The 220282-nt window shown below is 43.9% G+C and overlaps 3 protein-coding genes and 2 long non-coding RNA genes across 8 annotated transcripts; 3 read left to right on the forward strand and 2 right to left on the reverse strand.

Annotated features, from left to right (window-relative positions):
- Positions 1-60594: 60594 nt before the first annotated feature.
- LOC128323531 (uncharacterized) lies at positions 60595-66869 on the reverse strand. 2 transcript variants are annotated; one of them, XR_008306333.1, is made up of 3 exons: positions 66682-66869; positions 63509-63662; positions 60595-60903 (listed from the first exon to the last, which is right to left on the reverse strand). It is a non-coding gene; the product is annotated as an uncharacterized LOC128323531 (long non-coding RNA). The 2 variants fall into 2 exon arrangements; XR_008306334.1 differs by having other exon boundaries at positions 60595-60906.
- Positions 66870-103622: 36753 nt separating this feature from the next.
- On the forward strand, positions 103623-167045 carry PDC (phosducin). 2 transcript variants are annotated; one of them, XM_053246817.1, is made up of 5 exons: positions 103623-104349; positions 106059-106246; positions 155670-155741; positions 161083-161246; positions 165324-167045. In XM_053246817.1, exons 3-5 carry the CDS (start codon positions 155678-155680, stop codon positions 165849-165851), a joined length of 756 nt encoding a protein of 251 aa, XP_053102792.1. In that variant the 5' UTR covers positions 103623-104349; positions 106059-106246; positions 155670-155677; the 3' UTR covers positions 165852-167045. The 2 variants fall into 2 exon arrangements, with proteins under 2 accessions (XP_053102792.1, XP_053102793.1); XM_053246818.1 differs by lacking the exons at positions 103623-104349; positions 106059-106246 and having other exon boundaries at positions 155564-155741.
- A 9538-nt stretch (positions 167046-176583) lies between these two features.
- LOC128323166 (uncharacterized) lies at positions 176584-211896 on the forward strand. The gene is made up of 16 exons (XM_053245887.1): positions 176584-176607; positions 184628-184698; positions 185951-186125; positions 187420-187561; positions 188271-188389; positions 188887-189036; positions 189265-189407; positions 190087-190186; positions 191860-191993; positions 193747-193872; positions 194003-194120; positions 198816-198950; positions 200192-200365; positions 202003-202155; positions 211084-211188; positions 211807-211896. Exons 1-16 carry the CDS (start codon positions 176584-176586, stop codon positions 211894-211896), a joined length of 1959 nt encoding a protein of 652 aa, XP_053101862.1.
- LOC128323790 (uncharacterized) lies at positions 202656-209932 on the reverse strand. Its single transcript, XR_008306464.1, has 3 exons — positions 207803-209932; positions 207128-207208; positions 202656-206401 (listed from the first exon to the last, which is right to left on the reverse strand). It is a non-coding gene; the product is annotated as an uncharacterized LOC128323790 (long non-coding RNA).
- A 793-nt stretch (positions 211897-212689) lies between the features above and the next one.
- LOC128323788 (adipocyte plasma membrane-associated protein Hemomucin-like) lies at positions 212690-219439 on the forward strand. 2 transcript variants are annotated; one of them, XM_053247550.1, is made up of 4 exons: positions 212690-212778; positions 213754-213816; positions 214530-214712; positions 217551-219439. In XM_053247550.1, the coding sequence occupies exon 4, from the start codon at positions 218519-218521 to the stop codon at positions 219437-219439; it is 921 nt and encodes a 306-aa protein (XP_053103525.1). In that variant the 5' UTR covers positions 212690-212778; positions 213754-213816; positions 214530-214712; positions 217551-218518. The 2 variants fall into 2 exon arrangements, with proteins under 2 accessions (XP_053103525.1, XP_053103526.1); XM_053247551.1 differs by having other exon boundaries at positions 212696-212778; positions 217551-219405.
- Positions 219440-220282: the final 843 nt, after the last annotated feature.

The following is a 220282-nucleotide window of genomic DNA, read 5'->3' on the forward strand; positions in this document are numbered from 1 at the left end:
GCTTCTCAGAGGCCTGGGGGCTAAATGTTCATTTGAGACCCCCTCTTCTCCCTGTGCTATATGTCAATATTGAGGTGACCCTTTAACATTATGCAGCCCAGGGTAATCGAACCCTTATTGTCTCCCCTTAAAAAAAAAAAAAGGCCCAGGGTAAGTTTTAACAAAGCCTGTTCCCTCTGCAGCTCCCAATGCCCCTCAAAAATCTGATCCTGAAGGATCCCCAACCCTCAGAAGAAAATTTGGGGGTCTGCAGAGAGAATAAGTAAAAAATTATCTTCCCCCACATTTGTCCGAACAGAACTTCTTCCGATCATATAATACATTCTTCAGATATCACCCAAAGGGTTTCTGGCACTCAAAATTGTGAGATATGTCACTATAATTGCTACTAGTTAGGGGGCTTACAGTTGAGAGACAACTTTGCCTCAGTTCCCCATTACCTCTGCTCTTTTCCTCCTTTCCTTATTTTCCACCTCCCCTTCCTTCACATTTCTCCTCAGTCAATTCCCTGCTCTGCATCCTCTGGGCTCTCTGTCTCTTAATTACTGTATGTTTCATCCTGGATCCTTTTCCAGTTCCTCAGCCTGCCACTGCTGAGGTTTTAATCTTACAAGTCACGACTGCAAAACCCTTTGTTTTCTAAGCAAATATTCTCATTATCACAGCTACCCAGCCAATCAGTTTCAGAGACCTTATCACCATAAGAGCAATACAATATAGATCTTAGAGGGAAATTTTCATACTGGAGGTTTAAAGGTTTAACAGAAAACCAGTGGATATCAACCTCACCTGGGATTACATTTGATAGCATTTGTGTGGTGTAAACAGGTATTTTCATGAAACATCAGCCAAGACTGACATCAATTTAACCTTGCATTACGAAACACCAGAGAACGAGCAAGCAATGTTACAAAGTGGTGTATTTGGTTCTTTTCCAAATACTTTGGGATTACTGCTTTGCCCTGCTAACTGGGCAAAGAGGCACCTTTTTACCTTGGTGACCCATCTTATTTATTTCTCTATGTAAATCACTTTGGAAATTTTTGTTGAAAAGCAGTATAGAAATGTTGTTGTTGTTGTTGTTATTGTTGCTGCTGCTGTTGTTATTGTAAGGAGCAAAATGAACAAACATGACTCAAGGTCTTATTCTTATGATAATCTGAGGACATGGCAGCCATGAAGATTTCTGCCCATATTGGCTTCAAGCGACTCTTAACATGTGGTAAACCAGCCTTTGCATAGAGCAAAGGCCGACAGAGAGCCCCTAAACTTCTGGTTCCCAGTTGAAAGCTGCCATCTGTAGATCAGGCGGTGTGGACAGGTGCTGCTCTACCCCTATGTTTCTATGGTGATCTGCCCATTTGCCTGGACTTAATTACCCTGCACATGGCAGTTTTCACTTCATGGCCAGTTGCCAGCACAAAAAATCCTTTGTCATGCGATGTGCACTCACCACAATGAGTGATGCTTGAAAGTACCAGAAGAACGAAAGTTTCCAACATGTATTGAAAGCCAAAGCTGTGGTTGGGTGGCATACAACCAGCTTGCCACCCACTGGAACAAACAGGAATTGACATGGGCAGATTTTCCAAAACGGCAACGCATGCTGAAGCAGTTGTGAGAATAAGTTCTCTGGCCAATGTACTCACGGCCAGCAGGATATATGCCTCAGTATATAATTTCAAGACATTATAGTATAGATGTTATGATCTGCTGTACTGCCAAATAACTGGGTAGGACTGAGCACCACCAGAGCTCATATGACAGCCATGCTGTCGCAAAAATCACTGTCACCAGCACAAAATGGATGAAAAGAGGTAGAGGCAGGATAGGAGCAGAAGTGAAGATGATTAAGAGCCAAGGTGTATGAAAAGCAGAAAAACACACGGCAGAGGGCTTGCTGGGCTGCAGCCTGCTCTGCTTCAGAAGGCGGAGATAAGTGGGAGCTCAACGTGTGCCTTGAAGCACACACAGAACTTGGCACCAAAGCCACAGTTCCTATTCTTCAACCATTGTTTTTGTTTGTTATCTCCCTGCTTTCCATTCCGGTTTGCACAAACAGGATAAGATGTAACTGTGGTGCAAGAACAGTAATGTTGTGTTATGCTCCCTGTTTCCCAGAGTCCTAGAGCACTTTTACATGGTCAGTTTCCTTGTGAAGACAGAATTGCTGTGTTCTGGCATTGACTGTTGATTTACATATATAGAGGCAGCAGAGGTGAGAAGCAGATAGGCACAAAGGCAGGCAGTGATCATCCAAGACCAGCAGCACCCCAGCACCCCAAGATTCTAAGATAACAGCAAGAGCCCCCTAATGAAAATTCCTAGCTGACTTGAAAACTCAGATTACTCTCTCTTTCTCTTTTTTCAGATCAGTGTCCAACAAACCAGTTAAATCTCCCGCCCAAGTATGTGAGTGTGACATTCCAGGCTAACTTTGGAATGGTCTATTACCAAGACCAAGGGGAAAATACATTTTGCATAGTCAAAGAACATTTACCACAGTATGGCTGCATTCAGATATAATGCTAAACCATGGTTTAGTGTTACAAGCAAGAGCAACCTTGAGCATCAGGCTCATGCGCTCCATCCCCCCTTTCCCTCTCCTTTCTCCCCTTATGCATAGATTGAAAAATTCTATCCTTGGTTTTCAGCAAACCATACTTTGCTGTTTTGTTTGAACCTGGAAAATTATGGCTGCTTTCGCACATAATGGCAAACCACAGGTGCAACAGACCCATAGTTTGACTCCATCCCCCAAGCACTCCCAGACTATCTTAATCTGCAGTCTGTAAAGACTGCAAAGGGGGAAGCACTGCAAAGGGGGAGGCACTGTCTGTGTGGGTTTTCTTCAATGAATGAAGGAAAACCATGGCAGCCAATTGAGTAGGAGGGAGGAAGCAGCTTTCTACCCTCAACTCTGATTGGACACTGTGCCTGAATTTGCATAACTTGGTGCTGCTTTTTGACCTGAGGTTTTGGCAGAGAAACTTAAAGGTAACTGAAGATTCCAATTCAGGTTTGGGGGCTAAAACCATCCCGTGGTTCAGTGATGAAGCCACAGATTCACACATTTGGGTGACCAAATTCTTGAACCTCTGCCACAGTTTCCTCCGGTTTTGCGTTATGTCCGAAGGCAGTCTATGACTTGTGTAAACCACTGTTTGCTTGGTTCAGATGAAAAAGCAAATGTTAATTTGCTGCTAAACTAGGAACAGAAGTATTTCACCACCACCACACATGAAGGGACAAAGGAGAGGAAGAAGAGGATGGGGCATGCAAACCTGAAGCTCATGCTCGTAACATTAAACTATGGTTCAGGGTTATGTCAATAGGATATATATTTTACATACAAAAAAGACATTACTATGGTATGTTGTTATCTATTCATTCATTCAAGATACTTATACACTGCCTTTCCATTTTGTTGAAACACTGAAAGCAATTTACAAATGTTTAAATTAAAACACAACCAAGGGTCAATTAAAAAATCACAAACTGATAAAAAGAGAGATCAGTGGCTGCAGATTTTTTTTTTAACATACATCCAGAAACACAAAATCATAATGGCATAAAATCAAACAGGATTGGCCCTTTCATAAGGTGGCAAGTAAGTCTCCTCAGGTGGCAAGTAAGGGGAAACAGTGAGCACCCCTCCACTCCCAACCCAGACACCATCCTACCTGCCCACACACTGCTGCCACCTATTCCCTCCCCACTAGTCACACCTCTCTCCCCCCCCCCTGTAGGGATGTGCGTGGTCCGGAGCAGTCCGGACCGGCACCGAAGGGGGGCCTTTCTTTTAGGGCGGGGAGGGCTTGCTTACCCCTCCCGCCTCTTTGCCCCCTCCAGCGCCCGTATTCTACAGTGTAATTGGGGCGCTGGAAACCAGCCGCCCCCGCCGCCCCCCCCCCCGCAAGCGGATTAGGGCCAAAAGTTAAATACTGCCGCCGTCCCGCCCCCCTCCCTCCCCCCCCGCCCCCCCCGAGTGCTCACCACATTGTTTTCACCCGGTCTATCCGGCCTCGTCCCGGTGGGTAGACCGGGCCTCCAGCGGAAGTTCCATCCGGCGTCCTATCACGCACGCGCACGCGCCCAAGGCCCCAGTTGGGCCGGGACTTTGCCGAGAGAGGAGCTCTGTTCGCGAGCTCCTCTCTTTTTTAGAAAACAATGTGGTGAGCACTCGGGGGGTGGGGGGGAGGGGGGCGGGACGGCGGCAGTATTTAACTTTTGGCCCTAATCCGCTCGTGGGGGGGGGGCGGCGGGGGCGGCTGGTTTCCAGTGCCCCAATTACACTGTAGAATACGGGCGCTGGAGGGGGCAAAGAGGCAGGAGGGGTAAGCAAGCCCTCCCACCCTTAAAGGAAGACCCCCCCACCCGGACCCGGATCGGCTAGGTCCGAACCGGTCCGGCAGTTCGGAGGCCTTTAGAATGGCCTCCAGACCGGTTCGGACACACCCCTATCCCCCTGCCCTGCGGTGTTGAGATATGCTTTATGGGGACACTCCCTGCAAGCTGCCACTGCTGTACGTCAGCAGTTCCTCCATCCTCTGGAGCCCTCCTCGTCATCTGGAAGCCTGTAGAAATGAGGCTGCTGCTGTTGGCAGCCCCTTCTTCTTGCCCCACACCCCTTTCAAAGCCTGCAAGGGTTGAATACAATCTTTGTAAATTTTGGAACAGGTGTGGATAGAAGAAGGGAAGTTGACAGCAGCCTCTTTTTGACCTGCACCCTCTTTAATGCCTGTAGGGGTTAGAACCAACCCCTGCAGACTATGAAAGACGTGTGGGGCAAGAAGAAGGGCCTTCTGACAGCCTCCTGCCCTTGCTCCCCCTCCCCATGTAAAGCCTGCAAGGGGAGCAAAGGAAGGCAGCATTTTGCGTCTTGCCTAGGCACCCAAAGATCTTGGGCCACTCTTGAAATCAAGCAACAGATGTACAAAAAGCCTGGCAGCACAGGAAGGGCTGGGCAGTGAATAGCTGCTAAACAAGGAGCAAGGCACTCCTCTCTCAATTGGAGGTTCTGCATCCTGGTATATAACCATGGCATTCAATTGATTTTCTTTTAAGAGCAAGATTGTATGGAATACTACCAGGCGTGCCAATCTTGAGGCATCCAGCAGACACTGGTGCCTAAAAAAATGGGCCTGGCAACTAGCTCCTGGGCTGCTGAAGGTTATGACTTCTAGGTGATCCTGGGCCCCCTGGCAATTAGTCACTGTCTGAGAAGGAAGTCATGTACGTTGGGAGGAACAAACCAGAATGCGCCAACAAGAACAGGATCCTTCCTCTCACAGGTGTGCCCTATGGCTCCCTCCCTCCAATCTACCTCCTAGAAAACACTGTTGGAGACTTAATGGCACTAGTTGTGTTTGCGTCAGCGAAGCATCTATCACTACGGGCTTTATTCATTAAAAGCGCTCATGTGTAGAATTTTGTAACAGTAAACAAATATATCAGGGAGGGGATCAGTCCTTTACTATTAATGTGTAACTTGGGGTCACAACAAATATCACACTGTTGAATTTAAACAGCTGCATTGAAAGGCTAATGCCTTCCTCAATAAAGAGTAGAGTACAAATCCCTGCCATATCCCAGAATTAATGTCAAGTATGTCGTCGGTGCCCCCTGCTTCTTCTGCATTTGCCACTCAGCATTTTAATGCTCCACTCAGCATTTTAATTGTTATTACTCAACAGCACATATTCTTTTGGGCTAATCCTGCAATTGAGAAGGTGCTTGGACTTTTCAGAAGTCAAGACTAATGCTTGTCTGGCCTTAATTATTCAGTGGTTACTGCTGCTGAATAATTTTAGTGCCTTGTGAAATTCAGCATAAAATTAAGACAAAATGTACCAAGGAAAAAGAGAAAATAAAAAGGGCTGTAAAAAAGAAATCAGGCTCAAGGATTCATCAACAGTTTCATCAAGAAATTTCAGAGTTCTTGAGAAAATAAAAACAGTTGTGCTTGATTTAGTTATTTTAAAATCTAACTTACCTTTTTACCTAAAAAGGAGACTCAAGGTGCCTTATAATAACACAAGAATTAAAATATACAGACACAAAGTAGAGGTGTAACTATAATTGAGTGGATGGGTTCAAAGAACTCGGGCCGCCCCAGCTCCACCCCTCTCTAATTTCTTCATTATCTCTCTCATTCCCAGGGGCCATCGGAGAGAGGGGAGAACACGGGCCGCCTCTCCCCTAGCTACGCTTCTGACACAAAGAACACAGCCTTGTTTGCAGCAGCATGTAGAGTGCTTCCATCAGAGAACATTTAGCATTCCCCAACACCATGTTGCCTCCCCTGAACATATATTAACATATGAAACTCTCTTATACCAAGTCAGATCGAGCTCTACATTGTCAGTATTGGTTGTTAATGGATCTCCAGGGCTTCAGAACAGGGGTCTTTCCCTGTCCCCTCTGGAGATGCCGGGGGAAAGGGACCTTTTGTATGCAAAGCGTGTGCTCTGCCACTGAGTTATGTCCTATCCCCACCACTGCATTCAGGATTAGAGCACATGGAGCTATTCTGCTGAAAGCAGCAAACACAGAAACAGAGAGGAAGAATCTGGAGGCACTGGATCATGTCCTCATGACCGAAGAGGACAGCCACCATAAAAACAACAGGGAAATCTTGCTAGAGTCAACCAAAGGTCTGTTTTGTCTATCATTCTTTCCCCATGGTGGCCAATTAGATGATTCTGAAGACTCCACAAGGAAGAAACACCCCTCCCCTACTGATGCTGCCCTTCAGGTGGTATTCAGAGGTATACTGTGTCTGAACCTGGAGACAGCATGTAGACATCATGACTAATAGCCATAGACATGTGCTCTGTGAATTTGCAACTTGGTGCCTTTCTGAAACTGGATGGCTCACCAACCTTGCAGAAGGTTCACAGCAGCCAAGGAAGTAAATCACAGCAGGGTATATGAGAATCTGAATCTCTGAGGGAAAGGTGCAATGGTGAGAATTAGCTATGTTACACATGAAGATGAAGAGAGTCCTTGAGATTAGTTAAAATGCATCATCATTGGCAGCAAGGAAGTTTATCATCTCCAGCTGAACTCTGATAAATTTTAAAAATAGTTGTCATTTCCTGCAACTAAGAAGTTTCCAAGTTACAGCAGGGAAAAAGTGTGTAGCATGTTCTAGGCTGGAGAGAGATTAAAACTCTAATTTAAATTAGTTTTTATTGTCTCAGCTTTACTTGTTTTGAAGAAACATCTACAAGTAAATACATATGGACCTTTATTGTGCCTTCTTGTGCAATACAGCTAGCATTCAGAACAGTGCTGCTAGCTAAACACAGAGTTAGTGTAACCATGGTCTCCTCCCCAGGTAACCCACCAAGCCACTCAAAAAGCCATTGCTGAGAGTACGAGGGACCTCACCAAAAGCGAGGGCTACAGTGCAAGTGGCTGCAGAGGAAGGGACGAGTGCCCAAAAACTATGAAGAAGCCAGTCGGGACCAGTTGCCAGGGAGACCCAGGAACTGACAGACTGCGGGTGGGCCAGCATGGCCTAGCAGGTTGCCTCCTGATGGCAAAGAGGAAAAGAGGATTCCCTATGAATAAGTTATTACACAACCGAGAATCTATAACACAATGTGGGTTCTCGGTTGTCACATAACTTCTTCATACGGATTCCCTATGAAAAGAAGTTATTTTGCATCGAAAAATCTACAATGCATAAAAATTCCTAAAAATTCACCCCTTTGCCCGATTGCTTTTGGGGTTGGGTGGAAGTTGGCACCCATAAGGCCCTACCACCTAACCCGTTTTGGTGTCCCTAGATGCCACCCATGGGAAATTATGGGCCAGTTCAAATCCCCATTATTCCCTATGGCTGAATCTTTGGATCCAGCTTGAGCATGATTCGAGCTTGAGCCAAACCAGTTCAGCTCAGCTGAACTGGTACTCGAGCAAGGGGACCTGGGAAAAGGGATCTCTTGGATCTCTGATCCAAGGGGACCTTTTCAAACCAAACTGGGAAAACTGATTTTGTGCACATCTCTACCAGAAATTGGGGAGAACTCCATGGGTGGAAAGATGCCTCTGATTTGTGGGCTCTTTTCCCTCCCCCTGCAGCTGCTCATGCTATAGGCCATGTCATTGCTGAGAGTCCTTCAACCCTTGGCAATGGCTTCTCTGTAGGCTTGACAGGCTGCTGAGGAAGGAGACAACAGTTGTGCTAACTTTGTCTTCAACTATCATCGCTTTGGATGATAGCCACATTACACAAGACGGCGCAACAAAGGTAATTGAAAATGCTGATAAGAAGAAGTTGAGATCCTAGTATTTATACCAGACATGGCCAATCCAGAGGTTACATGATGCCTGTCAAGTTCCCTTCTGTGCCTAAAGAAAACCCATTCTAGCCTCAGACCAAAAGCTTCCTATTTCAAGACTAAATTCAGGACATGCAAACAGGACTCGAGTCGTTTGAGCCCTCATACACATATGGCTGACTTCTAGACTTATCCTTGCTCTATGGCAACACTGTTTGTTGTGTCTGGATACATCAGTAGTACATCATGCCTATTATGTTAGGCTCCATGTATGTTTATTTGTAGATGTTTCTTCAAAATAAGTAACAATTGAAATACTTTGAAACAGTTCTCTGTTTGGCACAGGAAATAAATGACAGTGAGCCTGGTAAGTCTTTTATTTTTATTTTTAATTCACAACTGGAATCTATTTGTTTCATTGTGATCTAATGTTGCTTTATACTAACCATAACTAGAAAAAGTTAAGCTCCAGGAATTAAATTAAGAACATTACAGTTGCTCTTCCAAGAGTCTTTAATATTTATAATAGTTAATGTTCTACAATGTAGAAAAGGGAGACTTAGACAATGAAAGCCGTATTTAAAAAATAATAATCTTAATCTCTCTGTCAGGCCTTCCTGCTTGTCATGGGAAATCACAGGGCCAAGAAGATGGGAGGCTGCACCGCTCCTGGGTTGCCAGAGAGAGCCAGGAGACCAAGGAACTGATGGACTGTGGGTGGGCCAGCATGGGCCAGCAGGTTGCCTTCTGGTGGTGAAGAGGAGAAGGCAGGGCCTCAACAGCTAGCGATTCAGGCAACCGCTGAAAGAGGAAGGATGGAGGCAGCTAGACTGGAGAGGGCGGGATCAGGAGAGGGTGATTGGGATTGCAGGGCTTTTTTGAAAGTTTGGATGGCCAGGGATGAGGAATCAGGAGAGATGGAAATGACTTGGCCCTAGAGACTCCCGATGAGGAACAGTCTGACCCTTCTCCCTGATGGCCGGCGGAGGAATGGGATGACAATTAACCCCCTCCCCAGCACTTCTGAGACCACTTCAATATAATCTGAACAGGAGCAGAGGAAGCAGTTGGAGACTGTGGCCACAGGCAAGTGCATGACACTCTCTCCCAGAACATGCTATATAGAGGACTTCTTCCCACCCACCCCCCACAGTTGTCACTTGGAAGCTTCTTGGTTGCAGGAAATACTCACTGCAAGCCTTGATAAATTTTCTTTGGATCTAGGAACCAGCCCAAAGGCAGTCATTTGACAAAATTACTGGACTTAATGATGGACATTGTGAAGAGGGAAGATAAATGGGCTTCTCTTTATCCCCTTTACAAATAACATACTTAGATCAGAAACAGAACTGCCCGGGACAAATAAAGATTTTAATAAATAACTCTACCTCTGAATGTCCTAGTTTAGTGCCACTGTTAAATTTCTAGTTGCCATGACTCCCTGGTGCCTGGGATTTGTCAAGCCATAACTTACTGAATGGGTTCAGACACCACATGGAACCAATGGTTTATTTTGTCTAACTGTGGTTGGTTGTATATTTGAACTTGCCCCAGTTAACAAACAATTATTTACTTCGGGCAGTCAATTCACAATCTGAACCAAATATGTGAAGTGTTTTGTTTGTCCTCACCATGATCTCATGAATTTCATGATCCCATGAATTTTGGAGCCAAAGGTTTTGTTGTTTTGGACCTCCATTTTGTGGCGATCTCCGTGTAGTCTCCATTTTGTGCTTTGATGTCATTTTGAATTTCCCTCCCTTCCAAGCTTCAGATTGGTGAACGAAATCATGGCCTGATCTGCTGATGATTCCCTCCTTGTTCCAGATTGGCTCTTTTGGCTTTTGCCACTGCCAACGGACCCCGCATTGGCCAGGGGAATGGTCAAAGAATGGGCAAGGGTGGGGGGAGTTCAAGGAGGGATTTCTTCCCCAATTAGATTTAAAGAGGCAGCAGCCACCATTCTGCCTTTCTTTCTCATGGGAGAAGAGAGAGCGAGAGAGAGCTTTGCTTTGCCTTGCCTATTGTCTTCTGCCTTGCCAGCCTGAGCCCAGCGTGCCTTGCCACCCAGCCTGCCTGCCCCTGCTGCATTGCTTTTTTGTTCCTGCTGCTGATTCAGAAATAGAGAAGAAAAGAGAATTCTATCTTTTTTTCACCCCTTTCCTGCTGCTGAGAGAATCACTGCCTGCCTGTGCCTGCTGTCTGTGCCAGCCACCAGCCCTAAAGCCCCTGTGGCCACCTGGCCAGCCAGCCACCCCCCCCCCCCGATTTTCCAGGCTTTTCCCCCAGCACCCCTCCCCCCAATCTGAAGACTGAAGAAGGGGAAGATGGAAGAAGAAAGAGTAGACTCAGAGACCAGACCACAGGAGTGGACAACTGGACCAAATGTGGGTGAAGCCCTAGACTCAGTGAGTACCCATTTCACACACACACACACACACACACACACACACACACACACCATACAAACACACATCTTTGGAATTGTGTATTCTTGGGGTATTTTTCCTGTTTGGAGGGAGGTCTTGGGTTGCAATTGAATTTAAGAAGTTGTGTGTTGTTTAGTTTAAAAGAAGTTTAAATAGGGGTTCTGTCTGTGGGAGGAACCCCTATTAGCTAGTACTAGTAGGTGGTTAGAACTTAGGGTAGCGTAGCCTCGTGGTTTAAAAAAAAAAATCTGTCTTTTTTCCCATTCCAAAGATATATATTTTTTGGTATTTTTTTGAAAAACAGAAGCCTCTCCTCCAGCCCTCTGTGCCCATAATATAGATTAGTATTAATATTCTCTGCCCAGCAGCCTACAGGCTCTGAGTGGGCACACACTCCAGCCTCCTCACTGTGCATTTAATTTACCATCCACCACGCCAACTGCAGCCTTTAAAGAAAGTGTCAGCAGCACGCACACACAAGTATACTATGTTGTTTTCCCTCTACATAATCTCAGGTCTAGCAGTGTGTGTGTGTGTGTGTGTGTGTGTGTGTGTATGCAATTCAAATGCCTTTGTTTGTTGTGCCTGTATTTTGGGGACCTCATGGATGGGCACAGGACAGGTTCTCTCTGTGTGTGGACTTCTTTGCAATGAAGATTGGGCCATATTGTGACTTCTAGCATCATCATCATTTTTATTCAAACTAGATTGCTTCCTTCTACAATAGGTTGTGCTGGAGCCACAGGCTCTGATCCATTGCAGAAATGTCAAAAAATGCACACACAAATTGTGTGCCGTTGTTGTCATCAATCATCACTCTTCTACTTGTGTAGGTGGGAGGGGGTTAGGGTTAGGGCCATGCAGAGGCCATGTGTGCAGGCGCGCGGGCTGCATAATGGCTGCCGGGCTGCCGGGTGAAGGCCGAAAACTGGCCAAAGAGTGGCTGAACCAGCCGAGGGGGTGATTACGGAGGCCGGTGGGGGGAGGGAGAACCTCCATGGACCCGCCCTGCCGCCTCCAGGAACTCCCCTGAGGGGAGCAAAGGTTAAAAAAAAATTACACAATGTCAGCTTGCAAACCCCTGAACATTGGGGGGTGTTCAGTCCGGGGTCGGATCGAACAGGGGGTGGTTCAGTTCGACTCCGAACAGTCAAACAGAAGCGGTTTGATGTTAAACATGTTTGCACACCCCTAGTGGTAGTGCCCCAGTGGGTGCCTGCTACCATCCAGATTTCAAATTGGTGGAAGGGGTGATTTTTAAAGAATTTCTAAAGTTTGTACATCTTTAAGCTTTTTCCCCATAGGGAATAATGAGGATTTCAGCAGCCCCACAACTCCACTTGGGGAGCACTGGGGTGGCCCAGAGCGAGTGGTGATGTAGTGCACACAGGGTGCCAACCACCCACAAACCCACAAGCCCATGGGGCACTGGGTTTTAGAAAGATACACTCTTTCTAGGTTAAAGAAAGATACACTCTGTGTGAATGAAAATCCAGATTTCTGATGGATTATGCAGCATATTTTCCAACATCAGATTCACTTACTGTTTATATTAATGTCTGGAACTACTCTTACTTTCACACTTGAACAACCTTTGCTTACTGAACCACTCTCGGCTGAATTGCCCCTCTCTCTCAGCAACTACTGACGTCAACATAGCCAATCATGCATTCATCAGGTTACAAATGTGTAATGCAGTCTGTGCGTGCAAGTGGTAAGATGAATACAAGACTTATAAATCAAACATTGCGGGCTCCAGTCCTGCGATGTAATAATGTATCACTGCTAAAGTAAGAAAGCTATAAATAAAAAGGAGACTATGAAGAACAATCGGGAAAGGGCGAAAATTACTCAGGTGATTGGTCATGGATTGTGAAAAAGCCATTCTTTGGTCAGGGTTTCCCAAAATGCCCAGCCCATCTCTGTGGGTGAAGAAGAGGTCAGTGAAAAATGTGTAAGGCCATGAGACTGATGCTGCTGTATAGCCTCTGCCAGTGGTGTAGGGAGGCCAGCAGTGGCCCCGGTTCAGCCACCGCCAGCGGCCCTCCTAGCTGCAACCCCTGCATCTGACATCAGATGTCAGCATCTGACATCAGACACAGGGGGCGTAGTTTTGCTTGCAAATGGGGCCACGCACCCCGTTTCCAAACAAAATCCAGCCAGTGCCACGTTCACAGCATGGCTGGGAGCAGCTCTCCAAGGCCGCACTGCAAACGTGGCGCTGGCCAAATTTTGCTCGCAAACGGGGTGCAAGGCCCCATGTGCAAGTTAAACCACACCCCATGCATCTGACGTCAGGCACTGGGGCATGGCCCCTGAGCACAGCAGCCCTAGTTCTTTGAATCCGTTTGCACTATGGTGGCTCCGCCCCTGGCCTCTGCCACATCAGGATAAACAGAACTGCATATGTTGAGCCTTATCTATCTATCTATCTATCTATCTATCTATCTATCTATCTATCTATCATATTTATATGCCTCCTGTTTTATATGAGTGTGTGTATACATAGTCCAAATTACAATATAAAAATAAAATAAACACAATAAAAACACTTACATGAAATAAAAACAATTAAAAACAATTTCACAGAGTAAAACAATTAAACAATTAAACAATTAAAATTACATTTAAGTAAGCCTGAGAAAAGAGGTGTGTCTTAAGGGTCTTTTTAAAAGCAATCAGAGATGGAGAGACTCTTATTTTGACAGGGAGTGCATTTCAAAGCCCTGGGGCAGCCACACAGAAGGCCAGGTCCTAAGTGAGCCAGCGTGGTGTAGTAGCTAGAGTGCTGGACTAGGACCAGGGAGACCTGAGTTCAAATCTCCATTCAGCCATGATATTTGCTGGGTGACTCTGGGCCAGTCACTTCTCTCTCAACCTAACCTACTTCACAGGGTTGTTGTGAGGAGAAACCTAGCTATGTACACCGCTCTGGGCTCCTTGGAGGAAAAGCGGAATATAAAAGTTAATAAAATAAAATAAAATAAATAAGCTCGCCACCAGATGAGCCGATGACAACTGTAACCAGACCTCCCCAGAATGTTGGGGGCAGTATGCTAAATCATTGTAAACCGCTTAGAGAGCTCCGGCTATAGAGCGGTATATAAATGTAAGTGCTATTGCTATTGCTATTGCTATCTTAATAGGTGGCACGGTTCATTACAAAGAAGTTGCTCTCTGAAGTACCCCAGAACCTATAAATAATAACCAGCACTTTGTATTTCACTCTGAAACATAGGGTGTTTCAATTCTTTTAAAACCTGGGTAATATGGTCTCTTTGGGTCCATATCAGTGTTATATGGTCCCCAGAGAGCAATCTAGCTGCCTCATTCTGTATCAGTTGTAGTTTCCGGACTATTTACAAAGGCAGCCCCATGTAGAGTGCATTACAGTAGTCAAGCCCAGAGTTTACTAGCTTATGTACCACTGTTTTAAGGTCATTTCCCTCCAGAAATAGACATAGCTGACGCATAAGCTGAAGCTGATAAAAAAGCAACCCTGGCCACGACCTCAACCTGAGAAACCAATGAGTGTTTTGGATCCAGGGGCATGCCCAAGCTACATACATGATTTTTCTGGGAGGTGTAACCCCATCTAGAACAGGCAGATCCAAACCATCTCCCCACCCCCACCTCCCCAAATCAGTATCTCCATCATATTTGTATTCAACTTAAGTTTGTTTTACCTTATACAGCCCATTACTGCCTCACAGCAGGAATCAACCACAACTACTTTTAATGCCTTAAAGAAACCTTGGAAAGGGAGAAATATTTTATTTCATCTGAGTGTCCCCACACTGATCCTGACAAGGATTCCGTTTCAGATTAGGAATCAATTGAGTCCAACATAGTGACAATTGATCTGGCTTTGGGATCTTCCCCAAGTTAGTGGGTTGGGGACACAAAACCAGATTCACCCACTGCCTATCTCCTCTTAATTCAGAACAAGCAGGGTCTGTCCTGGTTTTTTTTTTATTATTATTATTATTTATTTATTTATTTATTACATTTATGTCCCACTCTTCCTCCAAGGAGCCCAGAGCGGTGTACTACATACTTGAGTTTCTCTTCACAACAACCCTGTGAAGTAGGTTTGCATTTTAATGGGAAACTACATGTGTGAGCACTATAAAATATTCTCCTTAGGGGATGGACCCACTCCGGGATGAGCATCTGTATGCTTGCATGCAAAAGGTTCCAAGTCCCCTCCCTGGCATTTCAAGATAGGGCTAGGAGAGACTACTGCCTATAATCTTGGAGAAGCTGCTGCCAGTCTGAGTAGACAATACTGAGCTAGATGGACCAACAGTCTGACTTGGTATAAAGCAGCTTCCTTTGTTCCTATGTTCCTATTTCGAGAAGTTATGCCATTTCCTGATGAAGCTGATATGGAGAAATAGATTTGGGTGTCCTCAGCATATTGATAACACCTACACCAAATCTCCTGATGATCTCTCCTACTGGTTTCATGTAGATGTTAAAGAGCATTGGAGACATTATGGAGCCTTGTGGAACTCCATACAGTAACATACGCTTTGCAGAGCAACAGTCTCCAAGTGACACCATCTGGAATCTACCCAAGAGGTAGGAATGGAACCACTGTAGAATGGTGTTACCCAGTCGCACCTCCCTCTGGTGAGCCAGAAGCATACCATGGTTGATGGTATCAAAAACTGCCAAGGGATCCAAAAGGGTCAGCTGGGTCACACTCCCTCTGTCAATACCTAATTGGAGATCATCCAACAGGTCGACCAAAGCAGTCTCAACCCTATCTAGCCCACTCGCAAGCCAGTTTGAAATGGGTCTAGACAATGAGTTTCCCCCAAGGCTCTCTGGACTGAGATGCCACCACGCTCTCAATCACCCTGGAGGCGGTGAGAGGCACCTTTTAAAATAAATTAGCAGTGCTTAACAGCATTACTGCAGCACCTGCAAACTGCCTCAAGCCGTGGCGCTCTGCCCAGCATCCCGTACAGGGCAGCAGTGCTCCTCATAGCATCCCACATGGGGCGTCAGTGCAGCCCTGACCTCTGTGCATGTGCGGAGGCAATTTGTGTGGTCAGCATAATGGCATATTGATATCCCACATTTCTTCCCTAGAGCAGAAGAGGCATACCTAGGGTTCCTAACTGGTCTCCCATCCAGGCATTGATCAGACAGGCCTGCTTAGCTTCAGTAAGGCTGCTATATTATGTGCCATCAGATCATACCTATTCAGTGTTATGAATAGGATGTATAAGACTAGCAAATAATCTGTTGCTCAGTAGCTGAACATCAAAGCACAATACTTATCTTAGTAACATAATAAGCAAAACAAACAGGTGCCACCCCACAATGATGACTAGCCATAACCTGTCTCAAACTCTTTCTCTTTGGCCTCAGAAGCTTAGGATTCTTATAAACTGCCAGCTCTTGGGCTGTTATGAACTCCTCTTTGATGTGGCAAACACTCATTATTAAGATATCTAAATGAAGATAAGCAACTGAAATAGCAGTATTGATCATTATCTGTTCATGTGTGCAATTATGTTAAGTGTAACTGCCTCAAGAACAAAGCAGATTTATTTACTGCCTTAATTTCTGCCTGAAAAAAGACTGTACAAGGCCTGAAATAGCACGTTAATGAGACTCACCTGCTACATTTGTGTCTCTCCGCAAACTACAGTAAAACTGAGAAAAGGGAAACATGTTTGCCCTCTTTGAGATCTGCTGGGGAGACTTTGCTTTGGACTCATTTGCCAACTGCTATAAAATCCTGTGGGTTTCAGGGCAGGGCTTTATTAGTGGAAGCACTGCAACCAGCTGCCTAGGGAGGCCCACCTGGGAGGTCCTGTAACAGCAGCTGGTATGATCTGCCACTAAGTAGAAGCCATGGGCCATCAGGGGTTACTCTGCCAACTGGAAACTCCAGAAAGCATATTATACAGCCACAATCCTGTTGGTCCTTGTTGATCAGATGTGTGTGCAAGACTAAAAGAGGCCATCAATAAGGAGCAAAGGGGGGCAGGGGGTGGCGGCAATATTTTTTAACGGAGGCACTTACCTCAGCTTTGCATTGCAGTCAAAGATCTCTAGTGGAATCAGACATATCAGGAAGTAAAGTTAACACAAGCCAGCCCAGCTCTGGTGGCCACCAAGTAGCACCAGCTTTTGCTGCCATTTCCAAGAGAAACATGACTAGTCACTCAGTGTCCACAGATCTCATGCATTAAGGATGTGGGAGTGGGTTACTTAGCTAAATAGGAAGAGCAGTTGAGCTGCTGCTGGAGCTGTAAGAGAGAGAGAGTGGGTGTGTTAGAAATGGCAAGATTTAAAAAGAGCTACAAAGGAGAAGAATAGAAGAAAACTACAGAAGAAACGGAGGACTATTGGAGCTGGGACCTTGGCAGCATCAGCTCTCAGCTGCAATGTCTCATAGTGACCACTAGGGGTGTGTGTTAGGGTCATGGATAAAAGTACTGTACTCCTCCTCTCTTTGTTCTTCCGGTGTTAGTCTCCATTTTGTCTTTCCAGAGATGGCTGGTGGTTTTTTTTCTATTTTTCAGCCATGAGCTACAGCTGAAATTAAGCTGCAGACTTATTCACATTTGTTTGTAACCTTTTCTTTAAATAAATCATTGTAGTTCATCAATACTAAAGAACTGTCTCAAGACCTCTTGCTTTAATGCTTTCTCACCAAACTAGTTTTGCTTTGCTATTTGGGGACTGAACTGCCATTCTTCCCCTTCAACGTTTTATGAGCCCAGAAGCCAGGAAATAAGAGAGAAAAGCCTAGAAAGTTAAATTGAAAGCTAAGCAAAGAGAAAAGCTTTGAAAATGGAGACAGCACAAGGATTCCAGGCAATTAAAAAGTTGCAAGGTTCTGAGTATGGGCTCTGGTCTTTCAAGATGGAAATGCTCCTCAAGAGTCATGGACTTGGCAGTGTTCTGCACACCCAGAATCCTGCAGATGCAGGAAAGGAGAAGAAAGAATGGGACAGAGCAGATGAAAAGGGATCAGGAATGATTTGCTTGATGATGAATGACCCAATCTTAGTGCATCTAAGAGACAAAGAAAATGCAAAGAATATGTGGGAAACTCTGAAGGGATTACAAAAAGAAGTCTGTGGCTTCCAAAGTGCTTCTAGTAAGAAAATTGAGCAATAAAAGACTTAGAGAAGGAGAAAATTTGTCCAAACACATAAATGAAATGTTAAAAATATCTAGGCAACTGCAAGCTCAAGAAGTAATTGTGCCAGATGCAATTCCGATAGGATTGCTGTTGAATAGTTTGCCATATTACTTTGATAGTGTGATTAGTGCCTTGGAAGTCAAGGAGGATGCAGACTTACAATTTGTAATTAACCATTTAGAGGACTTTGATTTGCACAGAAGGGATGATAGGCAACCGAAGGAAAGTGAAGAAAATGCATTTAGAACCTTGCAAAGAAATATGAAATGATTTATTTGTGGAAGCCCCAAACACTTGCAGAATAAGTGTTCCAAGAATAAAGAGTTTGCCGACAAAAGCAAACAAAGCTGCAAAGAGAGTGAGTCATCTGGTACAGAACTTACAAGCAATCAGGGACTAAAGCTAATAAACAAAGGACATACCTTGCAAGGACAGATAAAGTTTTGGAAGCGAAGTCTGAGAAATGCAGCAGTGGCATTTGCATTGACTCAGGTGCTACAAGCAACCTGATTAGAGAAAGGGAGAAATTTATAAACCTGTAGATAGATACAAATTGTAAAATCTCTATATATTTGGCAGATGGAAAAACTATGTATGCAGAAGGGAAAGGATCTGCACAGTTGCTCTGCAAACTGAAGAAAGCAGAAACCATTGGATTAGCAACTGAAGAAGCTTTGTATGTGCCTACCCTAAAAAAAAGTCTGATGTCTGTAAAATATGCTACAGAAATGGGCTACAAAGTAAAATTTCAAGGAAGGCACTGTTTCGTTACTCATAAACAGGCATTGCTTATGAAAGAAGTTTTACAAGAGGGTGGATTGTTTGAAGTAGAATGTATGACTGAAAAGGCCAAAACTGTGAAGGAATGCACACCCAAAGGATCTCTGAATTTGTGGCAGAGAAGGTTAGGCCATAGAGATGCCAAGATGATATGTCAGGCTGAAAAGTTTGATTGACGGTGATTTGGTCAAGGGTCTAAAAATAGCCCCCTGCAGCACTGAATCAAAGTGTGCATGCCGTATAAGAGCAAAGACAGCACGGCCTACTTTCCTTCCATGCAAAGAAAGAAAAACGCAGTATCCTTTGGATCTGATTCATAGTGATGTTTGTGGACCTATGCAAGTTAATACAGCAGGAGGGAATACATGTTCTCACTTTCATTGATGACTATTCTAGATACACATATACATACCTCTTAAGTGAAAAGCGACAAGTACTAGAAAGACTAAAAGAATATGTTGCAAGGGTGAGTGACAATTTTGGGAGAAAGCCACAGATCCTCCGCACTGACAATGGTCCAGAGGGTGTGTGACTCGTCTGATCTCTTGGCGGTTTTCGATACCATCAACCATAGTATCCTTTTGGGTTGCCTGAGGGAGGTGGAACTAGGTGGCTCTGTTCTACAGTGGTTCCATTCCTACCTTTTCCAGATGGTATCAATTGGAGCCTGTTGCTCTGCAAAGTGAGTGTTACTTTATGGAGTTCCACAAGGCTCCATAATGTCTCCAATACTCTTTAACATCTACTTGAAACTGCTAGGAGAGATCATCAGGAGATTTGGGTCTAGCTCTGCCAATTAAAACTGGTCGGCACTGATTAATCAACTAATGCTTTAGTCAGTTAAGCCATTTAAAGTGTGCATCCCTGTTCTTTTTTTAAAATTAGAAAATATCACGCTGATACTCAACACAAAAATTAAAAAAGGAAAAAACAACCCCACAAATGTTACCAATCACAATTATTATGACATAATTAACAGTAGAAAAATATGTAAAATGTGTACTTCCTTTTGCTTTTATATTTTTTCATAATGTTCTCTAAAGAAAGGAAAACCTCACAAGCATAGAATCATCATCCTGTATAATACTATCCTAGGAGCCTATAAGTTGGCTCCATCTCTCCGGAAATCTGTCTTGTCCCCTTCCTTCCAGTGCTTTTAAATAAAATTAATTTTGTCATCAAGGCAGTATGTCAAGTAGTCTCAAACCAGTTTTGAAGGAATGGGACCCTATGCAATTTCCATTTGGTGGCTATACACACCCTGGCCACTGCAGTATCAGTTCTTAATCCAGTGCAAGAATTTCTTCCTTTATATTTATATTTATATTTATATTTATTTAAAATATTTATACCCCACCCCACCAGTGCACTACTGTTCGGGGCGGCTCACAACAATAAGATAGACACAAATACAATAAAAGTAATAAAATTAACTTTTTTTTTTAAGGTCAGATTAAAAACCACTATTATTAGATTCAAATTAAAACTGAAAATTATAAAAAGCTAAAGAAGCTGAAGAACCAAATAATAAGATTCTTGGATCTTTTGGGAATGCATATCTAGTTATTTCTGCTATTTTCTGTTGGACCTCACTCCAAAAACCTTTCCCATATCATATGGTATATGTCTGCTCCTTCTAACTCACACTTCCAGCATTGACTTTGATTCAAATCTTAAATATGCTTTAGCCTAACTGGAGTCAAATACCAACAGAACTGAACCTTTAAGAAGCTCTCCCTCCATGATATACTCATCAAGCTGTTATTTTCCCAAAGGCATACCCATTGCTCTTGGGTCAACTCTTCCTCAAGTGCGAAGTTCAATTTTTTAAAAACATAACTGACAGGCTTATCCTCTAACTCTTGTAACAACCTGTACCATTTCCCTATTTGACCTTTTAGCAAGGGGGATTTTATTTTATGGTCTGCCTGTGTTAGATCTCTTAAAGGCCCCAAAACTGTGTAAGGTTATAATACTCTGAGGCAGGTGTTACGATCAAGGAGACCCGCCTCCATAGGGTTTACGGGGAGAGCGGGCAAAGCCCGCTTTCCCCGCATAGGAGCAGTGCGGCAGTCGTGGGCGGCCAAAATGGCCACCCACACGACTGCTGGCTCCGTTACGGAGCTGGCAGGGGCTGGGATGATCAGGGGCTGCGTGGCCCCCAGAAGCTCCAGTATGCCCTGTGCTAGCATGCAGGACATACTGGAGAGACCCCCGAGCCGGGAGGCTGCTTTTAAGCCTCCCGGTTGGGGGGTCTACTCATGAGTAGCTACAGTGCGGAGCCATGCCGTGGCAACTCACGATTAGAAAAACCGAGTTTGCAGAGCGCTCACTCCACAAACCCGGTTTAAGGGGAGGGGTAGTTTAGTCGGTTAACCACCTGGAAGCCACCAGGCTCGCCTGCGAGCCTGGTGGCTCCCATGATCAGGCGAAATCAGGCTAAGCTCAGGCGATCAGATGAAATTGAGCAGCGAGCCCGGTGGTTAATGAGCGGGTAAACCACTCAAGTAACCCTCCTCTTAAACTGGGTTTGCAGAGCGAGCGCTCTACAAACCCAGTTTTTTTGCATGTGAGTTGCTATGGCGTGGCTCCATGCCATGGTTACTCATGAGTAGACCCCCAGCCAGGAGGCTCAAAAGCAGCCTCCCAGCTTGGGGATCTCTCCAGTATGCCCTGTGTGCTCGCGCAGGGAATACTGGAGCTTCCGGGGGCCCCACATGGTCCCCTGTACTTCCCAGCCCTGGCCAGCTCCGTGATGGAGCCGGCAGTTGTGTGGGCGGCTGCTGCGGCTTCCCAGAGCACACCCTCCCCAGGCGGGTCTCTTTGATTGTGAGACCCGCCTCCCTATGTATTGTAACAAAATATGTAGCCCTATTCTAACTTTGAGCACAATTCATTCACAGTCCTATTTATGGAGACAGCATGTGTAAAACTCTCACCCATTGAAATCAATTGAAAATGAACTGTACTGTTTAACTACTGCTGGATAATCCCCCTACATTGATAGAAGTGATGAAAAGAAAAACCTGAACAAACTATGAATAAGGTCTTTCTCGAGAGAGGTCCACATATAAGTTTGGGATAATCCCCCAAACTGTTCATAAAAATAACTAGAATATAGCCCTGCCTTATTGAATTCTAAAAATACATCAGAGGTCTAAGTCAAACAAGCTTCTAACAGGGCAATTAGAGTAATTTATTATGCCATTTTTATTGCAGTAGTATTTTTATTTTGGTTTAAGTTTTGCATTTTTTGGGCTCACCTTGCATAGTCTGGATAGAGCAAATTCTCTAGAGGCATTTCCAATAAAGATATAATCATCAGAATTGCTATTTATGCATTACTTTACAATCATGTTCAGAGGGCTTTGGAATGCACTAATTACAGTTTGTACTGCTGCTGGAAGGAATGCATTATCAGTTTTTATTAAGTCTGAAGACACAAATTGAGCAAGCAGGAGACCAGCAAGCAAGTGGTTTAAATACTTCATACAGCATGGCATTAAAATATGGATGTTTTTTTACACTTGGTGGGGATTGTATTGAAATAAGAAAAAAGAAAAAAACAACACTCTACCCTATCATACTTAAGCAACTATTTTAAGGTCATCTTGGTCTATTTGACCATCTTGGTCTATTTGACCCTGCAAGCATAACTACTTGCAGGGCCAATGTTGTTAGTTTATATTTCATATTTTCATTATGATTGTGATTGTTCCAAATGAAGCAATAATAGGAAGTCTTAAACAATAAACCACTAAGAAAACCATGTTTCAAAGCATTTCTACTACGTGCATAACTATATTTCCTCCATTCCATTGACATTGACTCTCTCTCTCTCTCTCTTTCTCTCTCCCCCTCTCCAAAAGGGTGTGTATGACTGGAAAGATAGCTAGTTGATATAAACATAAAAATACAAAAATCGGAACACTGGACATTCTCCAGGACATTTTCAAAGATACTTTCCCCGCAATATAACCAACCCTGATGTCATTTCCATCTCATTTGTTTATCTTCTATGGGGTGAATTAGAGGCTAAAGATGAAAGAGTGAGCACTTCCTGCAATAACAGGGGCTCTCCGTTCCATGTTACTATTCTAGGAAAAAATGATCATGTATTTCCATTTTTATCTTAATTGTTTTTAGGCCTAAACCAAAAGTCCAGCTGAAATTTGAGGTGGTTTCATGGGTGGAAATGGACCCAAAAACTGTCACACCTCTCTCTCTCTCTCTTTTTTTGCCAACACCTGTTTGGCTGAAGCCTTCTCCACTTGGCAGCTGATGGCCATCATTTCCCCCTCCAAGTAACACTACATTAAAATGTAGCATAATTATGATAGGGATTTTAGGGATAAATGGTATCCCCCACTGGCATCCCATTATTCCCATTTGTGGCCACTATTTTTTTTCACAGGGCACTCCTCTCAGAACGATATTAGGTAAGGACGTAATGAGCCATTACTCACAATCGGGAGAAAGGGCTCAAAAGAGGCAAGGGAAGAAAGCCTTGAAATGCTTCCCTTCAGATAATCTCCCTGCCATTGCTGGGCATCAGATCACCCACCCAGAAGACTGCTGGCTGCTCCCAGCAGTACGGAGGTTTGGGGGCTGGGAGGCCCCCAGAACTCCCATAATGTACCGTGCGAGGGTGTAGTGCTTTATGGGGATCTTCTTGACACCAGCGGGGAGGCTGCTGGTGTGTGGTTGCCATGCAGAGCTGCACAGCACTGACCCATGATCAGTGAGGCTGGGTCAAGGGCACCTTTGTGGCCTTAACCTTGACTAAGTGGCGGACTCCCTAAATGGGTTTGCCGCCAAGGGTTTGCACTGAGAGCCATGCAGCTCCTGGCAGTTTATACGCGCAGCAAAGACTGGGCTTAGGTAGCCAAGCCCGGTCTTTGCTGCGCTTGTGAATAGCCTCAATCTCTCTTGGAGGGAAGACTGTGGTGGGGGAGGAAATGGAGGCCACCAGTCAGCAGCTACCAGAAGGTGTGTTGCCACTGCCAACCACAAAACAAACTACAGTGTGACCTTAAAAGATGATTGTTTCCAGTTCTCCTTTGGCCTGTCAGCCTGTTGACAATAGATGATGGCATGCCTTTGTTTCTGTTTATTCCTTTGTTCTTAAATAGAGTGATGTCAGCACCAGACCCAAAGTAAACTGTTTCACACGGAGTGTCACTGTGGCTTTCCCCTGTACAGAGATTGATAGTCAGTAAGGCAGTCCCCTAGCCATTTTGCCCCATTTGAATCTCCACACACATTCAACCACTATCAGCCCTTTTTTCTTTTGTCCAGTGAACAAAAAGGATTTCAGATTCCACAGGGAATAGGTCATCCATTGCAAAGAGGGCTAATCAGATGTGGTGGGGAGTCATGTGTGGGTCTCCATTCTTTCACAGTGAGACATCATCTCTCACCTTGTCAAAAAAAGAAACAAGTTCGACCAGTTTGTTCTCCTCTTGGTTTTAACTTATAAGGTAATTGAAGGCAAGAACTGCATACACAATCAAATAAACAACAACATTATATCAGAAGTGGTTTCTCAGAGACATCTTTCTCTGTCTGCCTTTTATACACAGGATTTGAAGTATATCATCATCAGTATGCTGATGACACCTAGCTTCATTTCCCCTGTCCCTTGATATGCCAAGTATAACAACATCTCCTGTGAAGGGCTGCATGAGGCCTGAATGAGAGTAAATAAACTTAAGTTCACTCCAGACAAGACAGAGATGTTGATAGATTGGTCCGTAAATGTGGATATGGGGATATGTCTGTGCTTGATGTGGATATGGGGTAAATGTGGATATGGGGGATATGTCTGTGCTTGATGGAGATCACAATACTCTTTGAAGGTGTCCTTAACGAGTCTTGCCAGTGTGCGGGGCCTGGGGCAAATCAACCAGTGCAGGACCCCCTTCCAGTTAAGTTCCATGGTCACAACAAGAGTGGGGCCCAGCCATTTGCCCTGCTTGCCCTGTGCTAAGGACATCCCTGGGAGCAGGCTCACAGTTTGGGAATGACCCTGCACATGCCAGTGCTTTGAAATAGCTGAAGTGTGTGAACTGTGACTGATTTGCCAGTGATGTCCCTCCTTTGAAGCAAAGTGCTTGGCAACTTTCTATCATGATACAGTCACTTTATTGAAGCTAAATAGGTAGGTCTGATCTGTGCCTGACTGGGTGTCCACCTGGGAACTCTCTGTAACCCACCTTAAGTTCTGTAAAAGAATATGGTCATTATCAACAACAACAACCATATATATATTCATGAGCAGCTGCCTGGATAGTGATGGGGATGGGGAGAAAATGGCGGCGGCAGCCAGCCAGTGGGTGGGCAAAGAAAACAGCAGCAAATGGCAGTGGGCGAGCAGCCGGCCAAAGAAGGCGGCGGGCAGGTAGGAAGAAGATGATGGCTGGCGGGCAGGTAGGGCAGAAGACGACCAGCGGTGGGGGGGGGGGAGGTGGCAGTTCTGGGTGAACAAAAAAGCAGCAGGGGGGCAGGGGTGAAAGTGGCTGCAGTGACCTAGAGGAGCAGATGCTTTGTGCCCGGCCAAGCTAGTTAATAATATAAATACTGAAATTCTTCTGAATATGTGTTCATAAGCTGGCTTTGGGCTCCTGGTCTGCTGACCATGCATCCACAGAGTTCTCTTTAGCATTCTGAACTGGAAAAGAAATTCTGAGGGGAAGTCACCAAATTCATTTACCAAATTAGGTCATTAATTTCATTGCCATCACTAGCTGTTTAATTTTAATAATAAAGTTATTTGTTGCTTAATTCTCTCCTAGCAAGATCAATGGGCAGCATTTAGATTAAGACTTGAGCAACTGGAATACTTCTGCCTTCGCATTTTTTGCCGGGGGGGGGCACAATTTTTGCCAATCCTCCTTCCCTCTCTAGCCTCCTGTGCTCACTGAAAATACATCCCTGAAGGCTGGGGATATCTTTTCAGAACATATTTTCATGTCAGGGACATATTTTCAGCAGGTGTGGGGGTGGGGCCGCAAAGGGAAGTGGGAAATCAGCAAAAATTGCCCATCCCCTATGCGGAAGCAGAAGCACTGCAGAATGCTTGTACAAGTCTCACTCTCGGTCTGGATGCTGTCCAATGGGACTTAGAAGTGTTCAACTTGGACAGATTGCACCTAAAAGCTTGTGCTACATTGTATTTCAACACACAGTCACTAATGTTAGAAGTTGTGCTTAAGGGTTTACAGATACTAGAATAATCTCTGCTGCCTGTTGTAATTCTTATGAGATGAATGTCCACTGTAGATCAAATCCAGTTCTCTGAACAAAATCATTAAAAAGCCAACCAAACATTCAAGATGGGCACGTGGCACGGTCCTCACAGGACTGTCTTGCACCTGCTGCACTTCTTCTCCTCTGTTCTGCCTATTCTTCCTGCTTCTGGTTTCCAGCTAGAAGCATGAAGTGCCACTGGCCAGCGAAGCCAGGTGGGTGAGCAGAGAAGAGGAGACGTGGTGGCAGGTGCAGGATGGTGCTACTGGTCTTCTCGCTGGCTTCTCTGGCCATGTGGGTGGCAAGAGAAACTGGTGAGCTGGCTACCATCCAGGGGCGTAGCTAGGGGAGGGGGGGCCCTTGTTTGCCCATCTCTCTGGCAGCCCCTCAGAATGAGGGATATAACTAAGAAAATAGGGAGGAGTGGAGCTGGGGGACCCTCCGGAGCTCAGGTGCCTGGGTTCTTTGAACCCATCTGCTCAATTAGAGCTACACCCCTGCTACCAGCTGCATCCTGCACCTGCTGTTGCCATGCCTCTTCTCCTCTGGCACACCTGCCCACTCTTCCTGCTTCCAGCTCCCAGCCAGAAGCAAGAAGAGCAGGTGGCCAGAGAATCCCCATCCTCTTCTCCTCTGGCCCTCCTGCTGGCCACCTGGTTGGAGGGGCGTGTAGTGAGCAGAGGTGGAGGTGGCAGCAGCGGAGGTAAAAACATGAGGGGGTGAGGCGAAGGTGGCCAGGCTTTGCCTGGGGCACCAAAAATCCTTGGGCCAGCCCTGTTTTGTACCTTTATGTGCAACTGACATGCAATGACTCATTGGATGAAGCCATAAGACTTCGTAATAGTCTTACACTTTCAAGACAGTGTAGGCCTAAACCTCTTAGCTTCTTCTTTCTCTACAATCATATTCCCAATCATATCATTGTGGGCCAGCCCAAATGTTTATTCATTGCTAAATTTCTAGCTCACATTTTGACTCCAGCCAAGTCTTCAAGGTGGCTTACATTACAACACATAGTAATATCTTAAAGCCACACAACAATGGGCAGGGTCCAGACTTAGTTATGACTAATTACCAGTGAAATGAATGAGTAAAGTTAGTCATAACTAACTTAAATCCCAGGAATTTCAATGGGATTTAGTCATGACTAACTTAGTTTGGATATTTTGGACAAGATATTACAAAAACAAACGCTAGTAGCCCAATTCAGACATTACATTGCATATACTAGGCTTGTGCATGTTCAGAAAATTTGATCAGATTTGACCCAATCTAAATGTGACAATATCAGATTTGGTGTCTATGGCCTCTCGCACTATTGCATAGCTATGGGAATGGCCTGCGTTTTGGTGATTTTTGAAATTTTTCATTAAAATGGCTGAAAATTGTGAAATCTGGCTTGTTTCAAGCCAGAACTTTATAAAAGGTTTTGGATCTGAAGCCCATCCAGGGACCATCATTCCACCCCCATGTGGAGGAAAAAGAACATAGCTTTGATTTAATATTAATTTTTTTCTTCTCCAATGCAGGAACAGACAGACCTTTTGAAAGGGATTAAAAGGACTTCAAACCTTTTAACCGCTTCGTGGGTTAAGTTTTAGCCCTTAGTTTTGGCCCACTTTCCAGTAAGCTTATGAGATCAGCCAGCATTTTGTGTGTCCATGTGTCTGTCTGTGTGTGTGTCCCCACCTATCAGCTTTGCAACACCTGTCATCCACCCCAGTTCAAGATGACGGGTAAAGAAACATTTGAGGCGCAAGTGGACTAACCTGTGAACTGCCTAATCGGTTTGAACCAAATTTGCTACAGCAGTAGGGACACATAGGGATGCCACAATGGCATAGTTTGTGATGATGTCATTCACCCCGATTCAAGATGGCGGACACATGAATGTTTAAAGTGCAAGTAGACTAACTTGTGGAACGTCTAATTGATTTGAACCAAATTAGGTACAGTTGTAGTAAGTAACACACAGGGACACTTCAGTGGCAAAGTTTGTGTTGATGTCATCATCTACCCTGATTCAAGATGGCAGGTGCATAAACATTTGAGGCTCAAGTGGGCTAATTTGTGAACCACCTAACGGATTTGAACCAAATTTGCTAAAGCTATAAGGACACATAGGGATGCCCCAATGGTGTAGTTTGTGATGATGTCATCCACCCCAGTCCAAGATGGTGGATATGTGAACATTTGAGGGGCAAGTGCACTAACTTGTGGACTGTCTAACCAATTTGAACCAAATTTGGTACAGTTGTAGTGAGTGACACACAGGGACACCTCAGTGGCATAGTTTGTAATGATGTCATCCTCCCCAATCCAAGATGGTGGACACGTGAACATTTGAGGCACAAGAGGTCCAACATGCGGACCTCAATTTGAACCAAATTTAGTCCAGTTGTAGAGATAGTGAAAGGAAACTAGGAAGATTAGTTCTTGCTAGAACAACTTGTTTCTATTTTTAGGATCCCCCCACCAAAAGAAATTTCCCCCAAAACAGAGAAGTTAGCCCATAGCCTTGAAAAAAATAACACAGAGTCCTGCCAATGTGGATTTCATGTGTGTTAGATATGACTATACATCCATCCCTTCAGGAAATATAAAAAGGGGGAACAAAAGGGACATGCTGTTACCTATTTTTATGAAGGCTAAGGGCAGATTCCTCCACATGCTGATGGAATTATGTTTCAAGGAGGGTCTTCTGTTTCAGATGTTTTTGTAAGGTTCTAGATTGAAACAAGCTAAATTTGGTAATTTCTACAAAACTTTAAAAAAAACACCAAAAATAATAGAATTACCCAATTATCCTCAAATTCATTAGAGGGGGCCCTGACCACCTTCCCCACATGTGTTGCACAGGTCAAGGCTCTAGGGCAAACCAGTGATTTTTAGTGATCCCCCATTTTCCCATTCATCTCTGTGGAGGGAAATCCTATTCCATTTTGCTAATTCCAAAATTCTTCAGTGTTTCTGAAATTAATTTTGATATTTCAGAATTAATTCTGACTTTACCAATTCAATTTTTAAAAATCAGATTTTACTGATTTTTACCAATTTTGGTCAATTTTGGATAAAATCCATGTTTTCTAATCTGGATTTGCAGATGCCCAGTACATACACATAAGTGTCTGTCTATATACATGTACATTATTTTGTGTGAACTGTACATACACCCATTTTGAAAGTGAACCTGGGTACAGTCCCCCTGAAATGCAGAGTACAGATAGGAAGTGTGCAACTATACAGCATTGAACATAACATAAGAATAATTGTGTGTTACAGGTCTGTATGTTCGTATACTCTGCACATATTATACAACATGAGAATAGGGCTATTATGTTTATTTCTACTTAAATCAAAACTAGAAAAGATCCTTTTTATCTAAGTAGTATAAAAATACCGGCCCTTTCATCATGCTTGAATTGTTTCAGTGGAGTAGAACAAATGGATTTGTAAATGGACACATTGTTCTAAAGGGCACTATTTTGTTGGTTGCTATCAGGAACTTGGATAAGATAGAGGGGAAATGTTACAGAAAGTACAGCAAGTCATTCAGATAACCCTCCATGATCATGCTGGTTGTTTTTCTTTAGTGCGTGGGTGGGGGGTTGTTTCTTCATGGCAAGCTTCAGGATCACTCCCCCATTTGTAAAGTAGATTTCTAATACACAGACACACTGGGCATCAAAGCAGGGGAAGGAGATTTGCTGGAAGATGTTACTAAAAAGTGGGGCACTCCCCAAGATATGCAGGGAAATCGTACCAAAATTGGCAACTGAGGGCTATGCACATGCATTGCCCTCATGGTGCCAATCAACAATGGCAGCAGAGAGCAGCATCTAGACAGGAGCCTTCATTTGCCAGAGCTGGAAGCTAGGTTAAAGGACACTAATTGCCCTGGAGCACAGAAGAGTGGGGAATTGCATTCAGATAATGCATGCATTCCTGGAGCCTAATTCAACACCCTCCTTTAAACTATGAGGGGGACTGCCCCCTTTGTAGCTTGAAGAATTGCAGGGACACACTGGATCTCAGATACCATAATGCATGTCCCCTACTATGAAAAACGTATTGAGAAGGGAAACGTCTAATGAACACAATATTTCAAACACTCAAAATCTTAGAGATTGTGTAGGATTTACTAAAAGGCTTTAATTAGATGTACTGAGACATATCAACAGGGGAATTCAGAAGCATCCCTATATATAACAACACTGTAAAAAGCAATATAAAAATGTACTTAAAAGTAACTAATTAAAAGTAACTTGCTAAAAAAAATTAAAAAACAAGGTAAAGAGGGTTTCCTGGTCAGAATCAATACAGGTTGCAAAGGACAGAAATTCAACCAAATTTTGATGTATCACTATCACTTCACTTCACAGAGGGCCCAACAGAGCAGATTACTGTGTTGCTCTGGAGATCTGGAGGAGACATTTTTGTGATCTATATGTAGATAATGACTATAGTCTGTCTAAAGATGAGCTTTTATTGGACAAATTGCCAGATTAGCCACCAGTATCAACTAAAGAAGTTGCAGATCTGATCATGCAGTTCACCCAAGAAAGGCACCAGGATTTGGCTCTGATTTACCCAAAGTTATTAAGAACAATATGGAATGGTGGATACCAGTTTTGATCTCCCTTCCTACTTACATAGATCAAATGGCCCACCTGTCCAGAGACTGAGGTGTGGCCATAATAATATGTCCTATTTTTTAAAAGGGCAATAGAGCTGAACCAAGAAACTACCAACCGTCTTATTAGCATAATTAGTAAATTATATGCAACACATTTATTGCGGAAGCTACAAGACTGGTTGCTTAATGAAGACTGTATAGCAGAAAAGCAAGTGGGATTTTGGGAAGAAAGATCAACTATGGATAACTATCTAATTGTTTAGCATTTAATTAAAAAATCATTTTCAGTAGTATTAAAGGGCAGCCACAGCTGTATGTGACTTTTTAGATTTCAAAATTGCCTTTGACTCAAATTCCAGGGAAAAAACCTGGCCAAATTTAAAAGCATCTTCCGGCTGCGGTCAAGATTTTTAAATTTAAAATGTATACTAAATGTAAACTTGTATATGGTGCTCAGCTTGGTCTGCACCCAAAGTTTACATTATTCAAGGCAGTACAACTGAAGTTCTTAAGAGCAATTTTTCAGATAACAGGAAGTGTTCCAAATGTGCTTCTAAGATTAGAAGTTGCTCTTGTGAATGTTGAAGCAAGAATTTGGCAGGTAATATTTAATTATTGGTTTAAGATAAAAAAAAATTCCCAGTTGGTCTCATTCCTTTGGATGAGGATGGTCAAAAATCCATATGGAAACAACTAGAAGAGAAGCTTCTGTTTTATGGTCTGTCTCGGAAGTATTTATTGTCTTTAGATTATATTCATGCCAAACATATTATTGAGCAAATAATTTATGATATGGAACACCTAGCTGGTGTAAGACTTGTCCAAAGCTATTATAATAGTAGTATTAAGCCAGTGACTTATCTTTCAATTCTTACTGTACCCGGGCACAGAAGAGTTTTTACTTTGGCCCGCTGTAAAGCCTTGTCATCGGCTGTGTTACTGGGAAAATATTCCAGCATACCATTCAGCAAAATATTAGGTCCCTGCCATAATGGTAAGATTGAAATGGTGGAGCATATGCTTTTAAATTGTACATTTTATTGGAGTTACATGAATGACGGTTAATAATGCCAATGTTATCGCATGTCCCTGGACAGTCTGGAGTTTGCTGGGTGGAGATACTTTTAGCTGGGCGTAATGATGTGATTATTTCTCAGGTAGCTAGGTATTGTTCTGTTGCTAATTGAATTAGACACAGTCAGACTGGTTTTGATTAAGGGTTTTTGTTTTTGTTTTGCCGTAGATGATACTGAGCCCTTTCTCACAATCAGTGAGAAAGGACTACAGGGAGAGCAGGGAAGAAGCCTTGAAATGCTTACTTCCCTGCAGATGATCCAGGCTGCTGGTCTGGGTGTGGAGACTGCGTGCCCAGATAGGCAGCTGCCCCCTTAGCCAGCATGGAGGGCCAGGAGCTGGGGCATGTCACCCCACCCCCTTGGGATTCCCATTATGCACTGTGCAAGTGTGCAATGCATTATGGGGGATAGCAATAGCAATAGCAATAGCAATAGCAATAGCAATAGCACTTACATTTATATACCGCTCTATAGCCGGAGTTCTCTAAGCGGTTTACAATGATTTAGCATATTGCCCCCCAACATTCTGGGTACTCATTTACCGACCTCGGAAGGATGGAAGGCTGAGTCAACCTTGAGCCCCTGGTCAGGATCGAACTTGCAACATTCTGGTTACAGGGCGGCAGTTTTACCACTGAGCCACCAGGGCCTCCCTGGATCCCCCCGATGCTGGCCTGCAAGCAGCCAGGCCTGGCAGATGATCCTAAAATCGAGGCTAAAGGAACGCTTGCTCCCTTAACCTCATTTTGGAGGCAGGTTCCAGAGGCAGGCTTGCAACTACAGTGCTGCCGGGAGCCAAGCAGTTCCCAGCAGTTTTCATGCACAGGGGAAACTGGGCGGGGCTTTCTCACTATGTACTATGTAGGTTGGCATGTGAGATCTGTTGTCTTTATTGTACTGGTACATTGTACTTGCATTGTACTGTTACTGTTTCTGCTGGTCCATAACCAAAATAAAGATATGTACATATATGCATATCCCCAAATGTGTCTTCCTCCAAGCCTACTTTGACTCCCCACTCCTCAAGCATTTCCTCTCAGGTAGGAGCAAAACGCTCAGATTGTGAAAACATTTGCAAAGTATTAGGCCTTAATAGGGTGGTCACATTGTTTTTCTGTCCCTGTTTTTGACCTTAACAGCAAGCTGACATGGAGGTTCTCTCAGCAACAATTTGGACTAGCTGTAACTAGCTGATTTCCACAGAGAATGTTACTGTCCATATAAATGATGTTCATGTCATTCCATACTATTCTACCATGAATAGCCCTCATATCCATGGAAAAGAGAGTTTTTTAAAAATCACCCCCTTTCTGCTGTGTTGAATGTGGGAGGCGCTTTTGTGGGCAGTGATGGGGTGGGTTTGGGGAGGAGGGGAAGAGTTTCCTTTCTCCACTACTGGCCACAAAGACTCAGGCAAGAGGAGTGTGTCCAGCACCCAAGCAGGGAGAAGCAGGGCGGGGGGAGAAACAGGAAGTGGGTCTGGGGTAAGAAATTCCATGTTGTGACAGGGGAGGAGAGAAGCAGCCAGCAAGTGAGGAGAAGCATGGAGGGGAGGAACATGGTGGAGGATAGGTGGTGGGACTGTTCCAACACTCTTTAAAACCACTCCTCAAAAGAATTAGGAGATTGTCAGAACATGGGTGGAGGACAGAAACAGCTGCCCAGCTTGACTGTTGTCACTTTGGATAAAATTAAGTATGCAAATCCACAGATCCTACTGCAACAAACCCTCTTGTTTAGAGAGCCTGTTTAGGTGATGCTCTCCTTATCACTTGTTTGTATGCATTTAAAGCAAATGCAACTAATGTATATGCAATGTACAACAATTATTCATTCATTTATCTATCTCTTTATTTATTTTTACATTTATATCCCAGCTCTTCCTCCAAGGAGCCCAGAGTGGTGTATCACAATTCTAGATATTATTAATTATATATCATAAATACATAATATATTTATCACAATAATCTCATATCACTTCTGCAGATAACAACCTTTCTGAACATTCCCACTGGCTCTCCTCCCAACACGGATCAGTGCAACAAAAAGGTCCAAGAGCCAGCCCTTTGCTTAAGAGTTGCTGTGTGGAAAGGTGCCAGATTGAGCCAGATCCCCAGGGTGATGTATCTATTCTCTCATGGGGGCAGCATATGCAGTGTTTTGTACATACGCATGTTTAAGTAAGATGTATATGCTCTGCAATCAAAAGACAACTTGATCTAACTGGGCAAAGAGGCACCTTTTACCATGGTGATTCTCTTTATTTAGCAGGGGGAGAGTAACTGGCCCTATCCACCTCCAGCACAGTAACTCCAGTGACTGTTGCTGGTGTCTACCTTATGTTTCTTTTTAGATTGTGAGCCCTTTGGGGACAGGGATCCATCTTATTTGCTTGTTATTTCTCTGTGTATACCACCCTGAGCCATTTTTGGAAGGGCAGTATAGAAATTAATAATAATAATAATAATAATAATAATAATAATAATAAGAAGAAGAAGAAGAAGAAGAAGAAGAAGAAGAAGAAGAAGAAGAAGAAGAAGAAGAAGGCGGCTAATTCAAGGCCAGGGTTGCTTCATTTAAGTTCATGGTCCCTCTAGTAGTCTGTGACCTAAGCAGTTTATATGTATGCACACATGTAGCCCCTCAACGCATTCAGTTGCCTCGTGTACCTTAGAATCAGGTGGGGGGGAGAAATCCTTTCATCACCAGAGAGATTACAAAATATAGAATGAGTTATAAAGTTCGAGAAGTGAACCATTTGCATGCAGCTGGCACAGGAAAGCTTCAGTCTGGGCCAGATCCCCAAAACAATATATTCTACTCTCATAGGTGCAGCACAGGATTGCAGGATATTTTTTAAAGTACGTAACCTTCCTTTCTCCCTCCAAGTTCTGACAAAGCTGGAATTTCTTTCTTTGATCAACAACTGCCTTTGGATCTTGAAACAGATCGATCCGATTATTTATTATTTGGGCCCCAAACAAGTGGGCTTCTCTCTCTGGCCCTGGAGACGAGGTCTTTAGTTGTAAATCTTAATAGTTTAAAGACTATGGCCCTTGGAGGGGCATTTCTATCCAGAGGAGTGCCCAGAACTCTATGTGCTCACTCAACCTCAAGGTCATAGTCCTCAGGAAGGTCCAAGAGTTGTTTCAATAGCATAGGCACAAATTCTGTCATGTTGCGCCCTTCAGTGTGTAGCTCAGTTCCATCCAGATGCAGATTATTCCAGTGGCTGCAGCCCTCAAAGTCACTTAGAGGACTCTGTAGTATTGCTCTGGTCATCTACCACCCCTAATCTAGAATCAAGGCGTTCCACTGTAGCACAGAACTCCCCCATCTCTTGCTTAATTTCATCAAGACTTTGTTTGAGGGGTTTGGTATCATTTGCAACTTCCTTAAGGAGTGAATACAGGCTATGCTGTTTGCCCCCTCCTCCACTTATCTCCTATGGATGCCACCTGGGAATTTCCCACCCATACACTTAGTGATTCTGGGGTTTCCCATAACCCCCAGGGGAGGTGCCTCTGTTTTAGTAAGTTTGGAATGGCACAGGAGAGAAGAGGGGAAAGGCTTCTTCCCTCTCTTCCCTTTCCCGTTCTCTACTCTCTGTCATGCCCTCGATCTCAGATAGCGAGGAGGAAGGGGAAGCTGACAGCCTTTCAGCCGATGCAGGGGTGCCTGAGGGGCAGAGCCCGGCTGTCAGTTCCCAAGAGATGGCTGAGGAAGGGCCAGCTGATGTTTCAGAGCAGGAGCAGCAGTCTGAGGCAGCAGAGACAGGGATGGACAGACTAGAAGATGAGTTGTGCAGGCAATACCCACTGACTCCACAGCAAAGGCGTGTCACAAGGTAAAGAGCACAGCTGGAAACTATCAGGAGGAGTAAATGCCTCTTGCAGAGGGCTGATAAGCCTTGAATCCCTGCCAGCTGAGAGTTATCAGCTTGGACTATAAAGCACGTTAACAGCTTTCTGTTAGCCGCTGGAAGACAACATTTGTCAACAGCTTTCAGCCCAAGCATCATATAGAGAACTACTCTGAGCCGTATTTCATTTCTGTAGCCCAGTTTGTATTGTGGACTATCTTCCTGGACTTCCCTTCCGGGTGGCCAGATTGCTGACACTCTTTTCCTTTCCCCTCTTCTCATCCTTTCCCTCCCCCTCCTCCTTTCTGGTAGAAATCACGCAGCCAATCAATACTTGCAATCTTTTCAGCATTGTCATTGCATACCCCCTGGTGCTCTGTCAAAATGTTGGGTGACTGTGGTGAGATGGTTCAGTTTACCTCTGTCGTCCTGTTTTGCTGGGGGCGGACGGCAGGCAAAGGTAACAATGGCTGAGTCTCCTGAATGAGCAAGGGCTGGGAGAATGGCCTATCTCTTGCAATCAAAGGGCTAGATGGCTATGGTGGGAGCTGCTCAGAGCATACCCAACTCAGCTTGCTAAGTACATGTTTCCGCTGCCATGTTCTGTGGAGGATGGGATCCAGCAACTATAGGGTGGCAGGTTCCCCTTCAGAGGTTCTTTGGTGCTTGGGGGGGGGGGGAAGTTAAGGTCCAGATCCTGGTAGACAGAGGTGGCACAAGCTGCCTACTCTTGAGCACCCATCCCCTCTGCTATAATGTGTGGTCCCCTGCATCACCCCTGCCTTGACACCTCTTCCTCCATCACCGCCTCTGCCACTTGCCACTTTGCGGTGGTGAGTAGGCAGATGGATTGTTGGTTGTTTCTTCACATGCATGAGCAAGAGAAGAAACAGTCCATCCATCCTTTCCCTGCAGCAAGAGCCACTTGGGAATGGCGACGGGCATGTTTGTACCCTAATAAAAGGATGTGTGCCTGTTGGCTCTTGCCACAATAAGAGGGTGGATAGGTTGCTTCCAAACAACCAATCCAGCTGCTCACTGTGGCAAGAGCCAGTGCAAAGTGTCAGGTGAGTAGCGATGGAGGAGGAGGAAGTGGTGTTGATGAAGGAGGTGGTGCAGAGGAGCCAGCACTGGGTCTCCACATGATATTGGAGGGGAGTGGGGCTTTTGTGCCAGGGGGCCCCTCATGTGGTCAGGCTGCTACAGGGTTTCCTTCTGTGCCACTGGTTCACATAAAAGCACAACATGGAGTACCAGTATCATTAATTAAATTCTTTGTGTGCTGGTGGGAGGGCACACCACTTCTATCGGAAGAGTATAGTATAGTTTGCTGCATAAGCAGATGTGAACTAACCACAGTTTCCTTCCTGCATGCTATCAGCTCTGGCGGAGTATTGTCACTATAGTGTAAACAGCAACAATAATTCCTCACAGACTCTACTCATTTGCTTCTGCTTCAAACAATAAACAAAAATCAACTCCAACATATTACACCACTAGTCTGGCAATATGTGCTTTGGAACAGGAAACTAACATTCTTTTTTCACATGGGTACAAACTGCATTGTCACTAACTACAAGATATGATGCAAATTTTCTGAATCATTGTATCACTATAAATATACAAACATCAGCTGTATAAAGTAACTTCATCCAGATGATGATGATGATGATGATGTACATTTTTATATCCCGCTCTTCCTCCAAAGAACCCAGAGCGGTGTACTATATACTTAGGTTTCTCCTCACAACAACCCTGTGAAGTAGGTTAGGCTGAGAGAGAAGTGACTGGCCCAGAGTCACCCAGCAAGTATCATGGCTGAATGGTTGTAAGGGGAGGACAGTCTCATTTTACTCCAGTTCCACACAGAGAGCGACCCAAGGTTTTCTTTTCTAAACTCCCATTTGAACCCTTTGATTGTAGTGAGTTTTTCAGCTCTAACTCAAGTTTTACTACCACCTGTGCTACATGTGAATGCAGAACTGCAGGCTTGGCTTTCTGGAACTGGTGTTGAGGGATGTGGCTCCTCCCTCTCTCCAGCTGTGATTGGCTGTGTGGGCTGTCCTTCATGCAAGAAAGAAGTCAACTTATCCAGTTCCCTGTGTTCTCCGCTGTCTTCCTGACTGCATAGAGCCTGCTCTTCATTGGTCTGAATTTGGATGGGGGGGAGCGGAACTGCGGGTCCATTAGACCCGCAATTCTGCGTTACATGCAAATGCAGCCAGTTTTTCAATTTCCCTTCTAAATCACAAGAGTAGAATCTGTCAGAATAAGAATTATTACAACTAGAGAGGAACAGAAAAGTCTTGGGTCACTGATAGGTTTTGACCACTATATTCATGGGGATGTCTCATTATGAGGTAATCCAAATATTATTTTAATATACTCTTACAAAAGAGTATCATAGTATCAATTTGCTCATACATTTATTTATTTTAAATACAACTGCTTAATAATCCTATAGCTACCATCTTTTCTAAGGGCAGCAGCTTTATAGTATTACTAGTATTTTGAAGCCCGTTATAATAATGGGCGCTAGCCTTTTCCTCTCCCCTTTACTGATTTTTTTTAAAAATACTGCTGCCGCCGTTGCCGCCAAGGTGGTTTCGGAAGTTGGGAGGGAGGGAGGGTGGGACTTCGGTGGCAAAGGCGGCGGCAGCATTTTCACTTTTAGTTTTCTTCGGCCTCCGCTCGGCCCCCGGTCCCAGCCTCCGTCTCCCTGGGCCGGTCTGGACCCCCGCCGCCATTCCCCCTCCTGCCACCCACCATGGCCCGTGTCTCCGGCCGGGCCGGCCACCCAGGGCTCCGGCGGGCCCGCCACCCACCGCAGCCACCCGCGGCTCCGGCGGACCCGCCACCCACTGCAGCCGCCCGCGGCTCCGGCCGGGCCCTCCGCTGCCCGGGCCCTCTGCCTTGTCGCCGCAGCATGTCCTCTGGCCAAGGCGGCGGCAGCCAGTGTCCCCCAGCGCCGCTCACCCGGCTTCTTCGGGGCGGCTGCTTCTGGCCACCCAAGATGGCCACTGGGTGCCGGTGGTCGTGTCTCCCTTGCTCTGTTCTGGGCATGCGCTCCGCACATGCCCAGAACAGGCCAGGGAGGCACGGACACACGCTTGGTGTCCGTCCACGGACGGACACCAAGGGTTTTATTATAGAGGATAATAAAGCTTCATAATATTAGAGTAGTAATTTTAAAGTAATATGATTTTACTGTTCCATAATTTGTTTTTGAATCATGCTCTACTGTTCTATCTTATGCTGGTCTTGGACCATAATAAAGATGATTGATTGATATTGCTATTAAAATAAAAAACAAAGTATACAACAGGCATGAGGAAAGTGAGAAATATTTGAATACTTAGTCTTTGTTTTTGGATGTTTGAAGTTAGTTATGCTATTTAAATCAATACAAGAAGTCATTTAAACTCACCTTCTCTTTATTTACATTTATAAATTTATATATTTTTAAATGTATGTATAGCTCTCAACTCTCTTCCTTCCCCCCTTCCCATTTATTTTGATTTGTGCTTATCTTGCCTTGTCTAGTCTTGCCTATTTCTTTTCACATCTACACACAGTATGCAAAATAAGGTTTTGATCTGTAGATTTAATAGAGAGATTTGAAGGAACCACTTCGTAAATGTGGGGAGAGAAAGGATTAAGATGAAAGAGACTGATTGTTTAAGTGACATTTTAAATGGTTTTCAACATGGAATAAAATTTAAATAAGATAAAGGTTTTCCTCTAAATCTCCCATCTAGCAGTAGTGAAGCTAGTACAATGCTGAAGATCACTCTCCTATATTTATAGATTTTTAAATCCTGCAGTTATTTGCCCTGAAAGTTAACTGGATTAGAGTACAGAATATTATGTGAAGTCATTAGTGGAGTGTGTTTTGGTTCCAGTAAATGACTAGTACAAAAAGGATAATGATGGATAAAGCATTAAGTGTCATTCAAAATGAAGTGAGGGTACTGTAAGTTAAAAAATAACTTCTTTTTTTAAAGAAGAGCTTTCATGACTTTGAAAGAAGTGTTTTCATTTTTGAAAAAAAAACCCAATAAAGTTCATTTTGATAACAGCCACACACCCACTTTTCAGAAAGAGGAGGTAACAAGTAACATAACACACCCTGGGTGCAACCCAAATCCCTCTGAGTTCAATAGGAAGGAAAACATTCATTGATCTTAATGGTCGTTACTTGTTTTTCCTTTTAACAATTTCAGCTGAAAATTATTAAAAGGATTGATTTTCCTGGGAAAAATCAAACACTTTATTTATTTATCTAATCTATTTATATTGTTCATGTTCAGGGGTTTTTTAAGGCCGCTTACAAGGAAATACATAAACACATAGCACATACACCAATAAAACAAGTAAAATCAGTATAGATTTTAGAGCCCCTGGTGGCGCAGAGCCCCTGGTGGCGCAGTGGTAAAACTGCCGCCCTGTAACCAGAAGGTTACAAGTTCCATCCTGACCAGGGGCTCAAGGTTGACTCAGCCTTCCATCCTTCCGAGGTTGGTAAAATGAGTACCCAGAATGTTGGGGGCAATATGCTAAATCATTGTAAACCGCTTAGAGAGCTCTGGCTATAGAGCGGTATATAAATGTAAGTGCTATTGCTATTGCTATATCAACAAAGTTGTTGCAACATTGGATAAGATGCAATCCATAAGCCCATGCCAGTCAGCAGCCTAACTGCTGCAGTTTGAACCAGCTGTAGTTTACAAGAAGTCAAGGGCAGACCTGCATACAATGCATTACACTAGTCTGGATGTTACTAGGGCATGAATAACTGTGTCCAGGCTATCACCATCCATGAGATGTGAAGTTGGCTCCCCGAGTTGGCGGAAAGCACTGTGTGTATTTCAGCATCCAGTCTCAGAATGTGAACCTGATATTTAAGGGGGACAGAACTCCATCCAGAACAGACTGACCCACAGCTCCCTAATCAGACAGATGTTGAAAAGCACAGAGGACAAAAGCATAACACTAAAGAACCATCTTATGCATTTTTCTGTGTAAATGGCTTTGAGGATCTTTTGTTTAAAACTAGTATATAAAATATTTGTGGTGGTGGCGCCGGTGGCAATGATGATGAAAATTCATAAAGTGCAGATGCTAAGGGGCAGAGCAACAGTCCCTTAGGTGCAAGATTTTCTCTCTGGGCATATGATGTAACCTGTTGCTGTTTGTAGGGGTGTTCACAAAACTGGCTTGGCCTGTTTGGTTTGAAGTCAAACCCAATTTGAACCAGGATGGTTAGGTTTGGTTTTGCTCAACCCCCTCTCTCCCCAGCTCAGTTCAAATTCAAACCCAACTTGACCCAGTTCTAAAAGGTTCTACATAGGGTATAATGGGGACTTGTACTGGCCCATTTTTGCTATGCATAGCACCTAGGGGCACAAAACCAAACCCCAAAGCAATCTGACACTCCTGCAATTTTAAATGTTTTTGAAGAATCTATTTTTTTCATTCCCCCCATAGGAAATAATGGGGTTTGAAGATGCTCTATCTGCCCCCCCGGGGGGGGTGCCTGGGCACCAAAGTGTGTTTGGGGGCAAGGCACATTGTGCCACAACTCCTCCCTGATGCTCCAAACCAGTGGGGTTCACGGGCTTTTTTAAAAGAAAGTTTTAAAAGTTGTTAGCCTGTTTCAAAGCATTGAATAGGAATTGCTCCTCTATCCAGAAAGTGTGTAACCTTAATTGCTGTTAACTTTGTGAACTCACAAAAACTCTGAACTCACAAAATGTGCTGGAATAGGTAAGGAAAAAAAGAAGGGAGGGAAAGAGGACCAAAGGGAAGCAGACGCTGCACTCAAGTCTGGAGCAGTGTGTTATGCACAGCAGGAATAGGGTTAAAAAAGAAAAGCACCTGCTCCAGAGAAAACAAGGAACTGCCCCCTGCCCCCCAAAAGGAAATAAATTAGCTGAGGCTGCTGAGCTGAGCACTCTTCAACTCAGCCCAGAATTAAAAGTAGCAGCTAGTCAGTTATAACAGCAAAAAGGGAGGGGGCAGGGGGACGGGCCAGAGAGGCCTCTCAGGCCAAAGGGCCTGTTGCCCCCTGGCCCCTTGGCAGTGGGCACAGAGCAGGAGAGACAGTCACTCATTCAGAAAACAAAGAAGTCATTCACACAATCAAGAACTGTGCTGTACCCAGGTTTGGGAGCTGGGTATGCTCACAATTTTTGGTTGTGTGGGAGCAAGGTTAGAGGAAACCCTGGGTAGAAGTGATTGTGTGGAAGCAAGGTTGGAGGCAAACCTGGGTAGCCTTTCCTCCTAACTACCTCCCACACAATCACTTGCTGAAAGCTGCAGCAAATTTGGTTCAAATCAGTTAAGCGGTTCACAAGTTAGCCCACTTGCACCTCAAACGTTTACACGTCCACCATCTTGAATCGGCGTGGATGACATCATCACAAGCTATGCCATTGAGACGTCCATGTGTGTCACTCACTGCAGCTGTACCCAATTTGGTTCAAATCAGTTAGAGAGTCCAGAAGTTAGCCCACTTGTGCCTCAGATGTTCATGTGGCTGCCATCTTGGATCAGAGTGGATGACATCATCACAAATGCCATTGAGGTTTCCCTATGTTCCCTACAACTGTACCCAATTTGGATCATATTGGTCCAGGCATTGTGAAATTGATGGGACACACACACACACACACACAATACTGGGTGATCTCATAAGCCTACTGGAAAGTAGGCTATAAAAAATCCAGCAGCAGCACAGACACACACACATTCAACCAGGGAAAATTACTTTGGAGAAGAGGGAGTGTGGGGAATGGGGGAAAGGCAACCAAAAAAAAAAAAGGCAGAGGGAACTGAGGAGACCTCACCACCACTAGCACAGAAGCAGGCAGGCACAAGACGTCTACAGCCAAACTCTCTCACCAGCAGCAGTCAGTAACAGCAAGCAGCAAGAGTGATGTTTGCAAGGCCAGAGCTTGCCTTTAAATAAAACTTGAATGCCCCTCCTTTTGGAGCCCCCACCTTTGCTCTCCCCCATGGCCAATAGGGTGCTACTTCTCAAGGACTGGCACCACTGCAGAGCCTACCAGAAAGCCAAACCTATCTGGCCAATTAGGGAAGCAGGAGCTCGGCAAATGAAATCAAGCAAGACATGTGACACAAAATGAAGTCTAGGACCTGAATTGAAGGCTCAAGCCTTCACGCCCCTTTGAACTGGTTCAAACTGAACCAGGCTTGATTGGTTCGAACCCAGGCCGGCATTACCAACGCAATGCCCTGTTTGATCCGAGTTCAAACCTTTGAACCAAACTGGTTCAAATTCGAACCTGTTTGCACATCCCTAGCTGCTTGAAGGAGAGCTCTGCTATTTCTATTTAATGCTCAGCTTGTATGTTTGTAAATAAACCCAGTATTACAAAACAACATAAACCTCCAGGGATCTCTTCTCCAAAACCAGAATCCCTGGAACCTTTCACTGTTCAGGGAAGTAGGGAACACATGTAATTGTAGCTTTCTGCTCATTTCTTCCCCACCTCAATCCCTGTTCCCCCCTTTTTGGACTGCTTCCTAATTCTTGTTTCATGTTCTTCCCACCATCTCCCATCAAGCTAAAAACAGGGAAAATTTCCCATCAGGCTCTATGTAGTTATTTCCAAAATCTCTTTGGAAACTCCAGATGCATGAAAGCCCTAACATTTTTGTTAGTAGTACATAGAAGCCAGGAAGTGTCACTCCCATGAGTCTCAATTCCTTTTCCCCTGAATGTGTGTGTGTGAGAGAGAGTCTCTTAGAAATAATAAAGGCAAAAAGTAGCAGGAAAGAAAGCTTGTCTTGATTGAGTCTTGCCACAAGTGGATGTTTCAGAGAAATGTTATAAATGTGACTCGGGCCCCAAATTTGCAGACAGGAATATATTTGCTGAAATACTCGTGAGCTCTTAAGCCTGGGCACCTGTCACAAAATATCTTAGGCCAGCCCTCTTTTTGGATATGCATGCTTTTTATTTTTAATTTCTGCAGAAATGTACAAAAGACTAATTTAGAGCCAGCTAGCAATGGAGGAGTTGCAAGTCGTCTGGGAGATCCCAGCTTCCCAGAAGGGATGACAGGCTGGGAAGCGTGCTGTGGCGGCGGCCAAGTAGATGGGACTGGAGAACACTGAGCATGCTGCTTCCTACTCTGTCTCTCTGCTCAATGGTCACACAGCCTTGGGAAAGCCAGTGGGCAGCCTGCATGCGTGGCCTCAGTCACAGCACGCTTCCCAGGCTGCTGGTCCCTGCTGGAAAGCTGGGCTTTCCCAGATGGCTTGCAACTCCTCCCCCACTAGCTTGGATGGCTTTAAAACTGGCTCAGACAGTCATGGAGGAAAAGTCTATCAATGGCTACCAGTCTGGTGGCTATAGGCCACCTCCAGCCTCAGAGGCACAATGTCTCTCAATACCAGTTGCGGGGGAGCAACAGCAAGAGGGAGGCATGCCCTCACGTCTTGCCTGTGGGCTTCTCAGAGACATCTGTTGGGCCACTGTGTGCAACAGGATGGTGGTCTAGATAGGTGTTGGATTCTATTTAGTAGGCCTTTATGTGTTGTTGATTAGAACTTTGTCCCAGTGGGGATCCTGTAGACAGTGGGGGTGGAGTCAGAAAGAAAAAGGAAGGAGAAAATGGATTTATTCCTAGAATAAAATCTTAGTTAAACCAACATAAGATTGCTTTGTATTTATGAGGGAAGCAGCTATAAAACATTTGGTGATGAGAGTGGGATTTGATCCATGCTGCTGTGGGCATCCAGTGAACAACAGAGTTCAGGACTGATAAAGAAAAAGTACCTTCAGGGGTGGGCAGGGCAAGAAGCTGGAGAAACAATCAGCAGCAGCAATAGTAGAATGCAGCAGTTCAGGAATGTAGACCCAGTAATACAATGAAAGGAAGGTGCAGGAACCATCACAAGCTTTGCAGACACACATGCATAGCTGCTTTGGTCTTGGACCTGATCCAAAAGTACTGTTCTTATGTCCCCCACCCCTAAGCACCAGAGTGGGGGAAAGGGCAACAGGAGCAGCAGAAAAGGCATGAAATGCAAACGCCTCCTTCATGTTATTGCTCATTCTCCTCCTGAATGCCGACAAGGTCCATTTTGTCTTTGCACTGAGGCTTTCTTATCTCCCTATCATCTTTGTGCCCTCCTCTGCCAACTTCCTCCTTGTTGTTCTTTTCCTCTGCTTTTCTTGAAAAGCAGTATGTAAATAATCCAAAAATTAATAGTCTATGATTGTGGTTGGATGGAGAGTAATCTTGGTTGGACACATTCACTTGTCCCATTAATTTCTGTGGGAGTACTCATGAGTAATTTAGTCTGGATGTAAGCCAGTGATTTGAACAGTAGCTTGTCTCTCAAACTGTAACATTTAAATTTGTGTGCCCGAACACACACACACACAATCTCAATGGGGGTACCTCAGCTGAAGGTCTGCAGCAAAAGTGGTAAACATGTTTTAAAAGACTGGGAACCCCTGCTCCAGAGTATCAAGATGATAACCAGACTACTTGGGTGATTATTGAGCTGCAGTAATTAAATTTCAGTGACACTGGAGACAGCTCTAGGTTCAAAATATTTGAGGAACAATATTATTATAATTATTTATTTACACAGACAGGTGTTATTGACTGGTTTGTTTTATCCAGACATCGAGTCCTTCCCAAGGACCTGGGATGGCTGAATTTTATTATCAGTGTTGTTGCTGTTATTATAGATATCGTTGCAGAATATAGGCTGTTCCCAGTAAAGTTGCTTTTTGTAATTGGCTGATGGTGCTTGTTGTGGTGCTCTTCAAGTTGTTTTGGAATTGCACCTAGGGCACCAATTACCACTGGGATTATTTGGGTCTTTTTCTGCCATAGCCTTACAATTTCAATTTGTAGATCTTTGTATTTTGTTATTTTTTCTATTTCTTTTTCTTCTATTCTGCTATCCCCTGGTATTGCTATGTCGATTATTTTGACTTTTCTTTCTTTCTTCTCGACCACAGTGATATCTGGTGTATTGTGTGGCAGATGTTTGTCTGTTTGTAGTCAGAAGTCTCATAATATTTTTGCATCTTCGTTTTCTACTACTATTTCAATGTTATGGTCCCACCAATTTTTGGCTACAGATAGCTTGTATTTTTTGCAGATGTTCCAATGTATCATCCCTGCTACCTTGTCATGCCTTTGTTTGTAGTCAGTCTGTGCGATCTTTTTACAACAGCTGATTAGGTGGCCCACTGTTTCATCTGCTTCTTTACAAAGGCGGCACTTGCTGTTTGTTGTGGATTTTTCTACTTCTTTGAGCTTACTGGACTCCAGCATGCATCTTAGATTATTAAACAGTTGTAATTGCTGTAGATGTAATATACAAGGAGCTGGATTACTTCACTTCTTTGGAGGAATGTAGATTTGTGCGCTCATTTTGGAAAGGCATTTTGGAAATAATAAATATGAATATCAGCATTGTGTTTCCATCAGAAATGATAATTCCAAGGGAATGGAAAATGTTCAGATATGAAAAGCCATGGCTTTTTCAAGCTTTAATATTGGCATAGTGTTTAATATTGGCATACTTTAATAAGCTTTAATATTGGCATACTTTTAATAAGCTTTAATATTGGCATACTTCAAAACTGGAAAATAAGAGTATCTCCTGAGACAGAGCATTGAGTAACTGATTTGCTATTATGTCTGTTGTGATAGTTCTCTCATGTGGAAACAAATGCTCCCTGACATTAGCTCGATTTAGACATTATGCTGTACAAGTGTACAGATGTCTGTACACTACACCTGTGTTCATTTTCAAAGCGGACCTGGATACAGGCCCTTGAAATGCATGGTACAGATAGGAAGTGTACTTCTGTACCTGAGTTCAGCATAACATGGGAATGACTACACCTGTGTACAGATCATTAATGTGTGAAGGAACCTATTATAATTAGATATATTTTAATATATATTATTTTGTTTTGTGTGTGAGGAAGGAGGGGAATTCATTGATACTGGAGTTATGTGTTTGTGTATTAGATGTGGGCTTAAATTGGATGTATAGTTTGAGAGAACAATTATAATAAGATGAGAGTGGGAGGGTAAGTCAATGTATCTTGTTTTTCTGTACACTGTATTATTTCTGTATGCTATATTATGGAAATGTATTTCTAATAAATAGTAAAAAAAAGATGTTTACAATCTTATGCATGCCTCTTTATAACACAATTATTGTAATATACGGTTTGTATGAAATGTATGAAAACACTGTTTTCAGCAAAATAGCGAACTAATTAATACTAAGTAATGTAATACTTAGACTGAACAGAGTCAAGAAATTCAAGCTGCTTTTAGGAATAACTAAGAACTAATGCATAAGTCAGAAACGTCTAGATAGGAAACACCAAACAGTTTAGCTGAAAGCATAGCCCATGGCTTTCAGACGGAAACACTTTCAGGAAATGAAATATTAGCTTTGAAGCAGATAAGAATGAGCAGTCAAAGGAACATTCCATATTGTCAGTATTTACTTACCCATATTTTCTCCATGATGTGTGTTTTTTCAAACTCAAACATCGGCTCAATTCAACCTCAATTCATCTGTCAGGCCATCTCCTACCCACAGCATGGCCAAAGGCCACAACCATCAGCACCTGAAAATAATGTCACCCAGAACTGCCAGACAATTGCAGAAAGGGCTGAACCCAAAAGTAAGGCCCAGGAGGCCTGTGGATGATGGTGAATGGGAGGAAACAGCAGAAAGGCAGCCTAGTTGGCGAACAGGCGTAAGAGACCCTATGGTGAGGTGGGAGGATCCAGAATCATAGCCCGGATGAGTGCAGCTATAGAGGCACAAGCCGTCAGGAGAGCAAGAACAAAGAGTGAGGTTGGTTCATGCAGATGGAGATGGCCCAGTGCCTGAGGACACTGGACAGTTGGCCCCATTTGATAACACCAGGATGGCAGGATTCTACACGAAGCTCACCCCAAGCCCAGGAAGGAACCTGGTGATGTAACAGGCCCCCGTTTATGGGCTATTCAAGGCTCAAGCCACAACCTGATGGAAGACCAGTGCCTCCTCCTCCCCACAATAGAGGTTCATGCTAGACTCAAGGGACAGTATCTGGATTTCCTTTTGATTCTTCAAAAAGCCTTGAAATCCACTCTCTAGCCATTTCACTTGTTTTGGTACAAATATTTCCCTGGGCCCTGTGACATGGAATTTAGCTCTCCTGGGATCAGATGACACACACTTTATCTTAATCCTTCCAGACATTCATTTCTGCAAAATATGTGACTGAATGGCATTTGAAATTCCTATTTACTCTATTCAACTTATTAATACATACTGCTACTGCTTTTTCAAAAAATCAAAGATTGGTTTGTTGGAAAGAGCCAAAATCAGTTCAGTAGAATTCAAAGAGTTTCTGTTACAACACTGGACAGCATCTATTATTACTAAATTCTGCTGGGATTTGGCAAGTAATTCTGTTTACTCTTTCATCATTTATTCAGGAATATCTTTTACGCACCCACTTCTTAGGAATGAAATGATGCTGTGGGAAAATCCTCTGGAACCTTGCACTCCTGTTTAATTCAGTCCCTTGCTAAAGAGGATTAGACCAGGTTCCCACAATAAAACTCGTTGCCTGACAGAATTGAGTCAAATTCAATGAGGGGTGTGTGTGCTCAAATTAGCTTTTTATTCATGATCATGAAGGCACAGCACAAGTAAAAAAGTCTGACAAGCACTGCACCCCCAACGTACGCAGTTGCCAGTTTATATAGATTTTTAAAAGCAAGCAAATCAGTAAATCCTTCAATACATGTCTTTGTAATTAAACAGATGTTTTCATGTGGTGCCAATTAGAGCAGCCTTGGACATGAGTTACTGTTTGGCCTTTCTGCCCTCCCTACTCCTTATCGGTATCTTCTGGTGCTAGCTAAGTTTCTTTTTCTGCTGAGTGGGGAATTTGTCTCATAACCTTGGCTACATACAGTATATCTTGTCAGGCTCTGGTATTTGCTACCTCTTGGCCGAGGGGCCTCACCTCCTTGACTCGAACAATTCGATTCTGGCCTACTGGCCTTACATTCTGTTTAGGAGCCTGAACCAAACTTTTATACACTTATCTGTAGGCCTGGATTAAACATTTTGTTATTAATGAGAGGAACTCACTTTTTCACATTTACTGAAAGTAAATGTGAAAAACTGTAGGCCAACCATAAATGATGCATTTTGAGTGGTTTGTTTTGAACTCTGAAGCTCTTTCCATGTAAATAACCTTTAATTACATATCATAAAATCACACACCATACTGGTTACTGTATGAGAGCTGTATGTGGATGTAATTTCTAAAAAGAGAGATACTGAGGTTCAAATTTGCCTGCAAACACATTAAGTTCACCAAAACCTTTGATTCAAAAATTATCGATTCCTTATGCAGGACCAGGAGGCTGGAGCTAGGGCAGAACTAGATTGGAATCATTGGCAGAGGTAGGGTAGAAGATAGAAGGCTTGGGTACAGCTAGAACAGAACATGGCAAGACAGCAGAGGATCCTGGCAGCATCTGGTTGGTCACCAGCTTTCCAGAACTCAAAACTGGTTACCAGGATGTGGTTTTACTAGTTAGTAAAGTAATGGTAAAATATCAGAAGGCTAGTAACCCTCCAGTTGCTAGCCAGTGGTGTAGGTACAAATGGAAGTTAGCTACATGAGAGTCTCTCTCATCTAATATGTGTTACTGACGAGGCCCTGCAATGCTCAGTGTTGTCCTTCTCTCAGAAATCAGAAAAGTGAGCACAAGAGACAGAATCTTTTTAGTCATGGCACTATGACTTTATGGAATGCCCTTATGAGGAAGGCCCGTCTGGTCTGGTCTCTGTCCATCTTTTGATGAGTGGTGAAGACCTGGGGCCTTAGGTGGGGCTTTGACCCAGGGTGATTGCTGCTGCTAGATATGTATACAGTTTGGGGTTTTTTTTTGCAGGGTTGTATTGAGGTTATTAGTTTAATACTGTTTTATTTTATGTTGTTTTTAACTTTGTAAACTGCCTTGGAGATCAAAAGAGCAGGCAGAAATATTAGGGAGAATCTGGACTAATGTTACCCTTGCATTAGAATGTTTATCCCATACAATGATCCCCCTTTCCTCTGCTGGCCTGGATGCTCCTCACAATATGTCCCTGAGGACTGGGGGACCGTTAGGAACATGCACTGGGACAGCAAAGGAAAAGGCCAATGAATATTGCCGTATAAATGAAACAATCTAATAAAAGGGCAGCATTAGTCTGGATGCTACCAGTGTTCCCTGGAACAGGAATCCCAAATGTTGTTAATTGCAATTACCAGCATCCCCAGCTACAGTGGCCTTTGGATGGGGATGCTGGGAGTTGTAGTCAATAACATCTAGGATTTCCTGTTACAGGGAATGCTGGATGCTACCCACTGAAAATAAGAAATGCCCAGTTGGCCATATTTCCTAATCCAAGTGAACTCCAAAAGCCATCTTTTTCTACCACAACTACCAGGCTGCTTCTACTTCCCCCTAGAATGCTTCCTCTTTCAAAGCATCATCCCATGCAAGACCAGTACTGGAGAAGGATGCAAACAAATATTGCCCTCACACCCAAGAGACACAAGATGGGAATTTGGAAGGAAAGCGCCACAACTTTATTGAATGGATAACAATTGATAACAAATTGAAAGCATGGCGATTGGTGCTCCATCTACCTGACAGCAGATGGGTCTTAAGCCAGGGTCAAGGCCCCTTCTGAGCCGCCTGCTTAATTCTATTTAGGCGCATGCATCTGGCTCAGAGCAGCATCACAGCCATAAGGCTGGGGACTGCTCATCCTTGCCAATCATGAAAGATCAAGGTGCAATCTGGAAACATTGCCAGCTCCATGTGTGAAGCCTTTGAGGCTGGTGATGTTTCCCATCCAGAAGCTCCAGTCAGGACTCCCTGAGCCACGAAGCCTCCAGGGCTAGCCTGGGATTCCTCGTATTCATGATGTGCACCTCACAGTGGTCACCAAACATCTACTGTAGTCTAAGTGTTCACAGACCCATGCTGCGCCTGCTAGTTGTGACCAGAGGGACCTGTCTAACTAAGAGGAGCAGCACGAGTAAGTGAAAAAGACTGCTCAAGTGTCTTTCTCCCAGTCCATGGAGAGCCAAACAATTTCTACCTGGCCCCCCAAACGACAACTAAAACAGCTGCACTGCCCTCGAGAGTGGGTGGGAAGGACACTGCTTCCAGGCCGAATGGCAGTTGGTGGAGAGCCAGTGTAACTCATGCTGCTTGGCTCCACCTCCTTGCCACTTCCCAGCCAATTGTGACTGGCCCGCTTCCCACCCCACATTCAGGTAAGGGTGGGGCAAATCCCCTGCATTTAGGATGGGACTGGGCAACCGCTGCATTCAACATGACAACAGCACACCAAGCACAGAGCCACCCTAATGAGGGAAAGGAGAGTATACTGGCTACATACACTGTAGAAGAGGTTGCTCAGCTCAAACAACTCTGCTCGGAGTTTAAAAGAGCTTTAGAATGGCTTACTTTCCCAAGTTCTAGACATGAGCTAATGCCATTTTACATTACTTTCCTCCTAGTCTGTTAGTTTCCATTCCTCCAAGGGAAAACATCTGCTTACACAGATGTTAAAATAGCATATTCTTTTGTTGCTATTGTTGTTGTTGGAGCAAAAAGACAAAAACAAAACCGTGGCTTTCATTTTCCAGCTTCCCATAAACTTTCTTCTGTTGCTATTAGGTCACTTCTAATATAGTCTTAATTTTTTGTTTAAAAAAAAGTATTATGAAAAATTGCAAGCTACACAATGTAAACAATAGTTTATTCAGACTTTTATCACAGTTGAGTTGGATCTAAATTCCAAGTATGGTGTCCTACTTCCTATGTGACATCGTGTGATCCTACTTCCTATGTGACATGGTGTGATAGAAAATCAGGGGTTGCTGGCATGGGCGAGAGACAGGCTGGTGCAGTGGTTAGAATATCAGGCTAAGAAAGGGAGACTCATGTTGAAATCTCCACTCAGTCATGAAGCTCACTGGATGATCTTGGGCCAGGTGCCCTCTCTGAACTTAACATGCCTCACAGGATTGTCGTGAGAATAGCAAGTATGTGTTCACTTCCCTGAGCTCCTTGGAGGAAAGGTGGAATAAAAATGACATTGTCACAAACCTTTGATATCTGTAAAGCTAATTTTGATTGGCCACAGGCCCAAGTACTCAGTGATGACATCAAAAATGAACACAGGTGGCTCCAGAGGAGGAATGCACTCCACCGAAAAAGCATTTCAGCCCCAGATGTCCCTATTTATGTTTCAGAAATCGAAAATGGGAGGCACAGCTCACCCGTCTCCCCCCCCCCCACACACTTTTTTTCTGGTGCCATCACTGAACGTTGGCACTGGGTGACTGTGGGCTAACCCAGTAGAAGGCAGAGGCGTATCTAGGGAAAATAGCGCCTAGGGCAAGCACTGAAATTGTGCCCCCTGTCCAAACATCTGACACCCATCTTTCAGATAACTTTACCACTATATCAGCTGAAAAATACAAGTCTGAAGGTCGCATACAAGTCACATATCTGAATAAGTGTACAGTGACTTAGATTATATTACATTTTAAAAATAAATAAATCTGTAGTCCCTTTGGGCGGGGGCCTTCCTAAAGGCCGTTGGGCGGGGGGTCTGCAAAGGTTCCCCCTCCACCCACTGGTCTCTAGGGCCTCACATATGGACCATTTGAGCATGTGCGGTGGCCATTTTTAAAAATATATTTTTTAAGCAAAATGGCCACTGCTCATGCTCAAATGGCCTCTGTGAGGTCTGGCATGGCCTAGAGCCTCACAGAGGCCACTTGAGCATGTGTGGTGGCCATTTTGTTTTTGGCAGATTTTTTTTTAATTTTTAAAAATGGCGCCCCCCTTCAAGTGGTGCCCGGGGCACGTGCCCTGCCTGCCCTACCCTATATACGCCCCTGGTAGAAGGCCCTAGGTGGACTGGCCATCAAAGACAAGGTGGAACAGAGGTAGCCCAGGCTCCTCAAGAGAGTGGCCAAGGAGCACGATGGAGAGAAAGAACAAGGCAGAGGAAGGCAGAATAGAAGCAAGAGTGAGAGAAGAAAGAGACAGAGGGGATGTGATGAGCTGTAGCTGAAAAAGCAAAAGTGGAACCAATCTAGAAGGATGCAGAGAGCAAAGACCACACTAGAGGTTACTTGAAGCATGTGATTGTCCTTGCATGCCTTTTATTTTTATTTTTATTTTTTATTTTTTGCTTAATAGCAACTGTAGTGGAGGGGGGCTGATCTGAATTGGGACCACGGTGTGGGAGAGTGGGCTGTAACCCTTTGCCCCATCATAGTTTGAATCTATGGAGCCCCTGAAGCTATTTACCTCAGACAGGAATCGCTCACTAATGCCAGTTAGAAATGCCATTACTTAGAACAGTAATGCCACTGTCCCTGTGCTAAACAAAGACTCCTCTCTCTTGCACTTTGTTGTTGTTGCTAGAAATATATGTCATGGGAGCGGGGAGCTGGATCAGCATTGTGGTACATGGAAAGAGGGGGTGCCTGACCCCTTCCTCACACCATTTCCCTGCTGAAAATCACACACACCCCACACACACACCCCAATTTGCTGCAATGGCACCTTCAGGAGCAAGTAACTGCAAGAGCTCTAGGGGCCGGTTTCAGCAGGAAAACAGCACAGCAAGAGGATCAGACCCACCAACCCCTTGAGTCATGGTCCGAGTCTGGATTGCCACCCTCCATGTCAGTTATTTCTAAAGAAAAACCAAGCAAAAGAAAGAACGATCTGTTCAATGTACCATCTAGTCTGAACCTAATGGCCAAGTTAAAGTCTAAAAGCTTAGAGGGAAGTGGTTAATTCTTCTGACAATTCGAACTTTGGAAGTAGGTTTCTATGGAAGCATTTTTAATTCAATGTCTTAGGTTTTCAGTCTGAGATCCTGCAAGGCTTTCATTCACAGAGATGCAAAGTTTTGCATCAGGAGGTCATGGAAGTTCAATCTTTCTACATGCCCAGCAAAACATGCAAACCTTTGAGAATATAACTAAACATGTTCAAAAGGTTCATGGGTCTTGCAAATCTTGGCTTTGATCTTTAATTGCATGAATGAAACAAACACAAATAGATTTAAGATTTGTGAAATCAAATCTTGGTGAGCAGCATGAAATGTCATTTTCAAAAAATAAGCAGATAAAGGGGGAAACGAAACCTCAGTCTGTTTCTCAGAGATGCTCTGCTTATATCTGATTGTTCCAACAGTGTCCATGCCTAGTGAGAATTTTATAAATATTAATTAATTAGATTTCTATACTGCCTTTCTTCCGAATATTTGAACTCACAGGAATATGCAATAAAAATACAGTTAGAATTACAATTTAAACTAAAATACAATGGCTGACATGCCCTTCAGCATAATACAGGTGAGTCAGATCTGCCTGCACTGCTGTGGGGCTCTAACATACACTACCACAGTGCTGCACAAAAGGGCTGTTCTGGTACAATTCTACTTGCATGATCACAGATCGTACACTATTTCTGCAATGCCACCTGTGTTACACTGTGGGGGCATGTCAGCCAATAAACCTAAATCAACCATTTCAAACTAACATATACAGTATGCCACAACAGCTCCCGAGACCGCAGTTACACACTTGTGTATTTTGTAGGGGTGTGCACGAAACAGATTTTGCATATCATTTTGAGCTCAAAATGAAACACAAAATGCTCGAAATGTTTCATCAAAACAGAAGCAGAGATGGCTGTTTCGATGAAACAGACATGAAACATGTCAAGTGTTTCAGCTATAGGGAACAAGGGGGCAACTTGAAACATAAAATGAAATGACAGATCCTAATAATAGGATCCTAATAATAATCCTAATAATGTAACCAAAACCCACAAAATATATAAATATAAATTATATTGAAAGTGAAAATCAAATATATATGGTGATCTGGATGAATAAAATGTAATAAATAAACATCTACAGTACTAAATACATGGGAACCATATAGCAGTGTAATACCATGAACTATGGGAACACAACAGCTTTCTGGTAATGTTTGCTGTTTCGATGTGTTTTTTAAGCATCCAAAAAAGTTCAGTTCTTCGATAAATGCCAGTAGTGTTGTCCTTCTATTCTTGTGTTGAATGATAAGTCCTTCTCAATGGGAATCCATCAGTCTTTTCCTATCATATGTCCATTCTAAAAAATACCCATAGTCATAGTTCTTTAGCAACTTCATCCACATTTTGATTGAGTACACCCTGCAATACAGAATGCAGTTTGCAGAGCAATAGCACAGCATTATACTCAATGCTGAGGAAAGAAAACCACAAATAAACCTTCCTTGATTCCTTTCCCCTTTCCTGGTGTAAGGGCTCCCCACTCTCTGCCTCCCAGACCCTTTGAATACATATTGAAATTCCCTCCTTCTTTTGTTCCCCCTTTGTCAATCTAAGATCCAAAAAAACTAGATAGTTAAAAGAGCAATAGCACAGCATATTGCACTAAGTGCTGAGCAAAGAAAACCACAAAATCAAACCTTTCTTCTTTCTGTCCTGATGTATTCTCTTCTTCAAGAGAGGCATAAGGGCTCTCCCTCTGCCTCTTAGTCCCTTTGAAAACATTTTGAAATTTCCTCCAAAACTGTTTGTTAGAGGTTGTTGATTTTTACCCACAATAGGTAAAACAGCAGAGCACTAAGGAATGAGCACACACTCCAGTTACAGAGTAGGTAGCAGAGGATGGTTTGGATATTGCAGCTATTTAGAGAAAACACATGGAGATCCTTGTGTGACTAAACACTAAACATTTATTGGTTAAATACACTTAGACAGGAAAGACCTATATCTAATCTAAAGGACTACATAGTGGATAGGTAAGGAGAGAGAGATGTTTCCATCTGCTCTCTAGGAGGAAAGGAAGGATTGTGACTCAGCACAGGAAGTGCTGCAGAGTCAGTTCAGGGGTCATAGAGTAGGGACAGATAGGGAGACCCTGACTCACTGTCTCTACTCCCAATGCCCCTAGTGGTCATTAGGACAGTTGGTGCAAAAGGTCGATGCACTGGAAGTTCATCTCCAACACCCCTTCTCATCGCCTGTCACACCTGGTCACGACTCCCATCTTCTCACGAAGCATCTAGAATCTGTCTCTGGATAATGGCTTAGTTAATCCATCTGCCAGCATCTCTTCTGTGGGGCAGTACCTCACCTGGACCACCCCTTTTTCTTGCAAGTCCCGAACATAGTGGTACTTTATGAGAATATGCTTAGTTCGAGATTTCATCTTCTCCATTTGGGAGATCTGGATACAACTTTGGTTGTCCTCAAACATCACTGTGGGTTTTGGTTCCTCAATGCCAAAGTCCAAAAGTAGTTGGTGTATCCATACTGCTTCCCTGCATGCTTCACTTGCTGAAACATACTCCGCTTCTGTGGATGATTGCGCAACAAGTGACTGCTTGTGGCTACTCCAAGTTATGGCTCCACCTCCATACAGGAACAGGTGTCCACTTGTGGACTTGCAGTCCATTCTGTCCTCACCCCAGTCTGCATCCACATATCCCACAAGTTTGGGATTGCTGTTTGCTGGGATCTCCAATACATAATGTGCAGTACCTTTCAGATGCAGTACCTTCCCAGTCTTTTGACCGCTATCCAGTCCTTGTTCGTTGGCACACTCACTTTTCTGCTCAGGATTCCCACTGCTGAGGCAATGTCTGGCCTTGTCACTGTGGCTATGTGCAAGAGTTTTCCAATTGCCTTTCTGTACTGGTTGTTGGCTGGTAAAGGCTGGCTGTCGTCATCTTGCTTCCAGAAATCAGCATCCATTGGCGTGCTGACTTCATTGGCATCTATCAGTCCCAGGCATTCTAGAAGATCTTTTATCTTCTGTTTTTAGTTGAGAAGGAACGTTCCGTTCTCTTCTCTTTCTATTTGGATGCCAAGGTAATATGAGATGCTTCCGAGTTCCTTCACCTCTATTTCCTTGTTCAGGTGTTGTACAATTTCATGACTGTCTTGCATTTCCTCATGTGCAAGAATCAAATCATCAACATAAGTGAGAATGTAAGTCCATCTATTGTCTCTGAGTCTAGAATATAGGCAGGGATAAGCTTTTCCTTGTGTGAACCCCTCCTTGAGTAGTAATTGATTCAGTTTCTAATTCCATGCTCTGGCTGCCTGCTTTAAGCCATAGATGCTCTTTTGCAGTTTGCACACTAGTCCCTTCTTTCCAGGTTCCTCAAAGCCTGGTGGCTGTTGCATGTAGATGTCTTCCTCGATTTCCCCATGTAGGAAAGCAGTCTTTATATCCAAGTGTTCAACTTGCATCCCTTTGGCTGCTGCCACGCTGAGCAATGTTCTAATTGACATGTGTTTCACAACTGGTGCAAAAGTCTCATCATAGTCCTGACCATAGACTTGGGAGTATCCTTTGGCTACTAGTCTGGCTTTGTAGTGCTGTACATCCCCTTCTGCATCCTGCTTGACTTTGAAGACCCATTTGCATCCCACAGTCTTTCTTCCAGCGGGTAGTTCCACAAGTCTCCAAGTCTCATTTTTGTGCAAGGAGTCAATTTCTTCCATTGCTGCTTTTCTCCACTTCTCAGCTTCATCAGCTGGCAACCTTTCTATATCTTGCCACGTAGTAGGTTCTTGCATCTCTCCTCCTTTAGCCATGAGTGAGAGTCTGTTAGGAGGAACCCCTTTGTTATGCCTCTGTGAGTGCCTCAGTTTGGGTTCTGGTTGTGCAGCCCCTTCTGAATCTGGCACTGATTCCTCAGGATCGCTGCTTGACTCCAGATCCATTTGAGTCCAATCATATGGCTCTTTATTCATCTGGATTTCTGGGGAAATCTTTGATGCTTCACCTTTATTTGGTCTTTATCTTTCATCGAAATACACTGCATTGCAGACTTTGACCTTTCCACTTTTTGGATCAAGGATTCTGTATCCTCTAGATTCATAGCCAACAAAAATTCCCAGTTCACATCTGCAATTGAGTTTGGTCCTCTTTGCTTTGGGAATATATGCACAGGCCATTGAACCAAACACTTTGATGTGTCTTAGGGAAGGTTTTCTGTCGTGCCAAAGTTCAAATGGTGTCTTATTTGTTGCCTTGGTTGGCAATCTGTTTTGCAGGTAGTTAACAGTCATCACTGCTTCACCCCAGAACCTGTCTGCTAGATTGGCATGATGCAGTAGACATTTGGTCATTTCCACTAGAGATCTGTTCTTTCTCTCAGCTACCCCGTTGAGCTGTCTAGTAAATGGAGGGGTAGTCTGGTGAGAGATACCATTTGATTTCATAAATTCTTTCATCTGGTTTGACATATATTCCCCTCCATTGTCTGACCTCAAACACTGGGGCTTCCTTCCAAATTTTTTGTTCACCAGTGCAATATACTCTTTAAATTTCTCAAACACCTGGCTTTTCTCTCTTAGAACATACACATAGCAAAATCGGGAGTAATCATCAATGAAAGTCAAGACATACCTATTTCCACCTGAACTGACCGGTAACGGCCCACAAACATCTGAGTGCACCAGTTCCAAAATGCTCCCAGACTGTACACTTCCCCTTGCCGGAAAGGTTGGCTTGACTCCCTTGTTAAGAATGCAACACTGACATCTGCTGGCCATTTCTGGACATGCCATTATATTAAATCCCTCGGTTAGTTTCCTCATTTGGGAGTCAGTTTTAAAGTCTAGGCTTTGGTGGCCCAATTTTCTGTGCCATAAGAAATCACAATTTTTGTGTTGGCAACTACTTGCCACGTTTGCTTGTGCAGTAGCACAGTCCACCTCCAAAAGTCCATCATCCCGCATATGAACAGTCATGATTAACTCATCACCTTTAGAGATGTAGCATGCTTCATTTTCAAAAATTGCTTTGCACCCCTTCTTGAGTCCATGCCCAATTGAAATCAAGTTGACTTGCATCTCTGGCATGAAAAGTGCATCATTTATCTTAACAGTCATGATTAACTCATCACCTTTAGAGATGTAGCATGCTTCATTTTCAAAAATTGCTTTGCACCCCTTCTTGAGTCCATGCCCAATTGAAATCAAGTTGACTTGCATCTCTGGCATGAAAAGTGCATCATTTATCTTAACCTCATAAGCTTCAGTAGCACAGCCACAAAGTATCTTTGCTGTCCCCTTGCCTGCCACACTTATCTTCCTTGAATCTGCTAATGTGACATCCGATTTGTAGCATGCGTTGAGTTCAATGAACAGTTTGCGATCACAGATTATATTCTGAGATGCACCTGAGTCCAGGATGAAAGTGTGACCCTGTGTTCACTCTCCTAAGGTAATGCTGTAGCTCTTGGCATTACTACTGGCCCTTTCAGATAAGCTACCTTGTCTGTGCTTCTCCTCCCTTCTTTGTTTGTCACCATGACTCATCCCTGTGTTTACTTCATTGCCATGGTGACCAGGTCTGTGCCCTCTGAGTTTCCCGCTCTTTGGATATGCTGATGAGTCACTGAGGCTACTTCGCTTGCTAATGCTGGAATTACTTTGCCTGCTGAAATGTGCCAGAGTGCCATCGCTTTCAAATTTCTCCTGCTGCAACTTTATATTAAAATTTCTCAGACTGGACACAACATAATCAACCTTCAGTTCACAGTGAGACAGTTCAAGAGCGACAATTAGGGGTTCAAAACTTTTAGGCAGGGATTGTAGGATTGCCCCAATTAGAATAGTTTCATTAAATTCACATTGGTTACTCTTCAAAAGCCTGTTAATTTCTAAGATATTTGCTATGTGGGCTTCAAAGTCTCCCCCTTCCTGCAGTTTGCTTTCACATAGCCTTTTATACAGGAGAAGAGCTGTGTTTGCAGAGACTTGGCCACATTGCTTTTTCAGTCTATCCCACGCTTCTGAGGCTAAATCAGTATCCCGCACATAGATCAATAAATCATCGCTTATACTCAAAATTAAAAGGCCATATGCGTGTTGATTTTTCTTGTCCCATAAGGCTTGAACAGCTTCATCTTGGGCTGGCCGTTTCTCCGTGAGCACTTCAAAGATTCCTTTTGTCATGAAGATTGTTTTCATCTTGAGGGCCCAGGTTTCGTAGTTATTGCCATCCAGTTTGGGAAAAGAAGGAGCCATTCCTGAGTAGGCTGTAGTCACAGGATCCATACTGCAGTTTCTAGCTAACTCAGCTGCACTTTCAAAAATGAAAAATGAAAAATGAAATAAACTCTGCTTGTGCCTAGAAGCCTGTTGCTCCTGCTGGCCCATAACCCTGTTAGAGGTTGTTGATTTTTACCCACAATAGGTAAAACAGCAGAGCACTAAGGAATGAGCACACACTCCAGTTACAGAGTAGGTAGCAGAGGATGGTTTGGATATTGCAGCTATTTAGAGAAAACACATGGAGATCCTTGTGTGACTAAACACTAAACATTTATTGGTTAAATACACTTAGACAGGAAAGACCTATATCTAATCTAAAGGACTACATAGTGGATAGGTAAGGAGAGAGAGAGAGATGTTTCCATCTGCTCTCTAGGAGGAAAGGAAGGATTGTGACTCAGCACAGGAAGTGCTGCAGAGTCAGTTCAGGGGTCATAGAGTAGGGACAGATAGGGAGACCCTGACTCACTGTCTCTACTCCCAATGCCCCTAGTGGTCATTAGGACAGTTGGTGCAAAAGGTCGATGCATTGGAAGTTCATCTCCCCCCTACTAACAAACCAATCAAGAAGAAAGGGGATTGCAAGCCAATTGGAAGCTGATGCCAGAAAACCAATCATCAAGGGGAAAAACAGCCCCCCAAAATGGTGCTCAAAACACTCAAAACATTTCAAGTCAAAATAGGGTTCTTTGGTTTTGAGCTCAAAACAGAGTGTTCTGTTTCGATCTTGAAACACTCAAAATGGTTGGTTTCAAGCAACCAAGCATGAAACGTTTTGCATATCCTTAGGATTTTGGCTTAAGAAAACTAGTCCAGCTCCAGTACGGCTGTACCACAAAAACCAGGGAGATCCCCCACCAGACTGATCAATGAGAAAAAACAAACAAACACAATATAGTCAAATGATTCTATAGTAGAAAATGTATTCAGTATAAGTAAAATGGAAAAATATTAATAGAACTGTATATTCAGAGAAGAGCAATAAAGTCCATAATGTAGAAATGAGTACAGCTCATGAATTAATGAGTCCACACATTGTATAACAAAAACGAGTGATGAAGTCCATGAAGTAGAAATATGAATGAACAAGTCTATACACACTAAGGTGACCCGTTGACCTCCATTTCAAGATGTCTTTTTTTCAAGTGGAAGTGGAAGTTGATCTTGTCAAATAACATTCGTCAACATGCTCCAATGTCCTAATCTTCTGAGAGATAAAACTCAGTTACTATATAAACTTCAACCATATTTCAGAAAGTATACCTCCCCAGTTTTCCTGCCACAAGAGATACCTTATACCAAACATCATAGTAATGAACAAAACAGGAAGTTTATACAAAACTTACAATATATGAACTGTTTGTATTACAAGAAGATGTAGTGAAAACATGCCCCTATCTCATTATCAAAGGTAAAGGGATTTCTGCAATTCACAAACACTCAACTAGTCTCTTCTCTCTATATATATTTCTGTAAGGCATACCTGTCACTAATCCCATGTGTGGCAGCTCTTGCGAGATTTTGTGAGTGAGGGTGGGGAGAGGAAGGTGAGTGGCCAATGAAAGGAAATGGCAGCCAGGCCGGCCAGCTGCCGGGCAGTGAGAGGAAACGGTGGCCAGGTCGTCAGTCAGGGGAGAATGAACTGGGGCAGAAGGAAAGGGGGAGAGGGAATGAACTGGAGCTGAAGGGAGCTGGGAGAGGCAAGGAGAACTAGGGGTGCAGATGTTCTGCGCCAGGTCAGCTAGTAATAAATGAAAGTACAGAACATCATAAGAGCACGTTCTCAAAAACTGTATTATAACAAACCAAGTCAACAGCTTGTGTCGTACTTACTCTTATGCAACCTCTTCAACTGCTTCTAGCCCATTGGGCCCGCGGTTCCATGTTATGCGCAAATATGGCTAATGTCTTCATTATGAACCCCGCCGCCCATTGAGATAATCTGGAGAGATCTGTTGGCAGTTGCCCACCAGTTTGTCTGGTGGCTACTCAGGGATGGGCCTTCTCTGTTGCCACCCTGAGGCTTTGGAATGTGCTCCCTGTTGAATAAGAAATGCCCCATCTCTGACAGCTTTTAAAAGGACACATTTATTCACCCAACTTTTAAAACTGGAATTGTGATTGTAAATTATTTTTATGTTTTGTTTTAATTTCTGTTTTAATTTGTTTGTTGTAAACCACTCAGAGTTTGGGGCAGTGTACAAATATACTAAATATTTAGGTTGTTTTTTAACGACTTTTGAAAGCACACTTGTTCCACCAGTTTTTATTTATGGTAATTTTAATCTGTTTTATATGATTTTTAGTTGTTTGTTTAAATTGTAAACCACCCTGAGATTTTATTTAGAGCAGTATATAAATGCATAAAGTCATAACATAACATAACATAACATAACATAACATAACATAACATAACATAACATAACATAAGAGGCAGACAGGCAGACAAAGGGATAGGTTAAAGGGCAAAGAGTATTATTGTAAAAAGTAATGCTGTGAGATTGTATCTAGCAGGGACATATCATCCATTGGATGGGGGGGTCAATTGTTCCCAGGCCCGGAGGGTCAGGGGGCCCCACAAGGCTCTCCCTGGCTAGGGATGCTAAACTCCCCCTAAAGGCCTGCCTCTTGGGAACAAAGGCAGCAGGCAGGGGTGCCCGAGAAGAGGAGAAGAACAAACCACAAGGAAACAGTAGAAGCTCTGCCCACGCCTAGCTCCTCCTCCTCCTCCTCCTCTTTCTCTGCAGCAGAAGCCTCAAAGTCTGCACTGAACTGTCACTATAGTAGGGACAAGGCAAGCAGAGGGTTAAAGGGAGTGAGAGTCGAGTGGCCTGGAAGGCTGTGTAATAGAAGAGTCCCATTCCCTCATCCCCCCCACCAGAGAGGAGACTTGGTTTTCCCCTCTTGCCAGCATCAGCGTGGCCGGGAGATCTGGTGAGTGCAAAGGGTGTGTAGGCTGCAGCAAAGAGGGCAATGCAAGGCAGGTGGTGGTGGGGCTAGGAAGTGCCCAGGGGGGGAGCTCCGGAGTGGTGGTGGTGGTAAAGTATTGGAATAGCAGCTAATTGTCCCACCCCCTTGCATCTGACATCAGATGCAGGTGATGTGGTTTGGGGCATGTGCACACGAAGGGTGCCCCTGGCTGCACTTTGTCTCCCAGCTGCCTGTAAGCTCACTATGCCACTGGTATCTAGATCTCAAACATTAACCTTTAATGTGATGGTGGCAGTGGGAGTGGGAGAGAACTCTTTAGTGAGTGTTAAGTCATCACATCTAGCCTCTTACCTAAGTAATCTTACATTTTGGCTGTGGCCAGTGATAGGAAAATAAATTAGAAACTCTCCCTTCCATTTGAGACCTGGATGTTTAGCAAGAGTGAAACAGTACTATATAAATGTAAGAGATATAAAAGCCATCTGCATTCACTACACAGGCACCCGGGACTTTTATGCACAGCAGGTTTTACTGTGGGTTTATGGGGAGGCTTTATTGCAAACTCGGAGTTGTCCCAAAAAACCACCGCAAATAGTCAATTTTTTTTTACCCTGGATACAAATCAGGCTACACTTTAACACGCAGTGAAAAACCCGAATTGTGTGTGAACTGTTCCCTGATAACTCGCAGGGACTTCAGGTCACAAATCTAGCTGATATATGAACGGACCCCCTCCATTCTGAAGGAGAGGCAAGTTAAAGGGCATCAAAAGCCCCATGTAAAAAGCTTCTAGGTGCTTCCTTTTGTCTTCCCTGGAAGCCTTTCAGGCTCTTCATAAGACTGAATCATTTGTGAGACAAAAATAAATAAAGTCTTACATAATCCAAGAAAGTCCAAAAAGAATGTTAGCGTGATAAGTCAGCTTGCTTCCTACCACTTCCCTAATCTTGTTTCAGCTGAGGATGCCTGGTGATCCTACTTCCCGTCTGGGTTCTAGCTCTGTCCAGCAGCCTGATGTGTCATCTTGATATTCTGTAAGTAACCAGATGTTACATATTTTTTTTCCAGGGCTCAGTGATGTCAAGGTCAGTTCATTTCACTACTCCTTCCCACACAAACATCTCTCACGTGCCCTATGTTTCAAGTGCAGTTTGCTTTCATTCAAGAAGGTAGCAGGAGTAGAAAACAAAAGTCCTTTATTAGAGAAGTCTGCAACATCCTTCTGAGTCCCTCCTGTTCCTACTCCATGTTGTAACATCAAGCACTACCTAGTAGCTGGTCCCTCTACTTGTGCCTTGCCCATGTTACTGAGTTATGGTTCCCCACTTCTCCTCCTTAGTCCCACATGCATTAATACATGTTCTACAACTGTTCTGTTTATTACAGGCAGTCCTTATTTTCCTTGGGGGAAAATGTCCCAAATTTCTTTTGGGGGAGGTGTTGGGGATGTATTTTTTTAAAATGAGCATAAATGTGCCCTATTTGGAAAACACATCCCTGTGGACCAGAATAATACATTGCCTCCCTTCCATCCCGCTCTTTAGTAAATGTAAACATATTTTTATTCAATTCTTCTTCCAAGGGACTCAGGGCAGCATTTATGGTGCCGCGCCCAATTTCATCCACACAATGGTTGTGTAAGGTAGGTTAGGATGCGAGTTGGTGACTGACCTACATCACCCCATAGTGAATTTCATGGCTGAGTGGGGATTTGAACCTAGTATGGCACTCTAACCACTACACCACACTGATGTTTCTGGATTCCTTTGACTGGCAGCTATTCTATAAGTCCAATCCATCTTTAAGAGAAAAAAGAGTGAAAAATCACACACACCCCAAGAAACCTTAATGCAGGCATTCTGTATCTCACTGTACCTCTCTGCTTTATAAATAAATGTCCTCTCTTGTTTTGAAGACTTCTCTCCATTGCTCCTCTGAAGTACCTAAATGTCAGCATTTTTCTCTGTCTAGTCTGCAGTCCATTTGTTCTCTATGCTTGCAATTCAGTTTTAAGTAAATTAGTCTAAAATGACAGATGCCCATGTGTGTGAGCAGGCATGGTACTAACTAGGGATGTGCACAAACTGGTTCGTGCACACCCATGAGGCGGGGGGGCATTTCTTTAAGGGACAGGGAGGGTGCTCTTACCTCCCCAGCTCCATGTCCCCCACCAGTGTTCTCCCCAAAATTGCTGATGTGGTGTTGCAGTGTGCCTCCTTGTAGCCCCAATCAGCGTCAAACCAGAAGTGCCTGATACGCATGTACTGAAAGAAGGAACTTTTGTTCCTTAAAGAAACCCCCACCGCCTAACCAGCTTGAATGCCGAACCTGTTCATGCACATCCCTAGTACTAACCTACATACTAGCTTATTACTGGTCATCTTTTGACATCACGCCAAACCTCAGGCAACCATGCCAGAGGTTTGGGTTTCTGATTGTCTGAATTCAGGAATCTTCAGTTCTGTCCAAAAAGCAACCCAAGATTTCAGATCACAAACAAGCTTGAATTGTCATCCTTCGGTTTTGCAGGAGATAATTCCAGTTAGAAAGTGGCATCGTGGTGTCCAAAGGTTGCCACTGTTTCTAACCTGAGCTGCTGCAGCTGTCCATCATTAGATAGAGGAAGCCTGTGCAGCCAGTTCTGCCCTCGCTCAGCAGTGTTCCCTCTAACAGGGATTCCCAGATGTTGTTGACTACAACTCTCATAATCCCCAAGCAAAGGCTATTGCAGCTGGGGATGCTGGGAGTTATAGTCAACAACATCTAGGAATCCCTGTTAGAGGGAACACTGCCCCACCCCCAGTCTCCCAGACTTCAGACTGGATCATCTGGGAGCACGGCAGGGGGAATGGCAGGAACCACAGGTCCAACAGACCTGCAGTTTCCTGTTATGTCCAAAGTCGACCCCTGTATCACCTTTTCTAACTGTCTCCCCCAGCTTGTTTACCCCACTGGTTTATCCAATGACGATAAACCTTCTTCCAGCGCAGCCTGACTAATGCTGTGCTTTCAGACCACCAGTCCTGATAACTGGAGGCTGTGGGGGAAGAGGAATCATGGGGTCTGAATCATTGGTACTGTTCAATGGGCAGTTTTAATGGACAATTTATTTTTATTTATTGTTAAATTTATACCCCGCCTTTCAGAAAGAAAATCTCAAGGTGGCTCACAATAAAATTTAAAAACACGATTATTAAAAAGACACATTAAAATATTGAGCTAAAAAGTATAAAAACAAATCTGATTTTAAAAAAAATTAAAACAAGCAAAAAAAATTAAAACAAGCAATTAAAACAAGTATGATGACTTCTATACCAAACTTTAAAGAGCATGGGCTACATTCTACACAGGTCTCTGTCAAGGTGAGGGACCCGTTGGGGCTGCGGCGGAATTTCAAAGGCCCCCAACGGTAGCAGTGAGGCTGCTGTGCCACTTTAAAGCACTTCTGGGCAGTAGCACAGCGCTCCTGTTTATCGCACCCAGTACAAAGGAGTGCTGCTGCCTGGAAACACTTGAAAGTATGCACCCTGGCCTCGTTGCTTCTGTTGGGACTGCCTTTGAAGTTGCACAGCAACCCCGATGGATCTCTTACCTTGACAGAGGTCTGCATAGAATGTAGCCCAGTGTTGCATAAAACACAGTGAAACATATTTTTCCTTTTTGCGGGGGGGGGGGGAGTTTACCGCTTCCAATTTTCCTTTTGGAGGATACTCCTTCCAATTCCCTGTTTTTCCCCAGGGTGAAAAACCAAAGCACAGGATTGTGATGCGGTAGCCCTGTCCAAGGATCTCTGCTAGCAAGCCCACAAAAGAGAGGACAGGTCAGAGCAAGCCTCTCCAGCCAAGCCTCTCCCACATCTCCCCACAAGGACAGTCAAAGTTGGGGAGCAGAATATTGGGGGGTTGGGGGTTCGGCAAGGAAACTTGGACAACTGGTGCCCCAAGAGCCCCCAAACAGGGTGGGGACAAGGCAAACCCTCCCAGTCAACCTCCCCACTGTGCCCCAAAAGAAAACTAGAAACAGAAAAAGGGTGGAGCAAGGCCAGACTTACCCTGCCTGGGATGGGCTGGAGATCCTGCAGTGCATGACACCAGTCCCTGAATCGGGGGGGGGGGGACACCTCCCCTCCCCTCCCAGTCCAGGATAAGGGACAAGAGGAAGATCTTGTCACGTTGCTTCTCAAACGCAAACGAACGGACTAAGTCATGACCGAAGCCAAGGCCATGCAAGTCCTGCCCCCATGCTCCGGTCAACCAATCAGAGGCCCACATTTGCCTTGTGCCTAATTGTGCCTAAGAGGCTGGGGCAAGAAGCCTGCCCCCCACCAGACAAGCTGAGGGGTGAGGCTGAATTTTTCTCTTTCTTCCTCGAGTCATTTCCCTGCTGTGTTACATAATGCTAGAGGGTCAGATTTAGGGCTGGTTGGCAACTTTAAATCTTAGTATTTTATTGCTCCATGATGCAAGGGGTTTGGGGGTTTGAAGACTGGGGAAGGGGGAAACTATTCCTTTTTTCTCCTTCTTCTGAAACATTTCCATATTACAGGCAGTGGAGGGTGGGGGTTTTTTGGTTTGGGTTTTTTTTGGGGGGGGGGGTAACATCATGGCATGCTAGCCCCAGCCCTCTAGGATACTTACTTTAAGTTTTTAGGGGCTTTGACTGGCCAATTTCCTGTCTTCCCCTGCCCTCCATTTTCCTTTTTTCTCCAACTGACACCCTAAAAGGCTGTGTCTCGCTTGGTCTCAACTGAACCAGTCTGTGCCCTCAGTATTTTGTAAGCTCCTGGAAAATCACAGGGCTTTTGGGGGGTGGGGGCAGATTTTGAAATATGTTCAGGTTTATTTTTTTTAAGGTATAAACTTATTTGCTTCTGCATATCTATTTAATTCTCCAAATTACAGAAATGACTATCTTATTTTGGGTGGCCCCAATTACCTACCAAACTGATTGACACTCAAATAGCTGAATTCACTATTATTATGTATGATGACTTCTATACCAACTACAACCTCCTAAAAAACTCTCAGAAAAATTGGCATGCTGCTCTATTTATAATGAACGATCCCAATGTTTAAAAAAGAAAAACAAGGAGAACCCTGAACTTGTAATTTTTATGCTAGGAAGAAAAAATATGAGGAATTATCAGGGCAGGGGGACACAGCACTAGGAAAACAGACATAATACTGCTCCAGGGGCATAACTATAATAGGGCAAGGGGAGACAGTTGTCTGGGGGCCCCCTGCCTTTGGGGGCCCATCAGAGGCAAGTCACATGACTGACTCCCCCAGCAGCGCACCTGTCCAGGCTTCCTTCAGTTGTATTCATCCTCTGAAATTGATGTGAGTGTTAAGACTTGAAGCTACCAGAACAGCATGTCTTTCTCTAGTACCATTCAATGACTTGCATCGTCCACAATTTATAAAGCCTTTTAAAAAATAATTTAGGATGATGTTCTATTTTGGCACATAGGTTATATGGAGAGAGAGAGAGAGAGAGAGAGAGAGAGAGAGAGAGAGATACACACACACACACACACACATATATATACACACACACATATATGCTTTTTGTTACCACTATTCAGCCTCATTTAAGATTTCTTTACTTAATGAGCTGAGCTTCAGTGAGCGGGGAAGCCCATTTTAAAATCATGTCTCTGGGCCCACTACAACCTTGCTACGCCCCTGTACTACTATATTGATAATGAATGATTCCAACTAGATGTTTGGTTAACTGAGTCTGCTTTTCTTACAAATAAATAATCTGAATTAATTACTGGAAGCATGAATGGATGCTAGGTTAATATTCCAAACATAACACTTGAAAACCAGAATCTAAAACACTTCGTTCTTTGACTATGAAACATTTGGATTAAGCCTCATGGAAAGAGAAATTTCTCTTTTCTTTTGCTATTGTAAAAATAAATAAAAACATTTTGCTTATAAAGTATAAACTTTTCAGTCAAGATATAGCCATGCTTTCAAAAACCTTTCAACCCTTTGGCCTCTTGATTTAGGATAACAAAAAAGTTTAGTGATTGTCCAGCAGGAATAGAAAACCCCCTTGAATACGTCAATATTCATGTCACTAGGCTACATGAGTAGGAGGTTTTTCGTAGGAAAACATGGCTCGAAACAGGTTTCATTGCCTTCCCCCACCCTCCTACATTGCCATTGTAGTGCTGTTGTTTTTAATTCATAGCAGACTGCTTTCCCTCCACTTTTCTTCACTAGTCTCCATACACAGATGGGGTAGTCACTGGCAGCATCGTAAGAAAAACAGGAAAAGGCCTTTTAGAGTACTTGGAAGAAAGGTATGAATATGATATTAGGCAGCTGTGCCGAGAGGCACACAAGTCCACTGAATAAAATGTCCTTTTCTTTTTTTTTAACCTTAGTCATTTCCAGAGATGTATCATTTCTGGAAATTGTGAAGCCATGGGGAAAATTTACGGGTGTTTTTTAAAATATATATATATTTTAAGGAGAAAACTGGAAATTTGGAGGAAAATATACAATACTTATTTTTGTATCATATTTAAACTTTGCTGTTTTAAAGACACAAAATGCACTATATATGGCTTAGCACATTGTTTTTCCTTAAAAAAACAAAAAAAAAACCCTAAGGCATTTATACTTTTAAAATGTCATTAAGTCTACCAAACAATAATTTGAAATATATGCAGTGCTATCAACTTGCAAGCTGCTACAACCTGAAGTATCTGGTCATAGTTGATAGTTTGCTAGCTAAAATCAGGGAGGGGGAGTTGAAAATAAGTAAAATAAGAACCAGCAACGCTATAGTAAATAAAAGGTAACTTTTATTATCTGTAATGAGGAAGTCACCCTATTATTTTCTAAACTAACTCATTATTAACAATTACTAACAATAATTTCCCTATAAAGCAAACAATGAAGATTATAGTTATCTTGAAGAAATTTTTAAGTAGTTAGAAGCACTGCATTGCTTCTAATACAGTAGCATACTCAGTAGCTCCTGGTCAAATTAGTTTTGAAGGTCTTAAACCCTGGTGCCCTGGTGGCGCAGTGGTCTTAAACCCTGAGCCCCTGGTGGCGCAGTGGTAAAACTGCCGCCCTGTAACCAGAAGGTTACAAGTTCGATCCTGACCAGGGGCTCAAGGTTGACTCAGCCTTCCATCCTTCCGAGGTCGGTAAAATGAGTACCCAGAATGTTGGGGGCAATATGCTGAAATCATTGTAAACCGCTTAGAGAGCTCCGGCTATAGAGCGGTATATAAATGTAAGTGCTATTGCTATTGCTATTGCTATTAAACAACCAATGCAAACGTGCCTAAAATTTGTCAGAGGGGAAAAGTGGGGTGAGGATGTATATACCATAGCAGCTCTTTCAAACTGCCTTTAGTTCTCTGAAAAACCTGTATGTCAGCCTAAACAAACTACAGTATTAACATGCAGTAATGAGGATATTCAATTCCAATTTAAAACATGAACTGATGTGAGAGCATGTATCTGAGATACATTCTCCACTGTTCTGCAGAAGATTCCCCTTTGCATGTTTACCCAAGCCGGCCCCCAAACCAGCTTGGCCCAGTTCAAAGGCTGAACTGCACACCCCTAGATGAAGTATGCTGATAATAGAGACATAACAAATATATTATTTGCCTATTGGGAAACAGGCACATTTTAAAGTGGTGATTCTCTTTATTTAGCAGTGGGAGAGCAACTGACCCTATTCCACCCCAGAACAGCACCCCTCCATCAGCTGTTGCTGGTGTCTGTCTTATGTTTCTTTTTTAGATTGTGAGCTCTTTGGGGACAGGGAGCCATTTTTTTTATTTATTACTTACTTACTTATATCTATCTATCTATGCAAACGATTTTGGGAACTTTTGTTGAAAAGCGGTATTTATTTATTTATTTATTTATTTATTTATATAAATAAATATACGTAGTAGTAGCAGCAGCTAGGTCCAGCAAAATAAGAGAGTGGGGATTACATTTGACTTGCTCTCAAACTGATAAGCACTCAACCACCTGAGTTCACTATTAGAAGGGAAGATGATGGAATATGACAAACTTGCATGTTTGTACATGGCACAATGAAACCAAGTAAGACAATACTTGGCAATATTATGTATGGCTCTTTATGAAGATGATGAAAGGCAGTTTCTCAAATACTTCCTTGTGGGCTCATTGTTTCGCATTATCTTGCAGCTTCATGTCATTACAGATTCTATAAATGTCATAGGCATAGATAACAATTGGTCTTTTACACAAATGTTGCATGGAATTATTTCCCTATATCTAGAAGAAGCATTATTTCTACATATCTAGTGATAAATGTGATGAAATGCAATGACTCAGCACCATCTACTGGAGTTCAGGAAGTAAATAAGTGTTCCGCATCAACCTACTTTAATAAAAGTAATGCTAATATTTTATTCACCACTGCACTAGGCATAACAAATGTGCCATTAAAATAAACAAAGTTTTGGATGTCAACTAACTCTCAAATAGTTCTGGATCAATTCTCAAGTTTTGCATGGGGTGTTAATGGAGTCAACCCAATAGAGTCACTTAGGATGGGACAAATAACTGGAGTTGCCAGTTCTTGAAATCAGAAAAAATATTCTGGTACTTGGATGTGACTTATGCGGATGGAGTGGATAACTGGAAAGACCAGATAACTGGAAAAAGAGGTACTACTACTACGACAACGACTACTACTACTGATATTTATATACCGCACTTTTCAACAAAATTCTCAAAGCAGTTTACATAGAAAAATAAAAAATACATAAATAAGATGCCTCCCTGTCCCTAAAGAGCTCACAATCTAAAAAGAAACATAAGGCAGACAACAGCAACAGCCATGGGAGGGATGCTGTGCTGGGGCTGGATAGGGCCAGTTGCTCTCCCCCGGCTAAATCTTAGAGAATCACCACTTTAAAAGGTGCCTCTTTGCTCAGTTAGCAGGGGTTGAAGGTACCCTTCAAAGTGGGCTTCTCTTTATGTTAAGCAGGGGGAGAGCAGCTGGCCCTAATCAACCCCAGCACAGCATCCCTCCAGTGGTTGTTGTTGGTGTCTGTGTTTCTTCTTAGACTGTGAGCTAGAGATGTGTGAGCTTCTTAGACTGTGAGCCAGAGATGTGCGAGCTGACTCGCTTTGAGCTGGGCTCAACATTGAGCCAGCCTGGTTCAGGCAGTTTGAGTTTGAACCAAATTGGCCCTGAGTTCAAAGACCCAGCTCACAGACCAGCTTGGGGGGGTGGTATACTTGTAAAGGGGAATCCAGTGAGGATTCCCCTTTATACATGTACAGGGGGATTCCTGTAACTGCAGTGGGAGAGCAGCTGGCCCTGTTAAACCCCAGCGCAGCATCCCTCCAGTGGTTGTTGCTGGTCTCTAATTTGTGATTCTTTTTAGACTGTGAATTAGAAATGTGCAAGCCAGGTTCACCATCAAGCTGGCCCAGTTTGGGCTGTCCAGGTTCAAACTGGACCAGCCCCCAGTTCAAAGAACCAGCTTGCTGACCAGCTCAGGGAATGTACTTGTAAAGGGGAATCCAGTGAGGATTCCCCTTTACAAGTACAGGGGGATTCCCTAACCTAAGTTAGTGCGGGAGGTACAATTTACATTTAAATGGCAGGCAGTGGGGATGGCGGTGGCAGTGGAGACATCAGTGGTGGCTCCTCCAACCCCCCTCCTCACTGGCCTCCAAATGACAGCAAGGGCCGGCATCCACACGTGCACAGAGGCCCAAATCGGGCCACAGCTGGCCTTGACTATCATTTGGGAGGTGGGGGGGGGTTGGAAGAGCCGCCACCACCGCTGGTGTCTCCACTGCCACCCCCTCCTGAAATTTAAAGGTAAAAAGTACCCTTTCCTCTCCTCCCCGCCTTAGGTTACGGAATACTCCTGTACTTGCAAAGGGGAATCCTCACCAGATTCCCCTTTACATGTATGTCCCCTGAGCTGGCCCATGAGCCACCTCAGCCCAGCTCGATGGCCGAACTGGATCAGAATCCATTTGACCAACTGGACTGGGCTCCATTCAGCCAAGCCCGAGCCCAGACTGGGCTGAATCTGGTTTAGATTCGAACCAAACCGGGCTAACAGCCATCCCTACTGTGAGCCCTTTGGGGACAGGGAAACGTCTTCTTCTTTGCTATGTAAATACTCTGAGAACCTTTTGCTGAAAAGCAGGGGTGGGAAACCTTGGCCCTCCAGCTGTTTTTGAACTACAACTCCCATCATCCCCAGCCAGTAGTTCAAAAACAGCTGGAGGGCCAAGGTTCCCCACTCCGATCTAAGGAATTGTAGTAGTAGTGGTGGTGGTGGCAGTGGTGGTGGTGAAGCCAGGCCCATAGGTGGAACTTTTGCGGTGAGAGAGCCTAAGCATAAAAAGGGTGAATCAATGCGGAACAGTAAGACCCTAAATTCTGGTAGACTAATATGTTTAAGGTTATTCAATTGCATTAAAAACTCAAAAAATATTATACAAAATTTAAAATAACCATCTTTCCCCAGTGAATTTGTACTTATTGGTCAGAAGAATGGAAGGTAATAGCTCATTTACTGTATAGTGAACAACTGAGCAGAATACTATCTGCATACATTCTCCTATATCTCTATAAGTAAAAGGTCTAAAAGGATGTGTCTTTAAATGAAAACTGAAAATTCAGACAAGAAGCCTGGAATAGCCTCCTGGAATATACCCAGGGCCCTGGGTATGACTCTCTGGGCCAAGAGGTGGATCCCATAATAGGGATGTGCGAAACATTTCAGGTACAGAACAATCTGTACCTGATTCATTGCTGAAACAAATCACCCTCTTGCCCTCCCAAAATGTCTTGGAGCCGAAACTAATCACCCCCATTTCAGCTCTGAATTATTTGTAATTTCAGCCCTCCATTTTGTGGCCAATAAAGTGCTTCTTCTTCTTCCTTCATTTTGAGTTCTGACGTCTACTTGAATTTCCTGCCTTTTTGCCTCCCATTGACTTCAATGCAAAAAGGTCCAATCTGACGTCTACCTGAATTTCGGGTCCAAGGGCCAAAAGAATGGGGTCGGGTGGTAGTGCCTAATGGGTGGAGGCTACCACCCAAATTGCAGAGGCATTGGGCAAAGAGCTAATTTTTAAGTGATTTTAGAAGTGTTCGTGTCTTTAAAGTTTTTCTCCATAAGGAACAATGGAGGTTTCAGCAACCCCATAACTCCACTTGGGAGGCGCTGGCATGGCCCAGAGTGAGTGGCGGTGTAGTGCACAGAGGGTGCCAGCCACCCCCTTGAGTTTTCTAACTCATGGGGTAAAGGGTTCTGTCATTTCTGAGATGTTTCTGACGTGTAGATTCTCTGGTAGCAAATGAGATTTTCAGTACAAACCATGAATCCACTATCATTTGCTATCAGAGAATCCACACTCAGAACGATAACCATACAAACATAAATTAAAATTAATCACAATAAATTAAATAAATAATCTTTAATAATCTGCAAATGCACTGCATTCTTTACCTATTCCCAATCTCCCTATTTATTCATTGGTTCCAATTTACTCTGAATGCCTATAAATACTCCCAGGTTGCCTTAAAATCCCTAATTATGAAAGAAATTTCACAAACTTCTGTTTTAACTTTAAAACAAACCACAGTTGTCTATTATGTATGGATATAGACTGTTGTGATTTTGTTAACTAACTATAGTTAACAAATATAGTTTTACTTTAAAACAAACCATAGTTGCCTATTATGTATGGATACAGGCTGCTGTGATTTTGTTAACTAACTATGGTTAGAACAAACCAGGATATCAAACCATAATTTGATCTTGATCTGATATATTGAATGCATTAACATGTAACATGAAATTGCAGAGGTTGGAATTTGTGTATGTCCAAATCCATGAAACTTTGGATTTGTGGCAAAAGCAACCTGCAGTTTCCCTTGCCAAACTCCCATTTGAATCTTCGGTTTTTAGTGAATTTCGCTGCCCCAACCTGAGGTTTAGCAACGGGAGTGTTATGTCCAAACAAGGACACTGCCATAATCATGGTTTCATGCTGTTTATGGACCATATTCATAAAGAGGGCAGCCCAGACCCACCAGGAAGTGTGCCTTCGATGCTTCTTGCTAGCCACCTCTTGCAGCACTTGCTCCACCCCCTGTCTCTGATCCAAAAAAGCAGTTGCCCGGCCACATCCACATCATCCGTGTGAACTATGATCCATCAAACAGCTCCACACTGAAAGTAAATATGGGCCTTGCCAGCGCAGTGTGAGTTGGGATTATAGTCTCTATTTATAAAATAAAGTTCTGAGAGCGATTTAAGTCATCTAATAATATCAAAATTTAGGAGAGCATTGACCCTTGCTTGCTTTAATGCACTCCCTACTGTGGTACAAGATGGGAAATTTAAGAAAATACCATATACAGCTTTGCTTCAGCGACACAGGTGCCATTGAAACAGCTGCACATGTTTTGCTTTATTGTTTATTTTGTAAGGGTATTTGAAACAGTTTTAGCTCTCCTTTTTTGTAAATTATCCCAGCCATATGGATTTATTTTATCTGCAACATTTATTGTCTGATCATAATGATTTTATTTCCTTAAATGTGGCTAAATTTTGCTTTATAGCTTGTAAAATACAACAAGCGATACTTACCTTGCTGCAGGATTGGCTGGTGAGGGCAGCGCCGGGGGTGGGCGAGGCACCTTTAAGAAATACTAAGCAGGTGCTTACCAGCATGTAATCAGCACCTGCAAGCTGCCGCACTCCACCCACAATCCCACGTGGAGCAGTGGCGCTCCGCCCAGCATCCAGCACGGCATCTAGCTTGCAGGTGCTGATTATTATTATTTTATTATTATTTATTTATTCTATTTCTGTACCGCGCTTCCAAAAATGGCTCAGGGCGGTTTACACAGAGAAATAATACATAAATAAGATGGATCCCTGTCCCCAAAGGGCTCACAATCTAAAAAGAAACATAAGATAAACACCAGCAACTGTCACTGGAGGTACTGTGCTAGGGGTGGATAAGGCCAGTTACTCTCCTCCTGCTAAATAAAGAGAATCACCACGTTAAAAGGTCCCTCTTTGCCAAGTTAGAAGAGCAACATGCTAGTAAGCACCTGCTTAGTATTCCTTCGTATCGCTATATATAATTCAGGTAGATGGTCCATGCACGGCATGTTCCAATGCGAGGCAGGGAGTTCTACAGCAAGCAGATTCGCTGGGCCTGTGGCCGGGTGGAGGCTGGCGCAGCAAGCGGATTGGCTGTGTGAACCTCCAAGAATGGAGAACGAACTGCAACTGTTGTGGCTGGGAGCTGGAAGCAGGTATAGCAGTGGAGGAGGCAGCCAGCGGGGTGAGGAGGAGGCGGTGGCAGGCCCTGGCAGAGGAGGCGGCCGGTGGCCGGGAGAAAATGGCAGTGAGGGAGGGAGGGAGGGAGGGAGCCCAGTGGGGAGAGAAAGTGCTGCCGGGGGGAAGGGAAAGCTGCTGGTGGCGGGAGGAGGATGGGGACCTCCGGAACGATGGAGAAAAGACTGGGGTGGAAGGGAGGGGGGATGTGGCAGGGAACAGACTGGGGAAGGATGGGGAACAGACTGGGGAACGGACTGGGGTAGAAGGGAGGGGGGAAGCGGTGGGGAGTGGATTGAGGCGAAGGGGGGAAGCGGTAGGGAACGGACTGGAGCAGAAGGGAGGGAGGAAGTGGCGGGGAATGGACTGGAGTGGATGGGAGGGGGAAGCGGCAGGGAAGGACAGGGAACGGACTGGGGCGGAAGAGAGGGGGGAAGCGACGGGAAGAGACTAGCGGCGCAGATGCTGTGCGCTGGGTCTGCTAATTGCTTTGTATTCCTTAGTATTCTCACCACCTCCTAGGCTAGTCACTAGCCCTCACTAGCCGCTCCTGCCTTGATGTAGTTCATTTCTGTTTGCTAAACTGTATGATGATTGTTATCTGGTCGATGACCATAATAAAGGAATCTAATCTAGTAAAATAAAGTTATGCCACACTTGCTTTACGGGGGAAAGCTACACATTTAGCTACAGTACATACTTACAAAGAACCTGACCCAGATTTTCACACCAATCAAAGGGACCTCCTCCTGCGTCAGGCCAGCACAGTTTGTAACCCATCAACCCAAAGGCAGCCCACAAGCCATGTATTGTGCAGAGTCAGTGCTTGATCCAGTGAGGGGCTGTAGCTCAATGGTAGATCCCCTTCTTTGCATGCAGAAAGTCCCAGGTTCAATCCCTGTCATCTCCAGGTAGGGCTGGAAAAGACTCATGCCTGAAACCTTGGAAAACTGCTGCTAGCCACTGTAAGCAATACTGAGCTAGATGGACCAGGGCTCTGCTTTGCTATAAAACAACTTCATATGATCAGCCCCCTGATCAGGCCTGGATACACAGCAAAACCAGGAGGATTATAATCCACCAGTGAACGCAGTGCATGGTTGTATATTTAGTTTGATGTGTCACAATTTGTGATTGCTTCATCTATGCCTAAATAAAGGTATCAACCCTATGTACCAAGAATTAAGCCGTATTGCTGAGTAAATTGGCACAGGGCTGGGTTGGAAGTGTATAATTTTCTACCTATGGTAGAAAATTCACCTCAGGTTCACCCCCTGCAAAACCTGACCAGACAGAGCCACGGTTTGGGGACCTAACCATGACTCCGATTCCCACACCCTCCGATTGAACCCTCGGTTCTAAGTAAGGTTCATTTACCGAATGGAGGATCCAGAGGTTGCAGCGTGTCATCTTGTTTGAGTAATTCACCCAAAATGGAGTTAAGGGAGGAAGCTCCTCCTGTGGCTTACACTCCATTGGCTGGTGCAGCTTTCCTTCATGAGTCCAGAAAGCCCACACAACCACTTCCCATCCCCTTGCAGGCTCTGAGACCGCAGCTCTGGCTTGTCTGGGAGCACATCGGGAGACGGGAAGGAGAACCATCAGTTCACTGAACCTGCCATTCTAAACAACCTCCAAATGTGGATAAAGGGCTGCTACTTTCAGTGTTTATCGAAACCTCTCTCCTGTTGCATTGCTGAAATGTTAAACTAGGTTACATTCAACCAGCAATATAAACAGAAACACAACTAAAAATACAAAACATAAAAATAGATATGGGACACTATGTTGAAAGAGGCATCCTTGAGCAGGAACTATATGTGCAGCATAAACAGATTACGGTTCCCCACCCCCATATTACACAATATTCCTGTTCAGTCCGGAAGTAAGTGATTTTACAATTAAAGTTGATGTTACCATTAAAAATAAACCCCCTCAGGTCTAATGGAATACTAAAGACCTGCACATCTTAAGTAGCCTTTTCCTGGAGCAAATTCCTACCCCCCATGCAGCTACTTGCAGCAAATAGCCACTTCAACAGCAAATAGCTACGTCTGAGAGCTATTTTTGATGGGGAAATCGCATGAAGGGAAAGAGTGTTCATCTCCCCCTTTCTACGCACCATGGTGTTATTAGGGTCAGGAGACCCTGCAGCCATAAGGAGGCACTTTCTGGCTGACAGCATATCTCTTCCACATGCAGCTGGGTAAACACTTGATCCTAAGAACCATTAAACTCAGCAGGATTTACTGAGTAAACGTGCTTTGGGTTGCACTGTTAAACAGGTATTTAACTGTCCCCTGTTTGAATAAGGGGACTGAAAAGTTCTTATTTTTGCCTGAATGTGTGTCCTTTTAGCAATTGCTATCCTTTTATTAATGTCTAAGGCTTTTTGTTTGTTTGTTTTTTGAGCACTAGGCACAGTCTCATGTCTGACATCTAGCACAAACGCTTAATATCTATACAGCCCTTAGATGCTCTTTTTAAAATCCACTCTTTGAAACCTTTCAGCTTCCCAAATGCAAACAGCAATCCAAGTGAAGTTTCCCCACTCCCAAATCCGCTTCAGCACTTGCAATGAATAGCAGCCATTAAATACTTGTCCATTATTTCAATAAACAGTGACAACACAAGGTTTTTAAAAGTGTCCTTAGTTACTCTAGTTAAAGTAGAGGTTACATGAGATTGTACCATAAATTTCAGAGGGTGTTTTGTTTTGGATACATGCATCCAACATTCATGGTGTGACTCATGCTAAAAAATTAGAACCTGCTACACAGAGCACACAAAATAATTTTTAAAACCACGCAAAAGGTTTTCTAATCTGGAGTTGAGGTATGCCCGTTACCTAGTTATGGAATGATAAACAGAAAAATATTTGATAAACTATAGCCCCTGGCAAAGTTTAGTAAAATATGTCTTGGGTGGAGTTGTGTGTGTTAATTAGCTGAAAGCATACTCATTAAGGTTACAGAAATGGAAGTACAGAGTTTCCGTAAAGGACATGATGTCTAATTATGTATTTCATAACAAAATACTTAAGAAAAGTTATAGTGTTTTGCAGCTTCCACCGCCAAGCTGGAATTCCCTAGAGGAATTAATTAACTGGTGTATGATGTATTGAAGTCTGTAATTAATGATACAAGTCAGAATCAAGCATAATAAGAAGATACACCGATTGCCAGAGTTTGTGGTTCTAAAACCATTTAGAGGAGTTACTGGTTGCATAATACAGCTGCAATGTCTGATAAGCTGAATTTATGTCAGGATCCTGGCTAGCATGGAAGGGTATGCATAAGTGTGAATCAGATATCAGTGGAGGATGACGATCATGATAACAACCTGCCTTAGAGGTGAACGAGTGTCATACCAAGGAGATGAACCAAATGTCCATAATCAAGTCTACCAGTCAACAAGGCACGTACATGGAAGATACCCTCCAACGTTTTACAGATGAAAATAAGGGCACCTGGAACACACTTATAGGAGTCATTGTCTGAGTGTGTTCTCACATGCTTACATACTACTGAGGCTCTTCCTAAGCAACTAATTCCTTGCTCCAGTCTCAGTCTCTTCTCCTCCCTGGCCAACCACACATACATTAAGATAAAATCCTTGGCTCTTTAGTATTGCGTTTGACTACAGGGCAGAGTATATGCTAAAGGAAAACTGAAGGTTTAAAATAAAATAAAAATTCCAGCATGCTGCAGGTGGGTGCAAACTCCCTCACAGCATCCCCAAATCTGGCACAAATGAAACCCTACTCCAACCTCATCTGTTATCCAAGTCCTTATCCCCCCAATCCTACTTATCTGAGAACTGGACCTGGTTATATTTACAGGTAAAATAAAGGCACATGTTCCCTGATCTGGGGTTTCCTCTTAGTAGTATGTCTGAAGATGAAATATGAACTTGAGGTGCTCAAATATGCTACCTAAAAATTCTGTTCTGTGAAAGCTGTTTTTGGCTGCTGTAGTTACCTGGTGCACACACCACAGCATACACCTATGCTGTGGGGGGAAGGGAGACACCTAATGGTGCAGCAGGGAAGCAACCTGCCTAGAGAGCAGGAAGCTGTTGGTTTGAATCCCCGCTGGTGTGTTTCCCAGAATATGGGAAACTCCTATATCGGGCAGCAGTGATATAGGAAGGTGCTGAAAGGCATTGTCTCATACTGCGCAGGAGAAGGCAATGGTAAACCACTCCTGTATTCTACCAAGAGAGCCACATGGCTCTGTGGTCGCCAGGGCACTTTCCAGATTACACCCTGCAACGGGGTCACAGCGGATCTCTGAAATGTGCTTTCACACTTCCTGTGTTTTGACACCGCAGTCCCTATGCTGACAGCAGGGTGCCGTTCACATTTCCAATGCCTTTTTTCAAATTCAATCGCTGCGATATAGTGCTATGACGTTGTGTATCTGGCATAAGAAGGTTGCTGTTTTTTCGAGTTGTTAGGTTCTGTGAGACTGCTCCCCTGCTGTTTATGTTTCAAATGTGATTTGCCTGAAGGGAAGCATTTTGCTGCTGTTGAGCAGCTAGTTTGGAAAGTACCCAGGAGTCGACACCGACTTGATGGCACAACCTAAGTCACCTGGTGGAGAGGTGGGGAATCCTCTGCAGGTGACCAAAGGCAATCTTTTTCTTTTTATTGTTCATCAATTCCAGGGCTGAGGTCTGACAGGGAAAACAAGCTCTTGGGGTATATTCCAATGATCTCTCTCAAATTTAGTCCTGCATTGTGTCCCCAGATCAGAGAAGGATCTAGAAAACCTGGGTTGGAGTGCTCTATCAACCAGTGAATTGAGTTGAGAAAAATGTTAATGTGGCAGGATCTCTGTTTTGGATCATATAGTCCCTATCATTATTGTAGTGGAGCAGATTTTGAGAACTGTTGTGCTTTTTATGATAAAAGCATGAAACTTACTCAGATTGTGTAGCTTATTTGTTTACAGGTAAGAAGGCCTGAAATATTTTCACACAAAACAAAATGGCAGCCATGTAAAGTTAGCCCTTTCGTTGCATGGGGCAAATTGTTGTAAGCATTGTTTTATTTATGGTAAAAGTGCAAAACTTCATGCTTTATCTGGGTACAACACAGTGTCAGCATTTGCCACGTGTGGGAAGAAGTCAGCCTGGAAAGCTTGGACAAAATATCCGGAAGTGGCAATAACTTTCACTGCCATCTCATGACCATGCACAGAGGTAGAACCTGGCATTTTCAACAGCCTTTAGTGTTTTATGATAGCAGTGTACAACTGTACATGTTCAGAAACTGATGTGGATGCTGCTAGACGATACCTATTCACACAGAAAAGTTGTACTCTGGAAAGGATTCCTCCCCTGCCTCCGCAAGATGCAGTTCTGCTGCCTGTTAAGGCAGCATATGCTGGTTATGTTTGGAGTAGGGCAAACATCAAACAGCCAGTGATGCCTTCGCCCATGGTATGGGGGAATTAAAACTGAATCTGACAGTCCATTGTTTTTCAATTAATTTTTCTAAGAACTTGGGAATTCCCATAGAAGTCTATGGGGAAAGAAAAAAATTGCTGGAGGGAAATGAGGAGCCCAGGAGCTCTGACAGTTGGCATGCAAGCAGGTAAGGATTGCTGGACCTTGCGTATTTAATTAAAACTGAATCTGACCATCCATTCTTTTCAAATTGATTTTTTAAAGTAACCAGGAAATTGTACTCACAGAGAAATTGTGGAAGAACAATGATGTAACATCTGAGAATCTCAGGGAAAGTGATGTTAAACTTAGAAAACCTTCCATTTTCTTTTTCAAATTGTGAGTGAAATAAAAGGCAAAAACTGTTAAAAATTAAAAAATAAATATGCGGGTAGGCAGGTAAGTGTGTGGGAAGATAGTGATCAGTAGATGGGGTTTTCCCTCCAACTGCAATTGGAGAAAAATTGCAGGCTCCCAACATCATTTGGGCCTCCAAGATGGGTCAGGAATGCCCAACGGTGTCAGAGAATTCTGACCCAACATAGATTCAGACATCCTCCTACATGGCCCATATCCATGTCCAACATGGGCCATGTCCAACATTATTGACCTGACATTGCACAGCCCTAATAAATAGCATTTGATTTGCTATAGAAAGTAATGATCTCAGGGACGCTAAACATGTATAGAATGAAGAGCCAGAGTGTTAGGGATTCCTTGCCCCCCGCCAGCTCTGCTACCTGAGGTCCTTTTAGTTAGAGATGCCAGCAATTGAATTTAGGCCCTTCTGGTTCATATCATGGGCTCTCCCACAAAGTTGAGTGTCCAGGAAGGACAGCAGATGGGCACTTAGCCTTTCTCCTACCCGCTTCTTTTCACTTCTAACTCACCACCACCACTTTATCCTCAGTAGGAGTCCAGACCCATGTCTCCACCAAAATTAATTCCAATGGGCTGCTGCTGCTCATCCACACACCTTTGTACCCAGCTCCAGGTCAACAACCTTTTGGTCTGCCTACTGCTCCTCCTTCCTTGGCCCCCAAGGTCCTGCTGGACAGTGAAAAACCACTGGCTGACATCCAGGCTAAGTTACTCAGTGGTACTACTGAGGAGTTACTCTAAAGGACTACTTAAATTTCAGTAGGACTTCCATTGAGTAATTTAGTCAGGATATCAGCAACTGATATCCTGACTAAAAATGCTGTCCAGTACAGCCATCTAGGGTCACCTACACTGTTCCCTTTAAGAGGGATTCCCAGATGTTGTTGACTACAACCCCCATCATAAAGGAAAGGAATGATTGTGCCATTGAGTCAGTGTCGACTCCTGGCGACCACAGAGCCATGTGGTTTTCTTGGAAGAATTCAGGAGTGGTTCACCATTGCCTTACTTCTGCGCAGTGTGAGATTGTGTCTTTGCCATCACTGAAGTGAGCATCCATTTCCAGTACCTTCCTATATCGCTGCTGCCCAATATAGGTGACTGCAAATATATATTTACTAGGCACAGTCTGGGAAGCACACCGGCGCGGATTCAGCCTCTTGCTCCCTAAGCAAGCTGCTTCCCCACTGCACCACCACAGCTGATCACCCCCATCATGCTCAGCTGCAATTGCCTTTGGCTGGGGATTATAGGAGCTGTAGTCAACAACTTCTGGGAATCCCTATAAGAGGGAAAACTGGTCACCTACTGGGAAAATTGGCTCTCCCAAGGATATTCTAAACATTTATTCCTAAAGAAACAGAACAGAAAACCCAATTCAATAGCTCAAGAGGTTTGTATCAATCTTCCTTTCATATGATGCATGGAAAGAAGGATCCGTATTTGACTACCCATAATTGTTTCCTGTTGCAAGATTCGGGAAAGGAAACAATTTCCTCCAAGAATATCGTCAGCCACTGGAATGAGAAATGTTAACACTTTCCATTATTAATTCAGAAACCCAAAGGGAAATACTTTCCAAATGGAAGTATTTACATTGAAAACAAATAACCTACTACAGTAGGTTATGATTCACATCTTTTTACCATTACGTATATTTGAAGTCACTATAAACACATTATGCATAATGAAATGCTAACTGACTAATAGAAGATCATAATAAGGCAAATCATTCAGCGATTGTTGGGGTTCTTTTAACAGTAAAACAAGCGGTGACATTTGTAGGTGTTTTGTAAAGGTCCTAGATTTCCAGCTAGACTTTCCAGATGCAATGACTTTTAATAATGTCTGTTACTAAAAAAATAAAAAAGGCATCTATATACCGTCTTTTTCCCCATAGGACTCATCTTTCATCATTTTCCCTTTTTCCTAATACTGCTGAGAGAAGGAAGATGTTTCCTTAAGTTGTGGCTACTTAGCTTTGGGTCATTCTATAGTGGTATAATGGGAATGGAAGTTAGCAGGTACCACTTGTCCCACCAACACAGCTCTGGAAACTTAAGAGAGAAGCAGCAAATTTGGACCAAATTTGGTACAATTGTAGGGATACCTAAAACACATAGTTTGTGATGATGTCACCCACCCCAATTCAAGATGCCAATTCACGCCAATTCAACACATGAATGTTTGAGGCACAAGTGGACTAACTTGTGAACTGCCTAACCGATTCGGACCAGATTTAGCCCAGTTGTAGGGATAGTGAAAGGAAAGTAGGCAGATTGTTCTTACTAGAACAACTTGTCCCCTGCCCCCCGTTCAAACATGGCTAGACCATGGTTCAGTACTTTATGAATGAGCCTAGGGGAATGGCAGGAGTGCACACTTTCCCTCCCTCTCTGCCACATGCTAGAACATTAAAGCTTTTGCATTCACTACTGCAGTTGTGCATTATGCATGGACTCGGGGAACTGCAGTTTGTTAACCAACTAGAGCAGGGGTGGCCAACCTTAGGCTCTCTAGGGATGTGCACGGATTAAAGAGTTCAGTACTTTCAACTGAGAAAGTTTTTGTTAGCTGATAGAACTGCCCAGTGTAGCAAAGGATCAGAACTGCTTCGTTTAAATCTCTTGATCATTGCTTGGGCATGCTCCTAGATGACAGTCCTTAGGAATCCTGAGTGGGTGACACTATTTTCGAAATGGCAAGAATGTACAAGTAGTTCATAACATGCTAGAACAATGAAAGGATGGAATGAAATGGTTTTGTTCATTCTCTCAAATGTAGCAACCTTTGTGTCTTTTTGGAATTCCCATTATTGACTGAACAGTTTAAATTTTAATATCCTTGTTGAAATGTTTTTAAATTTGTTATTACTGCAGTTGTTGTCACTTTTCTACATATATAACAATAAATCACTTGTGGTGAGTATGTTAGGTTTGGATTTCATTAAATTTGGCAGAGCTCTGGAGTATCCTATCATATATTTATTCCATCCTGTTAGAAAAGAAATAATCACATACATAGATCTACATATGAGAGAATTCTTTTACTCACTTGTAATGTGCCAATATAAGAGTTGTCCTACAAAATTCTGTCTAGATGATACATGCCTCCTGTCTCTCTGACTTTCAAATCAGGATTTGAGGAGGGCCTGAAGTGAATCAGATGCAAGCAGGAAGACCTTCCACATGTGGTGGGAGTGCAAAATTGTTGTTGTTTTTTTTAGTCCAGAAACTTTTTGGTTTAAAATACTGAACCTGATTGGCCATATCACAGTATTAAAGGCCCTTCTCAAACTCAGCTTAGGCTTTGCTGCATTACAGTACCACAGTGGTGTAGCAATCGGCCCCTCCCTTACCCTAAAGAATGAACCGGAAGGGAAACCAAACCTGTCCTGTCTGTCAGGCAGTGACCACTAGGGATCAGCCACTCAGCACATGGTGACCAGGACTTAGAGGGCCTCGCGGCAGGAAGTAAAGGGGTTCTTTGTTCTTGGGCAGTTGGAGGCGGAGGCAGGCAGGGGAAGCAACAGGTTGGCTGGCCAAGCCATGGCATCAACCAGGAATTCTACAGGGGCCTGAAATCTTTACTGTGGTTTTGGTGAGTTCAGGGAAGAAGCCTGTGCTTGGCTTTGGAGAAGGGTTTAGCCAGGGAACCATGTGTTTGGTAGAGGGCGTCAGATTTCTTTATTTTAGCGCTTTGCAGATCCTTACAATTGGTCTATTGTGTTTTATTTTGTAACACAACCTTCTCAGAAACCCTAGCTTGCACCCTTTTATTCACCCAGGGCTCTGTAGAAGTCTCTGTACCCTATAAAGGTGCTTTTAAAGGTTCCTGGCAGCTGGGGGTGATTTTTGAATTATCTTTGCAACTGGGTAGCCAAGATTTTAAAGTGTACCACTCCGACTATCAACTGGAGTGCTCTTTTTGAATTATTCTTGTAAAGTACTGTGTTTGCTGTTACCTGTAACTGAGGCTGAGAAAAAGAGAGCCTCAGACTGAAACAGTGTGTAGTATTTTGAATAAAGGTTATTTTTCTTTTTGGTCCTTTACAATTTTAACCAGCCTCTTTGAGTGGGTTTTCAACTCAGAAAAGCTGGGGCTGGAAAGGGGTCTTACTCTGGTGCAAACATGCCTCAAGTTTGATTGCTCAGCAGCACACTACCAAGTTTTTCTCCTCACGTGTAGGCTACATGCGGGAGGTTTTTGTATTTTTCCATTTGATCAAAGAAAGAGGGTTTTCCTGGAATTTCACCCACACCAGGGAGGGATTAAACCCTGTTAAAAAGTGGGTGTGGTTGCAGTGATACCAGAGTGACAGTCTTTGTTGAGCAAACATGGAGGGAATGAATCAGCAATTTTCTTTCCCCCATGTGGACTTGCTGTGAGACAAAGGCTGGACTTAAATCCACCATTCGCTAGTCCCATTCGTTAAAGTGGTGATACTCAAGTCATGGTCTGCCTTTATACTCCTTTATTTGCTGCTGGCAGCAAAGCTCAAGTTGGCCAGAAAGTAGATTTTGACCTATCTTCCTCCTACACTTGGAGAATTCAGCAAAGTGTGAGATTTCCTCATTGCCAAGAAAATTAAAATCCTTATAACAAGAACTAAGCCAGAGCTTCCCTATTTATACAGAGTCAATTTACTGAGTATGACATAGAACTAGTGTTCACATTGAGGAAAAAGTGGGTGTGGATCATGAGAAAAAGATGACAAGAAAATGAAAAGTTGACACCAGTTTGCATAAAGTCTGCATATGTGTATTTATATGTATAGATATACACATGAATTAACACATAAGAGCTCAACTTTTTCCACTGGCAACATTAAAAAACAAACACAGGCATCAAAGTATATAATGTCTGCTTATCCTTTTGTCCCACACCCACCAAGCTGCCCCAATCCCAGACAAAGCAGCGATCCAGACAAATTATGCTATATTAAATGTATTCTCTAACTTGCTTATCAGTAGGGTAACCAAGTCCATGTGGCCAAAAAAGAGGACATGGGAGGGAAAGGAGACATGATCCTCCAAAAAGAGGACTGTGCTTTATAGCTGAGGACATATGGACACCCTATGAGAACGTGATAGATCCACTTGGAAAATACAAATGACCCTTGCATAAGAACAGAACATAAGAACAGATCCTACTGGATCCGGCTCCAGTCCTATCTAGTCCAGCATCCTGTTTCACAATGGCCCACCAGATGCCTCTGGGAATCCCACATGCCCTCTCACTTGCTGTTGCTCCCCTGCAACTGGTATTTAGAGGCATCTTGCCTCTGAGGCTGGAGGTATTTTAAGCATCTTAAAACATAGTGCTTTAAGATGCAGCAGCTCCTAACTGATGTTGAGAGTGCCTTGTCAACTAATGTGCTTGCAGTGTTCTGACAGTCATTCTTGGTCTATAGTTGGCACTGATGTTGTAGGCATTTATGTTCATTGTGCTGAACTGAATTATTATGCTGAGTTTCAAATTTAAGTAATAGCTTTTTTTGATGTTTCCCATGACAATATCTGTATTTATTTTATAATTGTACTTTTGGAAATATTTTTAATGTAATTAAAAAAAAAAAACCTTCAAGCACGCATTTTTCAAAAGTCCCATGGAACTCATTGTGGCTTGCTTTTCAGTAAACACATTTAGGAATGGGTGTAAGTAAAACACAACATTACTTCTGCTTAGAGACCAACTGATCAAAGAAAAAGGAAAGATCAGGGACATTACTGAAGCCCACATTATGCTACAAACAGAGACAAGGTGCAGTGGAAAAAATAAAGTGTTTCTCTTCTATCCATCAAGAGAGGTTAGGGAACACTTCCAGCCTTCTAAATCGCAACATTTAGGGAGGTGAGTTGACATTTTGTGACTGATGCATCCTCATGAGACACAGAAAAGGTTAGCTAGAGGATGGCACCACCTCACCTTGGTAGATCACTAGTCTTTCAAGCTTCATGTAGCGCAAGTAAATAACAAGCATTTTACAGGCTGCTGCACTTTCTTTTTAAAGAGACAGTGTGGAGGGGTTGAAAGAGGCCACAACCTCTTGGTGACTGACATTCTGACTACCACCCCCAGCACAGGACCTCCAGTGACTGTCGCTGGTGTCTATCTTATGTTTCTTTTTAGATTGTGAGCCCTTCGGGGACAGGGAGCCATCTTATTTATTTATTTATTTGTTTATTTTTTCTCTGTGTAAACAGCCCTGTGCCATTTTTGGAAGTGCGGTATAGAAATGGAATAAATAAATAAATAAACACCATTGCAAAGGTGTTGCATTCCATACTAAGGAAAAATGATCTCCCCCTTCCTTCCACAACTGCCTGTGCCAGCGATGTGCACAAACCGAAGTTTGTCTACTGGTTTGGTGCCACCAGGGGGGAGTAGTGAGCGAGATATTTAAGAAAAAGGAGAGCAGAGCCTTACCTGCTCTCTGCTGTGGCATGCAGCTTCCTGCTGTGGCGGCACTTGTCCCAAGAACTTGCACATGGAGCCGGCATGCATATTTTATTTTTATTGTTGTATGTAGTCCATGCATACATGGGCACCATTTCCGTGGTCAGCATGGTGTTACTGACCACGTAGATGGTGCCTGCACATGCGTGGATGTCATACCTCAGTTTGTGCACATCCCTATACTTTGGTTCGTGCACCTCAGTTCGTGTACATTCACCACTCAAAACCCTGCCCATGAGCAGGCAGCTGCAGAAGGAAGGAAAAATAGTTTGTCTTTAGTCTGGATCCTTACTTAGTCTGGAACACATCACTGCTGCACTGGCACTTGGTTAATCAGGATGCCAGCCAGTAAAATCAGAAACAGAAGAGTAAGAACAGAGAACTATGAACAAACCCAGGGAGATATGTGGGAGCCAGGAATTTCTACAGCTCAAGATGGCACTGATCCAATGCGCTACGTAGGGTTGCCTTTGTATGTAGTCTGGAAACTGCAGCTGGTACAGAATGCAGCAGCCAGGTTGGTCTCCAAGGTTACTCAAAGAGATCATATTAGGCCCATTTAAGAGAACTACACTGGCTGCAAATAAATGCTGTTTATTACCTATAAAGCCCTGAATGGCTTGGGTCCAAGGTATTTAAGAGAATGCCTTCTTCTTCACAAACCCTGCCGCTATTAAGATTGTCTGGGACTTTTACACACAGCAGGCTTTACCGTGGGTTTACGGGGAGGCTTTACTGCAAACTCGAAGTTGTTCTAAAAAACTGACACAAATAGTGGATTTTTTTTACCCTGGATATAAATCGGGCTACACTCTAAGGCGCAGTGAAAAACTCAAATTGTGTGTGAACTGCTCCTTGACAACTCAGAAGGGACTTGAGGGTAAATCTGGCCAATATGTGAACGCACCCCCTCCATTCTGGAGGAGATGCGAGTTCAAGGGCTTTAAAAATCCCGTGTGAAAAACTTTCTGGGGAGGTCTGGTTGCGGTTGCCACCAGCTCGGTTAGAAGCAGCTCAAAACCAGGCCTTTTCTAGGGTTTACCCAAGGACTTTGGAATGTACTTCCTAATGAAATTAAAGCCTTCTCTTCTCTCGATGTTTTAAAGAAGGACCTGAAGACATATTTGTTTAATCAGGCTTTTAGTTTGTAGTTAAGTTTTAAGTTTTAGAGTTTTTAATCTGCATTTTAAACTGTTTTGTGTCTTTAGATTGTGAACCACCCAGGGGCTTGCATATGGGGCAATCTAAAAATGTGCTAAATATAAATAAATACATAAATGCAGATGCTTGAGCTGGCCTCCACCTTCTCCTAAGTTGGCCCATTGGAAGGGAGGTCCCAAGCAGTCGGGTGAGCACTTCCCCTTCAGTGCTAGAGTTCGGCCCTGACAGAGGATCATCTCTGCTCCTGGGATCCCAGGGGCATGAAAGAGGCTCTAGGAGCAGGACAGGAGCCCAACTGGAGGGCACTGGATCTTCAGAGGGTGATGGCAGGAGTGGTGACAAGCTCTAGTTGCTCAGTGTCTTATGGATTTAGGGGCCTTTCATTGGGGCCAGGGGTCTCGGCTGGCATGTGCTCCTCTGAGAGGGTATACTCTGGATCAGAGTCCAGGTAGGTTCCAACAACAACCAATATTCCTCCTGTCCAGTTCCTGGTGTATGTCTCTCTTGTTACAATTCTGCTATACTAATGCTTTACATATGTGGCCATTATTTGACTATATTTGACCAAGTATTTTTTTACTAACCAAATGACCAAGCCTATACATACTTGGGGTTAGTAATTGTCAAATGACACATAATGTTGGCGCAAACCACACAGAGATGACTTTACAAAGATGTGCTGTAGGTAGTTACATTTTCTCCCCAAATGTAGAGTGGAAAAAGAAAGTCAAAAGAAAAGTATGTCCAGTATTTAACATTACAGAAAATTGGGGTTCAAATGGTTTGGCGGTTTCATTTCAGCGCCTTTGTGGTCTAACATCAGCATTGTTTTTCTTACAACATGAGTGTCAGCACAAAAAATATATATATACACCACCAGCCCATTTTATGACTTCCTAGCAATTAGAGTTTATATCTAAAAATTACAAGTTAGCCTAACTTTCCCCAGAGTTCTCATTAGAGCTTCTGTGAATTGTAGAGGCCCTCCTTCATGCAGAGCGGGGGAAGCCCACTACTCTGAGCCTTTCACCAATTATCCCTTAAATTTATATTGGCTCATCCAGCACAACAGCATGTATACAAACTATATCCTAGCAACCGTGCATGACATACATTGTTAATCTTTTCTTCAATAAAACCAGAAGAAAAGAAAAAGAACAGATCACTGGAAAAGGTTCCATTCAAACATATTAATTGTTTATTTATTCTGCTCTAGTAGATGCCTTTATGATTACTGTTTTGGATGAAGTCCTGAAGTAGCTTCAGAGAAGTCAAACAAAGGGTACAATAAGAATGAGTATGCAAAGAAAAAACTTCTTAGGCTAATTCATTTCAACTAGTTAATCACGCCACACTTGCAAATGTGAATCTCAGTAGGTGAAAGTAGGTTGATAGCACAAGATCTGAATCTTAACCTGGACTGAGCACCCTACAGATCAGCTCCAAAAGGTCAGTGAGAGGTTGAGTCAATATTATGACTTCAGCAAATCTTCTCTAGCTGGGATTTTTGGATCAAAATAGCAGTTTCAGTGGAGTTGAAATTTCTATAGAAACAAAAGGGGGGGGAGAAATGATGCAGCACCAACAAATCAAAAACAGACAAAGGAGGGGGAAACTCCCAAGGTGCTGATAGATTTATTCAATTAGGCTATTCTCACAATTGCGTGAAACTGGGCTAAGGGAGGCCAGCCTAGTTCCGCACGGTCATGTGCTGCAACGGGAGCCATGGGCTCCTGGCAGCAAGCCGTCTAAAATACCCCTCCCCTTAAATGAGGTTAGCTGAGTGAGTTATCCGCTAACCTGTTCTTCTGATCATGAGATGCCACGGCATGGCTCTCCGCCGCAAAGACTCACAAGGAGACCCCTGACCGGGAGGCTCCAACAAGCCTCCCGGCCTCAGGAATCTCCCCAGGATGCCTTGCGTACTCATGTGGGGCATCCTGGGACTTCCAGGGGCCAGGGCCCCCCCCTACTCCCCGTCTCTACCAGCTCTGTGACAGAGCCGGTAATCGTGTGGGAGGCCAATCCAACTGCCCAGGGACAGCTCCCTGCTCATCTGCGGGGAGAGCCGCTCTCCCCGCAGAGCCCAGTTAGGCTCTCCACACTGCTTGTGTGGAGAGCCTCAGTATGTTTTTATTGATACACTTTTGTTAAATTAGTTCAGTGTTGCCTTACTTTTGAGCCAATGCTCTTTTTCAGAGGCAATTCTTGAGTAGATAAAATTAATCGCAATGTTTGTTTCTCTTCTCACAGAAGAGCTGGAAAACTGTTGAAAAGGAAGGTGATTTTCAGTACTGATCACAATATTCATGAAAAATTGCAAGTCATTTCTGCATAGACAGACACAGTTGATATGGAGAAAGCTCGAGGTTTGAATTCAGGGTCAAAAATTATCCCAGCATGAAAAAAAGCTTGTGCATCAGAGAAAAAGCCTTCAGCCTAGCCTTCTCTCTAGCATGGAAGGAGTGCATGCTTCTGAGATTAAGCATCCCATGTAGATTGACTGGACCTGCACTCTAGGGTCTGCCATTGGAAAAAGAAATTAGATTTGAATAGAAATATTTTCTCCATTTCCCATTTACTCACAAAAGAACAATATAAAGCCTCAACACTATGGTAAAAGAGTCAATCAAGGAGGAGACCCCCGCGATTGAATCCAGCCATATTACCTCCAGAAGAGGTATACAATAGGATGTCTTTACTCACTAGAACATTGCATGCAGCACATGCCCTGTGAATCCAGAATCAGCAGAACAGGCTTAAGAAGTGAAAAGTGCAGAACAATATATATTTATGTTACAGTGATGATAGAGTTACTGAGATGTGCTACAAAGAGTTTCAGTGATATGCCAAAAATTACCCAACAGGATCAGTGTGGTACAATAATCCAAACACACACAAAGATAAAGCAAACAAAATAAATGCACCAAGGATGTAGGCATAGTTAAGCAATCATAACAGATTAGTCACACAAGTCCTATCCTTACGATTGTCACGATCAGCAGCACAATCTGTGTGGCAGATTCTCATCGTTTTTAGTGTTAAATTGGAAGTGCCCTTTGATAAGTTAGGTATTTTTCACCACCCCAATTGATATAATGCTAGTTCAGGTTTTCACTGCACATGTCGATACCTTACTGATTTCTATTTGTGGACAGTGATTTGTCTGAGGACCTCATGTAAAAGATTGTATGAGGACCTCATGTAAATGTGCTGTAATGGTCAGAATGTGCTTCCAACTTCTTGTTTCAGACATTGTCTGTCTGCAGTCTGAAATAGCACAACTGAGCAAGAGCTAAACCACATGATTATCATGGTCATGTAGTTTGGCTTTCAGACTTGGGGTGCTATAATAATGGGGCACATAGCTATGTAGACAATCAGAACCTACTGAGTGAGAAATATAGCAATAGCAATAGCACTTACATTTATATACCGCTCTATAGCTGGAGCTCTCTTAGCAGTTTACAATGATTTAGCATATTGCCCCCAACATTCTGGGTACTCATTTTACCGACCTCGGAAGGATGGAAGGCTGAGTCAACCTTGAGCCCCTGGTCAGGATCGAACTTGTAACCTTCTGGTTACAGGGCGGCAGTTTTACCACTGCGCCACCAGGGGCTCAATATGAATGCTTAACACATAAAGTTAAAAGTCCTCAATAATTTAAAATCTGCCTTAAATGCTAGCTTCTGCCTGGATCATGGTGTATAAAATTCACTTGGTTCTAAAGAACGAAGGAGATGGAAATATTCTAAAACAAGGCATGAGGAGCTCACCAGGCAAAGAGTGTTCAGAAGGGAGTGCAATATCCAAGTCTCCTTGTAACAATGTTGCTAACAAATTCAGAAGTGACACCAGCCCAATGCAAGTTAACATTGGAAATTTGGCAGAGATTGGGCATGTCATGGGTGATACAAGGGCGAAGCTCAAGATGAGTCACCTGCCAATGACTCATCTGCTGTCACAGACTGGTATGCCCAAGGTACAGAGGTATGTAGTGAGAACAGTATTAATGCTATCAGAAAGGACTAATCCAAGACACATGGGGCAGGAATTCTAAATATTTCCCAATCCCCATCTATGCATACAGTAAAAAAGAAAAAAAGAAAGAAATCAAACAACATTTTGCTATATGCTGATGGCACCCAGAATCTGCTCTCTGAGGCAGCCACCTCTCACTGCCTCAGGAAAGGCCCAGCCCTGCTATCACACATCTCAAGATAGAACTGCCCTTCCTTATTCATACAGGATGTTGCTGTAAATGTGTTGGCACATGACAATCCAAAGGCCATCATGCCAGGATTTGCTTTAGGATTCAGTTGGCAAGTTGCAATTGCTTACTCAAGACTTCCTCATACCTTCACTTGCAAGTGCTCAGAGAAAGTACCATGGGTAACATCAGAAGATAGGACTTACTTCGAAATTAAATGGGAACATGAGCTCTAGAAATGCAGATGAAAAGAGAACTACAGCATCTAAGCTATATGGTTCACTTCTGCCACCCTGTATACTTTCATACAGGTAAACAACTCATCATGCTCACATGAGTTCTCCGAAAGTTGGTGGGGAGCTTCCAAATGCTTCCTTTTGGACCAATGCAGTGGAAAGGCAGGGCATATATGGAAAGATAGATAAAAAGCCAAAAGACCCTTTCTACTTTTATCCTGGACCTCCTAGGGAGAATTTGCTGTAGGACTGGTGGGAAGGATGGGAGGCAGTATGAAAAGCCCCAAATAATTAAAGATGAGGGATTCCAGTTAAAGTATAAGTAACATTCTTTGCTCAGTGAAATGTAATGTGGGTACATTAAGCATAAAAATGATCCAGGGGAGGACAGCAAATAAAGGAAAGCATCTTTGTCCTTTAAAGATGAAAGCTAGGATTCGGATGAAGTTGGAAGGCAGCTCCATTGGCTATAAAACATTTGGTATGTGGCAAAATCCCAGCAGGCTTCAAAAGTCAGAAAACTTTTTATTTCAAAATAGAAATGTCTTAATTATCACTCACGTAAATAACACTTGGTAAACTCTTTCTGCAGCTTTTTCAAGGAATGTTTAGGTGGGCCAAGCGATGAAAAAGAGAAGAATTACAAAGAGATTTATTATTCTTTAAGATATAAACTTGGCACAGCATATAAACAGTATCTCCCACTATGGAAACACAGCTAAGGTTCTGTGAACCTTGAGGTATATACAAATTACCATTTACCAAGTGTTAATTTACTACTGTATAATGATTTAATAAACAAGGTTGGCTGGAACTTAACAGAGGACCATTTTCCCATTTATTTTGTGTGATTAAATCCTCCCTACCATGTGACATGATAATATAGAAACTCAGGCCATTCTGGTCAGAAATTTCATTCCAGGGCAGTCTGGTGATCAGTATGGGCTCTCTGTATCATCCTACCAAATAGCGATGAGAATTTTGCCATACTTCAGGTGTAACTATGCAGTAGAATGTGTATATGCAGTTGAATATTGTAACTTTCCACCCAGGCAGTTGACTTACCAAATATGTATATGCACACCATGGTAAATTAACCTTCAGAAAGCCAGCATCTCTATTTACCCTTTGCCTGTAATAGGAAAGTATTCACAATACTAAGAGGTATTGACAGAGGTATCCTGTACTCCAACAACAGAAGTTCCTTCCGTGAGCAAAAGGAACATTCACCGATGGAGTTGCTGGTCTGGATGCCTATAAATGTCATAGTATGGGACAGAAAACACATGCAGAAAGAGGAAGGATTCAAATTACAAAGGTCTGAACACATAACATATTACACTAAATAGCTTCAAAATCCATTGAAAAAGGACTGTGTACTCAGCTGTGCGGGGGAGTGGAAAGAACTAGCAAAGCCACCTGCACCAAAATGAAATAACTTCAGATGAGAAAAATCTACCTGGGTGGGGACTGATTGCCATTCAAAGTGCTTTTATTTACATGAAACTTTACTGAAGGGTTCAAATCATCTTTGCTTGACTGCATGCTTGTGATCAACCAAAAATCTTTATAAATAAATACAGAATTACACCATGATATTGACACAGGTGCTGTCATATTGTTGCTTAATAATACTTTGCAATCTTGGGTACTTCTGAGAGATATCCAGCACAATTTTATGCATGTTTACTCAGTAATGTCCCACTATGTTAAATGGGATTTTATTTATTTATTTATCAATCAATCATATTTTTATATGTCCATTCTTGGAGACTAGTGACCTTAGAACGGTGGTACATATGCTGGTAACCTCTAGGTTTGACTACTGTAATGCACTCTACATGGGGCTGCCTTTGTACATAGTTCAGAAACTACAATTTGTACAGAATATGGCAGCCAGACTGGTCCCTGGGATTACCCGAAGGGACCATATAACACCGATTCTAAAAGAACTGCAATGGCTGCTGATAGGTTTCCGAATGAAATACAAAGTGCTAGTTATTACCTATAAGGCCCTTAACGGCTTAGGCCCAAGGTATTTAAGAGAGCGCCTTCTCTGTCATGAACCCTGTCACCTATTAAAATTATTGTAATCACTGCTGAATAGGCTTGCAGTTCCGCAGATATTATGTCTGAATGCGGGGAACCACAATTGGGTGCAATGCCAAAACTGGGGGTTCAAGATTAGAACTCCAATCTGAACCCTCAGTTGTAGTGAGTTTTGTCGCCACAACCTGAGGTTCCAGGCAGCCTGCGGTATGTCCAAAAACAGAACTGCAGTCTGCTGGCCCTGAACCCGGAACTGAGGGAGGAAACTCCCCCCTCAACTCCAGTGTGATTGGCTATCTGGGCTGTCCTTCTGTCAAGAAGGAAGCCCACACAACCAGCTCTCCCATGTCTCTGACTGCAGAGAAACAGGATATTCTCCTGAATATCCAAATTCAGATGGGAGAGCAGGAGGAGGGGGTGTGGAATTGCAGGTCCATTGGATCCACAGTTCCATGTTACTTGTGAATGCGGCCTTTGTGTACTTAAGTTAGGGAGACCAGGGTTTACATATCAGCTCAGCCATAAAACTTCTTTTGCCGTTTTAAAATTTTATTGATTTTTCATGTAGATGTTAAAAAGCATTGGAATAAGTATGGACGCTTATAGAACTCCACACTTCAGCTCTTGCTTAGCAGAACAACAGTCTCCATGCGACACCATCTGGAATCTGCCAAAGAGGTAGGAGCGGAACCACTGTAAAACAGTGCCATCCAATCCCACGTCCCTCAGGCAGTCCAGAAGGATACCATGGTCGATGGTATCGAAAGCCACAGAGAGATCAAATTAGGATATCTAATATCCCAAAACAATATATTTTATGCGTTCCCCCTCTATTCCCCATGTGTGTGCGCGAGTGGTTAGCCAATATTGTAACCTGAAGTGTAGAATTCTGTCTTTGATACTAGTACCAAATTTCATTCTAATATCTCAGTGCTTGAAGGAATGTTTGTGTTACAAACAAATATACAGAGGAAGTTGAACCAAAGGTCTAACTTTGCTTGCCAACCTTACTTGGAATACAAGTCATTTCCGGTATTCTATCTTCTTTGGACAGAATGAATGTGTGTGGGGTTACAGTATTGTGGCAGCAGGCTCAAACCCAACTTACACATTGCAACGTCTGAAGTGAGCCTACAACCCTGTGGTTCACAATCACTCAGAAAAGTACCCTATACTTAGGCTTATTTCAGATGCCAAAACACATGTAAATCAAAATGGAGACTGCTGCCACAATACCACACCCCTACATGTGTGTGTTCTAGCCAAAACAAATATCTGAAAGGGGTTAGAGATGCATCCAATAGCCAAATGATCATCCAAAAGGGTTTGAACTCTGCAAGGCCGAGATATTTTAAGGCGTCTCCTTCAACGCACACAAATCCAGCCAACTCAGACAAATATTCTACGCCGGGGACACTCAAGGGCAGACTTGGCTTCAGTTTACAGTGAAGGGGGAGAGGATAATGACGTCTCCATGATGCAAATGAGATAGATGTTTGGGGTTCCACTGGAGATTCCAACCTACAGAATCATGTTTAGAAATACCTGTGTACATTGCTAATCTCTTCCTTATCACCATCTCCAATTTCTATTACAAGTTTTCCCAGCAGACTTGGACCTTAATCACTTCCTGGCATACAAGGAAAACTCCTGTTTTATGTCTGCCTCTAAGCTTTGCTCATAGCCTACATTTCTCCCCTTGTTATTTCATCTCAGTTTAAATGTTTTGTCTTTACAGATTAAAGTTTGGTTTTCTATGAAAGTAACATCTGTTCCAGCTGGAACCTGGACAAAACTAAAGCTAACACTTAAGCATGATTTTTCAATGTGGTATCTCCGCCAAACAGTCACATAATTTTTAGCCTACTTTCCAGTAGGCTTATGAGATCACCCGGCATTACGTGTGTGTATGCGCGTCTGTGTGTGTGTGTGTGTTCCATCAACTTCACAATGCCTGGCCTAATATGAATCAAATTGGGCACAGTTGTAGGGACTCAAAGGGATACCTCAATGGCATAGCTTGTGATGATGTAATCCACCAGGACTCAAGATGGTGGACGCATAAACATTTGAGGTGCAAGTGAGCTAACTTGTGGACCATCTAAGCAATTTGAACCAAATTTGGTACAGTTGTAGTAAGTGACACTCAGGGACACCTCAAAGGTGTGGCTTGTAATGATGTCATTGAACCTGATTCAAGATGGCAGACACGTGAACGTTTGAGGTGCAAGTGGGCTAACTTGTGAACTGCCTAACTGATCTGGACCAAATTTAATCCAGTTGTATGGATAGTGAAAGGAAAGTAGGCATATTAGTTCTTACTAGAACAATTTTTTATCAGTTTAAATGTCCTGTTGCAGAAAAACCATCTAAGCCTGTAGTCACAACTGCACACACAACAAGCTATTAGGAATGGAGACCAGGACCATGGTCCACTATGCCCAGCTGGCATCCATCTTCCTGGATAAGAGAGACATCACCCCAGGGACCACAGCAGGGACTGACCGCCCAGTGCCAGGGAGGAGCCCAAGGGCTAACCAAATGACAGTCTCTCCTACCGTCCAGGGGGTAAGCAAGCCAGTCTTGCATAGACCCGGCACGATCACCACCCCTCCAGCAACTGCCTCCACCTCAACCGCTCCTAATTGTGTGCAAGCTGAAACCAGTTCCATGGCGTCCCATGCGGTCATCCCGAACGGCAATCAAGGTCCCTAACTGTTTCTGCGTCCCAGGGTGATGGCACATTGCCCCTCCTTTCAGGACTACATTCTCCTCTGTCCAGTCTGGTGGTTCAGCAGCAACAACTGCAGTGCCCTTCCAGCTGTCCATGCCAGCAACCCTTTCCAGGACACTAGAGGTCACTGTCAGCTCCGTGTATCTAGGGCCATCACATAGACCTTTTACCACTGCACAGCACACAGGTGTGCCAAGAGCAGCGGAAACCTTAAGGGAAGGCAGGGAACACGGAGATCTCATGCTACTGCAGTTCATGGATGCCGCTGGACAATTCCTGCAATCTGGCATGTATTCCACCAACTCTGGAGAGGAAAACAATGAAACTCAGATCAGGGGCCTGCATCAACTGATCCCTCCCCACCTCTTTGACAAGGGCAGCCAGGTCTCGCTGCTGGAGCGTAAAATCCTGCAGGGCACTGAACTCAGAACTACCAGCCTCCCAGAACAAGGACTACAGATGGACCTTTCGGATAAATTTCACCTACACACCACCTCCTTTTTACCACACTCACATTTCACCACACACACTTCAAAGGGAGATCCAGACTTTCGGGAGAGGGTGCTGGTAGGGTGGTGTTTGTGAAGGGTTTATGTTTATTTCCTTGGTTTTGCTGATAATTTGTGGGTGGGGCATGGGTCGGGGGAGGTGGGGGTTACAGGCTGCAGTCTGCCCTCCAGGAAAGCACATGTGAAGTCCAAATTTATGGCAGTGGGACCCCGGAGAAGCACACATTAGAGCTGTACTTGACTGTCTTCAGCTTGCCAAGGACCTTGTCACACAGAATGCTGAGAGCTCACAGGCCAACTGCTCACTGCTCCATGAACTGGACAAAAGAGAGGAGAAAAGGCAGCAGGAAAACAGGCGGGTCTCTTCCAAGAGGTCTCAGATCACACTGTGTGGGTCTTTGAAGAGGTCTCAGATCAAACGATGAGGGAAGTCGTGGGTGCCATGGAGCAGTCTGACACAGTGGCAGAGAAGAGGTTTGAGCAGTACACTGCAGACTTTGAGTAGTTGGCAGATTCCATATCCGTTTCTGGGCAAAATACCTTGGTTATAACCTATAAAGTCCTAAACAGCTTGGGCCCTGGGTATTTAAGAGAACGTCTTCTTTGCTATGAACCACACTGCCCATTGAGATCACCAGGAGAGGTTTGTCTGCAGTTGTCTGGTATCTACTCAAGGATGGGCCTTCTCCACTGCTGCCCCGAGACTTTGGAATGCTTCTAAATTTTTTTTAACAAGAAAATTTATTTTTAGAAAAATTGATTCAATTAAAACATTACTTTTGCAGCAGCAAAAGCAAAAACCAAAAACCAAATTCAAAACAGTTATTAACAGAGCAGGTCAGGGGAAATAAAAACTGGAAAATGCATCTACTACCTGACTCTATACTGGTTCCTACTCAGAGTCCTCTGCACTTTCTTGTCAGCTTCTGGCTTGCTAGGTGGTTCTGATTATAGCACAGGTCTGGGGCTCAATCCAGCCTGGTTCTTCTTTTTCTTCTTAGTGATTTCTGTTGGGTTTCGCCCTCCAGCAGACTGACTTCGAGGACTCTCTGTCTTCTTCAACCTTCAGCTCTGACTCTCTCCAACAGATTTGACTTCTGTGGCTTCCAAGACTGTCTCTCTCAGGACTCTGTTGACTTCATTCCCTTCCCTCTCAAAACACTCAATATATACAGTTTCTCTGGACCAACAGTTTTTTAAAGCCTTTTCTTGAAATCTCCTTTCCCTCCAAAATCAACTGTCAAAATGCTAAACCAAAAGTGAAACTAAGAAAACCAAGAATGAACTTTTGACCCTGCCATCCTTCTCTGTGCACAGGGATTTGCAAGCACAGAAATCCTATTTACAATACTGCAGAGTTTCATTTATCAGAGCTTATTTACAAAAGGAGGTTTGGGGATATTAATACATGATGCAATACAGGGGCTTACTTACAGAAACCCAAGAGTCTAGGCCTCATTCTTCCACGAAGAGCGATAATGGAAGGACAGGAAACATTCCGGGGTGTGGAGGGGAGTGCATGTTGCGAGGGATCAAACTGTCCACCTTCAGACAGCTGCAGTTTGGGCCCTGGGGTACAAGTATGCTTAAGCAAAGTGCATCCAGTCTCCAACTCTGCCCTCGAGGTGGGGAGGGAGCGCAACACCCCGCCCTTGCAGGTGGGTTAGAAGATGGTGGCCCGAAGTGCCTTACTTGCGGACTTGTGAAGGCATTCTGCCGTTCTCCAGAGGCGGCCAAAAGAGGACCTCCTCCAGGAGATGCAAGGATCCTCCTCTTCGTACAAGAGGCACCATTCTTTTGCAGGATATTTCACAACCATGACCAGGAGAATGGCAAGCGGGCTTCCCCAGCCTCCCCAGCCCCCACCTACAACCAGTTAAATGTCTAGCAGTCTCCAGAATTAAGCACCCACCATGATGAATGCCCCCCCCCAAATCCCTTCCATGTGAGTTGCCCCTTGGCAGCCCTGCCTATCTAAGATTTTGCATGTGTGTCAGTGTGCGTCCTCTGATTTCCAGCAAGGACATAGCTGGAAAGTGAGTACAGTGAGGAAGGGGTTTAACTGCCATGGCCCTTACAAAGCAGGCAGGAAAAGCCAGAATGGTCCAATCACACACTACACCCCACACTTGGGAATTGTGGCTAATGGCAGCCACCTTGACAATGTGCTAATGCACTTGCCCCAGCCTGGTGATGTGAACGGCATGTGGCTCACTGGGATGCGGCCTTGGCAGCCAAAGAGGAAGGAGGGGGAATCCTGCCCTGAAACCAAAGGTTGCCAAACCACAATTGGGCTACATCTGTGATGAGATTCACAGTTTCAAAAAATAACTGCAGGTTCATCAATCTCCAGTTCGCGTTACATGCAAATGTGTCCTCTATTTGCTAATCAAACTACTCTTCATTCTACTACTTCAACCTCCAGTTTTGTGTTACATCTGAATCTGGCCCTAGTTTGATTGCCTGATGACAGATTGTACATAAGTGGTGCGTTCACCAAGGCAAGATTCCAAAACTATTAAATACTCAACATGGCTTTTTAGTCACCTATTACACACTCAACAGTGCAGTATCCAAATATCTGTCTTTGGAGGGTGGGAGGACTGTGAAACAGGTGTCACTGGACTCCACCAAACTGTTGCTTCCTGGTGTTGCTTCTTTTTTGTTCTGCTACAGAACACTGTTATGGTCTTCATGATGGTAAAATGTAAAAAGGTGAAAGATGCTTGTTCAAAATGCAGACACAGCAGGCTATGTGATAGCACAATTTCCAGAAGGCTGCAAGTGCAGTCAGATCAGCCAAAACTATGTATCCCTATGTTCGGGAATAACTCGATGCAACCAGATACAAGATGAATTCCTAAGGCAAGAATTATCTTTATAATCAAGAATATTTATATGCTACTTTTCAACAGTTTTCAAAGCAGGAAAAAGTAGAGAGTTCCCTGTCCTAAAAAAGGCTCACAATATAACAAGATACAGAAGGGAAATACAGCCATGGCCACTGGAAGGAACACTGTGCTGGGATGAATAGGGGCAGATACTCTTCCCTCACAAACCATAACAGAAGCCACCACTGAATAGGTACCCTTGGCCCAGTTTATTAATTAATTTATTTATCACATTTGTATACCGCCCCAAACTTCCATCTCTGGGCAGTTTGCAACAACATAAAACAAATTAAAACATAAAGTAAAAACCTTAAAACAATTTAAAACCACAGTTAAATTAAAAAGCTTGGCTGAAAACAGAAGTCTTTAAGGACTTTTTAAAAGTTGTCAGAGATGTGGAGGCTCTTATCTCAACAGGGAGCGCATTCCAGAGTCTTGGGGTAGCAACAGAGAAGGCCCGTGCCTGCCCTGCATGGGCCACCAGACAGGCTGCTGGCAGCTGTAAATTGACCTCTCTGGATGATCTCAATGGGCAATGGGGCTCATAGCAAAGAAGATGTTCTCTTAAATACCCAGGGCCTATTGTGTTTAGGGCTTTATGGGTTATAACCAGCACCTTGTATTTTGCCCGGAAACCTATCAGTAGCAGTTAGCAGAGGGAGTAGATGTAAGCGGTTTTTAATTAGTTAGTAGATATACATGTACTGTAAACTATCTGAACTTGTACTTATGATATAGACACAAGATAACCTGCAGCACACAGACCCCACCTAGAACAAGGAAAACCAAGAATCCTGCTCTGTGAGAACACTCTTCTGCAGCTGGCTGTTGCTAACAGCAATAAGCAATGCCTGGAAACAGAATAGGGGGCTGGTGGTCACTTGCCCAAGATTACTCACGGCCATCTGAAGCTCAGAACCTGGCACATATTATTTTTGTTTTGTTCTCAATGGTGGGGGATCTGTAGAAGTCATTTTAATTAGAGCTGCATGAAATGTTTTCCCTGTTTCAATTTTCATGTTGAAATTGTAGTGCTTTTTGAGAGGGAAGGGAAATATGTCCTGAGAAAACACTCCTTTATGAGAATGTTCACCTTTCTTCACCAGTCTCCAAAAAATTTTGACAAAAGAGGGGCACCTTCCAGTGCTGCTGAAAGTTCCTCACAAAGCAGTTAGTGTGTTCAGTTTATCCCTAGTTTTACATCACACTTGAATAAGAGTGCCCTCTTTTGGTGAATTTTATAAGATGTCCATCCATGACCCAAATATCACACTGTCTCCAAAAGAGAATAAAGTTCTCAAAACCGGGGAGAAGAGGGAAGTGAAAAAATGTCAATAATGAATTCTTTTTAAATAAATAAATAAATAAATAAATAAATATACCATTGTACTACAGGCCATGAGCAGAACTATTTTATTAGCAAAGTGACAAATTTAAAATGTGCAAAACTAAACCAAAATTTCATCAAAGCGAGCAAGGCTACCCAGGGGCGGATTAATCTTTTTGCCGCCCATAGGCAGTCACAGATTTGCTGTCTCAGGGACAAGAGTAAGGGGGCTGGGCGGGGGGGCGGAAGCTTAATTCTTCTTTTTTTACCTTTAAAAAGTCTGCACAGAGGCCCCAAATCGCCCGCTCTGTGTCATTTGTGAGTTAGCCAGGCTTGAATGAGGACCTCTTGAGTCACCGTCTCTGCCGCCTGCTTCCAGTGCCCAACCTCACTTCCTTTAATGGTTTAGGAGGTGGGCAGAGCCTCCGCCGCTACACAGTGGCATTTTCAAAGGTTAAAAGAAAAAAAGAATTAAGTCCCCCTCTATCCCAAGATGCCGCTCCCCAAGATTTGCTGCCATAGGCAGTTGCCTATACTGCAGATGCGATAATCCGCCATTGAGGCTACCACAAGCTGTAGGTTACAGTTTGGAGACACAAATGTTGCTGCAGCTGTTCATCAAGTACTATACTCACGTAGTGATGGTAGGGCTTCGGGAAAGGACTAGGCCTCACTCGGAGCAACTGCTGATGGGCTAGGCCTTTCCTAACAAGGGGGAAAGCCCGAGAAATTCAAAAGAGAAGGACCAGTCCCGAGGACTGGGTGGGAACTACCCACACAGCCACCTATTGAAGAAGAGAAGGGGTTTTTTTTTATTGATTTGATTTGATTTGTATACTGCCCTTCCAAAATGGCTCAGGGCGGTTTACAATCTCTTAGGGCGTTTTTCTCATAGTTCTGTCCCAGGAGGGCTGAGGAAGCAGCAGGCTGAGAGCTGCTGCTGGGGAAATGGGAAGGCCATACCTAGTGAGTAACAAGTTAGAACTATTTCAGTTAGACACGTGAATGAACTTATATTTTTCTTGTCTGTATGGCTAGGAATCAGAGTTGCAATGTTTAGTGAAAACTGTCTCTCTTTTACAATCTGCTTTATGAAGAGACAATTGTTCTTATTGCATAATCTTGTTTTTCTTTTAATGTAGTAATAAACCCTTGCTGGTGAAGAACGCTACTCTTCATTTTGGATCTGCTTTAGTCACATGCCTTTGAAGGCCTAGGATTGTTCAGCCCTTTTGGGGAACAATCCCCGGAACCTTATATGGAGAGTGGGTTTTCCTACATCAAAAGAAAGTGGAAAGTGGCAGCCTACTGGGAATCCCTTATAGGCAAGGATTCAACCCGAGTGAACTCCCCCACCCCCGGCTCTGGAAGAAGTCATGACAACTACACCAGCCAGTGTGGTGTAGTGCTTAGAGTGCAGGACTAGGACCAGGGAGACCTGAGTTCAAATCCCCATTCAACCATGATACTCTAAACGAAGAGCCAGCGTGCTGTAGTGGTTAGAGTGCTGCACTAGGACCGGGGAGACCCGAGTTCAAATCCCCATTCAGCCAGGATACTTGCTGGGTGACTCTGGGCCAGTCACTTCTCTCTCAGCCTAACCTACTTCACAGGGTTGTTGTGAGGAGAAACTTAAGTATGTAGTACACTGCTCTGGGCTCCTTGGAGGAAGAGCGGGATAGAAAATGTTAAATAATAATAATAAATAAACTCAGAACAAGGAATCCTTATTTTACTCAAATCACAAACACGGTCTATTTGAATTGATTCACCTGATCTCCCTCCAATCTGCATCATATTGAGTGACTATACAGAAATCATCTGTCTGGTTGTCATGTGCTGACATATTACTAAACTGAATTTACACTAGGCTGAAAGGAGCCACGTTTCCCTAACTTCAATTTATGGTGCTACAAACAGGTATGACGAGAGAAAACCTTGTAAGTCAGTCACGAGGATTACCTATCCTCATCTAACCTCCTCTGGTTCAAAAGGTGATGTTTACGGGCGATCTCTCTTGTAGCTAGATGGGGCAGAGTTGCACAAAGTGTAAGCTAGCTACAGAGAAAGACGTCAGAAGGGCTTTTTGAAATGTCATCTGACATATTATCTCCTAAATTTTTTTTTCTTTGAGCTTAAAAGGTCAGTTTTCATATTAAGATGCCATAAACGTTTGTTGTCATAAGACATTTCTCAAAATATTTTTTTCAGAATTTCACATTGTTCATGATTATTGTTGTAAGATTCAGTTCCCAAAACAAGCATAGTGTTGACTCAAATGGTCATAATTAATATTAACCTGCAATAGTAGGTTCAGTATTAATTCAGTATAATTCAGTATAAAATAGCAACCTGTACATTTACTGGGGGCGGGGGATGTGCTGTAAATATTAATATCGTTGGGATGCTACATTTAATTCTTCTTAATTCCTTTTTTTAATCCCAACCATGCTTTTAGAGATGATAATAATGTTGATGCTTCATGGCCTAACCATTGCCCATATTATGCAGTTTAGGGTATCCCTGGCCACAATACTGAGATACCATCAGCAACGCACCCTGACTGTCCCCGCCTCCCCCCAATTATATCTATGTATTAAATCCTTTAAATCCCTGGGAAGCCTGGCATTGCATTCGTCCAGGCTAATTAACATAATTGGCTAATTCCTTTATAGTAATCCTCTTACCTATCCAGAGCTATTTCGGTAAGGGTCATCGTGATTTAGAGGCCTAAATCTCCACCCAAAACTATCTATCCTAAAGTGTAAGGCAGCCAGAGATTCACATTCGCCTCCGCTTCAGCCAGTCAAGGACGTCGGTGGTTACACTGGGAAAAGTGGAGCTGAGCAGCTGAGTTAACCAGGTAGCTTTCTTTATGTTGTGTTTTTTTATTTGTACAATCCTATTGATGTACATAGTGCTTAAAAATTACTCATATCTATCCCAAGGCAATTAAAAAAAATTGGGTTGAAGATCTTTGTACTTAAAACCTCTGTTTCCATAGGCTAAAAGATTAAGTGTGTAGAGACCAGTTGCTTAAAAAAAAAAAGATGAGAGGCTGCCTGCACATTTACACACAAACACAAATTTATAATTGATAAATTAAAAAAATATTATTATATAATAAATTTATTTGGTATTAAATCCCATTAAATTCAATGAAAGTAACTCTCCTAGTAATGCATTTAGGTTACCAAAGGTTAAGGGCTAGATTGTTGTGTTTTCTAAAATGTTAGAAACATTAATTCTAGATGCTGTTTTTGAAACTGGGGGTTGTAGCCAAAGAAAGTTAGTCAAGATTAAGTGCCATTGAAATTTATAGGATATAACATTGGTCATGCCTAATTTGTCTCATTGATTTCAATGGTGCTTAGTTATTACTAAACTTCTTTGGACACAATTGACAGAATCATAGAATTTTGGAGTTGGAAGGGACCTTAGAGTCCTGTAGTTCAGTTCCCTGTTCAGTGCAAGAAACTGCTACAGCATTCAGATGGCTATCCGGACTCTGAATGAAAAGCAAAAAGAGAGTCCGCCACTACATGAGGTACACTGTTCCACTGTCAGACAGTTCTTAACAATATATATTTGTATTTATGTGGAATGGACTCTCAACACACTATACATAATTCATGCATCTGACAAAACGGATTATAGTCCCTGCAAAAAGAATATGCTACACTAAGTTTGTTAATATTTCAATTTCCACAAGATTCTTTACAGTTTATGCTATAATAAATCAAGATTGAATTATCACAGAAGGCTTTGCATAAGATTGTCAACCTATCTGTTGTTTTTCTTACATTTATGATTTAGATGTGCTTGTTATACCTTGACTTGAATTCTTGTTATATCAGTGATCTAAACAGACCATCATATTTTGGTCCAAAATGTGGATTAGTAGCTAGTATTGTGGTGATAGCAGGCTTATCTGTTTGGCATGTTGCTCTAGATAAATGGGGCAACGGCATATGGTAGCTTCCTATGATCATCAGCTCGTAGTTATGGAGCTATAAAAAAAGAGTTAAAGGATAAAATTAGTTATGGAGCTATAAAAAAGAGTTAAAGGATAAAATCTGAATACTTGCTTGTATGAACAGAGGCACTTCCATTCATGCATAGCTGGCGGGGGAGCAGTTTTTTTGCCAGCTAATAGCAGCATTTGTGCTCTCCTGAAAAACCAGTCCTGAGGATCAGGTGACCCTCTGAAGCAGTATGTGATGAAGTACAGGGACCTGTAGCTAGAATTGCTATTAGTGACCTCCCTCTTGTGTTAGTGGGGAGGGGGCTGTAGCTCAATGACAGAGAACTTGCTTTGTGTACAGAAGATCCCAGGTTATGTTTCTGGCATCTCCAAGCAAGGCTAGGAAAGACCCCTCAGGAACCTTGTGGAGCCATTGTCATTGCAGAGAATACATTAGATAGATCAGTGGCCTGATTCTGTACAAGGCAGCTTCATATGTTCGGAAGTGGAGCTTCTGGTCACACAAACATGGGTTTGGATGAAAGCCACAGAGGCTGCATTTGCACGTAACGTGAAACTTGAGGTTGCCGGGGCCTCCATCTTTAAAGAGGCTTAACGAGCACCATCTTGCCTTTTCTGAATGGTCCACCCACCCTTGGCAGGGACCTTAGGCTCATCTAGATCTTAGATCTTCCACCGGACTGCACGCTCATGAGTTGAACAAACCCAACAAATCAGCAAAGAAGGCCCTGCTTGAGTGGGGCCTCTGTTCTCTCTGGTTAATTATATAACTTTTGCATGTCTACCCCCTCCTTTCCAGGGAAGCCTTTCACACACCTAAAGGAGATTTTGATACTGCATGTGTTCAGGCATAGCCAGATGGGCAGATTGGGGGAAAATAGGTACTGGGGACAGATCTTTACTCTCATTCAAAATTCCCAGGTTCGGTCCAGTGTTGTGCCATATGTAGATTTACCACGGTGGGGAATCTGAGCAACCCTTTCTAACTGAGCAAGGAGACTTTTAAAGTGATGATTCTCTTATACTTAGCAGGGGGAGAGCAACTGGCCCTATCCAACCCCAGCACAGCATCCCTCCAGGGGCTGTTGCTGGTGTCTTCCTTATGTTTCTTTTTAGAATGTGAGCCTTTTGGGGACAGGGGACCATCTTATTTCTGTATTATTTATTTGTCTATGTAAACCACTTTGAGATCTTTGGTTGAAGAGTGGTATATAAATATTCGTAGTAGTAAACATGGGAGAGGGGAACCCCAATTTCCAGTGACCCCAGGAGATCAGAGTCACCATTTCAGGCAACAACAATGATGGACATGTTAAGTTGGGCAGACAGGCTGGCAGAGGGCATGCTTTGTCAGCTTATTGGTGGCAGTTACAATGACAGGGAGAGCTGTTGCCAGTGTATCTGTCCCTGTGGATTGATAATATAGAGCAACCTGGCTGGGTGGCTTCTGCCATCCAGCCCCGATGGCCTGACACTCTCATGAGAGAATGGTCCATGGGAGAAGAGGAATTATCATCACATATTATTCATGATTCTACCGTGTTTCCCCGAAAATAAGACAGTGTCTTATATTAATTTTAGCCCCCAAAAATGCACTAGGGCAATTAGCGGTACATCAGAAATTACTGCTAGGTCTTACTTTCGGGGTGGGTCTTACTTTCGGGGAAAAAGGGTGCCTGACACCCCTATTCCCACAGACAGTTCTTCTCATGAGTTGTGAGGGGGTGCCCCCATGGCCTTACACTTTCATGAGTGAGCGGGCCACTCAGGATCAGCATCCATTGTCATTGCAAATGATGAATCACTCCTTTCACTGAGTCAGTGCTGATCCTGCTGCCTGGCCCTTCTCATGAGTAAGCCTAGGTACCACAAAGGTACCCCCAAGGGGAAGAGGCTGGGCTCTGTTTCCCCAAATCATTGTACAAAAAGTAGACCTTAGCCATTCAAGAATACCTCCTTGGGGCTGCATATTTAACCAGTCCCTGGATATTGCTGCCCTGCTATATATTTCTGTCCCAGTGCTCTGATGGGGTTGCCCTGTCTGTGTTGCCATCTCAAAGGGGTGTGCTTGTAAACATACAACACTGTCACTTTTTAGGGAGCAAAGCACTTAGTGCCCGTCCTGCCATCCTATCCCTTTTCTCTCCTGCTTGCTGGGGGGTGGGGGGGAAGGGTCAGAGTGGGAACAGGGAATGCCCCTGTGTCACTGCCATTTGACAGGCTGACGAGCTTGGGCTGGGACATCATGGTGTCTCTGTTGCCAGGCAACTGCTTTGTTGGATTGGAGACAAGGGGGTAGGGTGTGTGCTCAGAGAGGCGGCAGGCAAGGGGCACCACAGGCATCAAGTGGTCAAAGTGCTGGGCACATCTGCACTGCCATCTCTATGAATGCAGCTCCAGAAAGTGCACAAAAACATGGTATGGCGCCATCCGCGTTCAGATGTAACACTAATGCTGCCAAACCTCAGGTTGGGGTGGCGAAATATACTACAAACTGAAGGTACAAATTTGAGTTCAGCAAGGCAAACTGCAGCTTGCTTTTGCCATGAAACCACGGTTGCACGCAGACGTAACAGAGTTCCAACCTCTGCCACATTTAACTGTGGTTCAGTGTTATATGCGAATGCAGCCAGAATTTGTGAGACTGGTAAGATGCCATCGAAACTTTCCATTTGTCCCCTCTAGTACTGCAATGGAAGGATGTCTGGGACCAATTTTATTAAACCTCTAAACATCTACTGAGCAGAAAACTGTGCTGCTCTTAATAACAACAGGGTTGCCAGTCAACTAGTATTTTATTGATCAGCATTTTATTGGTCTGACAAAAAAAAAAATGCTGTTCCCAATGTTGTGGTTTGAGAAGCCAGTGTGCTTCAGATCATGCCTGCAGAGGCGCTCTAACTCTCGGACCTTGGGGCCCCAGTCTATGGTCTCCAAGATCGGGGAGGCTCCAAATGGCCGGGAGGCCTCCTACAGCCACCCCGTGTCTAACGTGCCTTTCTTTTTAAACAAAGCTGCCATACGACTGAGGGATGCTGCAGGGGGGGTGAGCTGAGAAGCTGGCCTCCTCCCCCCTACCAGCAGTGGCGATGGGGAGAGCGACCGCTGGGTGCGCCCTCTCTGCCCAGCAGTTGCTGTGAACTGCAAGGCATGCCTGCGCAGTTCAGAAAAAGATGGTTGGAACCCAGCAGTCGCTCCCCCCATCACCACCGCCACCACTGGGGGAGGGGGGAGAGAAGGTAGACTACTCAGCTCACCCCACCACCCACTACCCCGGCAGCCAGCCCTCAGCCATGTGGCAGCTTTTTAAAAAAACAAAAACAAAAATGACACGTAGGTTAGCCACCGCTAAAAGTGGGTTGGTGGCCTTGCAGCGGGGGAAGGTGCTACCTGGTGGCAGGAACCTTGCGAAAGGGCTGGTCCAGGCACCAAAATCATCTAGATGTGCTCCTGCATGACTGCCTCCACCGATGAAGCACTGAACCGTGCCATGCTCCTCTCATAACCTCTACACCTGTTCCCAACCTGGTTTCATGCTTGATCTGTTAAATTCTGCCCCAGTTCTGTCTCTGACCTGCCAGATTCTATCTTTGAATGATGCTTCTGGCTATCTATCTATCCTCGTTAAATCTTTATACTGCTTTGTGGCTCTGCTCTCTAGTTCCACCCAGGGACCAGTTTTTAGCCTACTTTCCTAAAGGAAAGTAAGCTTATGAGATCACCCAGCATTGTGTGTGTGTCCAGATGTGTTCCCCACTATCAACTTCATAATGCCTGGACCAATATGAACCAAATTGGGTACAACTGTAGGGACACATAGGGACACCTGAGCAGCATAGTTTATGATGTCATCCACCCAAATTCAAGATGGCAGATGCATATATGTTTGAGGCACAAGTGGACTAACTTGTGGACCATCTAGCCAATTTGAACCCAATTTGGTAGAGCTGTAGTGAGTCACTTAGGAGACCTTAATGGCACAGTTTGTTATGATGTCATCCACCCCAGTTCAAGATGGTAGACATGTAAACATTTGAGGCACAAGTGGGCTTACATTTGGACTGCCTAATCAATTTGAACCAAATTTGGTACAGTTGTAGTGTACATAAGAAACCTCATAGGGACACCTCATGGCGTAGTTCGTGATGATATCATTTACCCCAGTCAAGATGGCAGATGTGTGAATGTGTAAGCCTGGTGTGAAGATGGTAATTATCTATTAAGATTATGTTGAAAGGAAAGTAGGCAAATTAGTTATTACCAGAATAATTTGTATTTAAATAAAACATCAGCAAACCTAAGTGCTAATGCTGAGTGCTCATGTTGGTTAAACATGATATTCACTTGCAAACATTTTTTCCCAAAATGAACAGCCTGGTCACACTTTTAAAAAAAAAACAACCATCCACTTTTTAATCCATCAATGTTGTAAAAAATATTTTTTATTTCATAGGCCATTGTAAAATGATGTTAATTTAAAAGTTGATATTTAAAAAAAATTGATATATGTAAAGCCTTTTGGCTTTTACATGTAACAAACTCAATTTGCTGTGGTATAGTTTAAATTTCTTACAACAAACAGCTTCAGAATAAACAGTTGCCTAGTTATAAATAGGCACAAACCACCTTGTGGGGTTTTTTGTGATTGTTCACATTGTATTTTTAGGCAAAAACAACAAACTGGACCATGACGTTTGTTCTTAAACCCAGGTTTGCCTTCCAGAATCCTCTTGGGAGTTAGAAGCTACTCACCAGCTATTTTTAATTGTACTTAGAGGCACTAAGAGGCACTAAGGCATGCCTGGAGGATTGCTGACAGGAACTGGATGGTATCTGGTTTGGCAAGCAAAATCCCCTAAAGTGTGAGGGAGCAAACCTTTCAGATAAACCAGAACGGAATAGAGTAGAACCAGGTCTAGAGCAGATGGAAACACATTACAAAAAGGTCAAAATGGTGGTAAAAAGATCAAATGACGGTAAGCGAGATAGCACACACCAATGCCAAGTAAGATAATTGGTGTATAGGTGTTTATGTAACAATGCCAGAAACCTCCAAGCCAAAATGCATTTGCTGAAGTGCTTGGTTGCTAATAAAAACATAGATATAGTGGGCTAAATGCAAACCTGGTGGAATGGTAAGAACCAGTGGGACACTGATATTTCTGGATACAAACTCTACAGAAAGGACAGGGAGGGGAGGACTGAGGGTGGAGTAGCACTTTACATTAAGGAAGGGATAAAATCCAACAAACTAGAAAACCTAGGAGGACCAGAGTCCTCCACAGAAACATCATGGGTGACAATACGAGGACTGAAAGGAAATGTGTTATTAGGGACATACTATCGCCCTCTGGATCAAAATGCTGAGAGTGACCTGGAGCTGGAGAAGTGAATCAGAGAGGCGTCAAAGAGAGACAGAACTGTAATAATGGATGACTTCAGTTACCTTCATATAGACTGGGCAAATTCATGTAGGGGTATTTACAGAGAGGCCAAATTTCTAAACATTCTAAATTACTGTGCCTTTGAAAAGATGGTTGCAGAACCAACCAGAGAGAAGGTGACCTTGGACTTAATCCTGAGTGGTGCCCAGGTGCAAAATGTCAGAGGTGTAGAACCATTGGGGAACAGTGACCATAGTGTGATCCAATTCAGCTTATATACCAGTGGAACAGAAGGGTCAGAAGGGTCAAATCACTCCAGAAGGCATGGAACTTATTTAAACCCACAATAATAGAAGCTCAGTTGGAATGTATACCAAGAAAGAGGAAAGGTACCACCAAGTTCAGGAGGACAGGATACCAGCATGGCTGACAAGCAGAGTCAGGGAAGCTATAAAAAGGGAAGAAGACATCCTTCAGAATGGAAGCCCTGCCCAAATGAAGGGAACATAAACTCTGGCAAAAGAAATCCAAATAGACAATAAAGGATGCAAAAAGAGAGGGTGTGGAGCACTTGGCTAGATGTGTCAAGCAGAATAACAAAAACTTATTTAAATATATCAGAAGCAGAAAACCTGCTAGGGAAGCTGTTAGACCCTTAGGTGATGAGGGCATGAAAGGGAATATGAAGGAGGGTGAGGAGATTGCAGAGAAGCTGAATGAGTTCTTTGCATCTCTCTTCATGGCGGAGTATAACGAGCATATACCCACTCTGGAACTGAGCTTCTCGTGCTGAAGAACTGGACCAATTTGAGGTGATGACAGAGGATGTTCTAAACTGTCTTGAAAAACTAAAAATCAACTAAGGCCAGGTGGCATCCACCCAAGAGAAATGAAAGAATTTAAATGTGAAAATGCTGATCTAGCAAAAATAAGTAACTTGTCCCTACAATCAGGCTTTATACCAGGGGTGGGGAACCTTGGCACTCCAGCTGTTGTTGAACTACAACTCCCATCATCCCCAGCCACAATTATTGTGGCTGGGGATGGTGGGAGTTGTAGTTCAAAAACAGCTGGAGTGCCAAGGTTCCCCACCCCTGCTCTATACCATAGGATGGGAAAGTAGTTAATGTAACTCCGATTACTTGACCAAAGGCTCGAGGAACTTAGCAGTCATGCGATAAGGGGACAGGTTAATGTGTGGACTGGTAACTGGTTGAAGGACAGGAAACAGGGTAGGAATAAATGGACTGTTTTCACAGTGCAGAGAAATAAGTGGGGTTGCCCAGGGATTTATATTAGGACCAGTGCTCTTTACATTAAAAACTGATCTAGAATTTGGCATAAGCAGCAAAGTTGCCAAATTTGCAGATGACACTAAAATATCTAGTCTAAATCCAAAAGGATCTCTCCAAACTGGGTGAGCGGGCGACAAAATGGCAAATTTTGTCATTTGTCGGTTGCCCATGCCTTAGTCGCGTTGCGGCTGGATTGCTGTAGCGCGCTCTACGTGGGGCTGCCCTTGAGGAATATCCGGAGGCTGCAGCTGGTGCAGGGCGCGGCAGCTTGGGTTTTGTCTGGATCTGCCCAGTGGGAGCGGGTCTCACCCATTCTGGGGGAGTTGCACTGGCTGCCAGTTCGTTTCCAGTTCAAGGTGCTGGTTTTGACCTTTAAAGCCCTTAGCAGTTTGGGCTCGGAGTACCTGAGGGAGCACCTGCTCTCAAGGGTTGGTGCCCGCTTGATGAGGTCATCTGACGGTGTTCTACTCCGGGTGCTGACCATGAGGGAGGCTAGGTTGTCGTGCACTTGGGACTCTGTTGCTGCCCCCAGACTCTGGAATGTTCTCCCAGCGAGTATCCGCTCCTCGGACTCCATCACAGTTTTTAGAAAGCATGTCAAATCTTGGCCTTTTACCCAGGCTTGTATATGATTGTCTCCACTGCTGCTTCTTGTATTTTGTATTGTGTTTACGCTTGTGTTTTAATTTTTTAAGTCAGATTTGTTTTTATAATTTTTAGCTCAATATTTTAATGTGTCTTTTTTAATAATCTTGTTTTTAAATTTTATTGTGAGCCGCCTTGGGATTTTCTTAATGAAAGGCGGGATATAAATTTAACAATAAATAATAAATAAATGCAGTTAATGTAAGCAAGTGTAAAGCGATGCATAGTGGGAGGAGAAAACCCAACTTCACACACTGATGGGGTCTGAGCTGTCAGTGATTGACCAAGAAAGATCTTAGGGTCATGGTAGACAGTTTGTTGAAAGTGTCGAATCAGTGTGTGGCCACTGTGAAAAAGGCAAATTCCATGCTAAGGATCATTAGGAAGGAGATTGAAAATAAAAATGCTAATATTATAATGGCCTTATACAAATCTATGGTGCAGCCACATTCGGAGTACTGTGTACAGTTCTGTTCACTATATCTTAAGAAGGACACGGTAGAACTGGAAAAGTTCTGTTGTGAACCGCCCTGAGCCGTATCAGAAGGGCAGTGTATAAATCAAATCAAATAAATAAATAAATAAGGTGAGGAAGAGGGCAATCAAGACGATCAGGGGCCTGGAGCACCTTCCTTATGAGGCAAGGCTACAGCATCTGGAGCTTTTTAGTTTGGAAAAGAGGCAACTATGGATCTGTGATAGAGGTGTATGAAACTATGCACAGAGTAAGAGATGGTAGACAGAGAGAAATTGTTGTCTCTCTCTCACAATACTGGGACATATGGATACTAGATACATGGTCATGCCATGAAACTGAAGGCCAAGAAATTTAGGACTGACAACAGGAAGTACTTTTCCACACAGCACATAATTAATCTATGGAATTCTCTGCTATGGTGACGGCCACTAGCTTCGGTGGTTTTAAAAGGGGCTTAGAGAAATTCATGGGGGACAGGTCTATTGATGGCCACTAGTTTCATGGCTATAGGCAACCTCCAGCCTCAGAAGCAAGATGCCCCTGAATACCAGTTGCAGGGAAGCAACAGCATGAGAGAGGGCATGCCCTTACCCATTGCCTGAGGGCTTCTCAGGGCCATGTGGTAGGCCACTGCGGGAAACTGGACTAGATAGGCCTTGGGCCTGATCCAGCAGGGTTGTTCTTATGTTCACTAGATTCTGAAAGTTTGATTCTGTTGAATTATTCTTGTTTCTTATTGCTGCAAATTGATCATTAGAGATTTGGCTAAGTTTTGCCTCCAAACCCATCCAGTGCAGTACATTACTATGAATGCTACAAAATCACAAAGAGGCAGCATATGGTTCTCAATCACATATGCACTAATTAAGAACTTTCCTCATATGAAAAAACCTGCTCCTTCTCCTGTTAAGTCAATGAGAGATTACCATAAGACTTAAGGGCATTGGGTTCACCTCTTTGCTTCTCTCTGCAAATTATAAAGCATTTTACCCAATTTAAAGTGTTTTAATTTTCAGAGAAAACCACATGGCTCTGTGGTTGCCAGGAGAGTCAACACTGACTCGACGGCACAACTTTACCTTTTAATTTTCATACATATATACATGAAGATTTCTGTGAATGTCTGGAATTTGATCAATGTCAATATCCACATAATTAGTTATTTCTACTAGTTATTTTTCTGGCGGGAAACACATTAAAAGCAACTCACAAGATTTACAAACATGTAAAAATCTTAGGGTATGGCCACAAATGCCTTAGTAACTCATCAGAGATTGTCAGCATTCACATGTGAACATCCAAATGCACTCAGTTTGGATATTCACTTAGCTGCAACATAAAAGAAGTGGTAATACTACACACATTTCCCTTGTCTACACATGCATTTCTTTTGTTCCACTATTTATTCTGCTCAAATAGGTTTTGCAGGTCTTTGAAGCACCACAAACTCTTGCAAAGCATATGAACAAAGATGACAGTGGGAGCAACAATGCCCTTACAATGCAATCTTCAGCTCTCTGAGAAAATATGTGTATGCTTCCAAAGGAGGGCTTCCAGCAGAAGGACTGGTGCTGCTTGGGATTTGATTGAACACAGCAAAGAGCGGTGTCACCATCAGGCAAGATTTGGAAAACCACTGGCAAACTCTTTGCATAATAGTACCCAGAATGTTGGGGGCAATATGCTAAATCATTGTAAACCGCTTAGAGAGCTCCAGCTATAGAGCGGTATATAAATGTAAGTGCTATTGCTATTGCTAATAAATGGGAATCCATGATGGCAATCCAGATCTGCAACTTCCATGATCAAAATCCGGTTTTTGATGCAAAGGCAAGGCATGCAGATGTTCAAACCCCTGAATTTGAATGTTTTGGATCCCAAACATTGGTTTGGGATCCAAAACATTGGTTTGGGATCCAAAATGTTTTGGATCCCAAACAGAAACATTGTTTCTGGAACCAATGTTTTCAGATCCTGAAATAAGTTTATCAGATATGATGTATAGAAACCATATTAGACTATAGCACTCGGACTTTGATCAGTATTTGAGATTGTATTCATGGCTCACCATTTATTTACAGAGATTTTTAGCTAATGCACTACTTTTTGTCCAAGTTCAAGAATTATGTAACAAGGCTTTTTTTAAAGTCAGCTTGGAAGATTCATTTACTCTTCTACCTGCCTACAAAGTGTTCCAAATAGCTACTGCAATGAGTAATCAGGTGATTCTGTAAGACCTAACTTCACCCATGCACTCTGGGGCTATTTTTGTGTCATTCTTGATGCTAAAAATAGAAAACAAGATGCATTTGGGAATTAATTAAAAAGAGGTAGAAATACCCTTGAGCGACAGTCAGTATCTTGTGGTTTTCTATTCAATGGAAGCCAAATGTAGTTTTAAATACTTACTTTCTGATTTTAAATTTACTCTCCACATCCCGAGGGCTTAGGGTAATTTACAATCACAAACATGTATCAGCATGGGCATCTTGCAGATGGGGGGGCAGGGCACGATAGCACCCCTCTGGATTCATGGCCAGATGAGATTTCTATTTACATATTTTATGCATACTGTATAATTGTATGTAGATACTTTGCCTCCATCCCCATTGGAAAAATCTGTGCAGATGCCCCAAAATATCAGAGGAACAAGATCTGACCCATATAAGGTGGCTTATACTGTAACAAAACAGAGCAAGACAGAAAAGGATTTTAAATAATTTTATTCACTAAGAGCATGATCCTGGTCTCCCCTCTTGGGGAACAGGTGCCAAGCAAGGAGCAAAGAACAGAGTCATTGAGGAGCACAGGTTCAGCGGGTCTACTCCTCACCCCTGATGCTTAACAAGAGCCACATACACATGAACTCCCAGGTAGGACAACTCAAAATATTCCCTCTTCCCTGGACCCACCCCACTTGTCAAATGGTGACTGTCAACACTTTATAGATGAATACAGGGATTCATTGTAACCACCTTATTCTCAAACCAAGGATTACTGCCAGAGCCCAACCCATCATTACTACACATTGCAGAAGGCCTTGTTTTGCTGTGTTACTTTATCCTGCAATAGCTGTCTTCGATTGATTTAAAAGCCAAGTCAGTGTTTGTTCCTTTAGTTAAAGATCTATTAGAAAAGCATACTTATCAAACAATATTCAGTCACAGTTCAAAACAGCCACAGTATGTGAAATGGCAGACTGAAGCCGCATTCATACACAACACCAAACATAGATGTCATACACAACATCATACACATGGATGTCATACACAACACCAAACATGATAAACATGGATGAGCTTTCAGTTTGTAACACCAAATCGCACCACAGACATTCACCAAACCATGGCTTGCCACACTCCAGTTGCAGGAGAGGGCAGCCCAGCAAGCTGCATGGCCAGATTGTGGTCAAAGCATCACTACGTCATCGGTGCAGCCGTGATTGGCCAAGATCACAAAGGAGGTGTGCTAAGCGCAATTGTGCATTTTGGGAGCACCCACCCTTGGCATGGAAAGGGCATTTAAATGCCCTGCCATGCCATGGTAATACCATCCTCTAAGTAGCCTCATACCCTGAGAATCCCACACAAACATAAATTCCCGTGGGGGGATGGAGTCCATGGGGGTTGCTATTCTACTTTAATTAAGGGAGGGGAGGGGAATATTGAAACTTCCTAGGAGGGGATATGTAGGTGAGGGAGGACATAGGAAGGAACATGGGAAGCTGCCATATACTGAGTCAGACCATTGGTCTATCTAGCTCAGTATTGTCTTCACAGACTAGTAGTGGCTTCTCCAAGGTTGCAGGCAGGAGTCTCTCTCAGCTCTATCTTGGAGATGCCAGGGAGGGAACTTGGAACCTTCTGCTCTTCCCAGAGCGGCTCTATCCCCTGAGGGAAATATCTTACAGTGCTCACACTTCTAGTCTCCCTTTCATATGCAACCAGGGCAGACCCTGCTTAGCTAAGGGGACGAGTCATGCTTGCTACCACAAGACCAGCTCTCCTCTCGACAAAGGATGTTGCGAGATACTGTGAGCTATGTTCCACCAGAACCTTGGATGATATCGTGAGGGGTGACCCCGGCAGACCCAACTGAAATCCACTTGTTACCAAGCAGGCTAGTCCTCTCATGTAAGGGCCATTCTACTGGGGAAGGCTGCGCCCATCCAAGGGCAATGTCCAATGCATGGACTGTGAGCTCACAAGTTGAGCCAGCCCACTCACCCACCCAAGAGGACCCCCACTTTTGTGGGGGGCCCAACTCTCTTTAGTAAAAAATAGAAAGATCCTCCTAAACCTCTCCACCCTCATTCCCTATGGAGACTTTCATGCACCCAAAGGACATCTAGATGCATGCACGAAGAGGAGGGGGAAGACACTGGGATGGATCTTTAAACCCATTCAGAATGCAAGGTCCTGTCCGGCATCACATTGTATTCAGATCTGCGGGCATGGGAAATTGTGGTAGAAGAGATCCGCCATTCTCCAGCCACCTGGAAAACAGCAGGATGACCATTCCGGAGTGCTGGGAGGGGCACACTTGTTATCACAGGCGGATGGGTTGGCAGGGGGCACAATTTTGCACCAACTTGTTCACAGTCCCCCAGACAAGGAAAGCAGTCGGCGGGTACCCCGCCCTGTGACTTCCCTGCACACAGCAACCTTGCTCTCTTTTGAGCCCTCATGGCCTGACACTTTTGTGAGGAAGGTTTCCGTGGGAGAAGGGGATGTTTTACCATTGGGCATCATGTCTGTATTTGCTCAGCAATTCTCTCCCCTCCCCTCTGATGCCCCTTTTCATGAGTTGTGTAGGGGTGTCCCCATGGCCTTTCACTCTCATGCTTGGACAGTGCACCCCAGGTCAGGCCACCGTATCTTTGAAGAAGTATCTCGGCTTATCCATCCCTAACCTTTCTGTGGGGGGTGGGGGATGAATTCTGCTGCTCCAGAAGCCCTGCTTGTGGCAGCCTCTTAGAGCCGGACAGGAGATCCCCTCCAAAATATTTGCTCCTCACCCAGAGAGGGAATGCTCTGCCCATGCTGGCTATCCCTGCCATGAGGGGGCCATTTGTCCGGGCATACCAGCTTGTGTGGATAGTGGAGGCACAGGAGTCTAGCACGGACCTTTAAACCAGTTCAAAATTCCCAGGTCCAGTCCAGCGTGGCGCAGTATGCAGATCTCCTGGCACGGGAATTCCAAGGAGAGGAGAGCCCCAGTTTCTAGCAGCCCTGGGACAACTGGCTCGCCCTTCAGGGCCGTGGGCAGGGGTGCACATCTCCACATGGGTAGGCAGGCTGGCAGGGTGCAGGGTTTGACAGCAGCTTTGTGGCAGTCACCAAGGCCGGGACAGCACTCACCCAAGTACCTGTCCCCACGGTTTTCCTGCATAAAGTATCCAGGCTCCCCTTAGTCTGCCATTCTGTGAGAGACTGGTCTATGGGAGAGGGGTACTTCAGAGTACCCTCATCTTTTTTCTTCCAGATGGCTCTTCTCATGAGTCAGCCTAGGGATTGATACCCCGCAAGGGGAAGGAGTTGGACCCCACTTCCCCAACCTTACTGTGGAAAAAAATAGAACTTTGCTGCTCCAGGTTCCCTGCTTGGGTCTGTCTATCATACCCATCCGGGTCCCCCCTTCCCCGGCATTTGCTCCCCTCCCGGCAGTGTGATGTGGTGCCCTGCTTATTTAGCCACCTGGAGGGTTTGTGCTTGGGAGAAGGGAGCGATAGTGATGTCTGCTCACAAGCGCAAACACTTGTAACAGACATCACTGTCGCTCCCTTCTTGGGGAGCAAAGCATGTCCTGTCAACCCATGCCCTTTCCTCACTGCTTGCCAGGTGTGGGGAGCAAGGGACAGAGTGGGAAGAGGGAATGCCCCTGAGCGATTGCAGCTTGACGGACTGACAAGTCTGGGATAGGGTGTGGCGGCGTCCCTGTAGCCTGGCGACTCCATAGCTGCATAGCCGACAGGAGGGGCGGGGCTGGCTCTCCGAGAAGCTGCCAGCAAGAAGTGCCGAAGGCTTGGAGCAGCTGCATGCTCAGACGGGTCTGCGTCACCGCCCCTATGATTGCCGTTTGAAAATCGGCACGAAACCACAGTTATGGCTGCATCCAGAGTCAAACATAACACTTCAGTGGCAAAACCTTAGGTGGGGGCAGCAAACCTTAGAGATAACTGAAAGTTCAATTTGGCGTTTGGTGAGGCAAACCAGAGGTTGCTTTCGACCCATAACTGCTGTTTGGGGCATTTACTGTTTTGGGCACTGGGTCACAACTTTATCATCAAATTTAAAAAATTGTTTTTTTGGTGAGAAAAAACTCCAACCCTTGCAGTGTGGGCCTAATTCAGGCAGGGTTGGACATCTAGTCCTTCCCCACCCTTACACACACCCTGGCTCAAAGGCTGGAAGGGCCATACTAAAACTAGCTGGGTGACTCTGGGCCAGTCACTTCTCTCTCAGCCTAACCTACTTCACAGGGTTGTTGTGAAAGAGAAACTCAAGTATGTAGTACACCGCTCTGGGCTCCTTGGAGGAAGAGCGGGATATAAATGTAAAATAATAATAATAATAATAATAATAATAATAATAATAATAATAATACCATACAAGCCATAAACACCTGGGCTATACCTGTTATCAGATACACTGCAGAAATAATAGACTGGACCCAGGCAGAGCTAGAGACGCTAGATCAGAAGACCAGGAAAATCATGACCATCAATCATGCTCTGCACCCCCACAGTGATGTCGATAGGCCAGGCGCGTAACAACGATCGGGCAAGGGGAGACAGTTGTCTGGGGGCCCCACTGCCTGGAGGGCCCCCCCAGAGGCACCTCGCGTGACTCCCCATTGCCCCCTGCCCAGCCCCAAGGCCCCTCAGCCACTTGCCCTGTTCGCCGTCTCTCCAGCTTGTTCTCCTGGCCGGCAATTGAGGCAGCAGACAAGCTGCAAAGAGCTCCTTTTCTCTCCGCCTCTCAGCTGATCGGTGGGTGGGCGGGGCTTCCACGGAGGCCTCCGTGTAGGCCTCTGTGAAGCCTGAACTCTAGTAGGGCCCAAGCCAGCCAGGAAGGAGGAGGCAGCCAGAGTGGCCACCACTGTTCTCTGCAGCAGACCCCTTGCTGCCCTGCCCAGACCAGCATTTGCCAGGTAGAGTGTGAACTCCTTTTTGTGGTTACCTTCCCCGCCCCCCCCCCCCGCCCCGGATATATAGGCATCTGCTTGCCATAGGGCTTTGATAGGGGGGGGGGAGGGACTGAGACGTCTCTGAATATTTATTTTTAAACAGCTTGGAAAATTTGCTGGCTTAAAAAAAACTATCTAAAAAGTCCTATAAGTGGCTTGTTTCATGGCAGAAAATTACAAAAACTTCTGGAAGAAAAAGTATTATATTTATTTTATTCATTCATTCATTTATAAATGCACTTATGTTCAAGTTGTTTTGCAGCCCAGAAGGTCTGAATGAGAACTGTGAAGCATGTCTTGTGCTTTTATTTTATTTTATTTTTCTTGTGTGTGAACTGCTCCCCAATAACTTGCAGGGACTTCAGGGTAAATCTGGCCAACATGTGAATGCAGCACCTCTATTCCAGAGGAGATGTGTGTTAAAGGGCTTTAAAAGCCTCCTGTGAAAAACCTCCTGGAATCAAACTTTACTGATTTTGTTCAGAATTCTGAGAAAACAAACATAGGCTCACCCTGCATGGTTGAAAGTCTCCTTTGCTAATCTGCAGCGAGGGGGCCATTTTAATCATTAGTGTTTCTAGTGTGTTCTAGGCATTAAAAGTAAAACAAATGTATAGTACTCAATGTATATCACTATATATTGTGACGTGTGCGTGTGTGTATTCAGTGAAATGTATTTCCAGGCAGCATACTTATTTTGGAATATCAGACTTAAATCCTTGGGGGCCTGGGGTGTGCGGAGGCCCTGGACTTTGAGTGGGGGGGGGCATTTTAAAATCTCGTCTCTGGGACCACTCCAACCTTGCTACGCCCCTGCGATAGGCTATACCTCCCTTGCAGCTCAGGTGGAAGAGGAATGCTGCAAGTCCATCAAACAGTAGAGGAGGAGAAAAGAGGCCTTGAAGAATATATCAAGGACAGTGAAGAAGATGCACTTCAAATGGTCAATAATGCAAAACTATTCAACACCAATGAAACAAAGCAGGCCTACAAGAAAGAACAAGTCAAGAACCGAGCAGAAAAATGGAGAAATAAGCCACTGCATGGTCAATATTTGCACAATGTAGGTGGAAAATCAGACATCACCAAGACCTGGCAATGGCTTAAGAATGGCAACTTGAAGAAAGAAACAGAGGGTTTAATACTGGCTGCACAAGAACAGGCACTAAGAACAAATGCAATAAGAGCAAAAGTTGAAACATCCACCACAAACAGCAAGTGCCGCCTTTGTAAAGAAGCAGATGAAACCATGGACCACCTAATCAGCTGTTGTCAAAAGATTGCACAGACTGACTACAAACAAAGGCATGACAAAGTAGCAGGGATGATACACTGGAACATCTGCAAAAAATACAAGCTACCTGTAGCCAAACATTGGTGGGACCATAAAATTGAAAAAGTTGAAGAAAATGAAGATGTAAAAATATTATGGGACTTCCGAATACAAACAGACAAACATCTGCCACACAATACACCAGATATCACTGTAGTTGAGAAGAAAGGAAAACAAGTCAAAATAATTGACATAGCAATACCAGGGGATAGCAGAATAGAAGAAAAAGAAATAGAAAAAATCACCAAATACAAAGATCTACAAATTGAAATTGAAAGGCTGTGGCAGAAAAAGACCAAAATAATCCCAGTGGTAATTGGCGCCTTGGGTGCAGTTCCAAAAGACCTTGAAGAGCACCTCAACACCATAGGGGCCACAGAAATCACCATCAGCCAATTACAAAAAGCAGCTTTACTGGGAACAGCCTATATTCTGCGACGATATCTATAACAATTGATAATAAAATTCTGGCATCCCAGGTCCTTGGGAAGGACTCGATGTCTGGATAAAACAAACCAGTCAATAACATCTGTCTGACTGTGTAAACAAGAAATAATAATAATAATAATAATTAATAATTGTTATAGATATAGTCGCAGAATATAGGCTGTTCCCAGTAAAGTTGCTTTTTGTAACTGACTGGTGGTGATTTCTGTGACCCCTATGGTGTTGAGGTGCTCTTCAAGATCAATAAAATTCAGCCATCCCAGGTCCTTGGGAAGGACTCGATGTCTGGATAAATCAAACCAGTCAATAACACCTGTCTGACTGTGTAAACAAGAAATAATAATAATAATACAGATTCCTACTCCTCACTACCAGTCCAAAAGGTCAGGGCCTTTCAAGCCACACAGCCTTTGAAGTTGTAAAGTCCTCGATACAGGTAAAATGTAGCCCCTGAGCCATGAACCCTCTAAGGACAGATTGCACAGTCCCCTGATTAAACTAGCTCAAGGATGTTCATCAGTGTAATTGCAACTACTGCTGAACGCTGCCCACACTGCCCCAGCCTGTTGTGACCTAACAAGAGGTACAGAACAAAGCAGGTGAAAAATCAACCCACACTAACCCAAGCAGGCAAGATGCAAATAATTCCTACTCAGCCCCACAATAGGGCGATCAGTCAAAGCCCATTCTTTAATATTTAAGAGTAGAAACTGTTATAGGAAGTGAAGAACTTGACCCTGATTAAATCTTCAGAGATCCCCTATCTTACCCATATTTGAGAAAGAATGATGAAGTATGCTGATAAAAGAGTAATAACAAATATATTATTTGACTTTGGGAAATGAGGCACCTTTTAAAGTGGTGATTCTCTGCTATTTAGCAGGGAGCTGTTGCTGGTATCTGCCTTATGTTTCTTTTAAGATTGTGAGCCATTTGGGGATAGGAGGCCATCTTATGTATTATTTATTTTTCTGTGTAAACCACTTTGTGAACTTTGGCTGAAGGTAAAGGTAAAGTTGTGCCATCGAGTCAGTGTCAACTCCTGGCGACCACAGAGCCCTGTGGTTTTCTTTTGGTAGAATACAGGAGGGGTTTACCAATGCCTTCTCCTTCACAGTATGAGATGATGCCTTTCAGCATCTTCCTATATCGCTGCTGCATGATATAGGTGTTTACCAGCGGGGATTTGAAGAAGCAACCTCTTGCTCCCTAAGCAAGTTACTTCCCCGCTGCAGTAAATGAAACATAAATAGTTGCAGCTGCCAGAATTGTGGACTCCAAACACAGTTAAATTAGTGAAGCTTCTTTCCCCTGTGACATCTGTGGGCTCATCACCAGTAAGATACTTTCTGAAGACACTTTGTAGTCTGCTGCTGTTGAAACCACCAGTCATGCCAAGCAAGTTGTCACCATAGGTCAAGGACCAAAACAAACGAATTGGGAAGAGAAAAGGTACAGGAAAAGCCCTCAGGGATGTGCTTTAATTATTTCTTTCCACCCTCCATTGAGGCTTATCGTATTCTTGTCTTCCACTAATGTCACTGGTACAGTGGCCAAAGATAGAGGGAAGTAAACAACACACAAGGAGGGAAGGGACAGAGAAAAGCATGTGCATGAAGAGAGCTGGTCTTGTGGTAGCAAGCATGACTTGTCTGCTTAGCTAAGCCGAATCCACTCTGGTTGCATATGAATGGGAGACTTGATGTGTGAACACTGTAAGATATTCCCCTCAGGGGATGGAGCTGCTCTGGGAAATGCATCTAGGTTCCAAGTTCCTTCCCTGGCATCTCCAAGAGATTCCTGCCTGCAACCTTGGAGAAGCCACTGCCAGTCTGTGTAGACAATACTGAGCGAGATGGACCTATGGTCTGACTCAGTATATGGCAGCTTCCTATGTTCCTATGTAACTGAAGGAAGCTCAGGAAATTTGGCTATGCCTCTGTTGACTCCCAAGAGAGGTACAGATGGTTAAGTGTCCACTTTGTGTATATGCACAAGTTCATGTGTGCAATATGCTATCAACAATATGTCTGATCTGTCTTCCCCTATTCTCCTTTTTCTCCTGCAAATCCTTCTGCTTCTTGACTCCTTTGAGTGCACCACATCCATACATGAGAGCTTTAGTGTATATGAAAGAATGAGGTGATTCCAGCCATGCAGGATTTCATGATAATCGCCTCCTCTTCCCCCTCCCCTAAACAGCCCTTTAGTGGGCCTTTGGTGTGATGACAGCAATAATACATGACACAGAAACTATGGAAACCAAAATTAATAGTAAGAGCACCTGGATTAAGGGTGGCGATAGCTGTGGTGGCCAAGGAGATTCTTTTAGGTGGCTAAGGGGTGTAAGAGGGTATAAGCTTATGCAAGGCACGAACTGCAGCATGTAAAGTCTATCCAGAGACTTTACAGTTGGACTTTTCTTGACAATCTGCAGTCAAGAAGCAGTGGTTACTCATTTGCTTTAGGGGATCCAGACTCTTCCCCTCTGCAACACTATTTGCTTTGGAGGGGTACTGAATTTCCTTTGAAATGTAATATTGCAAAATTTGTTTGCACCTACGAGTGCTCACTTATTACTGCTCGCATATTGGTAGCTATTGTGGATGGTGTGTTGGAAGTTGTTACACATGTGCCTTGGGTTCCTACTGGATAATGTCTGTGAAAACAATAGTGACAAATGATACGCACCCACCCGACCAAAATAGCATGCCTGTGCTCTTTTGCAAAGTTATACCAGATGTTGTCCAGCAATACTTATTCAGTTGAGTCTCTTTATTTTTTAAAAAAATGCCTAGGATTATTTTTTTTCCTGGGGAAAAGTAGTTCTTGTTTTTGACCTTCTCCTTCTCCAGTTTTTAACTCTTTCGTTTTGGGGATGGATTTTCTAAATTAGATTGTAAACCCATTGAGTGGGGTCAGTCTTTTGATGCATTTATACAGTGTCAAGCTTTAAAAACAGGAAATAAGGAAAGTTAAAGTCAACAGATGAATGAATGTCTAACCTTACTTGCCCCCCTTGTACAGAGAGACGTGCAGAGGAGCAGCTTGACCTTACCTAAGCAGCTTAGCTCTCATACTTAGCTGTGCTCCTGCTTTTTCTGGGAGTAGCCTTGTGTCAGAACTCTGGGGAATACCAAGTTATTGAATGATCCTAAGAAAACATGAGAAGACCTCCATTTGGAATCAATGGCATGGCCACACTTCCTGGCAATACAGCAGCCTGATACAAAGATACCTGGCAAGGGAGGGAAGGGCAGAGGCACTTTTACCCCAGAGGCGGGGCCAAAGTCCAGCACCTCCACGCCCCCATGGCCTCCCAAATCCTCTTTAATCTGTACTGGGTGGTGTGGTCACTGCGCCATGCAGCCAAGTGTGATTGTGACCTGCACCAGGTGCTTTAGAGACACTGACAGAGGGGGGGAGTGAGGAACAAAATATGTGGAATGAGAATATGTTAAGTAGGGGTGTGCACGAATTGATTTTTTTGTTTCAATTTCTACCCAAATATTAAAACCCCCAATTTTTTTTATGTCCAAATCTGACCACCACCCCGCCCCCCGAATCTCCCCTGATTTGATTTGTATCCGGATTTTCCAAATCCGAATCAATTCGGATTTTTTAAAAAGGGTCCTGGGGCAAAAAGAATGGGTGTGGTAGTGCCCAATGGGTGGACGCTACCACACAAATTTCAAATAAATTGGGCAAAGGGGTGTTTTTTTTAATGAATTTTTGAAGTTTATGTGTCTTTAAGATTTTCCCCATAGGGAATAATGGGAATTCCAGCAAACTTATAGCCTCATGTTGAGGGCACTGGGGTGGCCCAGAGTGGGGTGTGGTGGGCAGTAGAGCCCAATGGGTGCAAGGAAGCTAACGCCCATATTTCAAAGGAATTGGGCAAAGAGCTGGTTTTTAAATGATTTTTGAAGTTTACACGTCTTTAAGATTTTTCCCATAGGGAATAATGGGGATTTCAGCAGCCTTAGTTAGAACTCCCCTGGGGGTGGCGGCACCAGGGTGGCCCAGGGCAGGTTGTGGTGGGTGGTAGTGCCCAATGGGTGCAGAGAAGCTACCACCCAGATTTGAAAGGAATTGGGCAAAGGGCTGATTTTTAAAGAATTGTTGAAGCTTGCACATCTTTGGGGCAGATTTGTGGCAGAAAGGGGGTTTCAGGGGCAGAAGAGTGGGTCAGGCGGTAGTGCCCCAATGGGTGCCAGCCACCAACCATATTTCAAAGGAATTGGGCAATGGGCTGATTTTTAAAGAATTTGTGAAGTTTGTGCATCTTTAAACTTTCCCCCCATAGGGAATAATGGGGGTTTCAGCAGCCCCATAACTCCACTTGGGGGGGGGACTGGGGTGGCCCAGAGAGAGTGGTGTAGTAGTGCACATAGGGTACCAACCACGCCCATACCCACAAGCCCGTGCAGTACTGGGTTTTGTTGTTTCTGAGGTATTCTGAGTGTAGATTCTCTGGCAGGAGATGAGAGAGGATTAATTTGACAATGCCACTCTCATTTGCTACCAGATAAAAAGACAGAATTGGTTTTTGAAACCACAACACTATGCTACCCTTCTAACCACCTACTAGTAACAGGGATCCCTCCCACACGGAACCCCTGTTTAAACTTCTTCTAAACTAAACAACAGGCAACTTTTTAAATGCAATTGCAACCCAAAACCTCCCTCCAAACAGGGGAAAAAACCCAAGAATACAGAATTCCAGAGAGGTGTGTGTGCGAAAATGGGATACACTCACTCAGTCTAGGGCTTCACCCACGTTGTGTGTCCAGTTGTCCACTTCTGTGGTCTGGTCTCTGAGTCTACTCTTTCTTCTTCAATCTTATTCTTGACTTCTCCTCCTTCTTCAGTCTTCAGATTGGGGGGGGGGAGGGAGCCTTGAAAGTCTGGGGGGAAAGGGGTTGGCTGACAAGGTGGCCAGTGGCCACAGGGGCTGGGGCTGCTAGTGGCTGCTGGCACAGACAGGCAGTGATTCTCTCAGTCGCAAGGTGGTAAAAAAAGAATTCTTCTCAGGATTCAACAAAAAAATTTTTAAAAGCAATGCAGCAGAGAGAGAAATTTTAATCCATTCCTAGGCTGGTAGCCATGCTAGCCACTAGCCAGCGCAGGCAGGCAGGCAGGCTGGGTGGGCAGGCTGGGCTCAGGCTGGCAAGGCAGAAGGCAATAGGCAATGGCATGGCATGGCATGGCATGGCGGCAAGCAAGGCAAGGCAAAGCTCTCTCTCTCCTCCTATGAGGCAGAACAAGGCAGAATGGTGGCTGCTTCCTCTTTAAATCTTATTGAATGAAAAATCCCTCAAACGTGCCCCCACCCTTGCCCCTTCTTCGACCCTGTCCCTGGCCAATGTGGGGTCAGTCAGGAGTGGCAAGAGCCAAAACAGCCAATCGGGAACAAGGAGACAATTGTCAGCAGATCAGCCCATGCTTTCCTTTACCAATCTGAAGGCTGGAAGGGTGGGAAATTCAAATTGACGTCAAACACAAAATGAAGACTACACTCAGAGATTGCCACAAAATGGAGGTCCAAAACAACAAATCTTTCGGATCCAAAATTTGGGTGTTTTGTTTTGTTTACAAAACGTTTGGAAGTTGCAATCGGGCGATTTGTTTTGTATAGAAATCACCCAAAACGGCCTGATTTGGGTACAGAACATTCTGTACCTGAAACATTTCACACATCCCTAATGTTAAGTTGTGTGTTGAAATGTTTCTGTTAATGCATATTTGCATAAATATACCTGTTTTATATTCTTCCATTCTTGTGAGTTCAGTTGCTGTTTGTGTCCTCAAGAACCCACGTGTTAAATATACTGTGTGTGTCATGGTGTGTGTGTGTGTGTGTGTAGGGGGATGATCCTTAACTTGCAAGGGGGTGGGGGCAGGCTCCAAAGGCCTTTCGATCCAGGCTCCAACTCTACTTAGGTGCACCTCTGGGGAAGAGCTATACAAGTTCCCCTGCTGCAGTTATGAATGCTAACACCTATGAAATAAGCAAGCCTGCTCTTACTTCACCTGCTGCTATAAAATGATTGATCACATTACTCTAGATGCATATTATTTCTCTGGAAGAATGAAGAATTTTGAGAAGTCATTGCCATCAATAGCTTAAAGAGGAAGAGATACTTTTAACGCAGCTCTACAACTTAACATTTTAGAATTCTTAGCAAGTGGACTTTGCAATATTGCCATAGAATTAAAACTATTTTTTTACTTGAAATATGGATTATTTCCAGCAGCTCATTGCATTTGCAGCTGAATGCAAAATGTTAGCTGCAACTGTTTTATCATTATAATAAATAAGCTCACTGTTGATTTGCAATATATTATTTATTTCCCAGTTTTATTTCCAATTCAAAGTTACAGAATAATGAGTGTAGCAAATGACTTTAGATGTTTTCAGTCGATACAAATCAGAAAATGCAAATATGAATGTGATCACAGGGCGTTGTTTTTTTAGTAAAATCTAAATATTCTTAATATTATTGGTTTGAAAAAGAGGATTCTGGATAATCCAGTAATACAAGAAGTAACAGATGCAATGAACTAATCCTATGCATATTTCCCTGGGGGTAAGGCACATTAAACAAAGTGGGACTTGCTTTTAAGTGAACTTGGTTAGGATCTGAGTTTAAGTCACTAAAGTGAAATAAATATACCAGGCATGATGGTCCAACTTCAGTGTTCTATACAACTCTGTAAATGTACCCAAATTAATCATTGTTTTGATGAATGATTATGCCTTCTTGTCATCAAGCTATAAGGTAAATCTAGTAGTGGTACTGAAATTTGGGGAAAGACAGTTTATAATGGCAAATCCATGAGTTCACACAAATACACCCATAATGAATTGATTATGAGCCAAGCCCAAATTCCAATGAAATTCCATCCCAGCTTTTAAACAATTAACTGGTGCCATCAACACCAAAGATACATCACTGCAGGTGCCAGCACCCTTTCTTAACATCTCACTGGCTGGATAGATAGATATCAGGTGGTATATAAATATGATAGATAGATAACAATATGGCCATAAAGGGAACTCTCACTGGAGACCTCTTAATGAAGTATTAATTCCTCCCTTCCACAAGAGCAGCATCCCAGGCACCAAAGAAAGCTGTTTCCCCAGGGCACCCGAGTCTTCAATATCAGCTACTATTTCCCAGAGCCCCTGGTGCTTGGAGCACTGCAGTGACAGAATTCAAGGTACCCGGAAAGGAAAAATGGAAGTGAGATTTCCCTATTATTGTCACCCCCCATGGCAAAGAAAATGGAAACTGAAGAGGGTGGCAGGACAGTGTGCCAGAGCTTGCAGAGGCGTATCTAGGGAAAATAGCGCCTAGGGCAAGCACTGAAATTGTGCCCCTGTCCAAACGTGACACCCATCTTTCAGATAACTTTACCATAATATCAGCTCAAAAATACAAGTTCAGATACTTTCAGGAGAAACAGGTTGTAAGCAACACACACATGCATACACACACACACACATACTACAACACATGTGGCACATATGTGCCAGTCGCCTTCCCAAGGAAACGCAGCACATCCATGTGCTGGGCATACCTCCGTAGAGCTAAGCAGTGAAAGCTCTCTTTAGCAAATGCTCTGTCACCTCAGCACACCTCACTACAGTTTGCTGCCTCCAAGATATTCAGGGATGGGTTTTTCTGTCCAAACAGCTTTTGCCTTAAAGGGAGATGGTTGCAATGGGAAATCCTAGGGGCCCCAAACAATCTGAAATTATCCAGCAGCTTACAATAGGCTTGGATCCAGCAGCCTGCGGGAAGAAGGTAGAAGTTGCAACTAGCGACAGAACAGCAAAACAGTGTCATATTCAGTTTTTTGGTTTTTTTTAAAGCACCACACAAGTTAAAGACAGGCACTTTCCAAGTTTGAAATCCCACAAACCTTATAATCAGATCGTTTGACAAATATGCAGATAAAGATGGAGCTCTGTATAGAGAATTAAACAGCATGCGAATGAATATTTCCATTTTATTACTTGCCTCTCCCCACCACCCTTCAGTTTTGCCAGCTTACAAGGTATTAAACCAACATTGTCTTTTTAAAGGATGTTTTGTCCACTTACTTTTGTGCCATTTACATCTGTTTTTTAAATGCTCGGGTCCCTTGCCTTTGCACCCTTGCCTTTGCATTCTTCTGACTTCCTAGATCAGGGAAAAATCTAGACTTGGGTGTTGCAGAGGCCATTTGAGCATGTACGGTGGCCATTTTTGTTTTCAGCAGCCTTAAAAAAAAATTTTTAAGGCCATTGCACATGCTCAAATGGTCCCTGCAAGGTCTTATGTCTTGCCAGGCCTCATAGAGGCCTTTTGACCTCCCAAATGGCCACTGCAAAACAGGCCTGAAAATCAGCCTGGGATGGGCTGTGGCAGTGATCTAAGAGGCCAGCGGGGGGAGGGGGAACCTTTGCAGACCTCCCCTGTGTGACCCTTGGGAAGCCCCCTGAAGGGGCTACAGGTAAAATAAATAAATAAATAAATCCGCAAATTGGGGAGTGAGTGGGGGCAGCATGGTACTGGCAACCCCCCCCCCCAGTTGTGCCTAGAGCACGTGCCCTGGCTGCCCCCCCCCCAGTTTCGCCTATGTGCAGAGGTGCTAGGGATAGATGTTTGATTTGGACCCTGTTGCACTTCCAACAACATATTAGAACTACATACACTCACCCTTAAAGACCAGGTACGTAGCTTGGGAGTGCTCCTGGATCCAAAACTCTCTCTGGTTTATCAGATTGAGGCAGTGGTCAGGAGTGCTTTTTATCAGCTTCGGCTGATATGCCGGATACGTCCATTCTTGGAGATTAGTGACCTTAAAACAGTGGTACATTTGCTGGTAACCTCTAGGCTTGACTACTGTAATACATTCTACATGGGGCTGCCTCTGTACGTAGTCTGGAAACTACAATTGCTTCAGAATGCGGCAGCCAGATTTGTCTCTGGGACAACCCAAAAGGGACCATAGAATACTGATTTTAAAAGAACTGCACTGGCTACTGATATGTTTCTGGGCGAAAAACAGTGCTGTTTTTTACCTTACCTATACAGCCTTTAGCGGCTTGGGTCCACCAGAGTATTTAAGAGAGCCTCAGTCACTGAGTCTGGGCCTCAGTGTGGCAGAGCTAGTGAGTGAATTGGCCAGAGAGATAGGTGCTCTTGAGGGATCTAATCACATGAGGCATGAAACATGTAGACTAGAACTTTGTATGGGTATAGGGCTGTAATCTCATTTGGAAGTAAATTCAGTAGCAACACAGAAATTTCTTGTAGTTTTGAATAAGTCAATTTCAAGTGGAAATGCTCAGTGGAAGAGCACCAGATTTGCATGCAAAACGTCCCAGGTTCAATCCCTGGCATCTAGGGGATAGGGCCATAGCTCAATGGAAAAGCATCTGCTGGTTCCTATGGCTCTTTGCAGTGCAGCCCTTTTTATGGAAGGAGAATTGGTCTTGTAACAAGCATGTATTGTCCCCTTTGCTACGGAGGGTCTGCCCTGGTTTGCATTTGCATGGTATACATGTGTGTGAGCACTGTAAGGTATTTCCCTCAGGGTTGCTCTGAGAAAAGCTTCTGCAAATGGTTCCAAATTCCCTCTCTGGTATCTCCAAGATAGGGCTGAGAGAGACTCCTACCTGCAAGCTTGGAGAAGTCGCTGCCAGTCTGTGTAGACAATACTGAGCTAGATCGACCAAAAGTCTGACTTGGTATAAGGCAGCTTCTTATGTTCCTAAGTAAAATTACTTCAAGTAAAGGTTTGAGTTATAAAATACTCTTAAGATGATATAAGCATTATTAGGGAGTGGAATTAGTGTGTGGTTCTGAAGCTGAGGAAATATGGGCACTCCTTGCTCTGTTTAAAATGGGTGTTCTTTGTTCTGGGCTTTGCTCTGTTTGGCCTCCAGACACACATAAAAATATCCTATGAAAGCCAAATTGCACCTCTGTGTGATATTTTTGGCTGTTGCAAGTGTGAACAGGATAAAATTGGCTACAGCCAAAAAGAGATAAGCAGCTTCATATAACTACATGCCACAATCAAAGAGTTTTAAATTAATTAGAGAAATATCTTTTACTACTTCCTTATGCCCTGAGGCACCAAAAGACACCAAGCTGTGTGCTTATACCTTTTTCAAATGTTTTGGGGTTGTAGGACTCAACTGAGGAGCAGAACATTCTTCTACCCTCCCATAATCTTTGAAAAGAAAAGTATTTTGCTATTTTATTTTCACAGATGTTTTACTCATTTATGTTGATGACAGGGTGCCATTTAGGTTGGATAGTTGCTTCATCCCCAAACCCTGTTGTGGATCATATGTGACTCATCTCTCAGGTTATGGCCTGGAGTCTCCAGAAATTGGTGTCAGTCTTCAGGTGACTATTGAAAGCAATCCTGGAGAAGTTAATAGCTTGTTATTGTGATATTGATATTAGAAAAAATTCAGTCTTCCAAAAACGGTTTGTTTTAAGGTGAGAGTTAAGATGCTTTATATTTTCATCCGTGCTTTAAAAAGCATGGAAATTGCAAGTTAAGGTGCCCATCTTAACTTCCACACCATATAAGTTGTAAAGACTTTGTACAGTCTGGTATGTTATATCTCTAACCCATCGCTACCCCACTGGGAATTTCTACACTGCCCCCTGCCAGCATCACTACAGACTGACATCCAAAAGCCCAGCGTAAGGTCTCCCTCCTGACCTAAAATGTGGCTGGCTGGAACTCCAGCTGTAGGGATGTCTCCTTCATAAATGACATCTCCACACATGACATCAAAATGGTGCAGACCTAGCATTCAATGGCTAAAGCTCACATTTACTGGGAGCAGAAGCCAGCGTGGGCAGGGGCAGATGCAGACCCATGGGTGGATTGGAAGTGTTAGTTTCTACCACCCTGTGTTCATTGTCAACAAGTCTTCCTCCATTCAAGGAAATGCCATGGCAGTCGCAATCCGCTTCAGACACTGCATCCTACTAGTAATCAACGTCTGTCTACCCCTGCAGAAATGTAAATCTCAGGTCAGGAAACTGTGGCATGAATTGGAACTTTACCTGATTGATCTTCTCTCCTCCTTTACCAATGCTTGCACTGTATTTGGAAGTGACCTTAATGCCAGGCTAGGTCCCAACAACACCACCTTGTACACACAACATCAATGCTGCCCTCCCGATCCTGTAGCCGACCTTCTTCCCCCTAGCATGCTGGTCAAAGGACAAGAAGTCAAATTATGCTGGTTGTTTAGCCCAATGTCTAGCAGACTTAATCTCCCCTTCCTTAATGACTCCATTGAAAATGACCACTCTGAAGAACCTACCTTCTGGGCCGGGACTGAAATGAGTGTCATCTGGGAACCTACTTCACTTTGCAGACCACTTCGAGGTCATACCTCAGTTTGATAGCAATCACTTCCCAGTTACCCTACATCTTAAACCTTTTGCCCGGCAGCTCCACACAGACTCTTTACTAACCTCACATCCTACCTGCTGCATCAAATGTTCCACCCAACTGGACCATGCAATAATGGAACAACTCTCCTCAGAACTCTTTCAATCCATTTGCCTCTCCCTGCAGATTCCTCTAACTCAATCCTCAAAAGCTACAACAACCTAGTGCAGGAATAGGAACATAGGAAGCTGCCATATACTGAGTCAGACCATAGGTCCATCTAGCTCAGTATTGTCTATACAAACTGATAGTGGCTTCTCCAAGGTTGCAGGCAGTAATCTCTCTCAGATTTCCTATCTTAGAAATGCCAGGGAGGGAACTTGGAACCTTCTGCTCTATCCAGAGCAGGTCCATCCCCTAAGGGGAATATCTTACAGTGCTCGCCTCACACATCAAGTCTCTCATTCGTATGCAACAAGGGCAGACCCTGCTTAGCTAAGGGAGAAGGTCATGCTTGCTACCACAAGACCACATCTCCTGTCCCAAAATTAATTACAAAATTACTTAACTCTCAGAAACAATGGCCACCCCAAGCTGCTCCTGCATTGCTCCAAACCCTGGTTCAACTCTGAATGCATTGAAGCTGAAAAAAATGCTCATCACTAACTACAACACTTACAAGGCCAACACAAGTCTAGTGATGGTTCAGGACTCCCTCAAACAGAAGAGGCAATACAAGCAACTACTCAAACACAAGAAAAAAGATGCTATGCAAGCTCCTGGTCACACCTTATTCGAGCAATCAGAACCAAAGACTTGGCCCTATTCTGGTGTATTACAGCAGACCACCCTAACAACAGCCTGGCACATCTGGACACCTTCATCTCACCAGAGGCCTGGAAACAGCACTTCAAAGAACTGTACACAGGTGAAGAGATGGACCACGGATGCCCTCAGCAAGATTCAGAGGATCTGTCCCCATGGCCACCAGTGGTGCCAGCTGAGATTATGGATCTGATCTCCCAGCTAAGACCCGATCATGCTCCTGAGAATAACCTAATTCCCTGAATTTATCAAAAACAACTCAGTATGTTGGGCTCCCATTCTGGCTGCACTGTTCATTGGCACATAAATATCCCTGAGGACTGAAGGCTCACAGTCATAGTTCCTATCTTTAAAAAAGGAAAGAGGCATGACCCACCAGTTATAGACATATCAGCTCGCTCAGCACTGTCAGCAAACTCTGTGCTAGACACTTATACTGGAAACTAAGGGACTGGCTAGAACAAGAAAACATCCTGGCGGAGGAACAGGCCAGATTCAGGGAGGCAGAGGCGTAACTAGGGGCAAGCACTGAAATTGCGCCCGTCCAAACAGGAATGATGGGACTTGTAGTCAACAATATCTGGAAATCTCTGTTAAAAGGAACACTGTACCATCTAGACATGCTTGTTGATCAAAACCTGAAAACATGAGCCATCTCTGTAAAAGACTTAGAACAACAGTCAGGAGTTATGCGAGGATTCCAAGTGTCATTTTCTCTGTCTCATCTCATTCTTTTTTTAAAAAAACATGACTTTGTCCTAGAGGATCACCTGCCCAAATATCCACTAGCAAAATAGGGGAGGAAGAAGGTGGTGGTGGGGGTCTATAAACCAGTGAATGATTCCTGCCAGCCTTTGTCTTATGATGACTGTTGGCTCATGATGGGGTATATGTGCATTCAACATACTAGTGCTTACTTTGACACCAAGAGGGAGGGGGATACATTAGTTTGCCACACTAGACAGAGGAATTTGCAACAGGAGCAGACAGCCAAGTTCTGCCAGGGCCAAAACCAGCCCCTGCCAGACTAAGAAATCATTGTAATTTGCCCCTTCCTGTCACAAGCAGTGTGCTTTTCTTTTATTATTGACTCTAACTCTCAGATATCCCAGTCATGTATGGAAAATTCAGGGTCAATTTACAAGAGACACATTTTCTACATGGAAGTTTCTTCTGTTGTGCAGAAACCCATGTGTAGTGACCGCCAGGGGCATAGCAAAGTTGGAATGGTCCAAGATGAGATTTTAAAATGGGCCCCCAGACCCTCAAAGTCCAGGGCCTCCACACACCCCAGGCCCCCAAGGATTTACGTCTGATATTTCAAAATAAGTATGCTGCCTGGAAATACATTTCACTGAATACACACACACACACACACACATTCCACAGTATATAGTGATATACATTGAGTACTATATATTTGTGCTACTTTTAATGCCTAGAACACAGTGTAGCAATGCTAATTATTAAAATGGCCCCCTCGCTGCAGATCAGTGAAGGAGACTTTCAACCATGCAGGGTGAGCCTATGTTTGTTTTTTTAGAATTCTTGAACAAATTCAGTAAAGTTTGATTCCAGGAGGTTTTTCACACGAGGCTTTTAAAGCCCTTTAACACACATCTCCTCTGGAATGGAGGTGCTGCATTCACATGTTGGCCAGGTGCACCCTGAAGTCCCTGCAAGTTATTGGAGAGTTATTGGAGAGCAGTTCACACACAAGAAAAATAAAATAAAATAAAAGCACCACACATGCTTCACAGTTCTCACTCAGTTCTCACTCAGACCTTCTGGGTTGCAAAACAACTTGAACATAAGTGCATTTATGAATGAATGAATATATATATATATATATATATATATATATATATATATATATATATACACACACACACACTTGTTCCAGAAGATTTTGTAATTTTCTGCCATGAAACAAGCCACTTATAGGCCTTTTTAGATAGTTTTTGTTTTTAAAGCCAGCAAATTTTTCAGTCTGTTTTAAATTAAATATTCAGAGACTTATCAGTCTCTCCCCCCCCCCATATCAAAGCCCTATGGCAAGCAGATCCCTTTATATGGTGGGGGGGTGCAACCACAAAAAGGAATTCACAGCCTACCTGGCAAAAGCTGTGCTGGCTGGTCTCGGCAGAGGGTCTGCTGCAGAACTCTGCCTGTCTCCTCCTTCCTGGCTTGCTTGGCCCTGTGATTTTTAAATTTAACCACTGCCACCAAGTACTTTTAAGCTTTCTCTGTCTGAGTCTACTGAAAACAGCCTTACAATTCTGTTGTATTAAAAATTAAGTAGTGTGATAAAGGCTTTAGGTGTGGGGTGGAGAAAACAGACAGAAGCTACAGATTTTTAAATACAAGAAATTTTACTTTGAAAACAGTTCAATTTAAAACAATAGTTCCTTTGGAAATTTTAGTACAAAAAACAGCAACCAAATGAACACAAGGAAGAAATAAAATGTAATCTAAATGCATCCAAACTGGCCTGTCTTAACACTGGGCCCTAACTTCAGAATCTTCTGCAATCACCTCAGCTTCTCCAGCAAACCTGACTTGTCCCTTGTTTAGTTTGAGAACCTATTCTGACTTCACAGTTCTGCGGTTTCAGTCCCAGACTGCTGGTGAGTGGTTCAGCTCTCCAAAGAGACTAACTCTCTGTTAGCAATTTTTCAGCCCTTATTCTCAGCAACTCTTTTCAGTTTTTCTTTCCCACTCCAGCTCTGCAACTCTTTCCAGCTCTGATGTCCACTTGATCTTCACTCTGACTCTGACTTGTACTGCACTGGACTCTTCACTTGGGAACATAGGAAGCTGCCTTATACTGAGTCAGACTATTCGTCCATCTAGCTCAGTATTTATCTGTTTTTAATTGCTTTTAATATTACATGCACCTTTTTACCTTATGTTGGTCTAAGATTGTAATAAAGATTGATTGATTGATTGATTGATTGAAATTGCCAGGACTTGCCCCTCCAAACTTTGGCTTCAGAATTCTGTCTGCAAGCTCAGTTATGCTCTTAGCTAATTTCCCCGTAGTTATTTTCCCTGTTATTATGGATTATTATGGATTGCTCAATAATTACTAGATTGATGTTTTTCAAACAAGCGAAAGGCACCGGCCCGGTATGGACCTGATTTGTTGGGGAGTCCTAAAAGTACATCAAACATTTAAAAATATACATGATGTGTGGTGAAAAAGGGTCTCCAACACTTTGACCCTTAGTAGTAGTTAAAGATATAAACTGCTGTATCTCCACCATTTTGTAATTAATTTATACCAAATTTGGAGGAGGAGTATCTCTTGTGCCCTAGTTGATATGTGCATGTTTTCAGAAGGATTGGGTAGATACTTTTGATTTTATAAGCAATAGAATGTTCAGAGCTTATAATGGAAGAATGTTGAAAACAGTCCTCATCTTAACTATACTGGCACAATTGTGCCAGTATAATATTTGAGTGAAATCCCTCCAAGAATAGTTTCAGACAGAGTTAGCAGCCTTACTTCAGGTATATCAATATTTATTTATCATATTTATCATTATTTATCATATTTATTCTGTATGCCTGATAAGTGCACTGGTTCTGATAAATTCACTGGGGTATCTATATTCTGGTTCAGCCTCCACTATATATTCACTGGTTTAGGGGGTTCCAAACTAGGAAACAGAGGAGTGCATGGCTACTACCATTTCTATCCCATGCTGTCTTAGTAAGGTCCATAAAAGAAGGTGTTTGATGGGACAGCATCATTCTGTTTCCCTGCCCTCACTCAGCTTCACTGACTGCCCCTTTTGGAGGGCAGGAAAACAGAAAAAGACATCACATCCTATATCATTTGTAACTAGATTTTATTGGGAAAATATGGGTTGGCAACCGCCATGCATCCTCTGTAAAATCTAACTTGGACACAAATGACTATAGATATAAAGAGTTACTAATGTGATGAGGAGAAGGTGGAAGAAGCAACCCATTCCTACTTTGCTTGCTCACACCTCTTCCTGGCCATGTCTGTCCATTGCCTGCCTAAGCCAGATGGATAACCCAGCAGGAGGAGTGAGCAAAAGAGTCAGGAAGTCTTCTCCCTCCCATGTAGCAGAGGGTGTTACTGGTGGGACAAGCAGTGAGTTCCACCCTCATCCAGAGTAGGGTGGAGGCATGGAGCTTCACCCTGGCTTCACACCAAGGATGTGGAGCAAGAGCTCAGCCCTGGCAAGAACCCAATTCATTAGCTGTGCTAAAGGCTTGCCTTGCAGCACACGAGGAAGGGGATGAGGCCAGGAATATTTGTTTGTTTGTTTGTTTGTTTGTTTGTTTTATTTAACATATTTTTATACTGCCCAAAACTTATGTCTCTGGGCGGTTTACAACAAAATAAAAACAGAAAGTAAAACATTAGTAAAAACAAAAAGTTAAAAACATTACAACAATTTAAAAATTTTAAAACAATATTTTAAAACAGCATTAAAACCATTAAAACAATATTAATTAAAAGCCTGGGTGAACAGATGCATTTTTAAAGACTTTTTAAAAGCTGTCAGAGATGGGTGGGCTCTTATTTCACTAGGAAGCAGATTCCAAAGCCTCGGGGCAGCAGTGGAGAAGGCCCATCCCTGAGTGGCCACCAGATGAGCCGGTGGCAAATGCAGACAGACCTCTCCAGATGATCTCAGTGGGCGGTGGGGTTCATGATGAAGAAGATGTTCTCTTAAATACCCAGGGCCCAAGCTGTTTAGGGCTTTATAGGTTACTAATATTTTTATGCCCGTTAAAATAACGGGCGCTAGCACCTTTTTCTTTTCTTTTTTCTTTTTTTGGTGTTTCCTTTATTCCTTCTCCCTCTCTCTCGTGGCGGTCCTGGAGCCGCCACCTCTGACTTCCAGCGGCTCTCGTAGCCGCTTGCTTGCTCCCTCGCGTCGCCTGCTCTCCAGAGAGGAGAGATGGTTGCTGACCTTTTCGTTCTCTGTGTCTGCTCTTCCTCCTCCTCGGGCTGGCGCACCGTCTCATTCTGCAACCCGAGCCCCCACTCCCGCCCGCACTCTCTCCTTCCCTCGAGCCAGTTTTCGAGGAGAGAAGGAACTTTCTCTCCATCTTTTCCTCTCTCTCTCTCTCTGATGGAGAAGAAGGAGCAACGGCAAGGTATTCTTCAGCACCTCCTTGAACTCTCGCTTGATCCTCTGCACCGCGATGTTGGCCATCTCCGCAGCGGGCTCCCATGACCCGCACAACCCCCAGGGCACTGCAGCCACCTCTCAGCCGAGCTGGGCGAGCACCGCCACCCGTCACCACCACCCCCGCTCCCACTGGTTAATCCCTGGCCCTTCCAAATCGGCGCCTCCGCCGAGCATGCACGTTGTGACATGCGGAGCTTGCCCGGCCCGGGAGTGGGCCTCGGGACTGTGGAGTCCCCTCCGCTTCCTTGTTCCGCCAGGCCGGAAAGCAGCGACCTCTCTGGGGAACGGAAGGGAAGCTCGCCGGGCAGAGTCACAAACATGGCCGCCTGTTCCCTTTGTCCGTTTCTGACTCGGCCGTTCTGTGCATGCGCTCTGCGCATGCCCAGAATGGCCCAAGGAGGCACGGACACACGCTTGGTTGTCCACGGATGGACACCAAGCCTTTTATTAGAGAGGATAACCAACACCTTGTATTTTGCCTGGAAACATGTTGGCAGCCAGTGTAGCTCCTTCAATACAGGAGTTATATGGTCTCTCCGAGATGAATATGTCTTTAAGGACTGTGTGACGCCTATGGACATATTCCTGACTAAGAAAAGGGCTTTTGCAGTGAGGGGAGACAAGTGACAATTGCATCCTCACCGCTTCCCCCAAGTATTACCGGGCTTTGCTCCGCCCTCCTAAGCCTGTATAATATGTAGGCCATTATTTGTAGGATTGAAATCCAATGGGAGTCACAGATGTTTTTGACTGCAACTTCCAGCATTCCCAGCATAAGGTCATTGCTGCTGGGGATGTTGGGAGTTGTAGTCAACAATATCTGAGATTCCCTGTTACAGGGAACACTATTGCAGTATTTAATAGATTAGTTAGTTTAATCAGTTTAAAATCAACTGTGTGCCCCTAAGTAATTGAGCAGCAGTGTTTTTTTAAAGTGTGGCTTTTAGTAGAAGTAGTTATAAAAACTGCAGATGGCAAATACTATTTCAAAAGAGGCATTCCTCCTATTCTTTCACTTAGGAGGGAATGCCTTGAAGATGAAACCTGCTACCATGTTTGCATCGTCTTAAAAAACCAAACTTCTTGCTTCAGAACTATTTTTACACATTTAACTGATAGTTTGGCTAAACCTCATGTGATTAATAACCTATGTTTTCTATAACTGGGTGACAGCTCTACAGGCTTAAAGTATGTGTCATTCACTAGTGATAGAGAGAAAGAGACAGTTATGAGGAGAGGATGTATAGAAGCGACCTGAGGAAAATATCTGAGATTTCTTCTTGGAAGAATCCTGGAGTACTCTTTGAATTACATTTTGGAGAAATGTTGGTTCCAACCATCCCATATACTCATTCAGATTAATCAGTGTTGTATTTAGAGCAGTTGTGGCTGTGGCCAGAAATGCTTTTTAACTGTTCCATATGTAGGCCAATGAAATGTATTTCTGCAGGGTGGCACTGTGAAAGCTTCTCGCCAAAGACATCCCAATTTCATCCATGCATTAGCTCCATACCAGCAGCTTGCATCCCACCTTTTGGATTGGAATATTCATACCGGCTCTTCATTTTTGACCAATAACCAAATATAATAACATCACAAAACTCTGATGTCTGTTTCTGCCAGCATTCTCCTGAAATTGTTTGCAGGTATCAGAGGGAGAAGTGCCGCCACCAGCCGTGGAGCGATGCTGGTGGCAGCCCATGTTTGGCCGCCGCCGTGGCCCCTGGCCGTGCCCCCATGTCTGACATCAGACGCAGGGGCCTAGATAACCACGCCCCCACGTCTGACATCAGATGCAGGGGCATGGTCTCCCTCCCAAACGGGGCCATGTGCCTCGCTGCCACTGCAGTGGGGCCAATCTTCCTACCAAACAGAGCCATGTGGCCCCGTTTGGAAGGCAGATTGGCCAATGCTGCATTGGGCAGGGCGGGCCGGAGCGACACTCCCTGCCTTCTAAGGCAGGGAGAGCCGTTCCGGCCACGCTGCCAACACAGCGCGGGCCGATCTCCTTCCCAAACGGGGCCACATGGCTCTGTTTGGTAGGGGGATTGGCCCCACTGCAGTGGCAGCAAGGCCAGGAGTGGTTCTCCCTGCCTTTAAAGGTAGGGAGAGTCGCTCCAGCCCACGCTGCCAATGCAGCGCGGGCTGATTTTGTTCCCAAATGGGGCTGCGCAGCCCTGTTTGGAAGTGAAATAATGCTCCCTGCATCTGATGCAGGGGGGGGGGGTGGTGTCGGGGTCGCGAGGTGTGGCCTCTGATTGGTGGCGGCCCGGGTTCTTTGAACCTGTCTGTCTAATGGTGGCTTCGCCCCTGGCCCTGGCCTAAGATGAAATTGCTTAGAAAAGGACCAGTGTGAACACACACACACCCTAATTAATTCAAAGTATGTCTGGCAGTACCTGGCCTTAAGTGTGGCTTATTTTATTTGATCAGAACTTTCCCCAGTAGACCATGGAGGTATTCCGATACCAATGAAGCCTGTGGACCTAATAAGTCTGCCATCATTTGCTGACCTTGCCTCAAAATGCCTAATTTAGCTAGCCATCTCCTTTGCCCCCTATATCAACCTATTTTGCCTTCTCAAGTAAGCACTCTTTGGGACAGGGAACTGGCAATTAAACCAGTTTAAGTCTAATACTGTATAGATATGTCCATACGTAAGAACTTCTGTTTTTGAAAAACCAACTCACAGTTTTAGCAACTGGAAGAATTAATAACATCGTTTTGTCTCCTTCAAACTTTTGTCACTGATTTCTGTGGACACTGAATTCCATCACTGGAATTCTAAAATGTATGATATGAAAATGAAACATTTGCATTCTATACCATTTTAGGTGGCAATTCCTTGTTTCAGTTTTGTTCATTATTATTGTTATTCACTCCTATACCACTTGATAAAATAGGAGCTTTGATTGGATTTTGTCAGATGGCAAGCTGGGATGAGGTCAGCTGTGGGCTTGAGGATCATCAAGAGGTGATTATAAGATCAAGCAAAATATTTTCTCCTGTTGCAGAACTTAAAACTGTCCAATCCCTTTCCTTGCATTGAGACTGATCTTTTTCCAGGACTCTTTTTTGGGAAAGAACAGTAAATGAGGTACGTTTTTCAAAAGAACATTGAAAATTGAACTCTTTCCATGCTTTCAGGTGATGAAGCAACAAAAGAACCTCTCTAATACTCTGTTTAGAGTGTTTTCAAACTTTAGGCAAATGTCTGTGGCCATCTTGCTTGTGGTGGTTGCAGCTCCTCTAATTCTTTGCTTGTGGCAGCTCCCTGATCTTGACAAATAGATGGTGTAGTTGAAAACATGCATGCCACTGCAAGGGTAGAACAGAATGTTACCACAGGGGAAATATATGGGGGGAAATGTGTCCCCATGGCTGCATTTGCCAAGGTAATGTGAATGCAGGGGTAGTGAGTGGGAGAAGACATTTGTAGGAGAGAATGTGTATGCTTATTTATGTAATTACTATATGTATATACCACTTATCTACCGCAGCACCCAAAGTGGCTTGGATTTATAAGGCATGGCTTATAATTGGAGAAATTATTCATATTGTTACATAATTTCTTTACATTATTATTACAAGTTACCCTTGCTAACTTGGCAAAGAGGCACCTTTTAATGCGGTGATTCTCTTTATTTAGCTGGGGGAGAGTAACTGGCCCTGTCTACCCCCAGCACAGTAACTCCAGTGACTGTTGCTGGTGTCTATCTTATGTTTCTTTTTAGATTGTGAGCCCTTTGGGGACAGGGAGCCATCTTATTTATTTATTATTTCTCTGTGTAAACCGCCCTGGGCCATTTTTGGTAGGGCGGTATAGAAATTAAATAAATAAATAAATAAATAAATAAATAAATAAATAAATAAATAAATAATAGGCTGGTTCATACTCAGATCTGCACTATTAGTCATGTGTGGGGAGGAGCATGGGTGTGCCCATCTCCACACCATCCCACTGTTGCCTAATCACAGCCTGCCCTCCATGTGATTAGGCACTAGTGGAATGGCATGCCTTCAACTTCATCAGGAAATGACAGAACTTCTCAAAATGCCTGGCTGGAGGTGGTAATAGGCTGGGTGAGGGATAACAAGGTGAGGTTGAATCCAGATAAGATGGAGGTCCTGATTGTGGTGGGTAGATACAAGATGGTTTAGATTTGACTGTTCTTGATGTGGTTACAGTTCCCAAAAAATGGGTGCATAGTCTGGGAGTACTCCTGGACCCAATGCTCACTCTAGTTTCCAAGACTGAGGCAGTGGCCAAGAGTGCTTTTATCATGCCAACTATGCCCATTTCTGGAGGTAAACAACCTCAAAACAGTGGTGCATATGTTGCTCTAGAAGTCTATAAGGCTAGACTTCTGTAAGTTGCTGCATGTGGGGCTGCCTTTGTGTGGAAACTGCAATTGGTGCAGAAAGCAGCAGCCAGGTTGGTCTCTGTGGTGACATGAAGAGATAGTATAACACCAATTTTAAAAGATCTCCACTGGCTACTGATATGTTTCCAAGCAAAATACAAAGCACTGGTCATTACCTATAAAGTTCTTAATGGCTTGGATCCAGGGTATTTAAGAGAGTGCCTTGTCTGTCATGAACCCTGCCACTTACTGAGATCATGATGGGAGGTTGGGTAACAAGTGCCACTGGCTCATTTGGTGGTGATGTGGGACTGAGCTGCTCTGTGGCTGTCCCAGGGCTTTGGAATGCACTTCCTGTCAATGGCCCGGGTCATACGTAATGCGGAACTGTGGGCCCAGATGACCCACAGTTCCCCGTCCTCCCAACCCCACTCTCCTGTTAAGTGTTCATATGTTCGGGAGAGTAGCCTCTCTGCAGTCAGCAAGATTGCAGAAAGGCGGGGGCTGCTGGCTGTGTGGGCTTCCTTCTTTCCTGAAGGACAGCCTGCACAATCAATAGGAGCTGGAGCAAGGGAAGAGCTTCCTCTCATAACTCCGGTTTTAGAGAGGTAAAACTGTGTGTGTGTGTGTGTGTGTGTGTGTGTGTGTGTGTGTGTGTGTGTGTAGGCAAACCAGAGGCTGAGCAGATTGACAAAATGTTTTGGGGTTTGTTTTTTGGGGTTTATTTTTTCCCTCCGGGGGTGGGTTCCTTTACTGTAATTCCCTGGTTCGTGCATTTAGGTTTGGGAACTGGAGGTGAGGGGACCTCCAGTTTCCTGTTATGTATGAACTGTTCCAATATAAGAGCTTCCTCATCTCTGGCTGCGTCCAAAACATTGCTTAAGACCCCTCAGGCCTTTTGTAAGAATCTATTTTTAAATATTGTTTTAATTGTGTTTGGTTTTATTGTTTTAAATTGCTGTACACCACCTTGGGATGTATGTGTTAGTAGGTTTATAAATATGATGAAAATATAAACAAACCAACAAACCTATTCCACTGCATCAATCTTTTGAATACATGTTATCATCTGAGTATATGCATGTTATCAGGAAGTATGTCTTTGACTATTTCCCCAGTGCTTCCAACAGATATTGATATGGGAGTATGGAAAAGATAGGTGGAATGAATGGATAAGCCTAAGCAGGCAGATGTGTATATTATGTTCTGGTTGGGAAGTTATCCGGCAAATGGGTCTATCTATTATTCAAGATCTATTATTCAAGATATTTGCAGAATAGATATCATGAGGGCTGGGGAAAGTAGGTTATTTGAGGCATCCATGTTCACATTATGGAGTTATTCCATTGAAAATAGATTTGGAACTCTTTGTGAGCCCTGTACATTCAGTTCTGTAATGTTTCCTCATGTGTAAAATGGACCCAGTTTTGTAGCAACCAAATATCTGTTGTGACTGATACAGGGATATATACAGTATGCTACAAACTTTCATCTCTGGAAATGTTGCAAGATATGATGGCACAAAAATTCTTGCCAGATTAAAGAAGGGGTCGTGCACAGGAAGAAGATAAATAAGCTTGGATTGGCTGACGTAGAATGCTGTCAGATTCACTTTAGCGCTCTGGAGCTGATGAGAGGATTATTGGATTTACTCAATCTGTCCTCTTTAGTGGAGTTAATGCAGTCCTTATTTGGAATAATGGAAACATTTTAAATAGATATAGGTCAAAATTTCACTTGTCATTAAAGTTATGCAAGGTTGGCCAATAATATTGCAAGTGACTAACTTTGTCTTGAAGAAGCATTAGATTAACAACAAAATTGCAGATCCCCCATTCTAAGCAATGTGGCCATACAAATCTGCTACTTATCTGCAGTTAACTTAGTGTCCCCTCCTGTGTCTGTGTAATCCTATGTGTAAGGAAGCTCCTGTTCATTTTGTTCAGTGTTTCCCAAACTGGGTCCTTAGGAACCTGAGGATTCCTTGATGACCCTCCACCCTGAAAGACAGATTGTCCATAATTGCTGAGCTTCTGCGGCAACATACATCCAAAGGGAATATTGAATATCTGGGTACGTTCAAGAGTGCACTTTTAGCTCATATAGGGCAATGGCGAGGCCATATTGGCCTCTCATGACCCCTTATGAACTGAGTGCATGCTCAGAACACAGAGGCTCCCACTCCACATTTTCAGGGATTCCTCAGGACATCTCCGTAGAAAGGATTTCCTAACTGAAAGCCAGTGAACTAATTTGGCAACTCTGCTTTGCATGCCCATCCCCCAAGGGCTGTAAACAAAGCAATTTGTTTTGTTATAGTGGGAACACATTAATCTCCACTATATTAACCCACTTCATGTGTTCAAAGAGGGGGATAGTGAAGACTTGTAAGGACTGTGGTGGGACACTCTGACATGCATATCCAGTAGATGGTCAGCATGGTTTTGCAGAGTGTCAGTGATGTGTAGCGAGGAGCCCTGCATAAATGAGGGTTTTAATTGGATGGACTAGGGTTACCAATTTGGACCAATGCTATTCCTGGATATTTGGAATGATGGAGATTCCCAATATTTTAAAAACTATTTTTTGACAACATTAAGCCATGACAATTTCTAGGATTATTTTCAATAGTCATTTGGAAATTGATGCAAATTCCCAGAGATTCGAGGCCACTCCTGTATGGTTGGCAACCTAGTTAGGGACTGTGTTGACAGTCCACTGAATGCACACAGGTTGAGTATGGGCTTGATGACATGTTCTTGCCTCGCATTAATTCACTTTCCATTTTTAAATGTCTGATTTAATCTTCAGTGTCCAAAATCTTTTGGACATTATATTAATTGTTGTGTTGCATAGTTTAACAATGTGCTTATTTGTATTCTTCTTGATCGCATTAGTGAAAGTTTGGTCATTGTCCAAATTTGTGAAAATTTGTGCTGTCTGTAGTGACTAGTGACATTACATTTGCTTCAGTGCACGAGGAAAGGCACCCACAATAAAATGACATCTGAGTGATTGGCAGCAATGCATCCACATGATTTTATTGACCTTGTACATTGCAGTTGTGCCCAGCAGAGAGACAAGGCAACTTGTGACCTGCTAAGCCAAAGCTTTGCATTGTGTGTCCTGTCAGGTGCTTTTCAATAATTGCTATTTCAATAGATAAATTAACAAGCAGAGGAGACAAGGACACTCTTGTTTTGCTTCCCTTTATAATTGAGATGAGTCTGAAAAATAGGCATTTTCAGTCATCTTGCATAAAATGTGTTTATAAATATATAACAAGCCTGTAACTCTTTTATAATTTACTATTCAATAATTATTTTGGTCAATATGACTCTACATTTAATATTTCTCGATGACTAAACTTCCTTTGACTGAACTTCCATGCGGTTCAATGTTAGCAAGCGTAAAGTGATGCACATTGGGACAAAAAACCCCAACTTCAAGTATATGCTGATGGGATCCGAGCTGTCGGTGACGGACCAGGAGAGAGATCTTGGGGTGGACAGCACGCTGAAAGTGTCGACTCAATGTGCGGCAGCTGTGAAAAAGGCAAATTCCATGCTAGGGATCATTAGAAAGGGAAATGAAAATAAAACGGCTAACATTATAATGCCCTTATACAAAACTATGGTGCGACCACACTTGGAGTACTGCGTACAATTCTGGTCACCACATCTTAAAAAGGACATTGTTGAACTGGAGAAGGTACAGAAGTTGGCAACCAAGATGATCAGGGGCCTAAAGCACCTTTCTTATGAGGCAAGACTACAACACCTGGGGCTTTTTAATTTAGAAAAAAGACAACTGCGGGGAGTCATGATAGAGGTCTATAAGGTCATGCATGGTGTGGAGAAAGTGGAGAGAGAGAGATTCTTTTCCCTCTCACACAACACTAGAACCAGGGGTCACTCCATGAAATTGATTGCCAGAAGGTCTAGGACCAACAAACAGAAGTACTTTTTCACACAACGCCTGATCCACTTGTGGAACTCTCTGCCACAGGATGTAGTGACAGCCAACAACCTGGATGGCTTTAAGAGGGGTTTGGATGACTTCATGGAGGAGAGGTCTATCAATGGCTACTAGTCGGAGGGCTGTGGGCCACCTCCAGGCTCAAGGGCAGGGTGCCTCTGAGTACCAGTTGCAGGGGAGTAATGGCAGGAGAGAGGGCACGCCCTCAACTCCTGTCTGTGGCTTCCAGTGGCATCTGGTGGGCCACTGTGCAAAACAGGATGCTGGACTAGATGGGCCTTGGGCCTGATCCAGCAGGGCTGTTCTTATGTTCTTTGCTCAGTTTGGGATTGGACTTCTCAAACTGAGCTATTTTCCAATATTTTATTTATTTATCATGTTTTTATATCACCTGATGTGTATGTACGTTGATAGTTGGTGTACAAAATTTAAAACACAATATAAAACAATACAAACATTTAAATTTTCCCCAAATACAGTAAAAACCATCTCATAAAAAACAAAAACAAATTAAACAGTTAAAATTAATTTCAGTTAAACGCCTGAGAAATCAGGTGCATTTTGAGGGTCTTCCTAAAGGCATATAGAGAAGGAAATGCTCTTATTTCAACAGAAAGCATATTCCAAAGCCAGAGGGCAGTCAGAAAGAAGGCCCAGTTCCAAATCACCACCAAATGAGCTGGCGGCATCCATAACCAGACCTCTCCACAAGATCTTAATAGGCAACAGGGTTTAGTTCAGGTTGTGATGCAGGTGGCCATGTTTGTCGCACATGTGTCTGCTCTACCCTATTTACTTTCAAAGTGAGGGTCTAAATTTTACAGCAAAAGGTGCATGTGGGTGAAGGGAGCTAAATCCTCCCCTGCCTCCAAAGGCACTTTCCTCTCAGTCTAGTCCCAGTCCCAGAAGTGAGCTAGGCTAGTAAGAAAAGCCCTGGAAATGGAAGGGGATATAAGTTTGGTGGAGAAAGTCAGGGAGGCAGTTCTCCCCTCCTTTTGATTTAAAGATCATATTGCATCACCCGCTTTCTATTTGAACTAAACAGATACATAAATAGAATTAACATGGTTTCTCCAGTTAGATGTAGTAGGACTCTGAAGAGTTGAAGAAAGCCCTCCTGAAGTTAGTGTTGGCTGCTTCACCTTAACCAATTATGTCACTGAGTGAAGCTTAGCATCAACAGCTTAAGGGTAATTCATTATGACCACTTAAAGCAATCCACATTTCAATAAGATGTTTTTCAACTCAAACTGACTTCCAGTTAAGGCAACTCATGTTTGTCGGTCTTATTCAAGACTTTTGGATTGCTTTGCCAGGAGCAAGAATCTGAGAGGGCTCCGCAGTTTCCATACATCCTAGCTATGATTAGAGTTGAGATCAACTTGGTTTTGAAAACCTTCATTGTTCTTGTCAAAACTTAATTTCTACAATTTAGACACATATCATGGAACCATTTACAAGGCCATAATAATACGTGCATATCAAACCTACAAGTAGAAAAAGTTGTGTGTCTGTATTTCCACTGTAGGTTGACCACCAGGTTTGTAGGGAATTAATGTGAAGATATCTATCTATCTATCTATCTATCTATCTTTCTATCTTTCTATCTATCTATCTATCTATGCCGCCTGATATATGCATCTTTAGGTGGTGTACAAAGTTTAAAAAACACAGTGATTATAAAACAATATAAAAACAATTGAAATTCACAAAACAAATGAAGCCATCTCAGAAGATAAAACACATTAGAAGTATGAACATTCCATTAAAAGCCTGGGAAAACAGGTACATCTTGAGGGTTTTCCTAAAAACAAATAGAGAAGGAGATGCTCAGGGAGCATATTCCAGAGCCCTGTGGCAGCTACAGAGAAGGCCCGTTCCCGAGTCACCACCAAATGAGCTGGCGGCAATGGTGGCAATACCTCTCCAGAAGAATGTAATAGGCAACAGGGTTCATGACAAAGAAGGCACTCTCTTAGGTACCCTAGACCTAAGCTGTTAAGGGCTTTATATAATAACCAACACTTTTTGTTTTGTTCAGAAACATATCGGCAGTCAGTGAAATTCTTTCAAAATCAGTGTCATATGGTCCCTTCGGGTTGACCCAGAGACCAGTCTGGCTGCCACATTCTATACCAATTGTAGTTTCCAGACTATGTACAAAGACATAAGCAGTAAACACATTGAAAACTGTTGCGCCAGAAGGACTTACACACCATACAGTCAACCTATGATGGAAACACATTGAGCATTCTTTTCTGTGACTTCTGAAATCCCCTGGATGCTGTGGAGGTTGACAAGCAACATTTTAGTGTCTAACCTAGGTCCTACAATGGCCCTGAGTCCTTTTCTCCATCTATCAATGGTTGCAAGCGGAGTATATAACACAGATCAGAAAAGTACGGAATATATGAAGCCCAGGATATCATGGGGCAGTGTAAAGAACCTTGTATATTTGTCCACATTCTACAGAAAATATCTAGATTCTAGTCCAGGCCCCTTAAAAGTGGATATGTACCATGCTAACTGAGCAAAGTGGTTATTCTCTTCATATTATGCAGGGGAATATCAACTGGTCCTATTCAATCCCAGCATAACATCCCAACAGGGGCTGTTGCTGGTGTCTACCTTGTGTTTGTTTGTAGACTGAGAGCCCTTTAGGGACAGAGAACCATTTCTTCCTTATTCTTTTTCTATGTAAACAGCTTTGAGAGATTTTGATTGAAAAGCAGTATGTAAATAACAATAATGACATGATGATCTGTCTTGTTTGTTCTTTAGGAATTGTTAAGAGGCGAGTTATTCTTTTTGATTTAATGACTTCAAGGACAGAATTTTTACTAGTGATTTAAAAAAATTCACATATTAGTGTTTAGTGTGTGGTCACTTCTAAAACCTATACTATATCTGTCAGTCTATTTACTAAGAAAGAAGAAAAGCCCTGCTGGATCAGGTCAAAGGCTAATCTACAACCCTTTTCACCCAGTGGCCAACCTGGAGGTTTCCCAGACCGGGGAGGGGTGGTGGTGGTGGTGTAAGGCTGGACAAAAAGTATATAAAGCATGTATAAGCATAAATTTGAGTAAATCTGGTCCATTCACATTGCTGCTTTTTATTGTGGTTGATTATGGTTTCTTAGGGTTTTTCCAACCTTGGCTTGTTCATACAACAGACTTAATGTCATCCACCCTATGCATTTCTGGCCAATATGTTTGTAGAAGGGGTGCCTCGCCTCCTGCTTCTATTGGTGCATTCACCTGTGCCCTGTTAGAGAAGGAATGAGTGTGTGTGCATGCATGGTTTCCAGTTATTTTTCCAAAATTATATTTTTCGGGGGGAAATTCTCCCAGTGCTTTTGAGGAATTTGCACAGGAGCACAATCCACAAGAACACATCTGCACAGGAGCACAATCCCAATGTTCTACTGTCATTAAGCACTGCTTCATTTGGGATTTTCACTGGGATGAGGGGTGGGGTGGAGCCCAGGCAGTAGGTTCTGTGCATGCATACTTCCCAGTGATTTCCCCACTTCTGTTTATTTTTAAATTATTTTTTGGTGCTCTTGCATAAGAGCATGTTCTGCCAAGTCATCTGGATGCCTGCATAACTGACATATAGCGTTGGATAAAGGCTCCCTTTTGGGGTGTCACGAGCAGCTGGGACCCAACCCCAAACTGCTTTTGCATTCTCACAGGGAAGGGGCAGGAAGCGCAGGCATCAGGTTCTATGCATGCATAATTCTCAGGAATTTTTAATTTAATTATTTTGTCGGTGCTTTTACATCACTACCACCTCCATTATTGCAAAAGGGGCGGGGGACCCAATACCCTTTTGAAGCAGCACAGTTGCACAAGACCACCTTCTCAAACAAACAAACAAAAAACAAAAACCCACAGCTTTTTGTGGGGAAAAGAGAAAATTTACAGAGTGCTGTAGCAGCTGGGCAGAGAGCTCTGGAAATTGGCACACTAGTGGAGGATGGCAGGACTGTGTGTATTTAATTTCAAGTGAATTAGTTTATGTGTTGATTTTTGACATTTTTTTTAAAAAAGCCAAAATTGCACTAACATTAGAGAATTGCGGCAAAAAATAACATTACATCCAAAAATCACTAAACTTTTTAAAAAAATCATTAAAAATTAATGGCTAGACTGATTTACTTGAAATTAAATACACAGAGTCCTGCCCAGCCATTACCACAGTATGTTTTTTCCCCTCGTTTCACCATAGACCTTTTGGTTTAAAAAGATGTCCACGTGCACCCATGCTGGTTCAAAAGGATTTCCCTCTAGTTTGCTTCCTTTTGCTGTAATTATATTGCAAATTATTATATTGACAGTTAGTTCCTGTTCACAGCACTGAAACAAGTCTACCTAGCTAGGAATTAGGAGGGGTGGCAGGTGCTGCCTGCACTCCCCAAAACCACTCTCAGGCAGGTAGCCACACCTCCACCTCTCCCTTGAGCCTCTTTATCTGCATATCTCTTCCATACAGCACAGCAAAGATGCCACTGTTTCCTACACTGCCATTTTCAACTCTCTCAAAGGACAACTTTTTAAAAATGCTTATATTACATATTAAGGACAAATTGTCATGAAAAAGGCTGTTGGCTATATGAATGACACTTTCTTGTTATCATCTTGAAGTCGCTGTAAGTCCCTTCCTTGTATGAACTAAAGATGTGCACAAATCAGTTCTTGTGATTCGATTTGAGCTCAGTTCCCAGCAGCACCCAGTTAGCTACTGGCAGAACCACTGGCAGAGCACAAAAAATAAAAGTAGTTGTTGGCAGCACTGCAAATTAAAAGGATTGGTGGTGGTGGGGAATAGAAAGAGTCAGAAAAGCCCAGTAGGCAGCAGGGGTCTCCCTTTAAGAGCAGGGGGAGGGTGCACTTTCCCCTACCACCACTTTCCCCCCACCGGCGTTGGTATTTTTAACAGCCCATTGGGGAGGCAGCGTAACTCCCTGCCGCCCCGTTGCCCTCCTCTTCCAGATATGACCGTGCAGGCACGTTAGCATCTTCTGGTCATATCCGGAAGAGGAGGGCAACAGGGCGGCAAGGAGGTACACTGCCACCCCGATGGGCTGCTAAAACCCCCTGCTTTTTCAAAACCCCATTTTGAAAACCCCTCCTTTGTGTCCCCCCCCCGCACCGCTCCCTTCTCCCAGTCAATGGTGGCACAGTTGCCCATGCCAACACTTGATTTGAATGACAACAAGCCAACCAAGAAAAAAGGAGATCTCAAGCCAATTGGAAGCCAGTGCCAGAAAACTAATCAGCAAGGGGGAAACACGGAGACAAAATGGCACATGCAGATAGATTTGCATCAAGTTGGTGATTCGATTCAACTTCTAATCAGGACCTTCATTATAGAGACGATTCAATTCAAGGTAAAATCACTCAGATCACCCCAATCTGATGCAAATTGATTCATGCATGAATCAAATTGCACATCTCTAATACGACCTGCCCCCTACCCTATGCATAGTGAAGCAAGAGTAAATTGCTGCTTGGAAAACCTTCTGATCCATCCGGGAAGCCTGCACATGGGGAAAAGAGGGCAACTGCCCCCTCCTGTTAGTATTCCCCAACACTTGGTGTACGGGGACATTACCCCTCTGATCCTGATGGAAATATACAGCTATCCAGGCTGGTAGACACTGATATCCCTATCGTCCTTATATTTGTCTAATCCCTTTTAAAACCATCTATATTAGTGACCTTTTCTTCCTGTTTCTTATTCTTTTCTTCCTGTTATTTTTTCCAGTCACAATAATGGAAGATCAAACAGGCCCCAGTTTGGACGAAGATTTTGAAGCACCTGAGGCTACACATACAGGTAAGGAAACCATGTAATCATTACTAATAAAAGGAGCTAAGTGTGCAGGTGAGAGTTACCTTTGCTTTGAGGAATATCCCCAGCAGCAAAAAACAGAATGCAGGCATTAGCCCTTGGTCCACTGGAGCAGAATTGGGCTTGGTCAATGCAGTCACCGCCCCCCCACCCCACCCCCCCACACACCTCCACCACACACACCCTTTGCAGTCACCTAATGTATGGAGGGATGCTGCTGGAGGAAATTTGGCTCAGACAAACCTCCTCTCTCCTACAAACACTTCAGTGATGGAGGTTGGCAAAGCAAAATCAATTTCCTTTTACCAATTAGGTAATTGCAAGGGGGAGTTGCTGGATTCTCTTCTTTTTCCACTTACATTTTTTGGGACATGCTCACTTGTCAGAAGCTATTTGGTTATGTCATTTCCTGATGATGATGTCATGGAGAAATAGATTTTGGTGTCATCAGTATATTGATAACACCCTGCTCCAAATCTCTGGATGACCTCACCCAGTAGTTTCATGCAGATGTTAAAAAGCATAGGAGCTAGGATGGAGCCCTGAGGGACACCATACAATAGCTCTCGTTTCAGAGAGCAACTGTTTTCAAGTGACACCATCTGGAATCTACCAGAGAGATAGGAACTGAACCACTGCAAAGAAGTGCCACCTATTCCCAAATCCCCCAGAAGATCCAGAAGGATACCATGGTCGATAGTATCGAAAACTGCAGAACGCTCCAAAAGAACCAACAGTCACCCTTCCTCTGTCCATTCCCTGGTAGAGGTCATCCATCAGGCCGACCAAGGCTGTCTCCACCCTATAGCCTGCTCTAAAGCCAGTTTGAAATGGATCTAAATAATCAATATCTTCCAAAACTGCCTGGAGTTGACCAGCCACCACCCTCTCAAATACCATGTCCACCCAAGGGAGGTTGGAGACTGGCCTATAATTATCCATCACTGAGGGCTCTAAACAAAGGACACAATTGCTTCCTTCAAACATGGAGGCATCCTGCCCTCCCTCAGAGAGGCATTTATGATGTCAACTAGGCCATCTTTAACAGCCCCCCCCCATAGATGTTTTAAGCCATGTTGGGCACGGGTCCAAAGGACAAATGGTAGGCCAAACACTTCCAAGGAGCTTGTCCACTAGGGATGTGCCCGGAACCGCTCCTCCACATTTTGGAGGCGGCGGTGGTGCTCCCTTAAGGGTGAGGGAGGGTGCACTTACCCCTCCCACTGCATTTCCCACGCCAGCGCTCCGTTGTATCAAAGCCCCTCGGGGCGGCAGCGCACCTCCCTGCTGCCCTGTTGCCGTCCTCGGCTGGAAGTACCAGGCATGCGTGCGCCCATTGCGTGCACACGTGTACCCTTAAGGGAGCACCCCCTCTGCCTCCGAAATCCAAAATGGCCCCGGTGGCTGAAACATTTCGGAGGCTTCTATAATGGCCTCCGAAACATTTCAGGCACATCCTTATTGTCCACATCCTCAGGAGCTTCAAATTGAAACTGATCCATTCAAATTGAGCCAGAGGAGTTACTGGACACCTCTACAATTGACCCTGCCAAGTCAGCTTGAAGTCCAAGTCAGCTTGAATGTAAGAGATTTTATCAGCAAAGAAGTTGTTAAAAGCATCACAGCGGGAGAATAAGAAATCCAGCTCTAAATTCAGAGAGGAGGGAACCTGAGTCAATTCCCTCACAACTCTGAACAACTCAGCTGGATGTGAACTTGCGGATGCAATATGTGCAGAATAGAATTGCTTCTTCGCTGCACATATTGTCACAGAATAAGCCTTCAAATGGGCTTTGTGCTGGCTTATCAGATTCAAGTCGAGCCTTCCTCCACTTTCGCTCTAGTTTTCTCCCTTGTTGCTTTAACTCCAGTAGCTGTTCAGTATACCATGGAGCTAGTTTCGAAGTGGAGTGGAGAAGACGCTTAGAGGCAACAGTGTCTAATGCCCTGGTAAGCTCTCTATTCCAGGTCTCCACCAGGGCATCAGCAGAATCACCGGCAGAACCAACCCTAAATACTGCCAAGGCCTCTTGGAACCCTATAGGATCCAACATCCTCCTTGGGCGGACCATCCTAATAGGTCCTGCACCCCTGAAGAGGTCGGTTGTGGCCACAAAACCAACCTTAACCAGATGGTGGTCCGTCCATGACAATGGAGACACTCTATTTATTTATTTGTTTGTTTGTTTGATTGATTTATTTGTTTGATTTATATACCGCCCTTCCAAAATGGCTCAGGGCAGCTCTAGGAGTCTCCACCCATGGAATTGTTGGAGATAGAGTTCCAGTGCATCGACCTTTTACACCAACTATCTTAATGATCACTAGGGGCATTGGGAGCAGAGGTAGCTAGTGATGATCTCCTTACCTGTCCCTGCTTTCCTCTGCTCTATGACCCCTGATTTGACTCCTCAGGTACTTCCTGTAGTGAGTCAGTCGTCTCCCTTTCCTCCTAGAGAGAAGATGGAAACATATCTCTCACTCCCTACCTATTCATTATGTAGCTGATAGACAGGATAGGTCTTTCCTATCTCAAATGTACTGCACCAATAAACTAAGTAAGTAACTTAGAATCTACAGTGATCTCCATGCGTGCTTCTTAAATAGCTGCAACAACGAAACTCTGCACTCTGTAACTGGGGTGGTAGCTTGCTTGCCGCTTTGCTAAATAATCATAAAACCCCAACGTATTGCCACAGAATAAGCCTTCAAATAGCCTTTGTGCCATCTTATCGGATTCAAGTCAGGTCTTCCTCCACTTATGCTCTAGTCTTCTCCCTTGCCGCTTCAACTCCCGTAGCTGTTCAGTATACCATGGAGGTAGTTTCGAAGCAGAGTGGGAAAGACGCTTAGGGGCAATAGTGTCTACTGCCCTGGTAAGCTCTCTATTCCAGGTCTCCGTCAGGGCATCAACAGAATCACTGGCAAACCAACCCTAAATCCCCCCAAGTCCTCTTGGAACCCTACAGGATCCAACAGCCTCCTTGGGCAGACCACCCTAATAGATCCTGCACCCCTGAAGGTTGTGGCCACAAAACCAACCTTAACCAGATGGTGGCCCATTCTTGATAATGGAGACACTCTAGGAGTCTCCACCCACAGAACATCACTCTGACCTCAGCAAAAGACCAAATCAAGAGTGTTACCAGCAGTGTGTGTTGGCCCCGTGACCAGTTGGGATAGGCTCATAGTTGTCATGGCTGCTATGAACTCACAAGCTGCACCAGACAAGCCAGCCCTGAAGTGAACATTGAAGTCACTCAGCACCAAAAGCTGGACAACTCCAACACCAACTCCGCAACCAGCTCCGTCAGCTCAGTTAGAGATTCCATTGGGCAACAAAGTGCTTGGTACACCAATAGAATTCCCAATCTATCCCAAGTCCCCAGGCCAAGATTCACACACTCAATATGGTCCAATTGTCTCACAGGGATTCTGGTAAGAGAGATGTTATTCCGATGAATCACAGCCACTCCACCTCCTCCTCCCCTCCCCCCTAACGTGCTCCACCACAGAATACCCAGCAGGGAAGAGCTGAGCCCATACTGGACTACTTGCCTCCTCCAGCCAGGTCTCAGTTATACAAGCCAAGTCAAGTCCCTCATCCACGATCAGATCATGGATGATCTTGGTCTTATTTTGAACCAACCTGTCATTTCAAAGGAGCAAGGTCAGGTTCTGAAGCTGGATGGAACTTCACACCGAGGCCTGAGAGCTGACAGGAGAACTGGAAGGGGAAACAGCTATGAAATTTTTGGTCTCCCTTCTCCTGTAACGGCCTGCTGACCAGCCACCGCCAAATCTTCGATTCCCCATCACTACTGTGATAGCCACTCCAGAACCCCCAGAAATGCCCCCTATTCCCACATCTATACCAGAGACCTGACACATCACTGTAAATAACCAGGCAATAAGGGGAAGCTTGGCACTTTAGGGAAGGAGCCCAAGATAGTGATTTGGCCTCAGCCCTTAGTCCCACCCCCGATGTCCGCCACCAAAGGGTGGCCCCCTTTGGCAGCTGGATTTGGTGGCCACAGCCCCCGGCTGCTACCCACCCTAATAAGGGCCAGGAGGTCAGAAGCACAACGGGTGAGGTTCACCTCCACCAATTAGGCAGTCCGGCCCAGGTGCAAGATATCAAAACACAATTAGAGTGCGATCAGCCCCAGATAACAGACAGCCTGAGAAAAAGGAGGGGAAAGAACACAGAAGCCTCAGCCAGTCCCTTTCCCCATCCAGAAGGGAAAATGGGGAGTAGAAGCAGATGACAAACTCATTACCGCACAGCATGTCTTCCAGTTACCTCTAGCATGGTATTTCTAATATTCTCATGAACACCATATAATGTAGTGGTCACTATTTTTTCCTTACTTTGTACTAGCTCCAAAAGTAAACTGTGCTGAACAGCAGGGCATATCGGTGTTGCTAAGCTGGCAACAGATATAATAAGTAGTGATATTGTACCACTATGCAAAATAGCTACATGACATGCACATGAGTGAAGGTAGAGTTTATTGGGGGCAGAAGGAAGGAAGGAATTAGGTATAACTCATCCTGAAAGACTGTCACAAATGAATGCACCTAGTATTAGAACTGTAAATGTATCCAGTCCATCCCACTATTCTGAATTTTATACAATGCTTATACAACTTCTGCTGGACTTTACCACTTCAGGTAGTAAGGTGCAGAGGACTGCATGTTTGAATGGTCCCTTGGGAGAAGAGTTCCTTGCACAAGTAGCCATGATTTCCCCATTATTTAAGAGATGGTTTCTTCCATTTCTTTTCTTTCAAATTTGAGCAACTAGATTCAGTAGCTCTTAAACAGTGAAATAGAAGTTAATCTTTTACTCCGGGCCAAACCCCTCCAAATGCCCTACTCAGGACTCATTGGTAAGACAATTCCAGTTATTTCTATTTCCCTCAATATTCAACACCCCCCACCCCATAAATTTTTCCTTATATTTTGAGATCTGGGATGCCAATGGACTATTCTACTGGAACTAACAAACCAGGTCTCAGGGTCTCACCTAATGTTTCAAGATTTTAGTCTCCTTCTAGGGTCTCCAAGGGTAGGACTAACAACTCAAGGTGAGAGGCCAAGCTGTTTTCTGCTTGACTGAGATCGTTTGCTATTAGCTTGCATTTTGTGTTGAATTGGCACCACCCTGCCCTACGAGGCACAGCTAGACTCTGTTTCCTGAAACTCCAGGTCCTATCCCTTTCTCCCATCAAGCACCACTAGGCTATGGTCTGAGTTTCAAGTGACCTGGTGACCCCATTAGAAACAAAGAACATGAAGTAACAACCACGTTTTCTTATCCTAGGACCAAAAGGGGTGATCAATGACTGGAGAAAGTTTAAATTAGAAAGTGAAGACAAGCATGCCCTTCCTGTAAGCAAGAAAGAGATCCTCATCAGGCAAATGTCCTCACCCTATCGCTCTCACAGCAGAGATGATAAAGACACCAGAGAGCGATTCAGCCGAAAGGTAAGAAGGAACACAAACACACACATACACACACACCCCACACCACACACCATTCAAGTGATTCAGTCTTGCGAACACAAGACTGGAGGCACTTCTAGATGGGCTTCCTATAGCACTACCCAGACATTAGTTTCCCACTTGCAGTCACAGGTGGAACTGCAGCTTTCCTTCCACACCCTAATGTGGATTTATATCCTAGATTGGGGGCAGGGGCGGAGCAAGCCACGGGCAAGATGGCGTATCAGCTCGATTGCTGTCTCCACCTCAGCCCTTTTAATAGACGTAGCCTTGAAAGTTTGGAAGCTATGCTTGTTACTTTGAAGTGATAGGAAAAATGTCTAAGAAAGAGTTGAAATAGTTGAAGTGGAAAGGAAAAGGAATTAGAGCCTTCCTGGACGAATTGAAGCCAGCTGCTAAGCCCCCCACCCTCATAATGGAGGGGAGGATGAGGATGAAGAGAGCCAGGAAGAAACTCATTTAGATTTACAAAAACAACAAGAAAAGATTTTATATACCACCGGTCGAACTTTGGAATTACAATCAATCGAACATTTGATAAGGCAGCTTAATAAAGAGCTAGATATGGTATGTTTTAGGGACACAACAAATGTACCCTTCTTTTTTTATTTCTCCAGTTCTTGTTCTGGTCTGTTGTTATCTAGACATGTGCCTTTCAAAAAAGATGAGCACTAACAACAATCTATATGTGTGGTTGTTGTACTGCTGTTCAAAAAAAGTCAGAGTTTCTGTATTAATAAACATGACAAATTAAGCAAGGGAGGAAACAGGTGAAAATCGAGCCATTTCCATGCATGAAATGGCCTTTGTACTTGGTTACACACAATAATATTGTGTTGTTTGAACCTCCCTCAAAGACTGAGTATACAAAGTGTGATAATCACAGACTAATAAACACCTTGTCTGGAACTGCCTTGAGTCTTGAATGTTAACAACAATCCTTTATACCCTTCCTTAAACACCTTAATTTATATAACCATACTGGCAAGTTGAAATTACCGGTTCAGTGGATCCAGGCTGATTTCAGTAAGTGATGAAACAGTCATGCATTTAGCACCGCATACACTGCTTACATAACACACATTCACAAAGGCACCATGCAAAACAACTTTCTGCAGCTTTGCACCAACACAGTAAATGTGAGTCGAGTAAGGTGTGTTTGTGGTGGCGTACTTATATGCAAGCTCTAGTCATGAAAGTCAAGGAGCACGGTGAAAAAATGGGACTACGACTAAACATAAAGACTAAACTAATGACAACAGGTACAGCAACCAGCCTCAGAATTGATAATGAAGACACTGAAGTAGTGGATAGCTTCTGCCTTTTAGGCAGAATCCAGCAGTCAAGAAATACGCCTCAGACTAACACTTGGTAGGGTTGCAATGAAGGCCTTGGAAAGGATATTTAGATGCAGTGACATATCTATACCTACAAAGATTAGAATCGTTTGGGCAATGATTTTTCTCATGACACTCTATGGATGCAAAAGCTGGACTTTGAAGAAGCATTGACACTTTTGAACTTTGGTGCTGGAGAAGATTTTTGAGGATACCATGGACAGCCAAGAAAACAAACAAATGGAAATAATGCTGGGAAAAGTTGAAGGAAAGAGAAGAAAAGGATGACCAGCAGCAAGGTGAATGGACTCGATCACGACAGCAATGAACGCACCACTGAGAGACCTTAAAGGCCATAGATAGAGAATCTATCTATGTGGTCTCTAAGAGTTGACATCGACTTGACAACTATCAATTATATGACCGCTTCCAACACATCTTTTTAGTGAAGTCTGTTATAAACGACACAACCTACAGACTTGCCACACTCATTTCCTTGCATGAAGCGGCCTTTATGCTTGGTTACACAAAATATCTAGACATAATTTTAAACAAAAAGTTATCCTGAAAGGTAAGCTAAGACAACTACTGTCTTGCTTTAAAAACAAACAAAAAAGCAGGCCTTTTAAGATTAGCTTTCTCTCCTGTACATATTTTTGTGTTAAATCCTAGATGAGCACAATAAAGAAACCAGGACAGGTTGTCAAATAGGAAACTGAAATTTTCCGAGCATTATGGACTTCTCAAAGGAGCTGGATTCTCGCATAATGTGTCCGAAGTATGATAGTTTGAGCCTGGTCATTTGTGCCTCGAGTGAAAATTTTGGATTGATTTGTTCTATGATCCATTTGTTTGTTTTCCTGGCTGTCCATGGTATCCTCAAAAGTTTTCTCCAGCACCAAAGTTCAAAAGTATCAATACTTTTTATATCTTGTTTCTTCAAAGTCCAGCTTTCACATCCATAGAGTGTCATGGGGAAAACCATGGTCTGAATGATTCTAATCTTTGTAGGTATAGATACGTCACGGCATCTAAATATCCTTTCCAAGGCCTTCATTGCAACCCTACCAGGTGCTAGTCTGCGGTGTATTTCTTGACTGCTGTGTCCTTTATTGTTGATGGTTGATCCTAAAAAGCAGAAGCTATCCACCACTTTAATGTCTTCATTATCAATTCTGAGGCTGGTTGCTGTACCCATTGTTATTAGTTTAGTCTTCTTTACATTGAGTTGTAGTCCAATTTTTTCACTGTGTTGTTTGATTTTCTTTACTAGAGCTTGCAGATCATCTGCATTCTCAGCTATCAGAGTGGTGTCGTCAGCGTAGCGCAGGTTATTGATGTTTCTTCCTCCAGCTTTAAAACCATGCTCATCTTCTTCCAATCCAGCTTCTCTCAGTTAGGGATGTGCATGAACCTGTTTGGAGGCCCTTTTATGGGTCTCTGAACAGATTCGAGAACCGGGAAGTTCGAAGGCAGTGTGTGTATGCACTTTAGGGGTGGGTGAGGGTGCACTTACCCCTCCCTCCTCTTTCCCCCTACCGGCACCTGGTTCTCCTCAACTCCTACTGGGCGGCAGCGTACTTCCCTGCTGCCCCCTTCACTATTCGGATGGAAGTGGCTGGAAGTAGCTTGCGCACAGGCACTTGCACACACTCGTGCCCACCAAACACATGCACCCCAGCTACTTCAGGCTGAAGAGCGAACGGGGCGGCAGGGAAGTATGTTGCCGCCCCGTAGGACTTGAGGAAAACCGGGCGCTGGCAGGGGAAAAGTGGAGAGAGGGGTAAGTGCACCCTCCCTCGCCCTTAAAGTGCAGCCCGCCATTAAGCCACCTGGTGTGGTTCCGTGCACATCCCTACTCTCAGTACATGTTCAGCATATAAATTGAATAAAGAAGGAGAAAGTATACAGCCTTGTTTCACTCCTTTGCCAACCTGGAACCAGTCTGTTTCGCCATGTTCTGTCTGGACTGTGGCTTCCTGTTCTGTGTATAGGTTTCTCATGAGAAGAATGGGATGTTCTGGGATGCCCATTTTCTTAAGGGTCTTCCACAAATTGACATGGTTGATACAATTGAAAGCTTTTCTGTAGTGAATAAAGCACATATTGACTTATTTTGGATATTTTTTTGGCTTTCTCAATTATCCAGCATGCATTAGCAATGACGTCTCTTGTTCCTTAGCCTTTTCTGAAACCAGCTTGAACATCTGGCATTTCCCTTTCCACATAGGGGTCTAATCTGTGTTGGATGATCCTGAGCATTATTTTGCTAGCATGTGAAATTGTGTGATGGAACAGGAAATACATCAGCATTAAAGCATGCAGCTGAACTAATAACCATTCCACACGAGGAAGTCCATTTTGGCCTAGAGAATACGAGTGGCCCTCATTATCCGCAGTCCTGGCACCCATGGTTTCGTGTATCCGCAATATATTAATATTTAATTCACACGTTTTAGGAACACTATTGCCAAGGGAAGGGGCAATATCTTGCAAGGGCAGAGCTTCGTGCAGCAAGGCAAGGACAAAGTGAGGTGATCAGAGTAAAAAAGAGGCAAAGTAGCTCCATGGCAAGGACCAAAAACAGCAGAAAAGTCTCCCTTTTAAGCCATTCCTTAGCTTAAGCCTTTCTCCTGTTGCTTCATGATGTCTCTCATTTTTCACCTGTTTGGTGAGTAAACTGGTGCATTCATTAATTCAACATGCTTTCAATTGTTTTCAGATGAGCGTCCAGGAGTATGAGCTAATTAATGATGAAAAAGAGGATGAAGGTTGCCTACGGAAGTACCGCAAGCGCTGTATGCAGGACATGCATCAGCGGCTGAGCTTTGGGCCCAAATATGGCTACCTTTCAGAGCTGCAAAATGGAGAACAGTTCTTGGAAGCTGTGGAGAAAGAGCGGAAAACCATCACCATTATTGTCCACATCTATGAAGATGGCATCAAGGGCTGCGAGGCACTAAGCAACAGCTTGACTTGTCTTGCTGCTGAATACCCTGTGGTGAAATTCTGCAAGATCAAGGCCTCTAATACGGGGGCTGGAGACCGTTTCTCCACTGATGTTCTCCCAACACTTCTTGTCTACAGAGGTGGGGAGCTCATAAGCAATTTCATTAGTGTCACTGAACATTTCAATGAAGAGTTTTTTGCTGTGGATGTGGAAACGTTCCTAAATGAGTATGGGTTGCTTCCTGAGAAGGATATCCCAGCACTTGGGAATGGCAACATGGACGAACAAGATGTTGAATAGTTGACATGATATCTAATACTAAAGTATCTCCTGCCCCTCCTCAGTACATATTGCAATTGGATCTCAGCAGGACCCATGTTCATTTAGTGAACGCTGCATGCATGTACTCATGCACTGTATGAAAGCAATATACATAGTTAACCAAAATACATTCGCCAACTGTTCTTATACTTGCTTGTTCATATGATGCCTACACAATTATACTAAAGGCTAATAGGGAATTCGTTTTTTTTTAAAAAAAAAATACAAATACAAGTGGGCCCAGTCTGAATGAGTTTCTAGCTGTAACCTTCAGATCTGTTGGGCCCAATTCCACCAGATTTCTTGTGGCTTCATCCCTATAACATGCTGGGAAACAAGCAGGATATTAAGGGAAGAGCTCCTGAACAAATGGTCAGTGTCAGCAGGTATAACATTTCCAAGATTTTCCCAGAGGGAGAGACTGCCAGAGAACAACCTTATGTAGTCATCTACAGGAAGGGTGCAGGTGGGGCCAAGAAGAAATAGAAGGCAAGGTTGCATTAGGCTACACAATAAGCAATTGACTGGGGTTCAGTGGGCATGGAAACTGAACAGACTATGCTTGCAGGATCAAGAGGCAGAGCTGCCAGGACCCCATAACCTCAGCAAATGATAGGAAAGTTTTTTGATTACGCAAGGCATTTTAGAGCAAGGGAAGGCTTCTACACATTTGGTGGAGCAGAGACCATACACAGTGGCCCTATGATTTGGGCAGGTCTAGAACCCAGTGAGGAACAACTGTGCAACAGGACCTGATTCTGGCACTTATTGCATCACCCCAGGGTGACTCTGGTTTTCTAAGGTTGTTTCCTTTATTCTGAATGTCCCTTTTTGTAAATGACATCAGTAGAATAATTGAAAGGAGTTCCATGACAATTTTCAGGTATTTGTCTAATTTCTGCACGATGCTCACATAAAACATGATATTGAAAACCGTTCTTAGAATGAGAAAGCCACTGCTGTACATCAGGACTGAAGCACAATTACCTGGATTGCACGTATTAAGTTCTATACAGATGTTTTTGGTGTTTGTTTTTAAATGTAGAGTAACTGTATTTTGACACAACAGGCAAGTGACTGTGAAAAGGGAGCCTGGAAATATCTCCAGGCAAAGCAATATACAGTGAGGGAAATAAGTATTTGATCCCCTGCTGATTTTGTCCGTTTGCCCTCTGACACAGAAATGACCAGGCTATAATTGGAATGGTAGGTTTATTGTAGCTGTGAGAGACAGAATAACAACAAACAAACCCTCAAAAGCCCAGTGCCCAAAAGTCAGCGATGGATTTGCATTGTAGTGAGGGAAATAAGTATTTGATCCCCTATCAACCAGCAAGATTTCAGGCTCCCAGGTGTCTTTTCACTATATGCAGGTAACGAGCTGAGATGAGGAACACCCTCTGTAAGGGAGTGCTCCTAATCCCAGCTTGTTACAGTACCTGTATAAAAGACACCTGTCCATAGAAGCAAGCAATCACTCAGCTTCCAAACTCACCACCATGCCCAAGACCAAAGAGCTGTCGAAGGATGTCAGGGACAAGGTTGTAGAACTGCACAAGGCTGGACTGGGCTACAAGACTATCGCCAAGCAGCTTGGTGAGAAGGTGACTACAGTTGGCACGATAACTCGCAAATGGAAGAAACACAAAATAACTGTCAATCTCCCTCGGTCTGGGGCTCCATGCAAGATCTCATCTCGTGGAGTTGCAATGATCATGAGAACGGTGACAAAGCAGCCCAGAACTACACGGGAGGAACTTGTCAATGATCTCAGGGCAACTGGAACCATAGTCACCAAGAAAACAATTGGTAACACACTACGCCGTGAAGGACTGAAATCTTGCAGTGCCCGCAAGGTCCCCCTGCTCAAGGCAGCACATGTACAGGCCCGTCTGCAGTTTGCCAATGCACATCTGAATGATCCAGAGGAGAACTGGGCGAAAGTGTTGTGGTCAGATGAGACCAAAATTGAGCTCTTTGGCATCAACTCAACTCGCCGTGTGTGGAGGAGGAGGAATGCTGCCTATGAGCCCAAGAACACCATCCCCACCATCAAACATGGAGGTGGACACATTATGCTTTGGGGGTGTTTTTCTGCTAAGGGGACAGGACACCTTCACCGCATCGAAGGGACGATGGACGGGACCATGTAACGTCAGATCTTGGGTGAGCACCTCCTTCCCTCAGCCAGGGCATTGAGAATGGGTCATGGATGGGTATTCCAGCATGACAATGACCCAAAACACACAGCCAAGGCAACAAAGGAGTGGCTCATGAAGAAGCACATGAAGGTCCTGGAGTGGCCCAGCCAGTCTCCAGACCTTAATCCCATAGAAAATCTGTGGAGGGAGCTGAAGGTTCGGGTTGCCAAACATCAGCCTCAAAACCTTTCTGACTTGGAGAGGATCTGCAAAGAGGAGTGGGACAACATCCCTCCTGGGTTGTGTGCAAACCTGGTGGCCAACTACAAGAAACGTCTGACCTCTGTGATTGCCAACAAGGGTTTTGCCACCAAGTACTAAGACATCTTTTGTGAAGGGATCGAATACTTATTTCCCTCACTACAATGCAAATCCATCGCTGACTTTTGGGCACTGGGCTTTTGAGGGTTTGTTTGTTGTTATTCTGTCTCTCACAGCTACAATAAACCTACCATTCCAATTATAGCCTGGTCATTTCTGTGTCAGAGGGCAAATGGACAAAATCAGCAGGGGATCAAATACTTATTTCCCTCACTGTAATGTGTTTCCACAGTTTTAAAGTAATTGTAATATTACATCTGAACTGGACCTTTGCTTATGTTTTATGTTGCTGGATGTTTTAAATGTTTTAATCCTGCTTTATAGCCACAGTTCTCAAAACAACTCTTAGCTGAATCATAATACTGTAATACATTTACTAAACAACAGTCAAAACAATTAATTAGTTAAATGTAATCAGCTTAAACAAAACCACAAGATAATATTCTGATGAAGGAAAACTTGCCTGAAGACCCATGTGAAAAGCATTATATTCAAGCAGAGTTTTTGAGCAATAATGAATACTGGAATACTACAAGCTATCAGATAAATAACATTTGTAAGCCATATAGAAAATTATCTAACACATGCCCTTTAATAATAGTGAAAATATAGAAGTTGGGTTATTCCTGGAAAAGGTAGAATGTAAGAAAGTCATAGATACATATTGATATGTCAAATACAATTGTATAATGTTGAGTGTTATTGTAAAGATGGGTGTTGGCTAAGATATTGTTAGTAATTACTACTAAACCTATTTTGTGTTGATGCAGTGAATAAAATATATTTAAAAGAACATTCCCTTTTAGAGTGACCTGGTATCTTCATAAAAACATATGCTAAGGTGCTTTAGAGCTTTATTTTGAAGAGTAAGCACAAACTAGGCTTTTGCACCTGTTTAAAAAAGGTGTTGTAGGCAACCAAAACATGGTGATTTAGCAAATAATAATTATTATTATTATTCAATATTCAATAATATTCAATAATAATAATAATTATTATTAGAATTTATATCCCACTCTTCCTCCAAGGAGCCCAGAGTGGTGTACTACATACTCAAGTGCCTCCTCACAACAACCCTGTGAAGTAGCTTAGGCTGAGAGAGTAGTGACTGGCCCAGAGTCACCCAGCAAGTATCCTGGCTGAATGGGGATTTGAACTCGGGTCTCCCCGGTCCTAGTGCAGCACTCTAACCACTACACCATACTGGCTCAAATAATAGAATACTCATTCATTATAGGCACACAAGATGACCTCCTGAAAACAGGTCAGATCTACAAACCCACTATATTCCAGTGGTTGTAGTATGCAATGCTTGTTCACCTCCTAGACCTAAAATGGGGGTAGGGCAGGAAGAGAGATGCAGAAATACAAGAAGTCCATGTCATTGTATGTGACAGGTTCCAGATAATGCATTGAAGCACAGCTTTTTGTTATATAGGGGTGTGCACGGAACCGGTCCGGCACTGGGGTGGGGGGTTCTAAAAAGAATGGGGGGGGCTTTACTCACCCCTTCCAAGAAAGTCCGTATTCTATGTATTAATCGGGCGGCAGGGTGCCGCCCGCTTCAATCTCCGGCGCGGGCTCCTTTTTGTAAACAATCGGGCGGCAGGGTCGCTCCCAGTCCCTGCCGCCCGCCCTCCTCAACTTTAAACTTCAAGCCGAGCAGGCCTCCCTCGGCTGGCGGCCGCCCCCTGTAGGTATCAGGGGGTTCCCCCCTCCCCGCTGCCCCCTTCTTGAAAGATGGTTCCCCCATTACCAAGGGACGGCAGGAGAACTCCCTGCCGTCCCCTTCCCCCTTGCCGGCTGGGCTGCAACTGGCTTCTAGGAAGCCTTTTGCGCGCCTGCGCGAAAGGCTTCCTAGAAGCCAGTTGCAGCCCAGCCGGGAAGGCAAGCGGACGGCAGGGAGCTCTCCCGCCGCCCGCTCGCTAAAGTAAAGTAAAGTAGCGAGCGGGCGGCGGGAGAGCTCCCTGCCATCCGCTTGCCTTGCCGGCTGGGCTGCAACTGGCTTCTAGGAAGCCTTTCGCGCAGGCGCGCGAAAGGCTTCCTAGAAGCCAGTTGCAGCCCAGCCGGCAAGGGGGAAGGGGACAGCAGGGAGTTCTCCTGCTGTCCCCTGGTAATGGGGGACCATCTTTCAAGAAGGGGGCGGCGGGGAGGGGGGAACCCCCTGATACCTACAGGGGGCGGCCGCCAGCCGAGGGAGGCCTGCTCGGCTTGAAGTTTAAAGTTGAGGAGGGCGGGCGGCAGGGACTGGGAGCGACCCTGCCGCCCGATTGTTTACAAAAAGGAGCCCGCGCCGGAGATTGAAGCGGGCGGCACCCTGCCGCCCGATTAATACATAGAATACGGACTTTCTTGGAAGGGGTGAGTAAAGCCCCCCCCATTCTTTTCAGAACCCCCCACCCGAACCAAAACCACCCCGTGCCGGACCGGTCTGGAGGCCTTTAGAATGGCCTCCGAACCGGTCCGTGCACATGACTATTGTTATATCATAAAGGCACTGAATAAAAAACCATTAAAAAAAACCACACATGTATAACTTGCTTTCCCCGTGCTCAAAGCGGTTTGCGTGAAAACATTAAAATGTCAGTTAGAACAACAATAAAAAATTCAGACCTACTTAGAACAATACAAACAGCAAATCAGCAGGTCCCTTTTGAAACAGGCAAGGTTTGCATCTCCTGTATAAGGGGCAGAAAAGAAGAATGCCTCTAGATCTCATAAAGAGGTTCATGCGATAGCATCCGGGCAATCACAATGTAGGCCCTGCTTCCTGCAGGCCTTTGTGTAATGAAACAATAAAACGGAGCTAAACATGCATGGTTTTTCCTCCCACCCTCCGTGCCCTTCTCTCAGAGACTCAAGGCAGTCTAAACCAGCTCACTTTGCTCTCCCAGAAGGTTTTCAGGAAGAAGGGGGTGATCCTGGAGAGAATGATACAAAGTTTTGCAAGCCTATGCGGGAGGTCACCCTCACAGGCTTGCATGTGGCTCATGGAGCGGTATTGTTTCGAGCCACACACCACACTTCCAGACAGGGCAGCCGATGGGGTAGTGTCTCCACTCCTGCCGCATCAGTTTTTCTCCCCGTGGGGTTCAGCATGTTGGAAATGAAGGACTATGCGCAGGGGTGTAGCAAGGTTTGAGTGGGCCCAGAGACAAGATTTAAAAATGGGCCCCTCGCTGATACATACAAACAAACATACTTCACAATATATAGTGCACTCACACTCACATCCCCATTATGAATACGGTGGATATTTATATAGTTATTTTTATAACTATATTGTTAGAAATATAATAATATAGTTATAAATATAAATATAAAGCCAGAACTTTGATCTCAGGCAGAGCTGGACTGGGGGCACTGAGAAGGCGGTGGAATGTATGTGGGGAGGGCGCCGGGTTTTGAGCAGAATGGGTGGGTTTCACCATAGGGTTTTTTTGTTCCATTTAATTAATTTTCCCTGCTAACTTTTGATATCTGACCTCTGTTTTCTGTTACTTATAGGTTACTATAAATACTTCAAATGAAGTATCACTTGTAACTATTAAGAAAGCACAATTCTATACTAATAAAATAGTTTGGATATATGTGTCCTATGTAGCCCAGTTCCTGCAGGATAGTTAGAAACTGAAGTGGATGGCATCTTAATTCACTCTATGAGTCAATCCACAATCTCCCCTTCAGTCCTACAATAGCACTGTTTTAAGTTCTCTCTCGGCACCAGTTTCCACAAGATGCCTGCCCTCCCACCAGTGTACCCTCTAATTCTTACCATCAGTGAGCAGAAAGAGTTTTGTTCTGGGCAGCACTATCAAGGCAGTGTGTGCACATCACTCTCTCTCACACACACATAAATAATGTGCCACGCACAGTCTGGTGCACAAAAACATTTTATCTCACTCCCCAGACCCCCGCCCTCTGGCTCTGACTTTACAAGAAGTAAGGTCTTAGGACAAAACACTGCACAGGACTCAAAGTTGCCTAAAAGTTATACTGGCTGACTAGGAAGTCCTTCCACTTAGATCAATGACACTTAATTTAAGGCAATTAAAAATAGTTAAATGTCTGAGGTGCTGATTTTGTGTGTTGGGAAGGAGTGTCTACCAGTTTTTTAGAAGAAATTCAGAACATACCTGCTAATATTATTTCTTGTTTACACAGTCAGACAGGTGTTATTGACTGGTTTGTTTTATCCAGACATTGAGTCCTTCCCAAGTACCTGGGATGGCTGAATTTTATTGTCAATTGTTATAGATATCGTCACAGAATATAGGCTGTTCCCAGTAAAGCTGCTTTTTGTAACTTTTTAATTATTAATTAATTTATTATTATTATTATTATTATTATTATTATTATTATTATTATTATTATTATTATTATTATTATTATTCCAAAAATGGCTTAGGGCGTTTGATGCCATCTTTTGCATGGAAAATCCTATCACTCTTCCTTTCTCCCTTACAAAGGTGTTGCTAGGTACTTAAAATCCAGGGCTTGGGCACACAGCCTCCCCACATTTTGATAATGAAACCCTTTCATGCTCTCTTAAAGGTATCCAACACTCTCCTCCCCACTAGCTTGCTTCACAGATAAAAATGAATCTCCTTTTCCTCCTGCATCAGATTTCTCCTGTATCCTATGCACACAGCTGAGAACCAGTGTGGTGTAGTGATTAGAGTGTCAAGACTAGGACTGGGGGACTTGTTGTGAGGCTAAAAGTGGGGAGGAAGAACATGTACTCTACCCTGACTTCTTTGGAGGAAGAACAGGATGTGTGTCATTCATATATATGACTTTGAGCCACATTCACTCCAATCCTAAGCATGTATTCAGAAGCACATTCAAATAGCCTTTTTACACCAATCACAGCAGCATGCAATTCAGTTTGATCTTTTATTTAGTACATTTCATTTAAGCAAAAAAATCATATGCAACTATAGTGTATGTCTATATACTACAGTATATATACAATGTATAGTGTGTCTATACACTATACAGAAAGAAAAGCCACCATTTTGATTTCAAATAGGACAGCAGAATGTCATATATGGAGTTACCCCAATTCTGCAGAATTTAAAGATAACCAATTATTTCATGTGCAATTTAAAAATGAGTTTCTTGTGAAGTGATTTTCACTTGTGAAGTGATTAAGTGAGCTTATTTTGAAGCTACAAGCACAAAGCAAAATAAAATAAAATAGTAATGTTTAAAAGGGGAAACAAGTTAAGAGAACCATTTTCTCATATTTTGCTATTTAAGCCATTGTGAGAACTCTGTATCCAAAAAGCAGCATATAAATATTTTTCATAAAGGTGGCGGGGAGAGGAAGCAACACACAGAGAGACCAGATTAGAGCTATAAGAAGTGTAACTTCAGGAATAAAAGGCAGGAACAAAAAAACAGATCCATTTTGTCAGAGCATTCCCCCCCCTGCCATTCTTTTCAAAGTTTTAAATACTTTTGCACTAACTAATTTCCTCACAACAACGTATACTGTTGGGATGGGGAGGGTTTTTCTTACAGGTTTGCACTAGAATAGTTTTGGCATACTTTGAAAATGTTTTGTTGTGGGTTTTTTAAGCTTAAGAATTCTGTCTCTCTCACAAACACACAAACAGGATGGGACTTCTCTCACATGTACAACACACACACATGGTTCATGGGGGTGGGGGGGAGAGCGAGCAACATGGTAGCTTGACCAAGGGGAACAAATCACACACAAACAAAACAAACAACAAAGGGTTGGTTTTTACAAAATGTGTTACTTTCCTTCTTGGAGAGAGACCATCAGCCCAACAGCCCGCTTCCTCGGCTCTGCAGTTACATACAGACTCCAAGTGGAGGAGGAGCACAAGACTCCAGAAGAACCAATAGGGCTGGGAGAAAAGTTAACCCTTTTTTTTACTGTCTGCTACTGCCGATCTCCAAGAGACTCCACATTAATTCATAGGGGGTGCAGCACGGGTGGGCAGGGAGTCATGTGACATGCCTCGGGGGGGCCTTGAACCATGGGGCCCCAAGACAACTGTCTCCCCTTGCCCAATAGTAGTCACACCCTTGACTATGCACTGTCTCTTGTCTCAATGACATAGGAGGACAGACTAGTGAGTCAGAGGGCTAGAGGGTCAAGACATGGGTCATCTCTTCTCTACTACGCTGACACTATCCCTTTGATATGTAGATTGCTAATCTTAGGGACTTCCTTCCTGCCTGCCTGCCATTTCCTCTTCTTTTCTTCTTCTTCCCTTCCTTCTGCCTTGCAACATGCAAGCTCCTCTCCCCTGCATCATGTGTGCAGAGATGCAGAATCCATCTGCATCCAGCTAGATAGATAGATTAGAGATCCTAACTCCTCACTTTCCTATCCAGAATGGAGTTCTCTAATAAATACTACTTATATTGATTTGAAACTATGAACTGGCTCCAAGTTACTTTACTCTCAGCATACACGAATGCCTAACTAAATTCCTCTGTGTTGTGCCTCTGTGTACTCTGCTATAATGAAAAAGGTTTATCTTACCAGAGAGAATTCCCAACGCAACATGCATTCCGTGCACAGTAACGGCAGTATTCCAAAGCAAGCCTGTTTCTTGAGCCCACACGCAGGAAGCTTTTTTAAAGGGTTGAACCTGCAGGCCGAACCTGGGGGAGGTGGGGAGCAGGGAACTTGAGGACTAGCAGCTTAGTGGAAGGAAGTCCAACGAGGCCGGGAAGCAAAGCGTTTGGTGATGAGCAAAGGGCCAAGGGGGCTGGCGGAAGGACTCGCAACAAGGGGCAAAGGGGTGGCATGTGGTACTGTGTCTTCAAGAAAGTGGATAACGGCTGGTTTCCCTTCCGATCTGTGTGGGTGAAGTTTGTCCAGGATTTTATTCTACCTTGGTCTTGTGAGTGTCCACAGAGTCATCCTGTAGTTTGTGCAGGTCAGTATCCTGCTTGCTTTTGCCCCTAGTGGGGAGAGTCAGTCTACCGAGGTGATCCACCAAGTGAGTACACCTAAGGGACCCACAGTCATATCAAGACATTACAAAAAGAAGATGAGGGGAAGGTAGCATATGGGGCAGAGATCTTGAGGGGAAGGAGGACAGAAGTGGAACGAAGGCCTAACGAAAAGGCATGACAACACCTCAGCCGGCCTAAGGGCAAAAGGTGCTGACAGAGGGACAGAGACGCGAGCAGTGATTTGTCAGGGAGGTTGTTGGAGAGGCAGAGGAAGGCGATGGACCAGACACAGACATCGGAGACAGTATGATTGATACATTGTGTAAAACCCAGCGTGTGGTGCCAGATCTCCAAGCTCACAATTCTATCTGCAAACACCATAAATGCTTGACGTGTCTTTCTCTCTCTCTCTCTTTTTTGTTTGTGATGGCCTGCATTGGGAAGGGGAGGTGAATTGGAGTTAATTTGTGGTGAATTGGAGTCTTGAACTGGAGAGGCCAGGGGTGAAAACCCCACTCAGCAAGAAGCTCAGAAGATGACCCTGGGCCAGTCGCTGGCTCTTAGGACCAGCTAGCTCATAAGGTTGTGGGATGGGTAACATAGGATGAATTCCCATGTGTGCCCCCATGAGCTTTTTGAAGGGAAAGTAGGCTACATCAGTGATGGCCTTTTGGCCACCAGGGTGGAAGTGAAGTGCTGACCAAGCATCACTGAATATCAGCTGCTGAGTCCTGTTGAAGAAATGTGGGGGCCTGGACTCAGTGCTGGTTGCCATAGTGCTTTGGCCCAGAGAGGCTCAGTGTCACAAAGAGAGTCTCAGTGTCACAAAGGGCTGTGTGAACTGAAATACTGGATGCTGGAAGTTGGTTGCTCTGTGGGTTGTAGGAGTGGCGTCGGGTTAGAAGTGAGAGTAGTGCTAGCTTGGCTGTAAGCTTGTTTATTGGCTTGTTTGAAATATTTGTCATTTTCTCATTTGTTGCTTACAATTCTTATATTTCTGTTCTCACATTTCTATAGAGATTGTATACAATTTGTTATTGTTCTGAAATCCTATTTTGTTACATCTATTATTATATTCTTACAATAGCTTTAGCTTTGTTTTGACATCTAGTCTGCATATATCCATTTGTTAGTTCTTTAAAAATCCTAATACCTCTTTTGTGGTATTGGATATTAGATATTATTACTTCAATGTAAAGTAAGTTGTCATGTTTTTTTAATTCTTTCATAGAGTTTTTTCTTGAGATATGTCTTCTAGTGCATACACTGAGGTAAGTAGATTTTTACTAGCCTTGGGGCAAATATGCTTCAAAATATTCTCTGCAAATTCTCAGGGGTTGGAATATGAGGTGGGAAATTGAGTAATTCCTACTGAGCCTTAAAATATTAGAATATTCTACAAATAATTCTCCCTGCAGCCTCATTTGCAAAGGAAAGGGCACCTGCTAACTTTTAACAAATGCAGATAAAGTTGGTTGCCCAGCTATTATTTCCCATTATCACAGATTTAATTTGCAGATCGACTATTGATTCAGATGTGTCTGATTCTGTAAGAATTTGGCGTTTTTAATTAATTAGACTTTTTATTAATCTCAGAATGTCCAGAGTCTTCATGGCGTATCACCCTCTTTTTGCAAGCTGAAATTAAAAAGCAAAATTAAACCCAACATGTAAACCACCACATTTTCTGTGCTGAAAAGGAAGGAATGACTTGCAGAAAAATGTCAGGTCACACAGATCACTAAGTGGGAATTTCATGAAGAGTCCTGGCACAGGGGAACCAAACCGAGAGTAGTGATCTGGCTAGGATTTGGCAATATGCAGGCACAGGCATTCCATTTTTTCTTCTTCCCACATTTAGAACCCCCAAACTGGCTCAAACTCCAGCTGAACATGTGCAAAACCGAGCATGCCCAGTCCAATCTGAATCTGGTCCAGACTTGAACCACACTGGGGCCCTTCAACCAAAACTGGGGTTTTGTGCACACCCCTACTGTAGCGAACTATGCAGGACCAGTTTCGTTAGTTGAAGATGAACTCCAGTGCAGCACTTCAGGAAGGTCTGCAAGGTGGAGAACATCGCTTTTGGCCAAGAACTGGGGAGGAGACGAAATGTGTGCGAGTATAGATAAGCAGGCCCAGCTTAATGGGAATGCAATCTCAACGTATTTGCATTGATCCCTTTGAAGTCTACCTTATGCTAAACTTAAAGGAGCAATTGGCTGGGTTGATTTACATCTTGCTAATTGTTTATTCATCAAATGTAAATAGAAAAATGAAGGTGTAAATCAACCCAGCCAATTGCTGCTTTGTAAGTTTGTAGAGCAATTGGGGCTTCTTTTGTGGGCTTTGTTTCTTTTATTCACATATAAGGTAGATTTCACCTGGACTTCAAAGGGCTCAATGCAAATGCACTCTTGCATTCCCATCAAGTCAGGCCTGACAACAACCCTGTGTGCTAGGTTAGGCTGAGAGATGAGCACATGGCCCACAGCCCCACAGTGGCTTTCATAGCTGAACTGGGATTTTGAACTCGGGTCTGCCTGGTAAGCTGTCATGTGGTGGACGCAAGAAAAAAGTAAATCAAAGCAAGAATGCACAGTACTGGTTTGATTTTCAACATACTACATTTTAAACATTTAACATTCTTCATCCAAATAACATACTGTCATACACACAGCCATCACTAGTACACACACGTAGTACAGACTTACATGCACTCATATACTTGTGAAGACTTTATTTGTAATTTGTAAAGAGGGGACCAGTTCTGAATATGTTTCTTTTCTGGTTGGCTTCCTTCCTTTGTAATCCAATACAGCTTCCATCATCTCTTCCTTTTGGCCACAGGCAGGGGAGTTATTGGTCAAACTGTAGCCATGAAACTGACTGGGTGACTTTAGGCAGTTCATTCTCTTCAGCCTGTCTTACCTCACAGGACTATTGTGTAGATACAAGTGGGGAGGGAGAATCAATCACACACACACACACACACACACTCCTGAGTTCCAGGGAAGAAGGGCAGGATCCAAATTCCAGAAGATGGGGGGTGGGGGGAAAACTTGGGTCCCCAGATGTTGTTGGACTAATCCCACCCCAGCCATAGTGAACAAAAGCTAGGGATGATGGGAGTTGGAGTCCAGCCACAGCTGGTGAGCCTCGGGTTGGCTACATCCCTGAGCTGGAGCAAAGCTGCCCTAATTTGGCCCTCCCTCAGATGTTGGACTTGGGTGGAGACTCTGATAGTCCAAGACTCAAGGCAGTGGCACCGCAATGGTGTTGTAGAGAAGAAGGGAGAGGGAGTGTTATAGTGGTGAGAGTGTCAGACTAGGCACCAGGTCAGATCCCCATGTGTCCATGAAGCTCACTGGATGATTCTGACCCCTGCTATCTTGGCAAAGAGGCACCTTTTAACGTGGTGATTCTCTTTTATTTAGCAGGGGGAGAGTAACTGGCCCTAGCCACCCCCAGCACAGTACCTCCAGTGACTGTTGCTGGTCTCTATCTTATGTTTCTTTTTAGTCTGTGAGCCCTTTGGGGACAGGGAGCCATCATATTTATTTATTATTTCTCTGTCCCTAAGCCATTTTTGGAAGGGCGGTATAGAAATTGAATAAATAAATAATAATAATAATAAATTTGGGCCACTCACCATCTCTCAGATAATCTATCTCATAAGATGGTTGTGAGTTTAAAATGGTGGTGCAGGGGAACCATGTATGTTAAGAACATAAGCACACCCCTGCTGGATCAGGCTCAAGCCCATCTAGTCTAGCATCCAGTGGGCCACCAGAAGCCCCTGAGAAGCCCACAGGCAAGAGCTGAGGGCATCCCCTGTCTCATGTTGTTGCTCCCCTACAACTGGTACGTAGAGGCATCTTCACTCTGAGGCTGAGGGTAGCCTATAGCCATCAGACTAATAGCCACTGAAAGACCTGTCTTCCATGAATTTATCCAAACCCATCTTAAAACCAGCCAGACTGCTGGCAGTCACCACATCCTATGGCAGAGAATTCCATCGATTAATTATGCGCTGTGTGAAAAGGTACTTCCTTTTGTTGGTCCTAAGTTTCTTGACAATCACTTTCATATGGTGACCCCTGGTTTTAGTGTTGTGAGAGAGGGAGAAAGATTTCTCTCTATCCATTATTTCTACTCCAGACATAATTTTATACACCTCTATCATGTCTCCCTGTAGTTGCCTCTTTTACAAACTAAAAAGCCCTAGATGCTGTAGCTTTGCCTCATAAGGAAGGTGCTCTAGGCCCCTGATCATCTTGATTGCCCTCTTCTGCACCTCTTCCAGTTACACAATGTCTTTCTTAAGATATGGTGACCAGAACTGTACACCGTAATCCAAATTTATTATTTCTTGTTTACACAGTCAGACAGGTGTTATTGACTGGTTTGTTTTATCCAGACATCGAGTCCTTCCCAAGGACCTGGGATGCCAGAATTTTATTGTTAATTGTTATAGATATCGTCGCAGAATATAGGCTGTTCCCAGTAAAGCTGCTTTTTGTAATGGGCTGATGGTGATTTCTGTGGCCCCTATGGTGTTGAGGTGCTCTCCAAGGTCTTTTGGAACTGCACCCAGGGCGCCAATGACCACTGGGATTATTTTGGTCTTTTTCTGCCACAGCCTTTCAATTTCAATTTGTAGATCTTTGTATTTGGTGATTTTTTCTATTTCTTTTTCTTCTATTCTGCTATCCCCTGGTATTGCTATGTCGATTATTTTCACTTGTTTTTCTTTCTTCTCAACTACAGTTATATCTGGTGTATTGTGTGGCAGATGTTTGTTTGTTTATAGTCGGAAGTCCCATAATATTTTTACATCTTCATTTTCTTCAACTTTTTCAATTTTATGGTCCCACCAATTCTTGGCTACAGGTAGCTTGTATTTTTTGCAGATGTTCCAGTGTATCATCCCTGCTACCTTGTCATGCCTTTGTTTGTAGTCAGTCTGTGCGATCTTTTGACAACAGCTGATCAGGTGGTCCACTGTTTCATCTGCTTCTTTACAAAGGCAGCACTTGCTGTTTGTTGTGGATTTTTCTACATTTGCTGTTATTGCATTTGTTCTTAGTGCCTGTTCTTGTGCAACCAGTATTAAACCCTCTGTTTCTTTCTTCAAGTTGCCATTCTTAAGCCGTTGCCAGGTCTTGGTGATGACTGATTTTCCACTTATATTGTGCAAATATTGACCATGCAGGGGCTTATTTCTCCATTTTTCTGCTCGGTTCTTGACTTGTTCTTTCTTGGCCTGCTTTCTTTCATTGGTGTTGAATAGTTACACATTATTGACCATTTGAAGTGCATCTTCTTCACTGTCCTTGATATATTCTTCAAGGCCTCTTTTCTCCTCCTCTACTGTTTGATGGACTTGCAGCATTCCTTTTCCACCTGAGCTGCGAGGGAGGTAGAGCCTATCGACATCACTGCGGGGGTGCAGAGCATGATTGATGGTCATGATTTTCCTGGTCTTACGATCTAGTGTCTCTAGCTCTGTCTGGGTCTAGTCTATTATTCTTGCAGTGTATCTGATAACAGGTATAGCCCAGGTGTTTAGGGCTTGTATGGTGTTCCCGCCATTGAGTTTGGACTTGAGGATTTTTCTAACTCTCCTGATGTATTCACTTCCAATTTTTCTTTTAACTTCAGTGTGTGCGATGTTATCAGCCTGGAGAATGCCCAAGTATTTGTAAGGTTCTTTCTCTTCCAGGTTCTTGATCTTGCTTCCATTGGGCAGTTCTATTCCTTCTATTTTTGTTATTTTCCCTCTGTTCATTATTAATGCAGCACACTTGTCTAGTTCAAACTCCATTGCTATATCATTACTGAATATACGGACAGTGTTTAGCAATGATTCTATTTCTGACTGGGACTTTCCATACAACTTCAGATCGTCCATGTACAGCAGATGGTTGATTTTACTTGATGTTTTAGATGTTTGGTATCCAAGGCCTGTTTTGTTTAGTATTTGTGAAAGTGGGGTCATGGCGATTACAAACAACAGAGGGGATAGTGAGTCCCCTTGGAAAATGCCTCTTCTAATGCTAACCTGTCCAAGTGTCTCGCCATTGATTGTTAACTGTGCACTCCACCTGCTCATTGCTTTTTAAATAAATATCTGAATGTTTTTGCTGACACCAGTTGTTTCTAAACATTTTAGTATCCATGTGTGAGGCAATGAATCGAAGGCTTTCTTGTAGTCAATCCATGCAACACTTAGATTGGTTTATCTTCTCTTGCAATTTTCTAAAATCATTTTGTCAATCAACAGCTGGTCTTTTGTGCCTCTGGTGTTTGGGCAATTTCCTTTTTGTTCAACTGGAAGCTGTTTGTTAGTTAATAAGTGTTGCATCACTTCATCTGCTATTATTCCAGTTAATAATTTGAACATGGTTGGCAGACAGGTTATCGGTCTATAATTACTTGGAACTGCACCTTTTGCTGGGTCTTTCATGATGAGATGAGTTTTCCCAGTCGTTAGCCATTGTTCAATATCACCTCCTTGCAAAATGTGATTGAACTGTTTTGATAGTTGTTTATGAAGGCTTGTTAGGTGTTTAAGCCAAAAGCCATGCAGTTCATCGTTGCTTGGCGCAGTCCAATTTTTAATTTTCTTTGCTCTTTCACTTATTAATTCTGGTGTTGTTATTAGATCTTGCATTTGTTGGTTACATTTTTTGACCTCTTTCATCCAGCCTGCTTTTTTATTATAATCTATTGGATTGTCCCATAATTTTCCCCAGAATTGCACTGTTTCTTCTTTATTTGGTGTTTCTAGGTTTCTTGCAGTTTCTCCTTCTATGCTTTGGTAGAAACATCTCTGATGCGACTGGAATTGGAGATTCTGCCTGTGTTGTGTAGTTCTGGCTTCATATTTGCTAATCTTCTTTGACACTGCTGTTATTTGCTGCTTTATTATTTCCAGGACTTCTCTAATTTTCCTTGAATTGAGGTGGTATTTTTGGATCAGATACTGTTTGGTGTTTTCATTCTTCAGCTTCTTGTCTTTCATATCTTTCAATTTACTAGCATCTGATCTAAGCCTGGAGATTTTATTTTCTAATCTAATCTTACATTTAGGTGTTGTACTGCTTTCTTTTTTGACAGGTCCATTAATCTTATATCCGAGCTCTTGTGTTGTTATTGTTGCTGCACTGTACATTAGTTGGTTTGTTTCTTGCAAATTATTAGTTGTTATTTCTGCAAGTGCAGCATTGACATCTTTTAATACCTGAGCGAGTTGTTTTTTGGCAACTGTTTTTAGAGCTGGAAGTCGAACCCTGGTGGTTGTTTGGTTCATGTGCTCAGTTATTTTTAGCTTTAGTTCTTGTTGCTTTTCTGTTAAACGGCATTTGGGTTTTTGAGGTGAAGGCAAAGGGGAGGTTGCCTGGTTTTGATTTTGAAACAGTTCAGTGGCATCCTCTATTTCCAACACCACCTGCGCCTGAGCCACTGTTTCAGTTGGTGGTAATTCTTCTTCCATGTCTTGAGCCTGTGTTGCTCTTTGCAGTTCTTCCAGCTCAACTCCTGTGAATACTTTATTTCTTATTATGAATCTTCTCTGGTCTGCTAGCCTTTGTTCTGTTATTTCTGTATCTGGATGCTTCTCTTTCCAAATTTGGTACATGTATTATTTCTTGTTTACACAGTCAGACAGGTGTTATTGACTGGTTTGTTTTATCCAGACATCGAGTCCTTCCCAAGGACCTGGGATGGCTGAATTTTATTGTCAGTTGTTATAGATATCGTTGCAGAATATAGGCTGTTCCCAGTAAAGCTGCTTTTTGTAATTGGCTGATGGTGATTTCTGTGGCCATAAGCCAATTACAAAAAGCAGCTTTACTGGGAACATGTATTATTATTATTATTATTATTATTATTACATTTTTCAAGGAGCCCAGAGCGGTGTACTACATACTTGAGTTTCTTTTTCACAACAACCCTGTGAAGTAGGTTGGGCTAAGAGAGAAATGACTGGCCCAGAGTCACCCAGCTAGTTTTATGGCTGAATGGGGATTTGAACTCGGGTCTCCCCTGTCCTAGTCCAGCATTCTAACCTCTACACCACACTGGCTCTCCATTATTATTAGTATTATTAGTATTAGGGTATTATATTAGCCTTTTAATTTTCATTCCCCTTCCTAATTATCCCTAGCATGGAATTTGCCTTTTTCACAGCTGCCATGCACTGAGTTGGCACTTTCAACAAGCTGTCCACCACGAGCCCATGATCTCCTGGCCATTCACCGACAGCTCAGATCCCATCAGCGTACTTGTGAACTTGGGTTTTTTTACCCCAATGTGCATCACTTTACACTTGCTTATGTTGAATGGCATTTGCCATTTTGTTGCCCACTCACCCAGTTTGGAGAGATTGTTTGGAATTTTGCTACCTTAAATTTAGATTTACATATGAGGCGGTATAAAAATATGATATAGATAGATAGATTAGATTAGATTAGATTAGATTAGATTAGATTAGATTAGATTAGGATAGTTTAGTGTTGTCTGCAAATTTGGCCACCTTGCTGCTTACCCCAACTTCTAGATCATTTTTGAATAAATTAAGAAGCACTGGTCCAAGTACAGATCCCAGGGGTTTTAGGAATTCTCTCTGTTAAGAGATACCCTTCTATTACAGCAGAGTGCACAGAGGCAAAACACAGCGGAGTCTACCCAGGCATGCCTGTTTGCTGAGAGCAAAAGAAACTTGGAGCCAGTTCATAGTTTCTAATCAATATAAGAAGTCTTATTTGGAGAACTCCATTCTAGATACGAAAGTGGAGAGATAGAATCTCTAATCTATCTATCTAGCTGGATGGATGCATAGAGATGCTATCGCATCTCAGCACACATGGTGCAGAGAGGGAGGCAAGCATGTGTGATAGGGAGAAGAGGAGAAAGGGAGGGAGGCAGGAAGTAACTAAGTCCCTGAGAGTAGCAATCTACATATCAAAAGGATAGTGTCAGAGCAGTAGAGAGGAGGAATGACCAATGTCTTGACCCCTCCAGCCCTCTGACTCACTAATCTGTCCCCCTCTGTCATTGAGGCATGAGGCAGCACAGAGTCCTTCACTTCCAACATGGGAGACCCCACTTCTTGCTTTCCTCCATTGTGAAAACTCTCCATTTATACCTACCCTCTTGCTTCCTGTCCCTCAACCAGTTACCAATCTTCACAGGAACTACATGAAGCCCTTGCTCTGATCTTCTTGGAGGAAAAGCGAACTAATGTTCTGATCCTCCGGTCTCTTGACTCTCATTTCTCATTCACAGTCTGATGAATTTGATGAGGACCTCATGTCCGCTAGCAGCATGGGAGAAGAAGAGGCGGCTGCTCTTATGAGGTAAAGCACACTGAGGTTCCTTTCCCTCTTCAGTGGCAGAAGGCCAGAAGCTGGGTTTCTAAAACTGAACTGTTGGTGGCTTCTGGTGAAGCAACGGACATTCTGACTCATGTGGATGAGTGACAGCCACTGTCTGCTCTCTGTAGGTGTCCTTTGAGGGCATCTGCCCACACATCTCGAAGGACGCTCCCCCAGCCTGCTGTTTGCCCATCAGGTAGCACAGCAGCAGCAGCAGTTATGGCAATGGACAGAGAGGGGTTTCTCTTCCTCCCTGAGGTGTTCTGGCACACAGCTCAACAGCATATCTGGAGTGAAGCCGAACCTGACTCAGTGCAAGGCAGCTGCCTATGTCCAGGGGAAACATATGGGACAGAGCCACTGCTCTGCATGCAGAAAGGGCCAGGTCCTTCAACTCTCCATGGCTGGCGTCATTCACAGCAGCCCCATGGCTCCTCCTCCCCCAGTATTGGCAGAGGGCCAGCCTGCCTGAAATTGCTGTCTCACAAGAGTATGGCTTCTGAGTCTCTCTCCCCCCTCCTGTTGCTGTTTTTCTGCACAGACTCCAGCCCAGCACAAGGCCCTGCAAAATGCTGTGGTCCCCTCTAGCTGCAGTCGGCTTAAACCAGTCCTGTTGCCTAAGGCCGTCAAGGGGCACCAAGTAAAGCCCATCTGGTTTGGCTTGGCCTTTGCTGAGCATGTCCACTGGAAGCTGGACACTTCTTTGTCTACTGCCTAGTTTTGCTTCTGATGAGCTATATCTGCTACCAACTGCTGATCCTTGGAAAAACCTACCGGCAGGATCCTGATGACTGCATAGAGATGTCTCATTCTGCGCTCCAGTATCTGTCAGAAGCTGGAAGTTGCTGGGGATGATGTGCGATGTCTTGGTTCAGGGGTTCCCAACCTGTGGTACTGTAGATGTTTCTGAACAACTCCTCTCATCATCCCCAGCCACAATAAATTATAGCTAGGGATGATGGGAGTTGTAGTTCAGCAACATCTGGAGTGCCACAGGTTGGGAACTGCTGCCTTAGTTGCTAGTCCAGCACTCTCACCCCCAAATGTTAGCTGCTGTGGATCTTAGCTGCTCGGCCCTGTGGAGTCCTTACCCGATGACAAGGGATATGTTTCCCCGCATATCCCGCAAAAACAAAGTGGGCAGCACAGATGACTTTTCTACGGAGGGATCCAGAAGCTGTTAGTTAACCACAGCTTCTTTTCCACTCCTGTTGCTCTCTCTCCTCCTTTTTAGAGACCTGGAGCAGTCCGTGAGTTTTTCCATCAGTATCCTCCCAGAAGGTTTGAGCGAGGAAAAGCTCGTAATTGAACTCGCTTCTGTCCTCCTCGGCCTGATGAGTGAAGACCCAGAGATCAAATTGAAGGCTCTCCAGAACTTCTTCAGGAACCTCACAGGGGTCAAGGCTGATGTGAGTTCCTTGGTGGAGCCCTTTAGGCAACACAGCACTCCCAGCCCCTCTCAAGGCTTCCCCTCCCAGGCCCATCATACAAGGCACCCGGCATGCAATAAGCCACCAGAATGCTTAGCACCTACATAGCATGTCTAGAGTATTTAGTGCACTTCACAGAAGTGATCTCAGGAGACTCTGCAACAACCCTGCAAAGGTCGGCCACTATTATGATAACTAGGTGGCAGCTAGTGGGGCTGAGGCTGAGAGAAGCTTGCCAAAACAGCCAAGTGACTCCATGGTTGAGATGAGATTTGAACTGGGGTCTTTGCAAGGCATATTCTTAGACCTGATAGCAGCTCTCCAGCGATCCCCCTGTGTTATCCTTGTATGCACATCACAGCTAGAGACAGAATGCCATGTCCCAAATTCTGCCTTTGCCTCAGAACACAAAGCCAGATCACCAAAGCTTTATTGTTCATGAAATAAAACTTCTTTTGAACCTCCTCATCCTTCATACCACTTCCTCTGTCTAAAGCATGTGGGGGAATTTTTCTCACCACTGTTTGAGCAGCTGCAAAATCTCACTCTTCCTAATCATTTTTTTAAAACAATTTTTCCACAGCCCTGTCTAGGGCTGCAATCCTATTCCCAGGATCTAGCCTAGGTGGAAGACCTATTGAGCTCAGCAAGATTGACATCTGAATACACATGAATAGAATCAGGCTCCATGCATACATATAGGAGGCTGAAGTCAGTCTTCTTCTAAATCAGGTGACATCACACAACTCCCCCCAAAATAAGACCACCACCCCCGGAACAAACTGACCCTCTTTTATCCCAAAACATCCACAGGGGACCCACTTTAATTCCTGTCAGTCTCTTTCTTTGTGTACTTCTCTTCTTCTTTAAAAAGAACTTAAAGAAGAAGAAGTAGTGATGCTGCTGCTCCTGCAACACACATGGGCAATGGGGCTGTGACTCCGTTGTGGGTCACAATCCACAAATTAAAAAAGACAAACAGGGTAGACTGGACAGTGAATTTCTCTTGACTGTCACTGCCATTCACTGCTGGCACCAGAGATTCAAATGGTTCTTTTAATGGTGATGTGTGTCCACGGCCAAAGGACAAATGAGCCTGTAGCCACCTCTTCCCCACTAGGTGATTATTACCCAATAATGAGCAACATGGATGGGTTTTGCAGGCTGGTCAGAAGTGGCGTGTGAGGAGCAAAATGTCCCGGAGGATAAAGTCCCGTTCTTGGAGCTGATGGTCCTTTTCTCCTAACAGCTATTAATCTGTGTCTTTCCTCAGCCATGTGGACAGCTGCCTGAAGAACTGATTGGACGTCTGGTGGCAGTGACTTGCCTCTGTGCTTTAGATGAGAACAGAGAGATCAGGCAGATGGCGGCAGAAGTCCTGTGTGAGCTCCTGCCCATCCTGCGCCGTGGAGAACGTAAGTCAGAAAGGAACTAGATCTGCTGCCTGCCAAAATCACTGAACTTCATTACCCAAGCAGAACATTACCCGGTGGGATCAGAGCCCCAGGAAGTTCAGAGACTGCCAGATGGATGGTCCCGGCAGGGATACAGGTTCCTTCGGCTCACTTGCCACAGCAGTTTCCAAATGGAGTTCTCTAGATAGTTCCAGAAGTAGCCAGGGATTGATTATTGTGGGGAACAGCTACGGCTAGCAGTGCTCATATTTGCCCCCATAGCTGGGCCCTTAATGGCTGTTTGATCCAGAGCAGGTGATCTTGCACACGTGCTCATTCCTGTGTACCAGGCTGCTTTGGAGAGCACAGGAGCAGAACTTCTACTGTCCTCTTGGCAGCTGAAGCCATAAGGCCTGCTCCAAACAGAACCGCATTCTGTTTGGTGACAAACATGTGGGCCTGAAAAGACAGTAAATGGATTCCAGGTTCTGCTGTGACTCCATCTCTGGCCTGATCGCACCAGGCTCTGTGTCAGATCGCTGCCAGGCTTTGCATGCTGGGTCCACCTAGGAGGGCAATCGTGTGTGAATCCAAAGCAGACCGCTCTGCTTCCTCCACCCAGAGAGGGTCAAGCAATGGCAGGACTGAGGGAGGGAGGTTGCTAGGAAGTGGTGCTGTCCAACCTAGGATGGAATGAGTGAGCTCCCATCCCTATTCCTTTCCATTGCAGAGAGGCTGATGTATACACCTTGGGGCAAGGACCTGGTAAAACGAGCTCTCTCTGCCCTGGGACCAACTAGAGAACCCAACCCTTCTTTCTTCAGCGGAAACTGCTACAACCTTGCAATGGTGAGTTATCATCATATGAGTCAGAGGGCTTCTTGAATCCATTTGAGTGTGTCTCTGAGTCCCACATCCTCCTTAAAAGCCACCACACTCTCTTTTTCTGAGGACAGGGACAGTCCAGGAGGCTGGCTGAAAGCTACAGCTGTGACATGCTATCTCCTGGAAGCAAGAATGGCCATGTTGGGTCAGACGCGTCTGTGAATGGGACTTGACAAAACCATACATGTCGAAATGGAAATAATATACCCGTAGTTCAATTGTATGTGTATGATATGTTTTGCACATTAGCATGGCTTCGTACTTATAGCATGTTGTATTCATAGTATTGTGTATTAGATCCCTTTGTTCTGTATTAATATAAAACAGTCCTGCTATTCCAAGACAGTGTCTTTTCCTTTGTTCCATCACTTCCTTTGCTCTTTTAGACAGTCTTCCAGCCTGCCCACATGGGCAAATGGCAGACAATGCATGCTATTCACAGGTGTTGTGTTTTGTTTCAGGTCTTCGGTGGATTCCTCTCCTCCGAGCAGCTCCTGGAGGTCATGCATTTCTTGGGAGGGGATCTGACCACTGAAGGCTCATTTGACCTCCTAAACGTATTCCACCTGCTGCGCGAGGTCATAAAGCAGTTCAGCGGCAAGTCAATGTGGGTAAGGAGCCGTGAGGAGCCCCCCGGGAAGGATGTCAATCAGTCTTATGCCTCTGGGTTGCATGAACCTGATCCTCCGCATGGTTGACGGCATTAAACTTGGTCTTCTAAAGTGTTAAAGTAGAGAACTTTGTGATGCCTTTGCATCCACCCTGCCTAGGACGGTGAAAGCCCTTGAGCCAGCCTTGCTTCCTAGTGCCTTATGAATAACCCTCTTCTTACCTGACAGTTGGAGGAGCTTCTGGACCACTTGTTCATCCGGCTGAAGGACAGAGTCCCACATGGTCAAGACACAGCCTTGCTAGCCTTCCCCATCTTGGCAGTAGATCATCTTGAGGAGGTGGTGCTATACCTCCTCAAACACCCTTTCAGGTATGGAACATGCTGGAGCTTGTACTAATTTAGGTGCCCCCTTGGGGATCTGTGGGGCTTCCCCAAAGAGCATCTTTCTCCCTGCTGCTGATGCAACCCAGGGTGTGCTTCCCGGCAGATGCATCAGTTGTGCCCCTTTGTCCTCCCTGCTGGCCTGGCCTACAGTACATGGAAACTGGGGGCAGTCTAGGGCTGGGGTGGCGATATGGGGCTCACAGGCTGGGCTGGGCCCCTGGGAGAGTCTTGCCTGGCCCCTGGCAGCCCTTCCAAACTTTTCAAACCGCTTTGAGAACTTTTGTTGAAGAGCAGAATATGGGAATAGTAGTGATCAAGGTATGGTTAAGCATTTGGCCCCAGTGTCACATAAAGAACATATTTTTTCTTTCCGATTGGTAAGAAATACAGATATTTCTACTGCACTGTAACTTTGACAACTCTCTTTTTCGTTGTGAACTAGCAGGGATGTGATAGATACACGTGTGTGTAGTGCGCTGCTTGATAGCATGTGCTCCACAACTGTGAATCTTGCACCGCAAAGCTATGGAGCGTGGTGACCTGGTAGAGGGTCAGCGCATGAGCCTGGGCGACTGTCTGGAGAAGAAAGTGCTCCCCCCAGTGTAGAAGCTGAACATGCCTGGTCTGTGGGGTTTGACTGCTTCTCCTGTCTTTCCATTTGCAGCAAGTGCCAGGAGTACTGGCAGGCAATATTCAATGCTGCTGACCACAGCCAGATGCTTGTTGAGGTGGCAAAATGGATGCCGGAGTGCAGCAGAGTTGCGGTAAGGAAGTGGAAACCGCCTTCGGGTCCCCTGCTCCTCATCTGCGTAACCCGAGCTGCATGTATCCTGCCATTTCACAAGCAGAGAGAAGCTACATGCTTGCAGGCGGAAGATGGAAAGTCCCCTCCCTGGCAGCATCTCCCAGATCGGGCTGAGAGAGACTCTTGCCTGCAAGCTTGGAGAAGCCACTGCCAGTCTGTGTAGACAAGACTGAGCAGTATTATATACACTCTATATAATACTGTATAAGGCAGCTTCCTGTGTTCCACAGAAATTGGCAAGATACAAACAACAAAAAGGTCACCCTGAAAAAATGTCAGCTTTCATTTAAAAAACAAAAGGGCGAACTATTGTTCCATGCGAGTGGGATGCTGTGAGTATGGAAGGGAGGAATCCGAGGTGATTTCATATGCAGGGAGAACAGGGTGGAGTTAGTGGGCCAAGTTGTTGCCTTTTTGCCTTGGTCAAGGTAGTTGAGAAGAGAAAAACACAGGAGCAAACCTGTTTCAAAGTACTGAAAGGCATGTTTCCTCAGACCCTTGATGGCTTCCTTACAAAGTGCGAATTTATTTGGATTTTTATACTGCCCTGCATCCTAAGACCCCAGGGTGGTTAACAACAAGATAAAAACAATAGTAAACTTTCAAAGAAAACAACCTATCTAGAGAGCAAACACAGTTGCAATTTAAGAAGAGAGCAGGCAGCATCTCATCGGACAAAAGCCTGAATCAAAAGAGTGGTCTTTAATTTCTCCTTAAAGGCTGGGAGAGAAGGAGCTAATGACAAGCACTCACTGGCCCGGGCTTCTCCATGCTGCTTCTGCTCTTGACCTGGACTCCTGACAGTAACATGTTAGTGGCTCTCCGATGGAGAAGTGACACTACCAAGAGGCAAAATGAGGCGGCCTCCCCAAGTGGCAGATTTTGAAGAGTGGCTGTGTGAGAACTGCAGACCCCTCTGACCCACTGCGTCCAGCTCTCTGGTGAATTTGGTACAACTCGCATTGAGATGAAGGGGAACTGTGATAAAGACCATTACTTTGTTCTCACACACCCATTCGTGTCCCTGGGGCCTGGGAGGGAAACTTTCCAATGGACTGTGGCCCATGTGAATTAATGGGAAGAGGGCCATCTGGATTGTCTACCTCAGTCAGAAAAAAGGCTTGGCCAACACTTTCCCTGTTGGAGAGGAGAGCTGGTCTTGTGGTAGCAAGCATGACTTGTCCTCTTAACTAAACAGGGTCCGCCCTGGTTGCATATGAATGGGAGACTAGACGTGTGAGCACTGTAAGCTATTATTCCCCTCATGGGATGGAGCTGCTCGGGGAAGAGCAGAAGGTTTCAAGTTCCCTCCCTGGCTTCTCCAAGATAGGGCTGAGAGGGATTCCTGCCTGCAACCTTGGAGAAGCCACTGCCAGTCTGTGAAGACAATACTGAGCTAGATAGACCAATGGTCTGACTCGGTATATGGCAGCTTCCTATGTTCCTATGTAATCCAACTTGTGGGCAGGAAAGAGCAAAGGAGCGCTCAGAAGCTGGTTGCAGAGAGAGGCTTCCCTGGCTTTAGGAAAGACTGTTGGCCATCCTTGCAGAGTCTCATTCTCCAGTGCATGATGGCATCCTGGTCCAAGAAGATGCAAAAGTACATTTCCTCTCTTTCCCCTTTTCTCTTAGACTCGTGCAGTCCGGGTCCTTTTCTTATTCCTTAAGTCTAATGACAAGCAAGCCGTGAAGGAGAGGTTCCCACACCTCTTACTTGCCCTGCTGCAACAGATCTATGAACGGCTGGAGGAGAATCGGGGTGTGATGTGAGTAGTGCATTGAGGAATGGAGGGCAGAATTCCTCCTCCTTTCAGCCACACGTGCTCCCCTTGTAGTTGCCAGCTGTGCCTGAGCCCTAGCAACAAGAAGGATCAGCTCTTGGAGTCTCCTTGTGGTCACTAGGTGGTTTGTTTTTTTCTCTACAGAGGACTTTTAGGAGCATCTGGGGAAAGTTATGATAACTGGCAGTTTGAACAGACATATATGGGGGAACAAATAACGATACCTAGAGTTAAAGGTTAGTCTAGTCGTCCAAGTTAGTCCCCTAAGCCAAAGTGTGAGGGGAATAAATCGTTTCCCTTTGTCCTTGAGACCCTACTCATGACAAAATGAGGGCACAGGATGCTTGCTGCTTTGGGGGCCAGGTAGAAATGTCTCCATGGGAGGATTCTTGATCTGGTGCACAGGTGTAGATCTTTCTCCCTTAGGGATCACTGCAAGTGGCCGTCCTTCCCAGCAATCTTGGTTTTAGCAAGGTGCTGAAGAAAAGGGGCCTGTACCAGAATGCGGACAACAGCTCTCTCCTCCAGTGCGTTCTCCACAGCGTGGATGGGATAACTTCTCAGGCCTTGGGGCTCAGTTAGCACCCCAACTTGTTTTACTTTGTAATATGTAATTTAACAAAAAAAAAATTAAAAATACATATTTAAAAGGGGAAACAAGGCAGCACCTCCGTGGACATCCTCTCAGCTCCCCAAGAAAATATTTGGCTGTTTTTATCGTTTCATTCTAGCTCAGTATTGTCAGCGACACTCCAGGGCCTCAAGAAAGGGGCTGTCTCACAGTCCTGCCAACCTTTTAACGGTGGACATCAGAGGCTGAAGCTGGGCCATAACGCATGCAAAGAATGTGCTCTGCCACAGAGCTAGAACACCCTCCCCCAAAGGGCCCAGCCTCTCTTTCCTCCAGAACATGGGCTTCTTTGGGAACTGAACCCAGGCCAGCCTTCTCCATCCAAACAAAATACCATACCTCTAGATCAGGCCTGCTCAACTTAGGCCCTCCAGATGTTTTTGGACTACAACTCCCACAATTCCCAGCCACAGTGGCCAGTAGCAAGGAATTATGGGAGTTGTAGGGCAACATCTGCAGAAGGGCCAAAGTTGAGCAGCCGTGCTCTAGATCAAGACTAGGTTGAACAGACATCTCTGATCCTCTACTGCTCAAACGATAAGGTTTTGCAACACTGGGGTTTCCCAAAAGAGATACTACAAGTAGTACCCCTAGGGTACTTCTGCCTCCCCATGCTGCAGATGCATGATTTGTTCCCCAGCTGACACGTCCTCACTGACATGCTTTTAAGTAATTATGGTATTGTATTTATTAAAAACACAATTCATGTTTTTATGTATATATGTGCGCACACACTTAAATGTTAGTTATGAGTCAGGCTCTCCACTGTCTCGCCAATGGGACAAGTTTACTTATCCTTGTTTTACTTATTGAAGTTTACTTGTCCTGTTAATTTCAGTGAAAATACTCATGGCTAACTTAGTCTGAATGTAAGACAGTGAGCGGAGTAGACTCTCTCATGACTGTAATATTGACTTGTGTACACAAGACGCACTCAAAATCTCTATGTGGTACCTGAGCTGTAGGTTTGCAACAGAAGGCGTACATTTGTTAGGCCAGAGGTTCCCAACCTTTTTAAACAGAAGGAGTCCTTTCAGTGGCACTCCTGTACCTCTGAGTCTGTAGCCTTGATCTCTCCTGGTAATGCTGGCCTTGCCTTGCTTCTAGAGAGAGCCTGGAAACTCTGTACCTCCTCCTTAGAACTGTTGGCATAGAGGAGGAGAGTCTGGGGGAATACCTGGAGTACTTTGGCAGGCCAGAAGGCTTCAGCTACGGACTGTCCATTTTGGTGAGGTAAGACAAAGAACACTGTGGTTTCCCAACGGGGAGAGATGAGCGGGACCTAGGAGTGCAAGAGCTTCTCTTGTGCTGCTGACACTTGTGCCTTTTCCCCTCATTCATGAGCTCTGGTTTCACACTGCAGCATACTCATCGCTAAAGGTTCCTGGTCAACCCCAGCTTTGGCACATTATATTGGAGCTCTTTTTGAAGGCAAACAAAAAACTCGCCTGCTTGAAATAGCACTGGACATCTACCTTGAGGTGAGAGGGACTGAAGTTCTAGGGAATTTATTGACATATAAAACTAAACAGACGTAAGTTTTGGGTGGTATAAAAATATGTTAGTCAAATAAATAAATAAAGGATACCTATGACTGCTTTCTGGAGATGCTGACTATGAGGGTTAATGTAGAAATACTCCCTCTAGGGGTCAGTAAAAAAACATCCCCAGGAATTTCAGGCTCTGGAGAGAAGCTAGCGGGGGAGAGGGGTAGCCTGAAAGAAGCAAATGAGCCCACAGGATAACCATCTGTCTGACTTCTGTTGCCCACATGGTACCTCTGCACAACTAGCTGTGTGAATGAAGAGCTTGTCTGCATGGCCAGTCATTTTTTGTATCACAGCTTCTGTGGTAACTCAAGATGCTGAAGCATAGCTGGCCTCCATTTAGGCAGGTACTTATTTAAGACATACTGAGGGAACAGAGAGTTGGATCTGGATCCAAGAGACTAGGCTGAAGTCTCCTGAGCCTAGTCTCCTTCAAGTCTCCTGAACCACCTTTTAGGCAGAGTAAGGCCATGGCTTAAGGCAGCAAATTCTGGGTGCCACAAGATGCATGCTGTGTGACTATGAGGGAGGACACTTGGTTTTGCCACTTGGACAGCCTTTGTTGTAATAATGTGGCTCATATGGACATGTGTTGAGAGTGAATGGGGAAGTAGCCAGAACCTCTGAAGTCCTTACTTTGGTTATCTGGAAAGAGATATTTGCAAGGTGTCTCAGGGCATACAGTATCTCCACTTTGAACCTCTATCAATTATACCCTACTAATTAATCCCTGCTAACTTGGCAAAAGAGGCACCTTTTAAGGTGGTGATTATCTTTATTTAGCAGGGGGAGAGTAACTGGCCCTATCCACCTCCAGCACAGTACCTCCAGTGACAGTTGCTGGTGTCTATCTTAGGTTTCTTTTTAGATTGTGAGCCCTTTGGGGACAGGGATCGATCTTATTTATTATCACTCTGTGTGAACTGAAATAATAATAATAATAATAATGGCACAACCTTGGCGTGGTTGTGGGGCTTGTGTGCTCTGAGGAAGGTGAGAGCTATGCCAGAGGTCCAACCATACTGGACAGGTGTCGCCAGAGGAGCCAGACAAAGAGTGCCTCTCCCATCAACAATATGGTGAGACGTAACTTTAATAAATCTATACCGGATCGGTCGTTGCCTGGGTCAACAAGGACCACGCCAGGTGCTATAGTCCCTGGACATCTGGTGGCAAGTGGGCAACAGGACTCAGGATCTTCAGTTGAGCAACCAGGGCTGAAGATAGCAAAGTTACTGGAAGAAACGTCGCTTAACTGAAAAAAAATACGAAAAATGCCAACAAGGAAATGTTGATCTGCTATTACAAGTCTAGTCCAACTAGAAGAGGTTATTTTAAAAGAATGTACCAAATTTGGAAAGAGAAGCATCCAGATACAGAAATAACAGAACAAAGGCTAGCAGACCAGAGAAGATTCATAAGAAATAAAGTATTCACAGGAGTTGAGCTGGAAGAACTGCAAAGAGCAACACAGGCTCAAGATATGGACGAAGAATTACCACCAACTGAAGCAGTTGCTCAGGCGCAGGTGGAGGAGGTGTTGGAAATAGAGGATACCACTGTTGCTGAACTGTTTCAAAATCAAAACCAGGCAACCTCCCCTTTGCCTTCACCTCAAAAACCCGAATGCCAGAAAAGCAACAAAAACTAAAGCAAAAAAATAACTGAGCACATGAACCAAACAACCACCAGGGTTCAATTTCCAGCTCTAAAAACAGTTGCCAAAAAACAACTTGCTCACGTATTAAAAGATGTCAATGCAGAAATAACAACCAATAATTTGCAAGAAACAAACCAACTAATGTACAGTGCAGCAACAATAACAACAACACAAGAGCTCGGATATAAGATCAATGGACCTGTAAAAAAAGAAAGCAGTACATCACCTAAATGGAAGATTAGACTAGAAAATAAAATCTCCAGGCTTAGATCAGATGCTAGTAAATTGAAAGATATGAAAGACAAGAAGCTGAAGAATGAAAACACCAAACAGTATCTGATCCAAAAATACCACCTAGATTCAAGGAAAATTAGAGAAGTCCTGGAAATAATAAAGCAGCAAATAACAGCAGTGTCAAAGATTAGCAGATATGAAGCCAGAACTACACAACACAGGCAGAATCTCCAATTCCAGTCGAATCAGAGACGTTTCTACCAAAGCATAGAAGGAGAAACTGCAAGAAACATAGAAACACCAAATAAAGAAGAAACAGTGCATTTCTGGGGGAAATTATGGGACAATCCAATAGATTATAATAAAAAAGTAGGCTGGATGAAAGAGGTCAAAAAATGTAACCAACAAGTGCAAGATCTAATAATAACACCAGAATTAATAAGTGAAAGAGCAAAGAAAATAAAAAATTGGACTGCGCCAGGCGACGATGAACTGCATGGCTTTTGGCTTAAACACCTAACAAGCCTTCAAAAACAACTATCAAAACAGTTCAATCACATTTTGCAAGGAGGTGATATTGAACAATGGCTAACAACTGGGAAAACTCATCTCATCATGAAAGACCCAGCAAAAAGTGCAGTTCCAAGTAATTATAGACCGATAACCTGTCTGCCAACCATGTTCAAATTATTAACTGGAATAATAGCAGATTAAGTGATGCAACACTTATTAACTAACAAACAGCTTCCAGTTGAACAGAAAGGAAATTGCCCGAACACCAGAGGCACAAAAGACCAGCTGCTGATTGACAAAATGATTTTAGAAAATTGCAAGAGAAGAAAAACAAATCTAAGTGTTGCATGGATTGCCTACAAGAAAGCCTTTGATTCATTGCCTCACACATGGATACTAAAGTGTTTGGAAACAACTGGTGTCAGCAAAAACATTCAGATATTTATTTAAAAAGCAATGAGCATGTGGAGTACATAGTTAACAATCAATGGTGAGACACTTGGACAGGTTAGCATTAGAAGAGGCATTTTCCAAGGGGACTCACTATCCCCTCTGTTGTTTGTAATCGCCATGACCCCACTTTCACAAATACTAAACAAAACAGGCCTCGGATACCAAACATCTAAAACATCCAGTAAAATCAACCATCTGCTGTACATGGACAATCTGAAGTTGTATGGAAAGTCCCAGTCAGAAATCGAATCACTGCTAAACACTGTCCGTATATTCAGTAGCGATATAGCAATGGAGTTTGGACTAGACAAGTGTGCTGCATTAATAATGAACAGAGGGAAAACAACAAAAACAGAAGGAATAGAACTGCCCAATGGAAGCAAGATCAAGAACCTGGAAGAGAAAGAACATTACAAATACTTGGGCATTTTCCAGTCTGATAACATCGCACACACTGAAGTTAAAAGAAAAATGGGAAGTGAATACATCAGGAGAGTTAGAAAAATCCTCAAGTCCAAACTCAATGGCGGGAACACAATACAAGCCATAAACACCTGGACTATACCTGTTATCAGATACACTGCAGGAATAATAGACTGGACCCAGGCAGAGCTAGAGACGCTAGATCGTAAGACCAGGAAAATCATGACCATCAATCATTCTCTGCACCCCCGCAGTGATGTCGATAGGCTCTACCTCCCTCGCAGCTCAGGTGGAAGAGGAATGCTGCAAGTCCATCAAACAGTAGAGGAGGAGAAAAGAGGCCTTGAAGAATATATAAGGGACAGTGAAGAAGATGCACTTCAAATGGTCAATAATGCAAAACTATTCAACACCAATGAAAGAAAGCAGGCCTACAAGAAAGAACAAGTCAAGAACCGAGCAGAAAAATGGAAAAAGAAGCCCCTGCATGGTCAATATTTGCACAATATAAGTGGAAAATCAGACATCACCAAGACCTGGCAATGGCTTAAGAATGGCAACTTGAAGAAAGAAACAGAGGGTTTAATACTGGCTGCACAAGAACAGGCACTAAGAACAAATGCCATAAGAGCAAAAGTCGAAAAATCCACAACAAACAGCAAGTGCCGCCTTTGTAAGAAGCAGATGAAACAGTGGACCACCTAATCAGCTGTTGTCAAAAGATCACACAGACTGACTACAAACAAAGGCATGACAAGGTAGCAGGGATGATACACTGGAACATCTGCAAAAAATACAAGCTACCTGTAGCCAAAAATTGGTGGGACCATAAAATTGAAAACGTTGTAGAAAATGAAGATGTAAAAATATTATGGGACTTAATTAAAATATTATGGGACAACAGCAACAACATTGACAATAAAATTCTGGCATCCCAGGTCCTTGGGAAGGACTCGATGTCTGGATAAAACAAACCAGTCAATAACACCTGTCTGACTGTGTAAACAAATAACAAATAATAATAATAATAATAATATAAACTAATGTAACCGGCATGGTTTCTTCCCACAACTGTTCAGGACTAAAGTTTGGCTAGGGTGTTGTAAAGGTTAGCAATCTCTGTCCTGCTTTGCAGAAATAGTTTCCAGGTTTCCTAGAGGCAGAGGGAAAACTGCTTCAACAATGTAGCTATAGTGTGGTATAGCTATGCCCTATGAAACTTTGTATGGTGTACCAAACTGGAACCCTCTCTTTGCAAAGTGCGCAGCAGAGAAGAACAGATTGTACTTAATCTTCCTCTCTACCACCTAGTCACTTGTGGGTTTTGTCTTCTTTGGGCTCTTCAGCTGTTCATAAACCAGCACATCGTGGAGGCCAACCAGGAGACGGTGGATTTCATCTTCAACTGTCTTGGCCATGACAACGCTCAAGTACGGAAGCTAAGCCTCCAGGGGATCGCTCTTCTGCTCAATTCAGAAGTGGTAAGTGAGACCCAGAGAACTAGAGCAGGTGCCGGGGGGTGGGGGGAGACTGAGCAACCCTGACCCCGGAGAGACGTAGGGAAATCAGTCCGGAGGATAAAGTAGTTCATTGAGGAACTACTGCGTGGAGCTTTTGCACCAGCAGAGATTCTACAGGCAGAGACTGTCGAGTATTGATAGAAGTTGGCTGCTCTGCCCCTTCATGGATCTCAGCTGGGTCCTGATCCATGGCAAGTACAAGTAATTGCCTCTTCCTCCCAAGTGGGAATGTGGGAACAGAGGCTTCAGGAAGCTTCACAGATGATTCATCACTGGTTGAGGGCTTCTAACCTGGCCTTGTTGCTGCTATTCCTGAGGTCCCAGGGGGTGGTGACTGGAGATCTGGAACTGGGGCAAGGCTCCAGTTGAGGATCATTTGATCCCTTGACATCTCAACCCCAGTGAGCGGGGTGTCACCAAAGGAAGGCAGACTCCTGCTGTCCCTCAGGACCTGTTGACTCTTTGGGATCTCCAGTCTAAGGAGTTAACAGCAAGGTCCTGATCCATGTCCTCTCCAGCACGGGGCTTATCAGGGTCTGGGTATGGTTGAGTTCTAACACATCCAAAGAGGGAAAGCACACACAGGTTCACTTAGGTGGCGCTGCATTTCTCAACCCTGGTGCACATTAATGATGCTTCCAGCATAATGCTTTCCTGTAGCTGTGAAGGCCGTTGGTAGGAACGCTCTAGAAGGGAGGCAGTGGGAGATTGACACACTTGATACTGCAGTTTCCTCCATTTACTTGTTTGGCAGTCAGGAGCAATATTTCTTTTGGACCAGCTGTTTTGATAACCTCAGTGGCCATGTGTATCCAACATCATCTGGCAAGAAGCTGTATGTTTGGTGGAAGAGGGTTGGTGGTGATACCATTGAAACCTTAAGGGCCACCGTTCAGCAAGGCCCCAGGTTCAAGTCCTGCTGTCTCCAGTTCAAAGAAATGTACGTACGGTAGCTCTACTGGAAAAGAATCAAAGCTTGGAGAGGAACTGCCAGTCAGTAGACAGTACTAGGCTAGACAGACAGACAAACATGTCACTCAGTAGAAGGCAGCTTCATTCTATTTACTTACATTGTGGGAGACACTGTGGGAACGTCACCCTCAGCAAAGGATCTGTAGCCATTTCTAGCGGCTGCTGAGGTGTGGAAACTGATAAACTGCTGGATCTCAAGAGTTCTTAACGGAGCCATCTCTTTTGACTAGGACCCTTGGACTATATCGGTGGCTCTCTTAAGCTCACTGGGAATGGCATGCAAGCCAGATGTCATTCCCGAGCTAATGATGCTGGTGGAAATTGCCCTCCACAGTGTCAGTGGAGAGAGAGGAGAGGCCTATATGAGGAAGCTGGCATCCATCTACTGTGGCTACATTGCCCACGTGAGTATTTTGCGTTTGCAAGGCAGCTGAATGTGTGCAAGCCCCTCTTCCCTGGTTCCTGGCAGGTGTGTGTGTGGTCTTTCTTCAGACTACTGATTTAAATCCCTGTCCCATTTGTCTCACCATAGGCCCTCAAGGCAACTACAGGTGAACCTCGGAAAATTAGAATATCGTGCAAAAGTCCATTAATTTCAGTAATGCAAATTAAAAGGTGAAACTGATATATGAGACAGACACATTACATGCAAAGCGAGATAAGTCAAGCCTTAATTTGTTATAATTGTGATGATCATGGCGTACAGCTCATGAGAACCCCAAATCCACAATCCCAGAAAATTAGAATATTACATGGAACCAAGAAGACAAGGATTGAAGAATAGAACAATATCGGACCTCTGAAAAGTATAAGCATGCATATGTATTCAGTACTTGGTTTGGGCCCCTTTTGCAGCAATTACTGCCTCAATGCGGCGTGGCATGGATGCTATCAGCCTGTGGCACTGATGAGGTATTATGGAAGACCAGGATGCTTCATTAGCGGCCTTCAGCAATTCTGCATTGTTTGGTCTCATGTCTCTCATCCTTCTCTTGGCAATGCCCCATAGATTCTCTATGGGGTCAGGTCAGGCGAGTTTGCTGGCCAATCAAGCACAGTATACTGTATACTTTTCAGAGGTCCGATATTGTTCTTTTCTTCAATCCTTGTCTTCTTGGTTCCATGTAATATTCTAATTTTCTGGGATTGTGGATTTGGGGTTTTCATGAGCTGTACGCCATGATCATCACAATTATAACAAATTAAGGCTTGACTTATCTCGCTTTTCATGTAATGCGTCTGTCTCATATATCAGTTTCACCTTTTAATTTGCATTACTGAAATTAATGGACTTTTGCACGATATTCTAATTTTCCGAGTTTCACCTGTAGCTAAGAAGAAGAACATTCAGTCATGGAACCATTTAAACAGGTTTCCAGAATTACTGCTAAAATCCATTCCATAACATTGACCAACACTTACCAATGAGAAAATGAAAGAAATTATAAAACAAAATCCAGCTCAGAAGTCCTGGGGAAAAGTAGCGAGTGGCCTGAGCAATCCTGATGCAATTCTACTCCATCAGGTCTAGTCTTCTAAGCTGTCTGGATGGCAGAGTGTTGGGGGACCCACATGTTAGCTGCTCTCAGTTGCTTGAATGAAAATCAGGGCATTAGTTAAGCCAATGCATAACCAACCAAACCAGCAGGCCCCAAACGCTTGGTAGAAAATGAAAAGGCATTGGTCAGCTTTCTGAAAAGTAGGCCTCTGTTGGGAAGAGGTTCTACAAGGAAGGATCCACCAAAGAGAAGGCCCTGCTTCCCAAAGAAGCCAAGTTAACGTCTGGTGGGAAATGAAAGCCAAGATGGGCCTCTCCAGAGGATCACAGCAAGCAGAGATTTATAGTTGAATCACTTTTCAATATTGGTTTCTGCTTTATTTACAAATGCAACTCCCAAATCCCATTCATGTTGTCCCTGAAAGTTGGCTCAAGAAATACAATGAAGTGAGAGCATTGAAATGGGTGAATTTTGACATAGCTCTAGGAAAATTGAAAAGAGGCAACTGCTGATGATAATTCCCTTGCGTTTCCCATCCGTAGGAGAAAGCCGCGGTCCGAGCAGCAGCCATCCAACATCTTGGGATGCTTCGGACCAGGTTTGGGGAGCAATGGCCTCCATGTACACCTGAGGAAGGCCTGGATGAGCTTGTGAATGTTTTGATTCACCTGGAGGATGAGGATCAGGTGTCTGAGGTCAGTTCCCACCAGCACAGCTTCTGTAGGGGGAGGCAGGAATTATCCTCAGGATCCTCATGTGCAGTTTCTCCTCCCAAGGCTGATGAACCTCCATGGGTTCATTGTCCTACATGCCCTTTCTTGACTAACTTCTTCACCTCCACCACTTATTTATGGCCTTGCCAAGAACAACATTCAGAAATATTATATAAATATTAGGCCCCCTAAGTCCATTGGGACTGGTCAGCGTTGGTGTGCTGAATTCTTCATGGGATTGAGCTGTAAGAATACATAGAAGTAACTAGGAGCACACTACCCTCCAGTGTCATGCTTGTTTCTTTCCACAGGCAAAGGTGGTTTTTGGACAAGGTGTTATGGACACCTCCCCACCACCACTTCCAGGTTTGTTTAGTGGTGCTGGGTGCCCTCTCAAAGCAGCCCACTCCAGCAGTCAATTGCTCTTTACAATACATACCTTTTGTTCTGTACCTACCAAGACAGGCTATGATTAAGGAATGTAGTAGTAGTAGTAGTTCTTTTATTGCAGCCATAGGCCAAACAAAAACAAAAGTGACAATAACACAGCCATTCAGAATTACAATAAGCAGAATAAATATAACAATACATACAGGTAAGACTAAAACTACCATAAGATCAAACTTATAAAAGTCTGTGGCGGGATGTCTGTCTCATCGCCCCATAAATAAATTTGGCTAACACTTTGGTGACTTCATCATTGGTATCAGCTAAACAACAATTAAGATAAAAAGGATCAGACCTACCAAGGAATTGCTCTAGTCATAGATGCAGTAATTCATTCCTAGAATCACGATAAAGGGAACAGTATAAAGGAATATGAGTGACTGTTTCCAAACTACCCTCCCCACATAGACACAACCCGGAAACGGGGTTCTTTAGAGAACCTCTTTTGAAGCAAGGCTGAAGGTAATACATTCAGCCTAGCCCTAGCAAAGGCTGGCCTAAATTTAACAAAATGAAGAATGGTTAGATAACTTGCAGCCTGTTTTCCAGCTGGAGGGGAAATGCCAAGGTACAAAGGGGAACCATATTTGTTTCCAAGGTCAAGTAGGTGTTGGTACTCAATATCCTTTAGGTGCTGAATGGCAATAGCCTTCGCCTTTACAAAACCCAAGGAGAAAATGTGAGAGGGGGAAAGCCCCATGCCCAACAATTTGTTGGTGACAACAGACAACCATGGATTAGGGAAGGTGTCTGTCCACATATGTTGAACATATGAAGGTCCCTCAGGGTCCCAAACAGAGTTTGAGCCAGCGTGTGAATGAGGCCTCCCAAGCTAAACAGGAGATCGGATAAGAGCCGGTCTCCAAACATAAAGCAGCGGAAGATACACATTTGGGAACTCTGAAAATGGCTCTAAGGAATCTAGACTGGATCAATTCGATATCTGGATGTACCCCTTGGATCCAGATAGCGACTCTGAAGAGCATTTGAGCCACAATCTTGGCTCGAAACACTCGCAAAGCCATAGGTATAAATTGGCCGCCTTTTCCATTAAAAAAGCGCAAAAAGGCATATAGTGTGTTACGTGCCAGGGAGAGAAAGTGTAACTGCTGCAATTTCCAGTTCAAGTTGGATTGGAAATAGATCCGAAGGTATTTGAACTTGGTGACTTGTTCTATACTGGTCTGGTTGATCCTCCATTTATAAACTTTCCTAGAATTCGAGATACCAAAACCTTTGATTTATCAAAGTTAATGGAAAGTTTGTTTATATTACAATACTTGGCAAATGCCTCCAAGAGTCTCATTAAGCCAAGCCGAGACTGAGATAAAAACGCCATGTCATCAGCATATAACAATGCCAGTGCTCTTACATCTGCCAGTTTAGGAGAATGGGCATCTGCCCTTCCCAAAACCTGGACCAGGTCATTAATAAATAAATTAAACAATGCAGGTGCCAGCAGACAAGCTTGCCTGACTCCTCGGGTGGTAGGAATATGCTCAGTTAGGGCCCCTGAAGGATCATATCTAACTTTGATTGTGGAATTGGCATAAAGTCGTCTGATTAGGAATAAGAGCCTTTTATCAATAGATATTTCACTACAAACAACAAAAGAAGTTTATCCCATAGTACCTCTCTTGGTATGGAATCAAAAGCAGCTCACAAATCCATGAATGTGACAAAGAGTTTACCCTGTATACTTGCATGCCAGATGGTATAATACCATACTGTGATCTAGCGTCGAGTGGCCAGCCCTGAATCCCGCCTGCTCGGGGCCTAGAATATGGTACTCCAGCGTCCAGCCCTCCAACTTATCCAAAAGATAACGGGCGTAAAGTTTGCCTATCACCGATAACAAGCTAATGGGTCTATAGTTGGAAGGGATGGAGGGGGAGCCATGTTTATAAATAGGGACCACAATGGCCTCACTCCAGGAAGAGGGAATAACACCTGTGTTATTAATCGAGGTAAACAAACTGGCTAGGACATGAGCCCACCAATCAAGGTTACCTAATACTGTCTCCGGGGGAAATGAGATCAGAACCAGACATTTTCTTTTTCTTTAAACCTTTAACTAGATTAACTATATCATCTGGTGTAAGAGGTGGCCACAAGGGCAACTTCTCAGGGGTGGAGGGATCATTACCCAAAGAGGCCAAAGCTCCATTAAAGGGAGCATGAAAGTGGGCTACCCAAGCGGGTGCGGGAACCATAGAAAGCACTCTAGGATATGTAGAACCTGAAATAATGTGCCAGAAGGCACCACTATCCTTATTATGAGTGGCCAAAATTAATCTCCTCCAGATGTTTTTCTGTGCCTGGGACTTGGCAGACCTCACACATATTTTATAAGCTTTCTTAGCTGTGAAATATTCTGGAGGGAGCACTTGGTTGGAACCAGCTCTGTATTCCCTATATATGCCCCTCAGCCTGGGAAACAGATCCCTGCACTGGGAGTCAAACCACTCATTAGAGTCATTCATCCTACCTCTCTTAAAAGAGTGCAGTTGACCTGTAGTCAGGATCTTTTGCGAAACCTCAGCCTCAAGCTTCTCATAACAGGAGATTGCTAGCGCTCCCGACGGGGCCTGCACAACACAGTTATATAACTCAATGCCAACTGCAGAAGAATACAGGGTATTCAATGCCCTTTCCACATCAGGTGACCATTTTACCTTCCATCCCATTTTAGTAGGGAAGGATTCAACTGAGCTAGAAATAAAACAATCTTTTCTAGCTTGTGGTATATCAAGGCAAAAAAGAAGGGGCAGGTGATCTCTAAAAGCTTGATCGCCCACTTCAAACAGTACGACCCAATTAAACAGCAGGGAGAAACCAAAATATAGTCCACCACACTGCTGCCACAAGAGGATAAATATGTAAATTCACCTGGGATGACAGGGGGGACAGTACCATTTAAAGGAATCAGATCAAAAGATCTAGCAAGATGTAACAATTTAGCCCCTGCCTTATTAAGGACGCTATCTTTAGATAAGCAAATATGAGTAAAGGAACCATCTGAGTTATCACCCCCACTCCACAAATGGGAGGCGATTACTGCATTATTATCCGGGCCACATCTTGCATTGAAATCACCCGAGAGCAGAATCTCAGTGCACGGGATCTTCAAACTAGTTTCCAGGATATAAGAGTCCAGTTGATAAATGGCAGCCATAGGGCCATAAGAGGAACTGGGGGGGGGGGGGAGGGATGCAAACATTAATTAACAATATGTCCTCACATGGGGTTTTAATGAGAACAGCCATTGCAAAAGGAAAAAAGTCAAGCAACCATAGAGAGTCCTCTTCTAAGGAAAGCAAAACACAGCAAGTCAAGCCCCCTTTGAGTCTTCCCCTATTGGAGTCAGAGTGGGCAACAATTTATAAATCACATAGCCGTTGATATTTAAATCTTCCTTAGACCATGTTTCCTGCAGCATTAACACATCCTACTTTTGTAAAAAAGATAAAAATGCTAGGTTACATCTTTTCCCAGCCCACTCCGCTATAATCCAACTAATAAAACTCCAATTTACACAATTACAACCAGAAACACTATGTTTCGAGCCTGTAGGAAGAGAAGGCTCATGTGTGACTAAATCACCAGGATGGCGGAACATATTGCACAGAAGCATATCCCGGTGGGAAGACTCTGGACATGGCATCAGAGGAATAAGCTGAGTTATAAGACGCATTTGGCAATCCACTCCAAGATGGCTGCAGCCCAAACAGTCATATCTGAGCATAGGCCGATGTCTAGATCGACAGGCAATACTGTCTATCTGCAGGAGGAAAAAAGTTGGTGATTTTAGTTTGTGTCCAGTGTGGTACAAGTCCAAAAGGCTCAGAGCGCAAGGGCCCTTCTCTAAGAGCTAGATCGGGAGGGAGCCCCTCGCAAGAGGGGTTGGGAGTATTAACCGATCTCCCAGGATTCGCCTGCAAAACACTCTTCAGATGTTTGCGGTTTTCTGTCAGAATGGTTTCAAGATGGGACAATTTGGAAATATTAGACCACAGTCCATCCTTAAGGAGGGATCCAGGTTCCCGGAGTAAATCCCTCTCCTCATCAGATGATTCCAAGGAATGGGTGTAAATGGGAGGATTTTGTACTTCCTTCATTTTAGACAGCTCATCCATTACCATAACTAAGGGGACATCAAGAAACTTCTCAGGGGGGATTAACTGACCATAGTGGTGGTCGGGTACGGGTGACTCCAAGGGCGCTCCAACTTCCGACAAAATCAAGGGAAAGAAATCCTTAAATTCTCCCAGGGGGATCAAAGCTAACTTAGGTGGGGAGGGGAACAAACCCTTGCAGAAAAGGCCGCGAGGCCAGAACTTGGAGTGCAGACCGAGGGAGCAGAAGATAGATAGCTCACCTGATCTGTTTTATATATGACCTGATGCCCCCTAGTGGAATGCCTTCTAGATAGATAGCTCGTGGAAGGCTTCTATATGTTCACCCTAGACTCCCTTGAGTTCTTCAGGGAGGACCCTGTGTGACTTACATTTAGCTTCCTAAGCTCCATGAAAACTCATCTGGGATAAATATCCCATTTAGCCAGATGGTTCTTCATACGTAGTAAGGACTGTGAAATAAAAAAGGAATTGAGGTAAATGGCATTGTGAGGAAAGGCTAACAAAGATGCAAGAGAACTAACAATTTGTGCTTTAGAATTCTGCTAAGGTTGGTAGACTAATTGAAAACAGAACTTTTCCTGGCTGAATGCAGCGTCAGCCGGAATTGACTGTGAAGCTGACCCACTAGGATTATAATGAGCTCTCAAGTTCCTTGAGGCTGGTAAAATATTAAAATAAGTATCAGTCTGCACACTGACATCGACGATGACAGGGGCTTCCTTAAATATTGCAGTATCAGCCATTGAGGAGGGCTTAGAGTCCCTCCTCAGCTCAATAATCAACGTATCTAGCTGTTCAGTTATTAACGATAAGCGGTGGAATAGGAGCTTTAAAGACTCTTGCACCAAGAAAGCCATGCTAGAAGAGACTCCCTCAACAGAATCCAATGAAGGTCTCTGACAAGGGGCTTGCCTTTGCATGATAGAATTATCCAAAAGAATAAGGGAAGGTTCACTCACTGCACTCTCCTCACTGCTGCTGCAAAAAGTCAAGGGAGAGTTACAATCAAAAGAGCATTCCATAGGATTATTACAAGTGCTTACTTCTGGGTTCACTGAGGAATTCAGCAGCACGAAAGCATCCTCCACGTTTCCCTTCTGATTATCATTTAGTGGAACGGATTGAGGAAGCTGAGTGAAAAGTGGTTCATTCCTTTCTGTGGGGGTGTTCTTCCCTTTTAGTCAAGAAGTTGTTTAATGTGGGACGGGGCATTTTCCCACCTTTTTTTAATCTTTGGATAATTTCTTTCTGTGCTTTGCTCCCATCGCGTGCAGCTTTCAACCTTCAGCGTCAGCCTTCAGCGTCTTATCTTCCTAGGCAGTTCAGTAAACCCAAGGCCACGGTATCTTTAAATGCAGTTGCTAGCAAACATAAACACATAATAAAAAAGCATGCCAGCCGATAAAAATGGTTAAAAACAAATTAAAAACCAAGGAGAGAAGCTCTGAAGTTGAGAGACACGTGCAGCCCGGTTAAGGAATGTAAACCATATGCTTACTGGGCCACAATTTGCCCTTATATGAGGAACTCCTCAGCTTACAGCCAGGGAATTCAGTGTGGTTTTCTTCCTCATACTTAGCTGTCCTTCTAATCTTACTTGGGACCTGCCACTACTGAATGCACATACCTTCCACCATTTTGCAAATGAAAATAGGGGTCCATTGGCAACACCCAGTTCTCATCACAAGGATTACTGCCTAAGCCCTGAAGAGCATATTCCACCTGCTAGATGCTGTGCACCACAGAGTGCCCTTTGCTAAGCAGCATTTGCCCTGGTTGCGTATGAATGGGAGACTACATGTGAGTACTGTAAAATATTCCTCTTCATGGATGGGGCCGCTCTGCGAAGAGTATCTGCATGCTTACATGCAGAAGGTTCCAAGTTCCCTCCCTGGCATCTCCAAGATAGGGCTGAGAGAGATTCTTGCCTGCAACCTTGGAGAAGCTGCTGCCAGTCTGTGTAGACAAGACTGAGCTAGATGAACCAATGATCTGGCTCAATATATGGCAGCTTCCTAAGTTCCTATGGAGGGAACGAAATCCTGAAGAACAACAGAACTGGCAATACACATGAGAAATAACAAATAAGGCATCCCAGAGGCAAAAAAGGGGACAAGAGCAGGAGCAGTGATTTACAAGGAACATAACTCAGAAAACATGGGCGGTCACTGGCAAATAGGAACAATTAGAGGCTATTCTGGCGATCAGCCGAAATCGATCTAGGGGAACTAGGGGTTAACCCGCCTAAGTTCTCCTCCCCTTAAACCAGGTTTGCGGAGCGAGCGCTCCACAAACCCGTGTTTTCAAAATCGTGAGTAGCCGTGGCATGGCTCCGTGGTGAAGCTATTCATGAGTAGATCCCCAGAGGGGAGGCGAAAAGCCACCTCCCGGCTCCAGGGTTCTCTCCTGTATGCCCTGCGCGCTGTATGGCCAAAGCGGGTGGTACGGATCGTGAGACCCGCCTCTTAGAGTTCTTACGTGGCTGTCCAATGGGAGAGGCCACTTCTCTGCCTGAGCTCTTCTGCTGTTTGCTGCATCCTTCCCCTTCTCTTCTGTCACTAAGAGGGCTGAGCAAGGGCTGGAAGCCAAGCGATATTGCTCTGTGCACCCCCCCTGAGAGAGAGGCAAATTGGTCAACTGAGAGATAGGCAAAGGTCTTTTTCAAAGGGGGAGACTCCTCAGTGTGAAACCACCTTAAGTAGCGCAGCGGGAAAATGCTTGACTAACAAGCAGAAGGCTGCAGGTTTGAATCCCCACTGGTACTATATCGGGGAGCAGTGATATAGGAAGATACTGAAAGGATCATCTCAGACTGTGCAAAAGGAGGCAATGGTCAACCCCTCCTGTATTCTACCAAAAGAAAACCACAGGGCTCTGTGGGCACCAGGGTGCTTTCCAGACTAGCTGCTGGAACAGCAGCACAATGCCTCTGTTTGGGCAAGTCGCATTCAGGACATAAACAGCAGGGGGAGCAGTCTCGCAGCAACTAATAAACCCTCCCAAACCAGCGACTTTTTCATGACGGATGTACGTCGTCCTTGCTCTATATGACAGCGATTAAATTCACAACAAGGCATGGGACATGTGAACAGCACCCTGCTGTCTGCATAGGGACTGCAGTGTCACAACGCAGGAAATGTGGAAGCACACTTCCGAGATATGTCCTGACCCCGTTGTAGGGTCTAGTCTGGAAAGCACCCTGGTGTCAAAATTGCCTTGACTTTTTACCTCAGTGTGATCAGAGTTCCCAGGCCGCCTTGTGTGCCCCTCAGCTGCTCATTGCCATTTGCTTTTGACTTGGCTTCCACACTGGACTGAACAGTGGTGTTGAGGCTAGAAGGGGGGCCATGGTCCTCCTGGGGTAAAGAGCTAAACTGAGGGCAGATGGAAAGCCTGAACCACCCGTGGGCTGTTCCTTCTCTGGCTCTTCAAGTTGCCAGCAGTCTGAATAATAGACCAAAGGTTGTTCCCTTCAAAAACATTCCAGAAGAGAAAGGTTAGAGTTGCAAGTCATCTTTTGCATACTGGCCAACATCCAATGCAGTCTAATGTCAGTGGTGCTGATCCACTTGCACATGCTCACAGTGAAGCACTGGCATTCTTGCACTTTGGCGCAAGTGTACAAATACTTTAAACAGCACACCTGCATTCTGGGAGCACTATTTAGATTGGAAAACCACGACTGCATTTAAGGACCACTATTTAGATTGGAAAACTACCACTGCATTTAAGGACCACTATTTAGATTGGAAAACCACCATTGCATTTAAGGACCATTATTTAGATTGGAAAACCACCACTGCATTTAGATTGGAAAACCTCCCAGACCTGCATTCTGGGAGCACTATTTAGATTGGAAAACCACCACTGATGGCCAAGTTGCAAACTGGGAATAACTCCTGGAGCTTTTCCAAATGGCGATTTAATGCAGCTTTGCAACATTTAGGCGGGGTCAGGGAAGAGTTCATACGAAGGATCCATTTACAGCAGTCCCTTGTTGTTAAGCCTTATTCAGCTTTCCTCCTGATTTGCAGTTATGACACATTATATGTGTCCTACAAAAAGTAGTACTTTGGTGCATTGCTCAAAATGGCTTAATTTCAGTCACTTCCTGCTGCAGTAAAACTGGCCATCTGGGAAAGTTCCTGTTCTTAGTGGCACTTACTCCCAAGTAAACATAGGCAGGAGAAGGATAAATCAATAGGAAGGGCTGGTCAAGGTCAGCTTCATCCTGGAGAAGCTGCCACTGGAGGGAGCATCTGATGAAAAGCTATCAGTGCTGTCTGTCTTTAGGTCTTGAAGTTCAACTCTGCTTGTATTGCAGGCAACAAAGGCCACTCTGAAACAGCTGGTCCCAGAGGTGAGGTGGCGGGTAGACCCCAAAACCTATAGCCTCCATCGTGTGCTCCATCAGGCGGCCAAATATGTGGTGAGTTGAGTTGCCTTTGTGGCGATCCTGAAATACCACTTGCTGATTCTTTCTCATGACTTGATCGTTGTTAATTCTACCTGTCCTCGCTGGAAATCAGGGCAGCTTACACTGGGTTCTCCCCAGAACAACCCCTGAGGAAGGGCGGAAGGAGAGTGGTCACAACCTCACCACCAAGCTTCATGCAGTAGTTTGAAGTCTGGTCTTTCCAGCCAGAGACATCTCACCACAGTGACTGGCTCTCAGTGGCACAAGGCTGGTTCAAGAGTGTTGTCTTGCCTGCACAGAACTGCTTTTTTGTTTTGTTTTGTTTCTGTTAGACCTTGTAGAGCCTATATATAGAATTAGGTCTTTCCTATCCAAAGTGTACTTCACCAATAAATCTACTTTGTATCTAGATTCTACAAGAATCTCCATATGTCTTCTATAAATAGCTGCAACAACTAAACTCTGCATTCCAGTTACAGAGTGGGGGTAGCTTCTTTAGTGCTCTGCTAATTAACATCACTGGTAAATTCGCCCTCCAACAGGGTTATGGGCCCAGCAGCCTAAAACATCTACAGCAGAATTTATTTATTTCTCCCCTCTCTTTTAGAACTTTCTTGTTCCCTTTTAAAGCTAAAATTCCCCAGACTTGCTATAACGCTTTGCAATTTAAGCTTAGTGCCTGATGCTTCCAGAGCCATGGTCACAGGCTCAAAACTTTGAGGCAAAGATTGTAAAATCAGTCCGATAAACATTTGATCATTTAATTCAGATCCACATTGTTTTAGAAATCTGTTCATCTCTAAAAGGTTGGCCATGTGAGCTGAGAAATCGTCAAGTTTCGTAATTGCTTTCATCCAGCTTGGGGAGAGCTGTTCCTGGATCCATGCTTTCTTTCTGACTAAATCAGTTGCACTTCCAAAAGGGGGGGGGGGAATAAACTCTGCTGTAGATGTTTTAGGCTGCTGGGCCCATAACCTTGTTGGAGGGTGAATTTACCCATGATGGGTTTTGTGATTAATTAGCAGAGCACTAAAGAAGCTACCCACTCCAGTTACAGAGCAGAACACAGAGTTTAGTTGTTGCAGCTATTTATAGAAGCTGAAACTGGATAAACATGGAGATTCTTGCAGAATCTAGATATTAAGTAGATTTCATTATTGGTGAAGTACACTTTGGATAGGAAAAACCTAATCCTATCTATAGACTACATAATGAATAGTTAGGGAGAGACAGAGAGAGAGATGTTTCCATCTGCTCTCCAAGAGGAAGGGATTCTGAGACTCACTACAGGAAATGCTTGAGGAGTCATATCAGCAATCATAGAGTAGAGACAGATAGGAACAGCTAGGGAGACCCTTACTCACTATTTCTACTCCCAATGCCCCTAGTGGTCATCGGGATAGTCTGTGCAAAAGGTCGATGCACTGGAACTCTTATCTCCAACAGAGTGTTGTCTTGCATGCACAGAACTGCCTCTCTTTTTTTGTTTCTGTTAGACCAAAAAGTACAAGAAGGATCTGGTGCGTGGTGCTGCCTTCAGCTGCATGCTTCCTTCCTCCAACAATCTGCCAGCAGTCTCAAGGGTGGCAGCACTCTTTGTCGGTAAGTGAGGCAGTATCCTTCCTCTTTAGTGATGGACCTCAGCCTGCCCTGCCAACCCCTATCTGTGGTCTAGCATGATCCAGAAGTGAGGCAGTTCAGGATTTGAATGGAAGTCACCCTTGCCGAAGATGCTACAACTCAGAGCCAGGAAGGAGGGGTCACTGGGCTCTGTAGAAACAATGCTTTGTTGTTCTGTTCTGTACTCTCCTCAACGGTAGGATGTCTCTAAACAGGCACAAAGGAAAGCAAGTACAGGAGATTTGGAGTATGTGTATCATATCAATTTAACTGCATGTTACTTTAAATATGTCATTAGGCCCTTGCACGCATCCAGATCAGTACCATGACACAGAGGGAGGGAAGGCTTAATCCTTGCTTGGCTCCCAGTGAGGGCCCAATCCAGATCAGCCCCACTCCTTAAATGCAAGTACTCAAAGGCCAAACTATGTGTTTCAAGTAATACATTTGGACCCTAAGCAGTGGGGAAGCAAGGCAAACCTTGATAGGCAAAACTGCTCTTAAACACAGCACCAGCTGAATTCTCCAGAGGTAAGAGCCACTCCCAAGTCTTTCACCTGCCCACTGCAAATAGTCACAATTCTTTCTCTGGGCAAAATTTGAAACCGCCTCCGCTTTCCCCACTTCTTGGTACATACTTCACAAGCAGAACACTGGCCTGTAATCTCATATGGAGTATTGACCACCTCCATTCCTGGTTGACCTGGATTGCCCAGTAAGCATTGTTCAGTTAATTATCGGTAGCCAGGCCATGAAGGTGGGCAACATAATGCCCATAAGGCCTTCATTCAGTCTTGGAGGAGTTCCTTCTGCTCAGGTCTCTAGAGATGCCATGGCATACCCCAGCCACTCCATCCTGCTCCGCCCCCCTCCTGCACTAGTTAGGTAGATAGATAGTCTAATCTGATAGACTGGATTCCCCGGTGGTGACTTCTGTTTGCTCCGTTGTCTCTATAGGACACCTTGCTCACAAGGATGCAACCTTCATCACGTTGGAGGATATGGGCTCTTACTGTACATGTAAGTGGGAGATTTGTCTTTGGAAGAGAGGGAAGCAAGTGGCTTCTGCTAGCAAGTGTGCCTGAAGACAGATGCAACACTGAGAAGAGGGATGGATGGATGGATGGATGGACGGGTGGATGGATGGATGTTGATGGCAACTCCACTGCCCCCAAAACACATGTACATTTCTCTTTCTGTTTGGAGCAAGTTCTGGCTTGGAAAAATGAGAAGGGCAGACAAGCTTTTGTTTTCTCAGAGAAAACATGCCTCTGAAATGGCCCTGGAAGCCACTGGTGCTATGTCTCTGATGCCCACATGTTGGCTACAGCCGATAGATCACCAAGCTATCTTCCCCATCCTAATCCCTGGAGTCGTTCTGTGACTCTTTGAGAACAATGGGAATACAGATTCCGTTCCAGGTTACCCAAGAACCAGTAACTTGTAAGTGGCTTTCATGTGACATCTGCTAGAAAAAGCTTCCTCCCAGCTGCCCTACTGGTATCCTCTGTGCCTCGGTCAGGTTCAGACACAAAGGGAGCAGAGAGAAGCGTTCCTGGTGGCTGTCCCCCACCCCCATATTCCCTCTCCTACTATCAAGTTGCCCAAGTCTTGGCACAGTTTTTTTGCCCTTTGAAGTCTAAAGAAATACATCCCACTGGTGTTGGGGTGGGTGGAAGGGTAGTCATCTGTGCATCTTTGGCCAGCTGATCTATTCTCTCTTGCTCCCTCAGGGCTTGAAGGGATGGCCGAGCATAATGATGAAGAGGTGCGGCGTGCAGCAGAAAGCACCATTTGTGTCATGCAAAAAGCCGTTAACAACCATGCTAAAGGGAGAGTCCACACACTAAAGAAAAGGTTTATCCGGCATGTGAAAAAAGAAAGATGCCCCAAAGACTTCAAACACTCAGTGCCTGGTGAGTGAGGAACCACCATTGTAGCACAACTCCACTGTCCCTGGGGCCTGTGAGGGGAACTTTCCAATGACCTGTGGCCCGTGTGAATTAATGGGAAGAGGGCAATCTGGATTGTTCACCTCAGTCAGAAAAAGGCCTTGGCCAACCCTTTCCCTGTTGGAGAGGAGAGCTGGTCTTGTGGTAGCAAGCATGACTTGTCCTCTTAACTAATCAGGGTTGCATATGAATGGGAGACTAGAAGTGTGAGCATTGTAAGATATTATTCCCCTCATGGGATGGAGCTGCTCTGGGAAGAGCAGAAGGCTGCAAGTTCCCTCCCTGGCTTCTCCAAGATAGGGCTGAGAGAGATTCCTGCCTGCAACCTTGGAGAAGCCACTGCCAGTCTGTGTAGGCAATACTGAGCTAGATAGACCAATGGTCTGACTCAGTATATGGCAGCTTCCTATGTTCCTATGTAATCCAACTTGTGGGCAGGTAAGAGCAAAGGAGCCCTCAGAAGCTGGTTGCAGAGAGAGGCTTCCCTGGCTTTAGGAAGGCTGGTAGTCCATCCTTGCAGAGTCTCATTTTCCAGTGCATGATGGCATCCTGGTCCAAGAAGACGCCAAAGTACATTTCATCTCTTTCCCCCTTTCTCTTAGACTCGTGGGTCTCAGCCCCAGTGGGCTGGGTGTCATCAAAGAAGGCAGACTCCGGCTGTTCCTTAGGGCAGGGCCAGATTAAGCTAGTGTGGGGCCTGTAGCATATGTTATGAAGGGGCTCCAAATTTTAAAAATACACATAAATATTGAAACATAAATTATTTACTTGCATAGTAAAGTAATTCAATTTTTTTCATTTGCTTAGTGCCCCCCCACCAACCACCCCATGCCTCCACTCAGCTGAGCCAGCCAGTCAACAAATTTTGCAAAACACACACACACACACACACACACACACACACACACACACACTTTCGTGACTCCTGACCATGGGTTTTCCTTTGGAGTTATTTTCACAAAGAGAAAGGGGGTGGGGAACAAAACTCTGAATGTTTAAATTAAAAGGTTCTCAGGAATTCTGTACTTTGAGAAATCTGAACCTATTAGCAATTTTGGCACACAACAGTGGATGTTTGATTCCAATGTGTGCAGAACATATTGGATCCCAGCAGCCATCACATTAAAAGGGCCATTTGACAATATTAAGAATATATGTTTAACCTCTTGTGCAAGCCTGACAGGAAAGCAGATGTATATTTAAAATAGTTGATGTATTGCAAATGAATGTGATTATGATGAGGTGCATTAGCAACTTCCATGAAAACAGAAGTATCCAAAAGACAATCTTTTGGCAGGAGGCACAGCCTCTTTCAATCTAAATTACACTAACATGCTTAATATTAAAAGGAGGAAATGCACAAATCATTCAGTGCAACCCTAAGCATGTTTACTCAGAAGTAAGTCCCACTGACCTCAATGAGCCTTACTCTCTAGTAAGTGTGTTTAGGTTTGCAGCCTCCGTTTAGCTTTGGACAATTTCAACGGGCATCCCAATGTAAAGCTAATGAAGTTGGCAACGCAGCAGTAGTTATTTTAGTTCCAAATTCCCTCCCAAAAGCACTAGATACTAAAGGAGGATATAAGTGACCTTACCCAACAAGACCATAATATAATCTCCCTCCAAGCTCCCCTCAATTGATCCACTAAACTTTGAGACTCTTCTGAGTTACTTCCGGCTTTCTTTTTCCTCTTAAAGGTACACGTTCTCATTGTTTATTTTTACCCTCTCCCAGTCAGTCGGAAAACACTGGCAACATTCAACTAGCATCTTCTTTAGCTTCCTTTCTTCCGCCCGGCATTAATAGTTGGGTGTTTTTTAATCTAAACTGTTTTTATTTCTTTTACTCTCTCTGTGTATGTTTTTAAAAACTTTTACAGTTTGAACAAATAAGGACCAACTCCCTGGCGATTAAGTTATCCTTGAGACCCCTTTGCAAGCTATCTGTTCCTATTGTTGTTCTTACTACTCCCTCCCGTGCTGCTTAACATAATAGATAACCCAATCAATACCATGGTGCCAGGAAGACCTTGCTTAAATGCTCTCGAGGGAGGCGAGAGAATGGGCAGCAGCAGGCAATGAGGAGAGTCAGCAGAGAGTACCAAATAGAGAGCAAAAGAAGGGGCAGACGTTCAAGCCAGGCGTGCGGGGCCCTAGAAAACGCAGGGCCCGTAGCAAATGCTACATTTGCTACTATGTTAATCCGGTCCTGGCTCTGTGGTTGCCAGGAGTCGACACCGACTCGACGGCACACTTTGCTAAAACTGATAGGACTTGAAAATGTTTAATTGTGGCTGGGTTATGCTCATAACGTACAAAGAATTTTGCATCACAGTTACCATCAAAATAGCCCCTGTGAGGTTGAGGGTCATCATTCATAACAAACCTTGTTCTTCCATGTGCACATCCAACATACTGTGCATCATTCACATGTAACGTAGCCGCACCACCATTACTCTCCCATCCAAATTCGGATGTAACTGCTGCAAATTTTGTTTACATTCATTTCCCACCCCCTGCCCTGAAGTACAATGAGATAGCTTTGTAGCAGAGCAGAAGCAGCAGGTTGGTTATTATTACTATTATTTGGTTGGTTATTATTACTATTATTTTGTCCAGTTCTGCATTAGTATATCTGTGTTTATATAAATATATATTAATTTCTGTTACCACTATTTAAGAACCATAGAAGCCAAGGCCACCAAGCTGTATTTTCTCTCTCAAAAGGATGAAAAAATGCATTACCGGTTATATTCACACAACAATCAGATCTCTCTCTCTCTCTCTCTCTCTCTCTCTCAGCTCGAAAATCATCAAAGTCATCATCCAAAGCTGTAAAATCCAAAGCTGTAAGAGTGATTTCGGAGGAGGATGGCAGTGGGGTAGACAATGCAGTGACAACAGTAGCTACCACAACTATCACAACTTCTACTACAAGTCAACCTTCTAGTACAACAAGGCAGCCTTCTACTACAACCACGACAAAGCAGGCTTCTACTACAGTTACAAGGAAACAGCCTTCTACTACAACCACAGTGAAGAAACCTTCCACCACAACAAGGCAGTCTTCTACTATGACCACCATAAAGCAAACTCCTACTACAACCAAAGCTGTGGCAACTCCTAGTATGACTGCAATGCAGCTGCCTTCTACTGCTGTTACAACGTCAGCTTCTACTATGACTACAACAAGGCTGCCTTCAACTATGACCACAACAAGAGAGCCTTCTACAACTGCAAATCAACCTGACACGGAGCGTACAACCAAAGGAAATAAAAGTATTGAATCAACTTCTTTGAAGACCATATTATCCAAACCCCTTCTCCCCAATCCAAAAAAGTAACCACATCCTTCAGCATTACTACCACAAAACCATTGAGGCCAAATACTAGCTTGCCACCTCACACTTCTTCAAGTATTAGTAAAATACTGACTTCTACTGTGGCTAAAGTCACAGGTACGGCTGCTATGAAAACCACAACTACTCCAGCTAAAGGGACAACAACAATATCCAAAAGAGACACTACTACTGTAGCTATGGAAGCAACTTCAACAGCCGACAGAGACACAACCAATGCAAACAGCCAGGCTGTAACAAGAATGGAAAAAAGTGAAGCAACAAATGAAATTGATAAAAGTGATATCACAGCTGCAAATAAAGAGACTACAATAATAGACACTAAAGACACAAATAGTAATTTAGGCACTGCAAGTCCAATACAGACAGCAGATATTACAACCACAGGGACTCTAATAACTGATAAATCCGATGCAACTGCAGATTCCAAAGAAGCAACCACTGCAGATAAGGAAACAACATCTGTGGAAAGAAGAGAATCAACAGCCATTAATCAGGAGCCAGGTATGGATGATAAAAAAAGACAGTAGTACTGTTGATGCCACAGTCATCACTTCAGCTGATAGAGAAAAGGCAACTACACCTCTCACAGATACAACTACAAGTATTGAGAAAGAGATTAAAGAGTCAACCGCAGAGCATAATCAAGAGACAGAAAACTCTAAAGAGAGATCTGTTACCAGAATCAAAGAAAAAATGACAGTTGGTGAAATGGAAACTTCAGAAAATCAAAAAGATTCTAGTGCAACTGCTGTTACTGAGGGGATGCCAACTGAATTGCTGCCAACCATAGCCGATAGCTCAAAAAAAGAGACTATGACTCCATCAAGCCCAAATTCTAGAGATACTACAAACACAATAGAATCAGCAATTACATCTCGGACCATCAGAGAAATTGATCAAAGTCAGGAACCAACGAACAAGCCAGAGCAACTTGTAACTCTAGATAATTCAGATCTCATTCCTGATGTTCTGCTAAGAGGTACACCTCTGCCTGAGGTTGATTTTGGAAGTGTGAGACCAGAACAGAGTAGTACAGTGACAGAGACAATAATAGAGACTGATCCAACAAGAGACACAGCCAATCCTGATGGTGATGATAAAAATTACAAACCAGAAAGTAGTACTACAGTCAGAGCATCAACAATGACACAGACTGAGCCAACAAGCAACACAGACAGGCTTGATGGCAGTTATACAAATGACAAGCCAGGAAGTAGCACAACAGTTACAGAGACAACAGTAACACAGACTGATCCAACAAATGATGCACGCAGACTTGGCAGTGATAGTAACACACCAGAAGGGACAACTTCTATACACAGAGTATAACACAGTCAGATCCAACAAGTAGCACATCAAGCCCTGACAGTGATGTTAAAAATGACATACCAAAGGCAACTACTACAATCGCAGAGACAATAATACAGACTGATCTCTCAAGTGACATACCTACTCCTGATGGTGATGATAAAAATAAAAAATCAGGAAGCAGCACTACAGCAGTACTCACAGAGACAACAACAACACAGACTGATGGAGATGATAAAAGTGACAAGCCAGAAGGACCTACTATAGTTGCAAAGACAAAAATACAGACTGATCTCCCAAGTGACACATTTACTCCTGATGATGCTGATAAAAATCAAAAGCCAGAAAGCAGTACCATAGTCATGGGGACAACACCAACTGATCTAGGTGACACATCCAATCCTGAGGACACTAACAAAAGTGACAAACCAGAAGGGACTACTAGAGTCACAGAAACAACACAGACTGATCCAGGTGACACAACCAATCCTGATGGTGGTAATAAAAGTGACAAATCAGAAAGGACTACTACAGTCACAGAGACAATCATAACAGAGACTGATCCAGAAAATGGCACACCTAGCCCTGTTGGTGATGATAAAAGTGACAGGCCAGAAGGGACTACCACAGTCACAGAGAGAAGCATAACAGAGACTGATCAAGCAAATGACACACCTAGCCCTGTTGGTGACGATAAAAGTGTCAGGCCAGAAGGGACTACCACAGTCACAGAGACAATCATAACAGAGACCTGCCCTGAAAGTGATTACAAAAATGACAGACCTGCAGAGACCACAACAGTCAGAAAGACAGTAATAACAGAAACAATAATAACAGACACTGATCTAAGAAGTGGTACACCCA

Source organism: Hemicordylus capensis, chromosome 4, assembly GCF_027244095.1.
Source record: "Hemicordylus capensis ecotype Gifberg chromosome 4, rHemCap1.1.pri, whole genome shotgun sequence".
NCBI classification, from domain to species: domain Eukaryota; kingdom Metazoa; phylum Chordata; class Lepidosauria; order Squamata; family Cordylidae; genus Hemicordylus; species Hemicordylus capensis.

Excerpts from the sequence above, each read along its gene's own strand:
- LOC128323166 (XM_053245887.1), top strand. The coding sequence starts at position 176,584 with ATGTCTTCTAGTGCATACACTGAG. Across the intron at positions 198,951-200,191 it reads TTCTGCTCAATTCAGAAGTG|GACCCTTGGACTATATCGGT; the intron begins GTAAGTGAGACC and ends TCTTTTGACTAG. Across the intron at positions 200,366-202,002 it reads ACTGTGGCTACATTGCCCAC|GAGAAAGCCGCGGTCCGAGC; the intron begins GTGAGTATTTTG and ends TCCCATCCGTAG.
- PDC (XM_053246817.1), top strand. The coding sequence starts at position 155,678 with ATGGAAGATCAAACAGGCCCCAGTTTGGACGAAGATTTTGAAGCACCT. Across the intron at positions 155,742-161,082 it reads ACCTGAGGCTACACATACAG|GACCAAAAGGGGTGATCAAT; the intron begins GTAAGGAAACCA and ends TTCTTATCCTAG. Across the intron at positions 161,247-165,323 it reads GAGAGCGATTCAGCCGAAAG|ATGAGCGTCCAGGAGTATGA; the intron begins GTAAGAAGGAAC and ends AATTGTTTTCAG.
- LOC128323788 (XM_053247550.1), top strand. The coding sequence starts at position 218,519 with ATGCAACTGCAGATTCCAAAGAAGCAACCACTGCAGATAAGGAAACAA.